We start from the raw sequence: 225,751 nt of genomic DNA, 5'->3' as shown, positions 1-225,751 counted from the left end.
GATATCCCCCAGCTGGCTTTGTGTAATGAATGCATCGACTCAAATTCTGAGCATTATAGATTCATGTTCCTGGTTGGCTTTCTCAGTCTTGATTTGATCCTTCTCATGTATCTTATACTTGGGTGCAGGTTCACAAAATGCAGCTGGTGTCAGCTACAGGTCTTGGACTGTTCGCCGAGTTTACTGGGAAAATAAAAAGCAAGGGGAGGACGATTTGGCAGTGGTAATAATAGGTTTGGTGGAAAAGACGTGGGTGGGGGTGGTTGAAGAAATGATAGGTTTGGCGGTGGGAAAGGCCGTGGCAGCTACAACAGATGAACCCACAGCGTTTAGACATCAAGAACTTGCTGAGGTAACTACTGAATTTTGAAGTCTTCCATTGTGGTTATGGTGTAGCAGACGACGAACCAAATTACGGATGAATGTTCGATTTCCATCAAAGTCATGGATATGGATGGTACAATCACACCGAAAGTGTGGGACTTCACTTGTATATTTTCACTTAGCACAAATCAAATTCAAAGCCGGATACTATCTGAGAGTGGCACCTGCTCTGCACAAGAAGTTGGGAAAAATCTCTTGGGGGCTTTATGCTGGGTGATTATCTTGGTACATGTATTGATCCATCTGTGAAGAAAGAGAACAAAAAGGCTGGCTCAAGCCTCAAGCTAGCTTCATAGAAGAGGCACTGCCTATATATATTGACGTATTGGGACCTTCTTAACCTCAGCATAATATTCTCTACACCCAAAACACCTGAAGTGTTCTACATTAGCCCAACTTTTGAAGTCCATTTAGATCCAAAACTTGGTTGTATACTGTAGAAGACGTAGCAGACAACCAGTTTGGGTATCAGTGAGTTATGAATGAAATGTATGCTTTCATTTCTCTCTTGCAATTCCGAAGGTGACCGATAGACGATCAGTTTGTTTACTGCAATAAAAACAGAATCCTTTTGTTAAATTTGATGATGATTTAGATCATCAGTTTTATTCATTACCTGCCAGGTCGTATAAAGCTTCTCTAGTTTACAATGCTGGTGCGGAAAGCATATTACCAATTTACCAGTATTCTCTTCCATATCTACAGATGGCTTCATTACTCCATTTTAATTGAAGTGTGTTATACACTCAATTGCAGGGCATTGGAATTCATTGGCATTGTATGATTTGTATCCATATCAACAATATTTTAGCTCATAATAAAAAGAATGTGATTTGATAGACGTACATAATTTGGTGTTCATGTTTCCTCATTTAACATACGATGGCATTCTACTGATTTTGAATGGCATTGTTTGAACTCTTTGTATGTATGAAAAAAAACACAACCAAAAGTCACTGAAGCAACCAAACCAATAAACAAAATTAACTTCATTAAACAAAATATAACAAAAAGTGCTGAGATAAAAGGAATCAACTGTATTGATAATGAAATATTGAACAAAATTACATTATGAACTGGTCTGAGCAGCAACCAGACAAATAAACTAGAACTGGGTTACTACACTAAAATCCTGAGTGGTAGCACAACAAGTATTGGATAATAAATCTACAAGTCAGCAATCATTCCATCACCAACCAAATAATAGCGCGTTGTCTGCTCCAAGATGATCTTCAAAGCGGAAGTTGAAGCTGTTGCACTCATCAGACTGAAATTGGGAGGCACCATCCATAGGAGTGATATCATTATCAAGAGCAAAAGCAGATGTTTGATCATCATTATGGGAGGACACCTCTTGCTGCTGCTGCTGCTGCGACATCGATAGTGATGAAGATGTATGTTGTTCCAATGGGGCAGGGGCAGGGGCAGGGGTTGGTGTCCCTCCTCCCTCCAATAGACCATCAAGCCAACATGTATCCTGTAACTCTGTATCTTCAATCACATTTGTAGATACAATTGCATCAGGAGTAGAACAATTGCTGTCAAAATGAGGATCAGTTGGACTCTGTTGGTATTGGGCAATCCTACTACCTTGTTCTTCAACGACCTGCTCATCATCACTGTCACCAGACAAGTCAACAACATCCACAACTTGCACATCAACATTGTCACTAAACAAGTCATCAACATCAAAGCATGTCTGAGGATCATAGTCAGAGATGTCCCATGGTTGTTCCTGCTCATTAGGACAATCAGAAATGAGTTGTTCTTTTGGTTTATGACATTTCATCCTCCTAGCATTCTCCTCCTCATCCCCAATGACAATGAATTTCCTCTTTCTTTTTTTCTCGATCGCGGCTTCATTCTTCTTCATTCGACACAGCACCAAATCAGAGGAGCCTACAGAGTGATGAACGATCGAAAACTCTTCCATCATCCAAGCAGTGTGATGCTCAAAATCTTTGTCCTTATTTTCATACCGAAACTTCCTGAATTTCCCAAATGGCTCTGCAACACAATTAACATAAACCGGCCTACAAGGTTCTGTCTCGCTCCATGTACCTCCGCACCCAGTCGTGCGACGAGAGCGTTTTCCTGTACCTTTGGAACCCAACTTCTTGGTTCTTGTATAGAAATATATGAACTCTTGGTGAGGAAGCTTTACTGCTTGGAAGGATTCCCAAATAACCCAAGGGACCATCCCACTCACTCCATAGATCTCCAACTCGGGAAATGTATGCTTCCCGTTTCCACCATCAGGCATCATCATCTTCGCGTACAAGTAATGACCCACTAACTCTGCCTCAGTTGGCTTGAATGTCTTAACAACACCACATGGAAGCTCCTCCAGGGTCATCAATACACTCGACCCAGAACACGAACTAGACGCCATTGCCACTGTTGGTTTAACAAATCGCAACCAAGAACAGAGAGAGAGAGAGAGAGAGAGAGAGAGAGAGAGCTCTAACTTTGAAACAAAAATCAACACTTGAGAGCTGAGCAATGAACTGAAACTCTACTGAAATGAAGAAAATCGGGAAGGTTTTCTTTCCTATTCTATTGAGAGCTGAGCAGGGGGGGGGGGGGGGGGGGGATATATATAGGGTCATAGTACTAAGGATCATAGGATTGTATCCTTGATGGGAAAGAAAAAGCCTTGTGACCGTTGGAGATGATATTTCCTCATGGTAAATGACCTTAATGGCCGCCAGTTACCTTCCAAATCTTTACTTCGATATCAGGGTATTTATGTCAATCAGCGGAAGCCATGATTTTATGACCCTGATCCAAATTACCAAGGTATCAAAGGATATCTGGAAATGACCCAACACCAGAGCTAGGTAAGATTTACCTTTCGAATAATTGAAGCAGCATACAATAGTTATGATTTTTATCTGGAGATTTTATGACCGTAGACATGACGATTGCAGAATCATTGATACTGGACTGACCCAGAATGATGCAATCGGCCACTGGAAAAAAAATGACTGATGCAATTTGAATGTATGTTTGGGTAATAACCCGAAAATTCATATTTAATTTTCAATGAGTTCCTAGATATTATTAAGTTAGTCGTTGTCCAATTTTATTTCACGAGGATGAAAACGAAAGGGTTCGAATGATTATTTGTTCGGGAACGTTCAATTTGACGAGTCTAAGAGTTGACTTTTGACTCGTTGGGTTTCTTAGAAATCATAAGTCGTAGAGCTTGTAAATACGACTTCGTAAATTGTCACGACCCCGAAATTTCGAATGATAAAATTTTTTAATTCGAAGCCATGAAAACTCTAAAACAATCTCAAATATACTGAAATCATCTTATAGTAACACTATATCGAAACTGAGTTCACAGTACGACTCAGTCGACTTGAATAATACATAACCAATTTATACCTCAAGTATTATAACAAATAGAAATGTAAAATTCACTCAATCCTCACCACAAATAAAAGAAAGAAATCTCCAGCAATCTTCCGAGTAAGCCTTCCGAATTTGCTAATTCCCATTTGCAGAACTATCCCCTACACCATGGAACTAGTGCGCCGGGATTGTAAACACAAACCCAGTAAACTTTTCAGCTCGTATGAGTAAACCGACATTATAACATACATCGCTTGCAAAAGATATATAACAGATAACATTTAAGGACAAATGTACTCATGAGACACTGGACAACTGATCTGGTTGCCCAATTTATTTAAAAATATGTGTACTCATGAGACATTGGGCAACCCATCTATTACACATTATCATTTAACAACATGAGTACTCATAAGACCCAAATACCCATTTGTTACCCCTCATGCAGTACACCGGCAGACACTGGGTAATCCATATGTTACCAAATATCATTCTAAAACATGGGTACTCATGAAACTCATGCAACCCATTTGTTACCCCTCATGCAGTACACCAACACACATACTAGATTTCTAACTAATCGTAACCGACATCCGGCCAAGGCTTGGTTCTGATTTAATGCTAACAACGTTCGAATACCAGAAAATGTTTTAACAAAACTTAACGTTAAAACCACGTACAATATAACAATTCACACATGTTATTGTACTACAACCAAACGACTCTTGCACAACAATATACATATATATATAGTCACTCCAATAATCCATTATACCGGAAGGTACGTTATCTCCCTTCCTGTCCCATCCGCCACAATTAATCAAGAACATTACAATCTCATAATTTAAATAGAAGCCGTAACATTATATAATACAACAACCCATATATATGTATCGTATTTACCATTTTCGTACGTACACAACCCACTATATTATATAAATGTCACAGTGCACTCTTTTTAATAATTCAAACATATAAGTCACCGCCAATAGTAGACTTATCATAGTCAAATTTACTCACCTTATTTCATGTGTGCAACTTCCACAACACCGAGAGTGATTCATTCACTCGTTTCGTCGGTCACCTAATAGCATGACAAAGTACTTAAAAACGATACGTAAAATCTCAGGTGACGATTCATTACAGCTGAACATTGTTAACAAAACAATGTTAATAAATTACTGTTCATAAATTAGTGTTTCGTGAAAAGTAACGAAACACTATTAACGCGCAGCCCAAACAGGGGCGCGTGACCTCACACGCAGCCCCCAACACCCTGCCATTTCTCTTCCTCCACCGTCCTAGGTCGATAGCCTAGCCCCTGCCGCCCTCACCTACTCCCACGCATCGCCGCAGACGGCCGCACACGCACCACCACCTCCGCCCAAACTTCACCAAATCAACAAACATTCAACATCAAAGATGAAGATCATGAGGAGGATATCACAATCATACCTTTAGTTCGCCCCAAGCCGGCCGAAAACTGCCGGAATCACCGCCGTAAGATCTCGGATCGGGGAGAGGAGATCAGAATTGAAATGGCTCGATTCGAGCTTCACCGCTGGTGGATTCGTGCCTAGGAGGAGGAGGAGGAGGGGGGACTCACCGTCATAGCCTTAAGCCCCTGCATCGCCAGTGCCGTCAATTTTTCTGGTGCTGCATCAGTGCTCCCTCGGTGGCGACGCGACACGACGTGGGGTATGTCGCTGCTACAATGGGTTGAAGCGTCTCGGCCGTGAGATTCCAACTACACCAGCGGTGTCGTGCATGGTGGCCGGAGGAGAGATATCGTTGGAGAAGAGTTCGTCGGAGGAGGGTCGGGTCGGGGAGAGGAGAGAGAAGCTCGGGGAAAATTTTCTGATTTTGGAAAGTTTCCAAAAAAAAATCCTTTTAGAACCTTCCAAGATCGGAAACCAACTTTCGTTGATAATAACTTTCACATACAACATCTGATTAAGGTGTGTCGCATGTCCAAGAACTCGCATCGATGAGCGATGGAATAAAAGTTAACTCTTAAGCCACTGAAAACGTAACGTTTTCCATCTTAAATTTCCGAAATCAGTTTCATTTTGCAAGACATCGACAAGAAGGCGTAAAAATGTGATTTTACTCAAATTACCAAGCTTAGTTATTTACAAGAATTATACGACTTTAAACCCAAAAATTCAGGATATTACATAGACATACGACACACGGGATTTGGAGATTGTATGAATAAGTTATAATCAATACAAGTTTCGGATTTTGGAAATTTTGAAGTATAACTAGAAAATTTTCTTTTAGGGTTTCATTTTTATTTGTGAAACATTTTCTCTCTTCTCTCCCGCACCGCACGCTCCTTCAGTATCAAAGCTCTTCATCTGACCCGACCGGACCCGGCTGACCTGACCTGGTTTTTCTGGCGTCGTCCGACGTCGGCTAGTGCCGCCACCAACCCAGATCGACGCGTCTCTCCCTCGTAGGCTTCCTTGTGGCAGTGGCTTGCGCCATTCCGCACCGGTCTACGGGAATCAAATGTCGAAAGTCGACCTGACGACCCGGTTTCTGACCCGGTTTCTGTTCTTTCTGGCGACGACATCGCCTTAGACACTGTCGCCTCCACCTTCTGGTCCTCCGTACAAGGGTCCCGAACCTCGTCCTTACCCATAACTGTGAATCGAAGAGCTATAGACAAGGAGGTGAGTTTGTGTTCGTTGGTAACAACTTCATGGTTGTGATTTGACTTGATTTCCACGCTCCATCGGTGTTGTAGTGGACCCCAGGCGTCTTCCTTCCTCTTGGTGGCTGGCAGAGAGTTACTCCAATTCAATCTCTTAGTTGTGATTTTGAAATTGCAATCTACTATGGCAGAGCAGTGTGTTCCCGATGGTGAGTGTGCTCGAACTTGGGTTGATTTACTTACTGTGCTTTTCCGATTCGACCCTTAATGATCTTTTGTTTCTCTCAAGTTTGAGCCTCAATTTTCAGACTAAGGGTTGAGCTTTTGAGCGGCATTTTCCGATCGATTTGTTTGTCGCTCAAGGTACCAAAAGTTATTTCTTCACTTTGTCGATGTGTTGGTTGTTTTGGAATGCCTAAGGTGTGTAATTTTTAGGCAGCGAGTTGCTTGGGCTCATGGTAGCAAGTCCGATTAGTGCCATAAGAATAATTCGAACTCCATTTTCACGTACTCATCGTTTTTGAGTGACTATTTTTAAAACGATAGTTCGGTTGTTACTTCACATGTTACAGAGTCTCGAATGTATGGTGGGTGGGTGATTTCAATACTTGGTCGACTTACATTTTGACCTAATGACCTTTTGAGTATCAAATTAAGTTAGATTTGGTTGGCTTAACTTGATTTTAAGGTTAGTTGGGGGTGAAGAACCTTAATCCTTATGTTATACCTCAAGGGATATTGAGTTGTGATCTTAGTATGTTTTAGGTATGCGATACTTTGTTTGGAGTGATTGTGGTAGCTAGTACTTTCCTTGCTATGAGTTGAAGGCGCAACGGGAGTTAAGGTGAGTAAACCTCACAATGATCATCATGATCGAAGTAATGCTGTAATTATTGAATTTAGTTGAGTTGTTAACATAGTCATTGCATCACTAGCTTATAAAGTTTGTTCTAAAAATATGTTTTGGTTTAATCTACGGTTCATGAGTAAGTAAAACGGTATTTTAATAAAATAATTTTAAAAGGTTTTGGTGATCATGGAGTATGGTGAATGTGCGAATGAAATTGGATTATGCATGTTGATATTGATAAGTTATAGTCAATTTGTATATGGATATTAAATATAAATAATATTATATATATATGTTGCTATATTATAGTTTATAACATTAAATGTGATCATATCTTAATGTGGAGAAAGGGACTAGAAAGGAAGAAAATGTACCTTCCGGTAAATTGAATTTTCAAATATGGTTGATTGTTAGTGTTGGCAGATGGGACTGGAGGGAAGAAAATGTACCTTCCGGTATATTTGTTTATTGTGTTGACTTGTTCGTATTGTGATGTTGTGAGAGTCAATTGGTTTAATACAATATTATCATGTGTGGATTGATTATATTGTACGTGTTGTTTTAACATTTGAGTCTTGTTAAAATGTTTTCTGGTCATCGGACCTGGTGATGACAATTAAATCGGGAACCAAGCCTTTTGCCGGGTGATTGGTTACGATCAGTTAGAGCTCTAATCTGTCTGCCGATGCACGGCATGAGGATTATCTGGGTCTCATGAGTGCATGCTTTTAAAAGGGAATATAATTGCGTTATGTTTTTATTGGTTGTTGAGTAGTTAAATTCTCAAGTTATGATTTTATCATGCATTTCCCTTTGAGAAAGGGATATGAGGTTTTAAGGAAACCAATGTGTGAGTTGCTTCTTGATTTCATGATTTTGGGGTTACGTTGTTGGTTTTCTCATTCACTTTATTTTGTTGCATATTTATGTGAGTTTCTGAACTATGTTTTTACACAGGAACCACTAGTTTTTATCATGCATTGTTGTAAGTGTGTGATATGTGGAATTTAATGTTGTTGCTTACTTACTATAAGCATGTGCATTTTATTTATAACCCGGTGCACAAATCCATGATGTAGGGTTATATATAGGGTTATGTGTGCATGTGAGGATTGTCATGTTTTACAGTGAGGGAGTTCAGGGAAGTACTTACATGGGTAGAACGTTTGTATGGTAGGAATTGTCGTGTATCAATTCTTTATAAATATTACCTTTACTATTTGTTCAAAATTTGTAAATTTTATAAACGTAACGTACTTGATTTTGATTCGAGTCGTCATGCCTCTTAAATTTGAATTTTTATTAGTGCTTTAGATTTGGGGTGTGACAGTTTGCCTACTGCTAGATTGTCTGGTGAAAACTGAAGTGACATTACCTGCCAGATCTAAAAAATGACTGATGCAATTCGAATGTATTTTTTCCGCAAACCAAACTCAAAATTTAACCACACACTTATACACTATTATCTGGTTGATTTATATAGAGGAAATCACCTGTGGAAACTATTCAAAATGGCCTGTCAACCTGAGTAACCACAGCATTGCTCGAGTCTCAAGTATTACGATCGTATTAATAGTAAGCCATGCTCGTTAATGCAGAAAGTAACAGCATTTTCTGTTTTTAAAGTTGTTTTGTTGAAGTTCTTGAATAGAAGCTTAATAAGGTTCAAAAGTTTAACAAAATCAAAACGCAAAAGATAGCTCCAACAGAACACTCCTTTTGATGGACCATCAGTTTGACAAACCATAGCATTCATATGACATCAAGGAACCAAATTCTACACGTTGCAATGTGGTTTACTCTGATCCTCTAGAGAAAACAAGTGACAACATTTTCAGCATATTAGTTCAAGTCCAAGAACCCCAAAGTTTGCATCTTGCAGATCTAAAAATATCATACCTTGTCTACACTCCCAACCAAATCAAAATAAAAGAATCACTTGAAGATATAAATCGATGAAGCAGAGTGATAGAGATGGAGACCTGGCCTTTGGAGCCGTAGCTTCCGCCATCCGATTCTGTAGGAGCGCGAGCGGCGGCGGTTGACGACGGCGGTACTGAAGAAGTCCATTGCCGACTCAGAACCTCGCCAAAACTCAGATTTTACTGAGAGAATCAAACCAAGAAGAAGATAGGAAACGCTTGTCGTTGCAGAAGAGAGAATTAGGTGAAATTCGTAGACTGACGGCGAAGAGAGGGCGACAAGTAAGAATGGTAAAAACAGAAAAGTTAAAAGAATGAGTGAATTGAAACCATTAGATCTACAAATGGCCACATGTCGCCGTCTAATCGAATCTCAGGTGAGGGGTTTTATATATTACCGTGTCTCTTGTTAGCTATCTTTTTCCTATATAGTTCTTCCCATACCATCACGGTAACCCCAGCACTGTTTATTGATCTGAATCTGTCATAGAAAACCCAAATTTCTATTTCAATGTAACTCTGCTGATTAAGTCTGTTTCAAGTAGAAATAACTCTGAATGAACTTCTGCATTGTAGACTATTAGGGAGCTGTGATGATGTAGGTACTAGACCACTTCCCGTCTTTTGCTTGTGTTTGAAATGATACAATGGTTATTGATTGATGACATATGACTTGCTTCCCTATGAGATATGACTTGCTTCCCTTCAGTATTATTATGTATGTCATGGATGCGTTGCTCGTACCTTTCTAGTGTAAACCTTACCATATGTCCATATGTTACTTGCCCCAATTTGCTTTCACCGAAAAACAAGCCTAGACGCAAATGAAAGATAAATATCCTCGCATACAAATGCTTCTTTAAGAAATGAATGGGGACTTATTCCAAATGTACTGTTGGAGACTTGGAAGCTTGTAGAATGTAGGCACAATTGTCAATTGAGTTGTAAGTTGTAACACCCTTAGTGAGGCTCAATGGAAACATCATCAAGTTTTGATGTATGGTTGATCTCTGAGTGTCAATTATTGCCTCGGAATGGGGCGCCTCATATCCATTGGATTACAATCATTACATGACTGGTTCAGTTATTTCTGTCTTTATTTCAGTAAGGATAAACAATATTGTGGTTGAAGTAAATATGTCCATTTAAGTTGGACTCTGGGCTTTGAAGTGAACTTTTCTTCTAATCATGTCTTAACTTTACTTTAATATTGATGTATGAGTATATGACTTAGCTTTATTGTGGTATTGTGCTTTCGTTTTGTGGCACTCCATCTAACGTGACAATCATTCATTTCCTTCTTCGCTTATTTTGGTTTATGGGAATAAATGTAAATTATGCACTTTCCAGTTGGATGACAACACACGATACTGCTTCCTTTAAGAGCTTTGATTTATGACTATCAAATTAGACTACATGCAGCTAATAAAAGTTTCACCATCTAGTTACCATGAATTTCAATTACATGTCATAGTTTATATTGAGATTAACCACTACTTGAACTCTGATATACTAGTATACTATATGAATTATAGTTTTGAAGCTGATTTTAGTAGCTTTTAGGATTTTGATGTCTCTGGAATTAGAAAATCCTGGCCTAATAAAGCAAAGTTATCAGCTGTAACGTTTTTCTATCTGATTGATTCAAAGTACCAATCTTCTTTTGTGGAATGACAATCATTCAATTTCTTGCAAGAAAGTTTTTGTAATTTGATGCTAGCTTTATCTTTAGATTGAAAAGTTATTGTATCCGTCCGGGTGGCTGATCCATTACAACACTGGCAAGCAATTCAATATTCCTGATCCATCACAACACTGGCAAGCACATACATTGAAACTGGTAGTATTCTTGGACTTGAAAAGAATTATACACCTTCCATAGCAGGTATTAGAGTTTTTATTTGAAATGTTATGATTCAAATAGCAGGTTTATCTGAATATTTTATGTTGGAAGGAATAATATTGTTTGTCAAGTAGCATATACCTCATATGTTTGTAAACATGAGCTTGTTGCCTAGTCGCTGCTAATGGCGATCATATATAATGAGATGCATGTTTGATGATAGTATCAAAGATCTGTTAGATAGCTTGATTCTCAAGTAGATTAGGGCCCAGTTTGGGACAGCTGTGCTGTGAGTAAAATGACTTTTGAAGTAGCTGTGAGAGGAAACAATTAAGGTATTTGGTAAACTGTTTTCCGAAATTATTATTGGAATGCATAATTACTACATAAGATATGAATGCAAAATTATAATGTAACTTTCAAGTTTCCAACTATTATACATTCAAAAACTATTTCTCTTGGCATTTTATTGAAAAAAAAAATATTTCTCTTGGTTAATTCATCTCTTTATATAGTTAATTTTCTTTTATATCAATTGTTAAAGATAATTCTTTTATTTATTCATTATGCTCTTATCTCCCTTTTGTCGAGATCCATCTCTCATGTTAAAAATGAAATTGCAGATTTAAAAATGGGGAGAGATAGGCCGAAGAAGATGGAGGTTGGACCAATGAATTAATGGATGTGTGTGGTTTGAATTATGGGTTTATGGGTGAATGCATGGGTCAATTTAAAGTCTCAAATAACTATTAAATTTTTAAGTTCAATGTAATTTTTAAATAAGACAAGGAGAAAAAAGGTAATTGAAGAATTTCATTTAATCAACATCCGTGTTTTCATCCGGTTTCACAAAGCTGTTTTCAAAAGCTACCCTATAGTAGCTTTTGTTCCTGCTGTTGACAACTGGGCTTTTGCCCAAAAGCGAAAATCTTGAACTTACTAAACACCCCCACTGAATGCCAAAAACGCTTTTGGTCCAAAAACTACCACAAACTGGTCCTAGATTTGACTTTTTTTTTTTTGCTTGTATTTGAATTCCTATGGGAACTGAAATCTTATTCTAAAACAACAGGGTAGAACCCTTTGAAGGCCCCCGAAGGCCTGAACACATTGACTGATGGAATGAATAGAAGACGAGCGGCCTGCTTATAAACTCATTTTTACATCTAGCTAGGACTCTTTACATTGTGTTGTCATCTGCAGTTTCTGCTACTTGTGTTTTTTTAAAGTTGAACAAAATGCCCCCTACGAGGATATTCTTATATCTAGACGACCAAATATGTGATAGAGGTAAGATTGCGTACGCTTGCGTATCTTTATTATGTTCTGTCATGTACATTAGAATGACGCTCCGCTGACCTATATGTACCATTCAGAACTTGTGTTGGGATTAGAAAACTTATGCTACTTAATAAAGAAAATTGTGTCATTGCTCCTTTTGTGGAGGCTGATGCTAGATTCACAAGGGAGATATCAAGATAAATGCTAGTTAAGGCTATGATGAAAGTTTTAAAGGGCAGATCAACACTGTAATTGAAAAGGACAGGAACGTTGTACTTTCCAAGTTTAAGAGCTGATTCTTTGCTCTATTCTGGATAGGCTAGGAGCTTCAGGACTAGGTGGCTGGTTTCATAACGGGGGAGATAGTAGTATGGGAATCAGGAAATCATGTAGAATTGGGTTTTTAAGGACATGGTGTTTTTCTCTATTATTTGAATGAGACATCGAAGTAAAATAATGCTGAAATTACTGATTGGGTTTCAATATTGGATGCTCTCCTTTGTGTTCGTTAATGTTGATATTTAGTAGAATGTCGTCTGGTGATTCCTTTAGTGTCTGTTGCTTCATATGCTCGTGCTTATTTTCAATGTGTGCTAGTACTGGTTCAGGACTGAAATCTAATATCTTTAAAATACTTCTATAGCGCGCTAGGCATACTCGGTGAAACAGCAGAACGGAAAAGTTTTGAAAGGCATGTTGAAGAAGCAAACTCATTTTCAGGGTAGAAACTGCCACTGGGTAGTTACTTAACTACAATTTAGCAATTCATGTGACTTCATATACGTCACAATCCCGAAATATTCACAATCCCGAATGATAAAAATTCGAATTCGAAGTCATGAAAACTCCAAAATAATCATAAATATATTGAAATCATTTTACAGCAACAGTGTATCGAAACTGAATTCAAAATACGACTCAGTCGACTTGAATAATACATCACCAATTTATACACTCAAGTATTAAAACAATTGAAGAGGTAATATTCACTCGATCCTCACCACAAACAGAAGAAGAAAACCCTCAGTAATTCTCCGAGCTTGCTAATTCCCACATTCAGAACTATCCCTTACACCATCGATTTGGTGCACTGGAATTGTAAACACAAACACGGTAAGCTTCTCAGCCCGTATGAATAAACTAACATTTAAACATATATCACATACAAAACAAATGTACAATTAACATTTTTAAAATATGTGTACTCATGAGACACTTGGTAGCTCATCTGGTTACCCAATATCATTTTTAAAACATATATACTCATGAGACCCAAGCAGCTCACCTGGATACCCCTCATGCAATACAAGGTAGACATACTAGAGCTCTAATTGATCGTAACAACACCCGGCCAAGGCTTGGTTCTCGATTTAAATGTCATCACCGTCCGAATACCAGAAAACGTTTTAACACGACTCAATGTTAAAACCTCGTACAATATAACAATCCACACATGTTTATGTAATACAACCAAGTGACTCTTGCACAACAATATATATAATATCACTCTAATAAATCCATTATACTGGAAAATACATTATATCCCTTCCGGTCCCATCCGCCACAATTAATCGAAAATAATAAAATTTCATAATTTAAATAAAAACCGTAACATTATATAATATAACAACTCATATATATGTATCGTATTTTATCATTTTGTACACATACACAACCCACTATATTATATAGATGTCACAGTTCACTCTTTTAAAGAAATCATAATTATGAGTCACCGCCAATGGTAGATTTGTCATATTGAGATTTACTCACATTCACCATAGTCCATAATCACTAAAATTTTTTAAAATCATTTATTAAAATAGCGTTTCACTTACCCATGAACCGTAGACGATCAAGTTCACATAATTTAAACAAAAAAATATTTTTAGAATAATTTTTAGAAGCTAGTGATGCAACGACTATGTTAACAACTCAAACTAAATTCAATAATTATACTTCGATCATGATGATCATTGTGAGGTTTACTCACCTTAGCTCCCGCTGCGTCTCTACTCAAAATAAGGAAGGTACTAGCTACCATAATCACTCCATAACCAAACAACAAGTACCTAATTCATATCAAGGTTGCAAGTCATTAACACTTGAAACACGACAACAACAATTCAACTTTCCCGATTTAAACTCTAACCCGCCAAAAAGGCCGCTTGAGCCGCAACTCATTTGAGACTAATTAAAGTCTCCAAACTACCAAGGTGTTACTATGTCGAACCTAGTGAATTCAACATTAAATCCACATGTATTTACCTTCTAAATAAACAACAATTCGCAACTTAGTAACAATTGAAAATAATAAAGTTCTAGCTCAATTTTGACGCTCAATCTAACCCGAAGACTTGTCACTTGAGACAACTCTTTCTTCTCAGGTCTCTAAACCTTTTCCAAGCAACAACATAGTGTTACCTACCAAATGCAAAGCTCACGAGTAAATTTCGAAATAGCCTAACTTGCTCATACGGCAACCAAAACCTACAATTTATATATCGAAACATTGGCGTCGCCGAGCGTGAGATACTAGAGCCTTTGAAAGCTCCACTATAGGTTGGCACACTGTTGCAAGCCACAACAAGAGGCTGTCTAATGCCCTCCACACACAGTTCCTCTAAATTTTCCGACTCCACAACAATCTAACTTCACAAACATGAACATCAAAGCATGACAATAAGCATACACACCTGTAGAAGTCCCAAAATCAACTGCAAACTGCCCCAAGTTGCTGCAGCCATAGCAACTCCAAATTGGATTCTTCAAGCTTCAAACCGAGCTCCAAGGTTGCATGGTCGTGACTAGGAGAAAGAAGCGAAGCTTCCTAGGTCAACTGAACCACCAATGATCGCCGAAACATCGTCAGAAATGGCCGAAACAAGCCGAGTTGCTGTCGTGATCCATACTCGCCAATCTACAACTTCTAGGCCAAAGTAGGTAAAACCACTACCACAGATGAGGTTGCAGGAGGAGAGATGCTATTATGCGTTGGTTGCGCCGCCAAATGTCACCGGAATCAAAAACCGGGTCACAGATGGGTCGTCAGGTCGTCTTTCGGCCCTTGATGCGTGCAAACCAGTGCGAGACTGCACGAGCCACCATCACAGGGAGGCGCGCAAGGAGAAGACGAAGAGATTTGGGTTGGCCTTGTGAGAATCTTCTAAACCAAGCACGAGGTGACTGTTTAAGACCATACAAAGACTTTCTCAATCTGCATACAAAATTACTTGGAGAAGTAGCCACATATCCAGGCAGAACATCCATGTATACGTCCTCTGTAAGTGCTCCATGAAGGAATGTATTCTTAACATCAACTATCTAAGTGGCCAGTTTAAGCTAGCAGCAAAAGAGAGCAATACCCGAATAGTGTTTATCTTTGCAACATGTGCAAATGTCTCATCATAGTCTATGTCATATGTCTGGGTGAATCCTTTTGCTACTAGGCGTGTTTTATATCGGCTCACTGACCCATCTGGATTATGCTTCACTGTAAACACCCAACGACATCCCACAGCCTTCTTGCCATGTGGTATAGATACTAGCTCCCAAGTATTATTCTTTTGTAATGCTTCCATCTTTTCCTCCATTGCTTTCCTCCATTTTGGATCTTCCAATGCATCCTAGACTTTGTTAGGTACTTATACAGTAAATATTTGATTCACAAATGATTCATATGACTTAGACAATCTTTTGGTAGACATAAATTGCGACATGATACTTAGCTTTAACCTGAATGGTAGGTTCATATTGTTTTGTTGGCTGACCCCGAGTAGACCTATTTGGCAAGACATATTGTATACTATTAGCCTCACTAGTATTAGCCCCAATAGAATGACTAACCTCAGATGAGTGATCTTCTGTACCAGTAGAGCATTGGTCATGTGTATAAACAATAGTACGGGAGACATAAGGAGCAGTTGTGTTGTCATCTTCTAGTACCTGAATCTCTGGAGTGACTACACCAGAATCATCTGATGGTGCCTGTGTAGCTGACACATTGGTAATCTCAACTGAACCAGTCACCATATCTACTAGCTCACTTGTCTCCCCCTCTCCATGATACAACTTTTCAAAATATGAATTCTCACCTTGAAGAGCAGTATCAGAAGATGTAAAATAACTCATATCCTCAAAGAAAGTAACATCCATAGTGACATAGTACTGCCTGGTAGGTGGATGATAGCACTGGTACCCTTTCTAATGTCCGCCATACCCAACAAACACACATTTAACTACTCGGGCATCCAACTTAGACCTCTGATGTTTTGGAAGATGGACAAAAGTAACACAACCGAAAACGTGGGCATGAAGATTATGAAAAGAGGGTAATGAGACATGAGATGCAAGCACCTCATATGGAATATTTTCCTGAAGAACACGAGATGGAAGACGATTAATGAGGTGGGCGGAAGTTATGACAGCATCACCCCAAAGATATTTAGGCATATGGGCACTAAAAAGAATACACCGAGCCATATCAAGTAAATGACTATTTTTCCTTTTAGAAACTCCATTATGCTCAGATGTGTAAGGACACGTTGTTTGATGAACAATTTTGTGTGTGTTAAAGAACTCCTGAAAGACACGATTCACATATTCTTCCCCATTATCAGAACAAAAAACTCTAATTGTGACATTATATTGTGTTTGGATAGTGTTATAGAAGGCTTGAAAAGCCGGAAAAACCTCATCTTTAGTTTTAAGGAGAATAATCCATGAAAGACATGTGCAGTCATCAATAAATGACACATAATATCGCATTTCTGACACAGTAGACTCTTTGGAGAGCCCCAAACATCAGAATTAATTAATTCAAAATGAATAATACTTTTATTAGAATTACTAGGGGAATAAGTAGATTAATGACTCTTGCCCAAAACACATGTCTCACAACGTAAAAAAGACTCATCCACACTAGTAAACAAAGTAGGCATGAATTTTTCATAACACTAAAAGATGGATGCCCTAAGTGATGATGTCATAACCAAACTTCACTTAGCTTGTCAGAAGTGGAGATGAAAGCAGTTCGAGACTGTGCCCCTGGTTTCTCCCCCGTATATGTCTGATCCAGATGAAACAACATGCCCCTCAGATACCCCCGACCAATGAACTCCCCGGTGAGAAGATCCTGAAATATCACATACATAGGAAAAAAATGTCACAGAACACTTAGCGGCAGTGTCCAATTGTGGGACATATATCAAATGATGAGATAAAACAGACACATATAACACATTGTGAAGCTCTATTGAGGGAGTAATATGAACTGACCCTTTCCCTAACACGGGGAATGCCTCGCCATTAGCATTAGTAATATAGGGTACTGGTGGAGGAGACAATACGGCAAAATAAGATTTGTCATAAGTCATATGATCAGATGCACCAGAATCAATAATCCATGTATCAAAACCAACAAAGTTAGAAATATTTAAAGCCATACCAATTTTACCACGACCATCTATGGACGCGGTAGGTGTTGCTCCTCCTGCTGTATGATGATCATGGGCAAATTAAATAGTTTCTTTCACCTTGGGATGATAATTAGGCCTCTTAGGCCTAAGGTGTGGATACAACTTCCAACATGTCGCACGAGCATTGTTAGTAACATGACAATAAGAGCAAAGAGGGCGGGGCTGATTCCTGAAGCCTGGTGGTGATTCTTGCTGATAAAGTGGAGCTGAAGTTACTTGCTGAAGGGGTGGTGCTGAAGATCTAGCATGAATAGTAAGGTTGAAAACTTCAACTTGTGCCTGATGAAGACTCTCATGCTGAGACTCATCCTTACAGATATATGTGAAAGCTGTGATTAGGCTCGGGGGTTCGGTTTTTCTGAGCAATTCTCCTTTCACACTGTTATGCTTTGCATCAAGACCTTTCACGAAATGGTGAACTCGCTCATGCTCCTTCTCTTGTTGGTACCAAACAGTATCCTCCTAATTCTTGATCATGCAAGGACGTTTCACATCAATCTCAGCCCAAATATTTTTCAGTTTGGTGAAATATTGCGCCACCGGTTGCCCATCTTGTTGCATCGCCAAAGCTGTGCATATTAACTCATGAACCTTTATGAAATCAGAGTCATTAGTATATAAATCTTCCAGTGTCTTCCATATTGTCTGCGCAGTGTCACATGCCTCCACCAGATCAACTATCTCTTCATTCTTAGCTTTCGATAAGACTGACATTACAAGACCATCATCATCCTCCCACTTAGTGTAGGCAACAATATCATTTGCACTACGAGCCTTAGTTACTCCGGTGACATGCCCCATCTTGTGCATTCCTCGAAGATGAGCTGCCATAATTCTCTTCATTTACGGAAATTGGTCCTATTGAGTTTGGCTCCCCTGAAGGAACTACTTTCAGAATTCTTGACAGATACTTCAAGTTTATGAACATCAGTGACCTGAGAACTTTCTTCTTCTTTTCCAGAACCCATTGTAAAACAATCAACAAATCAGTAGTTATGCAGCGGAAATAAAAAACTGAAATGAACCTGTCTTGGGTGCACTTGCACTGTCGGTGAACGTGCACTGCCTCTGGTGTACTTGCACTGTCGGTGAATGTGCACTGACGAACCAAAAATAACACAGAACCGGGTCGGGCTGATGGAATCACCGGAGAGAGACGCGCAGATCTACAAGGAGGACGACACGACCGGTAGAAGAGGGACGCCAAACCAGACGAACGTCGGCGATCTTGAAACTCAGTTGGACGCCGGCGAACTGGGAACTCGGCCGGGAGAAGAAAAAGCTGTTGAGGTTGAGCCGTCGTTAGAAGATCGAGAGCGACACCAGCCATAACTCGCTTTTATATGAAAGATGTCAATGACTATCCCATAGACATTGATTCTCAATACGAGGTTCCCAGTTCCTTGAAGGATTTCACCAAGCAGCTGAGCTTAGAATCAAACAGGATGCACAAGCAGCTGCTCTCATCCATGTTTCTGGTACTATGGATGACGAACACATCATGTCTGAGTAGAATAGACTCTGCAAAACCACTGTCGGGTCGTGTGATCCGCAGGTGACTACGCTGCTGCAGGTTGCCAAAAACACAAACCTAGAAAAACATAGGATGAAAAATTGGCTATGATGCCAAGTAGAATAGACTGAATGTTTATATAGGATGATTAATTCTTACACTGAAATGTTCTATAAATAAACTAACAAGAATACAGCTATCACAAATCACTTCCTAATTGGCTCCCCTTAAATCACGTCCTAATTGGCTCTATTACTCACGCTAACACATGATTCCTCCATCATGTCAACATAAGTCTCCAATGGACCATAACTCTAGTTAACCATTATCAGAAATCTAAATGAATTACAAATGGTCCAATGTTCTTTATTTGTATAATCTGCTCTGGAGGGCAAATATAATCTGCTCTGGAGGGTTGCATCTATTTGTCAGTATAATCTCCCTAACATGTTAGCCAAACTAGATGCAAAATACTACTGTTGCTTCTCATACATTGATTTCACAACTGGAAAAGCTCTTTTTCAACTGTCAAATTTGTAAACCATAGATGAGCTAAAATCTTACCCAAAAAAAAATGTAAATGTTGCAATTGTTAACCATATCCAAGAATCCTAATGAAACTAACTAATCACCTCGCACCAAATAGTTAACATAACCAATAAAATTTGACAATCAACTACGATTTTTCATGACAATACTTTATGATTGGAATTTCACCTTTGCAGCCGTAGCTTAATTACGGCAACAAACGTCGTCAACCTCCTCCGTATTCGTCTACGGCAACAAACCCCAAACCTCTTTTTTTTTTAAACTAAAACTCACCTTCTCCAATGTTTTTTTTTTTCGATTAGGTACTGGAGAGGTTTTCTTCTGCTTGCAATTGACGCCTTTGCCTTCGCTAGAGTAGTAAATGTTATGCCTGTCAATTATATAGATCTATTTCTCAAAAAAAAAAAATTACATAGAACTATGGTATAATTTTAGATCTATAGAGTAGCAAATGTTATGCCTGCCTTATTGATCAGATTTTCGATCCAAACTAGAGAATGTGTACGAGTATAACAATGCAAGCTACCACGTTATGATCGATGAAAACTACATACAATAGGTCAAGTAATAATGCAGCTCCATTAAATACACAGACCGATTACTCCAGATTTGCAGCTATTCTACTATTTATGATGTGTCGGATGGTGTAACAATTCCAGCGGCTTATAAGATCAGGATATTTCAGTAGTGGATCAGAGTTACGTTGCTTTCAATAGTGACGAGGATAGAATTCATTTATGTAGGGTTGGGTTTCTATAATGAATTCTCTTTCATATTCCGAGTGTTGAGGTACTCTATACGACTCTATGGTGCGACTTTCTTTTAACAAGTTTCTCTGTTTTTATTTTAAAGGAAGTTTCTCTGTTTCTTTAATTCTGGCCGATGTTCTATATTCACACTTTTAGCAACAATTTTAGTATGACTTGTTTATATAGAGACTGATAGATGGCTCTCCCCATTAGTTTTTTTAGTTTCATAACCGGACTCGTCTCTCTTGATGACCACGTCATTAACGATTCACATCAATGTTAAGTGAACTATCGATCGAAGCCTGATATGAACGGAAGAATTTTCCTCTCTCCAAATGTAATTTTTTTGTTCTTTTGTTGGTGGAGTAATCAACCTATCTATTCTCCCATATTTAGGTGGGGAGTCTCCGCTCATATTCACAATCATCTACGTATTGAAGGCGAAATGGACTCTCCTCTCATATAGGTCACATAGATTGAGACTTTGAGTCTAACAAAGATAGATATTGCATAAATTTAGTTGGCAAAAAGAGGGGTTATAGGCCTATAGCTATATATATATATTTTTTTCTTTCAAAGAAGTGAAGATTTACTAGCGTATCGATCTTTCTAGTTTTGTAACCAAAGAAAAGGTTTTGCATGCATTCTTTATATGACTATTTATAAGAGCATCTTTTTCTTTTTCTTTTTTTTAGTACAAAATCAATAAGATTTTATTGTACAAAGATAACTCACGCATAAGAGCGCGAATAAGAGCCAGTTCAAATGACTCTACATGTCTAGAACAAACTAAGCATACAAAGCCACAAATACACCTACATTTTGAATACCGTTTATATCATTATTATTTCAGTCCCTAGCAAGACTTAGAAAATTAAATAAGTGGTTGCAACCAAGTCTCCTAATCATTATGACCAACTCAAAATTAAGCCATATTTTGAGTCCTAAAGACCCAATAGAACCAAAACCACACCACCCAGCAAACAAAAGCCAAAAAGCTGACCCATTTAGCCTTAAACCATGCCCAAATCCCAATAACATTCAACTATAAGAGGGTCAAGATCCGCCGAGGACCAATTGTCGCCATCACACCTTCCGCCGCCAGTAGAAAATTTTCGGAAACCCGATTCTTGCTAGCGACATAATAGCCACCACTGACCACATCTCCTGCTAAAAAACAAAGCCCTCTGACATATGAAATATCGGTAGAAGAGCTGGAAGCCATTGATTCAAAAAGCCAAGCCCAATCTGATTTGGACTTGATATGCAAAAGCGACGCTGAGCTGCTGCCAACTCCGCCAATCCAAACCCAAGGCGTGGTCGTCCTTGCATACAAATGCCTCGAGCCACCACCACCAACGGAAGCGCCACTCCCACCATGTCGTTGCTTCATCTTGGATACCAAAGAGACGCAAGCATCAGGGATCCCGGCCACTAAGAGGCGGTTTTGAGAACCCAATTCAGTATCACCCTCAACACCGACACCGAAAATGAGTGGACGCAAGGAAATACCCAGATTCAGATGATGCCAGCTGCTAGCCCACTCGTCGGCACCACCAAAATTTAGCCAAGGGAGGGGTGGAGAGATCTTCCCCGCCGTCGACACAGCGATACCACAACCCTTGAGGAGAAGCTGCAGTGTTGTTTCTCGAGAGAGAAGAGAGAAGATGGTTTAAAAAAAATTACACGAAAATAAATAATTTAATCTTTATTTTATTTGATTAGATACAACAACTATTGTGATACGACTTATAAAAGTATCTCTAACAACTCTTCAATTATAAATTTATATATATATATATATATATATTATTGATAAATCAGTTTTTTTTTCTCTAAATCTGATGTGAACCATTCTTTATGGACGAAATATTATAGAAACCAAATCAAGCTAGAAGGCCTACAATGTCAGCAGGGGGACCGTGACCAATAACTATAAGAAACAAACGCAGAAACGGCCAACTTAGCTAACTTATGAGCTAGAGGACTGGCATCATAATACACATGGCAACAATTTTAGAATGACCCGGACCCGTCTCTCTTTATGACCATGTTGTTAATGATTCACATCAATGTTAAGTGAACTGTCGATCGAAGCGTGGTATGAATGGAAGAATTTGCCTCTCTCCAAATGTACATTTTTTGTTGGTGGAGTAATCAGCCTATCTATTCTCCCATAATTGGGTGGGGAGTCTCCGCTCATATTCACAACCACCTACATATTGAAGGCGAAAGGGACTCTCCAAAGATAGATATTGCATAAATTTAGTTGGCAAAAAGAGAGGCTATAGGCCTATAGCTATATATATCCTTTTTTTTCAAAAGAGTGAAGACTTACTAGCGTATCGATCTTTCTAGTTTTGTAACGGAAAAAAAGGTTTTGCATGCATTCTTTATATGACTATTTATAACAGCATCTCTAACAACTCTTCAAAAAACTGTAAATTAATATATATAATATATATATTTTTATAGATAAATCAGTTTTTTTTTCTCTCTAAATCTGATGTGAACCAATTTTTTTTCCTTTAGGATGGACAAAATATTATAGAAACCAAATCAAGTTAGAAGACCTACAATGTCAGCTGGGGACCTGACCAACTGAGCTAATTTACTTATGTATAAAAAAAAACTGAGCTAACTTATGAGCTACAGTACTGACATCACAATACACATGAGTAAACAAAGCTGAAAGTAAACTAAGAAGGAAGAGTTGTCCTCATCTCCGTTGCAGACTGCATTCACCACCGTCAAGCAATCCAACTCAAACGCAATGAGAGCAATGAAGCATTCCTTAATTTACATAAAGTGAAAAAAAAACGAGAATAAGAATTTCTATATATCTATAGAATTTTCAAATTTTCTATATAATTTAATGAAAAAAATATCTCTAAACTCACATCATATCCATGCATGCAGTCACAACTATGAGAAAGAACATGCTGTTCATATATGCTAGCATCTCGTTTCTATATTAATTAAACTAAAATACCTCTCGGATAAATGGGATAACAGATTTAGAAATGGTACGAACCTTTCTACAGAACAGAGCAAAAGCAGTTGGTCCTCCTAAGTCCCCATAGCAATCATCCACATATCAATTTTATGCCTCAATTGATATCATCCGTGTATCAATTATACACTCATCATTTGGAATCGATCATTTTGATTTCAATTTGTCAATTATACAATATTGCAAATGGAATTGTTTTCCAACATGTCTCGTTGGTTCGCGATCTGTAAATTCTCATGCGAAAATTAATGGTTGTGTGACAAGTACATGTCTATTGTAAGTAATTCAGTGTTGAAGTTGTAGTTTTGCCCTAACAATGGTGATATAGTATAACCAAGCTCTCACCTAAATTTTTTATATAAAATAAAATAAAACTGTTTTCAACGAAGAATCTTGAGAAGCTGCATCTCATAAGCACAAATGCAGTCATATTCTTTTTTTTAGTTATTATTGTTTTTGGCAAAGGTTGCAGTTCTTATATATTGGATGTTTTTTTCCTGATTGTGTTACAATTTATTGTTATGTTTTTTTGTTTAAAAGTTTAATTATATGTTTCATTAAAGATAAATATAATTCTACGTCCTATCCATATCATATTATGGTGTGTTGACACAAGAGATCAAATCTAGACCTTTGAATGTATTTAAATCTAATGATCGACCCATAACATGTGTAAGAAGTTATGTAAAATATAGTGCCCCTTGAACCAGACTCTTTATCATAAGCCATGTATAACATTATCTATACTATTTATAAAACAAACAAGTTTTGTCATCCATAATCTGTGTGAAAATGCAGTATTAACCATAGACTATACGTTAATTTAAATAAGCTTTTAATATATGAATGATGTAATAGTAATTATTAAAATGATAAATGTAAATAAAAAAGAAAAAAAATAGTGAATATAAGTTATATACAGTAACTTCTATATCCCCGCTACTTCTATCATTTTGAAAAAAAAAACAAAAAACAAAACACAAAATGATTGTGTGTAGTGAGACTATATTCTATTTGAGGTTTATATATTTCAACTTTAGATTTTGTACTTGGAACGGTTTATTTAGGTGGTTATGTCTCAACGATACTCACTAGTTGATTGTGGTTGAACCTGTCAAATCTGTTTCACTTGCCGCTTAACATGTTGCATAACCTCTTATTCAACAATAAACACTTCTAAAAAATTATACCACCCAGACGCATGGACATTTCTAACTTGAGTGGCAATTCTAAAAAATTGCTCCACGTGCGCCTCTCCAATTTTCCTTAACTCACAGTGAGGGGACGTGCATATCTTCCACAGCGCCAAGTACTCACCTTCCTAAAAACCTCGACACGTGCTCTCACAATCACCGTTACACACATACTCTTCCAATGACTATCGTGGACTTATGATTGACCGCTGTAAGAAGCAGTTGAGTATGTAGCACCGACACTTCTAAGGCTGGAGTGCCAAAGTGTCCGACACTTTCCGACACAGTGTCCAACACGCCACGTGACGTGTTGAAAATATTAACTTTTTCGATACTTTGACCGACACACTACATTATAATTCCGAAACACGCCACGTCATTATTTTAGATAAAAAAATAGAAAAAATAAAGATTAAATATAAAAAACTTAAGTTTTTTTTCAACTCCATCATTTTCTTTTTCTTATTTCCTTAAAAAAATTTTAAATTGTTATGTAATAAAATGAACTTAAAACTATAATTTAACATTATTTTTTGTGTTTTATAATTTATATATAAATTGTCGACGCTGTGTTAAGATATTTAAGTTTTATAAATTTATCATATCGGTGCGTCGTGTCGGTGCTACATTACTTGACAGAAGCGTCTCTCTCACCCGCCTATATATATATAGCCAAAGACTCACAGCGCTCTCTCTCAGTCTCATTCGCTACACACATTCACAGTCCAGAGCCCAATTTTTTGCAGCTGAAAAATCACAGCTACTTCGTTTTTTGCATTATCGGAATATTTGTGAGTAATTCTTATCCTCTCTTCAACTTAATTGGAAATTTTCGTCTTCGTTTTGTATCTTTGAGTTCATTTTTGCTTTGGATGCTGAATTGTAACTTTGCTGTGATACTGTAAAGTTTGAGAATCGGGTAAAACTGTGTTTTGATCTGAACGAATTAGTGTAGATGATTTACTGTGAATTTGTGATGCGATTTGCTTCGGTTTGAGTAGTTTTGGATCATGAACGACTGAACGTACGCTTCGATTTAGTGGTTTTTGTTGGTCTGATTGAAGCGGTGTGAGTTCCGGCTTGTCATTTGTAAAGATACCAAACTATATTTTATTACCCTCCAATTTCAAGATAGTGTCGCTGTCCCCTACGGTTTTGAGCCATAGACTAGAAAGGGAGGGTGGAAGGTCGCCTTCGGCGAAAACACAATTTAGTCTTAGTAAGAGGTCATGACGGTGTCTGGGCCCGGGTGTGAACTGTGAGTCTGAAGGATATATAGGGAGGTGGGATAGAAATGAGATTGGTCTGGTTTTACAGTGCAAATTCATGTTTTCAAAGTTTAAAAAGGTTTCAAACCATATCCAAGGTGCAGTGGAATTTGGCTTTCGGGTTTCGGTCGGAGATCTAGGATCAATGCTCGCCTTGGTTGCGTCTGCAGTTTGTTGAATAGTGGTGGCTCCTCAGATGAGGTCGGGCTTGTCTTGAGGGGTGGATTATCCGGCCGTGTGGTCTATTTCATATATATGTGGCGGCCGGTAGAGAATCCAAGAGGCAATTTCGAATTCAGATGGTGGTCGAGTTGCAGGCGTGGAGACCTGCTCATCCTAGTTTAGACGCAAAGAGGTGGTTTGAGCTTGGGTCGGCCTTTGCGCTCAAATCAGGGTATAAAAAGGACCCTAGTTTACTGAGATTAAGCTCTTACTTGATCGAGTGATACAGCTGTATGAGTCTTCTAAGGTGCAGACGTGCTAGACCAGTATATAGTAGGAATAGTTGATCTAGCTTCATTAGTTTGTAGAAAAACCAAACTGGCCTCACTACAAGAAATAAGGGCTGAAGGGACAATTGTTATATGTCCTCCTTGTATTTATAGGGACATATATAAGTTTTTATTGAGCTATAGGGACACTTAGCCTTTTACTAGTGTTTCTATTGCTAACTTAGACATTTAATCTATGTGTCCTCAAATATAAGTGGGTCTCATAATTTTTCATACTCTCAAGTAGAGTACAAATATCATATATATGTACAAATACATTTCACCAACTATGGACATTTTAGCTATATGTCCTCATTGCTTAACTTTACTTTATTACTTTTGGCTCCCTCCTATTGGGTAGGGACTAAATTGCAAACTCTACATTAGAAAATAATAAAAATATTAAGATAGTAAATAATACAATCACTATGACAGAAAATAATGTCTAGTAATTGAAAAAATGTTGTAGATCACAGCACTTGAAAGAAAACCATACCAATTTTGAAGTAACTACCATTGATAATAATGACAGACTCAAATGGTATATCAAAGTGCAAACAATCGGCATTCTAATGATTCTGGAACTGGTGAAAACTGGCCGTTCTTCAGCCTTGCTAAGAAAATTACGTAAGTTTGCTCAAAGAAACACAAATGCATAGTTACCTTTGTGCAAAAGGTGATACAACTTCAACTTCAGCGCATGCTTCTTCCCAGGTTTCCCTAATTGCTCCTTCTGCAGTTGATTCCCCAATTTCTAGGTAACCTGCTGGTAGAGTCCTAAATGACAATAACCATCAATAACTATTATGATAAACCTCAACTACGAGATGGTGCAGACATTATAACAACATATTGCTAATACCCCAGGTTGCTTAGATATAGATCCTATTACAAAAATGCCTAAATCAGTTGGCCCTTGCAAAATAATTAGTTTATACGTTAAAACACATACCAGAGACCATATGATGGTTGAATGTCCCATTTGCAAAGTAGAACCATGTTATCATGCTCAATTAGACATCCCACAACCTATAAAGTGGAGCAGACAATCAAGAAAAATGTTACATTCAATAAAAGACAAGCTACTGAAGTGTGCATAGGACATCTTGCAATATTGACCATAACATAAATTGGCATAAGTTTTTTCACATCACTGCTACAAACTTTCCCTCCATCTGAATTCTAATTAAATTCTTTTTAGATTTTAACATTTATGAAACAAGGAGAAGGAAGCAGACCATGGTCCACAACAGACACCCGATGAAACCTGAGAAATGCCATAAACTTGCATAAAGCGAATCCAGATCTAGCGATTATTAGAGAAGAAAGCATATAGCAATGAACTTACCGATAATGTAGTGAACCCAACATACGTGATCTTCTGTGGGTCAATTGGTATATTGTTTGGAATGTCATGATGAATTATGGGCCTAAATATATGCAGGAAAGTATTTCTTATCACCAGTAATACCATCTGCCAACACAAAACAAAGGATTATATCTCATGCTGTAATTGGACTTTGATCTCGATCATAGCTTTTCTTTAGCATATATCAAAGAAACTTACCAGCCTTAGTCATCCCAATACCACTGTCAACAAGGGTCAATGTGTTGTTAGTCTTGTCGAGGATCATGTGGATGAAGAGTTCTGGTTGAGCCTCAAGCTTGCTCTTGTCAGTCAAGCTCTCAAATATAATCTTGTCAAGAGCCTGCATAAGTAAATCACCATACATAAGCAAAAGCACCACTTCATTGAATCAAAAGAAAGTACAAAGTCAACTATAAATGACACTCAAATACAATAACCCCTCAGAAGCAGCTACTTAATATCTTCGCAATCACAATAAATCAAAACCTCTACAATAAGATCATAACCCTAAACCCCCAAATCAAACAAAATTACTCCAGGTACCAATCCACTATTAGTCATCAAATCAAAACCACTTCTCTTTAGCACGGATATATAAACATGTTGCAAGGGACTTACCCAACGCCTTAATTCCTGCAACAATACCAGGCTACTATATAAGATTTTTACTATGTATCAAGTACCAGAACCAGCAACATTGAGGTATAGATGCAATATTACGTTCGTTCGCCCTCCATCGGCCACGCCTGTGCTCCGCTCTCTGCCAACACCGGGGGATGCATCTCATCCTCCTTCTTCCATCGATTTGAGAGCTTCCGCTGAGATCTTAGAGAACCATATCAAAAATCTAGATGGGAAGAGTTCTGGTGAATTGGTGACCAATTTGTAAGGCGGAGGGATTTGACCAGAACCCCGTGAGCAAATTGGCGATTTGAGAGTTTAGGTTTTTTAGTGGTGAGTGGCCAAGGTGTGCGAGAGAGAGAGTAAATACTTATTCTAAATATACTTCAAAGTCTTCGAAGAGAGGTGGTATGCCGTATATGCGTGGATCCAAGTTTAATATTTCATACCCCCATCTGTATATATATGTGTGAAATGAGGACACAAGTCACTTAAATGTGCCTTTAGTTTCTCAATAGGGACATATACAAAATTTGTCCCCAGTTGATCAATTATAAGGACATATGGTTATGTGTCCCTAAACTAATTGTCCCCTTTTTTTTTTCTTTCTAGTAGTGCCTTCATATAGGAGCTTGTTTAATTGCGAGCATACCAGTTTCTTTCATTCGTTTGATTTGCTTCTTGTAAACCTAATGGATGATATATAGTTTGAGAAATTTTAAATACACCCCTAATTACCTAATTACGTAATACACATCCATATCTTTTCAGGTTTTAAATCAAATTTCATGGGTATGGGAAATTACCAAAATATGCCCGTAATTAAGAAATATAAATATTACAATCTTAAAAAAATTCAGAAACTAATAATGTTAGAAATTAAGTAAGTTTCTGAAAAGAAAGAAATTATATTTATCAGATAGAAAATTATGATTATCAATTCATCCCTTTATTTATTTCTTAAACAATTTATAATTTCCAAGTTCGAATGTCAAACCATGGTAATATATGTTAAAAACATTATGATATTTCTCATTTTAATGCAGTTTTTCTTCTTTAAAAAACAAAATCGACGATGAAAATGAAAAATAGGTAAAAGTTTATCAAATAAGAAGAATTCATTTATTGTTTTTCATGTTTGAGAATTTATCTTCATGAAAGAATTTCTTAATAATTAATATTTATGAACCACTACAAATTCAGTGTGTCTTAGTACATACTCATTATATGATTTTTTTAAATCATATGAAATTATAAGATACCATCAGTTAAGGATATTTTAGGCACTTTGGTTTATGTATTTAGTATAAAATTAGAATGAGAAATAAAATAAGTGGTGTATTGAGTAGTGGAGTGTGTATTAAGTATTTAGTGGAGTGTATTTAAAATTTCTCATACAGTTTTTAACAAAAAAGAAAAAGAAAAAGAATAAGATGATATATAGCATTATGTTGTTGATCTGATGTAATTTACTTCTATTTTAACGTTGAAACTTCAAAATAAAACCAAACGCGCTAGCCTACCAATTGAGTATGCCATGGATAGATACATAACTGTAGGGGTGGGCATAAAAACGGAAATCCCGATCTCGTCCCGATCCGTCCTGAAATTCATAGGGACGGGACAGGACGGAGGTCTAAAAACGTTCGTCCCGTCCCGATCCCGTCCCTTTTTATAATAGTGGGACGGGACGTGAGACGAATAATTTCTATCCCGCTTCGTCCCGTCCCGTCCCACCTTTAATAAAAACTTTAAAATTCTTATATATTTGTATCAAAATGAAACTAATTTATGTTCTTAATAACTCTAAAATTATATCAACTCATATAGAAATGGTAAATTATAATATTTTGAACATAATATGCATTTTTTTGTTAAAATTTCATTATTGAATGTTACTTTGTTAATGAAAAAGTAAAAATATAGGTTTTTATTTAATTTCATAGAAGGGTGGGATTTGTCCCGTCCCGTCCCAATCGGGATTAATCCCGAGTGTGATGCATTCTTAAAAACCCTCGTCCCGTCCCGATCCCGTCCCGATTCAAAAGAGTGGGATGTGACGTGGGATGAGCTTCGTCTCGTCCCATCCCATCCCGTGCCCACCCCTACATAACTGCTTCACAAGTAAGCACACGTAAAGGTTCACGTAGGTTAGTTATGCATGTAGGGATATCAGCTACCCTCTATCATAAGGTAATTTACAAAAAAAAACAAAATCGACAATGAAAATGAAAAAATAGGTAAAAGTTTATCAAATAAGAAGAATTCATTTACTGTTTTTCATGTTTGAGAATTCATCTTCATGTAAGAATTTCTTAATAATTAATATTTATGGACCACTACAAATTCAATGTCTTAGTACATACTAATTATATGTTTTTTTTAAATCATATGAAATTATAAGATACCTTCAGTTAAGTATAGTTTAGGCATTTTGGGTTGTGTATTTAGTACAAAATTAGAATGAGAAATAAAATGAGCGGTGTATTGAGTAGTAGGTGTGTATTAAGTATTTAGTATAGTGTATTTAAAATTTCCCATATAGTTTTTAACAAAAAAGAAGAAGAAGAAGATATATATATATATATATATATATATATATATATATATATATAGCATTATGCTGTTGATCTGATCGTAATTAACTTCTATTTTAACGTTGAAACTTCAAAATAAAACCAAACGCGCTAGCCTACCAATTGAGTACGCCATGGATATATACATAACTGCTTCACAAGTAAGCACACGTAAAGGTTCACGTAGGTGAGTCATGCATGTAGGGATATCAGCTACCCTCTATCATAAGGTAATTTACTAAGATGGTTAAATTAAAGAGAAGAATCAATGAAAGCTAGAGATAGAGCCCAACTGAAAGTTTAAACTTTAAACAATGAAAGTTCTTTAATCTAGTTTTATTCTAAATCGAGCAATTGGTTATCTCGCAAGTTTGATGAAAGCTAGTCTTATATACACACTGATTACGTACAGAAATTCGTGCCAAGAATTCTCAGCTGCTATTGCTCTTTTTTCTTATGATATTTGTTACAAGGAGTTCTTAATATTTGTTGATCAATAGTTCTTGCGATAGTTCGATCTGTACAAATCATGGCTGCTCACCGGGAAGAATTCTTAGAAAAGACCATACTCAAAAGCCCAGGCCTTCTGAAGGTACTAATTTATTTTAATTTCTTCCTCAACATGTTTTCAGTCCTTGCATTTTAGCATCTGATTGAACATATTTCTTTTTCCCATGATGTATATATATTCACAAAGCAAAAAGTTCATTAACTCATGAAAATCGATTAGTCAATCAACTTCTTTTTATGCCATGTAGTACATCCTGGAGACAAGCTGTTATCCAAGAGAAAACGAACTATTAAAGCAACTCAGGGAAGCCACAGTCGAGAAATACCCGTTCAGGTATGACATATGTCGTTATGTCGTGAAATAGGGGGTCAGAACATATAACTAGAAGTTAGACGACTTTTAACCGTCATTGTGTTTCCATATGAACGATATATAGTGAATGATAATTCATAAGTTGACATTTTTAGACGACATATATGTATCTTGGTTTAGTTATACACACGACATATATATAATAGATGTAGAATACTTATATTCCAAATTTGGTATTATCATACGACAGATCTTCTGTCGTCTTAAGTCGTTTCACACAATAAAAAAATATGTCGTGTGAGGTGTTTTCACACGACAGTCCCTTAGACGACATAACCAATTACCGTCGTCTGATAGACTTATTGGTATGCAGGATGTTGAGCTCATTTTCAACAAAAATATTGTTCGATTCTCTTCCCCCCCCCCCCCCCCCCCTTCTTCGAGAGAGTCAGAAAGCTTATCTATTAGGGATAATTTTGTGATAGAAATTAAAAGCTCTAAACAACCTAAACTATGTAAGTCAAAATTAAAAGCTCTAAATTAACGCATGTAAGTCAAAATTAGCATTTAATTGATTTCAGTCTTGTCTTACGTATTGGTAGTACATATCTAATGTGATAAAATAAGTTTCGACATATAGATGAAACATATATATCAAATTTACGTACTCTAGGCAATAACAACTGCGCATGAAACACGTACGTATATATATATACATGCAGGAGTATTATGAATGTGCCAGTTGATGAAGGGTTGCTTCTCTCCGTGCTTCTAAAGATTATGAATGCAAAGAAGACATTGGAGTTGGGAGTATTCACGGGATATTCTCTACTGACCACTGCTCTTGCCCTACCTGCGGATGGCAAAGTACGTAATTTTTATACATTTTTATACATATATATATATATATATATATATATATATATGTGTGTGTATATATCTTCAGCATGTAGAATTATTTGTAGATATGAATTAGTACGTTATTTAGATTTATTGGCCGGCCAACAGATACATCAGTTCATTTTCAGATAACTGCAATCGATCCAGATAAAGAAGCCTATGAAGTTGGATTGCCGTTCATTCAAAAGGCCGGAGTGGAGCATAAGATTGACTTCTTTCACTCAGATGCCTTCTCAGTCCTAAACGATCTCATCAACAATGTAAGTTTGTAATCGATCTTCATCGGTTGATCAAGTACGTAGTATTCTCGTAAATACATGCAATTGTTGATTTGGGGTTTTAAAACTTCAAAGCAGGGCAAGGAAGAAGGGAGCTTCGATTTTGCATTTGTGGATGCGGACAAGAAAAACTACATCAACTATCACGAGCTGCTAGTGAAGCTGGTTAAAGTTGGTGGGATAATAGCTTACGATAACACACTGTGGTTTGGTTTGGTTGCGGAACCGGAGGAGATGGTGAAGGAACCTTTAAGGCCAGGAAGAAATCATCTGATTGAGCTCAACAACATTCTGGCAGGCGATTCTCGTGTTGAACTAGCTTTCGTTTCTATTGGGGATGGCCTTAGCTTATGCAGGCGCCTCTGCTGAAACTAATTATCACGAACAAATACTACCAGTATACTCTAGAACAAGATGTTGCAAGCCTCAACATTAGAATAAATCTAGTATACTTTAATGTTGACGACCACCGTCTCTGCATATTAATAAACCATTCTCAATTGATTAATTCTGTAATAACCCGATTTTTCGGAACCAATTATTGGATTATTTTTAGAATTTATTAAGTTTGTAAAATTTATTAAACGCGTTTGTTCGCTTTGCGACATTGGAAATCGGAAACAGAACCGTTATCAGAAATCTTATTTAGAAAAACGTTACGTTTCCGTGACGCGAGAATTGACTTTTACTCCGTTGCTCGTTTGCGAAAACTTCATTCACGAAAGTTGTAGACTCGTCGATACGAGTTCGTGGACACGTCACGCGTTCTAATCGGACGTCGTACGTGAAAGTTATTAATGACAGAAGTTAGTTTCCGATTTTGGAAAAGGGTATAAAAAGGAAAAATGTAGCATTAGGGTTTCCAATTTCGGAAATCTTCTTTTCTCTCTCTCCTCTCCCCGCAGCCTCCCCGACTCTCTCTCTCTCTCTCTCTCTCTCTCTCTCTCTACATCGCCTCCGGCGATCTCCCGATCCAGGCCGCCGTGGCCATCACCGCTTGTCCCAGGAGCTTCGCACGGCCCACCGCAGCAACCCTCGAGCTCGTCGCATCTTGCCTCGCTACCGAGAAGCCGCGTGACTTCTTGAGCTCTCCTGCGATCCTCTCCACCGTCTGCGTCCTTGACGACGAGACTAGGGCTCTGAGACCAGCTCGCCAACACCTCTCCTCACCCCGGTGCCACCTGCGATGAGATCGGTGGTCGAATTCGTGTCTCGCCTCGCCGCTGCTCAAACTCAACTCCGCCGGAAACTCAAGCTCTTCCGATGACTCTCCGGTGGTTCCACGGCTTGAATTAGGTAAGGGTTAGTCGATTTGATTGGTTGTGATGATTTGTGGTTGTTTTTGGTGGCGATTTGGTGGAGGAGGAGGAGGAGGAGAGAACACCGCCGCCTTAGGCAGCGCGTGAGGGGAGGTGAGGTGGCCAAGAGACGGCCTGAGGCCGTAGGAGGAAGAGGGAAAGAAGAGGGGAGGATTTGGGTGGCGGCGGGCAAGCCACGCGTGCCGGTTCAAGAGGCGCGTGAGCTCTACGCGCTGCCACTTTGAGGAGGCGCGGTCGCCGGAGGTGGCGCGTGTACACCACGCGCCGCCACATGCGGCGGCGCGTGAACAATGATTTCAAACAGTAATTTTTATAAAATTTATTTGTACGTACGATGAATTTAAAAAAGTGATTTACGTACAGTAAATGTGAATTTATTTTACGTACGGTAAATGTAAATATAAATTACGTACAATAATTGTAAAAGTAATTTTTAAGGGTAAATCGGTAATTAGTATTTAATGAATCAGCATATACGGTTGAATAGTACATGAATGTACATAAATACGTAAGTACTTTGTACTCGTACATAAATACGTAAATAGTATGTACTCGTACATGAATACGTAATTAATATGTTTTGTACAGTAATACATGAATAGTAACCACGTGAACAGTGATTTCGTAAAAACCAGAAATTGCTGAACAGTAAAATATTATTACTGTTTTGGCATTTAAGGTTTTACGTAACGATTCTAAATTCACTTCTTATCTATTCTAGGTGATCGACAGAACAAGTAAATGATTCGAGTTCGGAATCGTGGAATTTACGCTCATGAATATAAGGTGAGTAAAATCTCACAGTGACAAATCTACCCTTGTGGAGATTCATGATTACGCTTAATTAAAAAGAATGAATTATGTTATGTATAAGATATAGTGGATTGTGTATGTGTATAAATGGTAAAATAGGTACATATATATGGTTTACTATATTATATACTGTCATAATTTCCGTTTGCGAATGAGTTCCTTTTAGTGTTGTTTATTTATTTGAGCATGTCGATTTGATTTGTACAATATCATGTGATGATTGTTTGTACGTGGTTTTAACTTGAGTTGTGGTCTGTGGACTTGTCTTTGGACATGTTTTTCTGTCTTCGGACCAGTCTTCAGACGTGTTGGCATGTCGGAACCTAGCCTTGGCCAGGCGAAAGTTACGATACAGTTAGAGCTCTAGTCTGTTTGCCGGTGTACTGCATGAGAGGTAACAGATGAGTTATCGGCTTATGAGTACCTATATTTTGGATATTGGGTAGCAAGTGGTTGCCCAATGTCGGCGGTATACTAACATGAGGGGTAACAAAGGTGTACCATCACTCATGAGTATTCGTATTATAAATGCATTTGGGTAAACAGAGGGGTTGCCCAATTTCATGAGCACATATATTTTCATATTATTAGACAACCAGATGGGCCGTCTAACGACTCATGAGTGCATTTATGATTGATGCTTGTGGATTTTCATATATATTTTGAGGCGAGTTATATTGTTGTTTTACTCATACGAGCTGCAAAGCTTACCGGGTTTGTGTTTACAATCTCGGTGCACCTATAAGATGGTGTATGAGATAATTCCGTATGTGTCGATTAGCGAAAATCGACGGACAACTTTGAAGACTTGAAGTTGTTTTATTCTATCTTGTGGTGAGGATTTGAGATGATTATTACATTTCTATTTGATATAATGTTGAATTATAAATTTGGTTTGTAATAATTATTTTGACTGAGTGGTACTATGAATTCAGTAATGATCCGCTGTGACATTAAAATGATTTCGATTATTGAGATTGTTTTAGAGTTTTTCATGACTTTAAAATTTGAGTTTCATACTCGAAATTTTGGGGTCGTGACAAATTCTATACCAAAAGACTTGAAACAATGTTATAATAAACAGCAACGAGATTTATTATCCATGTATCATTTTATTACAGAAGTGTATAATATATAAACCCAGTTACAAGTATAATTTATAAGACTAGGTGCATAATTAAACCCGGTTAGATACAAGCAGCTCTTTGGTAAATGGTAATGTACATGGTTGATTAGATTACTTAGATATAAGCTAACTGCTGTAAGAAATTACAAATAATATGTCCAATCAATTATAACAGGGAACTTTCACTGGCTGATCTTGATCCACTGGTACATAGGCCGCGCGCTGCAGCGACTTTTGTTTGTGTTTTGTCAAAATCCAACCCGAAAAGCCAATAACCCAATGGCAGAAACGTAAAAAAAAAACAGTAATCAAAGTGAACAATACTATACCTTTAGGCGGAATGATATATTAGAAATATACATACATGTCCTAAACCTCAAACAAAGATAAATCTTTCATATACTCACCTTTTGACACGTCTTATGTGCACATCTTTAACAATAAATAATCAAGTTTGTTTAACAATTATAAACAAACTGGAATATGACATGGAGTAGATAGTACCCATGCAACAACGGGGGTGTATTTAGTAAATGTGGAGGTGTATTAAAAAGAGAAAGGAGGAAGATCGATCATTACCAGAATTTAGAAGATCCAGCCCACTTTAGGTCCACTAAGCCACTAGTCCAATGTTTTTTGGTACAGCTATTGTCATCTCATATTCTACTTTATTCACCACATAACCAATTAATTTATTGAAATACTTGAATACCATGATATAAAATTACGGTAATAGATCAAACAACTTATTAAATTACAACTTGTATTTTGTTTATTTTACAAAATACACGTATATACATATTAAACCCTAAAAATAATAAAAAGATTGAAACCCGGAAACCCCAATTTTTTATTTAGGATTAGTCATCTTCAATCTTTCTTCAGTTCAAGAAATTTCATGCCACTAAAGAGACAATGACAATATTGTTAAATTGAAGAGTGTCCTTGTTCTTTTTGTTGGGATTTGGACTTAATGTGATCTAACTTGCTTTTTAGTTGAGATTTTTTGCTTAACTAAATTATGCTCATTCATATATGTATAGGGGAGAAAACTATTGTATGTGGCTCTATATATTATTTACAAAACATAGTTACAAGTAGTAGTAATTAATTGCAAGCTTTTTTCTTAATAGAGATTGTAAAAATGAATTTGAAATACAAGCAGAACAAATTAGAATTGAAAAGAAAAATTATGTAAGGTGAGAGGAGAATGTAAAATTGAAAAAACATTATGGTGCGTGAACAAATTATTATTAAAAATGGCAATTTATGTATTATAATTGGGTGAACAAAGTATTTTGGAAATGAAAAAAATATAATTGGGGTGGAAAGAGAACGTGGGATGAACAAAGTAGACTGTGCGGTGGCAATAGCCGCACCTTTTTATTTTTTGGTTTTTTTACAGCATAAACAAAACTAGAGAACCCTTTTCTTTGGCTGTATTTGGTGCAGCCAGGCTTATAAAAAAGTTGTCTTATGTTGATTTCTGAAAATAAGAGGCTGATAAGTAAAGTAGTTGAGTGTTTGATAATCTGATTTTTATAAGTGGCTGTTAATAGCAGAAGTAGTGACAAAGCGTTTGGTAAACTCAAACTGACTTATACTTTTAATTTGTCAAATGAGCGATTTAAACATTTTTTTTAGATAATTTTACATGAATTATTTGATAATATGATGTACTCAAGAATATTGTTTCCGTATCATTTTTTATTAAATTTCAAAACTTAAAAGACATTATGATTAATGTCACATTTGAAAATAAACATATACATATTGGACCAGTAAGTACAACTAGTTGCTAACAATTTCTAGTTAGGGAAAAAAAAAGCGAATGATTAATTTATGATATTGATTCAATACATCTAATTGAATATGAATCTGTATAATAAATCTTCTCATAAATAGAGAACCACTATTCTTCTGCTATAATGAAACTCCATTTATAAAAATATAGATTCCTTTATGATACTTCAGGTGCTAATGAAACAGGGTTCGTAGTCCGAGGCACAGTCTATTTACTTTTGTCTATGGTCAGATGAATGAACCACCCAGAGCTCCTATATGGAAACTTTCTTTTTATCTGGGACTTACTGTAATTGGTTTATCTGGAAATATGCGCACAACCTAAAGCGGCAAAGAACAAATAAAATTTGGAGGCCGTAACGTAAATATTTATTTATCTTGAAAAATAATTTTTATTTTACTTTTTTTGATATTATATAACTCTAAAAACATTAACAATTCATTTGTAAGAAGATTTCCCAGATACCTTCGAGTTGCCCGTGGTACCTCTAAGCTCCCTCTTCAAATTTGGGACATATAATCATATCTTTTTATGCTACAAAAGAGTACTGATCACGCATGAAATGGCCTAGAGTTAACATAACTGAATGTGCTTTGATGTTGCTCAACAATTTGTTCATTGATTGCAAGGCATATCCATAATTGTAACATAAGGCTTGTCCACACCTGCAACAATTCCAAACACAAAACGTTACCAAAGAACTGGCACGAAGAAAATCCACATTTGCACTGATTCTAGTAATTAACAACTTGTGAATTTCAAAAGTGAAAATAAGTATGAAGAAATCAAGAAGCAAATGGCATACCATTAAGGTTTAAAATATTACCATCATTTCATGTAAGAGAAGCCATCAGATTTTTCAACATAGTACTGGAAATTTGTACACCTCCTCCATTTTTTCTCGTAGGCAAGGATCCTCAACAAATTATCTTCATTTTCATTCAAGTTCTGATACTCTGCATAAAACAGAAGACCTTACACTGGGCGCAAAACAATCTCCTACAATTCGGGCACTAGGATTCTCGTACAATCTCTTTCCCATCATATAAAAGATACCAAATATTCATTGTCCTCATGCAAACTCAGAAGCCAATAGCTCATATGCTCACTAAATAGTTAAACAAATACCAAGAACATCTTAACAAAAAGAAGATCAATACATTATGTTGTAAAGTCAAATACTAAAAACTGACAAACCTTCTGAAAAATAACAGTGCAGTGATTGTTTACACAGATTCCTTGAGGAAATATAAGGACTAAAAATATAAGGACTAGGGTACAACAATAATGAATTCTCAGCAAGACATTGCCAAAGGACTGCGGACATAAAACCAAACGGATAAATCTAACATGAACATAGCCTCAACATGTGAGTGTGGCTTTGAAACTTCAATACACAAACAAACAAATAAATGGCCAATAACACTTTTTATCTATAAAAATCAATAATGCTGATTATAAGAACTTTGAGCCAGAGTTGTAAACTGAATGAGCATGCCAAGATCACAATCACTAATACATAAATAGAATCCTAATGTATCACAAATTACATCCTAGTTTAACTAGTGAATCCTCGTCCAATTAATACTAGATATACTTAGCATAATTGGTTTTCCAAGTATTGTACAAAATTGCATCTCCTATTGAAGAACTGAATACAATTCGATTGTATAGATAATGACATTTTCACATTATTGTTCTAACAAGAGTTTCTTACAGGTATGCAGAGTAATTCTATACCACATTCGATCATAAGGGTTTCTATTCATAATTCATACAATTTTGATTTCATTGATAAATTAATCTCTGGACATATTGCAGCGCCAGATAAGATGCAGTTCTGATATCACATAACAAATTTAACCATTCTTTCATCCTAAAATTTCTTAATTTTTTGGGTTTATGCAGAAGAGCAGAGACTGACCTGGAAAATAGAATCAAAATCACCAAAACTCCGTAGCAAGACTTAGAGTTGATCGACCATAGACGAGAACGAAAAATTGAGGCGCGCCTATGGAGGATTGACGTCGTCCGCCGAGAGAGACAGACAAACAGAAATTAGAGAAGGGTTGATGGAGAAAGACAAAGAGATCTCGGCGTCGTGTAATTCCTTCAACTGCATGATGATATCCACTGGAATTTTGAAAGTTTCATTAATTGTCGCTAGCTCTCCGCGTCTCCCCCTACTTCTGCTTTTACCAAACACGAAGGTTGTCGCAGCCATAGTCTTTGGTCTTTCTAATCTCTATACCCACACAACACAGAGACTCACGCCCTAGCAGGTACTCTCTTCCTCTTATTTCTCCCCCCCCCCCTCCCCCCTCCCTCTCTCTGTCGCAACTTAGTTTCAGGCTATTCAATGTCGTCAAGTACTTCCTTAATTTCTCATTATAATCCCATGTCTTTGATTGTTGATGGGCTGGGTCACCATCCAATTTGTAGTTTTAGTATGTTTTGCTTGTGTAAATGTGAAAAATTCTTCTCTTTCTAATTCACGGACTCACGGTTTCTTCACTTTATTCATAATTCATGGATTTGCTTTGCAGCTGATCCTTTTTTGCGAAACAAAAAGCTGGGTCTTGGTAATAAGGGGAATCTGGGTTAGCTAAAGCAGGTTGATAAACATTGATAATTAATCTAGTATTGTATTTGAACAAATGGGTTATGTATGCAATTCTGCTGTAAAATATCACTGATTTTTGGTAACAAGTTCAAGACTTTTTGGGGTTCTCTGTTGTGTGTAAATGAGTGATTATTGCTCATTTTCCTTATGTGGATAAGCTCCGTCACTTTAGCAACACTATTCTCACTTTTAATCTCTTGAAGTCGATGTCTTTCATACTGATTTCTGGACAGCTGCATATGCTAACCGCCTGACCTGTTTTTGTGAGCTCTGCTCAGTGTGAAATTGTAGGCCTTTACTGGAGTACCATCTGGGTGTCATTCTGTCTATTTGGAAGGCACTTCTATATTATGGCTACCGACGAAGAATTTCAAGGTAATCTTTTCCTCTCTTTGTTTTTTTTTTTAATCAGTGCCAACTCTATGATTATAATCAGTGACAATATTCTCTGCAGTTGCTCCTTACCATATACTTCGTTATATGCAAATTTCTGTATAAAATTAGTAGGAAGATTGGACATTTGAGAATTATCTAGTGGATACTGTGAGAGTTCCAAAATAGTTGTTTATAGTGGTGGTTATAAACTAAGATGAGGCAGAAATGTGGTGTCATAATCTTGTTGCAGACTTGCAGTTGTATTGTGAAGAAGCATTCAATTTATAGTTGAACTCTATGGTTCCTAAGCTTATGAGTTAAATTTTATGTTCTTGTAAGCTTCATAGCTTTATGTCGTTATGAATGTATAGTCAAAAATCATTTTTTGATTAAACGGTCAGCTCCTGCTAAACATGGGTAAACTAGAGGAAGTCCGAGTAAATTAAGTAGGAAGATCTAAGCCTATGTTGCACAGACACGGACACGGACACGCCGACACGACACAGCGCGACACGGAAAATCTCAAAAACTCCTCTTTCGACACGGTTCCGACACGGCAAATAAAAATTATTTTTATATATTTTTAATACATAAATAAATTAACAATACTATTATAAAGTTGTAAAATCTATCAATTGCATAATAATGTTTAAGAAATAATATCAAATAGTCAAAATGCAAGTGACAAAGTGCATAGTTTAACATCATACTACAAAGTTTTCATGATCTAGTTAAATTAAACTTCTCAAAAAGTCATAAGAATGCATCAATAGCTTAGGAAATCCGCACTATCTCCATGACCTCTAATACCTACACATTTAAACCACAACAATTAGAAAGCTAGCCAATTATATAAGAACCTAGTACATCTTCTCATATTGATCAAATATTCAAATATAATTTACCTCCATATAACTAGGCCTCAAGACTCCATCTCATCATTGAAAATCACCCACCTCAGTTGTATAAACACTACGTTCGGACGGTTCGGTTGATGCTACACTTGAACTCATCCTATTAAAGTATTCAACAATTAAATCATCACATCTAATTACTTCGACTTGATCTATCAAACACTACCCAACTACCCATTAAAATCATATCAACAGTTCAACACATATTCAATGATCAACCAGATCAAATATAAACCAATTTTAATCTAAACTTTTTAAAAAAATTGAATTACCTTACGGAGAGGGAGATCTAGAGCTGTCGGCAGAGGGAGATGGAGAGGCAAAAGCTGCCGCCGTGACCAGAAGAGGAGTCGCCGACCAGAGACAAAAGCTTTGTTGCCGAACATAGACAGAAGCTTTGTTACCGACCAGAAGAGGAGTCGTAAGGAGAGGGAGAAGCTGCTGCCGTGACTAGAGAAGACACCGTCGTGACCAAAAGAGGAGTCACCGACTAGAGACAAAAGCTTCGTTGCCAAATAGAGACAGAAGTTTCGTTGCCGACCAGAAGAAGAGTCGCAAGGAGAGAGGAGAAGTAGAACAGCGAGACGCGACGCGAGAGTTAGATTTTTAGGTTTTTATATTTTTTTTAATTGTTAAAGAATGACGTGGCGTGGCCAGTGCTGATGTGGCGTGTCGGTCAACGTATCGAATCATTCTACGATACGCCACGTGGCGTGTTCGATACGGCAAAAAGGCATATCGTGTCATATCGGCGTGTCGGGACGTGTCAGATACAGCGACACGCCTCCGAGAATTTAAACAGATAATGATGTATACTCTAGAGGAAAAAACAATATCATTTCCATAAGATTGAGACACCAATATAAATAAATAAAGGTGTAGAGAGAAGTAAGGAAGTCATAGTTGTATATTTTAATTTCCTTAACTGTATTTGTTGTTGAACTTTGATTCTAGTGCCATGAACCATCTAGATGGGTGATTGTTAAACAACGACAAGCGTGGCCCATAGATCAATTGTACTGATATTGTCCTAACTTAGCTACCTCAGAAGTGTTGGGTTTTAATCACAAAAGGTCTCGGTACAATTTGTTATTATCCACTCAATTATAATCTTTATTTTATTTGTTACTTCTTAGATGTGAGATCTCTCCTCTCCAACACGCCCCCTCACGTGTAACCTAATTTTTAGGTCTGCACGTGACAGATTAACATCCCACACACTGGGACGAAATAAACCAAGGTCCAGTAACCAATGACACTTCGTGACCATCTAATCGGAAAATCCTCCGATGGTATGATAATGACACCCATCATGGGTCCATGACAAAGTGGCACCAAACTCGAGCCCACGATAGATTGGAGGCGCGATTGGAGAGGGACCCGCTCTGATACCATGTTAAACAGCGACAAGCGTGGCCCATTGACTAATTGTACCGATATTGTCCAAACTTAGCCACCTCACATGTGTTGAGTTTTAATCAAAAAAGACTCGGTACAATTGGTTATTATCCACCCACTTATAATCTCTATTTTATTTGTCACTTCTTAAATGTAAAATCTTTCCTCTCCAAAGTGACATGCATCCATATGTGTTAATAATACATGTATTTCAAATCAAAATCATGTTTGACTTTCTTTGTATGTTTGTTCTAGCATGAAATTGGCTTATGCAAAAATCTGCTTCAAGAGTATGCACAAAAGATGAATTATGCTGTTCCTGTATATCAGTGTCAGAAGGATACTTCCCCTGGCAAAGCATCAGTATATTCATGTACAGTTAAGATTGGGGGAATTCGTTATATTGAAGCTGCAGCAACCAAAAAGGAAGCTGAGATAAAAGTGGCTAGAACTGCACTCTTAGCTCTCCAGTTAAGTGATACCAAGTCATCCATGGGATCTGTTGGCACATCTGAGTTAACAGTGCTTCCATCTATAAAAAGGCGGTCAGAATCTGAAGAGACTGATAATAAACCAAAACGAAAAAAGTGCCATATAGGAGGAGGACGTTCAAACGTAAACCCCCGAGGAAATTGTGGTAGAAGAATGAGAGAGCAATGGAAATATCAAGCCAATGAGTGCAGAAGGTTTGCCCCAAGACTCAGTGTCCGATGATATTCCCCATGCTAATAATGTTTATGTGGAATATGGGCCATCAACAGCTTCAGATCTCATCAACTGCAGAAATGGCAGTGGGGATTTGGGTTCAGTTTTATCACCCAATGGAAATATAACTAATTTGGCGGAAGAAGTGAATATGGTGTCCCCCGTCAAGCTTATGACGTGTGATGCTATTGGAGCAGTTCTCTTCTTGAGATTAGAAGCGAGTAAAATATCGACTACTTTTGAAATCGGTTTTTCATTGGTTCGAGATTGAGATTTTTTGGCTCATCTCTGTTGTTTTCTTATGATAATCTTATGACTAGTATTTTTTAGGAATGAGCGTGGAGAACTTAGTTCTTGCACCGAGTGTTCCTCTTGGTGTAATTGTAATATAGCTTCATTTTCTCTATAAAAAAATCATATATATAGGGACTAGGGTTGGGTTTCTATAATGGATTTTCTTTCATATTGCGAGTGTTGAGAAGTAATCTATATGACTCTATGGTGCGATTTTATTTTAGCTAGTACGTTTCTCTGTTTCTTTAATATATTTCTAGTGTTCTATTTTCACGCTTTTACTAACTACTCACAATGTACTATATGCCTCTTAGAGGTTGTAGATTATGGTTCTTGTTTGGTGTATCCAAAAGGAGAAAGTGTGTGACATCGATCATATGCTAGGTTTACAGTGTTGATATAATTGATATGATCAAGTACCATACGCATGCACCTCAAGGTCCACTTACCAGACCAAAAACAAAATTGTTTCCATCAGACTGTTAGGATATGTTTTTCTCAGTTATCTATCCGATTGATCAAACCAATCAATAGGTGTCACTGCCCATGCCATTTAAATGTACATGTATATCGATCTTCCAGATGTAGTCGATCCTAAGTTTTTATTTACTTGTAATGATCGAATGAAACAAAGTTCTTGTTTTGAGTTGTCGGCCAAAAACTCTCCCAGCAACAAATGATTCTCCGGAGACTGAAACAGGTAGTCTTCTCGGGCAGTCCGCGTAGAAGATGTGTTTTATGGATATGGCCTGACAATGTGTTACACACCATAGTCTTGTATGATTGGAAAGTCATTGCGAAATGGGTGCAAGACTTGGAGAAAGGCAAATTGACTGAAAGCTATAAGACTTTCGATTTTGTGTTTGAGGGGCATCCATGCATACGTTTATCTCTTCAATTATGCCCCAATGCAAAACCACTTTTTATATTCTAGCTTTGGCATCTTAATGTACCACTTTGCGCTTCCTTTTTTTTTTTTTCAATAATTCAAGGAATTTACTTTAATCTCATCATGTGCTCTAATATTTCATGTTTGGAACTGCTATCTCTGCGGAATGCAAAGATATTTCAAATCCAATCTTTCATGTTTGGGACTGAAATGAAAGAACTCACACTTTTACGTCATGTTTACTTGCACCAATGGAAATGATTCATGGTGGTTTCATTCTCATTCCGTGTGTTCTGATCGTTTACTTGCACCAAAAAGAAATGAAAACTAATTAGGGCCCACTAAAAATCAGGATTCATTCCGCTCACCCCATTCTTAGGTTCGGGGGTAGGTTATGAATCTGATTAAAGGCTGAATGGAGGGAAAATGCCACAAATATCTCTGTCTTTTTATAGAAATCAAGAATTAACCCACAAAACTAAGGTTGAGACTGGTACGAGACGGTTCGAGATTGTGCTCATACCGATACCATATCGATTTTATATTTCGATATCGGTATCGATTCGGTACTGCCATTTTCAACCTCAATACCGAACTGAACTGATACTGTTTGGTTTCGGTACTTTTTCGGTACTAAATTGGCAAATTCCACAAGACCTATATATGCATCATTCACTACACTAACAAGGATCAATTATGAACATAATTCACAAAAAGATACAATTAACACATTTCACAATTTCACAAAGCTAAAAGATACAAACTGAGAGCAGTTCCTACAGCTGCATATACTTCTGCACAAATTGAGAGTTTTACACTATACAAATTCATACTTCTCCACAAAGAAAGTAAACACAAAACCCAAACTCTTTCTATTTGAAACGAACACAAAGTCAAACCATAACCCAAATAAAGTAAAACTCAAAACTCAAACTGCATATATGATTCATACATTTAGAGTTTCAGTTAAGAATTCGAGATTGAATTAAGGCTTACCTTCAGTTTTCCGATCGATATTTTCAGAGGCTGCGATTGAGACTTGATAATGAGAGTGAAGGGCGAAGTCAGTGATTGAGAGTGAAGGCGAAGACGCAAAATGAAAGAATGAAGTCGCGAAGTGAATGGAGACGAAGAGTTTTCAATGGAATGGGTTAGGGTATATTGGCTTTTGTGAAGCCTAACCCCCCCCCCCCCAATATGAGCTTTTATAGTCTCGGTATGGTTCAGAATCGGTATATTGGGTATATTGGCTAATAGAACCGACCCGTACCGATTATATGCTTCCGGTATCGGTATCAGAATTTTTTACCGATTCATCCCGTCCCGTCGGAATTTGGTATAAGATGACGGTTTCGGTACTATTTTTCCGGTACCAACTCCCAGCCCTACACAAAACCCATATAATGCATGGGAATTTTGATAATTAAGTTAGCAATGATTCTGATTCTTAGATTTTAGTAAACACATGAATGAGAGTCATTCATGTTTCTCTTTCCAATTCCTAATATCAAGTAAACACATGAATGAAAATCACTCCCTCCCTCTCTCATTCCCTCTCTTTCCCATTCTTTCCCTCTCCAATTCCCCCTTAATCACATTCAAGATTAGTAAATGCATCCTTAGTTTTTGCTCCTAATAACAAGAAGAAAGAGCAAGGTCATCCAAAGGCAGAGCAACGTTGAGGGAAATAGGTGCCATGGCACCCCCCAATGTGTAAACATATCTTCGCCTATTAGTATTAATTATATAACTTTGATGAAAAAGAGAGAAACTCTGCTATATATGAACCTCCTATTTGTTGGTTTGATAACATACCACTGGTGTTAAATGACATAATTTACAATACAGACACTTTAACCAAGTTAAATTAACAGAAGAATTTAGCAACCTAGGTGCTAAATGACTACCCCTTGCACTTTCAAATTTCAATAGAATATGTTGTCACAACCCCAAAATTTCGAGCATGGAACTCAAATTTTGAAGTCATGAAAAACACTAAACAATCTCAATGAATCGAAATCATTTAAATGTCACAGCGAATCATCTATGAGTTCAAAATACAACTCAGGCAAACCGATTATTACAACCAAAATTTATAATTCAACATTATAACAAATGGAAATGTATAATCCTCACAAAGAAATCCACACAAAGTCCTCACCACAAGATGGAAATAAATAACTTCAACTCCTCTGAACGGTCTGTCGATTTCCGCTAATCCACACCTGCGGAGTTACCCCCTACACCATCGAATAGGTGCACTAGGATTATAAACACAAACCCGGTATGCTTTGCAGCTCGTATGAGTAAAATAACAAATACAACTCGCATATCAACATGTACGAACATCCACAAATCAACAAATATAAATGCACTCATGACTCATTAGACGGCACATCTGGTTGTCTAATAATTTGAAAATATATGTACTCATGAGAATTGGGCAACCCCTCTGTTTACCCAAATGCACTTATAATACGGGTACTCATTAGCGCTGGTACACCTCTGTTACCCTTCATGTAGTACGCCGCCGACAATGGACAACCATCTGTCATCCAATATCAAAATATATGGGTACTCATAAGCCGATAATCCATATGTTACCTCATATGCAGTACCCCCGCAGACAGATTAGAGCTCTAACTGAATCGTAACTTTCGCCCGGCCAAAGGCTAGGTTCCGATATGCCAAACACGTCCGAAGACATAAACACGTCCGAAGATATAAACACGTCCGAAGACATAAACACGTCTGAAGACAAATACGTCCGAAGACAAACACGTCCGAAGACAAAACACGTCCGAAGACAAAACACGTCTTAACAAAACTCAATGTTAAACCACGTACAATAAGCATCACGTTATATTGTACAATCAAATCAAAAAGCTCAATATATATATATATATATATATATCTCATCATCAAAAAGATCTTATCCGCAACGAAATCCTGACAGTATATAATATAGCAAACTATATATATGTACATATTTACCATTTATACAAATATATCTTCCACTATATCATATACATGTCATATTTCATTATTTAAAATTCTGCATAAATCCCGAGTTACCGCAAGGGTAGATTCGTAATGTGAGATTTTACTCACCTTATAATCTAGAGCGTAATTCCACATTTCCGAAAGTAATTCCTATTCTTAAATTATCGATCACCTTGAAAAGATAAGAAAAGAATTTAGAATCGTCACGTAAACCTTAAATGCCGAAACAGTAATATTATTTTATTGTTCACCAATTTTTGATTTTACGAAATTACTGTTTTTTATCGTTACTATTCACGTATTTATGTACAAATACACATCAATTACGTATTCATGTACGTGTAATACTGTTTACGTATTTATGTACGTATGCATACTATTCAAATATAAATACTGTCTCAGTAAATAATAATTATCGATTTACCCTTCTGAAATTACTTTTACATTTACATTTACTGTATGTAAAATAAATTTACATTTACAGTACGTAAATCACTTTTTACATTCACCGTCGTAAAAATAAATTTTTACAAATTACTGTTTCGAAAACACTATTCACGCGCCACCTCCGGCGACCGCGCGTGGTGCTCACGCGTCGAGCCTGAGGCCGGCGCGTATCACGCCACCGCCGCCCCATTTCTCCTCGTCTCCTTCTCCTCTACCTTCCCACGGCCTCACGCCGCCTCTAGGCCACTCCACGCCCCTACACGTGCCGCCTAAGGCGACGGAATCTCCCCCTCCTCCTCCGATCCACCATCAAAACGCCATCAAATCATCAAACAATCACACCAATCCATTAAACAAGCAAAACCCTTACCTCGACAAGCTCGAGAACCACTGGAGGTCGCCGAAGATGGAGCTCGCACGGCGGAGAAGAAAACGCGGCTCGGTTTGCAGCGTGGGGGCTCACAGCGGCAAGGAACGGCGAGTCGACTTCGGGGTCTGCTGCGGAGGTCCCTGCAGTGCTCTAGATGCCGGTGGTGGGAGACACGGCGGCCCAGAGACGGAGATCGCCGGCGAGATTTCGAGAGGGAGGGAGAGAGTGTGATCGGGGAGAGAGAGAGGTGAGGGAGGCGGGTGAGAGGAGAGAGAGAGGGGTTTCCAAAAATGGAAACCCTAATCAGAAAAATGTCATTTTTATACTAGTTTCCAAAATCGGAAACTAACTTCCGACGTTAATAACTTTCACGTCCGACGTCCGATTCGAACGTGTGATGCATCCACGAACTCGTATCGACGAGTTCTACAACTTATGTGAATGAAGTTTTCGCAAACGAGCGAAGGAATAAAAGTCGATACTTACGTCGCGGAAACGTAACGTTTTTCTAAATAAACGTTCCGATAACGTTTCCGTTTTTCGAATTCCGAAGTCGCAAGGCGACACAAACACGTTTAATGAGTTTCACAAACTTTATAAATTTAAAATCAATCCAATAATCGTTCAGGAAAAAAATCGGGTTATTACATATGCATTTTAGTGATTTTTTTAATTTTTTTTATATCGAATTTATCAAAAGAAGATTCAAAGTTAAGTTTTTGTTGTTAAGTAATAAAAATTTGTATCTATTATGTAGCTTCTATACTGAGATTATATACACAACAACTTGTATTAAGGCTTTTGCAACTGGCCCTCTCAGTTTTGTTTTCCTGGCTCCGCCACTAAAGTCATCGGTACTGAGTAAGAAACTCATGCTAAAAGCATTATAAACAAAAATCACCAATGCCGGCCACTAACTAATTTGAATCAAGTAAGAAACTAAAATTATGATCATGAAAAGTAGACCTCTGCCAATATAAAATGAATTTAGCTCCATTTGATTTTTTTTTTTTGCCAAAGGAATTTGAAATAACAAAAACATTTGTGACCGATCTGACGTAAAAGATGATCACAAGGTTGCATGTACTGTAATTTGATTAGTTTGCTCGCGATCAGCAATTACTGCTGTGAATAATTATATAATATTGCTTCTTCTCATGTACTTGCAATGGTTTTGCCTTTTGCTCAAAAATATGGCTGGAATATATAGGAAAATAGATCTTAGTAGAGCTGCAAATGTGCAACGGTTGTTGAGTGCTATTACTCGATCACTCAATACATGGAACTTCATTTATCTATATGGATTTGCAAACGAGATATCAGAAAACAAGTTGGAGATTGAGATGCACAAATAAACACATACAAGTCGAAATGAGTGATATCGATACAATACGTAATGCACATGCAAACCACATTTATTCTTTGGGTCGACCATCGAATATTGCATAATACATACATATCTTACTCTAAAGCTTGTTCACCTTATTGTGATGTTGTCTTAGCCTCTTAGGGATCAAGGATATTCCATTAGTGAGCTGAAGCGGGCAACTGGAACACAGATAAGATCAGAAGCCCTGGGAACTGTTAATCCTGGTCCTTCTTCCATTTCAAGAACCTTATCATTACTTGTATTATTGCATTGTGTTCCAGTAACTTTGAAATCAAAGCACTGAATCATAACTGCAAGCTGGGTCGGTAGCATTTTCATGGTTAACGGCAAGCCAGGACACATCCTCCTTCCAGTGCCAAATGGAAGTAATTGGAAATGTTGACCTTTAATATCTACTTCATTTGTGAGGCGCCCGTCGAGTTGTAAAAACCTTTCAGGTTTAAACTCCAATGGGTTCTCCCAGTTCTTAGGATCCCTTCCCATAGCCCAAATGTTCACAAATAACAATGTCTTTTCTGGAAAGATATAGTTGTCGAGCTTGCATTCTTGTGTGCATATTCTAGGAACTAAAGGCAAGGGTGGGTGCAGCCTTAATGTTTCTTTCAGGATGGCTTGGATGTATGGAAGATTTGGAAGATCCCATTCTCCGACTAATCTTCCTGTTTCAACTGCTCGATCTATCTCTTCTCTTGCTTTCTTGAGCACCTCTGGGTGGTTAATGACCTCTGCTAGCGCCCATTCCATTGTAATGGACGTCGTGTCAATGCTAGCCGTAAACAGATCCTGAATTAAAGAAATGTTATGTTATATATGTGCGTACGTGCATGTTTGATATATAGTTCAATCTCTAAAATATTCATTGACTGTGAAAACAAACACGAGGGTTTAGGGTTCGATGAATCGATGATGAAGAAAATGAATTTGACATACCGTAATGAGACCCTTAACATGATTTCTTGTAAACTCGACCTCCGAATTCTCATTAGAGCTCTTACACTCCTCTTCCATGTCAAGAATTACGTCAAGAAAGCCCTTGACATCCTTTTCTTCAGCACTAGCACTGTCGTCTCCATGAAGTTTCATCTTCCTCAACTCTTGACGTTCAGCAATAATCTCCTCCACTAAATTATCAAACTTTGTATGTGTGGCATCGATTCTCCTTTGGAATCCCTGCAAATCGAACTTCTTCCAAATCCCATTAAAATCACTAAAGTTGAACTCTCCAAAAATCTTAGTAGCCTCTCGGACCACCACCCTGAACCTCGCTGCTCGTGAAGCACTTGAATATTTCCCCAGCATCATCTTCCCCATAATGTTGTGGCCGACCTGTGGTAGCTCTTCACTGAAGTTGACAGGTTCACACACCTCTGCTTTCTTGGCCAACATTCTAAAAACCCTCACGTACTCTTGGTTTCGAATTGGAAGAAACTTGTCTACACTTAGGCTGCTGAGGAGCTCGTTGGTGCTGAGCTTCCTAACGAACTTCCAATACGGGCCGTGGGATGCAAATGCAAACGAAGCATTGTAGGTCATGCTTGCAGCTGCGATATTAGCAGTTCGGTTCATGAAGGAGAGCTCGTGTGTTTTGAGGAACTCTTTTGCCAACTCCGGTGACGTAACCACGACGCATGGTACTGAGCCGAGCCGGAGAGAGAAAATAGGACCTAAGCGTAGGTAGAGGTCGTGGAATGAACGGTGAATGAGGGGGCTGAGGAGGTGGAAATGCCCGATGATGGGCAAGGCTAATGGGCTCGGAGGAAGGTGGTGGTTCACACGGAAGTGTCTTGAGATTAAGAATGCCAAAACAAGGAAGACGATGAATAGGACTAACTCGATTGCCATGGCTAGCTAGGAGTCGATCGTGAGTGACGAGCAAGCAGATAGTAGCTGTAGGGATTGTTTGGTATGGTATTCATCATCGCTATTTATAGACCAAAATGATATGCAGGCGGATCTAATGTTCGAAAGTTACGTGAGCAGAAATTTTATTATATCAAGAATAGTTAAAATTTTGTAAGATAAAATATAATTTTTCATAGTATTTGTCAAGAATTTGAAAAGCGTTATAAGAATTACGAGAAATTTTTATATGTTATTATAGTACCACGTGGCAATGTCTAGTGGTACTCCTTACTTATTATATTTTGACACGTAGATTTATTACACCAAAATTATAATCTAACATATTTCTCTAAGAATTACAAACAAAAGAGTTCATTAGAATTACCATATAAAATACCCTATCTGAATTGTAATTTATGATATTCAATATACTCGAAATGATCAATTATTAACTCTGAAGCAATATTGTCCTCATGTTTCCTAGTTAAAATCGTGACGTCTGGCTTCCTATGTCATAACACGCATGGGTTGGACTTCGGTTGTATAAAATTTCTACCCAGCAGAAAAAAAAAATTGGCCTAGCCCAGGTTTTTTTGCCCAGGCCAGCAGTTTCTGGGTGCGCCATCTATGTTCTATACCATCCGCCTCTGCCACGACCTAAATTATTGTAGTACGTGTATACTATTCAATCATGCATAATTATGCAAGCGTTTACTAGTCGATGATCTTTGACTCAATTGGCTCTGGTTAATTTTGTTTTGTTAGGTTGCCTTTTGATTTTGTTTTATGTTTAAAAGGTCATATTTTCATATCTACTCTATATATAGGTGCTATCTTTTCTATTTTGCCAAAAAATAATCTTTTTTTATAATTGGAAGTTTCATAGACGGGTATATATACATGATACAACTCTATCACATAGTTAATCATTCCAACAACAACAGCTATTATTCTAGCCATATATAGCTGGTCCCTTCCAGAATGCTAGCAGTGATATATATAGCCTCAGAGGTCCCTTCAATCTCTCATTTTCTCCCAAAAGAGTGGGCGGAAGGAACTCCATATGTCATTTTCATTTTTCTAAGTACATAGGATCGAACTCTACTTTTCTAATAAAAACGAATACGTGTTATTTTGTGGGATTTTTTTTAATTACATATATATTAAGTTCAAAGAAATAAATAGTTAATGTGCGCATGGGCGGATACAAGTGGTGGGATTTATGGGTTGCAGCCCATACAAAATTTGAAAATATAGTTAACTAAGTACAGTTTTGTATTGAAAATAACGTTGGTTCAGTGGGCAAACTCTCCAACTCACATTAATTCCTCTTAGGGCATAGGTTCGAACCTTCCTAGTCCATTATTTTTGGGGATTTCATCATGTTCTTTATGATACGACCCCAATCTTTTTATTTCTTTATCATCCAAGTTTAAGTATCTTCGTAAAATGAAATCTGAATTTAGTATTTTGGCATTGGGTAGTTGTAAAAGAGTTTTGTCGGAGAAATGTCCATTTGGAAAGTTACTGTTTACGGTGGATGCTATATATATATGGGTAAATTTCCATTTTGGGAAAGGAATAAAAAAAAGGGAAAGTCAAATTTTATTTCCCGAACCCGACCTCCCCTATGCGCAAATTTTTCGTGGTCAGACCTCCGCCTTCCGCCACTCCAGGCCGCCGCACCGGTGTCGTTCGGAAGCTTGGAGGAAACCCTACCGATCTGGGTTGGTGGCTGGCCCTGTCTCGCTGTCGTGAGGAAGCGGTGTCGCCTAGAACCTCTGCCTGCCACAACGCCTCCTCTCGCTGGAACTCCTTCCTCCGGCCACCATAGGCCGGGATGCTTGGTGCGTTTTGAAGGCCTCGTTCCTTGCTACAATTTCACCGAAGGAATTAAACCAATTCGAAGAGTAAGTGATCGAATCGATGATTCCAAATTCTAGGGTTTTGAATTTGGGATATTTTGGAAATGGTGAAATTGGACGAGTTAGAGTTAAAATTGGTTGTTGTTGTGAATTAGAAAGTTGTTAGGAATGTCATTTGGATTGTGGTGGTAAATTTTAATAGTCATTGGTGGTTGTCGGAATAAGGCCGGCCGACTGCCACTTCTGGCGGCGCCAAAGGCGGCTGACGCCGTGCCGGAGATTTTTCAAAGGAATTTTTAAGCTATGTGATGGTTGAGGATGGTGTAGGAATATTTGTAGAATTTTTGGAGGAGTTTTGGGATAGTTATGCGATTATTTCCGTATTTAACCCGTAAGGAGTTGTGCTTTGATCCATAAATTAGGGGACTCATGGTATTAAAATGCTAGAATATTTTGAAGAGTGTACGGAGGTTATTAGGGAAGTTGAGGAAATTTTGGTGGAAGTGGTAATGGTTTTGGGCGAGTGAGAGTGGTTGTTTTTCTCCTTATTAAATATTACCAGATTGCGGTAATTAATTTTATATGTCTCTGCAACAGGAGGTGGGGAGACTCGAGTTGAGGAAACTTCGGACCGACCCCCGGCGTAGCTCGGCTAATGTGAGTGGACTTTTCTTTTGAAATATAATGCATGCATGAATATTTATATTTAAGTGATTTTGGTGTTATATGAATTTAATTACTTTTCTTGATTATTTATAATGATATTTCCATATAGATAAATATGAGAAATATACATAATGGCTAATTTGATATTTGGAAATTATTTATTATATTTGTGAGTTATACGACATGTGGGACATATCGGATTGTATTATTTATTTCTTTGAATTTTCTCTTATTTGATATTGAGATTTATACGTACGATTGGAAACCGTACTCGTTCTATCTATTCTTAATCCGGTATCATCTCATTTAACTACATAAAGGGGGTACGATCAACCGATAAGAATGATTTTCTATTTTATTCCGGTATCCTCTCATTTAATTCTATAATGGGGACATGATCAACATAATTATATCTCATTCTTTTTGTATCCTCTCATTAGTTATAAAAAAAGGGCACGATCAACGGATAAAAATGTTATTCAATTTCTATGATTTTTCCCATTGATCTTATTGTGACTAGCGGGGCTAGTTCAGTCATTACCTTTTGAGGCCATACACTTTAAGGTGATTATGCTAGCATACTATATAACTTTTCCGTCTGGGAGGCGATGTTACATAGTCGGCAATGACATGACGAACCAATACACTCTCCGTGAACGTGACGTGACGGTATTGAGAACTTGAGATTATACATATATATATATACATATTTTGCCAGGGGGCATATGGTATGTCACTTCTTATTTCATGTTTGACTAGTGGGGCTAATCTACTCTCTTATTTGAATTGACATCCTCTTTTGACTAGCGGAGCTAGTCCAGTTACTATTAGTATCAATTTATTGTATTTGACTAGCGAGGCTAGTGCATTTTCCTATTTTTGGTTATATTATTTGGCTAACGGGGCTAGTCGACTTTCTATCAGTATCCTCATGGATATTATTTGACTAGCGGGGTCTAGTCCGATTTTTATGAGAATATTTATAGTTATGAAAGTCTTTTAATAAAATGTGCATGCATCGAGTTTCTGTTATATAAAAGAAAAATTGGGGAAGTAGCCTTTGAATTTTATTATTTCTGATATTGTTGTCCACTCACTCTAACATTTCAAATGTTTTCTCCTAGGCCCTTCGTTTTCAAATACCAAGTTCGTAGGCTTACAGACTCCTTGTAGCTACCGTGAGGCAGCGTTCTCTACCGCCGAGTACCAGACTGTAGGTTACTTTCTTAGCCTACAAGTCGTTTTTCTTTTATGCCCGTTTAGTTGCTCTGATACTCTAAATAATTATTGGATTATTTATCTGATGTTTAAAGAGTTTGGATTTAAGTTGTGTAATTAAGATTGGAATATTTGATGTTGGAGTTGGATATGGTTGGACATTATTAGAAGTGTAGTTTTTCGCAAGTTTGGTTGGCTACTTTTAAGGGAAACTATGCCGAAATTTTGATATGCTTCATTTGTCAGTAGTCCCCGCACGACTTATCATGGATATTAGGTTAACATTTGGGGTGGGTCATGTCACTTTATTTAACATTTCCTCTTTCTTTGGCTAAATTATATCTAATTCTCTTTGTACTCCCATTTTTTCTTCATTCTCTTTTTTTAAACAATGAATTTTCCACTTATTTGTTACCGTTTTAGCATGCGTTGATTCGTATTTCTATACGTTTGTTAGTACCTTTAGAAAAAATTCCTCTGCTGAGCATGTGCTTCTATTATCAAATATCTACAAAGAAAAAAAATGTACTTCAAATTAGCCTAGACAAATTTCTAATCATGGATCCGCCACTGCGTACACAATCTAAAGTTGAGAGGTAGAAAATAAATAATTACCTACTAACTACGTCAGTTGCTAGCAATATTCACAAAAACAAACTCAAATTCCAACAAAAAGAATATATCTTTATCTCGTTCCAAACAATTCCTAAGAGTGATATGTCCAAATAAAACTTATTTGGAGTTTTGTTCGAAATCGTGGAAAAAGTACCACCGCAAAAAGAAGAGCTAGAAGCAAGACTCTCGTTTTCTGGTTTTTAAAGGGTTGGGGCCATCTAGGCTCTGTTTATTGAATGAAAAACGTGTATCAAATGGGACATATTGCATATACTCTGAGCATTAGAATTTAGAAGAACTATTACAATTATCTTTATAGATCATACTGCCCAACTGCCCCTGACTGTGGTATTAATTTTCTCTTCAATTGTCCAACTAGTTCGATGAATGAAAAGCTTGCATCAAATGAGACATATTGCATATACTCATGGCATTAGAAGAACTATTACAAATACCCGTATAGATCATATTGCCCAACTACCCATGACTGTGGTATTACTTTTCTCTTCGATTGTCCAACAGGGAGAAAGTGACTAGAGCATTAAAGGTTGATCATTTCGAAACCTCACTAAATAAATAACGAAATAAGCATGCCCTCAGATAATAGCCATAGTCACTATCCGGGCATGTGACTTTGCTTAGTTGTTGTTTTTCCAAGGAATATGTATGCAAATAATATTGTATTTGAATGGAGTAATCTCATTTTGATGGAAATTTTATTTTAAGTAATATATAATTTTAAGAATTGAGAATTTCTTTTATTTGGATACTATTTTCTAAAATATAAAAAAAATAGTTAGAATTACATGAAAAAGATTGATAATTGATAATGACATCTATTTATCATGGAAAACAAACTTCAAATTCCCCTTATCTTTATTTATTTATAGAATTTACATTTTTCTAAGAATTTCACCCCAAACATGAGAAAGAATATCAAATTTTTGGAATTTCATGAAATTCCTTCTTGTTTTCCTCTATTCAAACCAAGGTTCTAGAAAATTTATTTTTATGGGAATTCTATTTTCAGTGATATACAATTCTAAGAATTGAAAATTCTTTTGTTTGGATACTATTCCCTAAAATTAAAAAAATATTTAGAATTATATGGAAAAAGATTGGGAATTGAGAATGACATCTATTTATCATGGAAAATAAACAGGGAAAATAAGCTTCAAATTTCCCTTATCTTTTCTTATAGAATTTACATTTTTCTAGGAATTTCACCCCAAATATGAGAAAGAATATCAAATTTTTGGAATTTCATTAAATTCCTCATTGTTTTCCTCTATCCAACCAAGGTTCGAAAAAGCGCTAAGTGGATAACTACCTCTTAGTACCTAGACTGCTAGGCGGCCTCTTAGGCAATTTAAATTATTAAATATTTATTTATTTATATACATGTATTTATATGATTAAAAATATATAATGATGCTCAACATTAAAATAGTCTAAACTAAAATAACTTAAGTCCAAGTTTATATAATAATAATAGGAAAAAAGGTAAATTGTAAAATAAATGAAAGACCAAATCTCAAGTTCTTCTTCCCCAAATTCTTCCATAATTCCTTCAGTATCTGACTCAAACTCAATATATATTTCTCTTTCCTCATCTTCTGTGTCATCATCCAAAACAAAATCTTCGTCATGAAGTTCTCTTATACTTCTGCTGCATTTTAATTTCTTTTTAAAGTCCACCGATTTTGACCATCACATATTGCCGAGGACCGCCTAAGACTGCATAGGTAGCCGCCAAATCCCTCAAACACCACGGATGACCGAATAGGCAAAAACGAGATGGTGACCTGCCTCCTAGTGCCTCAGCGGCCGATTTTTACAACATTGATCTAAACACACAGCATAATCTTTGATACAATCTTTGGCAACAAAATTAGCTTGACTTGTATATATAGAAAGTGATACAGTAGATGGCTCTCCCCATTAATTTTATTTGTTTCATTCCCTGGCCTGTCTCTCTTGATGACCACGTCGTTAATGATTCACATCAATGTTAAATAAAATAAACTCTTGATTGAAGCCTCGTATGAATTGCCTCTCTCCAAATGTACATTTTTTTGTTCTTTTGTTGGTGGAGTAATCAACCTATCTATTCAACCATAATTGGGTGGGGAGTCTCGGCTCGATCATATTCACAAGCACCTACGTTTTGAAGGCCAAAGGAACTCATCTTACAGATCTTTTTTAATCAGGAGTTTAAGTTTCATTAATGAAGGCTTAAGGGCCTTTATTAAAAAGGAAATTTCTATTCATACCTCCTAAAATAGCACATATATCTCCTTCTTTTTTCATACCAACCTTGACAAAGTCAACACATGTATAATGACAAAAAAGACATTAAAATCACAAATATAAAATAAAATAAAATCAATATAAACTCTTCTTCCACCTACGTACGACATAAATCTTAAACAAGAGAAAATGTTCTTCTCAATCCACTGCGCATAGAACGTGGATTGGGAAAGAAATATTGATGTAAGAGTTCAACATTTATTCTAAATGTATTGAGACTTTCTTGATCATTTCAATGAAATTTGTCTAATAACAATATATCCAGAATCATCCACAATCGATGATTAAGTAAAATTTTATGTCAGTTTCAAAGGCTATATAATTTGTAGGCATTGACTCTGATATATTTTTCGAAAGATGATATGCACACTGTATTGATATTGTTATAGGAAATATGGAATTAGGTCTACTCATTTCATTGATAATCCCCTTTATATAGGGGTCATAATTATAATAGAAGTAATGGTAATTAAGGCTACATAATTGCTAATTGACCCGTTACATCCGTTGATCATAAACGTCATTAACTCATTCCGTCATTTACTTTAGCGAAGACATACTAATGGTGTTTTTCCTTCAACACTCTCTATTGTGCCGAGTTAAAGATAAAATGGTGCACAAAGTGTTGCCTCATTAAAAATCTTGTCAAGTAACAAAAACCCAGTGGGAGAAAATAAAACCTTAGTCGAAGGGGAAAAGAGCACAACGCACCTATTACATTTGATAATAATATATATGTGCTAGACTCCCCTTGATTTCTACACCTCCCCCTGATATTTACAGTAATCATGAGAGCTTTGATAACATTTCATTTGGTACGTATTTTCTTTACGCATATTTGGCAACAACTTGAATAGTGTTCATTCTCATCATGTCGTTTTCTCTTTACTATATACTAAATAAGCCTAAATCTTTAGGTATTATTGTTGTGTGGGCACAAAGTTATACAACGAATGAGATGTCGAGTCTTGCATATTATATTAAGTGCAATAATACGTCTTTGAACTTGTATATGAAATCTCATTTCCCAACACTTATTGGTAATCTTCCATTTATACGAAAAACGGATATATCTTTAAAGACATCGACTGATCATGCAAGTTATAGAAGCCTCACTTTTAAGCTTTAGAGTGCCTGAAACCGATTGATGGTTAATCAACAATATTACTGTCCTCGAGATCCGTTTCGGGATTGTATCTTCCCAAAGATCTTTTTCATTCTCGACTTAGGATTCGCAATAGCGACATCTTTTTTTAGTTTATCTAAAGTTTGTGCAAATCCATATTGAATGTGCAATGGCATAATTCATCTGATCCCTATTCCAAATCAAGTATTTACTTCGTGAACGTTTCAATTCATTTTGTAGTGCTACGTGGTCTAGAGCCACTTCTTGGGTGTGAATTATGTTTTAAGCTGCATTCCTTTCTTAATTTTGATTCCAATAGAGATATCTTATTTCAATATTCATAAGCTGCATTAAGTTTTTCGGAAACTATCAAACTGATAAGGTAGTAGAGTGCAATGACATCCATTATGAGAATATCTCTTTGTGGTCCCTTACAAGGGAATATCTCTTCGTAGTCGATTCCAGTGCGTTTGTGAGAGACCTTGCACCATAAAGTGAGTCTAAACTCTTATTTCTCATTACGCATCCTAACAAAGACATATGATAGGGTTTATACTTGCGGTGTCGGTTTCACTTGCCCAAACACCTATTTCTTTGTTAGTGAACATTGGTTTACGCTAGATCGCTTCTTTCCATTAGACCAAAATTACTACGTTGGTATTTCTCAATGAAGCATGGTTCGATATCAAAACTCAATATCCAACATCCTCATGTGGTTTGTATTTGTAGAGATCTCTAAATTTTCAAGGATTTGTTCTAACATCTTAGGCGTCCCCCAGTGATAACAAAAATCCAGGAAATTCTCATGAGGCGGATTTGAGATTATAGATCAGTAGATCTGATTGTACCAAACTTGCTTTATTCCTTTAATCGAGTATATATCAAACTTAAGGTGGTCTCCCCCTCTTTCTTGGAGAGCCACGACCTGTGATACCATGTATGCCACTTTATGGCATCCTCATGCCACCATCTGTGGTGGCAACACAATGCCCAATTCCTTTTGGGTGGTGTCATGTCCTCTTCTTAGAACATTTAACCTTGCAAGCATATTTGCAGCCAATATTTGTGATCTCATCACTTTGTGCTATTTTTGGGGATCAAGATGAGACACAGTGGGGACAAACCATGACAATTCATGTCGTTCCACTTGAATATTCTTTGTTCTTATTTCCCCCTAACGACGAAAAGACTATCTCATCAAAGTGATATTCTGCATATCTAGCGGAAAAAAAGATCGTTTGTCAAGGTTGCAATATAGCAGACTATCTGGATACTCGTATCCAATAAGAACACTTATTCACATTAATTGGTTTCACCATTATGTGATGTGGCGTCACAATTTGACACATAGGTTAATTTGGTTGGGCGCAAGGATTGTAGATCCGTGTCAAACCTAGCGAGCTCAAGTATTTAAAATCCTTCGATATCATTGATTGTAATTTCGTCTACAATGATGATAGTGATGGCCGGACATACATGAATAAGAGGTATTTGCAAAAATTAGATTACCCTAACAGAAATATTGGTGCACATTACCACTATTAAAACTATTACTATAGTTGTTTTTCGTACGACCAAGTGGGTTTTTAATTAATATAAACAACATTTGTTTTAGTAATGAATGGTGTAATAACACATGACAAGCATGTTGACACATCAACCAACACCATAAAGTATTTAAGGTGTCCGCAAATTGGTCGAATCAATTCACATAATTTTCATTGGATTCAATGTAATGTATAAACATAATGAGAATGCATGTGTCCTTTGCATATGATGGTCTCAATCTTTATTGCTTTAGTTGATAGGGATTGAATGATTAGTTCTACATATGTAATCATAATGGACATAAGCAACATATTATAGAGTTAGTGCATATACTTGTGCATCAAACATTTCACAATTCATCCGCAGTGAGGAGCTATGAAATATGGGGATAAAATAACTTGTTCAATTCCTCCATAAAATTGTATTTCTAGGATTTTTACAATTATTTGTTTCTTTTATTCTTGCTTCTATTTATCTAAAATATTAGTGTATGTATGTAATTCCGTAAATATACAGATACATATATCACAACTTGGGGTCCCAATGAAACGTGTCAAAGCCCAAATATGTCAAGATCCTGAAATTCATTTTCTTTTACGTGAGGGGATTTAATTTAGCAGTTGCATATATTCTTGCTAAATGGATATACAAACTTCTCTAATACTATGTTACATCCGCAATCATTAGAGATAATGCAAAGAAAATCAACTGTAATCTCACTTATTCATTTTACATGAAAAAATCGTTGACATAAAAACATTTAAAAATGTATAATGGTTCGATTGTCTCTTGTTGGCTCTTGTTACATAAAGTGACAATGGACATAGTTAGGACATAAAAATTGAATATAAACCCAATTTCTTTAGACTAATTTGATAGAATTATAAAACGATATTCTCATCCCATAAGGCATGTACCTTGTGAATACCAAAGGATTAAAAATTACATATCCTTATTGATATCATTAGTTTTGACCACGTATATAGTACTATTGTTCCTCAGTACTATTGCTTTTGAGAATCACATGATGCATTTCTTTGCAATCAGTTATTCATGTCGTACTAATATTTTATGCAATTGTTTTACTCTATGTGAAACTTTACAATGTCAAATATTGAAAATCGAACCACGTATATTAATATTTGAAAGTTCTCAATTCGTTGAGAAAAATTCATAACCTTGGTTGTATGTCAACAATTGCATCAAGATCTTGTCCAATCCAAAGATACTTCAATACATAAATTTAATGAAATTTTGGGCATAATCAGCTATTACAATAATATCTTAGAAAATTAAGGGGGTATACTATAATTAAAGTCTGGAATCTCATAGCTAGATTCTTATCGCTGTTTTGAATTGAAATTCTTTTCAAGTTATGTTATTCAAATATTAATTATGCTTTTTCAAATCAACGTACTGTCATGATTCTATATTCTTTTTTGTAACATGGCACTTCATTGCTCATGTCATATCCCCTAAACCTTTTTCACACGGTACAATATTATCAATTGTCATTGCTTGGTTTGTATGAAACTACATGTTCATAGTAATTGCCCTTAGCTTTGGGGTTATTATTGCCTTATTATGCCAAGTTTGTATTTGGAAAATTTCTTTGTCCTTAGAGACCTTACTTTGTCATTCAAGATTTTAATTACGCTTCCAAACTACGTGCATGAAACATGTTGGCGTATAATTCGATCATGGTTGAGCTTTTGTGGTTTGTAGGGGAGGTTGGTACTCAAATTCTTCATAGTCCAATATATGAAAGTCATGTTGTGCTGGTATAACCAACTATAGATAGCTAGAGTATGAGACTTATTAGTTTCACAGTCTGAAATTTTAAATAGACATACACGAAAAATAAACATACTGTTTCAGGAGAATTACTATTCTACCCTTGTGTGTGTCTTAGCCTAATAGGTTTCCTGTTAGGAGATAGATTAGCATCTCCGTAGTAGATTAGGACTCCGAATCCTACGGGATTGTGGTGTTGTAAATGCCTATATATAAGCCCTCATATCATTCAATAATATACAAGTATTTCATTCTCAAACACGTTATCAGCACGAAGCCCTAAAACCCTGAATATTTTAGAGCCTTCCGAAATTTTTTTCTTCTTCCCTTCCTCCGCCGCCGCAAGCCTCCTGCCGCCGCATCCTCCTGCCGCCGCCGCAGCCCCTGCCTGCCCTCGCAGCCCCTGCCTGCCCTCGCAGCCCCTGCCCTCGCAGCCCTGCAGCCCCGCAGCTCCTGCACGCAGCCCCGCAGCCCCGCAGCGCTTCCTCCGCATTCGCTCCGCAAAGAAATCTTTTTGCCCCGCAAGTTCCCGCATCAAATCACTCAAAATTGCTCCTCCCGCATATTCACGCAAGAGACGTGAAAGTCACAAGCAAGGACTTCGCTCAAGAGAAGCTACTCCCGTATACTACAAACCCTCCAAGGTAAATTTTTCATAAACGTTCCCGCTTTTGAACGTATAGATATATTATATCGGGCGCTATTAGCCTTCTTCTTGTCTTAACTCCGGCCTTTCTTATAACGCCGATGAGACTATAGAGGGATGAGTTTGCCCTCTTGGTCGATGTTTTCTGTGTGACGGTCCTGGGGGAGTCACGATTGTTTTGAAAGGGAAGTTAATCGATTTTCGTGTGGTCGCCTGAGTGCACCGCTGTTTTGGGTGCGATCATGAGTATCGCCGCTTGCATCGATTTTTCTTGTGACCATATACGTCACCCATTCTAATTCCTATTATACTTGAATCTAATCGATTCTGTATTCGTGTTTGTAGATGTCATCGCCATCTCGACCGGAATTTGGCCTTCTTGATCTAGAAGGAAAGGAATACCACCGCTGGGTTTCCGACATGGAACTCGCGTTCGAGAGCCGAGGGATTGAAGGCATGTTTGCCGACCCTCCTGCTGATTTCCCACCTATGGCTAAGACTCAGACTCTCATCTTTATGAGACGTCACATCCATGCAACTCTCAAGAGGCAATACTTGAACGTAAAAGATCCTAAAGAATTATGGGACAAACTACGCTTGCGGTACAACAACGTTCATGATAAGCTTCTTCCTGAATTGACCGTTAGATGGGACAACATCCGTCTATTGGACTATAAGAGAGTGGATGATTTCAATCAGGATATGCTATGCTTGCAATCCGATCTTGGCACCGTTGGTGTCATCAAGACCGACCTCGATCTTCTCAATAAGACATTGGACACGTTTCCAATCAACTATGAGGTTCAAGCTCATACGTACCGCACTCATGTAGAGGAAGGGAAGATCCGGTCTTTTGCCGACTTAATGGCACTCTTAGCTAAGAAGGAGAGACATTCTGAGATTCTCCTCAACAACAACAATAGACCTGTTGGCACTAAAAGAATTTCTACGCCACAGGCTAACTATGGGAAAGCTCCTAAGCAAAAGAATCAATCAAGGAACGCCCCATATCAGCACCAAAATAACAACTCTCGTGGTGGGAGGCAACAAGGCCGATCTCGGCCTCGGTCCAATACATGGACCCGTGATGGTGGCGGCGCCGCACCCTCAGGGGGAGGCCGTCCCCGTCCCACACTCCAAGGAGGCCGTGCACCTCCTAATGCCTCCACTTCCGATAATGGCAAGTCTCCATGCTTCAAATGTGTCTCCTTCAAGCACTTTAATCGCGATTGTCGCGCTAGCAAAGAGATGATCAAGGCTTACTCCGCCTACAAGAAGTTTCTACAACCCAAATCGAATCATGTGGATGAGGACCATGAGATCGAGACTCACCATATCTCCACGACACCCGAGCCCCTTGCTTCTAAAGCTCGGCCTCCGGTTGCTACCATGGATACTCCCGACTTTGATTAGTTGTTTTAGCTTCTTTAGCTTTATGATTCAAGTATCGTTATGGCCGACCGCTATTGTTATTTTCATTGACTTTGTAATAGTCTTTTGGTTTTGGAATTAGAAGTTCATGTGTGATGTATTAAAGATTGGCATTCAATAAAATTTCTCAATTCTTGCTTACAAGACGATCTCTTTGAGAATTTTATTTATATCCGACACTTAGCATGATGATCAACGTGTGCAACTCACGTGGTTTTTAAATTGGACGCTTTTGGGTTACATGGGACCCCAATAGCACTACATTGTGAATTTGGAACTTAAAATTCGGAAAACGAACCTCGGAACGTCGAAAAACGACGTCGTTTTGCCTTGGCCGGACCCGGTTACTATTCAGGCGTTTCCGGCACGTTTTGCTGGCGTATTCGCCGTCTTCCGGCCATTTACCGGCGTTTCCGGCACCGCCACTCGGTTCCTGCCGGCGTCCCCTGTCGGACCTAAAGTCCCGGCCTCCATACCGGCCAGTTTCGACAGCCGCCGGCCGGTTTTTCCGGCAATAGGTGCCGCCGGTTTTCCACCGAGTTTTTCGACGATTTTTTCGTCGTTTTCTCGTGATTCTTCCGGCATATTGCAGCAGCCCCTGCTGCCACGTTTTCCTCGTCCAAAATTCACCCGGTTTAGAGTTCTTTTGACATGGTTTCCCGGTTTGTTTTTCCGGTTTTCTCCAAGTCCGTTATATGCACTCACCTGTACTCTTTGTGTGTGTTTCCACACCATTTTTGGATGGTTTCTACCACCCTCGTTTACTGTTTGGTATTTCACTGCTTCAATACCATGATTTCCAACTCTTTAGTTGAAGAATGTAGTACTATTGCCATGTGATACATTCGATGGAATCGCGCTTTGTTTCGATTCCCTTTCTTACAATATCCTACGGCGTATTGTATAGAATTGTTCCCGTGTCACTGACTCTCTTAATTGTCATTTTGTAGATGTCACGCGGTGAAATCGAATGTCTAGCTGATTGCGGAACCACCCACACTGTCCTACGGCACAGGCAGTTGTTCACGAATCTAGTATTTTCGACTTCTTCGATGACTACAATGATTGGCTCGAAATCCATCATTCAAGGAAGAGGCACAGCTTCTTTCATGTTGCCTAATGGTACGACTCTTAACGTCGTAAACGCTCTTTATGCGCCGAAGTCTCCCCGCACCTTGTTAAGTTTTAAGGACATACGTGCCAATGGTTTTCACCTCGATACTTATGTTGAGAATGGAGAGGAATATCTTTGCGTTACCTCTGAGAAAGCAGGCCATCGCCGCATCTTAGAGAAGATGAAGAGTCTTGGGAATGGTTTGTATCTTACTTCCATTCGGATCTTTGAATCATATGCTGTTGAACGCAACTTTTGTGATTCGGACTCTTATATGCTTTGGCATGCCCGTCTCGGGCACCCTGGACGTGATATGATGATTAGAATTCTTAAGAATTCACATGGTCATCCATTTTTCAAGTCCCGGAAGCGATTGGAGGATCACCTCACCCGTGCTCCGCACGGTGAGGCCGTGCCGACCCATGCACCGCATGGTGAGGCCGAGCATGCCCCACTCGGCAGCTCCTCGGCTTTCATGCCGTCGGTGGCGATATCCCCTCCTTCACAGGAGCTTGTGATGCCTCCCGTGCTTTCACATGCCTCCATGGCAATTTCTGATGCCCATCGCTCGTTTTGCAAAGCATATTCTCTTGCTAAATTTCAAGGAAGTCCTTCTTTTGCTAAGGCTTCAACTGAGAACATTCCATTCTTACAACGTATCCAAGGTGACATTTGTGGACCTATTCAACCAGAATGCGGACCTTTTCGATATTTTATGGTATTGGTTGATGCATCGACGCGTTGGTCACACGTCGCTTTGCTATCCACAAGGAATGCTGCATTTGCTAAGTTATTAGCTGAGATCATCAAACTCCGGGCTCACCACCCCGATTATACTATCAAATCCATTCGTTTGGATAATGCTGGAGAATTCACCTCCAAAACTTTTGATGATTACTGCATGTCTATTGGGATCGAAGTTGAACATCCTGTTCCTCATGTTCATTCACAGAACGGTCTAGCAGAGGCTACCATCAAGCGTATTCAGCTTGTTGCTCGGGCAATGGTTATGGGTACTAACCTGCCGGTCTCTGCGTGGGGATATGCAGTGTTGCATGCAGCGACACTTATTCGTTTCCGACCCGCGGCTAACCAAGCGTTTAGTGCGTACCAGATGGTAACTGGTTACGAACCCAATATTTCACACTTACGCATCTTTGGTTGCGCCATTTATGTGCCTATTACGCCTCCGCTGCGTACTAAGATGGGTCCTCAGAGACGATTAGGTATCTATGTTGGCTATAATTCCCCAACGATTGTCCGCTACTTAGAACCAACCACCGGAGATCTCTTTACTGCAAGATTTGCAGATTGTCACTTTGATGAGACATGCTTCCCGTCGTTAGGGGGAGATGGGAATGTTATCATTCCAAATGAACGTCAGGAATTGACGTGGTGTGTCCCCACTATGTCTCATTATGATCCCCGCACTGCTCAAAGTGAGTTAGAAGTGCAACGCATTATCAACCTCCAGAAAGTCGCGGATTCGATGCCCGACGGCTTTGTAGATATTGCTAAAGTGACTAGATCAAACATACCCGCTGCGAACGTACCGGCACGGTTGGATGTCCCGAAATACGGGCGTGGAAGACAAGCTCCTGGACCTAGCAACGTTGGCACCGCCCCTGACAGTGGGACGGAGGCCGACGGCGGCACCACCGTACGCCGTGGTGTTGGCGGCACCCCTTGTGGCGACGATGCTGAGATGGCCCGGCATGGAGCAGCTTCGGCCTCGGCTCCTCAAAGAAAAAGGGGGAGACCGATAAACTCTAGGGATTCAAAACTAGAAAGAAGTGAATGACTAAGGCACAACGCGTCATCAACGATGAATCACCATCGTATGAAGTTGTCTCTGATTACAGCTATGTCCATGAATCAACTCAAGTGTTTCCGTGGGACGTTATGGAACCTTGTTTGATGCCAGAGAACAACGAAATCTCAGTGAACTACACAAGTGAGCAGTCGGTCCGAAACCGAGCCACTACATGCATTGATGACGTTTTCGCTTATTCCGTCGCACTTGAGATCATATCTGAAGACGACGTCGAACCTCGCTTTGTAGCTGAATGCGAACGCATAGCAGATTGGCCGAAGTGGAAGGAAGCAATCCAGGTAGAACTTGACTCATTAGCGAAGCGAGAAGTCTTCGGAAAGGTTGAATTGACTCCAAGAGATGTCAAACCTGTTGGACATAAATGGGTCTTCGTTCGTAAGCGTAATGAGATGAACGAGATCGTGCGTTATAAGGCAAGACTCGTGGCGCAAGGATTCTCACAACGACCTGGTATTGACTATGAAGAGACTTATTCTCCTGTTATGGACATCATTACCTTCCGCTACCTTATTAGTCTGGTAGTGTCCGAAAGACTAAACATGCAGCTTATGGATGTGGTCACAGCTTATCTCTATGGGGATCTTGACGCAGAGATATACATGAAAGTTCCTGAGGGACTACCTTTACCTCCATCAAGTGCCTCCAGACCACGGAGTGCTCATGCAGTCAGATTACGTCGTTCATTGTATGGGTTAAAGCAATCCGGAAGAATGTGGTACAATCGGTTGCATCAATACTTGGTGAGAAGGGGTTACAAGAATGATGAACTATGCCCATGCGTGTTCATACGAAAGACAAATTCCGGATTCGTCATCGTTGCGGTCTACGTTGATGACATGAACATAATCGGTACTCTTGATGAGATTGAAGAGACCGTGTCTTATCTGAAGTCGGAATTTGAGATGAAAGACCTAGGGAGGACGAAATTCTGTCTCGGCCTTGAGCTTGTGCATAGGGCCGACGGCATCTTAGTGCATCAGTCAAATTACACGCAGAAGATGCTTCGACGTTTCAATATGGATCTATGCAGTCCATTGTCTACTCCCATGGTCGTCCGAAGTCTAGATATCAAGAAGGATCCCTTCCGTCCTAAAGAGGATGATGAAGACGTTCTTGGTCTTGAAGTTCCATACCTTAGTGCGATTGGGGCACTATTGTATCTTGCTCAATGCACTAGACCAGACATATCTTTCACAGTGAACTTATTAGCTAGATTTAGCTCCGCACCTACGCTACGTCATTGGAATGGAATCAAGCATTTGTTTCGATACTTGAAAGGTTCCATTGACATGGGATTGTTCTACCCCTATTGCAGAGAGAACACCGCCACGGTATCTCCCCACACCACCGCCGTCGCCGACCCCGGCCTTGCCGCCGTACGCCGCAGCGATGCCGCCGGCCGCCATGGCGTGGAGACCGTGCGCGGTGCCGAGAGCAGCCACCGGTCCCGTGCAGCTCTTTCCCCCGATGCAAAGACTCCAAACAACTTGTTAGTTGGTTATGCCGACGCAGGGTACCTCTCTGACCCTCACAAGGCTCGTTCTCAAACCGGTTATGTGTTTACCATTGGGAATACGGCGATATCTTGGAGATCCACAAAGCAATCTCTTGTTGCTACTTCTTCGAATCACGCGGAGATCATCGCTCTCCATGAAGCAGTGAAAGAATGTGTTTGGCTACGATCACTTGTTCGCCATATTCGTGATTCTTGTGGATTAGTCTCTACAACTGATCAACCTACGTGCATTTATGAAGATAATGCTACTTGCATAGAGCAGACAAAGTTAGGTTTCATCAAGGGAGACAACACCAAGCATATTTCGCCTAAGTTCTTCTACAACGTTCAACAACAGAAGTTCTTGAATGTTCAGATCAATCAAGTGAGTTCAGAATCCAATGTTGCGGATTTGTTTACTAAGTCTTTGCCTAAATCTACTTTTGTGAAACATGTGAAGAGCATTGGCATGCGTCGTTTATCGGAACACTAGAGTTTGGTAGACTTCAGGGGGAGTCTACATCACATGTTAAGATCCTTAAGTAGTTGGTGCGTTGTGCTCTTTTTCCCTTCGATCAAGCTTTTGTTTTACCCAAGAGGTTTTTGTTTTGCTTGACAAGGTTTTTACCGAGGCAACGATGTGTGCACCATGCAACCTAGGCATGCGACACAAGGGGGAGTGTTCCGGGAGAATTACTATTCTACCATTGTGTGTGTCTTAGCCTAATAGGTTTCCTGTTAGGAGATAGATTAGCATCTCCGTAGTAGATTAGGACTCCGAATCCTACGGGATTGTGGTGTTGTAAATGCCTATATATAGGCCCCCATATCATTCAATAATATACAAGTATTTCATTCTCAAACACATACCAAGATACATTATGGTTACTTTAAAGCTTTGCAAAGTTACATCATCACAATAAAGACATAAAAAATAATTAAATTCCAAGAAATACAAAATGGATTGTAAGACCCAGGATTGTAATGTTCATATTGTTCGATGCTTCGTGAAAATACTTGATCACAATAAGATATTTGTCCTTTTTAAATTAAAAAATTCTCATGAAATATTTTTATCATGACAATGCTCATTTTGTATAAAATGTTAAATAAAAATTATGTAGACATAGCATGTATAACAAGAAGAGAAAATTTAGTAAGGTTAAGCAAAGTTCAAAAAATAATTTGCTCACATATGCTTAATACGATATATAAATATAATGCCAAAAAATAGCATTGCAATTTATTTACTTGCAAAGCCATGAAATAATAATTAAAATGACATAGCATATAGCATGTTCAAAATCAGAGAATACTTACTCACGTAATATGCATAATTTCATGTAATCTGAATGAAATTTGATACGAGCGGCAAGATTAGTTTATATCTTATTTGCAAGTTTGCCAAATAAATTGCATATTAAGCAATTTTTGATCTCACTATTCCATATTGCACGCCACGTTGTTATCGATAAATCACGTACAAAACCGAAAACATATATATGATTAGTCACTTTTAATCAATATAAATTGAATTTAATTTACCATAAATAGTACATGTTATTACTCTTGAAAAATAAATTATAAATATTAAATAGTAAACTTAGAAGCACTGTTTGGTAATTTCGACAATTACTTTTAAATTTTAACCATTAGAAGTTACCATGAGTAAAATTCCCTTCTTTGTTCATGGTTGGCTCGAGCGAAATCGATTTTTGAATATCTAGGTCCGTATTAGTTCCGATCTAGGTATATCTGACTTGATCTCTGAATTTTAGGCAACATCAGGGTCACATCGTCGGAGATTAGAATGGAGTGAGCAGGCACGCCGATCTGAGGAGTAGTGATGGGGGATCACCGGTGGAGAAAATCGGCGCGGGGAGGGACTGAGGCTATCAATCTGGGTTGCCAATCATGTCAATCGGGTTCATCGTTTGTACTGCTGCGCCGGTGAGGATCACCGATGCCTCGTCGAGATCGGGGTCGTTTGGTTGACGTCGGGGCTGAGCTGAGGGTCGAAGCCTAGGAACAAGGTGGAGGCCTCGACCTTGGGGCGACGTCAATTCGTGGTGCGGCCTTTGGGTCAATATGGCAGAGGCGGTGTCGATGCATGGATGCCTGGGAAGAGGCTAAGTTGGGATGTCGGCGTGAGTCACCGTCGACCTCTGTGGTCGGAGAATATGATGGGTGCCCAGAGAAGATTTCTGGGTGCCCTTTGAATTTTGATTTTTTTTCAGTTCTGCCATTTTTTTAACAGAATTTTGTTTCTAGGGTTTACATCTCTCTATTTTTCTTCTCTTTACCTGAAAACTTAAAGGTAAGCAAAGTGTTGATAACATGTTATAGGAAATATGGAATTAGGTTTACTCATTTCATTGATAATCCCCTTATTATATGGGTCATGATTACAATAAAAGTAAATAGTAATTACAATGCTAATTAAAACTACATAATTGCTAATTGACCATTACGTCCGTTGATCATAAACGTCATTAACTCATTTTGTCATTTAGTTTAGCGAAGACATACTTTAGCTTCTGTTTATAGTGACTTCATTTTTCAGTTCCACTATAATTATCATAATGAATAATGATGTTAAAGAACTTGTAGATAGATATATTTGATAATGTACTGTAATTTTGAACAAACAAATTAGCTATGAATCTAGACAAAACTAAGAACTTATTGAAAGGGATATATATATATATATATATATATATCAGTGTGATGGAGGTCTGATTAAAGGAGGTATAATTAACAATTGTGAATGTATGGATAGCATTTTATTTATTTAATTGAATAATAGGCATTTTGGAAAAAATATGGAGGTTTAAATAGTATTTTTCTATTTTGTAAAGGCAAAATGGAGGTACATTGACTAAGGAGATGTATGTGACAATTTAGGAGGTATGAATAGAAGCTCCATATTAAACAAATATCTCTAACAACTCTTCAAAAACTATAAAATAATATCTATATTTTATAGATAAATTATTGTTTTCTTCACTAATCTGATGTGAAGCATTCCTTAATTTACAAAAAGTGGAAAAAAGAGAATGAGAGTCTCTATATCTATATAATTTTCTAATTTTCTATATAATTTAATGAAAAATCTCAAAACAAACATCATCTCTAGTTCACTACTACTATAAAATGAGCACTCAAAAGTTTCACAAAATTGTGAACTACCAAATCTACGCCCCTTCAATTTTATCTTTACACATAAATAGAATGACAATTATGTATAAGTACAAATATTTCATCAATGTGTTTCATCAAAATTATCATTCGTAGGAAACAAAACATTAAAAAATTGTCTTTCAATGATATACTTCAAATAAAAATCTGCAACTTGTGCAATCAAAACACGTGCATCACACGGACACGAGGCTAGTATCCATATATGCAGTCACAACTATGAGAAAGAACATGGTGTTTATATATGCTAGCATCTCTTTTCTATAATAATTAAACTGAAATACCTCTCGGATAAATGGGATAATAGAATTAGATGGTACGAAGCTTTCTACAGATTCAGAGCAAAAGACAATTGGCCCTCCTAAGTCCCTATAGCAATCATCCACATATCAATTTTATGCCTGAATTGATATCATCCATTATGTATCAATTATACACCTCATCATTTAGGATCGATCATTTTGATTTTAATTTGTCAATTATGTATACAGCATTGGCAATGGAACTAAGAGCAATAATATATCCAGTAATTAATCATGTTTTCAACAAAGAATCATGAGAAGCTGCATCTATAAGCACAATCGTCTTCTTTTCTTCATTTTTGTTTTGGCAAAGATTGTAGTTCTTATGAGAGGTTTTAAATACACACCCAATATCTGACACGACCCGCCTTAAAATATATCCTAAAATCGAGACAGATCGTGCGGAGACCACAGTCAAATGAGATATACCGCAAAATTTCGGCATAATCTCCCCTTAAAGTAGCCAACCCAACCTGCACAAAAAAACACTCCCAATAACTCAAATTCAAACTCAAAACCTGGAGCTACCATGCTTCCCAAACTTTCAACTCCACAACACAATTCAAAAATATAATTCAAAAAGTATGACAGAGTATGCCACGTTCGTTACCTAATCTCGTTCAACCCCAAGAGCATGTAGCTCGTCTTAAAGCGCAACCGCCCAACCCACTAAGACGACGGGGTCAGAACAATCATACAACATTCTATAAACGTTGACCATGTGAAATTTACACTTATAACGATGTTCACTCAGGAAGTAAACATGAGACCATACGACACTCGACGTGTCACTAGTCCTCTCCTTTCTAATCTCTATCAGAACTCTGCTAGTATATCCCCTCTCTTCTAGCAACTCAGTAATATCAACACCGCTTCCGGTTCATCCCCTCTTTTTTGGTTATTCCGGTTCATCCCCTCTCTTCATGTTTCCCTAGTTCATCCCCTTTCTTCCGGTTCTCCCAGTTCATTCCCTCTCTTCCGGTACATTCGGTTCATCCCCTCTCTTCTAGTACTCCCGGTTCAACTCCTCTCTTTTGGTACCCCTGGTTCATCCCATCTCTTCCGGTATCCTCGGTTCATCCTTTCTCTTCCGGTACCCTCGGTTCATCCCCTCTCTTCCGGTAGGAGTAATTAACGTCATACAGTCATCTAGCCATAAGATCATATAGCAACCATCATTAAATAACCACAATTCTTAAAGCATCAACACATCTAGGAACGAGAATCTATCCTAGAATATTTGTGGCTGCACCCAAATCTTGGTTGGGCTGTCTACGTACTCTATAACAGGGATCAAGCCATTCGTAGTTCAATAGTTCACCACAACAGGCAACCTCATAACCATTCCTATTCGTATATCACACACATCATCACATCTGACGTACCTAACCATCATCATAACTATCATCCATCAAACAAACAACACCATAATCCAATCAACATAATCACATAGCCGCAACATCAAATGAACACGAAGCTTACGTCAATAACACATTATCTCTACCAACGATAATCTAGATTAACGACTTCTTACGATAACCAAATTCAACAATTAAGACATCGATAAGTTCGTATCGACGTATACTACATGATGGAGTGACTCACTGCTCCAAAAATGGCAGCACGCGCCGCCACAATGGCTGCGTGTGGGCCCCACGCGCCACCCCTCTCCGACCTCTCCAAAACAACTTCACCCCAACATGAAAGTTATAGATCACCAGAAAACAAACATTTTTCACGACGACGTCGAAGCCTAGATCGGCCGGGAACTGGCCAAAAACGCAGAGGAAGATCAGAATAGTGTACTGATTACAAGATCACGATCTAGCTCGATTCGTCGCCCAACTCCAATCGCATCATGCTCACAATGAAGGATTATGTCTAATAGCATCAAACTCGAGCTCCGGAGTCGCCGGAAAATGCCGGCGGCGGCGTTGACTACTACGGACTTAATTGGATTGAGCCTTGGTATGGAAACCTACCGTGTACGGCGGTCGGCGCGGTGTGAGATCAGTATGGATCAGCTGGAAACGACGGGACGGTTCGAATGGGATCAGTGGCGCGTCGATCGGCGACCGAATGACGGAGATCGGCACCGGAGACAAAAATGGGTTGGGTGAAAGTAACCGCTCAAATTTGAATTTTAAATTTTCTGATTTTCTTCATTTTAACCCTCTATTTATACTAATTTCCAAAAATTCCCAACACACTTCTTGATTCGTAACGTTTTGATACGAACTCAGATTTAAGCATGTCACATGTCCACGAATTTGTATCGACGAACCCTACAACTTTCATGAAGGAAGTTTTTCCGAAACTATTACGCATCAAAAAGTCAACTTTTAGAGTCGTCACACTTGGTACGACTCTCGTTTCGAGAAAAAGATAATCTGTAATCGCGGCGAATTATAAAAGATTCGGGTCATATCAATATCTCTTAATACACCCCCCCCTTTTATTTTATGTTTTGTTTTACATAATCTGATTTAGGTATATTAAATGACCATAATAGACATATTATTATTGAAAAAGAATAAAGAGAAAACAAAAAAACCAGTCTAGGACCTAGCCTTACGTCTTTGTTTATATACCTCATAATTGTCAAAAACGTACTTTTGAGTTTATTAGCTTAGTGGTTCAACTTATATTGAAAACAATTGGCTTTTTTGTATCCGTTGAACAAGTATTGCAGGTGAGAATTGAATAATAAGTTCAGTTGAGACATTGGGTTATGTATAAGACTTCACTACTGAATAATAAGTTCCTATTTGATGTCAAACGTTTCTGCTTAACGTGAAAGATTAAAAAAATCTATGTTAGTTAAATTATAATTATACTAAATAATAAAAAAATTATGATATATAGATAAAGGGTAATTTTGGTACTTTTGGGGTGTGCATTTAGAGAAGAATTGACGTGAAATTTTGGATTGGTAGTGTATTAAGAAAAAAAGAGGTGTGTATTTAAAACTTCTTAGTTCTTATTTATTGAATGTTGTTTAATCTGATTGTGTTACAGTTCTTATTGTTTTTGTCCTTTTTTTGAAAATTTATACATTTCACTAAGAGATAAATATAATCCTAATAGATCCATATCATATTATGGTGTGTTGACACTAGAGATCAAAGCTAGACTTTGAATGCATTTAAATCTAATTAACGATCGATCCATAGTACAATGTCCCTCGAACCAGACCCTTTAACATAAGGCCTATATAACACTAACATCAGCCCACACACAACGTGTGGGGAAAATCTCTTTCTTTTTGGAATTCAATTGTAAAGAGGATAACTACCTATTCATGATCTTGGAAGTAATGCAAGGGAGTTATTTGAAATAATTTTTTTCTTTTTTGATATTGACTTTTACCTTCGAGAAATTTTATATACACACCCCCTTATGTAATACACCTCCAACTAAATTGGAGGAAAATAGAGTGTATTAAGAGGTTAGTGGAATGAATATAAAATTTCTCTTTACATTCTTATCCCAAATTATATAATTTAATTTTACTATAACATATTATGCAAGGGTGTTTATATATATTTTTCATGCGTTTTGGTTGACAAATGAAATTTTGGTTATAATAGTATAGACTAGTCTACCCACATATCCTACGCATATGTAAATATGATTTTCATTTTTTCTATAATTAATAAATATCAACAATTATACGGTTAATGTTATAAATAGATGATAGAGTATGGAGTATTGGGTAGTTACCAACTTCTTTTGTATTTACTGTTTTATCTTTATATTTCATTTACTAAAATGCCATTCTAATATTTAAGACAATTGGAAACTAATATAGGGTCATTATGTAATTTCACGTCGTCTATGGGATTTTGTTTTGTTTTTGTTTTAAATGGAAGTAGTGGGGATGGAGATATGAAGTGGAGATATGGAAGTTACTCACTATTTTTTATTTTATTTATATATATCATTTTAGTAATTGCTATTACATTCTTCATATATTAAAAAGTTATATTTAAATTGACCTATAGTTTAAGGTTATTATCGTATTTTCACATACATTTTGGTTAATAAAACATGTTTGGGTTATTAATAACTAGCGGCTCGTACCCGTGCATCGCACATGTTTTGATGGCATGAGTTTGCATAATTTTATTTGAATTGTATTATTGAATATTCGTTTATGTAATTTTGTTTCCTTCGAATGATAGTTTTTGTTTTCGAAGCACTTCGAACGATAGTTCTGGTGAAACACATTAGTGAAATATATATATATAATATTTACATTGAAGATACAATTATAGAATGGTACATTTAACAGTTCACAATTTGATGAAGTTTTTAAGTGCTCGCTTTATAATAATATATTTAAAGATAGCAAACTATATTTTGTTACTCTCCAATTTCAAGATAGCGTCGCTCTCCCCTCTTTACGGTTTTGAGCCAAAGACTAAGACAAGAGAATGGAAGGTTGCCTTCGTCGAAAATTCAAAATCCAATTTAGTCTTAGTAATTAAGAGGTCATTGATGGTGTGTGGGCCTGGGTGTGAAGGATATCATAGAAAGGTGCTATAGCCGTGTAGGAACGATTTTGGTAACCAGACGGTGCAAGTTCATGTCTTCAAAGTTTAAAGAGGTTTTAAGCGATCTCCAAGGCATAGTGGAATTTGGCTTTCGAGTTTTGGTCGGAGATCTAGGATCAACAACGATCGCCTTGGCTGCGTCTACAGTTTGTTGAATAGTGGTGGCTCCTCAGATGACGTCGGACTTGTCTCGAGGGGCGGTTTTTCCGGCCGTGTGGTTACTAATTCATATATGTGGCGGTCGAGAATCCAAGAGGCAATTTCGAATTCAGATGGTGATCGAGTTGCAGGCGTGGGAACCTCCTCGATCATCCTAGTTTAGACTTTAGACGCGAAGAGGTGATTTGAGCTTGGGTTGGCTTTGCGCTCAAATCAGGGTAAAAAAAGGACCCTAGTGTACTGAGATAATTAAGCTCTTACTTGATCGAGTGATAAAACTGTACGAGTATTCCATGTGGAGGTGTAGATGTGCTAGACCGACCAGTATTAGTACGAAGAGTTTATCTAGTTTCATTAGTTTGTAGAAGGCCGGCTAATTTGGTTTTTCATATTGGAGATTGTTTAATTGCAAGCATATTGTTCCTGAAGGATCCATTCTGTCCTAAAGAGAATGATGAAGAAGTTCAGGTCCTGAAGTTCCATATCTTAGTGCAATTGGAGCACTATTGTATCTTGCTCAATGCACTACACCTGACATATCTTTCGCAGTGAACTTATTACCTAGATTTAGCTCCGCGTCTACGCTACGTCATTAGAATGGTATCAAGCACTTGTTTCGATACTTGAAAGGTTTCATTGACATAAGATTGTTCTATCCTTATAACAGAGAGAACACCATGGATGTGCCACCTTACACTGGCGCCACAGGCAGCCCCGACAACACCACTGTATGCGGCAGAGCTGCTGCAGGCAGCCACGGTATGGCGGCAGACCACGGTGCCGAGAGCAGTAATCGGTTCCATCTTGCTTCTTCCCTTGATGCAAAAGAATCCAAACAACTTGTTAGTTGGTTATGCCGACGCAAGGTACCTCTCTGATCCTCACAAGGCTCGTTTTCCAACCGGTTATGTGTTTACCATTGGGAATACGGTGATATCTTAGCAATCCACTAAGCGATCTCTTTTTGCTACTTCTTCGAATCACACGAAGATCATTGCTCTCCATGAAGCAGTTAAAGAATGTATTTGGCTACAGTCACTCGTTCGTCATATTCGTGATTCTTGTGGATTACTCTCTACAACTGATCAACCTACCTGAATTTATGAAGATAATGTTGCTTGCATAGAGCAGACTAATTAGGTTTCATCAAAGAAGATAACAGCAAACATATTTCGCCCAAGTTCTTCTACAATGTTCAACAGCAGAAATTCTTGAATGTTCAGATCAATCAAGTGAGTTCAGAATCCAATGTTGCAGATTTGTTAACTAAGTTTTTGCCTAAATCTACTTTTGTGAAACATGTGAAGAGCATTGACATGCGTCATTTATCGGAACTTTAGAGTTTGGTAGGCTTCATGGGGAGTTTACATCACATGTTAAGATCATTAAGTAGTTGGTGCGTTGTGCTCTTTTTCCCTTCGATCAAGTTTTTGTTTTACCCAAGAGGTTTTTATTTTGCTTGATAAGGTTTTTACCGAAGCAACGTTGTGCGCCATGCAACCTAGACATGCGACACAAGAGGGAGTGTTTCGGGAGAATTATAATTATACACTTCTGTGTGTGTTAGCCTTATTAGGTTACATGTTAGAGATATATTCGCATATTTGTAATAGATTAAAACTCTAAATCCTATGAGATTGTGGTTTTGTAACACTACACCACAAAACAGATATAACCACGAGCATTGCATGTTGTCAAAAGTAATTGACAACACTCGGCACATGTTGTAGATGTCGAAGTCGTTAAAAGTCTAAAACTTTCAACAACGTGAATTGTACGTTGTTGAATTCTCTTAATAACATATATTGTTTGTTGTCGTAGTTTTTTAACAACATACTGGATGCATGTTGTGCTTTTTAACAATACAGATTGCATGTTGTTGTAAGTGTTCAACAACATGCATCTTGTGAGTTGTAGTTTTTAACAACAAGTTATGCATGTTGTTGTAAGTTTTTAACTACAAGCCATGCATGTTGTTGTAACTTTTTGATAACAAGTTATGCATGTTGTTATATTACAGAATGCGTTGTCATTGCATTTTAATTTACACAGTTTACATCCGATTTTCTATGCTCAAATTTTCTGCAACTAAATCTACATACATTCACTACAACTCAATCACAATTGCATCAAATGTGAATAGACACTTTAAACATTCAAATATATAAATGTCTCATCATACATCTTCCCATTGTATGTACACGCATGTGGTTGACTATAACGTTTCACAACGCACAAAATAAGCATGTTGTCAAAAATAGTAATCAACAACGCTCTAAACACGGATGTTGTTATTGTGATGTTGTCGTATGTCATTTTTCTTGTAATTAATGCCTATATATAAGCTCCCATATCATTCAATAAAGATATAGTTATTTCATCATGTATCACATACCAGTTTCTTTCATTCGTTTGTTTTTAAACCTAATGGATGATATATGGCATTATGCTGTTGATCTGATGTAATTAACTTATATGTGAAAATAATACAGTAATAGTAATTGTTAAAACTTAAAAATAAAACCAACCACGCTAGCATACCAAAAATAGATACATAACTGCCTCACAAGTAAGCACACGTAAAGGTTCACGTAGGTTAGTTACGCATGTAGGGATATCAGCTACGTACCCTTTATCATAAGCTAATTTACAAAGATGGTTACATCAAACAGAAGAATCAATGAAAGCTAGAGATAGAGCCCAACCGAAAGTTTAAACTTTAAACAATGATAGTTGACTTTAATCTAGTTTTATTCTAAATCGAGCAATTGGCGAGATAACCAGTTTTATGAAAGCTAGTCCTATATATACACGTACAATTACACACTTTGATTACGTACAGCAATTCGTGCCAAGAATTCTCAGCTGCTATTGCTCATTTTTATTACGATATTTCTTACAAGGAGTTCTTAATATTTGTTGATCAATAGTGCTTACGACAGTTCGAACTGTACAAATCATGGCTGCTCACAGGGAAGAATCCGTAGAAAAGACCATACTCAAAAGCCCAGGTCTTCTGAAGGTTCTAATTTATTTTAATCTCTTCCTCAATATGTTTTCAGTCCTTGCATTGAAGCATCTGATCGAGTAGATTTCTTTTTCCCATTGATGTATACTAGCCCTCAATATGATTTTTTTTTCAGAAGTTTGGATGTAGTGGGAATAGGAAGTGGGGTTATGGAAGAATTTTTACCCACATTTTTTTTCTTTTTTATTTACATTTATCAATTTATTAATTACTGTAATATTCTTCATATATATTTTAAAAGTTTATTTGTCTAAAGTTATTAACATATTTTCACATAAATTTTGGTTGATAAAACTTATTTGCTTTATTAATAGTATAGTTATAGATATATTCACAAAGCAAAAAGTTCATTAACTGGTGAAGATCGATTAGTCAATTAACTTCTTTTTATGGCATGCAGTACATCTTGGAGACAAGCTGTTATCCAAGAGAAAACGAACTATTAAAGCAACTAAGGGAAGCCACAGTCGAGAAATACCAGTTCTGGTATGACATGGGGGATGTTGAGCTCATTTTCAACAAAAATATTGTTTGACTCTCTTTTTTTTTTCCTTCTTCGAGAGTCAGAGTAATTAGCTTGTCGATAATACATCTAAATATATAAATATATATATATATAGGTGTACGTACAATGAGTACGTAGATACAAAGGGGATAATTTTTTGAGCGAGCCATCGATCACATGCATGTGATAAAACGATAATTCTTTCATACTGTGAATATAAATTAGCATTTGTTTTTTCAATGATAGAAATACAAGAAAGAAATAAACAACAAAATTACAGAGAAAAACCTTTAAAATAATCTAAACTATGTAAGTCAGAATTAAAAGCTCTAAATTAATGCATGTAAGTCAAAATTAGCATTTAGTTGATTTCAGTTTGGTCTTACTATTGGGTAGTACGTATTATCTAATGTTATAAAATAAGTTTCGACATATAGATGAAGTTAACATATATATCAAATTTACTTTAGGCAATAACAACTGTGCGTGCAACACGTACGTACATATATACATGCAGGAGTATTATGAATGTGCCAGTTGATGAAGGGTTGCTTCTCTCCATGCTTCTAAAGATTATGAATGCAAAGAAGACGTTGGAGTTGGGAGTGTTCACTGGATATTCTCTACTGACCACTGCTCTTACCCTTCCTGCGGATGGCAAAGTACGTAATTATATATATATAATCCTCAGAATGGATGTCCTTATTTGAGTAGTTTTCGGTCACTTTTTCACATTTCCACCATTTACTATTAAATTTATGAACCAACTGAATCTGTCTACTAGAACTGTTCTTGTAAATCATAATTGTGAAAGCTCAAACGGTCACCAAATTGAATGAAATTTTGTATGGATGATCTACACATACATATCTAACTACTGAATAGTTGAGATGTGAAAAAGTGACCGAAAAATTAGTCAAATAAGGACCTCCGCCCTTTAATTCAAATAAGGACATCCGCCCTTTAATTCAAAGCGGGGATCCGCTCTGAAAGGAGATTATATATATATATATATATATATATATATATCTCTTCAACATGTAGAATTATTTGTAGATATGAATTAGTACGTTATTTAGATTTATTGGTCGGTCAACAGATACATCGGTTTCATTTTCAGATAACTGCAATCGATCCAGATAAAGAAGCCTATGAAGTTGGATTGCCGTTCATTCAAAAGGCCGGAGTGGAGCATAAGATTGACTTCTTTCACTCAGATGCCTTCTCAGTCCTAAATGATCTCATCAACAATGTAAGTTTGTAATCGATCTTCATCGGTTGATCAAGTATGTAGTATTCTCGTGAATACATGCAATTGTTGATTTGGGGTTTTTAAAAATTTCAAAGCAGGGCAAGGAAGAAGGGAGCTTCGATTTTGCATTTGTGGATGCGGACAAGGAAAACTACATCAACTATCACGAGCTGCTAGTAAAGCTGGTTAAAGTTGGTGGGATAATAGCTTACGATAACACACTGTGGTTTGGTTCGGTTGCGGAACCGGAGGAGACGGTGGAGGAACCTTTAAGGCCAGGAAGAAAACATCTGATTGAGCTCAACGAGATTCTGGCAGGCGATTCTCGTGTTGAACTAGCTTTCGTTTCTATTGGGGATGGCCTTAGCTTATGCAGGCGCCTCTGCTGAAACTAATTAGCAAGAACAAATACTACCAGTATACTCTAGAACAAGATGTTGCAAGCCTCAACATTAGAACAGAGCTAGTATACTCTAATGTTGAGGATCGCCGTCTCTGCATATTAAAAAGCCATTATCAATTGATTAATTCTATACCAAGACTTGAAACAATGTTATAATAAACAACAACAAAATTTATCATCTATGTATCTTTTCTATTACAGAAATTTATAATATATAAACCCGGTTACAAGTATGATATATATTAGGTGTATATATCCACATCTACCACTGACTCTAGTAATTAACAACCTGTGAATTTCCAAAGTGAAAATAGGTATGAAGAAAATCAAGAAGCAAATGGCATACCATTAAGGTTTAAAATATTACCATCATTTCATGTATAAGCAACCATCAGATTTTTCAACATAATACTGGCAATTTGTACACATCCTCCATTTTTTCTTGTAAGCAAGGTTCCTCAACAAATTATCTTCATTTTCATTCAAGTTATGATACTCTGCGAGTCTATCCCGGCATGCCAGGACACCTTACAATGGGCGCAAAACAGTCTCCTACAATTCGGGCACTACGATTCTCGTACAATCTCTTTCCCATCATATAAAGATACAAAATATTCATTGTCCCTTGATTGCAACATGCAAACTGAGCAGCCAATAGCTCATATGCTCACTAAATAGTTAAACAAATACCAAGAACATCTTAACAAAAAGAAGATCAGTACATTATGTTCTAAAGTCAAATACTAAAAACTGACAAACCTTCTGAAAAATAACAGTGCAGTGATTGTTTACATAGATTCTTTGAGGAAATATAAGGACTAGGGTACAACAATAATTCTTAGCAAGACATTGCCAAAGGACTGCATACATAAAACCAAACGGATAAATCTAACATGAACACAACCTCAACATGTGAGTGTGTTGGTATATTCAAATTAAATTTGAATGAAAATTCAAATAAGATATCTCAAGTAACTGATCATCTTATCAAATGTTGTAACTTTCAAATGAAAAGCAACGTGGAGGTTATTCTGCTGAAGAATATAACCTTTCAAAGAGATGACTCAGACTTGTTTATATATATACACAACAACCTCACCATTAAACTTACTTTTGCATTATTAAATCTTCTGCATTCATATTAGAGTTTAAGTGTTTGAGAGAGAAAAACACAATCTGAGTTCGCCTATCCTCTAGATTGCAGTGCTTCTTCTAGTGGATGTTTGATCGTTGGACTCCTGGGAGACGTTTGCCAATTGAGACCATTAAGCACCAAGAGGAGGCAATTTCGTCTTAAGGAGATAGAACCAAGTTCTAGTCTCGATCCCTATCCGCAAAGGTCTTGTTTCCTATTCTGTTTTGATTTTCTAAGTTCTACAATTACTCTCTATATAAATATATTTGAATATAGCAATTACTGAATTACTTTTCTAACAGAGTGTGGCTTTGAAACTTCAATACACAAACAAACAAATTAATGGCCAATAACACTTCTTATCTATAAAAATCAATAACGCTGATTATATGAACTTCAAGCCAGAGTTGTAAACTGAATGAGCAAGCTATGATCACAATCACTTATACATACACAGAATCCTAATGTATCACAAATTACATCGCAGTCGAAGTAATGAATCCTTGTCCAATTAATACTGGATAAGTATATATACTTAGCATAATTGCATCTCCTATTGAAGAACTGAATACAATTCGATTGTGATATGAATTGTCATTATCCATAGTTTCACATTATTGTTCTAACAATAGTTTCTTATAGGTATGCAGACTAATTCTATACCACATTCGATCATAAGAGTTTCTATTCATAATTCATACAATTTTGATTTCATCGATAAATTAATCTGTGGACATATTGCAGCGCCAGATAAGAGGCAGTTCTGATATCACATAACAAATTTAACCATTCTTTCACCCTTAAATTTCTTAATTTTTTGGGTATCTGGATCTTACCAAACATCAAAATAAAAAAGAAGCCAGTTCGCTGGAAGCATAAAGCTTTAGAAAACAAGAAATATACCCAGAAATCAAGAACAATTAGCTGAAGAGCAGAGACTGACCTGGGAAATAAAATCAACATCACCAAAACCCCGTAGTAGACTTGAGTTGATCGACCATGGACGAGAACGAAAATACAGGCGCGCCTATGGAGGGTTGACGTTGTCCGCCGAGAGAGAGAGAGAGAGAGAGAGAGAGAGAGAGAGAGAGAGAGAGAGAGAGAGGAAGAGTCGATGGTGAAAGACAGAGATCTCGGGGTTGAAAGGGAGGGCACCCACTGGAATTTTGAAAGTTTCATTAAAAGGAATCCTCCCCTACTTCTGCTTTTACCAAACACGAAAGTTGGCTTCGCTTATAATCACACGAGGTGAAAAGCTTTACCAAACGCACCCACGTAACACAGAGAGACTCACGCCCTAGTCAGGTAACTCTCTTCCTCTTATTTCTGTCCTCTCTCTCTGTCGCAACTTAGTTTCAGGCTATTCAATGTCGTCAAGTACTTCCTTAATTTCTCATTATATTCCCATGTCTTTGATTGTTGATGGGTCTGGGTCACCACCCAATTTGTAGTTTTAGTATGTTTTGCTTGTGTAAATGTGAAAACTTCTTCTCTTTCTAATTCATGGCTTCTGCACTTTATTCATAATTCATGGATTTTGCTTTGCAGCTGATCGTTTTTTGCGGAAACAAAAACCTGGGTCTTGGTAATAAGGGGAATCCAGGTTAGCTAAAGCAGGTTGATATACATGGATAATTAATCTACTATTGTATTTGAACAAATGGGTTGTATATGCAATTCTGCTGTAAAATATCACTGATTTTTGGTAACAAGTTCAAGACTTTTTGGGGCTCTCTGTTGTTTGTAAATGCGTGATTGTTGCTCATTTTCCTGATGTGTCTTTCATACTGATTTCTGGACAGCTGCATATGCTGACCGCCTGACCTGTTTTTGTGAGCTCTGCTCAGTGTGAGATTGTAGGCCTTTTCTGGAGTACCATCTGGGTGTCATTCTGTGTATTTGGAAAGCATTTCTATATTATGGCTACCGACAAAGAATTGCAAGGTAATCTTTTCCTCTTGTTTTTTTTTTAATCAGTTCCAACTCTATGATTATAAGTTTAGCATCCATGTTTGGTTGGTTTGTTGCAATAGCTTTTATTATCACTATCTTTAGTAATATCAAGGTTCATTAATTGAGTCCCATTGTAGACTGTTTACCCCACGGCCCTGAAATAGGATTATCTGACTTGCTCTTCTAGGGTTGTTTTAAAGAATGTTTTGCCCATACAGTCTGGAGGAACACTGTAATCATACCCCAGTTTGTAGGAACTGTGTGCGAGAAGCCAAATTTCTAGGCTGATAGGTTTGTCAATCATTGGAAACTATCACATAACATAAAGTTTACAGGCCCTGTATAGTGCTTTTATATCCCATGCAACTGGCAAATTTCACAGTGCACCCTTTCTGTTGGACAGTCCTGTATATCAGCAAGATAACTTCATCTTAACTTTGTCAGCAATTTACTGTTCTTATAATTCTTGTCATATAAGGTCTTTCAAAGTCTATGTATTCAAGAGCCGGTTGCAAGAGTATGCACAGAAAGCAGGATAAAGACACCAGTTTATGAGACTACAAAAGAAGGTCCGTCGCATGAGCCTTCCTTCTGTTCTACTGTGATAGTGAATGATGTTAGATACAACTCTTTGCTTGGGTTTACTCATCGTAAGGCAGCTGAACAGTCAGCTGCTGAAGTTGCTCTGCTGGAGTTATCTAAATCTAGTGATGCTGCGCAATGCATCTCTCAACCTGTTGTAAGTTGTTTTATCTTACAATTGTACACTTGATTATAAACAACACTGAGTCTTTGACATACTTATTATCCTTCAAATGCAACCATTGTTTTCAGCTCTTCAATTACAGCTCACTTCTCTCTCTCTCTCTCTCTCTCTCTCTCACACACGCACACACACAGTGGTGTCATGAGTTTTGGTGAAGTGGATTATTGATGTGAGACAATATTCTCTGCAGTTGCTCCTTACCTAGACTTCGTTATATGCAAATTTCTGTATAAAATTAGTAGGAAGATTGGACATTTGAGAATTATCTAGTGGATACTGTGAGAGTTCCAAAATAGTTGTTTATAGTGGTGGTTATAAACTAAGATGAGGCAGAAATGTGGTGTCATAATTTTGTTGCAGACTTGCAGTTGTATTGTGAAGAAGGATACAATTTATAGTTAAAGTCTATGGTTCCTAAGCTTATGAGTTAAATTTTATGTTCTTGTAAGCTTCAGAGCTTTATGTCTTTATGAATCTACAGTCAAAAAATATTTGTTTGATTAAACGGTCAGCTCCTGCCAAACATGTGTAAACAGATAATGATGTATACTCTAGAGGAAAACACAATATCATTTCCATAAGATTGAGACACCAATATAAAATAAATAAAGGTGTAGAGAGAAGTAAGGAAGTCAAAGTAGTATATTTTAATTTCCTTTCAAAGTGTATTTGTTGCCGAACGTTGATTGTAGTGCCATGAACCACCTAGATGGGTGACATGTATCCAAATGTGTTAATAAATACATGTATTTCAAATCAAAATCATGGCTGACTTTCTTTGGATGTTTGTTCTAGCATGAAATTGGCTTATGCAAAAATCTGCTTCAAGAGTATGCACAAAAGATGAATTATGCTGTTCCTGTATATCAGTGTCAGAAGGATACTTCCCCTGGCAAATCATCAGTACATTCATGTACAGTTGAGATTGGGGGAATTCGTTATATTGGAGCTGCAGCAGCAACCAAAAAGGAAGCTGAGATAAAAGTGGCTAGAACTGCACTCTTAGCTCTCCAGTTAAGTGATACCAAGTCATCCACGGGATCTGTTGGCACCTCTGAGTTAAGTGCTTCCATCTAGAAAAAGGCGGTCAGAATCTGAAGAGACTGATAATAAACCAAAACGAAAGAAAGTGCGAGGAGGACGTTCAAATGTAAACCCTCTGAAGAAATTGTGGCAGAAGAATTAGAGAGCAATGGAAATGTCAAGCCAATGAGTGCAGAAGGTATGCCACAAGACTCAGTGTCCGATGATATTCCCCATGCTAATAATGTTTATGTGGAATATGGGCCATCAACAGCTTCAGATCTCACCAACTGCAGAAATGGCAGTGGGGATTTGGGTTCAGTTTTATCACCCAATGGAAATATAACTAATTTGGCGGAAGAAGTAATATGGTGTCCCCCGTCAAGCTCATGACTGTAGAAACTATGCCACAATAGTCAGAGTTTGAGGATATTCCCCATGCTAATAATGTCAATGCTGAACCAGGGTGGTCAACAGCCCAGGAAGTGAATATGGTGTCAGCCGTTGAGAGCCAATGACTGCAGAAGCTATGCTACAAGACTCAGTGTCGAAGGATATTGCCCACAGTGCTGAACATTGGTCGTCAACAACCAAGGAAGTGTATATGGTTTCAGCTGTTAAGCCAGTGACTGCAGAAGGTGTGCACAGGAGTGGAATTGAATATGGTGTCCGCTGTTGAGCAAATGACGGCTGAAACTATGTCACAAGATTCCTTGTCAGAGCATATTCCGCATGCTAACAATGTCAATGCGGAACATGGGTCATCAACTATGACATCAAATTTCACCAATGCCACCAATGGAAATTGCGATGTAGTTGGTTCAGTTTCTGTGTCCTGTGAAAACACAGCTAGTTCAGCCAACAAAGAGATTGTGGTGTCTGCTGGACCTTCGGAGGTTTCAATTGTCATTCCCGGACCTGACCAATCGCGGTGAGTACTGCAAGCTGGTGTGCTAAATGTAGGAGTAGGATTTCTATAGAAACAGAAGTTAGAAAGTATGAACTGAGAATTCGTTACAAACCATGTATCTCTTCACCGGCAGAGTTATGGGTATTCACTGCATGGAAGGGGATACTGAGAATTTATACACACTCCTTGGGTTGTATTTCATGGATGCATATTCATCCATCCCTAAATATGATTAATTTTGTATTTGAAGTTTTGAAGCAACAAGATGAATTATCCTTAATTCTTAGAAATTTAAAGAGAAAGTTCGATCGTAGTGTTACTGCTCCCATCTTCTCAGCACTTCTGCGGTTCTGTCATTCTTCAACGATGTTCATTTTATTAAGTTGTTTTCTTGGTTTGTGGTTTGTAACAAAAGGAATATATTGAACATTTGAGCTCTTTCAACGTTGCGGGTTTAGACGAATGTACCAATTCGATTAATCTTTCATTGGTCAGTTTAGTAGTGAACACATTCATTTATTTCTTATAAAAAAATTAATATTGAATTACAGAAGTCGTTGAATATTCACTCAGAAAAATTCAATATTGGTGTTGTAACTTAAACTTCTTATCCAAAAAAATATTGGTGTTGTAACTTAAACATGGAAGTGACGCCAACCTGGTAATGGAGCTGTTCAGATTTTCTTTACTTGTTTATTAGCTGATGGTGCACTTAAGATGTTTGATGAAATGCCCGTACTAGCCCATTTAGGCTTTAATGCCTCTCAAATTGTGTTTTTTTCTTCTTAAATTCGCCACGGTTTTCTTAAGTGATTGCAATGTGATTCTGTAGTGAACCCAAGTAATTGAACCCCTCGTAGATTTCACACCTGCTCGGCTACATCTTTAGTTTGTTTTATAGAAGTTGTGATGCACCATGGATGGGACTGCTTTCGAACTACTGTGCCATGATTCCCATGAATGAAACACATACTTCAACTGGATAGTGTAGAACCGATGGAGTTTTTGTCTATGCTGGCAGCAACTGGATAGTGTAGATGTGGGAAAACCACTTAATGATAATGCAGCAGAGGAAGATCAACATCAGAACTTGCATCAAGGTCCTTACTCATATACTCTGCCTTCTTCAGTTAATATATTTGCGTTCACCTTAACCATAATCTGTTCATATGCTGACTCATCCCACCCCTTGCTCTCGCATTCAGCTGATCCTGATGATATCACATTGCCTAAACGATATGATCCATCATATTCTCATGCAGATTTGTTCAACCGTTGCTATGAGAGGTGAATCATTACCCACAATACTGTATAAATAAATTTTTCCGTTCTTGAAGGTTGAGCGAAATCAGTGTTCACTCTTTTCGTTTCCCTTGCTAATCTCATGTCCTTTCATTCCTGTTATACCATATGTCATTATCATAATCCAATTTATCAAATCTTGTCTTTGGATGATATGGCAGATTTGAAATTGAGGGAGATGACCTAGACTTCACATCAGGAGAGCCCACACATATTCGACCACCTTCTTTAAATGATGTTATACCTTCTCCACCTCGCCAAGACCAGCATCAGGAAGGACAGCAGCATGATAATGTGTTTGGTGAAATGGCGCAGATGCAGGACATTCAAGAGAATGCTCAACAGAGCAAGGGACCTATACGAAGGAGAAAGAGAAAATCGCCAGCCTCTGTAATGGATAATGACCAAACAATTCATCCTGCTCATGTGTACCAATCTTGGCTTCAAGATACTTCAAATATAGTTTCAAGAAGGCGGAGAAACCAAAAGGTTTGTTCCTGATGTCCAAGTATGTCCTTTAATGGAGTTAAACATTCTGGTACTTATATGTCAACTACTGTCCTTGTGTTCTCTTTGTTGCAGCCCAAGAACATAATGTCTACTACAAAGATTGGTAAGCTCATGGAGTGTCATAACCCCGAAATTTCAAGTGATAAACTCGAAATCGAAGGCATGAAAAACTCTAAAATAATCTCAATTATATTAAAATCATCTTATAGTCACAGTGTATCGTAATTAAGTTCATAGTACGTCTCAGTCGATTTTATTATTACAAAACCAGTTTATAATTCAAGTATTATAACAAATAAAAATGTAAAATCATCTCAATCCTCACCACAAATAGAAATAATAAACTTCGAAATTCTCAGAGTAGCCCTCCAATTCTGCTAATCCACACCTGCAGAACTATCCTCTACACCATCGAATAGGTGCACCGGGATTGTAAACACAAACCCGGTAAGCTTTGCAGCTCGTATAAGTAAATCAACAGTATAACACACATAGTATACAAAAGGAAATACAGATGACATTTAAATATAAATGCACTCATAAGACACTGGACGGCCCATCTGGATGTCCAATAATATCTGAAAATATGTGTACTCATGAGACATTGGGTAACCCATCTGTTTACCCAAATTACATTTATAATACGGGTACTCATGAGACTTAAGTATTTATCTGTTACCCCTCATGTAGTACGCCGTCAGATACCGGGCAACCCATCTGTTACCCAATATCACAAAAATATGGGTGCTCATGAGACCCAAGTAACCCATCTGTTACCCCTTATGCAGTACACCGGCAGACAGACTAGAGCTCTGTATGGCGATGCAATACTAGACAACCCTTCAATGAATCTCTGGTAGTAACCTGCCAAACCAAGGAAACTACGAATCTCGGTAGGGTTCTTTGGACGACTCCAACTCTTCAACGCCTCCACTTTTGATGGGTCTACTAATACACCATCTTTGAGACTACATGACCAAGGAATTTAACTTATTCCTTCCAGAACTCACACTTCTCAAGTTTGACATACAATGAGAGAGAGAGAGAGAGAGAGAGAGAGAGAGAAATCCTGAGGCTCGCATTTAGCCGTTGAGAACGAGTGGGTCGGCGCGTCGAATTCGGATTCTTAATAACCTCGTATAGGAATCCGTTGAGTCATCTCTGGTATAGAAGATGGCGAATTTGCATATGGTAAAGAACAATAAGTCGTCAAAGAAGAGTGGAAGACTTGTCTCTGTTTGAGTTGGCCAATTTTTCTAAGGATCTCGATTTCGTGTTGTGTGTGGATGACATTTTACTCGATCTGACTCGTGATGAGCATGTTGCGGTGGTGACAGAGCGTTCTGATGATGCATCAATAATGATCGGATTCCCACCAATGGATCTGACACAAAAGTCGTCAATTGTTCATGATGATCGTGTTCCGGTGCTGACATAGCCTTCTAATGATGCGTTAATGATGATTGAATTCCCACCGATCGAAGAAGGGTAGCTTGACGAGGACGATGAACTGATCAACAGTTTGATGACTTCTCTTGACGAATGGGATTCTTATGAATAAATTGTCACAACCCCGAAATTTTAAATGATAAAAATTCGAATTCGGAGACATGATAACTCTAAAACAATCTCAAATATAATGAAATCATCTTAAATAATACATAACTAGTTTATACCTCAATATTAAAACTAACAGAAATGTAAAATTTGCTGAATCCTCACCACAAACAGAAGGAATAAATCTTCATAAATCTTCAGAGTAAGCCCTCCAAATCTGCTAATCCCCACCTGCAGAACTATCCCCTACACTATCGAATGAGTAAACACAAATCCGGTAAGCTTTTCAGCTCGTATGAGTAAACCAACAATATAACGTACATCACATACTCATGAGACAATAGACGGCCCATCTGATTCTCCAATAATATTTGAAAATATGTGTACTCATGAGACATTTGGCAACCCATCTGTTTACCCAATATCATTTAAAAAAACACGGGTACTCATAAACCCAGGTACTCATCTATTACCCCTCATGCAGTACGCCGACAAACACTCGGCAACCAATTTTTTATCCAATATCACTCAAAACATGCGTACTCATGAGAACCATGGAACTCATATGTTACCCCTCATTCAGTACACCGGCAGACAGACTAGAGCTTTAACTGAATCGTAACCGACACCCGGCCAAGGCTTAGTTCCGATTACTTCCAACAACGTCCGAAGACCAGAAAACGTTTTAACAAGACTCAATGTTGAAACCACGTACAATATAACAATCAACACATGTTTATTGTACTACAACTAAGCGACTCTTACATAACAATATAAATATAGTCACCACAATATAATCTCATTTGGAAATAAAAACCGTAACATTATATTATATAGCAACCCATATATATGTATTGTGTTTACCATATTTGTACACATACACAACCCACTATATTATATAGATGTCACAATTCAATATGTTTAAGAAATCGCAAATATGAGTCACCGCCAATGGTTGACTTGTCATAGTGAGGTTTACTCACTTTATTTCTTGCGTGCAACTTTAACGACACCGAGGGTGATTCCTTCACTCGTTTCGTCGGTCACCTAATAGCATAACAACGTGCTTAGAAAACGATACGTAAAATTATAGGTAACTATTCATAACAGTTGAATTACTGTTCATGAAATTAACGTGCTTAGAAAACAATACGTAAAATTACTTACTGTTCATGTGCCGCCACAGATGATAGCGTGTGGGCCTCACACGCCACCCTCCGGCAGCCGCGCGTGGCGCTCTAGCGTCGCCCACAGTGGCCGCGCGTGGTGCTCACGCACCACCTAAATGACTGCGTGTGAGCTTGCCTAAGGCCACCAATTTCACTCCTCTTCTCACCTGCTTCCTCCTATGGCCTAACGCCGCCTCTCCGCCGCCCCACTTCCCCCCACGCGTCGCCCTAAGCGGCGGCACGCGCACCACCGACTCCTTCGTCCAAACTTCCTCAAATCCACACACATCCAATAGCAAATATGTAGATCACAAGGAGGAAGACACAATCGTACCTGCGTTGCAACCCAGATTGCCAGAAATTGGTCGGAAAGTCGCCGGAAAGCTTCGGCAGCTCTAATCTTGTCTGCGACGTTAAAACCTTCGTTTTTGAGCTCCATATTAGTGCTAAACCCAGCTAAGACATCGAATTCAAGAATCTATGGCTCGAAAATCACCGGCGACGAAGCTTGAATCGGCGATGGAATTTGCAGAAATCGCCTATCGTCGGCGTGGCTTCTTGGCGGCGATGGCGGGTGCGTCACGTCCAAGGGTTGGAGCAGTCGACCGTGCGGTGGTCTTGGGACCAGCGGTGAAGGCCACGGTGGCCGAAGGGAGAGAGAGCTCCGGGGGAGGGGGTTTCCTTTTTGTGAAATTAGGTTTTTCCCAAAAACTTCCTTTTATACATTTCTAAATTCGGAACCCAACTTCCGTTGATAATTACATTCACATACGACGTCCGATTAAGGTGCGCCGCGTATCCACGAACTCGTATCGATAAGCTCTACAACTTCCGTGAAGGAAGTTTTCAAAGATGAGTGACAGAATAAAAGTCGACTCTCGAGCCACAGAAAACGTAACATTTTTTTATCTTAAACTTCCGAAATCAATTTCGTTTCGCAAGACATTGGCAAAAAGGCGTAAAATGAGATTTTACTCAAATTACTAAGTTTTAATAATCTACAAGAATTATACGAATTCAAACCCGAAAATTCGGGGTATTACATAAATTAAGCCAGTTATCGGCTTTTTGATAACAATTTTTGGATTAGTGATGGAACCCATTTGTAATATTACCCATTTGTTGTACTCCCAGTTTTAGGATTTAGCTGGCAATGCAGTTTCCAGTTCTTAGGTTATAGTAATTAGGAGGGAGTTGAATTTAAGTATTGGTTTGCTTCTGAAACCATCATCTTGTACTTTTGTTATATATTCCATATTAATATAGTAGCTAATCCCACTTCGGTTATATTATCTTCAATATAGTCGATTCTGTTTCTTTTCACCTGTGATTGTGTTTGTTTAGTATCTGGATGGTGAACTCCATGTCATATGTTCTCACTAATTACATTCGCAAACCACATCATATAGGAGTTCAAAACTGATGACATTCAAAATCTGCAGAAATGCCATTATCACATATATCCTTATTATATTAGATAAGAATACAATGCCACAATCATTTACAATTGCAAACTTCAACTAGGATTGATCAAGTCATCTGTAGCGCGAAAAGAATGCCGATAACGTTACAATGCCGGTATTGTTACAGAAAGTGGGGAACACCGAGACATGTACAAGTGGTAGCACTTTTGACACGTTCAGAGAAGCTTTGATAAACAGCCAACTATGATTACGGGGGTTTAACCTTTCCTGACAAGAAAACTGAGAACAGTAAAACATAAACCAAGGTTTCATGTGAGACGTCTCTACTTTAACTTAGTTTAACTGAAGGTGTAAGCCTCATTCTATTTGCAGCTCCTTCCTCTTCTGACTCTGGCTCTTGTGACTTGCCCACCAAACCATAATAACATAAGACTGTACCATTGCCTACCACGTCAATGTCTTTGTGAATTGGTATATCAGAAATTTCTTGGGAAGAGGGAACTGATGAACCTCTGCTTTCATTTCCAACATGCAGCTTTTTTTGGTCTAGAGAACTTTCTTCGATAACTATAGTGATCTGCATATTACTTGAAGCATATAAAAAGCCATCTGCTAAACACATGATGTTTTCTGTTGATGGATAAGTACATTTATTACTTCTTTCCGACTTGGACCTCCATTTTCCACGTCTGTCATGCATCTCTTCAGGGTCCTGACTCCTGAGAACCTTCTTCAACCAAGAAACCGCACCGCATCTCACCCAAACCGGAAACAAAGCCATCTGCCAAACTCGTGACACTGCAACAATGGACAATTTTGTACACCCATCTCTTCTTTCTGGCTTGGACCAAAATCTTCTCCAACTGCACCCTTTTCAATCATCTCTATGCCATCAGAATCATCAGAGGCAAGAATGCTTCAATGTTTCCATTTGGTGCCTTTTCAAACATTCCCAAGTGAAAGGAGATCTCAGCTCCATAAGATTTTGAAGAGCATTGAATACCACAAGTCTGAGATGTACATAATTTCAGATATTTCTTGAAAGCCACAGTATCCCGTAGCCAAATAGGTAAATCGCCTGTGTGTGTTCTTCCTGTTATAAAATAGATGAATATTTGTCTCTTCAGTGAATTTATGTAATATCACATGTAAGCCAAAATCAATCATGTTCTAGCTTTCAATTCCAGGCAACACACAAGGAATTGTTGCCAATATAAGAAGAATAAAAGTTTATACCTCTAGTCCTCTAGTGGTGGTCTAGCTCCATTAGAATGGAAAAAAAATATTTCTTCTCAAATGATTGATATAGTCCAAACTGTGAGCCTGCAGCTTCTCAAGGTTGAAAAACTTCCCTGAGAACCAGGCCTGCATCACTAACACACTCAGAACTCAAAAGTGAAGATGTGGGTAATAGAGTCATTTTGATTCCGTGCTTGGCAAGCTATAGCAAGACTCAGATGTTTCCCGAAAGAAACTTTGCATCAATTTGAAGCTGATTACATCCTGCCTAGTTTAGCCTGGTCTGCATCACTGCAAGCTGGCAAACAGACTTCCCGTTACGATTTTCAATGAGTTCAAACATTAATCTCTGGATAAGAGTGTGCTTGAGATAAACCTCTGAAGGAAGAAACCAATCAGCTGGTAAGAGAATTTACAGTTTTGTATGAGTCAAGATACAAATATAAGAAAATTGAACAATAACACATAATACAACTCCTTACAGGTTTGTATGAGTTAAGATACAAACATAAGAAAATTAAACAATAACACATATACCACTCCTTACAGGTCACATGAGAAGTCTAAAAGTTCAAGGATATATAGAAAGCAGGGTACAGGATTTCAAGCCACAATAAACAAGGACCAATGTTGCACGGATACGGACACGTGTGTCCGTATTCGACACGATACGATACGCGGACACGTCAAAATCTCAAGTGTCCGACTTGGACACGTGGTAGACACGTTAATTAATTTTTATATTAAAAATATAGTTTCTAAAATTAAAACTTAGTCAATCCACATTCAAACAAAGTTTCATAATCAAAACACATGATAAATAAAAAGAAGAGAACTAGATTTCACTCATCTCCACCAATACCATCTTCTTCAATGACTCCCACTTCAATATCATCATCATCACCAAACAAAACCGCCTCCAATTGTGGTTCATCAAGTAAAAGTTCGGCAATCTCAAGTCTTCCAACATTAGTGTCCTCCAATGAATCAAACTCATCACCTCCAACATCCCACATTTTAGTGCTACCTTGATTGTAGTTCTGGCTTTGCCTTGCTAAGAGGCGAAGATTGGTATGCACAAATACCAAATCTTCCGCTCTTTGTGGTCTAATCTTATTCCTCTTCAAAGAGTGAATAAAATTGTAATTACTCCAATTTCTTTCACAACATGAGGAAGAACAAGGTTGACCTAGAAGCTTCAAGGCTATGCCTTGAAGAGTTGGTGCCGAAGATCCATGGACTGTCCACCACATAAGTGGCTCCATTAAATACCTATCCCTGATTGCATCTGTACTTCCAAAATGAGCCATGACCATAGAAAAATTGGCAAATTCTATGTTAACCTTTCTTCTATCATCTTCATTGGCAAAGTACCGCATGAAACAAGTTTTTCTTTCATTTGTAACCTCTAAATCTTTATGAGGAGCAACACGATTAGGATCTTCATTAAGCCATTCCGCACTATAGTACCTAATTAAATAAGTAAATAAAAATTCATATGCTTCACTTCTATCAAATAAAAAAGTAAAGCAATTGATGGAAGTGAAATAAACACTTACTTGGGATTCAAAGAATGTGCCAAGCAATGAAGGGAAGTATTGCTCTTGGTCCAACGATTTATCAACACTCCATATACCGCATTCCAAAATGTAGACTCTTGATCCAATTGCTTTCTTTCCTTCCTATAGATAGCCTTCTTCACTTTCTCAATCATGTTATCCCACCATTCATATACTAAATGAAGACAAGGTTTATCTGTATCCGCTTTCCTAATCATCTCATATATCGGTTCGGTAAAAGTAAGGATGTAGTCAATATCATCCCACATTAACTCATCCAGCAACTTTTCCTTCACCGAAGCCGCCTTCCTATAGTCATCCTCCTTATAGTGATCCAACTTTGGACTAATCACCATTTGTTGCAAACCGGTCTTGATCATCTTGAACCTCTTAAACATAATAACAGTAGAAGCAAACCTTGTTGGAGCAACCGAAAGCAACTTCAAATTGCAATGATCATTAAACATAACCAATCTCATTCCATGATTCATAATGAAGTTTTGAATAAACATTACATCCTCCGCAACCGGTTGTATCCAACAACATGCATCATACACATCCATATTTTGAGCAATATTAGAAGGTGTGCAAATGTTCTTCAAAGCAAGATTCAAAGTATGAACTACACATGGTGTCCAAAAGATAGTAGGATACTTACTTTCTACCAATGCACCGGCCTTTGCACAAACGGGAGCATTGTCCGTAACCACTTGCACAACATTTTCATAACCAACCTCCTTGATGGCTTTTTTAAGGAATTTTGCAATCAATTTATGGTCCTTGTATTCCCCCTCACAATTTATTGCTCTCAACATCATTGGACCACGCTCGCATGTAGCCATCACATTAATCAAAGGCCTTTTTTGTGCATCGGACCAACCATCGCTACATATACTCACACCCTTATCCCTCCATGTAAGCTTGATTGGCTCTAAATGTTTCTCAATGTTCCTTCTTTCCTTTGCAAGTAGTGTGGTCCTCAAAGCATTGTAACCTGGTGGAACATAGCCAGGAAGAGTAGAAGCACGAACATAAGACATCCGGTAGTGTGGATTTCTTGCAAGATTGAATGATAGGCCACCAGTGTAGAACATCCTCGCAACCTCACCATCACATTCCTCCCTAGCCGAGTTATTCCATGCTTTTGCAAGAGCACCACCACTTGTTTTCCTCTTCTTTCCCATGTCAGATGCTGTAAATTGACTAAATTCTTGTGTATATGGCCTATAGGCATGATAAGTATCCCCAGGGCTACTAGTAGTAGGAGCCGAAGTACTCCCTTTTTGTTGTCCTGATGATGGTAGAGGAACTTGTCTACTAGCTGCATTTGCTAATCTCTCCTTGCACTCATTCACCAACTCATGTAATTTAGCATATGCTTCAGGATTAACCTTGGTGCAAGAAGCAATACCTGCAGTTCCTTCTTTCAGCAAATGACTCTTAACTCTAGTGTGTGAGCCATTGAAGTACAGCTTGCAAAAATTGCATTGCCACCTCCAGTTGGAGGTTTGCTAATCTTCTTAACAAACATCCATAAAGGAGCTTTATCATCTACTACCCTTTGTTCATTTTCAGCATCTCCACCTCCAGACCCTCCAGTATTAGAACCGGCATTAGCAGACTCGGCATTAGCAGACCCGGCATTAACAGACCCGACGCTGGAACTAATTGGAGTTGATCTTCCACTCATGATCCTGAGGATCAAACAACACAATATGCTTAACAAACACCTAAAATGAAACAGACTAGCGAAGAAGAGAAAAGGAACATACCCAACAGAACACAGAACAGAAGCAAATTCAATTTTGAGGATATGGCATAAAATTACGTTGCTCTAGTACTCCTGAATTGTGCTTAACATTCCAAAACTGTATGCATCTGCCTTTTCGGTTAAATAGCCCCATAAAGCATACTCTGGAGCCATGTATCCTCTGCACAATAACAACCATACTGTGACTCCTTGTTGACTTCATATGGTTATCAAACAAATTTAAGGTACCAGAATATGTGGTCACTATATATGCATGGGCATGGAAGGCTTTTGTTAATATAATGTAACCGAAAGGGCATCATCATCTTCTGCATACCCCGAAACAGAAAGGGCAACATGTCCAAAAGACCAAAACCAGGGGCCATTTTAGCAACAAAATCTATAGGCGGTGCAAATATCTATGGACCATCAGACTTGTAATCAAGTTCTATGGACATTTAGAGCCGTCTATCGTGCATACCAAACAGTTGGTCTCACATGTGCCATGACCCTCTAATCAAGTAGCCTTATCCATAGTTTCTGTCTGACCAGAAAAATTGCAGAGTTAAAGGACCACCAGTGGATCAGAACTTGGAATAGATTTAATGGCAGAAGCATCACAGCTGTGGATCTGTAATTCACCTAAGTTTCCTCAAATCTAAATATGGTCCAGGGTAGAAGTACCATATCAAGTATAGAAGACATAGATTCACCCTTATGAGAATTCTAAACTTAGTAAAGCCAAATCAAAACCCAGCATGAGCAGCATAGAAAGAAAGAGCTCGTTGTCTACATTATATTTGACCTAACATTCTAATAAGGATTCATATACCGTCTCAAAATCAAACCCAACATTGCACATGAGAAAGAAGATGGTGATGAAATTGATAAATTGAACCAATTCATTTAAAAACAGTACTTAGTCTCAGCTACAAATCCTACAATCAGTTCCAAGCAGAAGGACAAGAAGTCCCACAATGTCCAGAGGGGAAATGATTTTCAACTCGAAGATAAATATCCTAACGTGATAAATTTAAAAAGAACACTGGAAACCTAAATATTATCCTACATAAGTTCCCTGAACTGCAGGAATGAGATGAAGAGATATGGAAGCCTGACCTACTAGACAATTAGTGCTCGCCCATGGGAGCACAGAAACCCTTATGCTAAACAAGAAACCGAAAAAACAAACTCAGTGAATGAAAGGGTGCTTACATAGTTCCAGCAACTCTGGTGCTGATATGGGTATGCTCCTCTTCGTCCAGCTTAGCCAAACCAAAGTCAGCTATTTTAGCTTGAGGTCACTATCGAGCAATATGTTGGTTGTTTTGATATCTCTATGAACGATACCTCGGCGATGGCAACTCGGCTCAGAAAATCCTCTGCGTCTTTGATGAAGATCCTTTCCATACGAATGCGGCTGTGAAGGCTGGAAGTACTCCCTTTTTTTGGGTTTTTATGTTAAATCTCAATTATACCCCTGCGTGTCCTTGTTATTTTCGTGTCTAGTCCAGACACGCACGTGTCCACCGCGTGTCCAAAATCAGACACGCGTGTCCTAGCGTATTTGCGCGTGTCCGCGTGTCCAATACGCGTGTCCGTGTCTGACACGCGATACGCGACCATTTTCGCGTGTCCGTGCAACATAGACAAGGACAAAGTACCCTGTTAACTCTCCATTTCATTATGAGGACCAGAGTCGGAAAAAACCAAGATAAAAATGGCATACTATGGTATTGAAAATTTGCATTCACAATGAAACCCATATTCAGAAGCATTAGAACACTTCGAGTCAAGAACTTTAATAGGAAACATGTAGGTGGCTGCTGGATCAAACAGAGCAACACCATTACTTAAAATTTCCTAATTCTTTGCCTTTTTAGCCATCAATTTTCATAAAATGACTTCTATTATTTTTGACAGAATTTGAAATATTATGGTTCCTTACTGAAGTGCTTGGTGTTTAAAACTTAAAACACATCTATCAGAAGTATTAAAAAAAGCATACACATAAAGAAGAAATGATTTCCTATTCTGTGTGATTATATTCGATAGGTCCCACTTAAAAATACAAGAGCTTATGATCATCACCTTCTACATTTATAAATTGTAACAGTGGCAGAGCAAAAGCTAAAAAATGCATTTTTAAATTCTTTATTAGATAAATAAAATTTTCTGTTCAAATAAGTCCGGGGGAAAATAACAAACAATGAGAAAATGGAAATAAGTGGACCATTTTCAAAGGTAGAAAACTTCTTTATGTCCAATGGATTGAAGCAGATAGCAGGAACTTCTTCTGAAAACAGCTGTAGATGGTGATGCAAAAACAGGCCACAATCATATGTATTTTCCGGCTGTGCGTTGTAACTGAACCAAAAGTAAGCCAGTACGAAAAGTTTGAATATCCTACCAGAAGCTAAAATTTATATCATTTCAAATTTCAGTATATCATAGAACACAAGATAATGAGGGATCAAGTGTAATAAGTGCAACTCCTGTGAGCATCGGAAACTGCAGAGGCACCACATTTTTGTCACCCCAATATACACAAAACTTGCGTATCTTAAATTCAAGATGCCCCATGAGTTCCACAAATAAGCAGAAGAAATCAAATTTTAAAATGAAGATATGATTTTAAAATACGTTAGATTAACAGGCTACTTAGGGCATCAGTATATAAATCAATTCCAACAATCTTATGAAGCAGAAACATGTACCGAGTATAAGTATTACCGGTATCTTGCATGCTCACATATAGTCAACTGCAGCCTTCAACCTTATCCCTTCCCTCAGCAGGAGAAAGGCTCTTCTTACCCTCCATAAGTGGAAGTAATCTTCTCAGAGTTGAGATCCTTGCTTCTCCACCATAGACCTGAAAACATGAAGATTAAAGGGTTCATCCTTTTTATAACCCCAACTGCTAACACAATTTCAATTTTTATTGCTTTGTGACATAAGGATCGTATGAAATCTATTGTAATATTTGTTTTCTTGCAGAGTGAACATTTTTTATGACAGAGTCGTAGACGCATGACCCTTCCCGTAGAGCATTCAATTCATAAAGACTGAACCTATGCCAACTGCTTTTATTAAATCATTCACCATCATTTCAAAAAAAAAATTCATTCAATATATAAAAACTGCAGTATCTTGCTGTCCTCACGAGAAAAAAAAGGCGCTACCCTTGGTCATTAATAACAACATATCTACCCAAGACAAACCTTGTGGGAAGCTAGATAGAGCCAGGTGTCAATCATATCTAGCAACAATCCAATCTCTTCAGGTGTCAACGGACAATCACCCTATATATTCGCAGCTCTTCATCTGTGAACCAAGATTTTGTAAGAGCAAGTTTCTCAGCTTTACTACCCAACAAAATCACAGGCGGAATGAACAGCCATATGCTGTATGAGTATCTGAATGGAAAAGGGGTATATGTAATTACTAAACCATAAATCAAACAGCCGACTGCAACTAAGTGAGAAGTAACGATATAACATCCAATATTTATCAACAAATTTAAATTTGACATCAACATAAATCCGAACCTTTAATTTATTTGAAACAGAAAGATCTAAGATTATCCATAGCAGATGAGAAACATACTTTGTCAAAACTTCCCAGGGCGCTCCATATTTATTAAGATCATTTCTTCCCTCTAGTGACTCTGCCTTTTCGATTCTTATAGGAGGGTTGCGGAGCAATTAACAAGGGTTTCCCCCAAGTCCCAATTCCCTAACACGAGGAATACCAGCTAAAACTTGAAAGTTCACTTTACAACGCAGCCGCTTGATGCTTTCAGGCAAACTGTCGAAAGTCAAACTATTAAAGAACGGAGAAATAGCAGCGATTCCATAACTGTATCAAGTGAACACTTTCCAAGTCATAAAAATATATTTTATTCAAAATAGATCCTGAGCAGTGGGCATAAAGTTCAAACATCTGTATATACTGAAGGTTGGTAGATCAGTTGTACATAAGTAATATACTTGAACCAAGCCCGTCGGATATTTTGGGTAATATCCAAACAATTGTAATTCCTAAAGATAAGAGATGCTAAATATTAGGTAACTTAAAGCTAGTTGCATTTGCACGACCGGCAAAATAATCTCTTCATGAATCATGTCACGGTCTCGAAATTTCGAATCATAAAAATTTAAATTCGAATCTATAAAAATTTTAAAATAATCTCAAATATATTGAAATTATCTTACATCAACAATATATCGAAACTGAGTTCACAGTACGACTCAGTCGACTTCAATAATACAATACCAATTTATACACTCAAGTATTAAAACAATTGGAAATGTAATATTCACTCAATCCTCACCACAACAGAAGAATGAAACCCTCAATAATCTTTTGAGCCTGCTAATCCTCACCTGCAGAACTATCTCATACACCATCAATTTGGCGCACCGAGATTGTAAACACAAACCCGATAAGTTTTTCAACTCGTATGAGTAAACCAACATTTTAACATACATCACATACAAATAAAATGTAACAAATAACATTTTTAAGACATGTGTACTTATGAGACACTTGGCAGCCTATCTGTTTACCCATTATTATTTTAAAACATGTGTACTCATGAGACAGTGGGCAGCCAATCTGGTTATCCAATATCATTTTAAAACATGTGTACTCATGAGACCCGGGTAGCCCATCTGATTACCCATCATGCAGTACAACAGCAGACAAACTAAAGCTCTAACTAATCATAACCAACACCCGGTCAAGGCTTGGTTCCGATTTAAATATCATCACCATCCGAAGACCAGATTACGTTTTAACAAGACTCAATGTTAAAACCACGTAGAATATAACAATCTACACATGTTTATGTACTACAACCAAGCGACTCTTGCACAACAATATATATAAAATCACGCCAATAATCCATTATACCGGAAGGTACATTATCTACCCTTCGGGTCTCATCCGCAATAATTAATCGAAAACAATAAAATTTCAAAATTTAAATAAAAACTGTTACATTATATAATATAACAACACATATATATATATATATATATATATCGTATTTACTTTTTGTACACATACACAACCCACTATATTATATCGATGTTACAGTTCACTCATTTAAAGAAATCATAAATACGAGTCACCGTCAAGGATAGACTTGTCATAGTGAGATTTACTCATCTTATTTCCTGCGTGCAACTTCTACGACACCAAGAGTGATTCCCTCACTCGTTTCGTCAATCACCTAATAGCATAACAATGTGCTTAGAAAACGACCCGCAAAACGACATGTGACTATTAATTACAGTTTAAAAACACTGTTCACACAACGCCACAGACGGCCACGCGTGGGGCTCATCCACCACCCTCCGACAGCCGCATGTTATGTTCACGCGCCACCACAGGCAGCCGCGTGTGGTGCTCACGCGCCCCCCAAACAGCCGCGCGTGAGCTCGCTTGCGGCCATCAAAGCCACCCCTCTTTCCACCAACATCAACCTACGGCCTAACACCGTCTCTTCGCCGCCCCACTTCTTCCCAAGCACCGCCTTAGGCGGCGGCACTCGCACCACGAACAGCTCCACCCAAGCTTCATCAAATCGTAAAACTTACAACATCAAAGACGTAGATCCCAAGGAGTAGATCGTAACCATACCTGTAGTATGGCATTCTTCTTTGTCGACTTATTCAAGATACGAACCGGCTCAACAACAAAGGTGGCATTCTCATTCACCTTAATTGAGCTATGATCTATCACATGTGACTCGTCTAGTACATACTTCCTCAACATGGAAATATGAAAGACGTTGTGAACACCAGACATGTTTGTGGGTAAAGCTAGCCGATAGGCTAAATCTCCTACCTTCTCATGAATCTCGAAAGGCCCAACGTAGCTCGGAGCTAACTTTCCCTTCTTGCCAAATCTCACCACACCCTTCATAGGTGAGACCTTTAGGAACACATGATCACCCATCTCAAACTCGACATGTCTCCTCTTTAAGTCTGCATAGCTCTTCTGTCTACTCTGGACTATTCGGATCCTATCTCGAATAATCGAGATCTTCTCTGAAGTTTCTTGAACATCCTCAGGACCCATTAGCCCTTCATCACCAACTTCAGCCCAACAGATAGGCGATCTACATGGTTTACCGCAAAGAGCCTCATAAGGTATCATGATGATGCTAGAATGATAACTATTGTTGTAGGCAAACTCAATCAACCTCAAGTGATCCTCTCAACTTACCTTAAAATCAAGAACACAAGCGCTCAATATATCCTCCATCACATGATTCATTATACCTGAAGGTACATTATCTCCCCTTCCGGTGTCATCTGCCACAATTAATCGAAAACAATAAAATTTCATAATTTAAATAAAACCCGTCACATTATATCATCATCATTTAAGAAGAATGTGACTATCATCCTTTTCTCAATCTCCGAGCACATCACCATCTTAAAATAGGTTTTCATACTCTTGATCCAATTATCTGCCACCATATGATCCAAACCCCTATGAAATGATGGCGCTGACAAACTACGGATGTCCCTGATCAGCTTAAGCACACGAGGCTCGTCTCTAACGACAGCCTCCGGGTCAACCTGCCTGACAAGTGGTACCTCCTCCTCATAAAGGTTCTCCACATTGTGGACTCGGCCTCCACACCTAGCTCAGCCTCGGCCTCTCGCCCGGCCTCGGCCTCTAGCCTAGCATTTCTCTAAATTCATCACCATGAAACATTTAAATACTTAGTCAATACGTGTATAATCTCAAACCCAAATAAAATAGATCCAACATATATTGACCAAGATATTTAGAGGACCAAACCTTAAGGTGAGGCTCCTAACACTCATGCGTACCCAGTAATATATCAATATCGAAGAACATGTGATGGAATCCACTGCAGTCGGCCATCGCTCTTGGATGATATTGATAAATCACTAAATACGCAACCTACGCTCTGATACCAATAGTCACGACCCCGAAATTTTGAATGATAAAAGTTCGAATTCGAAGTCATAAAAGCTCTAAAACAATCCCAAATATATTCAAATCATCTTACAGCAACAGTGTATCGAAACTGAGTTCACAATACGACTTGAATAATACATTACCAGTTTATACACTCAAGTATTAAAACAATTGGAAATCTAATATTCACTCAATCCTCACCACAACAGAAGAAGGAAACCCTCAGTAATCCTTCGAGCCTGTTAATCCCCACCTGCAGAACTATCACCTAGACCATCGATTTGGTGCACCTCGATTGTACACACAAATTCGGTAAGCTTTTCAACCCGTATGAGTAAACCAACATTTTAACATACATCACATACAAAACAAATGTAACAAATAACATTTTAAGACATGTGTACTCATGAGACACTGGGCAGCCCATCTGGTTACCCAATATCATTTTAAAACATGTGTACTCATGAGACCCGGGCAGCCCATCTGGTTAACCCCTCATACAGTACAACGACAAACAGACTAGAACTATAACTGATCGTAACCAACACCCGACAAGGCTTGGTTCCGATTTAAATGTCATCACCATCCAAAGACTAGAAAACGTTTTAACAAGACTCAAAAAACCATGTACAATATAACAATCCACGCATGTTTATGTACTACAACCAAGTGACTCGTGCACAACAATATATATAAAGTCACATCAATAATCCATTATACCTGAAGGTACATTATCTCCCCTTCCGGTCTCATATGCCACAATTAATCGAAAACAATAAAATTTCATAATTTAAATAAAACCCGTCACATTATATAATATAGCAACCCATATATATATCGTAATTACCATTTTGTACACATACACAACCCACTATATTATATCTATATCATTGTTCACTCATTTAAAGAAATCATAAATACGAGTTACCGCCAAGGGTAGACTTGACATAGTGAGATTTACTCAATTTATTTCTTGTGTGCAACTTCTACAACACCAAGAGGATTCACTCACTCGTTTCGTCAGTCACCTAATAGCATAACAATGTGCTTAGAAAACAACCCGCAAAACGACAGGTGACATTAATTAAATTTATAAAAAAACATTGTTCCACGCAAACATTGTTCATGAAGCACTATTTACGCGCCGCCCAAACAGCCGCGCGTGAGCTCGTTTGCGGCCGCCAAATCCACCCCTCTTTGCACCAGCATCAACCTATGGCCTAACACCGTCTCTCCGCCGCCCCACTTCCTCCCATGCGCCGCCCTAGGCGGCGGCACACGCACCACAAACACCTCCATGCAAACTTCATCAAACTGTCAAACTTACAACATCAAAAACGTAGATCACAAGGAGTATATCGTAACCATACCTGTAGTTAACTCCAATTCAGTCGGAGACTGCCGGAATCGCGCCTCAAGAACCCGGATCGGAGGTTGAAGATCGGAGACGGAATGGCTCGATTCGAGCCCTTTTGCCGGTGGATTTGCATTTAGAAGGACGAGGGAAGACTTGTCGTCACCGCCTCGTGCCCCAGTCTCACCGGCGACATCGTGCTCGTCGGTGCCGCAGTTGTGCTCTCTCGATGGCAGTTGAAACACTGCGTGGGGTGGGACGCCACTACCACCAGTCGATGCGGCCCGGTTGTTTGGATGGAAAGGATCGGCTGAGATGGGAAATCGGGTCGGGGTCGGGCCGCCTCGGTTTCTTTTTTTGTTTTTTCTGATTTTAAGTTTCTAGAAATGCCCTTTTATAGCCATCCAAAATTGGAAACTAAACCTTCGTTGGTAACAACTTCCACATACGACATCCGATTAAGGTGTGACACGTGTCCGCGAACTCCTATGAATGAGCTCTACAATTTTTATGAATGAAGTTTTCATATATGAGCGACGGATTAAAAGTCGACTCTTGTTTTAACCTTAAATTTCCGAAATCAGTTTCATTTCGCAAAGACATCGACTAGAAGGCGTAGAATGCGATTTTACTCGAATTACTAAGCATAATAATTGCAAGGAAGTAAAAGAATTTAAACTTGAAAATTCGGATTATTACACATGAAATGTCAAAAGGTTTGATTGTTCAACCCACCCTTCCCCCAGCCTTTCCCCTAGATTTACTAAGATAAATGATATTTAAAAACTTGAGAATTGAGTTCCCGGGACCATATTGATAATGGGCAAGGAATCTAGTTCATGAACATACATTGTATCTCAAATATAATGAAATCATCTTACAGCAACAATATATCGAAACTGAGTTCACAGTACGACTCAGTTAACTTGAATAATACATTTTCAGTTTATACACTCAAGTACTAAAACAATTGGAAATGTAATATTCACTCAATTCTCACCGCAAATGAAAAAGGAAACCCTCTGTAATCTTCCGAGTCTGCTCTCCGAGCCTGCTAATCCCCACATGCAGAACTATCCCCTACATCATCAATTTGGTGCACCGGGATTGTAAACAGAAACCCCATAAGTTTTTCAGCCCGTATGAGTAAACCAACATTTTAACATACATCACATAAAAAAGGAAATGTAATCAGATAACATTTTAAGACATGTGAACTCTTAAGACACTAGGTAGCCCATCTGGTTACCCAATATTATTTTAAAATATGCATACTCATGAGACACTGGGCAACCCATCTAGTTACCTAATATCATTTAAAACATGTGTTCTCATGAGACCCAGGCAACCCATCTGTTACCCCTCATGCAGTACAACGGCATACAGACTAGAACTATATCTGATCGTAATCGACATACGGCCAAAGGTTGGTTCCAATTTAATGCCAACAACGTCCGAAGACCAGAAAACATTTTAACAAGACTCAATGTTAAAACCACGTACAATATAACAATTCACGCATGTTTATGTACTACAACCAAGCGACTTTTGCACAACAATATATATAATGTCACTCCAATAATCCATATACCCAAAAGTATATTATCGCCCTTCCGATCCCATCCGCCACAATTCATCGAAAACAATAAAATTCATAATTTAAATAAAAACTGTAACATTATATAATATTACAACCCATATATATGTATCTTATTTATCATTTTGTACACATACACAACCCGCTATATTATATATATATATATATATATGTCACAGTTCACTCTTTTCAACAAATTATAATTATGAGTCACCGGCAATGGTAGACTTGTCATAGTGAAATTTACTCACCTTATTTCCAGCGCGCAACTTCTGCAACACCAAGAGCGATTCCCTCACTCGTCTCATCGGTCACCTAATAACATAACAACGTGCTTAGAGAACAACCCGTAAAACCTCAGGTGAATATTAATTACAGCTGAAACAGTGTTTTACGAAACATTATTCACATAATACTGTTCATGAAACATTGTTCACGCACCACCACAGACGGTCGCGCGTGGGATCATTCGCCAACACAGCCCGCCGCGCGTGAGCTTGCTTGCGGCCACCAATTTCACCCCTCTTATCACCTGCATCGACCTATAGTGTAATGTCGTCTCCCCGCCGCCCACTTCTTCCCATGCGCCGCTCTAGGCGGCGGCATGCGCACCATCACCATCTCCGGCCAAAGTTTCACAATTTACAAAATTTCCAACATGAAAAACACATCACATGGAGTAGCTTGTAACCGTACCTGCAGCTAGCACGGATTCAGCCAGAGGTCACCAAAAATGCTGCCGCAAGAGATCAGATCGGAGGTTGGAGATCAGGATTGAACCGGCTCGATTTGAGCTTCAATTCACCTGGGATCGGAATCAGAGGAAGGAAGGACTGCGGAAGGAAGCGTCGCAAGCTCTAGCATCGCCGGAGACGGAGCTTGGACGACGACGAAATTGCAGAACTTCAAATCGCTGATATGGCTTCTAGGCGGCGATGGGCGGCATGCCACGTCTATGGGCTGGAGCAGCCGACTGTGTGGTTGTCTTGAGACCGGAGGTGAAGGCCATAGTGGCCGGATGTGGGAGATCGGTGATGGAGAAATCGGCGAAGGAGGGTCGGGGTCAAGGGAGAAGAGAAAGAAGCTGCCGGGGGGGTGGGGGGTTCTGTTTTGGGAAAGTTAGGGTTTCCTAAAAATTCCTTTTATACCTTTCTAAAATCGAAAACTAAACTTCCGTTTCCAACAACTTTCAAACACGATGTCTGATTAAGGCGTACCACGTGTCTACGAACTCGTAACAATGAGCTCTACGACTTTCATGAATGAAGTTTTCGGAGATGAGCGACGGAATAAAAGTCGACTCTTGAGCCACTGAAAACGTAACGTTTTTCAACCTTAATTTCCGAAATTATTTTCTTTTCGTAAAGACAACGACGAGAAGGCGTAGAAATGTTATTTTACTCGAATTATCAAGTTTAATAATTTACAAGAAATTATACGAATTTAACTCTAAAATTCAGGGTATTACATTGAGAATTGAGTGATTATTACATTTCTAATTGTTTTAATACTGAGTGTATAAACTGCTAATGTATTATTCAAGTCAACTGAGTCATACTGTGAACTCAGTTTCGATATACTGTTGTTGTAAGGTGATTTCATTATATTTGAGACTGTTTTAGAGTTATCATGGCTTCGAATTTGAACTTTTATCATTCGAAATTTCGCGACTGTGACACTAAAACTCACCTTTTCCAATGTTTTTATTTTTTCGATTAAGAACCTTCTACAGTGGTTCTTCTGCTGGCAGTTGACGCCTTTGCCTTCGCTAGAGTAGCAAATATTATGGTTGTCGATTATATAGATCTATGGTGTAATACTATAATTTATTGATCTTCTTTTCGATCCAAACTAGAGAATGCATATGAGTATAACAATGCGAGCTACCTAATTAAAGTTATGATCGATGAAAACTAAATACAATAGGTCAAGTAATGTAGCTCATGAGCATCTCCATTTTTTTTAAAGACGCATACCATTTTATTAAAGTAGATCAGGACCAAAATAGTAGTTAATTACAAGAAGCTAATCAGGAACTGCAAGTAACTTATAATTGTTGAAGAGAATAGATTTCACATATGAAATGTGACAAATAATATACAACTTATAAGTAGATGGATAATACTCTGATTGTACCGAGACCTTTTGAGATTAAAACTCAACACTTTAAAGGTGGAAAAGTTGGGACAATATCAGTACATTAGTGATCCACATGCCACGCTAGTCGATGTGCAACATAGTATCAGAGCAGGTTCCTCTCCAATTACTTCTCATAACCGGGTATTCCTCAAGCATACTAGGCCCAAATTTAGGTTCATCGAATGAATCAGCAGTGGGAATTGGAATGTAGTGCCAATTTCCGAAATGACAATTGGAGCAAACCACCAAATATGTACTGATATACGATGTGGAAATTGGACCAAACAAATTACACGTGCAGACCTAAAAATTAAGTTGCACGTGAGGAGAAGTGTTGAAGATGAGAGATCCCACATCTAAAATGTGACAAATAATATACAACTTATAAGTGGATGGATAATACCCGATTATACCGTAACCTTTTGAGATTAAAACCAAACACCTTAAAAGGTAGTTAAATTGAGACAATATCGGTATATTGGTGATCCACGAGCCACTCTTGTTCCTGTGCAATAATAACTAGTGCCAAAAACAACCCACCAATATACAACACCAACAATGGAGAAAGCCAAACACGACCATTTCAACCCCACCGAAGTGATGCATACGAAAGCTAAAAAACAAAAACAAACATAAACTCAATCAACCAAGCTCAGTCCCACCCAAGCACAGTATCAGAGCCAAAGAGCAAACTATATGAAACAAGACAAGCGGAAAGAAGTGATACAGCAAGCGCCGACGACATGTTTAGAGAAAGCCCAACACAACTCATTGCATAATTAAAACCACCAGATGGCAGGCCCAGCAGCCAACCCAAGGTGAACAGCTCAACAGGCCCAAAGACTTGCCGCCGACAAGGTAGAAGCAAACCCGCCGCTGTTATAGACGGAGGCCACCGACAACAACACCACACACCAACAAAACCTCCAACCCAACAGCAGACGATCATTTCCGAGAACAAGAACATGCACTAGTATCCTTGATGTACTACTATTTATGATGTGTCGAATATTGGTGTAACTATGCCAACGGCTTTTAAGATCACTATATCAGTAGTGGATCGAAGTTGCATTCAATGGTGATGAGGGTAGAAGTCATATATGCAGGCAGTAGGGTTGGGTTTCTATAATGGATTTTCTTTCATATTGTGAGTGTTGAAGTAATCTATACGACTGTTTCCCTCCACCCAAGGTTTTCTCTCTTTCACATTGAGAGTCGGTGGCGGTCATCCTCACCCTTCATGGGCGCTTTTCCCCATAGCTAGTCTCTGATCTAGGGGCTTGTGCCTCTGCCTTTCCCTTCCTTTGTCTTCCTTCATGTTGTTTTTTCTTTCAGTGCTTTTGTTTCTTGTTTTTCTATTTGATTGGTTGATTGATCTAATCGGAGATACCCTCTCTTCTTGTTGTCCAAATAACCCGTTTTCCCTCTCAACCGCCTTGCTCACGTTGTTGGTTGCTCTCTTTGGCAACTTATTAGCTTTCCCTTCTGCCAAGTTAAACGGGGTTATCCCGTTATTGTGCGTAAATCCGTTGAATACGGTAGTACATCTAGGGTCTCATTATCGTTTTGATAGCTGTCCCTTTGATCCCTTTATGGATCTTTCTTTTTTATTTTCGTTTTGGCCGTGTTTGGCTCTTCTCGTGGCAAAAGATGATCTCGGTTGTGGAGATGTGTTGAGAGTGGTGGCTTCGCTTTGTGCTTGTTGGGTGTTCTTTGATTAGATTTGTTGTCAATGCCTCCCCAATTCTTTTCAGCTGGTTGGTTTATCAACCTCATGGCTCCTCCTTCTTTGGCGGTGCAGACGATGGTTCCTATCTTTCGTTCTGGTATCAATTGGGATTGGCTACTTCTGATTTTGGGCCTGCCTGGTTTGGGCCCCTGAGTCCTTTGGTTTTCTGTGTGGGTCTGTTTGGGTCTCTGTACTTTTGGCTTTTGCTTGTATTTGGAAGGTCTTTCGGCCCACCCGGTTGTACTTTGTTTGGTTAATAAAGTGTTTGTTCCATTGCAAAAAAATAATGATAATAATAATCTATACGACTGTATGGGGCAATTTTATTTTAGCTAGTACGTTTCTCTTTAATTCTGGTGTTCCATAGAATATGATTGAGACGAGGTAAAGATATTTTACATTTCTTCTTGTTGGAATCAAAGTTTGTTTTTGTGAATATTGCTAGCAACCGACGTACTTAGTATTTATTTTAACTAAATACTTAGTAGGCAACTATTTATTTCCTACCTCTCAACTTTATATTGCGTATGTTCACTATTTATTTTCTTTGAACTTAATATATGTGCACTTCAAAACAAATTCCACAAAATAATGACTGTGTTCTTAATTAGAATCCTTGGGTTGTTTGCTGAGCTGAATAAACGAAGGAGGGGAAGTTTTGAGCAAGGTTCAAAATATCCCCGATATTTCTGATATTTTTTTTTTAAAACGATATATCTAAGGGTAAATGTCTTATTTTTTTCCGTATCTGCGATATTCTCTGATAACATAAAATATCTCTGATATTTACGATATATTCAATATATCTTCGATATTTTGGAGAAAAATTCGTAAATTTTTTTTATTTTTTTTATCTCAACTTGAGGATGTCTCGGACTCTCGGATAGGAGTTTTGATTAATTAATCACCTCAAGAGATATCAAAAAGAAGACTAGAAGAGTAGTCCCTCAATCGGCTAATTTTTAATTTTTCGTAAAAGAAATTTGGATTAGGAGTGAAGGTTCAAGTCTTAACTCTTAAGAGTCAAGCTATATCAGTGACAAGTGCTCTCCTTGACCGCGATGATAAAAATGGCAACCTCCTCCACACGTCGTAGAAAAAGCAACTAATTTTGGAATTGATGTAAACAATGTATTATCTGATGAAGTTAGAGATCCGGAAAATGATTTTGATAATGCTAATGTGTTGGGCAGTGTACGAACTCCAGATAGTTCAGATGGTGGTGGTGGTGGTGGTGGTGGTGGTGGTGGAGATACAAGGTTTGAATATGGGCAATCTTATGTATGTGGAGGATTTGAGCAGTTTACTGGTGAAAGTAATTTTGATCATGCTATCCAAGATGAGGATCATGGATCTAGAGCAGGTAGTCATGGTGCGCAACAACAAAATAGGTGCGGGAGGAGGACAAGATGAGTCATTGATTATCAAAGTATTCCATATGATATTACTTTAGTTGCCTTAAGTTTTGATTCTATATTGATAGAGCACAGAGCATAGTGGGACATAAAACGAATCACATGAAGTCAAACTATCAATTTGGTTATCCTATTTACGATTATGATCAGTTTGGAGAAGTATATGATCAATTATCAAGTTGGATTTATCTTTATTATCCCCTTCTTGGAGAAACTATCGACAGCTCGAAAGAGATATATGTTTATCATGTTAATCATTACAATTTGTACTATATGGCTCGTATGTTTTGCGCAATGTATTGTAGTTTTGTTGACCAACGTGCGTCTTTTCAAGCACATATGGTCTTTTTCTAGTACTAAATAAAGTTAATAATTATATATATTTGTATGTAATTTAATAATAAATAAATAATTTCGGAACATGAATGATATATCTTTTCAATATCCCCGATGTATCTGATATCTCATTTTTTTTTAAAAAATGATATATCTACCGGTACCGAAATTTTGAACCCGAGTTTTTAGTAATGACCAAATCGCAGACAACATAATAGGAGTGCTATTTGCTGCTCAAGATACCACTGCCAGTGTCAAGACCTGGATTATCAAGTACCTCCACGACGACCCCAAAATTCTAGAAGCTGTCAAGGCCGAACAAAATGTAATTCGCTTATCAAATGAACAAGCAGGTAACCAACCATTGAGTTGGGCACATACTAGAAGCATGCCAATTAGTTTTAAGGTTGTGTTGGAGAGTTTGAGAATGTCAAGCGTTATATCGTTCCTCTTTAGGGAGGCTGTGGTTGATGTCGAATACAAAGGTTACTTGATTCCAAAAGGTTGGAGGGTGATGCCTTTGTTCAGGAACATTCATCATAATTCTGAATTCTTCACCGACCCTCAGAAATTCGCTCTTTCTAGATTCGAGGTTGCACCAAAGCCAAATACATTCATGCCATTTGGCAGTGGAGTCCATGCTTGTCCAGGAAATGAGCTTGCTAAGCTGGAATTACTGATTATGATCCACCATTTAGTTACCAAATTCACGTGGGAAATTGTGGGATCCCAAAGCGGGACTGAGTATAGTCCATTTCCTGTGCCTCTGAATGGATTACCAGTAAAACTTTGGAAGTTAGAATAGGACATGGCTCTCCATCCCTCCCCAAATTAACCTCATCTAGCTTCTTCTCACATTCCATATTCTAGGCCAAGGCATTTTTCATCTGTATTCTCTCTGTTTGCTCCCATCCTAATATTGCCGGGGGTAGTAAGATGCCCTTCATTTATTTTCTATTCTTCCCAAAAAAATTAGATTTATTTTTTATTAGAAAAATAGAGTTCAATCCTATGTTCCAAAAAAAATGAAAATGAAATATATAGAGTTCCTAACTTCCTATCATACATTTACACCACCAAAAATTTTGGGAAAATATGAAAGATGGAGGGGACCTCTGATGTATATCACTACTAGCAAACTGGAAGGGACCAACTATATATGGCTAGACTAAGGGCGACAGCTGTTGTTGTTGGAATGATTAATGAGAGGGCACATTTACTAAATTTGAATGAGATTGACGAGGAATGAAAAAGACAATGTGAAAGAGAAAGAATACGAGAGTTCATTCATGTTCATATGTTTACTTGTTCAAAAAATGAAACTAAGAGTGGATATAAATTCATGTAATTCTGATCTCATTCCGAAATTTAATAGGCTGGGGGTGATTGAAATTTAGAAACGTCAATCTCACCCCGATCATGTCTCATTTTATTACGGTGGGATGGAACGCGGGACGAATAGTTCAAGTCTCCTTTAGTTTCGTCCCACCTTTAATGAAAACTTAATAATTCTTATATATTTGTGTCAAAATGAAACAAATTCATGTTTTTAATAACTCATAAGTTATAATGGTAAATGGTAATATTTTTAAAACATTTATATGCATTTCTTATGTTAAAATTTCATTGTTTAATGTTAATTTCTTAATGAAAAATTAAAAATATAGGTTTTTATTCAAATTCCTAAGAAAGTTGGATTGGGCTCGTCCTGTCTCGATCTCATCATGAGTTTAAATAGTGGGACAGGCTCCGGGATTAGCACAATCTATTCTCATGCCCAACCCTACTTTTTATAAATTTGTATTATATAATTTGATTTTTTTATTTTTTATTTTTAGATTGAAGTGACCTTTTTATATTTGGCAAATAAGTTTTGACTTTTTTATATAATTTTTATGACAAATGATACCATTTTATAATTTTCCAAAGACTAAAAACTCCCAAGGATTGAAAAAACTTTTATAATAATTTAACAAACTACTCTAAAATATCAAACAACAATTTGGTTTACAATACATTCACTTCCTAATTTCATAAAGCAAATTAAGACTAAAAGTTATAAGAAAAGACAATATGATGGGAAGTTGCTACATGTCATAGGATATTTTACTTTTTTGCCTCTATTTGACACATCACATCTAACATAATTCAAAATTCGTTATCTCTAAGTGAATTCAAAATTTATTCGCACTACCACATATCATATCTATATAGGTCAAAGTTGCTGCTACTACCCACTTGAAATATTCTACTATTGGCTTAAAGTTATCTTCTACTGTTGACTTAATATTTGCTACTGTCGATTGGGAGGCTAGCTACAATTGTTGACTACGAAACTAACTGCTACTATTGACTTGAAAGTCACCTGCTACTATCAATTATGAAGCTAGCTAACTGTTATTATCGATTTGAAATGTGCTACTTCGGCTTAGAAGACACCTGCTACTGTCGATTTGGAAAGTAAATGTTATTGTCGACTATGAATCTAGCTGCTACTGTCGACTGAGAAACTAGCTACTACTGTGATTTTTTGTCAACAAATTTTGAAATTTCAAAATAGAAAATATGCAATATAGTACTTAAAAATGAAAACTCATGATGTAAGAAACAACTTTATATCTTGGCTCACCTCCAAATTGCCGATAGTTTGGCTGAAAAACTTTAAACAGTCGGAAAAAAAAAACTTGTTAGATATGAGAGTGGTAAATTTGTCATTTTACAAAAATAATGGTATTTTGAACATTTTAACATTAATTTCTTAATTAATTTTGAGCCCACTCATTTTCAGGATTGAGTTTATATCTTAATTTCTATAAGAAATATGTAATAGAATTTTTCGTTAATTCAAATATTTTCTGGTACTAGTATATAATTTTCTAATAATAATTCGATCTCCCCAAGGACCCCAACTATCCTACCAGAACAGCCGAATTGAGGCCCACACCAGTAGAAAACCCAAGAAGACCACCGAGGTGAAAGAACACCAAGTCACTGGCCATCCGCTGCATGCAACTTTGCCGTCGTTGCCGCGCGCCAGCAGAATATTTAGGCACTGCGTCTGCCGTAAAAACTATGAGGGCATGCCCCCAGCCTTACAAGCCATAAGCGCCAACCAATAGCAGTGGTCTGAGGTCATAGTGACCACCACAACAATGAGTATCTCTCTCAATTAAAGGAGGAGACTTCTTTTGAGCTGACAGTTCCTCAAAAATAAAATTTACAAAACCCTAGCCTCCATAACGTTTTGGTCGTTAAATAGCGAAGACGAACACCACACCAAACCTTACGTCCTTACTGCTATTAAGAATCATTCACTTAATCTTGCTCACCAATCAGGATCGACTCCTAGCTAGCCATGGCAATCGAGTTAGTAAGATGCTTATTGTTTGAGCTCAATTTAACCAAAGGTTAACTTCTAAGCAATTAGCCCAAGAGGCCGATACTTGCGGTCTAAAATATCTTTACTTTATTTTGTAGGATATTTGGAATCTCATTTGCGCGAGGATCTCGTTCGCCGGGTTGAAGACCTTCCATAACGAGTAAGGAATCCTTACTCGATTCAGAATCGATTCTCTATGGGCAAGAAAATCTATAATCATTGAAGACGAAAGAATCGCTAAAATCATAATGTGATCACTATATAAAAGGACGAAGAGCACAGAAGAACACACAACTCTCAACATACAAACTAATATCTGCTATCAAAGACCCATCAAGCAAACCCAGCGACCAAGCATCCTCAGCTAAAGACCTCTCGTCCTTAGCGAAAGCACCCGAAACAACTAAAGATCTCTCATCCTTAGCGACCACCAATGACCTATTTGAAGCTCTACTCAATCACGACCTCTGTAACTTGAGTTTCGAATCGTGACTTTTGCTAGAAAACGCGAAAGAAGCCTTGGCTATCCAGGCGACTTACACAGTGGACCAAGGCGAGCAAAGTCCTCAATCTCATTACAATTGTTAGATTAGAAGTCAAGACAGTGTATCACATGTACCAACATCATCGTATGCAAGTACTGGCACGCCTACACATCATCACTACCCGCCATTTAGAAAGTTCGCCAACTCTACACATCAAAAATCCTAGAAAACACGAACACTTATGCCAGCCGGCGGGTGACTATATAGAGTTTGTAACTTTGTATGTGGATATATATATATATATATATTTATTTATTTATTTAGCCCCATTCCAATGCTGGATCAATTTTTTGGGTATTTTAAAGGGATACCTTGTTAACCAATTTTTCGATTGCATTTTTCACATCTACACTATTCAACTTTTAGGGTCTAATGTGTAAATTATTTTGTAAAATTTCAGCCAAAATTGTGATCGTTAAGGTATCAAACTTCGTTATAAAAACAATTAACACACCAAATCTGTCAAACCTGAATTGTTCATACTTATAAGTTTAAATCTCAGTTTTAAATGTCTTAAACACCTCCATTTGCCTGAAATTTTACAGAGATAATCTACACATTAGACTCTAAATGTTAAACGGTAAAGATGTTGAAATGTGATTGAGAAGTTGATCAAGTGACATATTTTTAAAAGACACAAAAAATGGATCCCTTAATGAAAGTTTATATATTTCTAAGTTTCAATCTTGAGTCGCATCTTAATTAATCAAATGTTTTGACACATTCAACGATAATTAGTTGTAGCTTCCGAACGAGTGTAACTAGTAGTACTACTACATCAAGTTTATATATATATATATATATATATATGCAGTTTAATTAAAAGAACAAAAATAGTAGCTCACGACGATTATTATATTAGTCTGTCATTCTCTAGGTCGACGTCCACATACTGGTTGTTGTACAATGATTAATTGTACCTTCTCCGATATGCTTCATCTATTTAGCAGTACCTAAATTACTGAATTTCCAACAATAACAAATAAAATAGAAATTTTCAATTAAAAGAGAGTTATTAGTAGAGAGTGCGTCGCCAGGGTAAACGAGTCTTCTTGTCCGGGGAAGGTCCCTTATGGCAACGTCGTCGGACGGGACTACCTACGACCTTGTGTCAGGAGAAGAGGGGTTCCATCAGCATAAGAGTTGTGGGTTGTTGACGTAGCTGTCTCCTTTGGGAGGTGGGTTAGAGGGGTGGAGTTGTGGTGTTGGGTGGTGGTTGGCGTTTCGTGGTTGTCGGGGAAGCAGCTTTCACGTGGTGCGGCTCGGTTCCGACAGCGACGAGATCGGGGTTGTGATCGGATGGTTGGATCCGGGTTTAGAGTGGTTTGACTGCTCTTGTCGGCGTCATGTTAACTCAGTTTTTCTGGGCAACATGTTGGTGGGGAGGGCGAGTTTGCAATTGGTAGGTGGTGGTTGATTGGAAGGCTTGGTAGTCGACGAGCGGTTGCGTCATGGCTCAGTCTTGTTCTTGGGTTGGACCCGGTGCTGTTCGGGTCTGGGCTTGGGCCTAGGCCTTCTTATGTTTTGTTTTTGTTTTTCAGTTATTACGGCATATTATCTTAGTTTTGGGCAGTAGCCTTTAATTAGGATTTTTAGTGCTATAAGAGGCCTCCTCTGCGTAGGGTGGTCCATGGGTATCTCAATAAGCAAGTTGGTCACGCAAGAATTTTATTTTAGCTCTAGTGAATATTTTGTTTTTTGAGTTTATGTTAGGGTTGGGTGTAATAAGTTCCCTAGTTAAAGTTTATGTCTTTACTTTAGTTCTTAGCTTAGTTCAAATTTACGTCGTAGTGAATTAGGTTGTTGTATTATTCTCTCTTTCTTGAGTTCTATATTAATGATGCTTAATAATTCTATCATCGATTAGTAAACTCATTAGTGCATTGAGGGTCGGCCTTGTGTTTATCAAGGCTCCAGATGAAAAATATAAAAAAATATAAATTTAAAAATTATTAACTAATTAAATAAAATTCAAGACAGTACCCTCACATTCATAACGCAATGTAATTTATCATTTCATACCAAATTTATTATTTCAAGAGTCAAATATCATTTTAGATGTATAAAGATGAAAAAAATAATATATTTAATCATAATTTGAGCTCATAAAATCTGGTAATGGAAGACCTATTAAATTATTTCAATAAATAATTGAAGAATATGTTAAGAAAGAGTTAATTTTGAACCTAATAATTAACTACATATCAATTTTTATTAGTTTTTATTGAAATTTTATATGTAAATATAAAAAAGCCCCTATTTCTTTTCAGGCCCTGGACCTGGGCTACTTGCTCTAGTAGTCGATTACTATACACTTTAGTAAACGATCATTTGTGCATGATTTTTTTGTTTTTGAATAATGAAGAAACTTCATTAAGGCAAAAGCCTAAACTGAACCCAGAAAACCTAGGACTCACAAAATACAAACAATAAGGGTAAAGATCTCAACTAGGATAAGTAGACTAGTGATTGAGATCAATCCCTGTAAGAACAAAAGTAAAAATGAAACTCTAACAATAAATCATGTCATCGGCGGAGTTGGCATACCATCATTTCTCAACACAGAAAAAAGAGGCCGTGGTGGTCGGTTAACCCATCTTTTCAGACCCACAGTCTCATCGGCAAGTGTGGCAGCTCGGTGAGCAGCGCCATTTGCTTCATGGGGAGCCCAGCTCCAAATGCAATCACTGATTCCATTGCTCAGAGACCAAATTCGTCTAAGAATAGGGTAAATTCTCCCGCAATTGTTTGACCATTTACTCAAATTTACATTACTACCTAGCCCTTTTTCTTCTCAATCTCATCTCCTGACCTCTCTTTTAAAAAAAAACTTTAAATCTCACACCACTCTCTCTCTCTCTCTCTCTCTCTCTCTCTCTCTCTCTCTCCTCTCACCCGACCCCGACGAATCTAAACTCTGATGCTAACGCCCGACGAGGTTTACATCCCGAAATTTCGATCGCAGCTCTCTCTCTCTCTCCTCCGATCCTCCTCTTCCTTTCTCTCACTCTCTGAACCAGGCCGTCACTGACGAATATGACGTGATGTCTGTGATGTTGCCAGCATCCATCTAACGATGTCGCCGCCTCGAGTCCATACTACTCGGCGTTGGACAACGGCGACCATATCAGATTCATCGACAAGAGGGAGAGGGAAACGACATAAACCATCTCAGATCTACCGACGACACCGTTTAGCTTTTCGGCTCGGTTCTCTCAGTCCACTATCTCTATTGGCGTCATCCGGCTACACGTCAGAGCTTTGACTCATGATAAAGTCAACATCAAATAAGAGAGCTTTGTTCACATGTGAGTTTTGTTCATTTCAGGTTTTGAGTCAGGAATGCATCGGTTTTGGATTTGGTTGGAAAGCTAACGTCGACGGCTTGGTTTGTGAATTGGTATGTATTTGTATTGGAATTTAATAGTAATAGTACTGATCTTCTTCTAAATTCTAGCAAAAAGGGCAAGGGTTAATAACATTACTCTAAAAGCTGAAATCAAGAGGTAGAGAGTAGTTCCTTTCTGATTTGTTGTATAAGTACATCTCTATGTAAAATAACTATAGATTATGCATTATGAATGACTAGACTTTCAGCACGCGCATATGGAAGCGCGTTTAAAGTTTATACTAAAACAAATGATAAATAAAATTTTCTACCTCCAAATTAGGGCTCGTCAACGGGCCGAGCCTTAATAAATTTAAATAAGTGGCGGGACGGGCCGGACCGGGCCGGATATTTACAAAAATACGAAGATCCAAACCCGCCCACTTAAGGCGGGCCTTGCGGGCTTTTACGGCCGGGCCTTACGGGTTTGTATTAGAAATATAATATAATACTCTAATTTAAGTGTTCGAAACAATAAAATAATTATTAGAAAACATTCTAAAACAAAAGTCACAAATAAATTCTAGTTTCGAAATATTGTCGATCGACACTAATAGATGTGATTGATATATATATTTAGGGACCGTGTAAAAATTTCATCCAATTCGGACTTCGTTTAACCGTCGGAATTTTAGGTCAACAAAAAAATAGGCATTTTCACAAAATAAAACCTCATTGAACGGGGCTTTGCCAAATGGTTTTCTCGTTACGACCACGCACGATCGGTGACAAAAATTAGGTAATTTCAAATCTGTAAATAAATTTCTACATTCGCATCTTGGTAATTGGTCGCCCCTTAGGGCATATTAGTATTGTTTTTGGTTTACGGAAATTCCGACGGTTAAACGAAGTCGAATTGGATGAAATTTTTACAGGATCACTAAATATATATACCAATCAAATCGGCTGGTGTCGATCGATTCCAATAATTTTCCTTCATATAGTCACTTCATAATGTGATCGTTTTATTATAAACCTAATATAAAGGTTATAATACATTAGAGGACACTTCGGCGATCGACAACTCCAATTCAAAATATGGTCGATCGACACTAGTAGATGTGATCGGTATATATATTTAGGGAACCCGTAAAAATTTCGTTCGTTTTGGACATAATTTGACCGTTTGTACCAACGGTCAACTAAAAAGAGGCGTTTTGACATATTTAAACCCCATTAACCGGGGTTTTGCCAAATAGATTTTTTCAGTTCAACCGCGCACAATAGGTAACAAAAAATAGGTGATTTCATATATGCAAACGGCTTTCGGCATTCGCATATTTGTAATAGATCCTCTCTTATGGCATATTAGTGGTGTTTTCGATTTACCGAAAATTCCGACAGTTAAACGAAGTCTGAATTGGATTAAATTTTTACAGGGTCACTAAATATATATACCAATCACATCGGCTAGTGTCGATCGATTCCGATAAGTTTCCTTCATATAGTCACTTCATAATGTGATAGTTTTATTATAAACCTAATATAAAAGTTATAATACATTAGTAGACACTTCGGCGATCGACAGCTCCAATTCAAAATATGGTCGATCGACACCAGTATGTGTGATCGGTATATATATTTAGGGAACCCGTAAAAATTTCGTTCGTTTTGGACATGGTTTGACCGTTCGTACCAACGGTCAACTAAAAAAGAGGCATTTTGACATATTTAAACCCCATTGACCGGGTCTTGCCAAATAGATTTCTTAAGTTCGACCGCGCATGATAAGTAATAAAAATTAGGTGATTTCATATATGCAAACGGATTTCAGCATTCACATATTTGTAATAGGTCCTCCCTTAGGGCATATTAGTGGTGTTTTCGATTTACCAAAAATTCCAACAGGTAAACGAAGTCCGAATTAGATTAAATTTTTACAGGGTCACTAAATATATATACCAATCACATCGGCTGGTGTTGATCGATCCCGACAAGTTTCTTTCATATAGTCGCTTCATAATGCGATAGTTTTAATATAAACCTAATATAAAAGTTATGATATATTAGTAGACGCTTCGGCGATCAATAACTCTAGTTCGAAATATGGTCGATCGACACCAGTAGATTTGATCGGTATATATATTTAGGGAACCCGTAAAAATTTCGTCAGTTTTGGATATTATTTGACCGTCTGTACCTACGGTCAACAAAGAAAAATGCGTTTCGACATATTAAAATCCTCATTGACCGGGGCTTGGCCAAATGGATTTCCTTGATGCGACTGCACACAATCGGTGACAAAAATTAGGTGATTTCAGATATGCAAACGACTTTTGGTGTTCGCATTTTGGTAATGGATCTTACCTTATGACATATTAATGTTGTTTTCGGTTTACCGGAAATTCCGACGGTAAAACGAGTTCCGAATTGGATGAAATTTTTACAGGGTCACTAAATATATATACCGATCATATCGACTGGTGTCGGTCGATCCCGAGAAGTTTCCTTAATATAGTTGCTTCATAATGTAATAGTTTTATTCTAAACCAAACAAAATATGTATGTATAATATTTTATTATTTGACGGGTTTTTACGGGCCGGGCCTTGCGGAATTTTGGCGGGCCGGGCCTCACGGGTCTTGCGGGTTTTTGGCGGGCCGGACCCACGGCTCTGGCCGGGTTTCACACCTCTAATTTAAGCCCGGCCCTCTACCCACGTAAGCGGGCTTTCTCGCGGACCGGGCCGGGTAAAAGCCCGTCGGTCTCTGCAGGCTTTTCGGGTCTGCGGGCTAAATGATGAGGCCTACTCCACACATGTTTCGTGCGGGCCATAGATTCAGGCGAAGAGTGCAATGTATGAGTTAGACCTGCGAAATGAAGCAAAACATACATAATCACCATTCAGTCTCTGCTTATCTTAGTTAGCACTGCTCATCAACAGAATTTTTTTTTTTATGTAAGGTAATTAGCAAAGCAATTGGGTGTGATTGACTGCTAATCATGATCATTTATTGTAATTTATGGAATCGAACAACAAAGTTAGTGCGTTAAAGGATAACTGACAAGATATTTTGCTTCTCTTCTCTCCTACTGTCGTTCTCTCCTCCCTTTCCTATGTTCTTTCCCTTTCTCTTCTCTGTTTCATTAAACTCTATTTAGAAATGTTGAGAAATGAAATTAAACTATATCTTTCCAGAAAAGACATTGTTATTTGTGAACATTTGGGCTATGGGAAGGGATCCTAAGAACTGGGAGAACCCATTGGAGTTTAAACCTGAAAGGTTTTTACAACTCGACGGGAGCCTCACAAACGAAGTAGATATTAAAGGTCAACATTTCCAATTACTTCCATTTGGCACTGGAAGGAGGATGTGTCCAATTAATTCATTGTTGAACATTACTAGGGGTCAGTAATATAGCCCACTGACCGGCGACCAGTGGCCAGAGTCCGGCGATCGGTGACCAGAGTTTAATGAGGTTCCAGCAAAGTGTTATATCTCATCAAGTTTCTTTCTCCCTAAATATACAAGCGGTAAGGGCAAAAAAGCCTCAAAATTAAAAGAGTAAAATCTTTTGTATTATTTGGGCAATAATTTGTTTAGCTTGTGTTGATTTGGGCAATTTTTAAGAGTTGTCATTAGTTTGGTGAAAGAGGCCCCAAATTAGTGTCAAATTGTCATTTTCCATTAGTTAGAGGCTGTAAACTCATTTGTGCTTTGCTTAATTGTGCACGATTGAATATTATACACGTACTACAATAATTTAGGTCGTCGCTCCACATCGTTTTGGTCTTTAAATAGCGATGATGAATACCATATACCAAACCATCCCTACAGCTACTATCTCGCTCGTCAATCACGATCGACTCCTAGCTAGCTGGCCATGGCAATCGAGTTAGTCCTATTCATCGTCTTCCTTGTTTTGGCATTCTTAATCTCGAGACACTTCCGTGTGAACCACCGCCTTCCTCCGAGCCCATTAGCCTTGCCCATCATCGGGCATTTCCACCTCCTCAACCCCCTCATCCACCGTTCATTCCACGACCTCTACCTACGCTTAGGTCCTATTTTCTCTCTCCGCCTCGGCTCGGTCCCATGCGTTGTGGTTACGTCACCGGAGTTGGCAAAAGAGTTCCTCAAAACACACGAGCTCTCCTTCATGAACCGAACTGCTAATATCGCAGCTGCAAGCATGACCTACAATGCTTCGTTTGCATTTGCATCCCACGGCCCGTATTGGAAGTTCGTTAGGAAGCTCAGCACCAACGAGCTCCTCAGCAGCCTAAGTGTGGACAAGTTTCTTTCAATTCGAAACCAAGAGTACGTGAGGGTTTTTAGAATGTTGGCCAAGAAAGCAGAGGTGTGTGAACCTGTCAACTTCAGTGAAGAGCTACCAAAGGTCGGCCACAACATTATGGGGAAGATGATGCTGGGGAAATATTCAAGTGCTTCGCGAGCAGCGAGGTTCAGGGTGGTGGTCCGAGAGGCTACTAAGATATTTGGAGAGTTCAACTTTAGTGATTTTAATGGGATTTGGAAGAAGTTCGATTTGCAGGGATTCCAAAAGAGAATCGATGCCACACATAAAAAGTTTGATAATTTGGTGGAGGAGATTATTGCTGAACGTCAAGAGTTGAGGAAGATGAAACTTCATGGAGACAACAGTGCTAGTGCTGAAGAAAAGGATGTCAAGGGCTTTCTTGACGTAATTCTTGACATGGAAGAGGAGTGTAAGAGCTCTAATGAGAATTCGGAGGTCGAGTTTACAAGAAATCATGTTAAGGGTCTCATTACGGTATGTAATTCTCATTTTCTTCATCATCGAACCCTAAAGGCCTAAACCCTCGTGTTTTTTCACAGTTCATGAATATTTTAGAGATTGAACTATATATCAAACATGCACGTACGTACAAATATAACATAACATTTCTTTAATTTCAGGATCTGTTTACGGCTAGCATTGACACGACGTCCATTACAATGGAATGGGCGCTAGCAGAGGTCATCAATCACCCAGAGGTGCTCAAGAGAGCAAGAGAAGAGATAGATCGAGCAGTTGAAACAGGAAGATTAGTCGGAGAATGGGATCTTCCAAATCTTCCTTACATCCAAGCCATCCTAAAAGAAACATTAAGGCTGCACCCACCCTTGCCTTTAGTTCCTAGAATATGCACAGAAGAATGCAAGCTCGACAACTATATCTTTCCAGAAAAGACATTGTTATTTGTGAACATTTGGGCTATGGGAAGGGATCCTAAGAACTGGGAGAACCCATTGGAGTTTAAACCTGAAAGGTTTTTACAACTCGACGGGAGCCTCACAAACGAAGTAGATATTAAAGGTCAACATTTCCAATTACTTCCATTTGGCACTGGAAGGAGGATGTGTCCTGGCTTGCCGTTAACCATGAAAATGCTACCGACCCAGCTTGCAGTTATGATTCAGTGTTTTGATTTCAAAGTTACTGGAACACAATGCAATAATACAAGTAATGATAAGGTTCTTGAAATGGAAGAAGGACCAGGATTAACAGTTCCCAGGGCTTCTGATCTTGTCTGTGTTCCAGTTGCCCGCTTCAGCTCACTAATGGAATATCCTTGATCCCTAGGATCGACAACATCACTACAAGGCGAACAAGCTTTAGAGTAAGATATGTACGTATTATGCAATATTCGATATTCCCCAAGAATAAATGGTGGTTTGCATATGCATTATGTATTGTATCACTCATTTCGACCTGAATGTATTCATTTGTGCATCGATCTCAATCTCCAACTTGTTTTCTGATACCCCGTTTGGAAATCAATATAGATAAATGAAGTTCCATGTATTGAGTGAGTAATACCGTCAACAGCCGATGCACATTTGAAGCTCTACTAATATCTATTTTCCTATTCCAGCCATATTTTTTTAGCAAAAGGTCAAAACCATTGAAAGTACATGAAAAGAAGCAACATTATACAATTTATTTGATTATTCACAGCAGTACGTAATTGCTGATCGCGAGCAAACTAATCAAATTACAGTACAACGTTGTGATGATCTTTTACGTCAGATCGGTCACAAATGTTCATGTTATTTCAAATTCCTTTGGCAGAGCCGCAGAGGGGTATCTTGATGCTCTGACCATGGCTATCATTGCTTTGATAGCCGTGGTACGTAGTAGCCGTGGATGTATAGTCCACTTACCGAGACTTGAAACAAAAATGTTTTCATCAACCATGCTCTTGGATTATATTTCCTTTACACTTCAATTGGACATGACACCTAAACAAAATCATGCGGAAAAATCATGTACGTACGTAGGACTGTGATGGAAACATTTTTGTTTTGGGAAGTGAAATTTACACTCCCACTTTTGCAAACTGCACTCCGATTTCCACAGTAGTACTTTTATTTCCGGAATTACCCCCATGAAAAATTCTCTGGATCGGCTTTCTTTAGTTTCTTAGCCGTCTTCACCCTCCCATGAGTAGTAAGATGATTCGAAGGTAGAGAGGGAACTAAACATGGGTTATAGAGGAAATGATTGAAGGACGATAAAATTAAAAACCCAAAATGGTGATCTGTCTTCCTATGATTATGCTAAATTGAGTAAACTCCTAATTCAATGGCATCTCCGACGCCGAGGTTAAATTCCGGCAAATTTCAGAGATCTAAGGTTCGGGGTTTGGTTGAAGTTCCGATCTCACGATCGAGCTCCGGAATTAGCCCCATGTGAGGTTTTATCAACATCTCCGCTCTGCAGGCAGAATTAAGGCTTCATCTGATAGATTCTCACAATTTGGCACCCACGCGATTACCATCTTCTCTCCTCCCCCAGTATACATCCTCGTTAAGATTCCAGCTAACTAATGAAAATCATACGTTGTAATTAAATAATACCATAACCTATTCTGTGAATGGTGAGATCGTGCTTTTTTTAATTATCAACCATTTGTTAATCTCAATAAGAGATGCCATGGAAAGGGGGCAAGGACACAACTCAGAAGAAGGAGCTCCATCGAAGAAACTCAGAAGAAGGAACTACCGAACGAGAGACCTGAGGAATATAAAACAAGGCAAGGGCAAATTAGGTATTCCACCAGTTAAGGAGTTTGGTTTGTAAAAACTAGTGCAAATTTCAGCTCCTTTTGTTTTTAGTCTGTTAAGTGGACCTTGAGGTAACCTCCGAGAGGCATTGTGGGTAGTTAGTAAAAGCGTGAATAATGGCTCCAAGCCTCCAACGTCCTAAAAAAATGTATTGGGCTTCTAGCTCATCTTTTTGTGGTAGTACTTTTGTCCACGATTTTGAACAAAACTCCAGATAAGTTTTATCCGAACATATCTCCCGTTAGGCACGTTTAATGAATGAAAAGCTAGCATCAAATGGGACATATTCCTGTACTCCGAGCATTTAGTAGAGCCGAACATATCTCCCGTTAGGCACGTTTAATGAATGAAAAACTAGCATCAAATGGGACATAATCCTGTACTTCGAGCATTTAGTAGAGCTGTAAGCAGACTCGAACCGTTCGTGTTTGACTCGTACTCGGCTTGCTTTTAGCCCGTTCGGCTCGAGCTTGTAAAATCAAATAAGCCGAGTTTGAGCTCAATATTAAGTTCGACCTTGAAAATGAGCCGAGCTTGAACAATAAGTATTCGGCTCGTTCGACTCATTTAGCTCGCGAGCTAGTTCGGGTTTGTTAAAAGCTTGGCTCGTTTATTAATTAATCTTGACTTATTAATTTTTATAGTATATATAAAACATAATTTTTATATAAGAAATAATATTAAAAATATAATGTTAGTTCGAAATCGCTAAAAGGCTTATTTCTAGATTAATTAGTTAATACTTTAAGTTTAATAACGAGTTTGATTTGTTATTTTTAATTTATTACAAATATAAAAAAAATTGTGTGACTATGACATTAGATTTAAATTTTCTTTTTAATTTTTAAATTTTTAAATTTTAGTTTCATATAATTCAAGGCGGCTTAATTTGAGTTCGACCTCATCTAATAAAATGAGCCGGCCCGAACCCAGCTCGAGCTTTTTCAAGCTAAGCCGAAGTTGAACATAAAACACAAAAATCAAATTTTAACCCAGCTCAAACTCGATCGAATGAAAACAAACAAATCATGAACAATCTATTATTCAACTCAGCTCGGCTCATTTACACCCCTACCATTTAGTAGAACAATTATAGATCATATTGCCCAACTGCCCATGACTATGGTATCTCTTCGATTTTCCAACTGGGAGAAAGTGACTAGAGCATTAAATAACACAATCAACTTGATGATAAAAGCCAGAATCACCCATGGGACCAGAGGCGGATCCCAGATCAAAATATAGGATAGGCTAATTTATGTGTTTTTTTAGCGGTCCAATTTTTTTTAAGTACCATTTATACACAAGTAAGAGTGCATGAGAGATGAGACAAACCATGATCGTTCAATTTTCATTGTATGATTATACAATTCGTGTCATTAAACCCTATTTTCATAAGAGAGACCAATTGTTGGGAAAAAAAACAGAGAGATAAAGAAGAAATTGTGGGAAAAAAGGAAGAAGGAGAAGGAGTGCATGTGGTTAAATTCCAACTTGGATCACCTAGGTGGGAGACATCCTCAGCCAACTCAACTGACACTTCCAGCATAATACAAGCACATGCAATTATAAAAACCAGTAAGAATTTCGTCTGGGCTTAGTTGCCTCTTGAATAGGTCCGCCACTGCATGTGACTTTGCTTAGTTGTTGTTTTTTAAAGGAATATGTTAGCAAATATTTAAGGATTCTTTGATAGAATCTTTGGCCGCAATTTTATTTTAGTATGATTTCTATATATATATATAGTGTGTAGGGGTCATCAAGGCCGAGCAAGGCCAAGTCATGTCCTAAATTTTAGGGCTTATGGTAGCATCGGGTTGGATCAGGCTTTGATTTTTTATTGATTTAATAAGGCAGGGCGGGCTTTTGCTTAATTCATATGTAATCAAAATTCTAAGACACCTGAGAACTCAATTTTGAACAAAAATGTAAAGAAACATTCTGAATACTTATTTTCAAAAGAAAACTTGAGAGTTGAGAATTGTCTGAATTAAGATAACAGAGATGTAATATTTGAGAATATGAGAGCTGGAAGAACTATACAAAAACCTACAAATCCCACATTCACCCAACTCACTTTCTCAATTTCTTTTTTTTTTGGTCAATGCATTCTCAATTTCTCACTATCTACTTTAAACTAAATATTCTACTGCCTCAGTACGCCACTGAATCTACAATAAACAAAGACCTGAAGCAGCATTTGATACAAAAAATGGTCTTCATCAGCTCACAAGGAGATGTCATCTTTGATTCAAAAAATGAAGCATGATTTCCTTATCTCTAAACCAAACAATGAACTGCAAAGCAAATTGATAAAATTTAGCTAAAATTTAATTACTTCAATCAACTCACTACGTTTCCAACAAAACTAATGCACAATGAGTACGATGTTAAAGTATTGGAACTGACGCAAATTGATTACAAGATCAGACCAATTAACCAATACTTCTAATGGAAAGATGCAAACTGAACCTTTTTCCTCGAGATGGAAAAGGCCAATTACATTGATTCCAGTTCGGGAGTGGCTCAGCGTGGCGGATCAGGGATTCAGGGACCGAGTCCACCTCCGGAGCTATACAACGACATCACTGAGATGGAGCAAGAGCACGGGATGAGGACGGCGGCACTGGCGCGGGTAGAGGAGCTGGAGCCGTGGAGCCGTGGAGCCGTGGAGGAGTAGGGATTAGAAGGCTTTAGGGGAATTTGCAGAAGATAGAGGCATTTTAGGTTTTCGAGGATGGAGATTTGGGTATAGACGTGAGACGTCTAGTTGACTAATGTGGTTACTAATGCAAAATGGGCCATTGGCCGTAGTCTTATATATATATATATATACATACATACAGTACCTATCTACAATGAAGGTTCACTCTGAAGTTTCAGAGTGAAGTTCCAATTTTTGCACACTTTTCGGTCAAATTTTTTCAGTATAAGCGATTCAATATTTAGGTATGTTATTCAAGATCATCTCTACAAAATTTCATTTAATTCGGACATCGTTAAGGTATCGAAATTAGATTAAATCAATGAATGAATTAAAACTGTTCAACGTGAACCGTTCGTGTAAATCTCAATTTTGAAAGCTCAAATCATTGTCAAATTGGATGAAACTTTATAGAGATGATCTTGAATAGCATATCTAAATATTGAATCACTTATGGTGAAAACATTTGACCGAAAAGTGTGCCAAAATTGGAACTTCACTATGTAATTTCAGAATGAAGGTTCACTCTGGAATTTCAGAGTGAAGTTCCAATTTTGGCACACTTTTCGGTCAAATTTTTTTAGCATAAGTGATTCAATATTTAGGTATGCTATTCAAGATCATCTATACAAAATTTCATCTAATTCGGACATCGTTAAGGTATTGAAATTAGATTAAATCAATGAATGAATTAAAACTGTTCAACGTGAACCGTTCGTGTAAATCTCAATTTTGAAAGCTCAAATCATTGTAAAATTAGATGAAATTTTGTATAGATGATCTTGAATAGCATACCTAAATATTGAATTGCTTATGCTGAAAAAATTTGACCGAAAAGTGTGCCAAAATTGGAACTTCACTCTGAAATTTCAGAGTGAAGCTTCATTCTGAATATATATATATATATATATCAAACTGATGAACATTGATGAAGCGTAGAGTCTGTAGACATATGTTCATAATTCATTCAAATGTAACATAAAATAATTGAAATATAGTATAAAATTTAGGATAGGGTCAAGTTGGCCTTTGAGGGCTGGGTAGGGCGTAGTCCTATAGAGCTCAATAAGGTCGGGTTGTGTTTTATTTGCTCGACCCTTACTCCTACTCTATTTGAAAGAGGCTCGGGCCGGACTTTGGCCCTACTAAGTAGGGCGACATTTAGGGCGGGCTAGAACCTAAGGGTTATTTGATGAGGCCTAAGAGAGTGGTAGATGGTTCTCCTCATTAATCTTATTAGTTTAATTCCCTGGCCCGTCTCTCTTGATCACCACGTCATTAATTATCCACATCAATCTATCGATCGAAGTCTCGTATGAACAGAAGAATTTGCCTCTATGCAAATGTACATTTTTTGTTCTTTTGTTGGTGGACTAATCAACCTATCTATTCTACCATAATTGGGTGGGAAGTCTTAGCTCATATTCACAACAACCTACGTATTGAAGGCGAAAGGGACTCTCCTCTCATATGGGTCACATAGATTGAGACTTTGAGTCTAACAAAGATGGATATTACATATATTAGTTGGCAAAAAGAGGGGTTATAGGCTTATAACTGTTACAGAAGAATGTAATACGTATCATCTTTATTCATTGATAATGAGATATTTATATATGCATTACATTGAGTATCCCGTTGAATCAGAGATTATATACCATTCCTTATCTAAAACTAACCTATACTAATTATGACAAGATACACCGGAAGATTACGGAGAGTAATTCTCATACAACAATAGCTATATATATCTTCTTCTTTTTCCCAACGAGTGAAGACTTACTAGCGTATCGATCTTTCTAGTTTTGTAACCAAAGAAAAGGTTATGCATGCAATCTTTATAGAGAAAATTAGATATAAACCCAATATTAGAACACATTTTTAAGTTAAACCCACACCTAAATGTTTTTTTTTCAATCTATACCCAAATTCTTCTTCTACAAGTCTATTTTGCCCTTTTGATCATTTTGGTTTGCTAAATCTTAGCATCTATTTAAAATATTTCATGTCTAATTCAAACATTTCATTGATTATTCATAATTTTAAATTTCTGAAAGACTTGATTTCAAATTTTCTTTGACAAAAACTTCTTTAAATAACGGATATCAAAGTTATAAAATACAAATACTACTCTAATTTTTATAAATCATATGAGAGAATTTCAAGTTTGTTGTGTATTTTTATCATTCGTTCGTTTCAATTTTTTGAATCTATGAATAAGGTATGTTTTTTTATGAAGGGCTGGTGTGGCTGCCCTTAAGCCTCTATTAATGAAACCGTTGAATATAAAGGGGGCATGAAGCCTAAACCCCTTATTACAAAGACCTGAAATAATATTAGAAATCTCTACAAACAAATACTCAACAAAGCACTAACTAGCAAAGAGTACTAAATTAATGACTACTATATTTACTTTTATAATAGCCCTAAAAATGATGAAGCATTGCCTACGTACCCTAATGTCCAATAAAACACTTCTCAAACTATATTGCCGCCGGAAAAATGATCCGACGACATTTAGTCTCACCCTGCCACTAGGCGGCAGTGACCATTTGACGAAGCAAAGAACTCGTCTCTCACCTAGAGCAGACAAGACACTAAGAGTGCACACGGAAAATAAGCCCGACTAGCCCTATAAAACTGATGCAGAGACTTGTTATTTGCCTAAATGGCAACTTAAATAAAAAACCAAAATAAAAAAAAAAACTGAAAACCTAGGGTAGGGCCCAAAAACAAGGCCCAAGCCCAAACTTTATTGAAGGAGAGAGGAAGCTCGCACGCCGCCAGCCAGACTAGACCAGATCCCGCTACAACCACCGTGGGACCACCGGAGCACGGCCACTCTCGCTAGTGAATCAACTCTGTCACGGCACCGTCACCACTGTTGCAAGGAAAGAGGACGCAACACCCAAGCTTATCAAATCCATGAACATGAACCGGCACCCATATCAGATCAAGCAAAGCCGACCTAGGTCGCATCACAGACACGATTCTGCCATCCCTTTCGCCATACTTACGGCGCCGACAAAGTGGACGGATCCGCCCAATATCCTTCCGCCAATCAACCCTGCGAGGAACCAACAAGGACCCAACTCTCAACAGGATCTTCCTCCTCCAACCAACTACCCAGATCTCCCCAATCCTATCGAGGAAACCGCAACAAAACCCCCAGCAAGAGGCGACAAAGCCTGTCCAACGACGACGGTCGTGCTCGCCACCGGACAGGAACGAACACGTTGAATTTCCCTCAAGCGCATGCAGCGTGTAGTTTTTCTTTTCTCTCATGAGTAAGGTATGTTATCCATGCAATATGTATGTGAGAGAAATTTTAAATACACACCCTAAAGCTCTTAATACACACTCATACTTAATCATCACCTGTTTAAATTATGATTCCAATATGTTTACTAAATACACCACATAAAATACCTTAAAAACCCTTGAAAAAAAACCTCATTATTTGGCTATACAAGTCTATTTTTTAGTGTGCATATTTTCTATCTAGTGTTCTTTTTTAATCTTTAAACACGGAAATAATAAACAAAATGAAGAATATATGTATAAGAAAAACTGAAGAAGTTGAACATAATTTATTTTTCAAGAACATAAGAAGATGAAATTTAATGAAATGAAAATCGTAATTTTTTTTCATTGATTACTTTGTTTGGGACTCTAAATAGAAATGATCTCGTTTTCGGTGAAGATTAATGAATGAATTGTGTGCTTGAATTTTCAGCTTAATTTTCCATCAAAATATATACTAATTTAAATTTCTTTATAAATTTTCATATTTTAATTGTTTCAAAAAATAAACTCTCTGTTTTTGATAATTTAATTTATTTTTGATTTTCTTAATTATTACATGTTCCTATTTTGGTCATTTAACATACATGTAAAATTTTAATTATTGAATAATATGGGTATATATTAAGTGTTTAAATTATGGGTGTGTATTTAAAACTTCTCTATGTATGTATATATTTTTTCTTCAAATCTTTTATTTTCGTATCATTGTTTATGAACTTTCGTATAGTAAACTTTTGTTATAGGTTTCAACTTGTCATTTTTTTTTTCACTCTCTACTATTACCTAATAGATAGAAATATGCATATTAGGATAAATTTCACATTTAACCTGTTTTTGAATCGGAACCGTAGACTTCTTCTTCTTCTCTTGCAGGACCTGTATAACTTTAAACAACTCGGGTTAGGAACATGTCCGGTGTTATTGGACTATTTCACTCTGAAGCTTTAGTCAATCAACTAGTGAGGGACATGGTGTTCTAGTAAGTGGTGAATCAGAATGACATTACCTCCCTCTGAAGGTGCAAGCAATTCCTTTATACCCCCTGAAAGGACCACTCTTTGGACTGTCTTCGATGTGGGATTAATGCCCAGCTGATATAGCATCATTGGGCCTCATTCATGTAGGATGCAGTGCCTTTTTTTCCAGCATTTGTGAATAACTTTTCTTTGCTTCTTTATGGTCTCCCTGAATAGTTACTATACCGCTGGGTGAATGCATCTTCATCATTAGCATATGGCCATCAATGAAAGTTTTTAACCGCCACAAACTGGGTCTCCCTAGGATATCGTTGTAAGAGGATAGAAAATCTACAATGATGATGTTCATGTGTGACGTCTTCACGCAGTCCCCGGTGTTGAATACGGCCGGTAAATAGTCGGAGCCTAGCGGTTGAACTGTCTCTCTAGTGAAACTGATTAGCGGTTCATTATCCTTCCCTAACCTGTTCCTTCCCATTTTTAACCCGGCATAAGCATCTCGAAACAATACATTGACGGATGCCCCAATATCCACTAACATCTGGGGTACCATATAATGGTCGATCTGAATTGTGATGAAAAATGGATCATCGTGCGGTTGGATTACTTCATCGGTTTCTTTCTCTTCCTCAAATGTTACTGATTTTCATCTGGTCTTGTGCCCATGTCCATTGTTGCCCCCAAAGTCATACACTTCTTTGTTATTGATCGCCCGTAGGCACTGTTTCTTTGCTTTGTTGGACAACTGATGCTTGTAGCCTTCGCCATGAATTACGTTGACCGACCCGTACACCTCAACATTATCTCGGTTATCCTGATAGTACTAGTCGACGTTTTCAATTTCCCGCTTGACACCGACATATTAGTGAAGCTGTCCTTTCTTAATAAGGTCTTTTATTGCATTTTTTCAACACAATACAATTGTTCGTATGATGAGATGACTCATCATGATATGAACAGTAATTATCAGTATCTACCCTCGTAAGGTTGGATTTGGAAAATCTCATGGTAGTAGGTCTTGAGATCAAGTTCCTGTTTTTGTTCCATATACCCTCATACGAAGCGGTAAGGACAGTGCATACATCGTAACGTGGCCTAGATGAGGCTACCGGGGTGTAGCCGCCTTGTTGATGGCCATTCCCCTTGTTTTGCCAACTTATACCGCTGCCATGGCCACTCTTACGACTTCCCCACTCTTTAGTCTTTATGTTTGGCAAGTGTCCTTGGTCATGCCCTTGACTCAAGGTTCTTGCCTCTTTTCTGTTGATGAACGGGCGATCGTTGTTGTACCTCTTCCATGTTCCTTTCCCAGCCTTTACACCGTAAGTGTCATGGTTCGCCTGGGCATGCCGCACATCCATGGCTATCAAGTTATCGTAAGTGTGAGACTCAAAATTATTGACGAGCTAAATTGAGATCGTATGAAAATTATTTTACGATTTCGGCAATTATTTTAGTGAATGCTCGGAAATATTTTACAAAATTTTCTACAAGGTGAAATCCTTAATTTAAGAGCTTAGTGTTACAGTACACATTACGACGAGTACGTGGGAGTTTTCTGTGAATTATTTGGACTCACAAGCTATTGATATAATTTTCTGAAGTTTCGGATTATTAAGAATTTATTAGGAAATAAGAATTTATTTTCTGATAAGATATGTGTTGTCGAGATCCTGTTAAGTATCAGCCCTTGGATTTGAATTGGGGAGAAGTATATCATAATTGATATTGATCTTTTAAAGTTAAATAATTGATATTGATCGGTGGGAAAACAAGTCGAGTTAACGAAAAATAGAACGCGCTCCACGTTCTCTAAACCCTAGAGAAGTTTTTTCTGTCCTCGTGTGCCTATCCGGCTGCGCCGCGGTGACGGTGATGGCCTCGGGTGCAGAGGTGGAGATATGTTGCGTGGAAGCTTCCTCGTGCTCAGTTATCATTTGGGGGTTGGTTTTCTGTTTTCGGCAGGTTATGTGGTCAGAGGGATGGGGGATTGGTAGCGGAGGCGGATCGATGCTGCTGTCATGGTGTGGTGGTGAGAAAGAAGGGTCCGACGTGGATTCAAAATGCACTGTTGGCTCGCTCGATTAAGCGGCGGTGATGGTGGTGGATTTGACTTGGATCTGAATGCGGCGGCGACTTGGTTTGGATCTGCTAGCCGAAATGACTGGTTTCTTTGGACGGAGGCTGGGGCTCAATGCCGACAGTGGGACAAGCCGAAACCGGTGGCCGAGAGAGAGGGAAGCCAAAGCCAGCAAGGCTTAGATCTTTGGGCTCGAAGCAGGCATGTGGGCCTCTTTTGGGCCGAAATAAGGGTTGGGCTCTTCCCCAGGTTCACTTTTCATTTGTTTTTTTGTTTATCTCTTTTGTGTTGTCTGTTTTTAATAATTCCTCACCTTATTATGGTGCGAAAGTGTGGGCTCTGCCCTGGTGGTTGCACTCGTCGTGCTGTGTTTACTCTAATGAGGCAGCGAGTTCCTTACTTTATCAAATGATCGCAACCTCCTAGTGGAAAGGTGATGCTTGAGCATAACATGAAAATAGATAGACATAGTAAATTATGTCTCGCTATGAGAATTGTCTTTCCGATATGTCGCCATATTTTATATAAAGCAAATGGAGTAGCTCATGATGCACTCTTTGCTAAATAGATCTTGCTAGAATGTGTCACACCCCGAATTGGGAATATGACCGTATATTAGGATTAAGAGGAGATTAACAAGCGAACATAGCGATTAAGTTTCGCTCGGACACTCAGTAACTTGAACAAGTGAATACTACTTTTTTTTACAAGTCAAATTCACAAATTAAAATAATAACTCTTTACATTTTCTGCAAAAATAAATGAAGTTATACAACAAAAATGCGGAAGGTAGCTTTAATGCCACCGACCCAAAACTAATTATTTGACAACCCAAAAACTAAGTAAATGTGCCAAGAAAACAAAAGAGTCGAACTCGGTGAAACTTTACTCGAAAACATTGATAACAAACAAGAGAAAGAAAAGCATGAAGGCGCACATACACTAACTATCAATTGTTACTCCTAACTTCAGAAATCACAATCGAACTTACAAAGAAACTAAAGTAGGGGTGAGCGTCGTCCTCGCTTGCCCATTAGGGGCTAGCCCGCCAATGAGGTTTGAAAACCGGGTAACAATAAAAAATAATCTTTATAGAAAGGTTGAGGGTATGTTCGAGATCACAGAGAAAACATTTATCGAAAACATGCAAAATATTTGGGAACACATCATGCTAAAACATTTACGGTGCGCCAAAGGTAGGGTAAGGCAAATTCAACTACAAGCAATGTTCGACCGATCCCAGCGACTAAATAGTCGAGGCCAACTACACGTCTATTATAATAACAAAGTAGCGAGAGTGTCGATTTAAATGGAATGCCTCAATAGTATAGAAAAGAATGGATAAAAAATAAATAGGGTATTGCCCCTCCTGAGGTTTATGATTATCGACACCGTAGGATTACCTAGAATATTATGGTCATATCACTCTCAGATAAACACACGTGAGGATTCACTACTTACCTTAACTTGAAATCATGCCTAATCTCGAGTTTTCGCAACATTTAATGCATCAATAAATCTTCAGTGGAGAACTAGACTATGCAATTTATAATTTTCTAAATACAACATAGGAGGGTTAGCTCCCCTACCTAGAATGACGTGTAGAATCCCAGCCGATATCCAAATCTCAACACATAGCTACTACTGCTACTCCAAGTTTCGAACGATCTTGCTTGCTCGAAACATTTTCTCTGGATCATTGAAGTATGAAAGAGTCAATCTCAATTCGAGAGTTGTAAATAACTTGACTCGATCCTTTTCCTAGTTTGACCAGGAACGTCAACATTTGACTTTATGTTGACTGAGTCTTTCCTGGGTTGACCAGGAATTGACTAAGTTGACCGACTAAACACACTCCGAATCGTTCCAATGACTCGTATATATTACCGACACATTACTAAGTTCAATGAGTTCTCGATTTTCGAATCGGATGAGAATCATAACTACTCTAGTCATCGTAACTAATCGTTACGTCGCCATTTTAAACAATTTAGGTTTTTACTAAGTTACCTTAGGTAAAAGTGTAAACCTTAGGTAAAAGTGTAACCATTAAAATCATTTAATAAATAGTGAAAGATATTGGGATAAAACTGTAAAAGTAAAGGTCAAACAGTAAAACAGTAATTTTAAAACAGTAAAAATATTAGGGGCATTTTAGTCCTTTCGCACTGTGGTAAAACAGTAATAGGGAATCGTACAAAGGGAAAAACCCAATTTTTTCACCCTTATCACTCCGACTGTGTTTCCGGCTCCAAAACCATCTCTAGGCTCAACAAGCTAGAATCCAACAAACAACAACAACAAAGAGATACTACAGAGGTAATAAAGGATAATTTTCTACCTCCAATGAGCTAAATCGTAGAAGTGGAGGTAGTGATGCTCTTATCCTTGATCCAGAGCTGTTGCATTGCCCAAAATAGTTCCCAAATGCCTTTACTAAACTTTTAGTGCTACTCTAAAGTCCCTTAATCGCCTCCCAAATGCCTAATTCGATTATACCTAAAACTTTTGAATCGAAGATCCTAATTCCTTTCATCTTCGATTCAAACGTTTTAGGTATAATCAAATTAGGGAATAGGGATTGAAGCTGGGCTTACCAATATATGATTCGAAGGCTGCTAGAGCTCCACTACGCCATTGAGATGGCGGAGGAGGACAGTGGTAGACACGGTGGTGAAGATTCAGAAAGAAGAAGAGATTGGGTTAAGCTTCAATTAATGAAATTGAAGATGGAACCAAATTGAGAAGAAGAAACAGAAGCTACCCTTAACCAATCATGGCCGGAGAAGCTCGCCATAGCTGTCGGATTCCTTTATCTCATCTCACTATTTCAATTCCGATTTGGGGAAGAAAAAAAGAAGAGGGGCGATCTAAGGACATAGAAATGAAGAGAAAGGAGAGACAAATTCAATGGTGTAGTTGCATGTCTTGGATTTGCCTAAACGGCAACGAAGAGCAAGGAGAAGAAGATGGATGTGTTGTCGGTGGAAGAATGAGAGAGAACAGAGAAAGGTCTTTGTTGTCGAAAGAGAGAGGAAAATAGAGAGATAAGTTGGTGAGTTTTTAACAAAAAGTGAGTGGGCTTAGTCCTTGGGCCCGGGTTATGGGTCAAAAAGGATTGAGCTCACTTGAAAACAAAACCCAATCTAAAATTCTAATTTTCAGAAAACATTTCAAACATTGAAAATTCATAAAAATAAAACCGAGCGTCGGAAAACTATTCTGTAGATATTTCCGAGCTCGTGGCGATATGTAGTTTAATATATTGACGTATAAAACTACGTACTTTGACATTTATCTTAAATATCAATTAATTAGTCTTAATGTGTCGGTAATCGAGATTACAAATCTCAGGTATTACAGAATGCATAGGTTATGTATTACAGAATTGCTGTGTTATACGCTGCTGGTACGGTGTAATCTTGTGAGTTTAATTATGGTAGTTGTGAACCTTAATTAAACTCCTCATGAAAACGGAACAGAGGGCGATAATTTCTTATGGTTGTTGGTTGGTATGTATGTGTGGAGGAAAACTTAAACATGAGAACCCTTGCAATAGCAAGCATGTTGTGACGGGTGAAACCATGACCATGAAGTTGAGATTAGAATCCTGTTCAGTTTGGTTAATAATAGTTTGAACGAGTTTTGTGTTAAGGTTAAAGTTTCGGCTAAGGTGGAATTGAGTTGTAGTCATAATTGTGGGAGTTTGGGAAATTGGATGAATGAGACCATAATCAAGGATTTGATATGGTTCTTGCGAGTTAGTTGTTTTGCTATTTGAGTAATTGGTTGCCCTCTGATAAGGTCTGTGACTTTGGGTAAAAGAAAAAATATATAAGGGTGATCTTTATAAAAATGGGCGCACCTAGTAGCAATTAAATTTCCTTTTAGTTAAGCGAATTGAAATTGATATAAATGTTGTTGCTATTATATGAAGCCATGATCATGAACTTGATTATGGAATGTTATTTTCGTATCTGTTGTATTGGCATTGGGATGGTGAAAATAACATGTAACGTTGGGTGCCCATATTATACTTGTGGGTGCATCTATTACAAGTGCAGCTTAATTTGGCATTACATATATTATGCTAGTTTTAGTCGAAATTGATCAATATTGTTTTGTTGATTAGTATCCAAATATTGTTTTGTTGATTAGTATCCAATGTAATTGGAACCAATCGTCTAATTGATCAAAGAATATTTGGATTGGTTGTGGCATAGTGGCAATTGGTCAAATTTGTGGTAAGCGTAAAGAAATGTTGATTAGACGATTTTATTTCGTTGTGATTGCATAAATATGTAGATGGTATGTTAACAACTATCTGTCGGACTCCAGGGGTTCTAGTTACCCGAGGAATGAAAATGGAAAGTTCGTGACTCACAGAGTATGCGAGAGAAAGCATTGGAATCCAGGTAGGGATTTCATTATTTATCTCAATTACAGCTTTCTATTGTTATTTATAAAATGGTGCATGTTGTGGTTTGGTTATATTTAAATTTTATTTGCGTACTAACCAAACCGTGAGAGATTGTGATAGCTTAAGAGCGAGGGGTGTCACTGACTTCTTTAGGTTTGATCCCTTAAACCTCCAGAGGGTTTAGTTACACTGGTCGTGCGGGTTCCAATCTTAAGGACGAACTCAAAACGTTGTGTAGGTTGGTAGCGGATGCTCTTGCTACGCTTACATGTTATAGTATATCTGAGGTAATGTCGTGTAGTGGGTCTATAGGACCGGCCATCAGGAGATATTTGGTTTTGGCATGCCATATAAAGAATCTGTGCACTGATTCTCGAGTCAACTATTTAAAGTTTGTCATTTGTTTTATGATTTGGTTTCTAAATGTTTTTATACTGGGGGCGCCCAAAAGTTATTTGTTTTCAAATCTAATCGAGACACCCTACATCAGTGTCTATGCAGGTATTGTGTGTTGTACGGGAATATAGTGGATGCAATTGGGTGTGCTGTTGGAATTTGGAAAACCGTCTTTCGGTTTTCTTTTTCAGTTTTCATATTTAGATATTAAGTTCTAGAACTTTGTTAGAGTTAGCTCTTTTTTGCTCTGTCAAATTCATTTCCGTGAATTTTATTAACTTCGATCTATATGTTGTATCGATTTCTGGACGGACATGTATATTTTCGTGAAAAACAGAGTTTCACCTCAAAATTTGTATAACGCTTCTACTAGGCTTATCTAAAACGTATTATAAAAAATGTCTAGCGTTTCATTAAAATGTAAATCAGGTTTTAGGTTTATGTTTTATAGACTCGCGACACTGTGACGTACTTAACCTGGTGAGATGCAGTTTGGGGCGTTACAATAACCTTGAGGCTCCTCTACCTTTACCTTGTACAATAACTACCCCGGGCACAGTCCCTGTAGGAACGCCATTTCCACAGTCCCCTTATCCAGGTTCCTAACTTGAGCCATCATGGTTTGCCATCAGTTCACGAAAGCTTTCAACCCTTCGTCCTCCCCTTGCCTACATTCGAATAACGCTGAAGAAGAACGGGCTGCATTAGTTCTCAAGATGAATCGATGTTCGAACGATTCTATTAAACCGACCGGTAACTCATAGAACCAGCTTAACACCTCTCTGGTGAGGGTGCCCTGGAATATATTACAGCTAACCGCATCGATGTATCCTTTGGCACTAGTTTGCGATCTAAAACTGTCCAGTGCTCAAAGGGGCAACTCTTCCCATTATAATTCATCTTTAGCGATTTTGCCGAGTTGGCTCTTACCGCATCCGTTACTAGTTTGGAAAATAGATCGGTCCTCTCATTGAATCTCCACTTACTAGCAGCTTGGTTGGCGCTCAATCTTTTTCTTCCATCTTGGTAAGTATATCCACTATAGAGGCGGTTAGCTCCCTCAAGGCCTTTGTCGTCAGATCCTCCAGGATATACTCCTCATGTTCCTCCGGTTCCTCTGTATACCAGGGTGCTGGGGTGGTCCTCTCTCTCTCTCTCTCTCTCTCTCTCATCATGGCAGGGAACATCTCGGTGTTTATGTTGACCAGTATCCTCTCAATGGTTTGCTCAGTCAACTGCTCCGGTTGTCGTACTATTTCTCTTGCCGCGAGCGTGGTTACTGACTAAGCCGCCAAGGCCCTTTTGAGGGCGGCACTCTGTGTCACCCGACGCTCTAGAGTAGGTGATAAGGCCTCGTTCTCCGGCTCAATCTTTCGGTACCTTTCTGCCACCTCTCGTTTTTCATGTTCTTTTAATATTCTCATTCGGTTAACCTCTACCCTTATTCTTTCCATTTCTTCCACTACCTTATCTCTGCTGAGGTCATCCAAAGACACCTCTTCCAGTTGTTGTTCCTCTTCCATGTTTGTCGCGTTCCTTGATCCTGAAGCCTCAAGAGCAAACTCTAACATTCTAGCGGTTGAACCAAAGTTCCTCTCGCGAATTGGTACATTATCTTCTTCCATCATGGTAGTACTGTGGCTTTTCATATCTTTTCCCACAAAGGCGCCAAATGTTTCTGTATCGAAACCATAGACTTCTTCTTCTTCTCTTGCAAGACCTGTATTACTTTTAATCAACTTGGGTTAGGAAACATATCCGGTGTTACTGGACTATTCCACTCAAAAGCTTTAGTCAATCAACCAGTGAGGGATATGGTGTTATAGTAAGTGGGGGATTATAATGGCATTACCTCCCTCTGAAGGTGCAATCGGTTCTTTCATAGCTCTTGAAATGACCACACTTTGGACTGTCTTTGATGTGGGATTAATGCCTAACTGATATAGCATTATTGGGCCTCTTTCACACTGCTATAATACCGCCTCCACCAACCGTTCTACATTGTCTTACAGGCTGAACCAATAGTAAGTGTTGGTGGGTCGTGCGTGGGCCGGTTGGTCGGGCCCAAATAATCCAGTAGTTGCAGCTATGTTACAGTCAACACAACTCATGCAAGAAAATTTTAGAATGATAGAATACCAACATGTTGATATAAAAATTCCCAAAAGAGATAAAGATCTACATAGATACATGCCTAATCATTAGGTTGTAATTAAAAAAAACTACTCGATAGGGAAAAAAACTTATATCTCTACCATAAACATAGGTTGCATTGATGAAATATGAACAAAATCTACCTATAAAATAGAAAGTTTAAAATCATTAAAAAAATTGGAAAGTTGAAAAAAAATACCATCATAAAGTGATTTTGATATTGAATTGATTTAAATTTAAAAATTTTCTGAATTCTAGATATGTAATTAAGGAAATGTTCCATCATTTATATTTCTAAATTTATGATGAGCAAAAGAAAAACTGAAATTATTTAGGGACTATAAAAATTTATAATTAAGGTAATAAATGAGAACATAATTTATTCATTGACTTATCACTGTTGTATGATAGCCTTTAATAGTGACATTTTGTAATTTAGATTTCAGTAAATGACAATAATTTGGTGAATAATGTAGAAAAATATAAGTGAATTTCTCTTAAAAGAACTTCTAAAAATTGGATTTATAATGAAATATCTCATCTTTATATGACTATATATAAGAGTAACTCCGACAGCTCCTCAAAAACTACATAATAATATCACTATTTTATAGATAAATCAGTTTTTTTCTCTAACATCTGATGTGAAGCATTCTTTACTTACAAAAATTGAAAAAAGAGAATGAGAATCTCTATATCTATAGAATTTTCAATTTTTCTATATAATATATTAAAAATAGGTGTATGCAGTCACACTATGAGAAAGAACATGGTTTTCATATATGCTAGCACCTCGTTTCTATATTAATTAAACTGAAATACCTCACGGATAAATGGGATAATAGATTCAGATGGTACGAAGCTTTCTACAGAAACAGAGTAAAAGACAATTGGCCCTCCTAAGTCCCTAGCAATCATCCACATATCAATTTTATGCCTCAATAGATATCATCCATGTATCAATTATACACCTCATCATTTGAAATCGATCATTTTGATTTCAATTTGTCAATTATGCATACAGCATTGCCAATGGAACTTAGAGCAATAACATGTCCAGTAATTAATCATGTTTTCAACGAAGAATCATGAGAAGCTGTATCTATAAGCACAATCGTCTTCTTTCTTCAGTTTTTTTGGGCAAAGATTGCAGTTCTTATCTATTGGATGTTTTTTTCCTGATTGTGTTACAGTTCTTTTTTTTTTGTCTTTTGTTTGAAAATTTATACATTTCACGAAGAGATAAATGTAATCCTAATGGATCCATATCATATTATGGTGTGTTGACACTAGAGATCAAAACTAGACTTGGAATGTATTTAAATCTAATGATAGACCCATAGTACAGTGTCCCTCGAACTAGACCCTTTATCATAAGCCCTATATATCATTATCTATACTATTAATAACCCAAACATGTTTTTTCAACCAAAATGCATGAGAAATTAAATAAAGAACCCTAAATTATATGTTAATTTAAATAAACATTTAATATATGAAGGATGTAACTGTAATTAATAAAATGAAAAAAAAATAGTGAGTAGAAGTTACTGCAGATAACTTCCATATTTCCACTTTCTATCTACACTACTTCCATATTTTTGAAGAAAAAAAGAAATTCAAGATACCAAACCATATTTTATTGATAGTAGGGGTGGGCATAATAAGTTGAAATCTTGATCCCGTCCTGAAATTCTTAGAGACGGGATGTGACAGAAGTCTAAAAACGTTAGTCCCGTTTTATATCAGTGGGATAAGACGTGGGACGAATAATTTATATCTCACTTCGTCTCATCCCGTCCCGCATTTAAAGAACCTTTAATCCTGACCATTCAAATATGTTATCATGACCGTTGATTTACAATTGAGGGTTTCAGTCTTAAGCCGCAAACTCCAACTCGTTTTCATTCTGGTCGAGGCAGACTAGCAGAGAAACATAACTCATCGTCTCGCCGGCCTCCTCCCTCTACCGCACGTCCTCAGACCTTATCGCCGCCGTCTCCGACCGCCTCTCTGTCCCTCCCAGCCTCATCCGTCCTCTCCTTCCAATCCTAGAATCCGGGTAAGTTCTCCCATTCAAATTTCAATTGTTTTCGTTGAATGTATGCAACAGATGATGGGAGGACTATTAATCCCAGAAGAATCTTAATAACGATTGTTCCTAAGTTTTGTTGATGTTTGATGTGGGGATTGAGTATTGATATCCAATCCAGCTCAGATTACATGTTTGCTCTGCAATCTGGGTTCAGATCTAAAGCTGAGGTGCACATGCAAAAACTGTGGTATAGACTTGATTTAACAACATGAATACACATCCAACGTAACTTAGATATTGCATCTTCTCTATCGTTCTTAACACGCTCTTTCTTCTTGATGTTTCATGTTCACATAAACCATGCTCCTTATCTCATTTAGATATTACATCTTCTCTTTTTTCTTCACAGGAGACAAGAGTAAGTTCGTAAAACTCGACCACATCTAATTTGTAGAGGGATTAGAATGTTGGATTCTTTTGTGGGTTTTGGGAATTTTTTTCAATTTTGTATCTGGGTGTAGGCATCTAATTGTTTGCACTAATGTATCCATTGAAAGTTTCAATCTCTCTTTATGTATTGTTCTTTACAGTGTGCACTGTAAAATGTTGGAAAATGGGGAGGTAAGGGAGTTGCGTTTCTGCATATAAGAAAGCTCTCAACCCTGCGCCCAAGGAAAAGTAAGATCGGTTTATCAACTTATAAGCATTGGTCGAACTGATCTTTTTTTGTCTCATTCTATGTGAAAGTATAATTTCTTGCACTAACAATTTGGTACCTTTGCACCAGAAAATTTCTGATGGGGATGAAGGACTTCAACCAGTAAGTTATGTCTTATTCATTTTGCTTTGGTAGTTTCATAACTTTATGGGTGTGTTTGGTGCAGCTGGGCTTCTCAGAAAAGTTGACTTTTGCTTATTTCTGAAAATAAGTAGCTGAAAAGCAAAGTAACTGAATGTTTGGTAAACTGGCTTTTTACATGTGTTGTTAGTGGCAAAAGTAGTAGCAAAGTGTTTGGTAAACTTAAAAGTGACTTGTGCTTTTTGGTGCAGAATGACCACTTTAGACATGAAAGATAATTTGTCTTAATATTATTTGGTAAAACAATATAGGTCCTTACAAGTTTTATTTAACTTTCCCTCCTTATAAATCATGACCATATGATTAAAATTATATCATATACAAAGTAGTTGCAAACTTGCAATATACTTACAAGTTTTATTTAACTTTCCATTCTTATAAATCATGAAAAAAATCATGACCATATGATTAAAATTAGATTATAGACAAAGTAGTTGCAATATAAACTTGCGTTTACAAACTCCATGTGTATACAACAATTAATCATGGATTGCTACTAAACTGTAATTATTAGTCTAACATGAAACTTTCATCTGTTTTCTGGTTTTACAAATAGAATGGATCGAATACAACTAATAAAAATGAATGGATCTTTTTCTTGCTCTAATAAAATGAAATATATTTTACAAATCACGACCACTGGGAGAAGCAGTTTTCGCCATTGACAACCACTGGAGATTACATCTGGTGGTTGAATAATCGAGATGATCTCATTATCTCTGTGTAGCATGTCAAATACAGTCACAGTGCTATCTTCTTGTACATACCTACCAAATATTTACAACATAAGGATGCGTTTATATAAGAAAAAGAGGGTATTTGATCAAAGATTTTAATGTAAAAATTTGCTACCCTTCCTCCAGACGTAGCAGACGGGATTCAGCAAAAATACTCTCATGTAACCATTTTGTCAAGTCAGGAGAAATTTTTTGCATTTTCTTGTATTGACAAGCTTGCTCTCAAGGACCAGTGGGATAAGATTACAACCATAACCAGCTTTGACAAAAACTCTAAAACCAAACTTCCTGTCAGTCAAGTAAAAGTTTATTGAGAATCTATGTCAGGTGAAAAGGCAAAGCAAAAGAAAAGTAAAAATTATAATTCCGGGATTAGAAAAAGAGGGGCATGAGATAAGAAGTCTTTGAAAAAGGTATTGCCTAGCTCAAGAAATTTTAGCGTGCAATCATGCTGCAATATATGTGAAAGAAAGCATTTGGAATCTTCACTTAGAGGCATATATACTTTTCCATCTAGGATTAAGGGCTTAAGGTTTTGTGGCATCATTAAACAATAAGATGATATGAAAGAAAGAAAGAAGTATAATGAAATATCATACCAATTGCAAAAGATACTGGATGTGCTTTTTTGCAATATGAATGTATTCCTGTGACAGCAAGGAAATGCGACCATATGTTGTTTTCATTACTCAGACCAACATATCTGACCTGCAAAACCATGAGTGCTACTCACCTGCAAAACAATAAGTCCTACTCAGACCAACATATCTTTCAACATATCCACTAAACCAACTCGATTGACCCCTAGCCAAACTAGTGCATATTAAAGTCTCCTTAACTTAAATGAAACACATGATTAATGTTAGTTCAATGATGGTTAAATGATTCATGAAATAAATGATTAATGTTAGTTCAATGTTCAATGAAACAAATGAAACAAACACCAGAGTCTTATTCTAACACTCAACCAAAAACCATATACTATTTCTACGGTGTTGTTTAGTACCATAATCTTGTTCACATTAGTTCATGGAAAGCCCCATGAATGAGAACTGGAAAGCCACATAAATGATGCAAAACTTCAGAGAAATAAACAATATTGTAAATATTTAAAACAACTAAATAAAAATAAACACAAAGAACAAGAATAATTTTGATTCAAGTAAACAAAAGCACTGCAAGATCATTGGAAATTTATCAAGCTTTCAAACATCGGCATCTAGGGAAAAACCTATTACCAAAACCCAGTCCATGATCACTCACTATCTTCACAACTTAGTTTGATCAACAATTTGTCAATCCATTTACTCTCGACACACAAGATCATGATTGAATTGGCATACCCATATTATAACATAAACAAATAATCAAAACACCCAATATTCTTCAAAATCACAATCTCTAGTACTCAAATCTCTAATACCCACAATAACACTGATCTCAAAAATTAACCAAATCAAAGAAGTATGAAACTGAAATAGACAAAACATTTACCCTGAATAAGAACTTGATAAGCTACTTGAGGCTTCGATTCATGCCAAGAATCGTGATGAGACAAGCCGTATCGGCATGAGAGAGAGAGAGAGAGAGAGAGAGAGAGAGAGAGAGAGCTTGTGCGTCTGTGATGAGAAGACCAGTTGAGTGTGAATGTAATTGAAGAGATGAGTTTCATGGTAAAAGAGTGTAATTGCTTCAACCATACGAGGATAGAAACTGGTATTATGAAAATTTCATTAAACTACAGTAACGAGCGCCACAGTGATAAGCCCTGCTCTTGGAAGCAGAAGGAGGGGTGAGGCTACTTCGGCTTTTGGACCAAAAAAGCCGGTGCTTTTGAAAGTTGAGGAGAAAAAGCTGGGTTACCAAACACAATGAGACGCAGCGCTTATAAGCAAGAGAGCTAAAAAGCCCCCCCAAACGCAACCTATATATTGATGTTGTGGAAATATGATTATGTGGTGAACAATTGGGACTTGGCTTAGAGATATCCAGTTGAGATTGTTGAATATCAGAAAGTAGGCATTTTTGTTTATGGGAATGCAATGCTTTTTGATGAATTAGGTACAGAAGGTTGGATTAAATTTACGTTTATTAACACGATTTTAGTGCTTCAGTTATGTCATTACACAGATTTTGTTTTGGCTGGGAATGGTAGAGATGACGTTTGTAGATGAGGCTCAGCCAAAAGAGTCTGGATTTCTAATCCTAACATAAAGTTATGGGAACTGTTTATCATATTAGATCATGATGACTATAAATTATGGGTGTTAAATGTTGTCTGTTTTGTGGAACGACTATATGCGTGTAGGCCTAATCATTTAGCCCGCCGACCCGAAAAGCCCGCGGAGGCCCGCAAGTCCGACGAGCTTTTACCCGGCTCGGCCCGCGAGAAAGCCCGCCAAAGCCCGCTTCCGTGGGTAGAGGACCGGGCTTAAATTAGAGGTGTGAAACGCGGCCCGTAGACCCGGCCCGTAAAAACCCGCCAAATAATAAAATATTATACATACATATTTTATTAGGTTTAGAATAAATCATCTAATTTTTTTTACCTATCGTGCGCGGTCGAACTGAAGAAATCTATTTGGCAAAGCCCCGGTCAATAAGGTTTAAATATGTCAAAACGCCTCTTTTTTAGTTGACTGTTGGTACGAACGGTCAAACCATGTCCAAAACGGATGAAATTTTTATGGGTTCCCTAAATATATATACCGATCACATCTACTGGTGTCGATCGACCATATTTTGAATTTGAGTTGTCGATCGCCGAAGTGTCCACTAATGTATTATAACCTTATTTTATGTTTATAATAAAACTATCACATTATGAAGTGACTATATAAAGGAAACTTCTCGGAATCGATCGACACCATCCTATGTGATCAATATATATATTTAATGGTCATTTTAAAATTTCATCCAATTCGGACCTCGTTTAACCGTCAGAATTTTCAGTAAACCAAAAACAACACTAATATGCCCTAAGGGGGGACCAATTACCAGGATGCGAATGTGGAAATTTGTTTACATATTTGAAATCACCTAATTTTTGTTACCTATCGTGCGCGGTCGAACTGAAGAAATATATTTGGCAAAGCCTTGGTCAATGAGGTTTAAATATGTCAAAACGCATCTTTTTTAGTTGACCGTTGGTACGAACAGGCAAACCATGTCCAAAACAGACGAAATTTTTACGGGTTCCCTAAATATATATACCGATCACATCTACTGGTGTCTATCGACTATATTTTGAATTTGAGTTGTCGATCGCCGAAGTGTCCACTAATGTATTATAACCTTATATTAGGTTTATAATAAAACTATCACATTATGAAGCGACTATATGAAGGAAACTTCTCGGAATTGATCGACACCATCCGATGTGATTAATATATATATTTAATGATTATTTTAAAATTTTATCCAATTCGGACCTCGTTTAACCGTCGGAATTTCCGGTAAACCAAAAACAACACTAATATGCCCTAAGGGGGGGACCAATTACCAAGATGCGAATGTGGAAATTTGTTTACATATTTGAAATCACCTAATATTTGTTACCTATCGTGCGCGGTCGAACTGAAAAAATCTATTTGGCAAAGCCCCGGTTAATAAGGTTTAAATATGTTAAAACGCATTTTTTTAGTTGACCGTTGGTACGAACGGTCAAACCATGTTCAAAACGGACGAAATTTTTACGGGTTCCCTAAATATATATACTGATCACATCTATTGGTGTCGATCGACCATATTTTGAATTGGAGTTGTCGATCGCCGAAGTGTCCACTAATGTATTATAATCTTTATATTAGGTTTATAATAAAACTATCACATTATGAAGCGACTATATGAAGGAAACTTCTCGGAATCGATCGACACCATCCGATGTGATCAATATATATATATATATATTTATTAATCATTTTAAAATTTCATCTAATTCAGACCTCGTTTAACCGTCGAAATTTCCGGTAAATCAAAAACAACACTAATATGCCATAAGGGGGGACCAATTACCAAGATGCGAATGTGGAAATTTGTTTACATATTTGAAATCACCTAATTTTTTTCACCGATTGTGCATTGGTGCAATGAGAAAACTATTTGGCAAAGCCCCCGGTCAATGAGATTTTATTATGTAAAAATGCCTCTTTTTTTTGTTGACCGAAAATTCTGACGGTTAAACGAGGTCCGAATTGGATGAAATTTTTACACGGTCCCTAAATATATATATCGATCACATCTATTGGTGTCGATCGACAATATTTCGAAACTAGAATTTATTTGTGACTTTTGTTTTAGAATGTTTTCTAATAATTCTTTTATTGTTTCAAACCATTAAATTAGATTATTATATTATTTTTCTAATACAAGCCCGTAAGGCCCAGTCCGTAAAAGCCCACAATGCCCGACCCGGCTCGGCCCGCAAAAGACCGTAAGGCCCGCCTTAGGTGGGCATGCTTGGATCTTCGTATTTTTGAAAATACCCGGTCCGGCCCGGCCCGCCACTTATTTAAATTTATTAAGGCATGGGCCCATCAATAATGGGCCTGGCCGGGCCGAGCCCGGCCCGTTGATAAGCCATATATGCATGTATCATTGATTTTAAAGATCTCATGTGTAAACTATTTGTAATTAATTATTAGTGATGCATGTTTCCTTGAAATTTACTTTCATACATGTTCTATGATCATGCTATGTTCAATTCGATCATGATGATGTTGTGTGCAATTTGTGACAAGATGTTATGGATTCAACTTATGACAAACATATGACATTTCCACTCCAACTCTGATGTAAAAGTTTGTGACTATTTAAGTTTGTGATGGACTCTTTCTCAATGTTGTTAATTCGTAACTTACTTTGATATTTGTTTTGTGACTATTTAAGTTTGTGATTGGCTCTTTGTCAATGTTGTTAATTCTCTTAATTCATAGTTGATTATTTGAAATCTTGAATGATAATTGTCTTTTAGAATTGAGAAAATAAGTCTTTTAAAGTTATGAGACGGTGCGATTAGACACGTCCCGATTCCAACCGAGATTAATCCCGAGTGAGATGCATTCTTAAAAGCCCTCGTGCTGTTCTGATCCCGTCTCAATTCAAAAGAATAGGAAGAGACGTGAGATGAGTCTCATCTCGTTCTATCCGTCCCGTGCTCATCCCTACAAGATAGACACAGGCTAAGAGAGGGAGGATGGAATGTTGCCTTCGTCGAAAATTCAAAATAATCTAGTGCTAGTAATTAAGAGGTCATTGATGGTGTGTGGGCCTGGGTGTCAAGGATATTCTAGAAAGGTGGTGTAGCCGTGTAGGAACGAGATTGGTAACCAGACGGTGCAAGTTCATGTTTTCAAAGTTTAAAGAGGTTTTAAGTGATCTCCAAGGTGCAGTACGTGGAATTTGGCTTTCGGGTTTCGGTCGGAGATCTAGGATCAACAACGATCGCCTTGGCTGTGTCTGCAGTTTGTTGAATAGTGGTGGCCCCTCGGATGATGTCGGACTTGTCTTGAGGGGCGGTTTTTCCGGCCGTGTGGTCTACTTCGTATATGTGCCGGTAAAGAATCCAAGAGGCAATTTCGAATTCCGATGGTGATCGAGTTGCACGCGTGGAGACCTCCTTGATTATCCTAGTTTAGACGCGAAGAGGTGATTTGAGCTTGGGTTGGCTTTGCGCACAAATCAGGGTAAAAAAAAGGACCCTAGTTTACTGAGATAATTAAGCTCTTACTTGATCGAGTGATAAAACTGTATAATTCTATGTGGAGGTGTAGACGTCCCAGACCGATCAGTATTAGTACGAAGAGTTGATCTAGTTTCATTAGTTTGTAGAAGGCCGACTAATTTGGTTTTTCATATTGGAGCTTGTTTAATTGCAAGCATACCAGTTTCTTTCAATCGTTTGTTTTTGCTTCTTGTAAACCTAATGGATGACATTATGCTGTTGATCTGATGCAGTTAACTTCTATGTGAAAATAATACAGTAAGTGCACGTTTGGTACACAGTGCTATTGGGGGACTCTTTAAAATTAGTACTTGTTCTACTCTCTCTTAAGTCACTTAAACAAGTACTAAACTGTAATGCGTTTGGTGAGCAAGACTGAGGTGGGTAGGACTAAGAAGAAGATTCTATAATATGAACGACAACCCAGAACGAGAACAAGTCCCATAAAACAATCACCAAAATAGAGTAATTTGATGGTTTGAAACAAAGGATACGGATTCATGAATAAAGTGGTTTAACTATGAATAAACTATGAATGATTAGATGATTAAATTCTACATGATACGCTGGTTTAACTAAGGAAAAACTCTCATTTCGTCAAGTTCAATCTTACCCTGTTCAATTGCTAATGAACCCAGAACCCAACTTTACAAAAACCCCAATTTCTGTGATTTTTAAAACAAAGAATTGGAACGAAAAAGAACACAATTAACAACGAAATTAAAGAACAAAAACAACAACAATTCATTAAATTGAATTCAAGATCAACGTCAATTTCTTGGGCTGTTGAATGGAGCATGATGAACAAGCTTGAATGATGGAATATGAAGAATAAGCTTGAATGTGATCTGGGCATTCCATGAAATTCCAATATAGTTGCAAAACCCATGGAAAGTAGATGGAGAGGGTTCAATTGATGGAGTCCTTTGGGTTTGCCAAGAAATTCCAAATTGTCACAACAGAGAATAAGATAGCAGAGCTTCTTTTTGTGAGTTGAGTCAGGATTAGCATGGGCAGGGACGGATTTAGGATTTAATAACAGAGTGTGTTAAATTTGGGCGAAGGTAAAAAAAAAATTTAAGGATTTCGTAGTAGAATAATGATAATTTCAACATGGAAATAATAGTTTACGCCTATTAGAATAAGATATAAGACTGAGATTCAAGTTAAATGAATTATCATATGTACTTTACGGAGAAACTTCTAAAAACATAGCAAATAAACCCAAAAAACTAATATGAGAAATAGATACGAGTCAATCGATATATACCTGGGATTGCTTAATCAATATGATTATGGATGGATTTTTCAAATAGAGTGATTAGAGACTTAGAGTTTTAGAGTGACAAAGAATTACAAATGACTGATATGAGAGAGCGCGGAGTCATGGAACGGTGGATGAGAGAAAAAGTCTTGACTTTCAACCTATTTTTTCTTATCTTTTGTTTTCTTATGCTCTAACATATAGTAAAATTTGGGTTTTAAAAAAAAAAAAATGGGGTGGGCTGTAACAAACCCCAGCCTACATCTGCATCCGTGCCTGAGCGTGGGTTCTCAAAATGGAGAGCACAAAATAGCGAGGAATACACATGCATTAAGGAGGGGCCGGTGCTAGCTAAGGTTATTTAGCCTTAGTCCGGAGGCGGGCCAAATGCAGAAAATTTTGTTATGCGCACACACCCGACACAAACTCACACGTACATTTTATGATACAACTTCATCACCACACGCAATTGTGTGTATACCATATCTTGCGGCACAGCAGACAAGCCCGTCAAACGCAGGATACTAGTCTTATTTAAGGTAGTGCATGCTAATACTTCCCAAGCCTGTGTACCAAACATGCACTAATAGTAATTGTGAAAACTTAAAAATAAAACCAAACACGCTAGCATACCAATTGAGTACGCCATTAATAGATACATAACTGCCTCACAAGTAAGCACACGTAAAGGTTCACGTAGGTTAGTTACGCATGTAGGGATATCAGCTACCCTCTATCATAAGCTAATTTACAAAGATGGTTAAATTAAACAGAAGAATCAATGAAAGCTAGAGATAGAGCCCAACCGAAAGTTTAAACTTTAAACAATGATAGTTGACTTTAATCTAGTTTTATTCTAAATCGAGCAATTGGCGAGATAACCAGTTTGATGAAAGCTAGTCTTATATATACACGTACAATTACACACTTTGATTACGTACAGAAATTCGTGCCAAGAATTCTCAGTTGTATTGCTCATTTTTCTTACGATATTTCCTACGAGTTCTTAATATTTGTTGACCAATACTTCTTACGATAGCTTGATCTGTACAAATCATGGCTGCTCACAGGGAAGAATTCGTAGAAAAGACCATACTCAAAAGCCCAGGCCTTCTGAAGGTTCTAATTTATTTTAATTTCTTCCTCGATATGTTTTCAGTCCTTGCATTGAAGCATCTGATCGAATATGTTTCTTTTTCTCATTGATATATATATATATATATATATATTCACAAAGCAAGAAGTTCATTAACTCATGAAGATTAGTCAATTAACTTCTTTTTATGGCATGCAGTACATCTTGGAGACTAGCTGTTATCCAAGAGAAAACGAACTATTAAAGCAACTAAGGGAAGCCACAGTCGAGAAATACCAGTTCTGGTATGACATGCAGGATGTTGAGCTCATTTTCAACAAAAATATTGTTTGATTCTCCCTCTTTTTCTCCCTTCTTCGACAGAGTCAGAGAGTAATTAGCTCGATAATACATCTAATTATATATAGAGCATTGCTAGGGCGCCATAATATGGTGGCAGATTCGGCGCTACAATCCTATGTAGCATGCCACATAACCTTACCATATCAGTAATTAAAATAGTCATAAAATGTCATTTTTAAACAAAAAGACAATCATATCCTTGTTTAATATTTATTCATTATGATTTTAAATTAAGAAATATTTTCGTTAAAAAAAAAAAATATCTTCATGGACATAACTCGGATACCATATTTTGTAAATAGAAATTAAACTCTAGACGATTTAGTTACCTTATTACATTTATTCGAAAATTATTTTACGATATTTGTTCAAAACGTTACCTTACAAGTGATGAAAAACAACATTATTATCTTATGACAATTTATTAGATTTTATGGGACATGTAAGGTAACAAATTATTATTTTTCCATGAAATTAATACTGGTCGACAATTATCATATATGGCCGACAATTACCATATATATATATATATATTCTCTATCGAATTAAAAATCTCCAACAAAATTATTTAGGACAAAATAATTTTATTTTAAACTATATTTTTCGCACACACACAACTATATTTTTCGCGAATGAAATAATTTTATATTGAAAATAAGTTTTACGCACGCGCACACACACATAGATAGATATATATATATATATATATATAAGCATACTTTTATAAAATATATATAAAAAATTAATTACATTTTGAAAGCATTATAGTAATGTAAAAATAAAAATAAATGATAAAAAAATTATATATTTATAATAATATAGAGTCGGTGAATTAACATTGATAAAATTGTCTTTTTATTTAAAAATAACATTTTATAACTATTTTAATTACTGACGTGGCAATGTTATGTGACATGCCACATAGGATTATAACGTCATATTGTGGCGCTAAAACATTTTCCTTATATATATGTATATGTGTACGTACAATGAGTACGTAGATACAAAATTATAGAGAGAAACCTCTAAAACAACTTAAACTATGTAAATCAGAATTAAAAGCTCTAAATTAACGCATGTAAGTCGAAATTAGCATTTAGTTGATTTCAGTTTGGTCTTACTCTTGGGTAGTATTATCTAATGTGATAAAATAAGTTTCGACAATACATGAAACATATATATCAAATTTACTTTAGGCAATAACAACTGGGCGTGCAACACGTACGTACATATATACATGCAGGAGTATTATGAATGTGCCAGTTGATGAAGGGTTGCTTCTCTCCGTGCTTCTAAAGATTATGAATGCAAACAAGACATTGGAGTTGGGAGTATTCACGGGATATTCTCTACTGACCACTGCTCTTGCCCTACCTGCGGATGGCAGAGTACGTAATTTATATATATATTTTTCTCAGGTATGGAGGTTCAGCCATTCTAGCCACTAGCGAAGTGCAACGATGGCACGGATGGTATCAGTCGTGCTCTCCACCTCCCGGTAATCCCGTCTGTGTCGGTCAGAACTCCATTGGTAACCCACATCGGATGGAATGACGAAATCGCCGGAATCTGTCCATAAACTTGACTTTTACAGATTCTGGCCGCTGTAGGTAGTCGATGGAGCTCCGACCGACACAGACGGAATTTCCGGGAGGTGGGTAGTGTGGCTGCTGTGGTCCGTCCCGCAGTTGCGGCCTGCCGTCGCCGAAAATGGCTAATCCGGACGATCTGGACCAACATAGCCAAGAACGCCTATATATATATATATATCTTCAACCTAGAGAATTATTTGTAGATATGAATTAGTACGTTATTTAGATTTATTAGCCGGTCAACAGATACATCCGTTTCATTTTCAGATAACTGCAATCGATCCAGATAAAGAAGCCTATGAAGTTGGATTGCCGTTCATTCAAAAGGCGGAGTGGAGCATAAGATTGACTTCTTTCACTCAGATGCCTTCTCAGTCCTAAACGATCTCATCAACAATGTAAGTTTGTAATCGATCTTCATCGGTTAGTCAAGTACGTAGTATTCTCGTGAATACATGCAATTGTTTATTTGGGGTTTCAAAACTTCAAAGCAGGGCAAGGAAGAAGGGAGCTTCGATTTTGCATTTGTGGATGCGGACAAGGAAAACTACATCAACTATCACGAGCTGCTAGTGAAGCTGGTTAAAGTTGGTGGGATAATAGCTTACGATAACACATTGTGGTTCGGTTCGGTTGCGGAACCGGAGGAGATGGTGGAGGAACCTTTAAGGCCAGGAAGAAATCATCTGATTGAGCTCAACAACATTCTGGCAGGCGATTCTCGTGTTGAACTGTCTTTTGTTTCTATTGGGGATGGCCTTAGCTTATGCAGGCGTCTCTGCTGAAACTAATTAGCAAGAACAAATACTACCAGTATACTCTTGAACAAGCTGTTGCAAGCCTCAACATTAGAATAGAGCTGGTATATTCTACCAGGGCCGGCCTTGCGAATTTGGGGGCTATAGGCGGAATGAAAAAATGGGTATCCTTACAAAAAAATGTAGCTACAATTTCTTCTTCTTCTAATGATCGAAATAAGCTGCAAAACATAATAGTTCATTGAAGTTATAGTTACTATACACAATACTTATGTAACCATGATGATGGTGGTGGGAGAAAAATAAAATTTTACTTAAAATAATTGTCGAAAATAATGAACCGGATAAAAAAATATGATAACTAAGGAATACAGATAATTTATACTATCACACAAAGACACAATCGACAAATCATTGATCAATCAACAACATACATACCACAAATTAAGAAAAACAATAAACATATTTGACTCAAAAAAAATTAAAATTTGAAATTTGCAGACATGATCACTTACCCACAAGTTGAATCAGAATTGACATTGTTCTCTCTATTTCCCAAATTTGCTGGAAACTAAATCTAAACTTCTACTTCTTTGCATCAATAAGAACATAGTTCTCTTTACATTTATAAAACCCAGATTTTTCTCACTCAATTTCACCTATATATCAAAATAATATCAATATTTTAGACGGGCCTGCTTTTCTTTCAGGGGCCTCTTGGGTTGGGGGCAGCCGCCTGCTGGGCCTAGCCCCAAGGCCGGGCATGTACTCTACTGTCGAGGATTGCCGTCTCTGCATATTAAACAACCATTCTCAATTGATTAATTCTATACCGAAAGACTTGAAACAATGTTATAATAAACATCAACAAGATTTATCATTTATGTATCTTTTCTATTACAAAAGTGTATAATATATAAACCCGGTTACAAGTATGATATATGAGATATAATACGTGCATACATCCACATCTGCAACATTTCCAAACACAAAACGTTACCAAAGAACTGGCATAAAGAAAATCCACATCTACCACTAACTCTAGTAATTAACAACCTGTGAATTTCCAAAGTTATAATAGGTATAAAGAAAAACAAGAAGCAAATGGCATACCATTAAGGTTTAAAATATTACCATCATTTCATGTAAGAGAGAGCATTAATTTTTCAACATAGTACTGGTAATTTGTACACCTCCATTTTTTCTGGTAAGCAAGGTTCTTCAACAAATTATCTTCATTTTCATTCAAGTTTTGATACTATGTACAGTTTATCCTGGCATGCAAAGAGACCTTACATTGGGAGCAAAATAGTCTCCTACAATTCCGGCACTACGATTCTCATACTCTTTCCCATCATATAAAGATACAAAATATTTATTGTCCCTTGATTGTTTTACCTTAAATTACTATAACTCACTATAGACTATTTTAAGTAAAACCAGGCCAGCTGTAAACAAAGCAAACAAAAGATTCGTGGTCTATACCAATTGACAGCAATTGGCCAGTTGACCGATACAGCTCGACCGATTGATCCATAAGAGCGGTAAGAGAGGATATTTACAAGGAGGAGAAGCGGTATCGAACAAGAAGAGCTGGAATGCCAGTCAAAATATCAAGATAGGCATCTTTGTCGGTTAACTACCGAAGCGAAAAAAAGGCTGGATCCTGAAAAAGGGGTACTACGAGCCCTCTGCCCCACGCATCTAACCAGCTCGCATAATTATATAATAATTTTTATGAAATATAGTAAATAATTGATCAAATAAACATCTCTCAAAAGTTCATTCAAAATTTCCATGGTTTTATTTAAATTTCTATCAATTTACTCAATTATTTTTAAAATCGATATTTTCAATTTTTAGATCCTTAAGATTTCCGTTCTTGCCGATATTTTAGTTCTTGGTTTACACGGATTCCTTGAGGAAAATATAAGAACTATGGTACAACAATAATGAATTCTTAGCAAGACATTGCCAAATGACTGCATACATAAAACCAAACGGATAAATCTAACATGAACATAGCCTCAACATGTGAGTGTGGCTTTGAAACTTCAATACACAAAAAAATAAATTAATGGCCAATAACACTTTTTATCTATAAAAATCAATAACGCTGATTTAATAACTTTGAGCCAGAGTTGTAAACTGAATGAGCAAGCCAAGATCACAATCACTTATACATAAACAAAATCCTAATGTATCACAAATTACATCGTAGTCTAACTAATGAATCCTTGTCCAATTAATACTAAATATACTTAGCATAATTGGGTTTCCAAGTATTGTACAAAATTGCATCTCTTATTGAAGAACTGAATACAATTCGATTGTATAGGTAATGACAGTTTCACATTATTGTTCTAACAAGAGTTTCTTACAGGTAGACGTAATTCATAAGAGTTTCTATTCATAATTCATACAATTTTGATTTCATCGATAAATTAATCTCTGAACATATTGCAGTGCCAGATAAGATGCAATTCTGATATCACATAAGAAATTTAACCATTCTTTCATCCTTAAATTTCTTAATGTTTTGGGGTTCTACAGAAAAGCAGAGACTGACCTGGGAAATAGAATCAAAATCACAAAAGCTGAGCTGAGTTGATCGACCATAGACGAGAACGAAAAATAGAGGCGTGCCTATGGAGGATTGATGTCGTCCAGAGAGAGAGAGAGAGAGAGAGTTTGGCCCTGAGTTTTTGCCTGACTGAAATGTTTGACAAATAAAATTTTTAGGTGATTTTATGAGAATTTCACACACCGAGGTAAATTTTAAAAGATACAAATTAGAGCTTATGATTCTAGGAGAGAGATTATTTTTTGCTTATTACTTTACTACTACACTTTTCTAAACTCACCACACTTTTATACAAACACTCACCAAACACTTTAAATACTCACATGAGTCACAACTGATTATTCTTACAGCTCAACTACAACTGATTATTCAATAACTCAACTGAAAGCTGATTATAAAAGATTCATGCCGGGCCAAATCCGTGATTTGGGCATCGTGTAATTCCTTCAACTGCGTGAGAGTACCCACCTGAATTGTGAGAGTTTCATTAATTGTCGCTACAGTGCTCTCCGCGTCTCTCCCAACTTCTGCTTTTGCCCTCTAAAAGCCGGAGCTTCTTAAAAAGCAGCTGACTATGGTCTCTCTAATCTCTATACCCACACAACACAGACTCACGCCCTAGCAGGTAACTCTCTTCCTTTTATTCCCCCCCCCTCTTCTCTCTCTCTCTCTCTCTCTCTCTCAACTTAGTTTCAGGCTATTCAATGTCGTCAAGTACTTCCTTAATTTCTCATTATATTCCCATGTCTTTGATTGTTGATGGGTCTGGGTCACCACCCAATTTGTAGTTTTAGTATGTTTTGCTTGTGTAAATGTGAAAACTTCTCCTCCTTCTAATTCACGGCTTCTTCACTTTATTCATAATTCATGGATTTGCTTTGCTGCTGATCCTTTTTTGCGGAAACAAAAAGCTGGGTCTTGGTAATAAGGGGAATCTAGGTTAGCTAAAGCAGGTTGATAAACATTGATGTAAAATATCACTGATTTTTGGTAACAAGTTCAAGACTTTTTTGGGGTTCTCTATTGTGTGTAAATGAGTGATTATTGCTCATTTTCCTGATGTGGATAAGCTCCTTCACTTTAGCAACACTATTCTCACTTGTAATCTCTTGAAGTCGATGTCTTTCATACTGATTTCTGGACAGCTGCATATGCTGACCGCCCGACCTGTTTTTGTGAGCTCTGCTCAGTGTGAGATTGTAGGCCTTTTCTGGAGTACCATCTGGGTGTCATTCTGTCTATTTGGAAAGCACTTCTATATTATGGCTACCGACGAAGAATTGCAAGGTAATCTTTTCCTCTTTTTTTTTTTAAATTCTTTTAATCAGTGCCAACTCTATGATTATAAGCTTAGCATCAATGTTTGGTTGGTTTGTTGCAATAGCTTTTATTATCACAATTTTTAGTAATATCAAGGTTCATTAATTGAGTCCCATTGTAGACTGTTTAGCTCACGGCCCTGAAATTGGATTATCTGACTTGCTCTTCTAGGGTTGTTTTAAAGAATGTTTTGCCCATACAGTCTGGAGAAACACTGTAATCATACCCCAGTTTGTAGGAACTGTGTGAGAGAAGTCAAATTTCTAGGCTGATAGGTTTATCAATCATTTGAAGCTAACACATAACATATAGTTTACAGGCCCTCTATAATGCTTTTATATCCCATGCAACTGGCAAATTTCACAGTGCACCCTTTCTGTTGGACAGTCCTGTATATCAGCAAGATAACTTCATCTTAACTTTGTCAGTAATTTACTGTTCTTATATTTCCTGTCATATAAGGTCTTTCAAAGTGCTATGTATTCAAGAGCCGGTTGCAAGAGTATGCACAGAAAGCAGGAATAAAGACACCAGTTTATGAGACTACAAAAGAAGGTCCGTCGCATGAGCCTTCCTTCTGTTCTACTGTGATAGTGAATGATGTTAGATACAACTCTTTGCTTGGGTTTACTCATCGTAAGGCAGCTGAACAGTCAGCTGCTGAAGTTGCTCTGCTGGAGTTATCTAAATCTAGTGATGCTGTGCAATGCATCTCTCAACCTGTTGTAAGTTGTTTTATCTTACAATTGTACACTTGATTATAAACAACACTGAGTCTTTGACATACTTATTATCCTTCAAATGCAACCATTGTTTTCAGCTCTTCAATTACAGCTCACTTCTCTCTCTCTCTCTCTCTCTCACACACACACACACACAGTGGTGTCATGAGTTTTGGTGAAGTGGATTATTGATGTGAGACAATATTGTCTGCAGTTGCTCCTTACCTAGACTTCATTATATGCAAATTTCTGTATAAAATTAGTAGGAAGATTGGACATTTGAGAATTATCTAGTGGATACTGTGAGAGTTGCAAAATAGTTGTTTATAGTGGTGGTTATAAACTAAGATGAGGCAGAAATGTGGTGTCATAATCTTGTTGCAGACTTGCAGTTGTATTGTGAAGAAGCATACAATTTATAGTTAAAGTCTATGGTTCCTAAGCTTATGAGTTAAATTGGTTCCTAAGCTTATGAGTTAAATTTTATGTTCTTGTAAGCTTCAGAGCTTTATGTCTTTATGAATCTACAGTCAAAAAACATTTGTTTGATTAAACGGTCAGCTCCTGCCAAACATGTGTAAACTAGAGGAAGTCTGAGTAAATTAAGTAGGAAGATCTAAACAGATAATGATGTATACTCTAGAGGAAAAAACAATCTCATTTCCATAAGATTGAGACACCAATATAAAATAAATAAAGGTGTAGAGAGAAGTAAGGAAGTCAAAGTAGTACATTTTAATTTCCTTTCAAAGTGTATTTGTTGCCGAACGTTGATTCTAGTGCCATGAACCACCTAGATGGGTGACATGCATCCATATGTGTTAATAAATACATGTATTTCAAATCAAAATCATGGCTGACTTTCTTTGGATGTTTGTTCTAGCATGAAATTGGCTTATGCAAAAATCTGCTTCAAGAGTATGCACAAAAGATGAATTATGCTGTTCCTGTATATCAGTGTCAGAAGGATACTTCCCCTGGCAAAGCATCAGTATATTCATGTACAGTTGAGATTGGGGGAATTCGTTATATTGGAGCTGCAGCAGCAACCAAAAAGGAAGCTGAGATAAAAGTGGCTAGAACTGCACTCTTAGCTCTCCAGTTAAGTGATACCAAGTCATCCATGGGATCTGTTGGCACCTCTGAGTTAACAGTGCTTCCATCTAGAAAAAGGCGGTCAGAATCTGAAGAGACTGATATTAAACCAAAACGAAAGAAAGTGCCATATAGGAGGAGGACGTTCAAACGTAAACCCTCTGAGGAAATTGTGGCAGAAGAATTAGAGAGCGATGGAAATGTCAAGCCAATGAGTGCAGAAAGTATGCCACAAGACTCAGTGTCCGATGATATTCCCCATGCTAATAATGTTTATGTGGAATATGGGCCATCAACAGCTTCAGATCTCACCAACTGCAGAAATGGCAGTGGGGATTTGGGTTCAGTTTTATCACCCAATGGAAATATAACTAATTTGGCGGAAGAAGTGAATATGGTGTCGGCCCTTGAGCCAATGACTGCAGAAGCTATGTTACAAGACTCAGTGTCGAAGGATATTGCCCCCAGTGCTGAACATGGGTCGTCAACAACCAAGGAAGTGTATATGGTTTCAGCCGTTAAGCCAGTGACTGCAGAAGGTGTGCCACAGGAGTCAGTATCTTCAGAGATACCCCAATCTAAAAATGTCAATGCTAAGCAAAGGTCACAAACAGCCAAGGAATTGAATATGGTGTCCGTTGTTGAGCAAATGACTGCTGAAAATATGCCACAAGATTCCTTGTCCAAGCATATTCCACATGCTAACAATGTCAATGCAGAACATGGGTCATCAACTATGACATCAGATTTCACCAACGCCACCAATGGAAATTGCGATGTAGTTGGTTCAGTTTCTGTGTCCTGTGAAAACACAGCTACTTCAGCCAACAAAGGGAATTTGGTGTCCGCTGGACCTTCGGAGGTTTCAACTGTCATTCCTGGACCTGACCAGTCACGGTGAGTACTGCAAGCTGGTGTCCTAAATGGTAGGAGTAGGAGTTCTATAGAAACAGAAGTTACTGGCACAGTTATGGGTATTCACTGCATGGAAGGGGATACTGAGAATTTATACACACTCCTTGGGTTGTATTTCATGGATGCATATTCATCCATCCATTGGGTTCTATTTTATCTCTTTGCCTCCTTTGGTTGTTAAATGTCATTAATTTTGTATTTGAAGTTTTGAACCAACAAGATGAATTATCCTTAATTCTTAGAAATCTAAAGAGAAAGTTGGACCGTAGTGTTACTGCTCCCGTCTTCTCAGCACTTCTGCGGCTCTGTCATTCTTCAACAATGTTCATTTTATTCATTTGTTTTCTTGGTTTGTAACAAAAGGAATATATTGAACATCTGAGCTCTTTCAACGTTGCGGGTTTAGATGAATGTACCAATTCAATTAATCTTTTGTTGGTCAGTTTAGTAGTCCTTTACTAGCTATAGTCCTCGTCCGAGATTCCAAGTATGCACAATTAATTATATTCTCAGGGTGAATGTGATCACTGAAATCATAGTGAACACATTCATTTATTTCTTATAAAAAAATTTAATATTGAATTACAGAAGTCGTTGAATATTCACTCAGAAAAAAATTCAATATTGGTGTTGTAACTTAAACAGTTGAGAGACAATTTGGAATGTCAATTCCTGAAGAACATGGTAGATGACCTCCAATTTATTGGTCACTCAAACGAGTCACTAGTACAAGAGGAAATATAATATTGGGGTAGAAATGTCAATCTCTGACCAAAACCAGTGATAATTGGTGCTATAAATAATTGAGAGCCCAAAAATGAGACTATGTTTTGACTGAAGAAACAGAGAGAGAAAAAGACGATCAGTTAAATTTTGAATCGCCGATATCGAAAATGCACGGACTTCCACGGCGAGCTCCGAAGCCGGAAGAAGAAGAAGCTCTAGCGGCCAAAGCCAGAGACCTCCGCGCTCTTCAGACTCAGCTCCTATCGAACCACCACAGCAAGATTTACACCAAGGAAGCTCTCGATGTAAGCGCCAAGCTCCTCGAGAAGAACCCCGAGTGCTACACCGCCTGGAATTACCGGAAGCTCGCCGTCCAGCACAACCTCCTCGCCGCGACGGATTCCGATCCCGGCGCGATCAAGTCTATTCTCGACGCGGAACTACAAGTGGTAAGGGGAACTGGTTTTTTGATTGTGAATTTTCGAATTTGAGATGAGATTTAGTGGAATTGAGGATTTGAAATTTGAAGATGTTGATGATTTTGGTGTGGTGTAGGTAGTGGATGCGTTGAAGCAGAACTACAAGTCGTATGGAGCTTGGCATCATCGGAAATGGGTGCTGAGCAAGGGGCATTGTTCTTTGGACTATGAATTGAAGCTTCTCAAGAAGTTTCAGATGGCGGATTCGAGGAATTTCCATGCTTGGAACTACAGGAGGTGAAGAGTTTGTGTTGTTGTTTTTGTCGAAATGTTTCGGATTTTAGTGGTGGATTGATTGCCTTAGTTTTAGTTGTGCTGATTTCGGTTTTTTATTTTATTTTTTTCCTAGATTTGTGGCTGCATTGTTGAACAGAATGGAGAAGGAAGAGTTGGATTATACGACTGAGATGATAGAGAACAATTTCAGCAATTACTCGGCCTGGCATAATCGGAGGTATGGCGGCGTTTGCTTCTAATTTTGGGTGCAATGTGACTAAATTATGTTACTGATTTGTGTCTTTTATTCATATTATGAGCCAAGTGATGAACCACTACTACTGAATACAGTGCCGAGTCATAATGAACTACCTAACTATGTTGAACTAGTTAGTGTTCTTAGTGCCAAGTCATTGTGGAAATGTAGTTATGGTTGCTTAAGAGTGAATTATACACCAAAATATTAGATTGGTGTACACCATTCTTGCATTTGTTGCTTTGGTGACTCCTTTGTGATTGTGTTACAAACAGTTTATGAATCCAGAAAGCTCAGTGTCTATGGTTTATCTTCTAATGCCTCCGTATGAATCAAATTATGTTTTGTCAACGATTGAGTATATTGTGGAACTTGCAGTGTTCTCCTGTCCAGTTTGCTGAAGAAAGAAGCTGAAGGCTTTTATCCGAAGGAGAAGGTTCTGAATGATGAGTATGGGCTTGTACAACAAGCTATTTTTACAGACCCAGATGATCAAAGTGGTTGGTTTCACTATCGTTGGCTTCTTGATCAGACAGTGAAATTGGATGCTCCTTCACTTGTTTCATCTTGGCCTGCTAATGGGTCTAATGTCATGTTGTCAAGAATTAGGCGCTCCAATGACTGTTCAGCATCACCATTTGAAATATTCCATTCTAATTCGGGAACATTTCCACTTGTTCTATATTTTAATCAGCCTGTCAAAGGTGTCAGTTCGTCTACGGTAATTATTGAATCTTTGTTTTGCAAAGAGGATCTTGACTGGAAACCACTTTCACAAATCAGCTCCCAGTTTTCCCAAGTTTGGGTTACACATATTCAATTTCCAGAAGCAAACTCCCTGTCTGAAGATGCTTGTTCGCTGGAAGTTAGTATCAGACTGTCTCGAGGCATCATTTCTACAAGTGGTTTTGACTATAGCCATCATACACGGTTGGCCTTCAAAGTGTATCGGTGCCCTGTTGACAGTGAACCGTCTGAAAAGCAGGTCAGGGATCAAATTTCGTGGAGAGATGAAAGCTTCTCCTTGTACCAAACACGATCTGAGGAGCCACACAAGTCACTCTCTATTGATAATCTAATTTATAATGTTGATGAGCCAACTACTTCAAATTGGCATGCAGAGACTATTGCTAATGAAATTGCTACTTTCCGAGAATTGTTGTCAGAGACAAGCTGGTAAGTCCGATTCATTTCATGCACAGATTAGAATTTTGAAGTTTCCATTTTCTTAGTTTTTCGTCTCTTACTACGTACTCCTCTTTCTCCTTGCAGTAAAATTGGAAAACTTACATTGGCAAGATTATTAACAGCTCAAGATGTGATTCAGTCTCAATGTGGAAACAAAATGGTCAATTTTGAAGAAGTTCTGGAGCTTTATGCTGATCTACTAAAGTTGGACCCTACACATGGTCAGTATTACAATGATGAGCTCAGCTTACTTTGCTTGCGGCAGGTAATTATCTTTTTGTCAGGAGAGGAGCCTGGCCCTTCATCGTTTCTGCATTGAACTTAATTGTTGATGGTGGTGCTACATGTCATCTTGATGTGTATTAATGTTTCTATGTCAGTATCAGGGGCTGCATGTCAAAACATATGTATGGCGTTAAACTGACTAACGTTTATAATCAAACAATTTTCTGCAATAGAATTATGGTAATATGTTCATAATGCTGCTGCTGCTGCTGCTGCTGCCTGCATATTGAACATTTATTGTTTTACATTTGTGAAACTCCATCTTTTTTTTCTTTTTCTTTTTTTTAAGTGGGCTTCTGGTACAATGGTCAAATGCGATGTTTTTATTTATATAATTTAATTTGAAATGCTTGGGAGGGACATAAGTATTCTATTGGGCACATAGGTAGTGCTCGTCCAATCCTTTTTCTTTCTCTATTTTACATTACTGTTGCAATCATGATCCTATGAACATTATCTAGTAGAGAGCTTAGTGTACTTTCAGTCACTATTTTTACAGTTTGTGAAGTGTCATTGGTTTTTATGTTCTGGTGAATATTGCAGGTAACTTCTAGTAAGGAGTCTCTGCTGAAATACTGCTTTAGCCATGAAACTCTGGCTTCTTCAAGCATAGGCAATTACCTGTGTCTACGTCTAAATAAGTTATCCCTGACGCGGATGGGATCCATTGAGAAATTATTGTGGGTCCAAATGCTAGACCTCAGCCACAATGAACTTCGATCAATTGAAGGTATGGTTCTTGCTCATACTTTATGAATCTTGTATGTCAGTGTGACATCCTTCACATATTTGTATCCAAACTGCCTGTGTTTTCCTGGACTCACTTTGATTTATACCGGTTGTCTGGTTATAGCTACTGGTCCAACATTTAGTTCATGTAAAACTCATATTGCAATACTTTTTGAAACCTTATACTTTAGGCACTTGACAGTGCAGAAAAAATATTAGAGAGCATATGTATGATAACAAACTTGATATTTGAAACAAGCTGAACTACAGAATTTTTAAAATAGACAAAACTAGCCAGTTGCTACTTAGTGATTAATCAGTTTGAGTAATCCTGCTTATATTCAAAGCTCTTGTCTCTGTCTTCTATTTCTTAATTTATTTTGTATGTGGGAGGGTGGTGGTTTTTTTTATTTGACCTTATTTGAAGTACTGAAGCTATAAATTGCAAAGTGGTCTCTAATTCTTGAACTAAAGCCGGGTCGAAAGTAAAAAGGATCTTATTTTTGGGTCTTTGGACAGGGTTGGAAGCCATGCAGCTTCTATCTTGCCTAAATCTGAGTAACAACAAGCTCGGTAGTTTTACTGCTCTTGCGCCTTTGAGAATGTTGAAGTCACTACAAGTGCTGGATATATCATGCAATGAGATAGGTTCACATACTATTGACAAGACAAGGTACCTATGCACGTCTCCTCTTTCCCACACAGAAGAAACTAGTTGGAAAAACGACAAAATTATGAATGAATGTGTCAATGTGGCAAGCTATTGGGACGCATTCCTAACATTTAAAAGCGTGAGCTTGACACAATTGTCAATATATGGGAATACAATTGCTGATGAAAACTTCAAGTTGTTTTTGGTCAAGGTACTTCCTATTCTCGAGTGGCTGGATGGCAATAAAGTGCACTGATTATTAGTGCTTTGTCTACTTTATACGTGATTTTATTTCATTTTTCCTTTACCCTAGGTGGGTTTACACTGTAATGATCTTAACAGTAGGTAGTTATTCATGATACTGGTAATATAGTGAGAATTTCTTAGTCCTTGCCCGGTTTTGTCGACTTTACAGTTTACAATAGCTATTTCTCGTAATACCTCTGAGACTTGCAATCGTGTAATTGTTTCTAGTTGATATGGGTTTGTTAATTCATGATTGTTCCCTTCATCTGCAATTAAGTGTACGAGAGAGGGAAAACCATGGTGTTTGCTATAGTGTTGCCAGCTTTGGATTGCAATTGATATGTAATTACAGATTTTTTTTTTTAATCTTACAAAGAGGAATCGGACATGAACGAGTGAGTGCTACCCAAAATAACTTGACTTTTCGAAAGATGGTGTTCCCAGAGGGGTAAAATATCGGTACTGTTGGCACCTTGAGATGAATAACTGGAGGAATTTAATTACCAAAGTGATCAAGCCATCTTGCATGCTTCTTGCAACATTGCCTTGTAATTCAACTGCATAATAGAGGTTCTAAGAATTAGATAAAGATGAAGATGAAAATACATATCAGCCTATCAGGTGCATTTGGGTTGTACAAAACATGTAAACAACATGCAAATATTGCAATAGCAAGGATGATGTAGAGCTACTCACCCATTCTTTGTGTGATAAGGCTTCTGTTGAGTTGTTCCTCCAGATTAAGTTGAAACCCATGAAAACACGAGCTGAAAATAGCACCTACAAACAACCCTAATAGGGCCTGAAGATAAATATCCTGCTTGTTTATCATTATGATTAATTTCGACACAATTCGCACCATCTTATCGATCACTAGCCAGCTTCTTGTATTTCTATCTGTGCCTTACTTTTTTATGGAGCTTCTCTTGAGTTAAGCAAATGATAATGCAATAAGATCTGCCAATTAAGTTTGATTGTAATCAGCTAAGAGGTACTCCTTGATTTATATAGGAACTAGGAAGTAGCTAGGATGTTAGTACTTAGTACCAAGCTTCCGAGGCACCTTTTGATTCACCAGTTGTGGGAAGCTTCTTTGGTCAAGCCCGAGTATGGTTTGGCCCAAGGCCAAATTTTTTTCAATCAAAGTGTATAATTATGTAACTGTAGTCAACAGTCTTCAAATATATGTGGGCGCCAATAAAACATTCTTATTTGGGGTTGCTAATCAGCAATGTTTAGTGATTAATTCTTGAGGTGCACGGTCAAATTCGAGTTGATTATAAACATAAGAAAATCTGAAACCTATTTCTTGCGGAGGAAGCACAACTCGGTCAATCGAGTCAAACCGATACCGAACCCTAATAGTTTATCTACGGAAGGAAGTGTTCCAGATGCAAAATAACAACTGTTCGAATAGTAATATGACTAATATGAATATCCATACGATACGACAGGCTATAAGAGATCAAACGCAGCGAAATCTCATGGCAGTTGTTGTGCGTTGCTAGAGAACGCGAACTCTCACGAGTACGCAATTATCTTCTCAGTACGTTAATCATTATTTCTCATCTCTGCATGATTGCACGAACATACATAGGATATGAGTAATATAAGTGTATACATAACTGAATAACCGATGTAAGTTTGACAGAGAGAAAGAAATGAATTCAGGGAGCATCATCAGATTTGTAAGAGCGAAGGGGATGGCCATCAATACATGGTGATAAGATACGTACGATTTTCACCTGTGTGGGAGTTGCTTGGTTGTGTATAATTCTTGAACTAGAGCTAGGTCAAAGGTTGTCTCCATAGTTTAGTTGTTGAGATTAAAAGCCTCTTATATATAATTGGGGCTCTTTAGACAGGCTAGGATTTGTGGCCAAGCAGCTTCCATCTTGCTTAAATCTTAATTAATAACAAGGATGCATGGCAGTCTACTAGCTCTTTCACCTTTAACATTGTTGAACTCACTACGTACTGTGCGGGTTATGTCATAGTATCATACCATACATGAGACATATAGCTTCACGCACACTACTCGGATAACGTATCTATGCTCTTCTACTCTTTCTCACGCAGATAGAAGTCATAGAACGTTACCGATATCCTAGAATCAGTCACACTGGGGAATAATGCAATTGCCTGGTAGAATCTGTCAAGTCGTTTTTGGTCAAGGTACGCAGTTCATATAGTCTCGAGACTCAATCCAATTTGGACTGATTATCTTTACTCCGTTGTACTACGTACTTTTATACTGTGATTTTTGTCTCCCACAATGTAATTTGAGTCCAGAAAAAAGGTACTGAATTGGTTGTACACTTGTACGTGCTGGTAGTATACGTACATGATATATTCATATACCTTAACTTCGATCTGATCAAGTCTCAATGGCTATTTGACTAGAGATTCGACACAGTCCAGTTTTGTCTCCAAGCTACCTTCCAGTTGTTATAGTGGAAATGGGTTTTCCTTTTCTAGTTGAATAATGTTAACGAGTGGCGACTAATGTGAGACATAGGAAGTAGTCAAAGACTCAAAGTACCCAACTCATGATTGTTGCATTTGCTATAATATAGAATGTTAGGCTTAAGGTGCATGCTCCCTTAATTTGCAACGTATAAACTGGAAAGGCAGAAAAAAGAAACCCTACGGTTTGATAGAAATTGAGGGTCATACATTGTGGTCACCAAACTTTCTGATCTATAATCTTATTACAAAGAGGAGCCGAACATGGAAGAAACTGATCGAGTAAGTGCCACCCAAAATAGCATTGACGTTTCAAAAGATGGTGTCTGGAGCAGCGACGAATACCGGAATTGCAGACACCTTGAGATAAAGAAATGGAGGAACTTAATTACCAAAGTGATCATGCCATCTTGCATGCTCCTCGTCACATTGCCTTGTAATTCAACTGCATAATCAAATTACACAAAATTGTCAATGCGCAGCTGATGTGGAAATAAATTCATCTGCTCGATCATATAGTTAAGTGCCTCTAGACTTGAGATAATCAGGTGAAAGAGTTCTTTTGTTGTATTTGGATGAAGTAGAAAATTGCTTCAGAGAAGCATTGATGAAGAGTTTGCTATTATTAGATTCATTTTCATTGTTGTTTGGAGGTGACTATGCCAAAAAACACTTGGGTTGTGAAATTGTGTATGTAAAACGAGCAGCATACAATCACGATCAGAAAATGGAATAGAAAGAACAGTATAGAATTAATTTACCCATGCTTTTTGCCAAATGACTTCTATTGAACTTTTCCTCCATATTCAGTTGAATCCCATGAAAACAATAGCTGAAAATAGCGCCTGCAAACAGCCCTAATAGGGCCACAAGAACAATATCCTTCAATTTTTTTGTCATCACCATTGCCCCCATATTATATCTCTACCTAGCTCCTTCTGCGTGCCTTAATTACTTTGGTATGAAACTTATCGAGTTGAGAAACTGAAAAAATTCTGTGATTTTCAAGTTTTCTGAGAGGTACTCCTTTATATAAGATGAAGATCGATACTTCAAAGGTTCCCAATAGGTCAAACCCATTTGGTCCGGCAAGCCTTTGTTAATTAGGTTATGTGTCTTGACTGACTTGCTTACTAAAAATTCCTTGATTGGCTTTGTTAATCAACAATGATTAGTGACTGATTCTTGACGCGCACGGTATCAACTTCAATCAGGTACATTATAAATATTAGAAACTCTGAAACTTCTAACTTGCGGAGGACGCACTACTACTTGATCAATTGACTAGATTAAGTGAAACCCAAATTCCCCTCTCAATTTTTAATTTTTTATTAACTAACATACCTAACTCAAAGCTTCAATCAACTGTAGGACAACAAGGGATTTGAGGAGAGAGGAAAATAGAGTTTGGTGGAGAGTATCACTTGTGTGATACATACAAGGTTTGTGGAAAGAGAGTGAAAGAGTGTGAGATTGAAAATAGAGAACTTGGCGAAGAGTTTTGGTTGTGTTTCTTCGATTGTATGACTTGAAAATTAATTTCACAATAACCATACGTGATACGTGTCAATTACACCGTTCCAATTAGTAAGAACTACTGCATTCTAGTAATGCTTCCGGAGTCCTATATATAGTCCAGAGACTAATTGAGACTTCCAGAGGGATGCATGCATATCACTCTTCCTAGTAATTCTGCGTTTTCTCTTCCTCTTCAGATACCATTAAACGAGATTAAGAGAAAAACAGACTTGGGCAAAACAGGGAAGGCGGTTATAGACCATGTAGACAAGAAAATGGGGTTCCATCTACACCTTTAGATATATAGAGTTCCTTTTAGGGCAAACGATGAACCAATTAATTCCTACAAAAGGTAAAGTAATTCCGACGAGTTATTCCGAGAGCTTTCTTTCCGGTGTTGTGGAAGGACTTGGGATCTAACTCCAGACCCACTAGGAACAGAAAGAAGAGAAGACCAAGATTTGCTAAAGTATCAAGCACTGCAAGACTTTTTCCTTGGAAAAAATTCCATTGATATAGATAGTATTGCAACAAAAACTAATATCAATGCAATTTTCCAAGTAAAAAGTCTTACTCCCAATTTGGTCCGGCAAGTCTTTGTTTCTTGATCGACTTGCTTAATGAACAATCCTTGATCGGCTTTGTTAATCAACAATGATTAGTGACTATTTCTTGACGCGCACGATGTCAACTTCAAGTACATTATAAACATTAGAGAATCTGAACCTTCCAACTTGCAGAGGACGCAATACTACTTTAATTGATCGGTTATGTGATGAAACCCAAATTCCCCGCTCAATTTTTATCAGCCAACAACATACCTAACTCAAAGCTTCCATCAACTGTAGGACAACAAGGGATATAGGGAGAGGGGAAAAGAGAGCCTGGATGAAGTAGAGAGCGTGGTGAAGAGTATCACTTATGGTGAAACAAGGGTTGTGAAAAGAGTGAAAAGAGTGAAAGTGTGAGATTGAAATAGAGAGCTTGGCGGAGAGGCCACCACACTAGAAGGCTTGCTTTTGCGCCCTTACCTTACGAAGGAGCATCCAATTCCTTTCATAGCTAGATCTCCCGCAAGCACTCATTTTCTGTAGAATTCATTTTTCAACAAGCGTATTCAGCTATTTTCGGTTCCTTCTGTTTCTTGGTCGAGGAGCTCTGGAATTCGACACCTTATTATTCCATCCTATGTAACGTGTGAATATTAAGTGTCGAAGGGACCGGATAGGCTTTTGGATTCTTCTGGTCTGCTAACGACTTATGAACACTACCATGCCATATCATGCAGTACTTTGTTACTTCAGCAGACAAACCAACGTGTATATCCACCGTTAGCTTCACATAAGTTAGTGTTTTAACACAGAAAAAGTGCAGGAGAACTGAAGGAAGACCGACACTACCCAGCAACTGGGAGAAAAAAAACTAAGATGCAAAATTTATTTATGTTGCATATCAGAATGCAACATTGAGCTGACCCGAGCTCCCAAAGATGATTCCGAAAGTGTCTATGTGCCCAGAGCTTGGACTTCCAGTAGTACCAGCAGCATTATCAATTTATCATGAACTATATTGGAGTTCCAATAGCGCTCAGGAACAAAAAAAAATCCGGAATCTCCACCTGCACAACGTGCCTAGTAAAATTAGTCTCGATTGCTGGAACATTCAATCGTAAGATCTGTTGATTTGATACTTTATTAAAGGTTTTTAGCTATATTATTCAACTCAACATTTCTCTCTATTTACCATTCATATCAAACCCCTGATATCAGGAATAACAAGTTAAGCCCAGAAATGTACATGGGGGTAAGAGTGCAAAATGAAACAAACCGAGTTACAACAAGGAATGGACTCATAAAGATCAACATTAGACTAAAAAAAAATTATCAAAACATTTGACATAAAAGCACAAAACTAAATACATGACAAAAAGATGAACTACATAGATCCATCATATACTTCAATTTCTAGCCTAGTCCCAGATGTGAGTCCATCATGTGACCATGCATGACTTTAAAATTACCATAAACCAGAGGAACTCATACTACAACCAAATATGATAAATTTTTCTCCCCAAAGTTACAGGCAAGATTCAAAATCAGAAAGAAAGATCAGCAGAAATTACCAACCATTGCATAATCCTTGGGGTCTTCAGGTGTCATGTTCCTTGAAATCATAGCTGCTGATTAAGAATAGGGTCATCAGGAGCTCTTGGAGATAGATATTCAGAAACACCTGAAACATAATCCTTCAACCAGGAAGTGCTTCGTGTCAACCATCCTGCTTCTTCTTGCTCTTGTACTTGAACTGTACTCTTCTTTTCTTCTTCCGCCAGTAATTCTGACCACCTCTTGCTCATAAAGACCCTGATTGCTTCAACACCTTGTCGAACTACGTCAGGAGGAGGAAGCACAAGAGGGTTTCCGTCCAAGTTCAGTTTAGTCAGATTTTTAAGGCGGCCAAATGTATCTGGAAGAGCATGAAACTGATTGTTGCTGAGATCAAGTTCCTTGAGACTAATTAGATCACCAAAAGTATCCGGCAGCTCAGTGAGATCAGTAAAATTATCGGCAAGGTTGAGATTTTGTAGACTAGTCAATCGGCCAAAAGCTTGTGGAAGACCGCGTAGCTCATTGAAGTGAGCATCCAAAGACAGCAAAGCTCTCAACTCACAAACAGAGGTAGGAAAGGAGCGGAGTTTGTTCAATTGAACCGAAAGCTTCTGTAGATTAATTAACTCATAACCAATGTTGGTTGGCAAGTACACGAGCTGGTTGAAACTCACATCCAACTCCACCAATGACCTAACATGTTCATATATATAAAACAACTAGTCATTCTGCTGATCCATTCCATTTCATTTACTTATAGTCCCATTTTCAATCTACAGCTCATTACCATATTGTAATCATGATTTTCAAAGATATAAAACAACTAGTCATTCTACCGATCCCGCTCCATCTATTATACTTCATCTAGTTGAGAATTTTCCATTTATAGCTCATTACCGTATTGTTATAATTACAAACACACTAAAATACAAGCTTTAGAGTTGTGTGATTTACCTGCAGTGGCAGATAGAGTCAGGAAGAGCAGTCAGCTTGTTGCCGGACACAGTCAGCAGCTTCAAATTTTGCAGCAGCCCAATCGTGTCCGGCAGCGACTCCAAGAGATTGGTAGACAAGTTCAGCACCTCGAGCTTCTCCAATCCACCTATTGTTTCAGGAATGACCTGTTTTGCAATCGAAAGCTTCAATCTAATTTATGATCATAACAACTAAACCAACCAAATAATTCATACATTGAGAAACGAAATCAAACCTGCAGTTCATTGTTGGAAAGATCAAGCTGAATCAATCCACTGATCCGGCCAAAGTCCTCCGGCAACGAACGCAGGCCTCTATCCGAGAGGTCGACCCGGTCCACCTCAGTCCCGGCCGAAGTCTGCTGCAGAATCCGGACGACCTCCTCATCAACTTGGTCGCGGACGTCATCACCCTCCTTCTCAACATTTCCGACTTCCGCCGACCGGTAAATCCGGACGAGCCTCTCCTCGGCGTCCTTGAGAAGCTTCTCGTAGGCGGTGTGCATCTCCTCCAGCTGGAGGATCGCCATGCAGGCCTCTTCGCTCTCCGCCGATTCGCGCGACTCCGTCGCCGCCGAGTCGGCGCCGGCGGCGTCGATGGAGGCGAGCTTGGCCTTGGCGGAGTCAACGGACTCGTGATCGGGTCGGTCGCCGAGCGCGGTGAGGATGGATCGAGCCTGAGAAACGTCGGCCACGGCGGTTCTCATGGCTGCGATGACTTTGGGGTCGGAGAGGTGGGGCATCTGGGCAGCGATCTCGCTTTGAGCGGAGGCTGGGTCGCCGACGTGGATGGAGTTGAGGTCGGAGATGACGGCGGTCGTTGCGGTGGGGGATTTGGATCCCAAGGAGGGCAAACGGTCCATGACGTAGGCGAGGATCGGAAATCTTGACGGGTTCGGATCCATCGGATCGGGTTGCTGTTGTTTCGGATGGGATTCGTATGAGAAAGAGCGAGCGTGAGTGAAACTGAAAGCGAGAGAAATGAAAATTCGTTTTATATATGCTAGCCTTTTGATAGGTCCGCTCTTGCGCTTTGTTCATATATTTTGCTTATATGCCCTCTCTCTCTTTCTATAGTTTACATGTTTATCTCGAGTGTGTTTTGATAAAAATCTTACCTAATTATTTTAGAAATTGGGATCATGTACGCAAATCTAGATATATAGTACAGTTCAAAAAGTCTATGATTCAAAGTGAAACTCAAATCTTAGAGCACCACCAACAACAAACAAACTAAAAATTAATACAAAATTGAATTAATATGAAGAAACTGCTTGCAAAAAAATAAAAAAATTATATTCTTTCCTCATATGAAAACCCAATGAAATACATAATCGATGACATGAAAATGTAAATATAATAAGTACCATTAGTTCTTACAAGCAAAAATCATGGCAGATCAACATAAAATGTGGCAACTAATGGTACTTAAACATGTATTTGAATTTCGTTAAGTTATGTGTTTCTATATTCTTATAAGATTGTGGAAATAAGATGTTCCATATAAATTTCTATATTTATTCTGTTAATTTAACAAGTGATAGGGTAAAAATAGAAAATGAGATTGATCTAGGTTTTATCAGATTGTAGTCGACTGGTTGGCGGTAGTTCTTTAGTTTAGATAAGAGACACAAATTAAGGAGTAGGGAGGGAAAATTGGCGCCAAAATTGGAATTATTGGGTGTCTTTCTCAAGGTAAAGGGCGGGAAAAACATTGCTCCTCTCAGATGGGGTTAATTTTATCTTTTAACCCTCTTTGTGGGCCTCACGTACTTGCCACGTCACCAAGATGACGGAGAAGTTGAAAAAAACTGACGGAAGTACTTCAATGATAGCAATACTAGAGTCTGGGTATCACATTGGTACGATTAAGAGTTGAGGTATCACATTGGTAGGTACACCAAAATTGAGGGACTGTTGGTGAAAAAAACTCTTTTATATATGCTAGCCTTTTGATAGGTCCGCTCTTGCGCTTTGTTCATCTATTTTCCTTATATGCCCTCTCCCTCTCTCTCTTTCTATATTTTACATGTTTATCTCGAGTGTGTTTTGATAAAAATCTTACCTAATTATTTTAGAAATTGGGATGTACGCAAAAAGTCTATGATTCAAAGTGAAACTCAAATCTTAGAGCACCACCAACAACAAATAAATTAAAAATTAATACAAAATTAAATTGATATGAAGAAATTGCTTGCAAAAAAATAAAAAATTTATATTCTTTCCTCATATGAAAACCCAATGAAATACATAATCGATGACATGAAAATGTAAATATAATAAGGATACCGAACCAGTTAATAACCGTGTGCTTCAATTTCAATCCAAAGCTTATAACTCCTTCTTCGGCTTATTCTCATTCACAGTTAATGAGAACAGTAAAGAGCGAGTGAGTAGTTTTTAGAGACATAAAGAGGAGGGGGAGTCATACATGCAAATGATATTTAATCTGCTAATCAACTTATCTTATCTTATTGTTTTATCCCTCCCTTTATTTTATTATCTTTGGAAGTTTCAAATCAAGAAGGGTAGAAAAAAGAAAAATGAGTTCGATAGTTCCATAAGGGTTGTTTGCTTCATTAGTACTGATATTCAAATTGAGGGGGCGGCACTCGTCTACGAGCAGCACCACACCATATGGTGTAAAGGACTTGCCACACGCGAGAGTGATGCGACTACCACAATCAAGGTCTCACCGAGGTTCAAGACTTCAAGAAAGTCGATACTCGGACCTCAATTTTTCCTCTCATGCTTTAGGTGACTCATTTTATACATTTAATTATTCCCAATAATAAAATTGAAATATAAAAATAATAATAAATTGTGGAATCTACTATAATGAACTGAAAGTCTTTCGAAAATAATATATATTTTTTGTATTATAATTGTTATAACTGCTCTTGATAGTCATTACATTATGTTAGAAGATATATATATGTGGGTGTAATTCACTAATTAAAAAAAATAGCGAGAGGTCATGTATGTAAACAAATATGGAGGTCCCAATAAAATCTCTTAATTTTTACTCTTTTTAATTTCGCCATGTTTACTGTAAAACAAATAGTGTATGTCAGATAGATAGGAACATAAAGTGCCAGCGTGGTGATGGGCTCTCTAGGCTTATTGTGTTGTAATCTGATTGACTGATTTAAAGATCCAATATTTTATAAGGAGTGTGATTCAATAGGTGCTTATCAAATGGAGCTGGGAATGAAATTCGTTAGGAGTCTAGACCGTTGGTTCTCCTTATACCTAATTGGGAGACTTGCGTGTCTACACATCTTGATTTTAGACCCCAATTCGAAGTGAGTGAAGAACTCTAGTTTACTCAGGTTCCGAATCCACATGCTGCTTATGTACGATATGTTAGCCATCAATCACCCAAAAAAAAACCAGAGAAGGATATTTTAGTCAAGGACTAAAATTTTGATGATCGTGGAAATATCGAAAGTTTAAAAAATGTAAATTTCAATGTAAATTTCGAGAAAATATCGATTTTAGAAAAGAATTGAGAAAATTGATGGAAATTAAAAAACATGAAAATTTTGAATTAATATATTTCATAAGAATATTTTGTATAACTATTAGTCTACAGTGAATTGACAAAAAAAACTATTAGTTGATAACATTGTAGTAATTTGCATCACAAAATTCATTACAATATAGGAGGTATATGAAAGAACCTAGAAGTAAGAACTAAGAAAGAATAAAAGAAATGGATAGTATCTGTGTAATGAATAACGCATGAACATTATATTTTCCGTATGGGAATACTTGTAGTTTGGTAGAAGTCTATATACACTATAAAAATTAGATATATAACAATGTTCATGCTTAGTTGGGTTGGCTAAGGCTTCTAGCCTTCTACTTGCAGAGCAGGGTTTGAATTCCCCTCACTTGCAAGTTTGATTTTGGTGGGAATTTAGGTGTGGGGAGGGGATGGTGCCACGTGGCGTCCTCTCCGTATGGTCAATTGTCAAATTTCTCATAATATCGTGATATTTCGAGAAATTTACATAATTTCGTTCGAAATCAAATTGGTAAGGAGAAGATATATCCTTATGTGAAAAAAAACGAAAATATCACCGATATTTTGATGATATTTTCAATTTTTCAGTCCTCTAAATGCATTGTTTTGATTTTATAGAGAAATAAATATAAACCGGACGATTCTGCCAAAATTTAGGATCTTATAATAATATTTCATTTTGGTCGGTGTAATTCTTAATAGAAAATAACCACTTTAAGCCTCTCTCTCTCTCTCTCTTAAAAAAGAAATAAATAAATATATCTTATATCTCATGTGTTATTTTTTAAGTTTACTCTTTTCTTGTGCTTAGCCTATTTAACGAGTCTTTTACATGTTTGGAAGTATACTATGGAGAAATGTTATTCAACATTATTATATTTTTTTTTGTCAATTTACATATTTTGAAGTAGACTTATTGGATAAATGTTTTTGAGCCTGATATTATGTTCTCAATCTTCACTATCCAATGTGAAAAGCTCTAAACAGTTTCCTCCTAACAAGCATTGAGGCCACTAGGTTGGAGTGCCGCACTTTGCAGCAGCCTAAAAGGTATCGACGCAGTAGCAGAAACGTAAAAATGAACAGTAATCAAAGTGATCAGTACTAACCCTTTAAGCTGCATGAAGTATAGGAAATGACCTCCCATGATTGAGTATGCTTGAAACCTTGAAGTCTTTAACATTTTCACTAGCCAACTTGAAAATTTCCCACAAAGACTCAATGTTTATATTCTCAAACCCAACTTGCCCACATTGCAATTCAAAACTCAATAATAATTTAATTTTTTTCAATATTCTTCCTATCATTTACTTTTCTATCATTGACAGTTGGATATGTCTAGTTGGGTGTGAGAATAGTGGCAGCGCCATGATGGTTTGGGGATGAAGTAGAAGATTGGGCGGAGTAAGAGTCATGGTTCGTACTCATAAATTTTGATTGAAGGAGGAAGGAAGAAAAATGAAGAATTGATGATAATTTTTTTTTCTAAAAGGATGACTGATGGTAACAAAGTGACAAGATAAGTTAGTGTACCCAACAAGAAATTCAGGGGTTCCAAGAAAAGGACCCGTCCCAGGGTTTTGGAGACGATTAGGTCCGATTTGTTGGCTTTTCATGTGCCCAAGATGAGGAGGACGACCAGAGTCTTGAAAAGGAAGAGACAAGTCGATGATGATCAAACTTCGATACAAAAGAGGGCATAAAACAGCTTGTACTGTTGGATATGATTTGGGCATGTCATCCCTTCTTTCCCTCAAGTCCGATTTCGGCGTGATGGTTTCTATTTTTCGACCGCCATCTACAAGTGGTAAGGGCGTTTTGATTGTGAGTTAAATTGAAATGTACATATCCCATAAAGGAATGCAAACAGTATATAGCGATTAAGTTATGTCTTCCCACTCACTAACATTAATCTATGAACAAAATTTTTTGACAAGTTTGATATGTTCACAAAATAAAAGAAGAATTCTTTACAATTCCGCGAACATATATAAATTTAAACAATAAGAATGTGGAAAGTTGCTTTAATTCCATTGGCCCAATACTAAACATGTTTGACAACCCAAAACAAAGTACAAGTGGCAAAATACTAAAGGGACGACCTCGAAGAAACCTTATCGAAAACATTGAAGATAACATAGAAGAGAAGACACAAAAGCTCAAGTGAATGCCAACTCTCAAACGGGACTCGCCTAGCTCTAGAAATCATAATCGAACATACAAGGGAACTAAAGTAGAGGTGAGCATTGTCCTCTCTTACCCAATAAGGGCCAACCTGCCCATGAGGGTTGAAAAGCAGGTAGGGATATAAAATACATTTTCATAAAAACATTGAGGGTAAGTTATGGACATCCAGAGAAAACCATATTTAACTACATTATGCAAGTTTGGGAATAATCATGCTAAAACATTGGAGCGCTCCAAGGGTTGGATAGTAGTAGAGATGTCACTCATACCGTGCTCTTGGCACCACTGACTTCCAATCAGCTCATATCCGGGTTGGACAGCGAAAGTGTCCATTTCCCTAGCTAATGCCATAACAAACTGTGCATGATAAGATAAACTCTCAAACTTGCTCGTGACATCAAAGTGTCGTAAGCGGGAGGAAGAGGTAAATAAACAAGGCTTAGCCCCTCCAAACGTTTACGGTTTTTGACACCGAGAGGTTGTCGCATTGCCGAGCCTCAAACACTCTCAGGTCTTGGCATTATAGGTAATCTATTAACAATGCACACTCTCGACCTCTCTATAACTGATCATATCTCAAAATGTGCCTAGTACTGGGTTTTTGCAACATTTAATGCATTATAAATATTCAACCAAGAACTAGACTATGCATAAATAATTGGCCCAAAATCAACATAGGAAGGTTAACTCCCCTACTTGGAATGACATGTAAAATCTCAGCCGATGTCCAAATCCCAATATAGCTGCTGCTGCTGCTACTCCAAGTTTCAAATAGTCATGCTTGCTCGAAACATCTTCTCTGAGTCCATACAGTATGAAAGAGTCAATCTCAATCCGAGAGTTATAAATAAATTGACTCAATCATTTTTCCTAGTTTGACCAGGAAAGTGAAAGATTGACTTTTTGTTGACCAAGAGTTAAATAAATTGACCAAGTTTGACCAATACCTGACTATTTCTCAAATGACTTGAAAATAGTCAAACTTTAATTATCGAACGATATTGAGCATGCTCTACATCTAAACATGCCCCAAATCATACTGACAACATTATTGTTTTACCCAAGTTACATGAGTTCTCAATTCTCGAGCCGGACGAGAATCAAAACTAACATTAGTCGTAACTAAACGTTACGTTAATCCTCTTCATTTTAAATAAGTTAGGTTTTTATTAAATTACCTTAGGTAAAAATAAAACCGTCAAAATCATTTAATAAATGATAAATAAGTAACTTAGGATAAAACCATAAAATAGTAAATAGTTACTTTCTGCCAGGGGCAGAATAGTAACTTCAAATCACAGTAATATTGTAAAAAGGTAAATTATAAAATGGTAAAAACCCATTTTTCACCCTTATCTCTCCGATTACAATCCGGCCTCCAAAACCATATCCGATCAATTCAACTTCAATCAACAAATAACTAACACCACAGTAGTCAAAAAGGGATTGACTTGCTACCTCAACGAACTGAAAATGCAGAGCCGAGGCTGCTGCTCCCTTTCGAACCCCAATCCTTGCAGCTACAGTTCCAGGGATCCTCCCACATCGACAAAATGACCTAGAAAATAAGAGAAAGACGTCATAGAAGTTTGATTGAAGCATGACCTCGGCAAATACATAACAAAGAAAGGAATGGGATTCAGACTCTTCCCAAAGCTAATCGAAAAAGAAATTGAACATGAAATGGAAACAAAGGTGGGGGCTTACCCAAAATCAGAGACTGGAATCACTAGAACTCAAAGGTCTTGCCGGAATTCCAAAGCTCGATGATGGTGAACAGAGAAACAAGGCTTGGATCAGACCTTAATTGAAGAAATTGAAAGGGAAAACAAGTTTGAATTGAAGAAAGGAACTAAGCTGACCAAAATCGTGGCCAAGGAAGCTCGTCGGAGCCGTCAGATTCCTCTATTTCATCTCACTGCTTCAATTTCATTTTGGGGAAGAAACAAAGAGGAGGAGTCATCCATGAACATGATTTTGAAGAGAGAAGAGAGGCGAGTTCAATGGTGAGATTGCATGTCGGAAACTTCACCGGACGACGACGGTGCGTGGCCGAGAAGATGGTGGCTCGGTGCAGTGGGAAGAGAGAGTTGTTCTCCCTGTGTTGTCGCATAAATGAGGAGAAATTAAGGTGGTTGATTAAAAAGAAAGGAAAATGGGCCATTGGGCTCGGGTCAAAAGAGAGAAAAGGCTTTGGAAAAGTGCTTCTCCCTAGCCCAAAACCAAAATCCAAAACTGAATGTTCTAATTTTCAGAAATACATTTTAAACAAAAACTTAAAAAATTTGTCAAAACAAAACCGAAAGTCGGAAAAATATTCTGAAGACATTTCCGAGCTCGTGGCGATGTGTAGTTTAATATCGATGTATTAAACTAATTACTCGAAATTTAAAGAAAATGTCGATTAACTAATTTTAATGTGTCAGTAATCGAGAAGAATTCTCGAGTATTACAAGATGCAATTTTTGGGAATTGAGGGTTTCGAATTTTGGTACTTTGTGGTGGTGTAGGTGGTGGAGCTTGTCATCATTGGAAGATTCCATACTTGGAATTATGGCAGGTTGTAGTTTACATTCTTGTGACAATAAGTCACTCATCAGATAATAGATATGTTAATTAACATATGTTCTGTTTATTGTTTAGGAAAATCTAAACATATAGGTTTAGAATTAGTAAAGTCCTATATGATGATATCAGATTTTCTTGGCTAAGAAGGTACTTATTTATTCAAATGGTGCGGATTTCTTATTTTGGTCAACTTTGTCATCATATTTTTGCATTTTAACCGTTCATATCTTAGGTCTTAATGTATAGATCATGTTTGCAAAATTTCAGCTAATCATGCTAACTTGTGAAAAACCTCAAAAGAAAAACAAAACAGATGCATTAGGAAAACCTTAGATTACTTTTGTTCCAAAAACTAAACAGTTGTTTGATATATACATGTTGTTGTCGATCATTTAACTTGATTGAATACCTTCTCTGTCATAGAATAGGCTATTCGCCAATTGTATTGCTTTGAGCAATACTTGATTGAATACCTTTTAACTTGATTATCATTTCTCCTTTTATCTTTGACTAATTCATTTACTAGCGCCCACTACCCTCCCCCACTACCCTCCCAATATCCACTCCAAGGTACTGATGGTAATAATGAGGATGTATATATGTTCTTATGCTAATGATGATATTGAATGGTTTTCTTGCATGAGTGGAAATTATGTCTTCTCTGGGATCTTCTGAGTTTAAATGGTGGAATGCTTGTGCTTAAATTTCCTCGATTCAGTATTATTAGTGATTTCAAAAGTTCTATTTAAGGGAGCAGAGAATTGGTGGCAATAGAATTCTTGATGCATTTGGGATTCTCTGAACATATTTGGATACTTGGTGATTCTCACGTGGCTCCTTTTGTCACCGTATTACAGGTGTAGTTTCTAATTATCAGGGTTTGGATTGGATACTTTTGTCTATGGTCGATGGAAGGAAAGGTACTTGCCTACATTTGGATGATCTTCTATCTCTTCATGTTTTTTTAGGGGAACGAATAACTTCATTGATCAAGGATCATTACACTCAGAGGTTGCCATCACCTCCACAGATGGAGGGTTTACAGTAGAGAAATCTAAACTCGATTTAATTTGCAAAGCTAGCTTAGCTAAAGAATGAGCTACACTATTCGCAGAACGGCGAACAAAAAACTACCTAACCCTAGAGGCCAAGTGCATATTCCAACGCAAATCATCAATAATAAAACCCAATTCAGAATGATCAAGCGATCCATTATGTACTGCATCCACCAATACCTGCCAATCAGATTCAATATGAAGAGGAGTCAAAGCATGGATCCTAGCAAACCTTAAACCTTCCAATAAAGCCAACAGCTCTGCATGGAGAGGAGAAGCCGCAATCTCTTTGTAAAGGGAGAAAGTCCCCAAGCTATGGCCTGTATGATCATGGAACACACCGCCTAATCCCGTAGTAACCTTAGTCAGATGATACACTGCATCCACATTCAACTTGACTGTACCTATTGCCGGTTTCTGCCATACACTCCTAATAGAAGGCCGAGCATCATGAGGAGAGGCACGAGCCTACTAAAACTCATTCCACCAACCCAAAACCATGGGAATCAAAACAGAAGCGGCCTTGGCATCATCCTCCCAAACTTTAGAGTTACAATTAGTCCATATAGCCCACACACTCATAAGAAGCCTAGGGAAAGACTGAGGGTCTGAGTCCTGTACAGCTACTAATCAATCATAAACATGATTCTCCTGATATGAAACCTGGAATTGGGATTCCTATAGACAAGCTACAACATGATCACAGTCACGGATAGCATGGAGTGGAGATTCCATTTCTTCCTCACAGAATGGGCTTATCTTCACATTTTATGGAACAGGAGCTTTCCAGATCTTATTCCAAAGTAAAGAACTCAGATTAGGAGAATCCCAAACACTACGAACACGTTTCTTGCAACATGATAAGTTGACTTTACAATAAACTTGCCCTTCCTATCCTTTCCCCAAATCCAACGGTCTGAATGTTGTCTAAAGGTAAGAGAAAGAGCCATAATCTGTTGTACAATAGGAACTAGAAACAATTCATATAGCCAAACAGAATTCCACACACCTGGTTGTGATAATAATTCCGATACCTTCTGAATATATGGCACTCTAAACGGGGTTAAATGAACACCTGGTAACCAAGGGTCCTCCCAAATGTGAGTACTAGATCCATTACCAATCTGTCTTCGAATACCTTTTTTCAGAACATCTCTACTTGCCATATACTGCGCCAAGCATAAGAAGGTGCCCTACCTAGCTCGGCATCCCAAAAACTATCCTCAGGAAAATAGATAGTTTTGAGAAGTCGACTCGGTAAAGCCTCTGTTTTTTTTAGAATCCTCCAACCCTGTTTACCCAACATAGCCAAATTAAAAGCAAATAAATGCCTGAACTCCATACCTCCTTCAGATTTCAGTTTACACAAAGAGTTCCAAGCTCTCCAATGCATACCTTTCTGTTCATCGGTTCCACCCCACCAAAACTTAGCACAAAGTTGATGAAGCTCCTGAACTAGATGCTGAGGCAAAAGATAATTATTCATAGTATACAAAGGCATAGCCTAAGCCACAACTTTAATCAGAACCTCCTTGTCAGTTGCACTCATCAAATTGGTTCTCCACCCCGTAAGCTTCTTAGCAAGTTTGTCTTTGATATAAGCAAACGTATCATTTATGGACCTCCCTGCAAGAGTAGGAATGCCAAGGTACTTGTCATGTTTATAAGCAAACGTACTACTTTTCTAAAGATTAATTTGTTGAACAGAGGCATCTTCATATAATTGCATTGTTTTTAACCAACAAACAATCAGTAATAGAAGCATGGGCATACAACATACTATCATGTACAAAAAGCAAGTGACTTACAGAAGGAGCTCCATCACAGATACGGAGACCTCGCCAATCACCCATACGTGCAGTCTCAGTAATCAATGCTGACAAACCCTCAGCACATAATAAGAACAGATGAAGAGAAATAGGATCCCTTTAGCGTAAACCACGTTGCGGAGTACTGAGCCCACACGGTTTACCATTAATTAGAAATTAATACTTCACTGATGAAAGGTAGTGCATAATCAAATCAACCCAGACAGGATCAAAACCAAGTTTCAACATAATCTTCTACAAGAATCCCCATTCCAACCTGTCATATGCCTTACTAATATCCAGCTTGAGAGCCATAAAACCTTCCTGACCTCTGCGTAAAATATTCATGTAATGTGCCAGCTCAAAAGCCACAAGGGTGTTATCTGCAATTAACCTGTCATGCACAAAAACACTGTTATGGAGAAACAATATCACAGAGAAATACCTTAAGCCGGTTTGCCAAGACTTTTGAGGCAATCTTATACACCACATTACAAAGAGCAATAGGACGAAGTTGAGTCATATACTGGACCTCCTTCACTTTAGGATAAGCACCACATGTTCATGTTCATATTGAATATTGATAGGAAACATTAACAATTTTGGGTGTTGCATTTGGGCATACTTGCTGGATAGAATTGAACTGCTTACTTCACCTCGGGTTTATTGGATGTCAGACTGCCTGGTTTAAGAAGATGTATGGCTAATCAGAGCTGTAAGAAAGTGAGGTTTGACGAATCATGTATGCAATATATATATCATGGTGGCCGGAGTTTCAAGATGTGTTGTTTGTCGCTTCGTTGGATTGGAGTCAGACCAGAGTCCCTTTTGGTTTCACCAAGTCTTATTACTATCCCAGTTAGCATGTCAAAGCCTTTCAACTGCTCCAGAATCCAGATCAAAAGCTGCTTGATCTTATTTTAGTATGTTTCTTCTTATTTTATTCTAGTACCTTTTTTTTTTTAAGAATGTAATGTCTTTTGTTTTAGTTCGTAGATTCATAGAAACTGCAATCTTGATTCACTATTGTTGTACTTGTAACACAGACATTTGGCCTTTCATACAATTTATTAGTTCGTTGTGCGTATATCCTGGCGCCATCCTGCTTGTCTCTTGCCTAGCTAGAGAAACTCCCCAACATTGTAACCATAATTAACTGACCCCCAATAAGAGTTTTTTGTCTATATTTTGGTGGAAGTATAATTAGCAATTGGAACACAGCAGTTTACTATCACCTCACCAACCCGGAGAAAAAAAAAACGCAAGCGATAACAGGGAAGAACAAAGCAGGCATCAGACTAATCTGATCAAGCTTGCATATCAGAAAAGCACATCAAATGTAGCAAGCTTGCAGAAAAGCACATCAAATGTAGGAAGGTATGCACCATTTCCAAATTTTACTAGGCTTGAGTTTTTCTTATTAACCTCAAAGGCAGTAAGCCAGTAAGCATTGAGAAGATAAGACAAACGTAAAACGTGATGACTTATATTGATCAATGATCTAAATAGCGGTTATCGGCATCGTATCGGTTTTGTAAAATAAAGATATAACGGAGATATATCGAGATATATCGGATTATATCGGATTTATCGTTTTTGTTAATTTTTAATTTAAATTTAATATATTTATAAACATATATTTCAAAATATACCAAATAATATTAACTACTAAGTACTAATTGAACAAAAATAAGTGCACAAAAGATAGATTGAGATATTGATTATGCATTCATGTATTATAAACTCTCTCATCATTAGAATCAAAGTCAAACTCATCTTCTCCATTATCTTCATCCTCATATTCTGAGATAAAATCATCTTCATAAATCACTTTTTGCCTATTTGCGTTGAAATTCCTCAAAATGACGTCGTCTCCTTAATAAAAATCACCGAAAAAAAAGTCAAACGAAAAAAAAAGTCCACCGAAATATCGGGTCAAACTCAGTTTGACCCGATATATCACATGTTGACCTGATATTTTGAGTTGACCGATATATTAAGGCGATATTGCATTTATCCTATCGGTTTCTAAATATCACCGATATATCCCGATATTTAGAACACTGATATTGATCTAGCAAACTCACCGCCAAAGTATGGTGGGATTGAGCATGAGGTGCGTTAAAAACTTCGCGATAAAGAAAGAAAAAAGAACATGATGATACATGGATATATGATATATTGGTATAAAAATACACCAAGGAGACAACCATTTTTTTTTTTGTAAGTTGCATTCATGTTTACACTGAATTTTGTAAAATCAGAATGTTAGTTTCTTGCTTTGTTTGTTTGCCTTCACGATCATAGGAATGTGGAATAGCCGCTGCTGTTGTGTGAAAACTTTCTCAATCAACTCACTAGCCAAAAGGGACATATAATCAAACAGGACCAGCCTTCTGTTATTCGTCATTTCCTTCTGCGTTCTTTAGGCCTTCCATATTTACTGGCAGTGGGGAATTTGGGTCTACAGTAACAAGCTGAATCGCTGGCTTTCTTCCCTTTCTTCTTGGACCCGGTTTTTCCGCCTTTTTACTCACCTGTAGGATATAGAGCTTTCAGTTAGAGCAAGGAAAAAAAAAGAGGATAATGAACCCCAGCAAGCATAAAGTAGCCATTAGGGGTCAGAGGTACCTTGAAGCAAAAATTCTGAAAGTTTGTCAAATAGGATCCGAGAGAGATCCCGGTCATATAATAATTGGTAAAAAACACCATTAGAGAGAAGGAAGCAGAGTACTCAATAGAGAAAATTATGTTAATTTTCCAGATACCACAAAATTTTATGTTTGCAAAAGAATATAGATTGGAGTTCGAAAAGGTTATGAAAAGCATTGAAGCATACCAATATGTTCCCGATTTCAGTCAAGGGTTTCTTAATTGCTCCAAAGTTCTCTTTTGGTTCAGCAAGCGTCTGAACTAGTGCACTCTGAAGTAGCATTGCACCTTCAGAAGTCTCTGTGCAACTCTTCACTGTTTCACTGGAATTCGAACTGTTCTTAACGCCATTAGCAATCTCTGAAAGTGGCGAGTCACTGGGCTTGTTTGGGACTGTATTCCTATTGCTGCATTTAGATGCTGCACAGCCACATGAGGCACCACAGCTCCCACCCGTGGATCGACATTTGCATTTCGACGTCTTGCACAAAGAATACTTACTGCATGAGCAGCAAACTGGAGATGCAGCTTTAGATGTTTCAACTGAGGAATTTTCTGATGCAGACGGACTTATGTCCTCCGCAGACTTGTAACTACTACTCACAACAGATGCAGTATGCTGACTCCTAACGTCCTGATTAGCAGACAATATAACTTAGAGGCTTAGAATAATTCATAAAGCAAATCATATAGTGCTCCACAAATATAACTAATTCATTCCTCACGCCACTACAAGATTCAGATTCCAATGCAAGGTGAGTTAAAGTTTAAAATATTTAAGCTGGCCCAAATCCAACTCCACTAACCTGAGACTTCCCATAACCAAGCTCAGCTTTGTGCAACCTCAATTGTTCAACCATACTACTGAGGTTGACTATTTGAGCATTCAGGTCTGTTATATCTAGGTCCTTCTGGAAGCTGTCAACCTCTTTCTCCTGGCATGAACACCTTACAAGACAGAAAAAGGGACGATAACACAAATCAGAATCTGTATGTATAGAATGGTCGCACACTAGCATTAAGAAAAAGTTTCAACAAACATTACATAAACAAAGTTCACAGAATAGCTTCTCACCTTGACTTTTCTTGTTGCAGTGCCTCTACTTCCTCTTGAAGCTTTGCAGCCTCCTCAGCCATCCTAGACATACCAAAATAAGAGATGTTTCTGATTAGCATGAAATCTTAAGCAGAACCATCAAAAAATGAACAGACTTCAGAACAAGTCACCAATTATATGACTCCTACTACATTCCTGAATAAACCTTTATTTTACTTTTCAGAATCAAGATGAACTCTAAGACATCAGAACATGTCACAACCATATAACTCCTACTACATTCCTGGATAAAAATTTATTGGCACTTTCAGGTCTTTTGAGCACTTAAAGGATTTAACAACAATATACAAGCATCTCATATTTCGGAACACATTTTGAACATGCAGAAAACTATAGAGCAAAAACCCCAAGAACCCCAGTATCTCTGCAATGTAGCAACCTAGAGTTATTTTCATCCAATGGAGTGTCACTTAGATTATCATCTCAGTCATTTTAGACATTCCCAAATGAAATGTGCACTTTTTCAATCGGCAAGAATTGTTCCGCAGAACTGCAGAAACATTCAAGTGAACTCTAAAACTTAAGAACAGATCGCAACAAAGCATCACTTAACAATAGAAGACTTCAAGGTTTTTAGATGACAAAAGTTTAAACAAAACCATTCAAGTGAACTCTAAAACTTAAGAACAGATCGCAACAAAGCATCACTTACCAATAGAAGACTTCAAGGTTTTCAGATGACAAAAGTTTAAACAGTAGCAAAGAAAAACAACAGACATCATATCTATAAAAAGACCATTTGAACAACACATGAATCTTAGCAAAACCTAATTCTTTCACCCAGTCAATTTTAGAATACGAATGAATAGACGCCTCTCAAACCTATTCTTTTCCGAAACCAATGCCTAATGTTATATATATAGGGTCCAGTTCAAGGGACACCATATTTTACACAAATTTTGACACACATCCTGAACCATTAGATATTGAAGTGCTCAACGGTTCAGATTTACAATTGGAATGATGTCAACACAACACAAAGTGATGTGGAATTACATGGCATTATTAAAATTAAACTCTTCTTAAAACAAACTAAAACCTGGAAAATCAAAACCAACAAAAACGAAGAGAAATCAAAGAAGAACTGCATATTTGCAAACCCAATTTTGCCAAAAGCATACTGAATCAAGCCAGGAACTGAAGTACTAAACCCCTCAAGAGAATTGCATAGCTAAAGAGATGAGGAAACTATAACAAGATAAATTTGGAGAAATATGAGAGAAAACAGCCATGGAACTCACTCTTCTATTTGACGTTCATATACACCACATAGTTCATTCAACTGCTCTGTAACTTCGGCCTCATGGTCGATTTCCTGCACCAGCTGTTTAAAGTGGTTTTTAGAACAATTTATTTAAAACTAATCAATGGAATAATATAATTCTATAACTCCCTCTGTTTTACTATAGAACTTCAAAATTGCTCTTGCCACTTATTTGGCATAAATGCCGATTTCCACTCCAAATTTGGCTGAAATTGTCAATTTACACCCCGAACTTGCATTTGAGTCAATTTACCTCATAAACTTGGTAAAAATTGCCAATTTGAACCCTATCCGTTAAATTTAATGTTTTCAATCCAATTTTAAGTCACATATCATGCATTTAAGGGGTAGTATTGTCATTATATATTTATTCATATTGAATAATGAAATAAATTAATAAAATTACTTAAGAGGAACACTTGCTACAATGTTTGTTTTTTCGAAACATGTTATTGATTTATATATTTATTATTTTATGTGATAGGGTATGTTAAAAGATATTAGAAAAAATATAAATAAATAAATACATTGAAAATTAAAAATAAATGTGTGTTCCGAGAGAATTACTATTCTACCATTGTGTGTCTTAGCCTTATTAGGTTTCTTGTTAGAGATAGATTCACATCTCTGTAATAGATTAGGACTCCGAATCCTACGGGATTGTGGTTATGTAATGCATATATATTGACATCATTATCAATCAATAAACGGTTACGTTCTGTTCTTTTACGTCGTTATTATTCTCGTTTTGTTCATCCTCCAACAATGTGTACATATAAAAATATATTTATACACAACACATTATATTTGAATGGGTGGGTATATTGAATATATAATTCAAAGTAAGGTTAAGTAGGTAGAAAAAAAGATATAAATAAATAATTTGATTAACAAAATACTCTTCATTTTAAAGAATATTTTTATTTTTTTTAAGAAAAATATAAATAGAAAATGACAACATTATCCCTCATGTGCATGACATGTGACGCAAAATTAGATAGAAACAGTTAAATTTAACGGATGAGGTGCAAATCGGCAATTTTTATCAAGTTTAGGAAGTAAATTGACTCAAATACAAGTTTGGGTGTAAATCGGTAATTTTTACCAAGTTTAGGAGGTAAATTGACTCAAATGCAAGTTCGGGGTGCAAATTGACAATTTCAGTCAAATTTAGGGTGCAAATCGGCATTTATGCCCCACTTATTTAAATTATCATTAATTTCAAGTACCCTGAAAGTATATTTCAATTCATGTGTCTGGCCCAGAACAGTACGGTTTTTGTCTAAGATCAAACTCCAATGACAAATAGATAAGTTGATTTTAATTCCAGTAGAAACAGATAAAGTGCAAGTAACCAAAAGATAAAAAGATATAATATAAGTAAAACTAATATTTTAGTGAATCAATTTACTGATACGCATTTACACTATCAAAAAGTGTATGCAACAAACATATAAACCATACTACAGTTATAATCAATGGAATAATATAATTCTATAACTCCCTCTGTTTTACTATAGAACTTCAAAATTGCTCTTGCCACTTATTTAAATTATCATTAATTTCAAGTACCCTGAAAGTATATTTCAATTCATGTGTCTGGCCCAGAACAGTACGGTTTTTGTCTAAGATCAAACTCCAATGACAAATAGATAAGTTGATTTTAATTCCAGTAGAAACAGATATAGTGCAAGTAACAAAAAGATAAAAAAGACATGAAATAAGTAAAACTAATATTTTAGTGAATCAATTTACTGATACGCATTTACACTATCAAAAAGTGTATGCAACAAACATATAAACCACACTACAGTTATGAAGTACCTCAGTTGCTGCATTATTCCCCTTTTTGCCACCTACATAAGTTAATCAAGAAATGAGGGTATAGAGTCAAGTATTATCAGTATTATGTAAGCAATAGAGAAATGTAAGCCAGCAGCAGGAGGCCAACGCCACCTCAACAAGTAGATGCTGACCTCTTTTTAGCAACAAAGCCTTGCGAGATTCTAAGAGCCGTCTCAGCTGTTTAGTAGCCACAGACGCCTCTTCAGTCTTTCGATGCAAAACCTGATGCAGAAGGCCCAGATGTCAGACTTATGCTGTAGGTGAATCTCAGGTACAAAATATTTCATCCAGTAACATTATATTAAGCATCTCAATCTTGAAGAAACTTATACTCACAGTCTTCAGTATTTGATTGGAGGCCAATAGCTTAAGTATTTCATGTTTATTCCTCCTACTCTCTTTCTTGAGCTGTTGGAGCATAAAAATATCCAGAAAAAAAGAATAATGAAAAACAATTCATACTTAGGCATCATAACATATTCAGCAGAAACTGGCCAAGGCTTTTCATATTAAATTTCATATCAAATAAACAGCTAAGATAGCTAGGCCACAGAAGTCAGCTGTGTATCTCCGCTTGATATGTATGCAGCATTTGAACTTCATAAACTCCCAGTATTTGCAAAGTTACTTAAAATGCCTAGATCAATTGTGCAATAGGGCAACAGATATCTGTTACATCTCCTCCAAATCCAAAAATACATGTTCAAGCCAATGGCCCCCTCCAGTGATATGCCTCACTAGACTAGAATGTATTGAGTGCATGAAAAAAGGCAAAAATAAATTATTGTCGTGCATCCATAGAGTATGTAAAAGGCAACTGTAAACCAGCACGCATATACCTGAAGAACTTCCTTGTCCATCAAAACTTTATGCAATCTGAACTGCACAGATTCTAGTTTCATCTTACATTGCATTTGTACCTAAACGTAAAACACAAAAACTGTTACCACAAAAGTACAGAACCTAACTGTATGTTACTACGTTATAGTAGCAAGCACCATTAACTAGATAAGTGGTACCTTTTGAGCCTTCAATCTCTGCATTTCAAACTGGAACGGCTTTGCTGACTCGTCGCCTCTTCTCCTCTGGACAGAAAGTTGAGATTGCGCATCAAGCTTCCTCGTTAACACCGCAACCTTCACAAATCACAAATTTATTATCAGACACAGAATTCAGTACTATCATCAAACCAATCCTCACAACATCTAACACGAAACTCTACCTGATCTTCGAGGAAAGTCAACTTCTGAAGGTAATTTTCTCTGAGTTCCTGAGCACTGTTGTCAACACCACTAGTGAATGAAGCATTCGCAAGCTTGCATCTCAGCTCCTCAACCTCCTTCTGCGAATTTCCACCACAGAAATTAAGAAACTTTCACAATTAACCAAAATCGAAACAACAAAGTTCTGTATCTAACTCTTCTACCACAATTTCTCACACTCTAAACACAAATCGAACTCAAACGGTCAAACCCTATCAGATCAAGTTCATCCAGTACGAAATCAATTCTTCCAGTTCATCAATTTTGCCCCAATTTTTTCACAAACCTATCAGATTCTCCAAATTGAAACAAAAATCGAAAAAGATAAGATCAATTTACTGACCTGAAAGGCTTGATTCTCGATTTCGAGCTCGCGAAATCGCTTCTGGTAACCGGCGTCGGCGGCGGCGGCGGGGGACGCGTCGGCGGTCTGCTTGGAGCGGCGGTTGCCCCTCTTCATCATCTAGTGTAGGAATTGGATCGGGTAGAGAGAAATGGGGGAGATTTGAAAACCCTAATCGGGTGGGTGGGGGAGGTAACGGACCGGATCTGAAGGATTGTGTAATGAAGAAGAAGCAGGCTTTGGATTCGTTTACATAGAGAGAAAGAGGGAAGCCTCTTTGATTCAATTTCGCCACGTCACACAATATGAACGTTGCAACAAAAGTTTTCAAACCTCTGGATAAAAAAAAACAGCTTTCTATTTTTACCCTCTTGACAAATTTTTACTTTTACAGTTTTACTTGAGATATTTTTACTTTGTTTTATTCCCACCCGAATGCATATTCGTTTCCAACTTTCAATTTCACTTTATAGTAAATGTTTTTGCATACAGTTATTGTCTAATTCATTAAACATGAATCGTAACGCCAACCCAAACACAATAGTGGAATTATATGTACCATATGCGTGTGTCGTTGTATGAGAAGAACACTATTAGGCTTTAGGGCCCATTTTCTTATCTTCTCTAGCCAATTTATGTGAGTCCGTGAATATTTTACATATTTTTCCGGCATAAAAAAACACATTTATTGACATTTTTCTGAATTTTCAAATTCCTAGTCTTTTATTTTTCTGTTAGACTACGCGTCGTCACGAGCGCAGTGATATTCAAAGAATATTTTTCTGCTGATTGATTAATGTTTTTTCACGTTTACAAAAAGTTAAGATTATTTAAGTCGCATTTTTTTTTCAGAAATTACTTTTTTGCATTTTAAGATTTCAGCCATTGATTCCCTCGTTTAATCTCCATCGTTGATTTTCCTTTAAACATAGGCCTAACCCTAGCCTCAGCCCACACCATCACTGTTCACTCATCTCTTTCTCTCTTTGCCTCGTTCCATCTCTCTCTCTCTCCCCCCTGTTGCAACACAGTGAAATGCATAGGGGTAAAATTATCATTTTCAAACCTACTCGATCTTCTCCGGCGACTTTTCCGGAATAATAGGCATTTATCCAACGATTCTTAAAGTGTGTCAACTGCATGTGGCAATGGAAACGTGAGACTCTCACAAAAAAGGGCCGAATACGAGATGAGAATGGATGAGTACGCTCCGATTGTTACCTGGAAAGACGCTTATACCCCTGTAGCAAGTATCATTCAGCCATCGAAATCCATCCTTACACTGTCGCCGTCTTCTCCAGACCGCACCACCGCCGTCTGGCAACTCCTCGCCACGAGACCACCACCACCGTGACCACCTCTCTGGCCTCTCTCTAACCATTTTCGCAAAACTAACATGCGGCTCCATTCCGGCAAATTCAAATTTTGAAACAACGAAGGTTCGTCACCGACTTCCCGAGCTCCGACAACCTCGTGGGGTTTCTCTTGGTAAAATCCTTTCTTATTCTTCAATTCCCAGTCAATTTACTACCTTTTATCTTAGATTAGGACCTTGAACTCACCTTTTCATCTCGTTGGTTTCGTCGGCGTGTTCTTCGAACTCTGGCGACTTTGTTCTTCGATTCTAGAGGCGAGCTGTTGTTTCTGGGTTCGCCGTGGAGCTTGGAGAGGCAGCATGAACATTTGAGAGGCGAGGAAAATGTCCCACAAACTCGGATCGGAGGTGGAAGAACTTGGAGGTGACGGGATCTATTGCAGCTCTTGGTTGAGGTATCAAACGAGCTCAAATCATATTGATTTTGATGTGTTGGAAATATTATTATGTTGCTCGTTGTGTATGTGCATGTCGAAGTTGGTTGAGTTTAGGAGGAGATTGTGGCCGGGGAGTTCCGTCGGAGATGGCAGGGTAAGTTCCAGTTTTTTACCACTGTGAATTTACCCAGTTACATATAAGTTTACCCAACAGTAGATTTAGTAATTACTGTTTGAATTTTACTGTTTTACTTTTATACCCAACATTAAAAATTCAATTAATTTGTTTTTACTTTCACTGATTCGGTATATATCCCTATTTACCATTTTTATGTTTAGGTGTTTAATTTTATTTATATTAGACCAACAGAATTTAGCGAATTTCGTTAAACTTAGTTTTAGCATTTAGGTAATTTAAAAGGTAGATTTTACTAAAATATTGGACAACCTTTAACAAATAAAATTCGGGTAAACATAAACTCGATTTCCGCTCAGTTTGGAAGTCGAGAGACTTGTAAGCATAAGAATTAAAGTGTCGGAAGAATAAAATAACTTTTATCAATTATAAGCTATTCGCATCTTGAGTTCTGAGATGAGGATATACATTAATCAGATAACAAAATATTGGTCACTCCTCCAATTTTTAGTAACTCGACAGTTTATTCCTTCGAGTTTCAATTTCGATTGATTACTGCTTATACTTTCCAAATTCGAGCAATCTGGTCATTCTGTCATCTTTCCATCCAATTTGAGTGTTAAATTGTTTTTTGGACAAATAGAAAATTGGATAGACTTAACATTCAAATTGGATGGAAAGATGACGAAATGACCAGATTGCTCAAATTTGAAAAGTATAAGGAGTGATCAGTTGAAATTGAAACTTAAAAGAGTAAACTGTCGAGCTTGTAAAACTGTGAGGAGTGACCAGTATTTTATCCTTAATCAAAACTCACACTCACCAATGTTAAATCAACCAACCTTTGTGAGACCTTGACTCGGATGGTCAACTTAGTCAAACCGACGAGGAGTTGTTAAATCGGCTGAAAAGCACCATAACCCTTACTCCCTTCTTTTTGCTTCTTGATTAGTTACGTGACATACTTGGAGGACGCGATTCTTCGCAACACGAGGAGCGAGATTTCGGACGCGGACTTCAGCACTGCTATCTCAGGTGCGGTGAGGCACCCGCTAGGGGTGAGACGGTACCTTCCTGGTTAGTGGTTATATATATAAAATGTATATGTTATATGTCTTTATCGCCTGCATGCATACATTTGCACTTTAGTTTGGTGGATATGTCTTGAGATTGACCTTTTAATGTATCATTTACTATAAATTGGTGATTTTCGTTGTTCTGATGTTCGGCACCGCATGTTTTATTGTTATACGGTGAATCTGTTATCTTGATGTCCGACACCATGATTTATCCACGGTGATTTCCATTGTCCTAATGTCTGGTACCGTGTGATTTATTTTACAATGATTTTCAGTTGTCCTGATTCAAACACCGTAGTTTATGATTTTAGAGTTTTGTTAGGTCTTGGTTAATCTTCATGTTGAACCGTGGAGCTATTCGGGTCGTTTATACACCGTCGGTGTTATTTTATATTTTGAGTTGAGTCGCATATTTCACATCCACATGACTTTACTGACTTGCCATATATATTTAGAGAGACATGTTATTATCTCGATTTAATTAGCCCCTTTAAGCTGATCGAACAAGTTATCAATCCTAGGAAAAGGATACATATTCTTGATGGTCAATTTGTTCAACTTCCTGTAGTCCACACACAACCGTAGTGAACCATCATTCTTCTTCACGAACAATACCGGTGCACCCCAAGGTGAGACATTAGGTCTAATGAACCCTCGGTTCAATAACTCATCCATTTGCATCATCAATTCCTTAAGTTCGTTCTGTCTCATCCGATAATGTGCCTTTAACACAGGTGAAGTACCAGGTACAACATCAATGCAGAAATCAACAACTCTCCGAGGAGGTAAATTCGATATCTCCTGAAACACCTCACTATACTCGGACACCACAACAATGTCTGCAATAACTACCTCATTGTCCAGTCTGTTGAGGTCGGGTGCAATCTCTAGCTATATGTCTCACCTGCCCAACCTGAAACATTCCTACTTCCTCAGCTTCGAGCAATCTGAGGCATAGTGACTCATTTCGCCGCAAACGAAACACCTCACAGATGACAACTGCTTGACAGGTGCAACCCTAACTGATTGAGTTGTCATCTTAGTTGGAGTCTGGTGATAGGTCCTCAGCTTCTTCCAAGATCCACCTTTCGGTCTCGTAAACCCACCTCTTGAAGTGACTGCCTTCCCTTTTCCTCAAGCATCTTTAAACTCCACATCGCCTTCTCGAGTCACATCCATTGGCCTAACAAAATGATATAACCGTGCAAAACGAGCTTCATACTCCTGGACGGTCATATCTCCCTGCACCAGAGTAAGGAACTCAAGCTCAAGTTCGTCATTCACCGTAGATGGAAAGTACTTCTCTCAAAAGAGTTCCACATAACCCTTCCAAGTCAGAGTGGACACATCTATAGTCCGCCGTGTGCTCTTCCACCAATCCATAGTATCATCCTTCAAGAAGAATGTGGCTATCATCATTTTCTCAATATCAGAGCACATCACCATCTCAAAGTAGGTCTACATACTCTCAATCCAATGATCCGCCACCATATGATCCAAACCCCCATGAAATGATGGCGTTGACAAACTACCGATGTCCCTGATCAGCTTAAGCACACGACCCTCGTCTCTAACGACAATCTCTCTGTCAACCTACTCAATAGGTGGTACCTCCTTCTCATAAAGGTTCTCCACATTGTAGACTCGGACTCCACCCCTAGCTCGGCCTTGGCCTCTAGCCCAACCTTTCTCTAAATTCATCACCTTGAAACATTTAAACACTTAGACAATACATGTATAATCTTGGACCCCAAATAAAATAGATCAAACATATATTAACCAAGACATTTAGAAGGGAGAAGAATACTTGAAGTATCATCACAACACTTCTATTTAGAGGACCAAACCTTAAGGTAAGGCTCCTAACACTCATGCATACCCAGTAACATATCAATACCGAAAAACATATGATGGGGAACCGCTACAGTCAGACCATCGCTCTTGGATGATATTGAGAAATCACCAAATACACAACTCACACTCTGATACCAACTGTCACGACCTAGAAATTCAGATGATTACAATTCGAATTCGAAGCCATGAAAACTCTAAAATAATCCCAACTATATTGAAATCATCTTACAACAACAGTGTATCGAAACTGAGTTCAAAGTACGACTCAGTCGACCTGAATAATACATCACCAATTTATACACACAAGTATTAAAACAATTAGAAATGTAATATTCACTCGATCCTCACTAAAAATAGAAGAGGGAAACCCTCAGAAAATCCTCTGTGTAAACTCTATGAGCCTGCTAAACCCTCAGAAAACGTTTTAACAAGACTCAATGTTAAAACCACGTACAATATAACAATACACACATGCTTATGTACTAAAACCAAGCAACTCTTACACAACAATATATAACAAGTCGCACCAATAATCCATTATACCGGGAGGTACATTATCTACTATTTCAGTCTCATCCGCCACAATTAATCAAAAACAATAAAATTGCATAATTTAAATAAAAAACCATAACGTTATATAATATAGCAAACCATATATATGTATTGTATTTACCATTTTAGTACACATACACAACTCATTATATTATATCGTCGTCACAGTTCACTCATTATAAAGAAATCATTTCATTAACTTAAATGCATCTTAACATAAATGCAAGTCACCACCAAGGGTAGACTTGTCATAGTCAGATTTACTCAGCTTATTTTCCTGCGTGCAACTTCTACAATACTAAGAGAGATTCTCTCACTCGTTTCGTCAGTCACCTAGTGGCATAACGTGCTTAGGAAAAAAAGAGAATAATAATTACAGTTAAAAACTGTTTATGAATCACTATTCACGTAAAATGTTTACGAAGCACTGTTCACATAAACTGTTTGTGAATCACTGTTTACAAATCACTGTTCACGCGCCACCCTCCGACAACCGCGCGTGACCTCACTTGCAACCATCAAAATAAACATTTTCTTCCCACAACCATCCTACGGCCTAATACCTACTCTCTGCTGCCGCACCTCGTCCCACGCACCGCCCTAGGCGGCGGCACGCGCACCACAAACACCTATACCCAAACTTCAACAAATCACAAAACTTTCAGCATGAAAAACGTAGATCACAAGGCGTAGACCATAACCGTACATGCATTTAGCTCTAATCCGGCCGGAGACCGCCAGAAATACCGCCACAAGAAACCCGGATCAGAGGTTGAAGATCGGAGGCGAAACTGCTCGATTTAAACCCCACTGCCGGTGGAGGTACAAAAATGTATTCCATAGAAACAAAATTCAATGTGAAGACAAGCAACAACAAAAAATAGTGTCAACTAACTGAAAATCTAAACCCAATAACTTACTGAAAAAATTAATCAACTAACAACATCCTACCGTTCTACAAGGGACAGGAAAAAAAAGAAGATATTTTCAGTCTATACCAAATGGCATTGCCTGCAGCAAAGTACCGATCTGATCTGTCTTTACATCCAAAATTCTGAAAATGACCTTCAACATGCAAAGCTTTAATGAAAATACGTTTTCGTTCTCTTTTTTAATTTTATTTCCTTTTATAAATGCCTTGTGCTACTGTTCTTTCTGTTTAGGAAAATATTTTATTCTATCATCAGGAAAAATGATTACATATATTACCGTAGATGAAAATGATATGTGCTGTTACAGACCAAATTCTTGAGGCATGAATTTCACAGTTTTCCTAATATGAACCTCCAAACTAGTAACTCTACGATGACATGCCAGAATAGAAGTGTAGTGCTTAGCTCCCATACTGATTGTTATATGATTACGTGTTCAAAGTTACTTAAAGTAATTATAGAAACATTCCTTCTCTAAACTTGAAAATAATAAACATAAAACATAGCGGAGCCTAGAGTGCATACACAAAAGAGTGAGATATGGGTATCAAACTTGAGGCGATTGGGCCATCATGACAGGATTGAAACTCATATGTAATTAAGAGTTTTACCAAAAACTGGGAGCTGAAACCAGGCGGATCTCAAGGGAAGCGGATCTAATCTGCCTTGTTTGCATAGTTCATATCTCAAAGCAAAAGTCTTGGCCTCTTCTCCGGCTCCGAATCCGGGCTCATTCCAGTTTGATTATTCTGATCCCTAAAGTAGACCATGTAGATTCAATTACTCAATACCGTCCAATTAATCCAGCAAATTTTATCTTTAAGATAATTCCAAAATTTTCATCTTTGAGATTGGCTGGTATTGCTTCCCGAATTATATCTCCTCAGCAACATGGTTTTGTTCAAGGCCGGACTATTTTAGATTTATCTTGGCCACTTCTGAGTGTATAAATATGCTTGAAAATAAGTGCTCCGGCGGTAATGTTGCAATCAAGGTGAACATCGCTAAAGCCTTTGACACTCTTTCATGGGATGTTTTGTTAAAGGTGTTGACGACCTTTGGTTTCAATCAGATTTTCATTGATTGGGTGCGAGAAATTCTTGAATCTGCTAAGCTTTCCTTGTTAGTCAATGGAAGGACTATAGGATACTTCTCTTGTGCTAGGGGAGTTCGCCAGGATGATCCGTTTTCCCCATTACTTTTTTGTTTAGCCGAATAAGCTCTTAGCCAGGGTATTACCGATTTGGTTCACATGAACAAACTTTGTATCATATCCTCTCCGCGTGGTATACAAGCTCCTTCCTATGTTCTTTTTGCCGATGACATAATCATTTTTTGTCGCGGTGATCGTAGAACTCTGGGAGTTATCATGTCTTATTTGGAGGAGTATGGTCTAAACTCTGAACAAATTGTTAACAAGGCTAATAAACATTTGCAACGGCGTAAGCATTCCATTGTCTCAAAATTTGGTATTTCTCAAGGGTCTGCTCCATTTATTTATTTGGGTGTTCCCATTTTCTATGGTAAACCGCGTGCTAGTCACTATAGAAGTATTGCAAACAAAGTTCGCACAAAGTTTTCTAGCTGGAAAGGTTCTCTTTAGTCCATGGGTAGTCGTCTGTATTAATTAAATCAGTCATATCTAGTATGTTGGTTTATAGCTTCCAAATGTATGAATGGCATGTTTCTTTACTTCGGAGGATGGAGACTTATTGTAGGAATTTTTTATGGTCCGGTTCTATTGATAAGAGAGGTATGCATTTGGTTTCCTGAAAGGATTGTTGCTTGCCTTATAAAGAAGGAGGGTTGGGTCTCAAGCAGTTGACTATGTGGAATCTCTTTTTTGTTCTTAAAAAAATATGGGAGGTTTTTTCCAGCTCGTCGAGGGGTTGTGATTTGATTCGCACCAAATTTTGGAAGAATGGTCGGCTACGAGGCTCTTATGTTATTTCTTCAATATGACCAGGTACAAGAAAATATCGGGACATTGTCATTGTAAATGGGCATTGGATTCTTGGAGATGGTTCAAAGGTTTCTTTTTGGAATGATAATTTCATGGGTAGGCCTCTCATTCATTTTTTTTAACGTGCATGGGGGGTTATCTCATCAAATGGAGGTCAAAGTCTTTGATTATGTCCATGATGGAAGTTGGAATTTTTCCTTCCTTCTGCACTTTCACTTTCCAGCGTTATGTGCTCTTGTGAACAAAGTTTCAATCTCTATCACTACTTGTGCTGAAGACAAGCTTATTTGGTCTCCTTCATCAGGGGAGCTCACTGTTAAAGAAGCGTATAGTTTTTTAAAGCCTACTACTCCTCCATTGATATGAGGTAAGCTAATTTGGACAAAATATATTTCTCCTCCTATTTCTCTATTGGCTTGGAATTAGGACGGTACCGGATATTATATTATATATTATAATATAATATGTACTTTATAAACTTGTCTTCAGCACGGTAAAAATATATTATCCGCTGCAATATATGAAAATCTCTGTTGTTTGAATAAAGAATTTGCCAATGTCCGAGTTCGAGCCCAAATCAGATCTTATCTCTCAATGGCTAGCCCAGCTCAGCCCCACGGCCCGCAACAGTGATAACAGCTCGTCCGATTCCACCGAGACGGCCCAAAGTTTGATTCATCAAACTTTTCTGATAACGGGGAGAGAGACGAAGACGATGATTATCAAAACCAAATCTGGGAACAGGAAGATGAAAAACATCAACAAATGACTGCTGACGGATGGCAGCTTTCCGACGACTTCCCAGGAATGTACATCAGGCCCGTCTACGAAATTGAAATCCGGGCTCAAGCCCAAGTTCAAAACCAAGATGACGAGGCAGATGATGCGGATCAAAGCAACGACGATCTAGAATACCCAACCCATATCATCGGGGCGGCCCAAGTCGAGGAACCCGAAATGGAGTATCCCACAAGGTTGGACCAGTTGCTAGAAAAGTTAGAAAAATCAGGGGTAGAAAAAATGTTCACGATGGAAGGCGTGGAAGGGTCCGGTTCAAATATCTCATCAGGATTCATTCCACCAAACCCAACCTCAGGCCCGTTTGGGTACCCCCCTGCTTCAGGAACACACAGAACGCATGTTGGACCATCAAACCTTGATGGATGGGGCGGTAGACTCCCAAAGAGTCGTATGCCACAAGGATACGGAAGACCACAACAACCTTGGGTCCTTCCCTCAGCCCAGTCCGACAACGGTGCCATGCTTATCCTACCTGAAGATTTTACCCTAATACCCGACGTAATAAACCGATGGGAGTCGATCACAATCAACTTGATCAACAAGATGCTCTTTGATTCCCTGAAAGACAAGGTCGAGTATGTTGAGAACCTCCTAGGGGAAAGGGAGAAAGAAACTTGGATCACTTGGAGGATGCAGTACGAAGAGGAGTACCAGCAGCTCATCCTCATGACTACGGACGTCAGAAACCTAACGGCCGCAATCAAGCGAGTTTTCGGAGTCCACGACCCTCACACAGGATCTTTGCACCTTCAGAACCAGGCTTACGCCGACATTGAAAGACTTACGTGCAAGCGGCTCGATGACATCGGCCCGTTCCTGTTCACATATTATCAGCTCGCAGCAAAATCAGGCAAGATGTGGGTCAGCACAGAACTCTCAGACAAACTGTTCAGGAAACTTCCTGCTGACGTAGGCCCAATAATAGAACAAGCCTACAAGACCCGATACCCAGGCCTGACCATTGGAGTCTTAGCCCGAGCAAATTTCATAGTTGAATACCTGCAAAACATCTGCAAGCAGGCAGCGCTTCAGAGGAGCCTGAAGAACCTGAGCTTTTGCAGTAGGATGCCAGTTCCAGGTTACTATGAAAAGAAACAGTTCGGAATTCGTAAGGCAAAGACATACAAAGGGAAACCACACTCAACCCATGTGAAGGTTATCAAAAACAAGTACAAGGGTACAGAGGGCAGAAAATGCAAATGCTATTTATGCGGGATAGAAGGACACTACGCAAGAGAATGCCCAAAGCAAGTGGTGAAACCGCAGAGGGCAGCATTCTTCAACGGGATAGGCGTAGACGAACGATGGGACGTAGTCTCAGTCGATCCTGGCGAGCCCGATGATGACGAGATCTGCAGTATCTCTGAGGGAGAAGCCCAACATGACATGTCAGATCTCATGGCCTTCAAAACACAGCTACCCTATGCTGTTGATATCGAGCCCAGCTCAATGCTCGTTTGGGTCCAGAACCCTGTAAAACACACCAACAAGCCTTCCTGGAAAAGGAAGAATGAACTGGTGGAACCACAGCTCAGTTGCAACCATACATGGAGTGACACGGCGGATGTTCGCCGAGAAGAACGGTTCTGCACCATATGTGGTGATGCCACGCCAATTGGTCGAAGGGTCCATTGCACAACCTGTACACTCAACCTCTGTTCACTATGCGCCCTCATGGAATACGATATCCAGATCATACCACCAAAAGATGAAGCCCGACAATGGCAGTATGCGAACCGAGACCAGATCATACAACAGCTATACGATCACAACGCATACCTTCTGCGCCAAGTGACAGACCTGACCCAACAGGTGACCCAACTAAAAGCCCGACTTGCTCAAACCCAAGTTGACCAAGAAGACCTCATCAGTATGGACGACTTTAGCCCAACTCATGGTCTTCATGATGTCCATATACAGGATTCTTCTACAGAAGAACCCTTTAAAAGAAGGGAAGGGAAGGAGCATGTCATTCAAAGCCCGAAATCCAAAAATGAACCATTCACGTTCATCACTATTCCTCGAACAACAGGGATTAACATCAAGGAGCCCAATCCAGCGCAGAAACTTGGAGCCATAATCTCAGAAGAAGGAATAGAGGAGCTGGCCGCAGCAGTAGACACTGCCTACACCGAAATGCCTAAAGGAGGATTGAACAAACTGTACAACACGATCGTAGAATTCGTGATCCCTCAAGAGAAAGGCAAGCCCATCAACTTCAGGGTTAGAGCAGTAATTGACACAGGCTGTACATGTTGCTGCATCAATTCAGATATAGTCCCACCGGACGCCATGGAAGAAGCAAAGATCCAAATGACCTTTGCAGGCGTGAACTCAACAGGCAAAGCCAGGATGAAGCTAAAATCAGGGAAAATGATAATCGCCGGCTTTAGCTTCATCCTGGCTTTGCCCGTTGAGTTCACGCCTGCAAAGGTTATTTGGATCTTTCTTCTTCCATGGCGTCCGGTGGGACTTTATCTGAATTGATGCAGCAACATGTACAGCCTGTGTCAATTACTGCTCTAACCCTGAAGTTGATGGGCTTGCCTTTCTCTTGAGGGATCACGAATTCTACGATCGTGTTGTACAGTTTGTTCAATCCTCCTTTAGGCATTTCGGTGTAGGCAGTGTCTACTGCTGCGGCCAGCTCCTCTATTCCTTCTTCTGAGATTAGGGCTCCAAGTTTCTACGCTGGATTGGGCTCCTTGATGTTAATCCCTGTTGTTCGAGGAATAGTGATGAACGTGAATGGTTCATTTTTGGATTTCGGGCTTTGAATGACATGCTCCTTCCCTTCCCTTCTTTTAAAGGGTTCTTCTGTAGAAGAATCCTGTATATGGACATCATGAAGGCCATGAGTTGGGCTAAAGTCGTCCATACTGATGAGGTCTTCTTGGTCAACTTAGGTTTGAGCAAGTCGGGCTTTTAGTTGGGTCACCTGTTGGGTCAGGTCTGTCACTTGGCGCAGAAGGTATGCGTTGTGATCGTATAGCTGTTGTATGATCTGGTCTCGGTTCGCATACTGCCATTGTCGGGCTTCATCTTTTGGTGGTATGATCTGGATACCGTATTCCATGAGGGCGCATAGTGAACAGAGGTTGAGTGTACAGGTTGTGCAATGGACCCTTCGACCAATTGGCGTGGCATCACCACATATGGTGCACAACCGTTCTTCTCGGCGAACATCCGCCTTTTCACTCCATGTATGGTTGCAACTGAGCTGTGGTTCTACCAGTTCATTCTTCCTTTTCCAGGAACGCTTGTTGGTGTGTTTTACAGGGTTCTGGACCCAAACGAGCATTGAGCTGGGCTCGATATCAACAGCATAGGGTAGCTGTGTTTTGAAGGTCATGAGATCTGACATGTCATGTTGGGCTTCTCCCTCAGAGATACTGCAGATCTCGTCATCATCGGGCTCGCCAGGATCGACTGAGACTACGTCCCATCGTTCGTCTAGGCCTATCCCGTTGAAGAATGCTGTCCTCTGCGGTTTCACCACTTGCTTTGGGCATTCTCTTGCGTAGTGTCCTTCTATCCCGCATAAATAGCATTTGCATTTTCTGCCCTCTGTACCCTTGTACTTGTTTTTGATAACCTTCACATGGGTTGAGTGTGGTTTCCCTTTGTATGTCTTTGCCTTATGAATTCCGAACTGTTTCTTTTCATAGTAACCTGGAACTGGCATCCTACTGCAAAAGCTCAGGTTCTTCAGGCTCCTCTGAAGCGCTGCCTGCTTGCAGATGTTTTGCAGGTATTCAACTATGAAATTTGCTCGGGCTAAGACTCCAATGGTCAGGCCTGGGTATCGGGTCTTGTAGGCTTGTTCTATTATTGGGCCTACGTCAGCAGGAAGTTTCCTGAACAGTTTGTCTGAGAGTTCTGTGCTGACCCACATCTTGCCTGATTTTGCTGCGAGCTGATAGTATGTGAACAGGAACGGGCCGATGTCATCGAGCCGCTTGCACGTAAGTCTTTCAATGTCGGCGTAAGCCTGGTTCTGAAGGTGCAAAGATCCTGTGTGAGGGTCGTGGACTCCGAAAACTCGCTTGATTGCGGCCGTTAGGTTTCTGACGTCCGTAGTCATGAGGATGAGCTGCTGGTACTCCTCTTCGTACTGCATCCTCCAAGTGATCCAAGTTTCTTTCTCCCTTTCCCCTAGGAGGTTCTCAACATACTCGACCTTGTCTTTCAGGGAATCAAAGAGCATCTTGTTGATCAAGTTGATTGTGATCGACTCCCATCGGTTTATTACGTCGGGTATTAGGGTAAAATCTTCAGGTAGGATAAGCATGGCACCGTTGTCGGACTGGGCTGAGGGAAGGACCCAAGGTTGTTGTGGTCTTCCGTATCCTTGTGGCATACGACTCTTTGGGAGTCTACCGCCCCATCCATCAAGGTTTGATGGTCCAACATGCGTTCTGTGTGTTCCTGAAGCAGGGGGGTACCCAAACGGGCCTGAGGTTGGGTTTGGTGGAATGAATCCTGATGAGATATTTGAACCGGACCCTTCCACGCCTTCCATCGTGAACATTTTTTCTACCCCTGATTTTTCTAACTTTTCTAGCAACTGGTCCAACCTTGTGGGATACTCCATTTCGGGTTCCTCGACTTGCGCCGCCCCGATGATATGGGTTGGGTATTGTAGATCGTCGTTGCTTTGATCCGCATCATCTGCCTCGTCATCTTGGTTTTGAACTTGGGCTTGAGCCCGGTTTTCAATTTCGTAGACGGGCCTGATGTACATTCCTGGGAAGTCGTCGGAAAGCTGCCATCCGTCAGCAGTCATTTGTCGATGTTTTTCATCTTCCTGTTCCCAGATTTGGTTTTGATAATCATCGTCTTCGTCTCTCTCCCCGTTATCAGAAAAGTTTGATGAATCAAACTTTGAGCCGTCGTCGGTGGAATCGGACGAGCTGTTATCACTGTTGCGGGCCGTGGGGCTGAGCTGGGCTAGCCATTGAGAGATAAGATCTGATTTGGGCTCGAACTCGGACATTGGGCCTTCGGCCTGGTGGACAGTACCGTTTAGTGACACAAAAGTCCCTGCACATGCATAGTGAGGCATGTGGGCGGGTTCATCATCATCGTCTGTCCCCTCATCGTCCCATCCAGTGGCTTGTATGTCGGAGATTGGGATTCCATGACTTGCTGGTGGGTCATAACGGCATCTGAACTGGTACTTGCCGGTGTCGGCGTGTACATGCCAGCCGCTATCTTCTGTTTCGTCCAGCCAATGTGTGAATCCAAGGACGTAGTGCGTCCTTTCCTCGGGATCTTGTATGGCGTCTTCCGGCCTACCTTCTTCTGCTGGTTCATGTATGCGCTGATCTTCGAAGTTACTGAAACAGAGGCTAGTGTTACCTCTCTGATTTACCCTGAGCCTTGCATCCGTCGGGATCTGTGTTGGTGGTGTGATGGTAGATTGCTGTAATTCCCATTCACCTCCTCTGTTTGATATTTCCCACCGTTGCCCGGGTATACATGCAACTCCATTGCTAGCAAGGTAGTCGGTAACCTCGTTAATCCGGTAACCAAAGCTGGTTACGCTAGTGTTGGTGAGTCTGGCTATCAGCGATCTTGTCACGATCATGTTGCTGTCTCCTCCTTGCCAGCCTTGACCATATCCCCTGGTCTGGATGCTTACTTGTATATGGTTGAAGAAGTCATGAATTGACATCATTGCATCCGGTATAATATACACGAGTTGGGATCCCCTTGTCATGTCGATGGACATCGAGCCAATTACTTGGCGATCGTCGTTCCAGCGGGTGTCCCTGAATACGACTAGTGCAGATATTCCTGCATCAGTCCTGTGCAACATATGTATTCTGACCATACCCATGCCAATGTGCATGAATTGCATTCTTTCCCGTACGAGGGTCTGGTATGATCCTTCTTCAATGAACCTGAAGTCCATTTGTCTGTCAACTATGTGCGCGCTCCGTTCTTCATAGTGTTCATATACACGATTGCGCGGCTCTCCTCCATTGTGGGTGTAGAGGATTTCGGCAGGAACTAAGTTCGCCCTGCGTTGTCGGCTTAGTGCTAGTTCTGCATCCGGATCGAGTTGTCGTTCGATCGTATTCCGATAACTGCGGTTGAATATTCGTCTGACCGCTCTTTGTGCCTCGTGCCGTTGACGGGCCATTCTCCGGTATCCTCGAATTTGATCTTCGACCGTGGCTGAGGATCCGTTGCTTGCTTGAGCTCTCTCAGTTGCTGGTGGAGCCTGGAGATGGGTCCTGCTTCTTACCTGGGTTGCCATCTTTCTTCCTGAAGCGATACGGATCTGACCAGACGTAGAACTTGTCCGGTAGCTTGAAGCTTTCTTTATCCCTGATCTGTGCTTCAAGGATTGTGAGGCGGTTGCCTTGAGATCGGACTTGCTCTTGAAGGTCTTCGCACTTTGAAAGGATTCGGGTGCAAAGGTGAATGAGTGTATTGTTCTGCTTTGCAAGGGCTGAGGATAAAGATCCCCCTGTGTGTTCGCTAGGTTTGACGAAACCTTCGCCCTTTCCGTTGACTGATAGTGAGCTGGTTGCGGAGATTGCTGATATGTACTGAGGTGCCCTAGTAATCTCTTCCCAGGAGCACATAGACTACTCTGGTGTGAGGGACTTAGCAATCCGCTTTGTTTCTTCCAACAGCGCCTGTACCTGGGTGAGCTGTCGTTTGAGTTGATCTGCGACTTCAGCTGTTGCAGCCTCGATTGGTTTTGGCTCAGATTCTCGCGCCAAAATTTCCTGTACTGACTCGCGCAGTTGGGTAAAGCCTTGTTTGAGAAAAGTCTGGGTGGACTTGATTTCTCTGAGGTCGGCTTTAAGACTTGTGAGCTGGGTGTGCACCTCGGTGAGTACTTCCGAGACGAGAGGTGCTGGTACGTCCGGGAGGGTTGCTTCCTCCGGGATGCTCTGTAATCTGGTATGTGTGGTTGTGACCACGTACTGGGACAGCCTTTGGATACTGTCGTGGATGATTGAGTGGTTGTGAGTTTGTGTGACGGAGAGGTCGTAGAGGGTATTGAGAAGGTAAGGGATGTGATCCCTATCCTTTGCAAAGACTCGGTGAACAGAAGGTGTTCCGGTTCCAGTCCCGTAATGGTAGCAAGGGATTTGGCAGGATGGGAACTTCTGATCTTGTTCGTAACGTGGGTAAGTTGTCAAGGGTCTGAAAACAAAGTTGTGTCGGCTTGACCTTTCGGATCTAGACCAGTTCACCAATTCTTCTTTAAATTCCCGAGCTTCGTGAGGTTGCATCTGATGACCCTCTTATGCCGTTTACTGGGTATCCGGCCGGTGTACGGTGTGATCGTCTCCTTTCCTTGTTGTTGCAGCCTTGTTTATGTCAGTTTTCGCCTTCCGCAGCCAAACCTATTCTCTTCCAGGTGCTGCCTTGTAGGGCTACTTCGCTTCGACACCTAACCCTGACTGGGAACAGAAAGAGTAGAGTAGGGTAAACACCGTGGTCTTATAATACCGTGAGGATACTGTTCTTAGGGGTTCAGAGGTATCAAAAGATTTTCACGAAGTGTGGGGAGTATTTTCAGAAGAACATGATGAAAAACTGGGTTCGAACCTACTTGTCGCCTACACAACCTTGTAAGGTTCTACTCCTCCATCAACTTATCAAAAAAAAGTGAAGCATACGCTCGTAGGCGGCTAGCATGTCTTCGGCGGCGGCGGCGCGCTGCTGTAGGTATGGTAAGCAGTCTCCATACCAGTTGTCTCGGGTGGCCGAGCTCCTTCCTTCCTCCAGGTCTTTCCTCGTGATGAGGACAATGTTGTGGATCTTTTCTCCAAGTGTGAAGAACTGTCGCCGGCGATATTGCAGGGCTTCCTGTCGTGAATCCTCGTGTTGCTCCATTGTGCAGGGGAGCCTGCAGAAGGGCCGATAGTCAACGGCTTCTTGTTCAGCTGTCGGAGCTTCTCCAAGTATGCGCACAATTTCTGTAGTGCCTGCTCTTTGTTGCTGGCGCTGTGTTGTCCTTCCGTTAGTACGGCGGTGATGACCTGCTGAGCTTCCTCTGGGATCCATTTGATCAGTGTGATAATCTGTGTGAGTCTTGAGAGATTGTCTGCGAGATGATTATCTTTTCCCCGTATATGCTGAAATTTCATTGTAACCCCAGAGTTAGTTATATAGTCACAGAAAGCTAACCATCGGACTCTTGAGGGCTTCTTCGCCGTCATTTTCTCATGAAATGTGATGATGGCGTGACAGTCTGTGCGAATGGTGATCTCATCTTTGTCAAGATAGAATATCTTGAACTTCTCTAATGACTCCATCACAGCATGAATCTCGCTGTCGATTGTTGATTTAACCACCGGGAATTTTCCGCTTGCGTAGGCGCAGATTTCCTCGGAATTGGGGGAATCGGCCTTGTGCCTTTTCCACTTGCAGATGCCACCCCATCCCTCCATACAACCATCAGTTTCTATTATGATGTAGGCATTGGTTGTGGGTAACTTGAGGTCCGGCAGATTCTGCACGATCTCCTTGATTTTTTCCACCAGCTTCCAATCCTGGGGGTGCCAGCGGCGGTCTCCATGTTCGGAGGTTTTGCTGTACAGCGGTCCAAGTAGGGTTCCGCATTTTGGGATATAGTTCCGTGCATAGTTCAAAATCCCAAGCCAGCTTTGAAGACCTTTGAGGGTTTGAAGTGTTGCATTATCAACTTCGGCAATCTTCTTGATGATATGTGGCTGAAGCTTAATCTTGCCATCTCCGATCGTCGCACCTAGGAAGTCGATCTCAGTTACCGCAACCTTCATCTTTGTCGGGGATAGAATCAACCCGTTCTTTCTGCAGATTTCCAACATTATACCCAGATGTCTTTCGTGTTCCTTGAGGGTATTGCTAAAGACCAGGATGTCGTCGATGTAGACGGCGATAAAGGCTTGTGTTCCTGCAAAACATTGGTCCATTTTGCGTTGAAAAACGGCAGGGGCATTGGCTATGCCGAATGGCATTACGAGCCATTCATAGAATCCTACTGGTGTCACGAAAGCAGTCCATGGTATTGACTCCTCGTCCATGAGGACTTGATGGAATCCTGACTTCAGATCAAACTTGCTGAAAACTTTCGCATTCCCAATAGAGCTGATTATCATGTTTATCCCGGGTAGCGTGTATTGATCTTTGTGGGTGTTATCGTTTAGACTGCGATAATCAAAGACCATCCTTTCTTTTCCACGCGTCTCCTTCTTCGTTACGGGATCTACGGCTGTGTCGGAGTAGGTAATGAATGCGGCAGTGCGGTGCCGGCTTTTGCTGGGTCGGATTACTCCGATTTTGAGAAGAGCATCTATGTGGCGCTGGTACTTGTCCCTATTTTCCTTTGAAATAGCGTCGGGCGGTTTGCTGCATATGGTGAGGTCGGGGTTGATTATATCAAGTTTGCACTTGATCCCGTTCTTTGCCCAGTGTCGCATCGGGTCGTCGCCAATATGTCCTTGCTCTTTCAGCTCCTTCAGAAGCTTGTGGTTTCTCAGGTTCTGTAGTCCGTCTTCTGGGAATTCCTGAGCGTAATAAATCTGCTCAAGTTCTTCTTTCACCTCTGGTAAGACGTCCCCGAAAAACACCTTTTGAGGTTCTAAGGTTGTTGGGATTGTGGTGATCTTCTTGTAGATTGTCACCTCGTTCCAATTACTTGGTCAATTACATGAGACAATAGAGAAATAGGAGGAGAAATATATTTTGTCCAAATTAGCTTACCTCATATCAATGGAGGAGTAGTAGGCTTTAAAAAACTATACGCTTCTTTAACAGTGAGCTCCCCTGATGAAGGAGACCAAATAAGCTTGTCTTCAGCACGAGTAGTGATAGAGATTGAAACTTTGTTCACAAGATACTATAATAGATTGTCTCAAAATAATTTTTCGGGATAATATAATAGATTGTCTCAAAATAAGGTTCTCTATTGGTACCTAATATATTTCTAATTAGGACGGGTTCTATCAGAAAATTGTTTACAAAAAAGAGGCATATCTCTAGCTTTAATGTGTGTGCTTTGTTGCTGTCATGGAGAATCATTAAATCATATTTTTCTTCATTGTTTTTTCTTAGCAGCTATTTGGTCCATTATGCCAAGGAAGTTTGAGCTTCATGGTGTCCCGAGCTCTATTATTGATCTTTTGAATATGGAGTTGTCAGCTGGCCGGAGTTCTCAATTACATGATCTTTGGGTTGCATCTTTTGCCTCAGCTCTTTGGTTCATTTGACATTGTAGAAATCGAGCCCGGTATAATGGTACTGAAGTTACTATTTCTCAAGTTTGGCGTTTAATTACGAGTAATATTGCGGCCTCTAGTAAGTTGTCTTCTGGTTCTATGTTTAATAATGTTCAAGAGCTTTGTGTAATTAAAAATATGGGTGCTAGTTGCAAGCCTCGTCGGGCACCTCGAGTGATTGAGGTGGACTGGTTAACCCCTCCTTTTGGTTTGATCAAAGTTAATACTAATGGAGCATGAAAAATTAGTTCTAATAAGGCAGGCTATGGTGGTGTTTATAGAGACTACAAAGGTACGGTTTTAGGTGCTTTCTCTTTTACTTTTGATATCCTTAGCTCAGTTGTTGTAGAATTCATGGCGGTCATTAAGACTATTGAATTAGGTTGGGTTAGAGACTAGAAGTTTTTATGGTTAGAGGTGGACTATTCTCTTATTCTTCTTTATATACAGTTTCCTCATCTAGTTCCTTGAAGTTTTCGTGTGGAGTAGTTCAATTGCTTGCATCGAATCTCTCAAATGCCTTTTAGATCGAGCCATATTTTTCGTGAGAGCAATCAAGCTGCTAATGCTCTTGCTAATTTTGGTGCTTCTTCAGATAGTTTTACTTGGTGAGATTTAGTTCCAGATTTTCTGGTGAGTTACTGTAATAGAGATCGATTAGGATTTCTTAATTTTCGTTTTCGTTAACTGTTTCTTAATTGGTTGAGAGATAATTGTGTTTGTTATTATTTATTACTCTTTATATCTTTTTTTTTTCAATAAATTTTCGTAAGAGGATGTTGGTCCTCTCTAGGTTTACCAAAAACAAAAAACTAATGAACCTCCTAGCTTTCAGAGAAAGACTGGTCATAACAAAACACACAAGATGTACATAGCGAAACTCATTCCATTTGCAAATCGAATGAGATGTGTATTCTGGAAACCTTGCAATATGTACAACCACAACTAAGTTTTCCTTTACAAATTTCATATTCTTTTGCAAAGCTCTGTCTTACCATCAACTACGTGTGTCACTCCAGAAAAGGCACTGTGGAAGATAATAGAGAAATGAAAACTTATTCTCTTAAATGTTTTCTTGTATGCCTCGACCTCCCTCCAGGTTAACAAGTTAGGCAGAACAACTAGGTGACCCTAACAGTTGTCAGGTTCTTAACAACCCATACCATTAGGCCATTTCGATTATAATGAAGCAAAAACCCGTGATTTTGAGTAAAGGAGTATCATATAACATGGTCTATCAAAACTGAAAAGAAAAGCACAACAAGCTGAATTAAAGGGCAAATCTTTGGCTTTTTTCCTTTTGTATCCAATTAAAAAAAAAGATCAAATCTTTGATATGAGGCAACAAAGACAGTCATTCCCATGGTTAATCCTATGAACAACTAAAGCACAGAGTATTCAGTGTTCACTCATGGCAATCAAAACATAAGAAAAAGTGAGGTAATTTCACCTCAAAACATCAGAGCAGAAACAGAAGGTAATTATATACAGTGAAATCAGAGAGACGGGAACAAATAACCATACTTGTATAGTAAAGCTCTTTGATCAGGTAGATGAAGACCAGTGGAGACACACATGATTTTCATTGCTTTTCTTGTTAATTATAATCAATGAAAAGAAGCCATGCTTGCAAATTGTGAGTGGCCTCTGAGATTTCCACTTCTTCAACAATGTTCTGGACCCATTTCCAAATGCCCCTGAGTTTCCCTACCACTGGTTTGAAATATAAACAGTGAGAAACTTGCATCAATGGAAATTGGTGAATTTATCAAGCTTGAGCGAAAAAATATAGGGGTATTTTAATTTATACCCAATTTTTAGAAGCTCTTTTAAAAGAAACTCACTTATTTTTTTCTTTATTATGTACTGAATTATAATCATTCGTTTAAATCTAAATTATAAAATACCACTATTTAAAATATGATATAAATTAGTGATTAGTCAATCAGTAAATTGTGCTCTCATTAATTGCCTTAATTATAGATTTTCTTTTACTCATCACAAATTTAGAAATAATGAAGCATTTCCTTTTTCACATATCTAGAATTCATAAGTTTTTTAAATTTAAATCAATTCAAAATCGAAATCACTCTATGATGATTTGAATTTTCCTTTTTTTTTTCTTTTGTTGTAATTTAAAATTTAAAATTTTATAGGTTATTTAGTTCATTTCAGCTATTTATTTACAACCTTAGTTTGAGGTAGAGATCGATAATTTTTTTTTAATTCCTATTTAGTAGGTTTTTATTTTTAAAAATTAGGTATTTATCTTTAAAGCTAACATCTCTTATATATAAGAATTTTTACATCAACCTGTTTGTTAGGTATTTTATCATTCCAAAGATCTCTTTCGTAGGTTGAATTTGAAATTTATACTAATATACATATATCTATCTATTAGGTAAATTTTACATCAACCTTTTTGTTAGGGATTCTCTAATTTTAAAGATCTCTTCGATATGTTGAAAACTTATATTAATATGCATGTATTTATCTATTAGGTAACAATAGAGAGTGAAAAAATATGAAAGTTGAAACCTAGAATAAAAGACTTGCCACATGACAAATATTCATGATACAATGATAATAAAAAAAAATATTTGAGAAAAAATATATATAGATATATATATATATATACGTACCTTATTGATAGATTCAAAAAATTGAAGAAAAAAAACGACGAATGATATAAGTACACAACAACCTTTGTTTTTTCTCGTACCATTTATAAAAACTGGAGTAATGTTTGTATTATGAAACTCTCATGTGAGCTATATAAGTTTTTTTGTCAAAAAAAATTTAAAATCAAATCTTTTGGTAATTTAAAGTAGTTAAAAATTAATTATAGGATTGAATTAAACATGTGCAATAAATAGATACTACGATTAAGGAAACCAAAATGATCAAAATGACAAAATAGGCTTGTAGAAAAAGAATGTGGGTTTAGATTGAAAAAACATTTGAGTGTGGATTTGATTTTAAAGAGGGGCTCCAATATTGGGTATATTTTTAATTTTCTCAAAATATATATATATGACGCAAATATCAACAATATATATGACGCCAATATCAACCCCACAGCTCTGGAATTTTGGTGGTCGATCGATGATATATCGATAGATTTATTCTAGGATCACTCGTACCTGGGCCAGGCCGGCCAGCTATATAATAACTGATGAGCAAGTGAAGGATCACAGAAGACAAGAAGGATAAGATATCTGAGGAGTTGGTTTTCTTCTTTTTTGCAGAGATGAGTCCCCAGTCGGTAGCAGCGGTGATGATTCTGATCACTCTTTTCACCACAACTCACAGCATCAACAACACCATCACCTCTAGATCAGTATCATCTTGGTGCGAAGGCGGCCGCACCGATAACCCCTCGTGTCTTATCGGAGGGACTGACTTGGACTCGGATGAGTTCATGATGTATTCTGAAATCAGCAGAAGAATCCTGGCGGGAAATTCCGGCACTAAGAATGTAATCGATCCTTCAAAGACGTTGTCGTGCGATCGAAGTAAAAATCCTCAATGCCACGCCGGTCAGAAAAATTCGAACCCCCCAGGAGTAGACTGTGTCAAGGCCAAATACAACCGCATCTGCCACAAGTACCCTTAAACTCATCAGCGGTGAGCTAGGTCATCGTATCATTAATATTTGAGCTCCTACAATTGATTGTTGGTCCTCTTCTATCTGCTTTAATTACTTGCTTCTGTAATCAGTTCTTTTGTATGTAAAAGGGATCACAGTTGTCTCTGCATTTGGTTTAGTACGTTTTAACTCGATTATGAAGATTTTAGTTGCTTACTAGCTAGCTTGTTGCTCGATCAAGAACAATATATATATATATATATATATATATATAGTCGTTATCCAGAGTGAAATTTCACTATAAAATTAAAGAGTGAAGTTCCAATTTTAGCACATTTTTCGATCAAATTTTTTCACCATAAGAAATTCAATATTTAGGTATGTTATTCAAGATTATCTCTACAAAATTTCATTCAATTTGGACATCGTTAAAGTATTGAAATTAGATTAAATCAATGAATGAATTAAAATTATTCAACATCGTGTAAATCTCAATTTTAAAAGCTCGAACCGTTGTCGAATTAGATGAAACTTTCTATAGATGATCTTGAATAGCATACTTAAATGTTAAATCACTTATGATGAAAAAATTTGACCGAAAAGTGTGTCATAATTGGAACTTCACTCTTTAATTTCAAAGTGAAGTTTCACTCTTTTTAAGATATATATATATATATATATATATATATATATATATATAGTCTCTATCCAGAGTGAAGCTTCACTCTGGAATTACAGAGTGAAGTTTCAATTTTGGTACACTTTTCGGTCAACATTTTTCACCATAAGCGATTCAATATTTAGGTATGATATTCAAGATCATCTATACAAAATTTCATCTAATTCGGACATCGTTAAGGTATTGAAATTAGATTAAATCAATGAATAAATTAAAACTGTTCAACGTGAACCGTTCATGTAAATCTCAATTTTGAAAGCTCAAACCATTGCCAAATTTGATGAAACTTTGTAGAGATGATCTTGAATAACATATCTAAATATTGAATCACTTATGGTGAAAATATTTGACCGAAAAGTGTGCTAAAATTGGAACTTCACTCTGTAATTCCAGAGTGAAGCTTCACTCTGGATAGGGACTGTATATATATATATATATACACAAGGCTTTTCACATAAGGAGGTCTTTATCTTAGCTTAAGGTACGGATTTTCATTTTTGACCAACTTGTCGATTGCGTTTTCACATCTCCACCGTCCAATATCTAGGTTATAACGTATAGATCATCTCCACAAAACTTCAGCCGATTTCATGACCGTTAAGGTATCGAACGAATCAAAACCAATGGACGTATTGAATTTGCCGAACATGAACCGTTCATATTTTGAGTAGAAAATCGAAGTTATGAGTAACTTAACGGTTATGGAATCGGCTGAAATTTTGTGGAGATAATCTATACGCTATTACCTAGATATTTGACGGTGGAGATGTGAAAACTCGATCGAAAAGTTGGTCAAAAATGAAAATCTGTATCTTAAGCTAAGATAAGGACCTCCTTACCTGAAAAGCCTCGTATATATATATATATATATATATATATATACAGTCTCTATCCAGAGTGAAGGTTCACTCTGAAGTTTCAGAGTGAAGTTCTAATTTTGACACACTTTTCGGTCAAATTTTTTCACCATAAGCGATTCAATATTTAGGTATGCTATTCAAGATAATCTCTACAAAATTTCATCTAATTCGGACATCGTTAAGGTATTGAAATTAGATTAAATCAATGAATGAATTAAAACTGTTCAACGTGAACCGTTCGTGTAAATCTCAATTTTGAAAGCTCAAATCATTGTCAAATTGGATGAAACTTTATAGAGATGATCTTGAATAGCATGTCTAAATATTGAATCACTTATGGTGAAAAAAGTTGACCGAAAAGTGTGCCAAAATTGGAACTTCACTCTGAAACTTCAAAGTGAACCTTCACTCTGGATATGGACTGTATGTATATATATATATTGCAGCGCTAGTGTCAATTGATTCTTCACTGGACATATGAATTGGGAATTTGGGATCCAACTCATTTTTGAAAAGGCATGCCTAGAGGGACAACCTCGAGGGGCGACTGCAGCACCCAGAGCTAGTAGAGATCATGTAATTACAGAGCTTTGGAGAGGAAGCTATCTCTACCAAATAACAAAATTCTGTCTAAATTATGATGGCTGCCCTATACCGTATAGATTGTTATATACTAAGACCAATGAAGATAAATATTTCGAGACTGCTCAAGACATGTCTTTGCCAAGTATAATCTATCTAAGATCATCTCCTTTGTGTTACTTGAGAAAATACAATATATGTAGTAGTAGCAGGCACTTATTACTGTCAAATCACTGGCCAGCACTACAAAGGATAGTAACGACTAAGGACTGGCTTGCACTGATAATCAAAAGTATCGGACTGTCAAAGACTAAAGACGCTGCATAACAATTCAGGTAAATGATTTCCATATAGGTCAGAAGATGAATGTCTGGAGGAAACCGTGAACATGAGTAAAACATTACAAAACCCACAACTGATATATGCAAATGAGTTCACCAGGCATCTATGTGGCTCAGAATAAGTTCTTAGTGAATGCCAGAGGCGTTAACGAAAGCTCCTTGTCCTTTACCAGCTGGTCTGCTGCCACTGTATTTGAGGTACTACTCATGAAGCAATCAGTAGTGCTAGACTTGTACTAAAAGGTCAGAACATTTTGCTAATGTCATATAGTACACATATCAACCACATATGACGAAACAGCATAGAGCCAAAAACTCAGTTAGGAACCCAAAGGAGGAAATCAATTACAGTCTTGCCATGAGATGCTCATGTGATTGGATTCTTCTGTTTGGTTCTGATTTCTGAGGAAGTAAAGCAAATAAAAATCGAGCCCGCCTAGCACCCGCCTAGTATCCGCCTAACACACTTCTGTGTCGGCCTATTCCTGCCAAGCTCCAACCACGCCCGCGTAGATTCGTTTTCTCAACCGCCTAACCCCAGCTGACTTCCATTAAAGGCCCCTAGAGCTTCATATTGTCGTGCTTACTCCCGCCTATCCCGCCTAGCTTCCTTTTCTCTACTGCCTAGACCCGCCTAGCTAGGCCATCTTATCTTCCATTAAAGGGTCGCCTAGTTTCATATTGTCGTACTCAATCCCGCCTAGTTTAACGATTCTATCTTTTTACATAGGTTGCTTACTTGGATTGATCCCACTTGTAACGGGTTGTGGACTCAGATTCTCTTAAACGGGTCTTTAGGGTTTACCTACTACTATATAAGGCAATCTAGTTTCCTTGTAACATTGACCACTATATTGCAGTTTATGTCCTTAGTTAATTTCTCATTTCTATCCCACTTTTCTATATCCCTGTAACTTGTAAGTGCTTCGTTTTGTTGGGTTTACAACGTGCATCAAACCAAATCTGATGGACCTTCGACCCGGCCCAACACATATCCTTTCTCAACGAGACGTCGTCCTCCCAACCCAACACTTCAAACTTTCTGATTTTGCGGAAATAATCTCTCTCTCTCTCTCTCTCTCTCTCTCTCTCTCTCTCTAAACCCAACGACGATCAAGCTCAACTACTTGGCCTCGAAATCCATCAGTCGCAAACTCTTCAGGTCACTCTCTACTCCCTCTCTTATCCATTACAAATTTAACTTTCAGATTCAAGATTACGATTCTGTTTTCTTTCTCTATTCCGATACTGATTTTGCTGCAATCTTCGGATGCCAGTTTTTGTAATTTCTCGCTTCTACTTTTTTTACTGTTGTGTTCTTATTGATAATTCGTTACTTTTACTATTAATTTGTAACGATTTCCGTATTTAGGGTTTTGGGGGTCATGTGAATCAAGCTTATGAACAGAGGGAATGAGTCAGGTCTCGAATTTTATGAATAGGGTATATACTTGGTTGTCGGATTTTACAGTTGAATGTGGAAAGTTGGAATCTTTGGATGAAGATATTGATGAGGGTTTTGGGGTTTTTAATTTCAAGTTAATCCATTGTTAGTGTTAGAGTTCCCCCTTTTAATACAAGAATTATATGATTAGTTTGGCTTGATTCGATAGAAAATGAGATGATTTGGAATTGATAAGTACATATACTTTGTTCATGGTTTAATATTCAGGTTAGATGGAGACATCGGAGAATAGAAGGGAACGACTTAAAGCAATGCGCCTGGAAGCTGAATCTTCTCACAATGATACAACTGCAGATGTACCGGGATTCCTTTCTAATCCACTGGCTGATGGTAATGTGGTGCAGGAGGAGCCCTGCTCTCCTTCTAGGTTTGGTTTTTATACCGACCCTATGGCAGGCTTCTCTACAGACACTAAACGGTGTAAAGTTGGTGATCAGATTGCATCGACTAGTTTCAAGCATTCAGATGCTAGTGGTCTTCCTATGCCAAGGTTTCCTCCACCTAATTTAGGTACTGCACTTTGTTGAAAACGTTTTGTGTTCGGCTTTCTCATTTGATTTCGATAAGAGGGCTTGTGTCATTATGTGCTTGCTCGAATATGGTTTCCTTGCAAGTGCCTTTATACAGAATAAGCGTCATATTGTAGTATTTGATGCATGCTTGCAATGCTTCATGCCAAAGTATTCACCACTTGAGAGTTCCCCTTTGTCACCT

The 225,751-nt window shown here is 38.1% G+C and overlaps 12 protein-coding genes, 1 long non-coding RNA gene and 1 pseudogene across 27 annotated transcripts in view; 9 read left to right on the top strand and 5 right to left on the bottom strand.

The window, feature by feature from the left end:
* Positions 1-25,474: 25,474 nt before the first annotated feature.
* On the top strand, positions 25,475-33,577 carry LOC126795993 (flavonoid 3',5'-methyltransferase-like). 2 transcript variants are annotated; one of them, XM_050522732.1, is made up of 6 exons: positions 25,475-25,584; positions 31,592-31,710; positions 31,877-31,962; positions 32,664-32,808; positions 32,970-33,101; positions 33,198-33,577. In XM_050522732.1, exons 2-6 carry the CDS (start codon positions 31,648-31,650, stop codon positions 33,486-33,488), a joined length of 717 nt encoding a protein of 238 aa, XP_050378689.1. In that variant the 5' UTR covers positions 25,475-25,584; positions 31,592-31,647; the 3' UTR covers positions 33,489-33,577. The 2 variants fall into 2 exon arrangements, with proteins under 2 accessions (XP_050378689.1, XP_050378688.1); XM_050522731.1 differs by having other exon boundaries at positions 33,195-33,577.
* On the bottom strand, positions 26,772-29,114 carry LOC126795994 (nudix hydrolase 23, chloroplastic-like). The gene is made up of 3 exons (XM_050522733.1): positions 27,901-29,114; positions 27,505-27,581; positions 26,772-27,329 (listed from the first exon to the last, which is right to left on the bottom strand). Exons 1-3 carry the CDS (start codon positions 28,024-28,026, stop codon positions 27,212-27,214), a joined length of 321 nt encoding a protein of 106 aa, XP_050378690.1. The 5' UTR covers positions 28,027-29,114; the 3' UTR covers positions 26,772-27,211.
* Positions 33,578-40,425: 6,848 nt separating the features above from the next.
* LOC126795990 (double-stranded RNA-binding protein 1-like) lies at positions 40,426-167,071 on the top strand. 6 transcript variants are annotated; one of them, XM_050522726.1, is made up of 4 exons: positions 40,426-40,459; positions 163,886-163,985; positions 164,481-164,743; positions 165,624-167,070. In XM_050522726.1, exons 2-4 carry the CDS (start codon positions 163,961-163,963, stop codon positions 166,734-166,736), a joined length of 1,401 nt encoding a protein of 466 aa, XP_050378683.1. In that variant the 5' UTR covers positions 40,426-40,459; positions 163,886-163,960; the 3' UTR covers positions 166,737-167,070. The 6 variants fall into 6 exon arrangements, with proteins under 6 accessions (XP_050378683.1, XP_050378684.1, XP_050378687.1 ...); XM_050522727.1 differs by having other exon boundaries at positions 40,450-40,463; positions 163,889-163,985; XM_050522725.1 differs by lacking the exon at positions 40,426-40,459 and adding an exon at positions 163,229-163,323 and having other exon boundaries at positions 163,889-163,985.
* LOC126795995 (flavonoid 3',5'-methyltransferase-like) lies at positions 82,362-83,482 on the top strand. The gene is made up of 3 exons (XM_050522735.1): positions 82,362-82,503; positions 82,962-83,093; positions 83,192-83,482. The coding sequence occupies exons 1-3, from the start codon at positions 82,366-82,368 to the stop codon at positions 83,480-83,482; spliced, it is 561 nt and encodes a 186-aa protein (XP_050378692.1). The 5' UTR covers positions 82,362-82,365.
* On the bottom strand, positions 97,106-101,398 carry LOC126795988 (uncharacterized). 2 transcript variants are annotated; one of them, XM_050522722.1, is made up of 4 exons: positions 101,009-101,398; positions 99,816-99,974; positions 98,044-99,737; positions 97,106-97,954 (listed from the first exon to the last, which is right to left on the bottom strand). In XM_050522722.1, exons 3-4 carry the CDS (start codon positions 99,225-99,227, stop codon positions 97,327-97,329), a joined length of 1,812 nt encoding a protein of 603 aa, XP_050378679.1. In that variant the 5' UTR covers positions 99,228-99,737; positions 99,816-99,974; positions 101,009-101,398; the 3' UTR covers positions 97,106-97,326. The 2 variants fall into 2 exon arrangements, with proteins under 2 accessions (XP_050378679.1, XP_050378680.1); XM_050522723.1 differs by having other exon boundaries at positions 98,044-99,974.
* Positions 101,491-103,568, bottom strand: LOC126795996 (uncharacterized). Its single transcript, XR_007672278.1, has 3 exons — positions 103,400-103,568; positions 103,015-103,209; positions 101,491-102,665 (listed from the first exon to the last, which is right to left on the bottom strand). It is a non-coding gene; the product is annotated as an uncharacterized LOC126795996 (long non-coding RNA).
* On the top strand, positions 110,663-116,135 carry LOC126793796 (abscisic acid 8'-hydroxylase CYP707A1-like). The gene is made up of 2 exons (XM_050520419.1): positions 110,663-110,802; positions 115,516-116,135. Exons 1-2 carry the CDS (start codon positions 110,663-110,665, stop codon positions 116,129-116,131), a joined length of 756 nt encoding a protein of 251 aa, XP_050376376.1. The 3' UTR covers positions 116,132-116,135.
* Positions 126,464-128,189, top strand: LOC126795989 (licodione synthase-like). Its single transcript, XM_050522724.1, has 2 exons — positions 126,464-127,375; positions 127,522-128,189. The coding sequence occupies exons 1-2, from the start codon at positions 126,464-126,466 to the stop codon at positions 128,179-128,181; spliced, it is 1,572 nt and encodes a 523-aa protein (XP_050378681.1). The 3' UTR covers positions 128,182-128,189.
* Positions 157,383-160,141, top strand: LOC126793795 (flavonoid 3',5'-methyltransferase-like; annotated as a pseudogene).
* A 528-nt stretch (positions 167,072-167,599) lies between the features above and the next one.
* Positions 167,600-171,672, top strand: LOC126794236 (geranylgeranyl transferase type-2 subunit alpha 1). The gene is made up of 7 exons (XM_050520902.1): positions 167,600-167,925; positions 168,032-168,192; positions 168,305-168,409; positions 168,806-169,603; positions 169,700-169,880; positions 170,444-170,630; positions 171,149-171,672. The coding sequence occupies exons 1-7, from the start codon at positions 167,644-167,646 to the stop codon at positions 171,535-171,537; spliced, it is 2,103 nt and encodes a 700-aa protein (XP_050376859.1). The 5' UTR covers positions 167,600-167,643; the 3' UTR covers positions 171,538-171,672.
* A 4,933-nt stretch (positions 171,673-176,605) lies between these two features.
* Positions 176,606-179,566, bottom strand: LOC126796401 (plant intracellular Ras-group-related LRR protein 9-like). 2 transcript variants are annotated; one of them, XM_050523228.1, is made up of 4 exons: positions 178,830-179,566; positions 178,574-178,740; positions 177,638-178,312; positions 176,606-177,129 (listed from the first exon to the last, which is right to left on the bottom strand). In XM_050523228.1, the coding sequence occupies exons 1-3, from the start codon at positions 179,496-179,498 to the stop codon at positions 177,682-177,684; spliced, it is 1,467 nt and encodes a 488-aa protein (XP_050379185.1). In that variant the 5' UTR covers positions 179,499-179,566; the 3' UTR covers positions 176,606-177,129; positions 177,638-177,681. The 2 variants fall into 2 exon arrangements, with proteins under 2 accessions (XP_050379185.1, XP_050379186.1); XM_050523229.1 differs by lacking the exon at positions 176,606-177,129 and having other exon boundaries at positions 177,356-178,312.
* A 12,370-nt stretch (positions 179,567-191,936) lies between these two features.
* LOC126796400 (kinesin-like protein KIN-4C) lies at positions 191,937-198,406 on the bottom strand. The gene is made up of 12 exons (XM_050523227.1): positions 198,224-198,406; positions 197,841-197,960; positions 197,638-197,754; positions 197,458-197,538; positions 196,955-197,026; positions 196,750-196,840; positions 196,598-196,629; positions 194,751-194,833; positions 193,468-193,530; positions 193,199-193,340; positions 192,580-193,026; positions 191,937-192,277 (listed from the first exon to the last, which is right to left on the bottom strand). The coding sequence occupies exons 1-12, from the start codon at positions 198,341-198,343 to the stop codon at positions 192,140-192,142; spliced, it is 1,506 nt and encodes a 501-aa protein (XP_050379184.1). The 5' UTR covers positions 198,344-198,406; the 3' UTR covers positions 191,937-192,139.
* Positions 198,407-199,205: 799 nt separating this feature from the next.
* Positions 199,206-221,345, top strand: LOC126796412 (uncharacterized). Of its 6 annotated transcripts, none has more exons than XR_007672345.1 (4): positions 199,206-199,711; positions 199,852-200,129; positions 201,064-201,188; positions 217,361-217,540. XR_007672345.1 is itself a non-coding variant. In XM_050523241.1 (4 exons), the coding sequence occupies exons 2-4, from the start codon at positions 199,923-199,925 to the stop codon at positions 221,135-221,137; spliced, it is 564 nt and encodes a 187-aa protein (XP_050379198.1). In that variant the 5' UTR covers positions 199,206-199,711; positions 199,852-199,922; the 3' UTR covers positions 221,138-221,345. The 6 variants fall into 6 exon arrangements, 3 of the variants coding, with proteins under 3 accessions (XP_050379198.1, XP_050379199.1, XP_050379197.1); XM_050523241.1 differs by lacking the exon at positions 217,361-217,540 and adding an exon at positions 220,770-221,345 and having other exon boundaries at positions 199,852-199,993; XM_050523242.1 differs by lacking the exon at positions 217,361-217,540 and adding an exon at positions 220,770-221,345 and having other exon boundaries at positions 201,064-201,146.
* A 3,287-nt stretch (positions 221,346-224,632) lies between these two features.
* The window catches only part of LOC126796406 (protein SICKLE), a 2,474-nt gene continuing 1,355 nt past the window's right edge, over positions 224,633-225,751 (top strand). The window contains exons 1-2 of one of the 2 annotated variants that reach the window (XM_050523234.1): positions 224,633-224,734; positions 225,245-225,547. In XM_050523234.1, coding sequence (XP_050379191.1) covers positions 225,250-225,547 — 298 coding nt within the window. In that variant the 5' untranslated portion in view covers positions 224,633-224,734; positions 225,245-225,249. Of the gene's footprint in view, positions 224,735-225,228; positions 225,548-225,751 lie in introns of those variants that run through there. The other variant, XM_050523233.1, reaches the window with a different exon arrangement.

The sequence above is a fragment of the Argentina anserina genome, chromosome 5, assembly GCF_933775445.1.
Source record: "Argentina anserina chromosome 5, drPotAnse1.1, whole genome shotgun sequence".
Lineage (NCBI taxonomy): Eukaryota > Viridiplantae > Streptophyta > Magnoliopsida > Rosales > Rosaceae > Argentina > Argentina anserina.
Note: the sequence above shows the minus strand (reverse complement) of the source record. Positions and strands in the feature narration are given on the sequence as shown.

Coding starts and splice junctions, on each gene's coding strand:
- LOC126795995 (XM_050522735.1), top strand. CDS start 82,366: ATGAATGTGCCAGTTGATGAAGGGTTGCTTCTCTCCATGCTTCTAAAG. Junction 82,504..82,961: donor CCCTTCCTGCGGATGGCAAA/GTACGTAATTAT, acceptor TTTCATTTTCAG/ATAACTGCAATCGATCCAGA. Junction 83,094..83,191: donor TAAATGATCTCATCAACAAT/GTAAGTTTGTAA, acceptor ATTTCAAAGCAG/GGCAAGGAAGAAGGGAGCTT.
- LOC126795988 (XM_050522723.1), bottom strand. CDS start 99,227: ATGGGAAAGAAGAGGAAAACAAGTGGTGGTGCTCTTGCAAAAGCATGG. Junction 97,955..98,043: donor GCACATTCTTTGAATCCCAA/GTAAGTGTTTAT, acceptor TTATTTAATTAG/GTACTATAGTGCGGAATGGC.
- LOC126793796 (XM_050520419.1), top strand. CDS start 110,663: ATGGGCTGGAGCAGCCGACTGTGTGGTTGTCTTGAGACCGGAGGTGAA. Junction 110,803..115,515: donor AGAAAGAAGCTGCCGGGGGG/GTGGGGGGTTCT, acceptor CCGAGTTTTTAG/TAATGACCAAATCGCAGACA.
- LOC126796400 (XM_050523227.1), bottom strand. CDS start 198,343: ATGATGAAGAGGGGCAACCGCCGCTCCAAGCAGACCGCCGACGCGTCC. Junction 196,630..196,749: donor GGCTTTGTTGCTAAAAAGAG/GTCAGCATCTAC, acceptor TAACTTATGTAG/GTGGCAAAAAGGGGAATAAT. Junction 193,341..193,467: donor CTGCAACAAGAAAAGTCAAG/GTGAGAAGCTAT, acceptor CTGTCTTGTAAG/GTGTTCATGCCAGGAGAAAG.
- LOC126796412 (XM_050523240.1), top strand. CDS start 200,026: ATGTGTTGGAAATATTATTATGTTGCTCGTTGTGTATGTGCATGTCGA. Junction 200,130..201,063: donor GTTCCGTCGGAGATGGCAGG/GTAAGTTCCAGT, acceptor CTTCTTGATTAG/TTACGTGACATACTTGGAGG. Junction 201,189..220,769: donor GGTGAGACGGTACCTTCCTG/GTTAGTGGTTAT, acceptor TCTTTTTTGCAG/AGATGAGTCCCCAGTCGGTA.
- LOC126794236 (XM_050520902.1), top strand. CDS start 167,644: ATGCACGGACTTCCACGGCGAGCTCCGAAGCCGGAAGAAGAAGAAGCT. Junction 167,926..168,031: donor TCGACGCGGAACTACAAGTG/GTAAGGGGAACT, acceptor GGTGTGGTGTAG/GTAGTGGATGCGTTGAAGCA. Junction 169,604..169,699: donor TTGTTGTCAGAGACAAGCTG/GTAAGTCCGATT, acceptor TTCTCCTTGCAG/TAAAATTGGAAAACTTACAT.
- LOC126795993 (XM_050522731.1), top strand. CDS start 31,648: ATGGCTGCTCACCGGGAAGAATTCTTAGAAAAGACCATACTCAAAAGC. Junction 31,963..32,663: donor GTCGAGAAATACCCGTTCAG/GTATGACATATG, acceptor ATATACATGCAG/GAGTATTATGAATGTGCCAG. Junction 32,809..32,969: donor CCCTACCTGCGGATGGCAAA/GTACGTAATTTT, acceptor GTTCATTTTCAG/ATAACTGCAATCGATCCAGA.
- LOC126796401 (XM_050523228.1), bottom strand. CDS start 179,498: ATGGATCCGAACCCGTCAAGATTTCCGATCCTCGCCTACGTCATGGAC. Junction 178,741..178,829: donor TTTCCAACAATGAACTGCAG/GTTTGATTTCGT, acceptor ATTGCAAAACAG/GTCATTCCTGAAACAATAGG. Junction 178,313..178,573: donor GACTCTATCTGCCACTGCAG/GTAAATCACACA, acceptor TGAACATGTTAG/GTCATTGGTGGAGTTGGATG.
- LOC126795994 (XM_050522733.1), bottom strand. CDS start 28,026: ATGGTATTACTGGTGATAAGAAATACTTTCCTGCATATATTTAGGCCC. Junction 27,582..27,900: donor TTGGGTTCACTACATTATCG/GTAAGTTCATTG, acceptor TCCACTTTATAG/GTTGTGGGATGTCTAATTGA. Junction 27,330..27,504: donor CAACCATCATATGGTCTCTG/GTATGTGTTTTA, acceptor ATTGTCATTTAG/GACTCTACCAGCAGGTTACC.
- LOC126795989 (XM_050522724.1), top strand. CDS start 126,464: ATGGCAATCGAGTTAGTCCTATTCATCGTCTTCCTTGTTTTGGCATTC. Junction 127,376..127,521: donor ATGTTAAGGGTCTCATTACG/GTATGTAATTCT, acceptor CTTTAATTTCAG/GATCTGTTTACGGCTAGCAT.
- LOC126795990 (XM_050522728.1), top strand. CDS start 41,155: ATGGCTACCGACGAAGAATTTCAAG. Junction 41,180..164,480: donor TACCGACGAAGAATTTCAAG/GTAATCTTTTCC, acceptor CTGTCATATAAG/GTCTTTCAAAGTGCTATGTA. Junction 164,744..165,623: donor AATGCATCTCTCAACCTGTT/GTAAGTTGTTTT, acceptor TGTTTGTTCTAG/CATGAAATTGGCTTATGCAA.